Source organism: Aquila chrysaetos, chromosome 1 (genome assembly GCF_900496995.4).
Source record: "Aquila chrysaetos chrysaetos chromosome 1, bAquChr1.4, whole genome shotgun sequence".
Taxonomy (NCBI): Eukaryota; Metazoa; Chordata; class Aves; order Accipitriformes; family Accipitridae; genus Aquila; species Aquila chrysaetos.
Genome location: NC_044004.1, coordinates 298,379 through 583,144, shown reverse-complemented (window position 1 = coordinate 583,144; position 284,766 = coordinate 298,379). Strand labels below are relative to the sequence as shown.

Sequence of the window (284,766 nt, the reverse complement as noted above, 5' to 3'; positions counted from 1 at the left end):
TTCTTTGAACCCACTGTGCATTTTTCAGTGAAAAACAAAGTTGTGGCCGAGAAGACCTGCTCGGGTCCAGCTGGGAGGCAGCTCGTGATGAGGTTGCTCAGAGTTTCTGCCACAGGCATGACAGCAGAAGGTGCCACACAAGTGCTCCCTAACCCCTGTCAAGCAGGCAGCCAAAATTAACCTGTCAGTGAGCGTAGGTCTGAGCTTACACATCACTTGGCTGTCTAAAGCAAACCTGGAATTGTCCTCATGAGTCATTTTGCAAGCAAGGTTGTGGGTGCCATAACCCGCACCCTAGAAAAAGGGACCTGTAAGCATCTGGTGCTGCAACCACCTCTGGCAGGCACGGCTCGGTGTGGGAGCACACACAGATCCCTGTCCTACCCTATCTGAAGGTCACCATAACATACATGCCGTCATCTCCGACTGGACTGACCCATCCTTCCATACTTAAAGGAGCTGAGCACAAAGCCAGCTCCATCCTATTTGTTGATGTATTTCACATGCAACCCTGTTCAACAGTGGAGTTTTCAACATGAAAGCCAGGGAGTGACCCAGACATCTGGATATCCAGGGGCTGGAGATGAAGGTGGGAACTCAGGAGTCTTCCTCTACCTGATCGGGAGCAGGGTCTGACCAGAGTTGTCCCAGGTGCTGGCTGAAAGTTCTCCAACATGGCAGGGCTATTGGCTATTCCACTATGCTCAGGTATTGTCCTGTCAATGTGATTCCTCATGAACCAGGGGAACCCTTTGCATTCAAGATCTGAACAAAGCTAGGATTTTCACAAAAGCAAAAGAAAACGGAGGTTGTTTAAACTGGGTTAACACTTTCTGATAAGGGCAAAACAAATCTTCAGGAAAAAAAAATAATCTCAAGTACCTACCACATCAGACAGAGGTTGCAGCCCAGATCTGCAAGTTTCCTACACTTTAATTAGTAAAAAAGATTAGAAGTGTGTCACAAAGTTAAAAATAAAACAAAAAGTACTGTTCTTTATGGAAACGCCAGGAAGGAAAAGGGAAATGATCTCCCACAGTTGGAGTAAAGCGTCACTGGAAATTCAGTTGCAAGCATTACTTCATTAGTTAGGTGTCTTGTCATACAGCCATTTCCAGAGGGACACAGTGCTTAGGACCAAGAGACATGCTGGCACCTGAACCACCTCCTGTTCTCACCTCCTTATTGCTCTGCCCCAGCCTGGAGCACCTAGTGGCTAGTCTGACCTAGAAGGAAAAGGAAAGAAGCCCCAGGCTCCAGTCAAGGGCTGACACAGTCAGAAACTTAAGTTTTGGATGTGCCAGTCCCAGGAGAGGACAGCAGGCAGAGGTTGTGCAGGGACGAGGGCATGAAGCAGAGCAAATTAGTCTGCACGCTCCTAACAAGACTTTTGCAGACTCTTGCTAGCTGTCCACCTCCCAGCTGCAAAGCTGAGCTCAGCACGGGATCTGCTTTCGGAGATCCCAGGAGCCAAAAGCCGTCTCCTGAGTAACGACTTACCCACACCTTGGCCATCAGTCGGTCACACCAAGGCAAGGTAACATCTTGCTGCCATCGGCAGTGACCTCAAGGCAGTGCACACAGGACCTGATTGTAAGATAAGCGGGGACGTCCTGCATCAGGCCACGGGTGCATCTGGACAAGTACCTGTTTCAGACAGGGTCCATAAGGAGACGTCCAGGGAAGAGCAAGAATAGGGCAAACAGATATGATAGTTCCCCTGAGCATTCAGACTATTTTCAATTTGGGAGGTTTCCTAAGACTATAAAGGACTACTAGGGAGATGAGCCACACCAGCTCTCTCTTCCAGATACCTGTACACTCTCAGTTGGACCCACAAGGAAGCATCAACACCACAAGCTTCAATGCATTGGGAGCTACAGGAGTCTCTCTCATACCTCTGCTCAAAGAGCAGATGTTGTGTCCATAAGCAGAGGGTGCAGAAAAGCTGTGACATGCAGTTGCATTAATATAATTATCCCCTGATATGCCACACAACTGTCAGCCCCATCTCAGTCTGCAGAGTTAGAGCAGAGGAGTGACACTGCACCGGTAACGCACAGTCCAGTAACTGCTGCCACAGAAGGAAAACTTCTGCTAGACTCAACTCCAGCCACGCTGATTTTCCTGAAGCCATGTCATTACATTGTCACAGGGAACAAGGAAAATTTTCTCAATCCTCCCCAAAAATACTTGGGAGCAAAACACAGTTAATGGGACTTGTCCCTCAAAGTCAGATAGGGACATTTTAACATCTCTCCTTCTGCCTAGGGGACAGACTAAGTCTCTCTTACAAAGCCAAGCCTGGAGCAAGATGCTAAATCTAAGAAACACTCTGGGGTTTTTCTTTAAGCAAATCCTTTGCAGCAGGATATTGTGAAATCCAGACAGGGGCCACTGTTAAAATGAAATGCCACAAGCACAAAGGATAGTGCTTACAGCAGAAAGCCCGAGCGACTCCATGCATTCTCATACACTATCTATACACACACATTTTATAATTTTTAAACTGCTCTGATTCTCTGCCAGCTGCTGTAAATTTCACCTGGAGAAGGGGATCAAGTCCAGGCCTCATTAGGTTTTTATATTCTTTCTGATTGCTTTTGCAGGCCTCCAAGCCTGTCTCCAAGGGACCCCAGGGTTCAAAGATCAAATAAATTGTCTGGCAGATTTATCAGGTCTCATGGTAGGTAGCCATGTAGTAAACTTCCTTTGCTTTTCTCCCCCTCCCCCTCGATTCAACAGCAGAAAATAAAAGGGACACTAAAAAGAAGATGGCATCACATCGCCTACTTCGTCACCTCTCTGGTTTTAGGCTGCTGAGAGTCTGATGCCTTCTGCTCAGTCTTCACTGGCAGAAAGCGGTAGCAGCACAGGAAGAGAGCAGGCAACAGAAACATAGTCAAACAAGCCAGAAATAAAGCTGTTAGACTGAACATCAGGAGAAAAAAAAAAAAAAAAACCAAAAAACACAACAAAAAAGGCATTTGCAAAATCACCACACTGTCTTTCATGGAGCTTTCCTCTGGGTATGCACCCTGGAGTATTTCTGCAGAGGCTGTTGCAAGCAAGGTGCGAATCAGCCCTGCCAGATGCCTGCAGGCAGCTCTGATCCCAGCAGATCATTAGCTCAGACAACTGCTTTTACCCTTGTTACACAGCTTCCAGTCCTGTGCCGGCGTGCAGCTGGCCAGGAGGAGTACAGGCAAAACATCCCCATATCTGCCTCCAAAAGACCATGTATACACAGGGCTCGGGCTCTCCCCCAAAACTGTCCCTCCCTGCTGCACTCCTGTAGCTAAAGTAGAGGAGCAAGAAGTTTTCTTTGTTCCCAATTTTCAGTGATTAACTGAAATCAAGAACAGACAAAAATTCTCTTGGGTTCTCTTTGAAGAAATTTCAAGTTATATACTCTAAAATGTAAGCCTGCAGCCCAGCCATTTCCATTCCTGGGGAGATGGTATGGCCCAAGCGTCCCTGTTAGGAGGAAGAAGCCTGAGCTGGAAGGTCAGCCTGAGAATGTGGGACAATGCAGGACTCGCAGCACTCCCAGGCAGTGATTAGCCAGAGCAAATGAAGAAAACCAGAGGGGTTTGAGGAGCAGCAGTGGATTTTCAGCTGAGATGGGTTGAGGATACAGGAGAGGCGAGGCTTGCAGGAGGTGGTTATAACTTTTATGAAACCAGTGAAGATTGCTGGAAGGACAAGAAAAGGATTAAGGTGGAAAAGCATGGGAGCCTGGAAACTCACCTTTTTATTTTATTTTCTTTTTTAATCTCTGGGAAGCCAAGACGGCCACACAGGAATGGGTAGGAGCAGCAGTGCCCACGTGTAATCGGTTATGTGGCACGGCAGATGGTGTTGGTCAGGAACCCTTTCTCACGAGACTTAAAAGACAGCCAAGGCAAAGTGGACATGGTTCTGAAGGGTGTCATTATGGAGAAAGCCTTCCTACCACAACAGTGTCACCTGGACTGCTTTTGCCTAGGTAACCTCCAACAGATACTTGGCTGTCCTGCCATTAGACAACCTCCATGAGATTTCTGCGTGTCAGGAAAGCAACGTTATATCTACACCTACCCATCATCCTTTCTGCCTAACAGCATCTTATGCCAGCCAGCATGGGGTAATCTATATAGAGATCATCCTCAGCACTGCTTCCCCTCTGCTTTTCACCCTAGAGCAGCAATATAGGGTTGAGCATCACCTCTTGACATCAGGCAGGGAAGCACGTGTCAAGAGGCATGGCTTTTGCTCAAGGAAGAGAGCAGCTCCAGTATTTAACACGAGGGTAAGCAGGTTGTAAAAGCAGATGAAAACCCCTCAGAGTAGAGGCACAAACCTGAGTGCCTCACAAGACACAGGGATGCTCTTGCACCAAGCTTTGACCAATCAATGTCAAGATTTCCAGATTTGTTGCTGCAGTTCTGCAAGGGGTGAATGCACAAGATCAGAGTTAGAGACATTCTTGTGCTGCCAGCAGAAATCTGTGGGGAAAAAATGCATCCAAGCATTTTATTCAGGTATTGAGAGAAGGTTTTGTACCACAGGACTCCCAAACCAGACTGGTAGCTCTCTTGATGGGTTAACTCAGAAGACGAGCCAGGAAAGAAAAGCCAGGAGCAGAAACAAAGCGGAGACAAGCAGAAACACAGGACTGGGCAAGACCAGCTGCCCATAATGTGTCACAGGAGTACTCCACCAGGGAGGGGGCAGACAGAACAGGACATTTCAGCACGAATTGAACCTCCCAAAACTTGGTGCTGCTGGGAATCCATTGCTAGTCAGCTCACTAACAGGCTTTCCTCTGTAGTTTTTTGGGTTTGGGTTTTTTTTCTGAGGGAGAATGGACTCAAGGGGGTCACCAAGTCCCCACCGCCTCACCCCACCCCATTTACCTACTGGGAGGGCAGCCCACACAAATGGGAACCCCCAAAGCTCCACTGCAGCTTGCTCAAAGTTGGAAGTGACTCCCTAGTATCGGCTCCATCCCTGGCACCCCATGCATGCCAGAGTTATTATATCTGCATGGTGGCTAGCAAAGACATCCTGGGAGGATTTTGAATTTGAGGAACATCTTGGTCCCTAGCAAGCATATGCAGAAGGCAACACCAAAAGACCTCAAAGAAGGACCACTGACCCCTCCTCAGGGCTCTCTCCTGCCTCATGTGGCTGCTTCAAAGCCCACTGCCACATCTAGTGGCCTGATATCCATCTGCTCAGCACTGCGCAACTAAAGTCTCCTGGAAGACCATCAGGGTCACCCCACAACTGCCAGGCCATGGAGACTGTGCCAATTTTGGCCTCAACACTGCGTAAAGGAGAAGTCTATGGTCAGCCAGAGCCAGCTGGACTGTTTTGTCTTCTGCTAAGCTCTCAGATGGTAATGCTGAGCCCAGTTAATCAACTGTAGCGTTCCACCCCAGAGTTGGCTGCTCTTCGGGGAAGAGGGAAATGACTTCTATATATAGGTCGGTAAGTGCTCTGGGAATGAAAGATGCTTTATAAAAAGTCCTCCTCCTTAACACACAGCATCAGCTGTGCTTTTCAGGAGGGGTTTGGGGGTTGTTTTTTTTCTTCAAATGATTTTTCCATGCACCAGCTGATCTGGAGTTATCTAAATGAATTTCCACAGGCATAAAGCTTAATCTGCTCTCATTGCAGACTTCCATATATTTTTAATATGTCAAGCAGTGGAAATTTCTCAGACCGAGTCAAGGGAGCTGTGAGGTTTACTGCTCTGGAAGATCAGAAATAGCTTATCCATCTAACAGACTTACATATAATAGCAATGCATAAGAAGCATTTTACATGGGATGTCTAAAAACAAACAGGAGGTATAGAGCAGTCACCTAGATGGAGCTCCATAATGGTGCCCATGCAAAATTGGGATTAGAGCAGGCACAACATTTCCCATTGAATTTTTTTAGTATTTTCCGCCCTACTTCAGTAGGGACTTGGACTAAAACACTAATCTGTTTTGATGAAAACAAAATTTAAGTCCTGAGATGAAGGCTTCATTTTCCCAGAAAGCGGGCCATATTTTATCCTTCCCATCCAGATTTTACATTGATGGTTGCTCATTTCCTTGCAATACCACTTGTGTTAAACTTTGTGCACAGGTCTTGCAGAGCAACAGCTCCTGCCTGAACAGGCTCCAGAAAGCAGAGCTCAGGGAAAGACAAAGCAATGCATAGTGCACACAAGAACAAGGTGTTTCTTCTAGGATCTCCTGTCCCGTCCACCATGGGCCAGGTATGTCAGACCCTATGTTAGGACTCAGGATTTCCCCAGATGCCATCCCCACACTGAGACCATCCAAATAACATCACTGAATAAGGGCATAGAGGTGTTATAAGGCCATACCTTACAAGGGGAAGGGACCATATCACACCTCCATTACTGAGCCATGTGAGGATGCAGACCTGAGAGCCGCCTCATGAGATGCAAGTGAACAGGGAAATCCCATAGGCTTTCCGCATGCTGCAGACAACAGCATCGGGGACACAGCAGACTGGCCGTCCACTCTTCCAAGATTGGACCCAGGCCCTATCAGCAGCTGGAAGTGCTGCTCTCCAAACAGGAGCGAGTCAAGTTTGCAATGACTAAAAGATCCCATGGCAGAGCTCATAAGACAGCAGAGCTCATTCCCTCCCACTTTGAGCAGCTCAAATCTGGGTCCTAGAGTAATTCAGCAGATACCTCTTGTGCAGATGAATCCAGTCTGGTGTAATGAAAAGGGGCCCCACTACGCACCTTTACCTCTCTTCTACCATGGCTGGTAACCCACTTCCATGGCGATGTCTACCATTGCATCAGTGTGCTACACGGCTTGCAGCAGCTCCTCTGTGGTAGGACAGGTCACTCTGCATTCAGGAGATCTGATGAAGACTAGCCTTTTTTTTAAACCCGGAAGAGAAAAATAAACCTTTTCTTCCCTCAAAGCTGGCAGGATGTAGGATTCTCCTTGTCTAGGCATTGCCATCTAAAGTATAGCTGCCTCCACTTCAGGTTGGAGGTGCAATTTTATTTTTTTTAATATTATTTTTTAAATAGTCAATGGAAAGAAGTGTCTCCAGAGCGAGACTCATCTCATAAAGAAGAATCCCACCCTAGATCCTTTGGAACCTCTTTCACCTTATGAAATCCTTGTGAAATGGTCTAATTGGCCCAAAAATTATTAAGGAGGGTGACAGAAAGAGACACTGTAATTGCATTAGCCTCACCGCCTGAGGAAACGAGGCTAAGAAAATCCACTACAGAAAACAGAAGGGTGGAGTTTCTCTTCCACTGCCCAGGCCAATTTCAACACATAGAAATCCCACCCATGCTCTTTTGCTCACACAAAAAGCTTGCAGTATGCCTGCTGCCTCTCCAGGAAGGAGAGTGGGTGGAAAAATTACATCATGATTCAGTTTCTCCCCCATTACCCTTTTATTTAAAGACATTTAGTGCTAGAAAGTGGAAGGAGGAGCCAGCATCACAGTTACAGACAGCAAGGAGATGACAGCAGGGCAAGTCCATCTAGACAACATTCAGTTGCTTTGTTAAGCCTGCTATAACAAAGGCTCGGGGAAACCTCATCACAGTTTTCCAGTACCTAAAGGGCAACTACGAAGAGGATGGAGGTTCTCTCTTCACAGGGAGCCACATGGAGAGGACAAGGGACAACAAGTACAAGTTGCACCATGAGAGGTTTCATCTTGATATAAGAAATAGATTTTTTTTTTTACAGTGAGAATAATCGATCACTGGAACAACCTCCCCAGGAATGTGGTGAAATCCCCATCACTGCTGGTTTTCAAGACACAACTGGACAGGGGTTTAGATCATCTATGGGGTTTTTTTTTCCACCAAAGGTTGTACCAGACGATCTTTTGACATCCCTTCCAACCTGGGCTGTTCTTTGATAATGAGAGTTACTGTCCCTAAAATGATCCATGCCATTTCAAGCCCATCTTATACCTCCTGCAACAGGAAGGTCTGCTGCTCACAGGGGACATCACTGCTCTTCCTTCCCTGCTTACAAAAGCTCTCTAAGCCTACCTGGTGGGAGTGTCCCACATCAATTTAAGTCACAAATACTTCCAGTAGCATTTGCTGGGTCTTGCCTACACCTTGCTGCTCCTGTGCCCTCACTTATTCGTTGGTGAGAAATAGTACTTAATCTCTGAAGTGCAAAAGGGTCAACTTCACTCACCTTTCGCTATGGGCCATGAAGGATCCTCTGGGCATATGCTTCTACAGTGATCTCTGACAGTTGCCCTGCTCCAACACAGGACACAAAACAATTAATTGCGTCCAAAAGCACTAGGAAGAGGAGCATTGACCAGATATTTTGCTAGGACCTAAACCTTGCTCCACCACAGTGAGGGACCAGCTGTACTTATACACTATGGTGTACCTGCTACTTGGTGTCTCGGTATTGATGTCTGAAAATAAAATGTCAAGGTTCCCAGTTAACAAGGGGTTACCAGGATAACAAAGGATTTAACTGTTACTTGGGATCTGACCTATTACCCCCAACCTTGCAGTCAGTATGGGATCATCCTTGGGCAAAATACAGGGTAAGAGAAAACACGGTCAAAATCCAGCCTGTGGTTTGACAGACGAAGACCCTGCTCTGTTCCCCCCTCTACCACAAACTGCCTTGGTGATGTGCAGGCATCCACTTTCCTTACCTGTGAAACCAAGCTGTAAAGTCGTCCTCTTGTCTATTTAAGATGCACTTCCAAGAGAAAGCTTGATTCCCAAAGAGAGTCAACAGCAGCCGGGCACATCCCTCACACAGGTGCTCTGCAAAGCCTCACTCCCACATTGCAAATACTTTGGTACAAGAGCTGCTGTAACAGCCCAGAAAAATGAAGCCTCTGTTAAAGTGAGGGCTGAATTCAGTTCAAGCAAAGAGGTTTCTTCCACAGCTTCCCTGAAGACATAATGCATCAGACTAGATCTCATCGTTAGGACACTTCTCAAACGACATTTCCTTTTGCAAGTCTTTTCCCTATTCCTCTCCACAGTTTTGGACTCCCAAAATAATGAATTCTTGTCTGCCAGAATCACTCTGGTCTCTGCCTGCTCTTCCTCCAGGCATAGAGGCTGGTGGGCATTTACCTCCAGAACTCACAAACATGCAAGCAGGCCTGCTAACAAATTAGCCTTCCATCTTCCCTCCAGCCTAGCAATCAGAAGGGAAAAAAAAAAAGTTTTCTGCGTCAGCCACTTGAAAGACTACAGATCACCTACAAGTATTTTTATTGAGGGAGTTTTGTTCTTGTTCCGAATTGTAAATACTTTATGTCTTCCAGGTGTTGGCTACTCAGCTGTCGATAGAGTGTGTGTTAGCAGCACACACAGCTGCAACATGCAGGTGTGTGCAACTGGCAGCCAGCATGAAGCTAAACAGCTGTTGGACTGGGAGAAACTGGAAGTCATTTTCAGTCCTAATGAAGATGGTTTCTTATTAAACTTGAAGCCATGGCATGAAGTCCTATGGGCCTGGAGCAAATTTGCATCTAGAAGCAATTCCTTCGCAAACCGTTTTGGAGACTTCAATAATGGAAGACAGCAAGCAGTTGTGGGTAGAGAAGTGACAGAAAGCAGCACTGGGGAGTCTGCGTGGGCCATAGACAGCAGCTTTCAGACACATCGCTCAACACAAAGCTGCTCCATAAACGGTGAGGGACTGGGAAGCCTTCGCAAGGCCAATGCAAGACAGTAGGTAGCACAAGATCAGCACAGTCAAGAAATCAGGATGAGGAAGGAACAAGAGTGTATCCACCTGTAGTTTTAAGAGATATTTAGAGGAGCAGAAGCGTTCACTCAGGTTGGAAGAGAGGCCAGACACTAAATCACATAAAAGCACAGGATGATCAAACAGCCCACCCAGATGTTTGATTCCACCTCTCATACACTTCGTGATCTCTCACTGGTAGTTCAAATGCAGACTTAAGACCCAGCATATCTTGAGGATAAAAAGAGATCAGTTAACCTAGAAGACAGCATGCACCAGTCCACTGATACATCCTGGGTCCACAGAGCTCAAGGACACAAACTTCCACTGGGAAACAGACTCATCCTCAGGCTGACTTACTTTATCCATCTGTGAATAAAGCCTTTTCACAAGAGCAAGGAAGACAACCATAACTTTGGCTCAAATCCTAGATTCCTGTTCCTGACCTTTTGAATTGATAAAATATTGTAGGGGCAAGAGGGGTCCAAACAGGCATTTGAATTTAATGGCAGGAAGTTTGCACTGGCTCTGTCCCTTCATTTCACACATATCCCCTTTGAAATTATCTGGTAAGCACGTTGAGAGCAGCCATGAATTTTAAGCAAACATTTATAACTGTTAGTATTTGTCCCCTGGGATTTCAGTTAGTCCATCTTCTGGTTGTTTTGGTTTGGGTTCAGCTGAGACTGAGACAGTTTCACATCCCTTCCAGTTTTAAGATCACAAAATGCTTTAAAATAACTGTTCAGTCCTGGCTAGGGGTAAGGAGAAAAGCAATGCATTTGCACACTCCCTCCCTTTAGGACCAGCTCAGCTCTGGGTTTGCCATTTACAGTCATGACCAAAGGAGCCCCTGGAGCTGATGCCACACCAGAGATTGCTCTGAGATGCTTATCAGAATGATGAAAAAATAAGGCAAACAATGAAGTGTGAGGACCAAATCATGAGCTGATATGAGCCAATTTCACAGGCTTCAGAGACTATACAACAACACCCCAGCAAAGAAACATCACTTGTTCTGTTTCCAGCCATGAACATGTGCCCCACCAATCCACTTTTGAGCATGCAGCTGAACAGCACAGCTAAGCTCACAGCTATTTGCTTCTCTGTTGGGTTATTTTTCTCCATTTTAGCACTATGGCAGCTCAAAGGTAAGTCAAGTACCAGGGCCAACTGGGAGCATGTAGTGGGGATGGGGCAAGGATCAGGTCAGATACATCAGACTTAGTCCAGAAAGGAAGAAGTTTAAGAGCTGATAGCAGACAACAAAAAACAAAAAAAACAAAAAAAACCCCCCACAAACTATTTTGTCTCTAGCATTCCTTACAACCAAGCGGAAATTGGGCACCTAATTCTCCTCAGCAGGTAGCAAATGCCTTTTACACAGCTTCATGTATGGTTTACGTCAACTGGGCAGCACTGCCACAGAAAGGCATAGGTCTGTTTTCTCACCACCCCCAAATGTATTCACAGGACCAGTTTCATCTCAGCTCAGTTCCCCAGTCTGGTTCACCATCCAGTGTCAGATATTTGTGCCATTAAAAAGGAACAAGCAGCCAGGGCAAGCAGTACTGCTTCTTTTGGCAGTGGCCCTGGTTTAATCACTATGTTAACTTACAGCTCAAGCCTTTTTTTGGTAATAAAAATGAACCAATTCAAATTGCATGTAGAATTTTGATTATAGGAGAACTAACAGCAAACTTGCTTGGTGCCCAGAGTGGAGAGACAGATTATTTTTTCAACTGGACCATTTGCTGAATGCGTCTTTGAAGCATGGGTTCATTTCCCAAGACAAAAAAAAAAAAAAAAAAAAAAATCACTCATTGCCCATGGGCAACTAGCAGGTTAGAAGCCTTTTGCTGTGCATCTTCCTTAACCCTCAAATTCATAGGTAAAGAGTGCTTAGCCTGTTCCTAACAAAACTGGAATGAAATCAGTGTATCAGGGAAAGTTTTAATCACCTTCCAATAAATATCTTTTTGCTTTTGAAAGGGAAATTACTTCTGAGAAAAGTCCAATCTCTTCATTTTAAGAATGTGTGAAAACAAACCCTTGGCCTTAATCTTTAAATTTCCTGAACTTTAGCACTTTTTGCAGTGCTCTTAATTAAAATTGGTTGGGTTTATGTATATACTTTGCAGCAATAAACCAAGCCTTAGGTGCCTCCTCTGTAGTGGAAAATGGGCTGTGGTGGAGAGGGAACATCTGCAGCCCCTGGAGTCATCCAAGACCTGGCTGCACATGGTTATTAAGATGTCACCCTTAAAAACCAGTGAAAAGGTTAATTCCCCAAATTACCCCTTTAACGTTGGGCAGGTTTGGACCATCTGAAGACAGAGGAGCTGTTATCCCGTTCTTCTCCCTGCCTCCCTCCCTGTGACGGTTGGCACCAGCTCTACGACGGATGGACAGTGTGCCCTCACCACTCCATGCATCACCACCTGACAGGTGCACGTGGAAGGGTTTGTCTTTCCTGCTTTGCAGTACATCGTGTTCTGTCTTGAGGCTGGTTTAGTGTAGCCTACTGGCTGGTTTTCCATCAGACCTGTGTGAGAAAGCTGGGTTTTCCCTAAAAAAAAAAAAAAATATATAGAAATCAATCTTTTTATTTAGACCAAGGTTATATTTTCCACAAGAAGTACTGACTTTCTAAAATGCTTTGAACCACCTACCCACCACTCAAATTTGTTTTTCTTTGCCAATCAACCGAGTAGAGATTCCGTCTCCCAATGTTCATCATGTGAGGAGAGTCCCCAAAAGGGAGACAATCCTGTTGAGAGAAGACAACCTATAGATAAATAAGACCAGAGAAAATGCCTGACAGGTATAAGTGGCAGCAGATGACTGAGAAGCACAGTAGCTACTACACCATCTTGTACCTCCAGCACAGGATCCAACTCCATGCATGCAGGTGTGCCCACATCTACAGACCATTTCCACCCCACGCTGCAGTAGAAAACTTGGAGTATCTCATCTGTAGTCAGGACTCTGCTGTAACTGGCTGCTGCTTGAACTGAAGACCAGCTTGAAATAAAATCCACATCACCCTGCCACTTCCAAATGGATAGCATTGTTACGGCCCTCAGAAGAAGCTATGGTCTCTATCTTGCACATCAAATCATTACCAAGCTTTAATTAACATGCAGATCCCTCAAAGCAATGAAGTCTCACTTGGGTCACACTGCACAGTCTTAAACTCCAATGATTTAGCTTAATACATAACTTGCCACCAGGCCCCATGTTAGACAGAAGTCTAATCAGTGGAGAGGAGTCAGCGTTTCTGAAGGATAACCCAGAGGACCTCCGTGAAGTGCTTTGCCTCTTTCCAGTAACCCCACAGGAGTGTGGGCTCCTGAAGGTACGTTCAAGCCCCCAGAATGGGTGGCTCAAACACCAAGATCAAGGGTTTGTCCGCACAGACACCTGACCCAAGCTTGCACTAGTGAGGTTCACCCAAAAGCTGTACTGGGATAAAGCGCTCACAGCACCAAGAGTTGCTGCTGTTTGGTCTCCAAAGGAGAGCAGGAGCCAGCACCAGCCAGCACTCCTTTTGAAACCATCGGAGACCCAGACACAAGGCATTTCTCAGCTCAGAGGTTAAACCCAGTCATCCCAGCTCCCAAACACAAGGTGGAACATCATGACCATAAGCTTCCTGGGGCAGGAGCTATTTCTTCATTACACACCTGAATATCACCAACGCAGGGACTCCAATTCCCAGTTTGGGTTCTGGATGTGTGCTACAGCAGCACTAACACTCAAAAGAAAAAAGTAATTTCCCCACTGATTTGTGCCTGCCAAGAGGCACGCTCCTGACCATACTTACCTCATACATGAAACGGGATCATAGGAGCACAGCCATGTTGCCTTAGTTGGGTCACAGCAGCCTGAAAAAAATAAGTTTCAAGTGCATGCTTTGCCAAGTATGCAGAGCCAAGTTAGAAAGACCAGTCCTGAATTGTTTGAGCACATTATAATATATATAGGAAGACAAAGTGTTTCATTTTGTCACATTCACATAAAAAGTTTAGGCAGATCTTTTTCTTCTATTTAACCTAATGGGTTAAAGTCTTTCAAAAAGCCCTTAACATCTGATAATGGGAGGGGTGAAGGGGGGAAAACAATTCTTCAGCAGAGAGAAGACTTGCCCTGTAGGTCAGCCTTAAAAGGTACTTCATATATCTTCTTGTTCCTCAGCAGGCCAAAAAATAAACTCTGTCATTTGCACTGTTCTCCTGGCAGGTCATTGTTTCTGATAATTGAATACCCTGGCAGTTACTTACATTTTGAACAGTATTTTAACAATGGACTGAGAGCAGTTACAGACCTCAAAAGTATGTTTCCAATATTCATTCTCTTCATTTAGGATAATAACCTTAATAAATTTGAGCTTAATTTAATAGAGAAATTATTTCATTTTATTAAGTTACTGACTGATGACTCCAACATACTTCTATTAGGATTCAGCTATTCAATAGACTAGCTAGCTTTGACCCAAGTCAGTAGAGCTAAATTCAACCTTCCTCCAGGCCTTTTAAGCTAGATCAGAAAGTTTTTACCCAAAACTCACACTGGGAACCTCACCAGGCTTCCAACAGTCCTGAGGAAGCAAGAGAAGTCCACTGGGGCCAGAGGGTGCAGCACAAGTCATAAGTAATATCTGGTTCTGTGTAAGAGCTACGAGACATCTGTCTACTCCTCCCCGGGAGAAATTTCACCCACAGCAGACCATTTCTTTACACACATCATCCCCACAATGTCTGCATGAAGGTTTGTTGACACATTTAAGGAGCTGGATGCCGACCACTGTAAAGGTGTCACTCAGACACGTTGAACCGCTGCCTCTCCCACCACCTCCCACGGTCAGAGCTCGGACAAGACCACACGGACTTCTACGACCTGAGGATCCACTCTCACTGCGAAAGCATGACATGGCGAGAGGGCAACGAGCAAAGCACCAGCCACAGCGAGCTGATACTGCTCATACTCCCTGCAGGACCCACAGCTGTAGTGAGGAGGAGGAAGGGGGACAGACAACAAGAAAAGGAGAAGGCAACCAAGGAAGCAGCAGCAAAGAAACCAGATTCCAGGGACTAGGGACTGACAAGAGTGAGCAATAACAGATAGGGGAAGGAAAACAGGAACAGCAAGGCCTGCATATACAAGAGCTTGGGAGTCACTGATATATGGTAGGGCAGCTGGGTCCCTTTGCTACTGCAACCCAGCAGCTATCACCACCAGGTACCAGTTAGCCTCTCCTGGAAAAGAGATTCAGTGTGAGATTCAACTCCAGACAACCAGAAAGTAGACACGTACACCTAAGACAGCCACCATAGACAGTATCAGGGACACCTTCTCATTGCACCTTTGCAGAGTAGCTAAGGCTTAAAACCCCATCAAAAAGCTATTGCCCCAAGAGCCAAGGTGAACCAGACAGAAGAAACAGCTCTTGCCTCTCTACCACTCCTCAGAGCTCTTCCACTACCTCCCTCCCAGCACCCACCCCTCTTTAAAAGCTATAATGATCAACCCTACCTTATATAGCCTCCCCAGCCCTCCCATTTGCAATCACCTCCGGGAGCATCAGGAGTTCATAGAGTTCAGCTGCTGAAAAGGGTTCATCTCTCTTCCCTCTATATGCTGTTTTTTCTGCTCTTCCCTTTTGTTTCTTAGAGATGCTAGTATTTTGATGATTTTTTAAATTATCACCATTTAGCTGATGTAAGATTGCTCTCAGAGACCCCCTTCCTCATCCTAACACACTTTTAATACCGCCTGGGTGCTCAAAGAGCACTAGTGGAAATTGAACATAAAGGTAGGTCAGCCCATGCCATCCATTACGTGCCCTCAGCTGGAGCCCATGTTGCCAGAGATGTTGTACACAAGCAGAGCAGGGCTCAGTCCTGCCTGGGGCTGCTGGGAGAGATTCTCCTTTGAACTGGAAATCCCAGGGGTTTCCCACTTGTTTTCACCCAGGGTTGAAGCAAAAGGTTGAAATATAAAGTATCCTTCTGCAATGGTGTCAAAGGAGAGCTATATTCTGTTCCAGGGATTGTGTTTGCTGAGGTGAAGGAGGGACTGGAGGTTTCTGGAACAAGAACAAGACCTTGAAGCACTTCTGGGAGGTGTGGAGCAGGGTGGATGGAGTGAGGACACACAAATTAACATAAACTACAAATAAAAAGCTGTTGTTCATTGCAAAGCACTAAAAATGCTTGGCACTCCATTTTGGACCAACCTGCCTTTACCTCTGTGGGGAATAAAAGAGAAAAAAAATACCTTGACAGTGGTATTAAAAGACTACTTCATTTTAAAGCCATCTCTTCCTGCCCTTCTTCTGAACCACTGCTGCTTGGCTGTGGGTGTCAGCAGAATGGGATGATGCCTAAATGGGTTGGGTTGGTAGGGACACGGGATCTGTTCCCTAAAAACAGACTCTTAGTGTAAGATTAGGAGGGAATCGGAGGCAGTGATTTGGCATTGTGAAGTGCAGGAGGCAGCAGCAGGGAAGGAGGGGGTCAGCATGTGCCTGGGCAGCCATGGAGCTTCCTGCAGGAGGATGGGGAGAGGAGTGAAGGAGTTATTCAGTGTTGGGTGAGTCTAGCTGAGTCCAGGTGAACGAGAGGGACTCTGCTACGGGAAAGCCAGAAAAAAGCCTAAGAGTGGTAGAAAGAATCAATGAGCTGAAATGGGCAAAGAGGTCACAGCTGAAAGGATGCAGGGTTTGATGGAGGAGCAGGAGTTGGGTGGAGGTGGGGATGTGCTAAATGAGAGAGGCAGAAATTACAGCTAAAAGAGCAGAGTGAAGGGACCTCTTCTTACGGTGCTTGAAGTCCTCCCACTGACTTCCTCAGCTCTCCTTGAAAAGCAGCCTGTGGGTAGGTGATGCAATTGAAAAGAGAAAAGTCTGTAAGCAGCCTGTGTTAAAGGAGTTTTGTGTGTGGTTAAGAGCTCGGCTCCATGTCTTTATCCCAGAAGATCCCAGGTTAAAGATTTAGGGATCCCTCTGGAAAGCATTACGTATTTAAACCAGTCCACTTTGGCGCCTAGCTTTTGCTGGACTTTAAGGAGGGATCAGGAACGTGGGAAGATCGTGGTGCCAGGGGAGTCGTTCAGTGAGAGCAGTGAACCCATGGGCATTCAGCAAGCAAGGTGGCAGGGCTGAAATGGTAAAAAAGAGTTGTATTGCAGCAGGAAGATTCCTGAACTGTCTCAGATAACTTCTCCACCCATAAGTTAGTATTTCAACTAGCAAAGACCGTGGTGGGCAGGGAGGCAGGTTAGATTTCTGCTTTTTCCCTTCAGGAGCTTACTCCAGAGGGAAGTTCACAAGTAGGACACATTCCTCTGGTAACCCCTGGAGTCCATCCATGTCCCCAGACCTGTCCCCAAGTGCCTTGTCCTCGATCCGTGGAGCACAGAGTGGGACAGTGAGTGCAGAAAGCCAGCAGGTTTTCTTTGTCCGGTCACCACGCTGGCCATCTCTCTTGGCTGCTGTTTGGAAAGGCTGTGTGCAGCGTGGAGACCTCCCCAGAGGTTTGACTCAGACGCTACCGTGTGGCATTTGGACAGCTCCAGCATCTGCAATGCCTCGGCATGACCCTTTCCAAGGAGATAAATCTGCTGACTTTCCTCCTGCCTCGTCCAAGTTCCAGGAATTCCTCTGCCCTCAATGGAGTTCCCATTCACCCTCTTGTTTCTCTGTGAACCCAATAAATAACCTGAACTGTTCCCAAAAATACTGAGCATTTCATCTGGCATTTAAAAAAAAAAAAAGTGATAAGCAAAAGAGACTAGAAATTACTTTAGATGCTGAAATTCTAGGTGTTAATGAGTAACATGCAGTCTGGCCAGCTGGGTGGTTTTCAAAGGCAGGTAAACCTATGAATATGTTTTTTATCAACTCATCTAATTTCCTTGACAGATGTGGGGGGAAAAAAAAAAAGAAAGAAAAAACCTCAACTCCTTGATTTCTCACTCTGAGCCAGACCTGAAGGATGAGAAATCTCAAGCTTTCAATAAATGTTTTACATGGATAAAAACTCTATTTTTGGTTCTGCTGTGTAAAAACAAAAGAAAATGAATAACATTGTCCCTGTTGGAGTCAAGCTTTGTTTCTCCTTTTTAATTCTTTTTCCTTTCCACACTGTGAAGGGAGCACGCCAGGGGTCAGGCACAGTTCAGAAATATATACAGTCCAGGCAGGATTTTACAATTCCCCTCAGCAGGAAGATTGGGTTCTTCTCTGACTCCCAGATCCACAAATGAAATGAATTTCTTCCGTAATAATGAACGCTGGCCTGTTCCAATACAGAAATGGCACCAGTACAAGGTAGAAATGAATCCAAAGAAGATGGTCTTGAAATATCTGCTACTGCTTGTTATTAGATTTCCTGCAAAAACTACAATCTTTCATTAAAAGTTTTATATCAAGGAACAGTGGTCCGCCAGCAGTTGTTTAACCAGAGCACAGTGAAGTGCTCTAACCTGGCTTGCTTTCCCCAAAAAGGGGATTAAAACAGATGAGTGAATTCCTGTAATGCTGAATAATAAGTACGAGCAAAACAGCCTATGGCGGAATAGAGTAGTTTGTGTGATAGCCCAGGGCAGGAGCATATGAGGAGAGACAAACAAGTCTCAGTTTCATCATTCGTCCCTCTCCGATGTGAGACTCGCCATTTCTATTCAGCCACCGGTAGGAAAAAGTGCAACAGCGTCATCTAGACCTCAGTAATATTTCCAGGACTAGAGAAGAGCCCCAGGCCACTTGGAGGAGAAGCATCTGGCCACAGTGGCATACCAGGGGAGCTGCTGGCAATGCGGTAATGGAGGAAAAGGAATCTCCTTTTCCGTCTGGGGATGGAGGTGGATGGGAATGGAAGGAAATACCCCCTCCAGAATACCCATTTCTGATAAGAATGGTTCTGTGCTGGCCACAACCGGTCGAGGTTGGGACAAGACCATTTGGCAGCCTCAACACCTTCCTGTGGGCATGGTAGCAGCCAGGCTCTGCTTGCTGTGGAGGCTGGAGACCAATCCCTCTCTCCTTCCCCACTCGGTGGGGGTGATGTGGGCACCACCACCCCGTTACCTCCCCGGCCCTGTTACCCACCCTCACCCCTTCCCCTGAACCTCGCAGAACAGGTACCACTTGCATAGCCTGGAGGCTTCCCAGCCAAACAGATGTAGCAGCAAGGAGCTGGGGAAAGATGATAATCCAGCCAATTAGCAATCAAGGGCTGAGCCATGGCCCACCTACGGACTCACCACTGTCCAGCATCCAGCCTTGGATCTCTTTCCAGCTGATACCATATGCAGGCAGTCTATTTAAGAGCTTGCCTTTTGGATAGAGCCTGCTGGAATCTGTACTGTTTTTACTACTTCTTCAGGCCAGTTTTTCTCAGTCTTGGCCAGCGCCCCTGATTTCCAGCCTCCTATCACACTGTAGTATCGTTTTATTTTATTCTCGGCAGCTGCTTGAGCTTCCAGGCAGGATAGACTGGAACTGAGTATTTTCTTGGAGAAGCCTCTTGCTTCTGGGGTGGGTATCGGTTGTGCAGCCAGCCTGAGTTTCATCAGGAGCAAAGAAATTAAAGCCTCACACCAAGTTCTGCATTGCTTCATCGTCGAGTGAGCCACCTGATGTGACATAAGGGAAAAATGCGATCTCCTGAAGACAGTCCTTTGCTCTCCCCCCGCCGCCCTACTTTCCTACCTTGACGAAGGTATCACCCCCTCCCCGTGCTGCTGCAATCCGCGGGGTTCTTTCTCTCTGGCTCGGAGGGCTTGTCTCTACCATGTGAATGAGCTGGCAGGGCCGCGTGTGCCTGGCACGCTGCCCGCCTCTCCTGTTAGAAACCTGCCTCTAATAAGCCCTGCTGCTGCTTCCAGTCCCCAGCTGGCAGCAGCACAAGCCTCTCCGCTTGCGCTCCGTTTCGTAATGTCCCCGCACCCTGAGCATGCGCTGCTCGTGTGACAGCACTCCTACGAACCGCGAGGAACCGTTGCATCAAAACAAGAGCCATCCTCCCCCAGCGAAGCTCAGCCTCCTTTATCCAGCCATGCACTTGCGCGCTGGCCGAGCAACGCGCTCGTGTACGTGCGAAGAGGGCCAGGAGAAAGGATGGAGGACCAGTAGTTAATGGACTCGCCATTCCAGTGGCCAACTGCTGTCCTCCATCCCAGCCAGCTCGCACCGTAAGCCACGATGTGGGGTGGAGATATCTCTGCCAGCTCCAGCGCAGGCATGGGAAAGCGGTCCCAGGAAAATGATGAGCCCCCAGGAAGGAAATGTGGAAGCAGCGTTTGGCGCTGCGCATCTACAGGAGAGGTTTAATCTCGGAAGGGAGAAAGGAAAAATGTTTCAAGGACTGTTAGGGAGAGAGACCGCCCTTCCTCCAAGACACAGTACCTTGGGAATCCTGTGACTAACCTGCACCGAGAGATGCCTTCTGCTTAGCAGCAGCGGAGACAGTGAAATGAAATTCTAGATCCACTTGCAAGGGGAATTTGGTGCTTGGAGGATAAATACCTATTTTCATTTTGGAAAGTAGACCGGGCTCACCCACAGACTCTGGCACAGAGCTCCACGGGAGCGGGGAAGGGGGTCAGGGCTTTGGTTTCACGTCTCGTTGGAAATATGGCATGAACCCCTCATTCCTTCCCCCAGCAACATTTTGTTTCATGCTGACTTGGGGGAAGGGTATGGCCCCTTCCAGGCCAGCCCCTCTTTTCCTGCAGCATTGCAGGTTCTCTGCGGAGGTCGGCTGCCCAAGAAGTGGCAAAGAGGCCAAATCTCTGTTGGGGCTGCTGAGAACACAGCTGGAGGTGGCAAGGCTCGCAGGCAAAAAGCAACTTGCTGACAATGTTCAGCTAAGGGGGTGGGTGGCTTTTTTTTTTTTTTTCCTTTCCAGCTCCAAGGAACTCCCTGTTCTTTGCACTCCAGAAGCTTCTGGCATAGTGAAAAAAATAGAGCCGAAAGCCATGCATGGGAGCTGGCAAACAGAGGAACAGAAAAGCAGGTGGGGTCCTGCATGTCTATTCCTTTACCTTCTGGAGAGAGCTTTCCATGTAGGGTCCTTGAGGGAGTTGCTAATGGTTGGGCCTGAAGACAAGGCTGAGATGCCATTAGCAGCTTTTTGCTGCAGCCTGGGAAAATGAACCCTTTCCCTCAATCTGCTGCCATGAACTTTTCCCAGAATGACTGAGCTGGACAGGCAGTCTGGGAGCAGTAGAAACCTGGAGCCATCTCTCCTGGAGCGCGTCCTTGCGTGAGATGTGCTCCAGCAGACTCAAACAAAGTTTGCTCTGCTTCAGCTGCCACTGTGAATAAGTTTTTCATGATCGAGTCGCACATTTTTTTCTCCACACACCTCTTGCTTCTATATAATCTACATAAGTGCAAGGGGACGGTGCCATAAAGAAGTGATGTTTAACCCTCGCAATCAACAGGCTCCATAGCTTTGCGTGTGAGCTGAAAGCCATATGCCTTACAACTTCTTCTGCCAGAGGACTTCTGGAGACCAATGCCTTCAGGAAGGCATGGAGACCAATCCATCACGCCCAAAGCTTGTCCTTCCCTGCAGCTCCCTGAAAAGGAGCCAGTGTTGTTTTAGCCACCCAGAGATGCCAAGCCAAAAGCTTTAAAATGTATGGTAAAAATTCAAACTGGTGCCTTGTCTAAGTAGGGAAGATGGGGAGCCTTATGATGAATATTTCATGATTGTTTTCTTAATTCTCAGCTTATTTATGGATGTGGCATGAGGCTATACTGTTATTTACCTTTCCCAGTTCTACCCTGGGTCCAGTCTGAGATCTCTTTGTGCATCCCAATTTTTTCTGTTAAAATCTTGAACTAAATTCCATTTCACACGTTTTAATATGAATGATTTCACAGCGGATCTGGCAAAAAAATAGCATTGCAACTTCTTATTATCAGAACAAACTCTTCATTATTGTTCACAAATAAAGAGAATTTTCTTTAAGTCCTGTTAAGGTTAGCATTCTCTAATTTGGGTAATAATGTTCATTGAAAACCAAAAACTGTATATTCAGCTTTCTTGTATATAACTTCACTTCTTTACCTTTTTACGTGCTGAGAATTCCCAGGAAATCCAATAATTCAAATTTAAAAAAAAAAAAAAAATCCACAAAAGATGTTTGCTGACAAAGCCATTTATCTCCAAGCAAATGAAATCTGACCTAGCCTAGCCTTACGTGAAAGCAGCCTTTGACTCCATAATGAGGACTAAAAGGGCTTTTGTTTAAAGAGCTACTTTTTCAAAGTGGTCTAGAAGGCTCGTGTATCAGTAGATTGGCCTGAAAATTGCTGCAGTGCCTTTGTAGCTGAGGTGGGTCTCGTGGTGCAAATCTGGAGTCAGTGTCTCTGGTGCGCTGGGACAGATCCTTCCCTTGTCAACATGCTGGGCTTTTCTGGCATCCTATTTTTTCTATTTATTTCATCTCTAAAGCTGTAGACAAAACAAAACAGGTGGGACTCAACCCAAAAAAATGAGATAATTGTCCCCCTGCGAGCTGGGGAATGGCATGGAGAGCCTTCTCTGCTCATGGCAGTGGGAGAGTTTCCTTCTGGTCCCTTCGGGCTGCTGCTGTGTCCAACATCTGGCGCACAGCTATGGAGATGTCCGAGCAGTTGAGGCTCAGGTCTCTTCTTCGAAGCTCTTTCAAAGCCACGCAGCCGGAGAAGTCGAAGCCTTGGGTATAGCTGGCATGACCACCCCTCCAGGTCCTCTGGGTAGAATTGAATCCGTGTCCCAAGGTGCCAGGGAAAGAAGGGAAGCAATGCCGAAAATCTGCTTGTCCCTTGCTGTCAGAGCCTGGGGTGAAGTCCCACCTCCAGGACTGGATTTCAGCATGCCAGATCCCCGCAGGCTGGGAGGAAACCTCGAACTAGGGGTGTCCAGGCATTCAGCCAGACCAAGATGAGCCCAGTTGTCTCCTCGAGAGGCCCTCCATCACAGCTGAGCTAATCTCTGGTCTTGTGACAGGAGGGGACTGCAGAGTTCAGGACACAAATCCATTCTGAGACCTTCTCCAGAGAGAAGAGCTTTAGGAGGGGGGAGATGGTAACAGGCAACAAGCCAGGCAACTGTTCAAGCCAGTGGAGAACACTGTATGAGCCACAAGTTTCCCACTCTGTCCCGAGATAAAAGCAGATAAATAAAGACAGAAATCTTGATCTTGTCCTCCAGCAGGGATTGAGTCACCAGGATGGTGGGCCACGATGGGGACGGGGACACCGCTTGGCTCCAGGATGGCCCATTTACCAGCAAGGTGTGTGTCTGCATCACAAGCACCGAGTAGCTTTGGCAGGATCTCCACTCTTGACAGCTTTAAACAGAGCACAAAGAAAAGGCTGTTTAAAAAAAAGAAAAAAGTCCTTATTTTAAAAAAAGCAAGAAGAAAAAAATTCTTCACATTTAAAACTCTTTTTATTGCCCTCATTGCTTAAGATAGCGTTACCATAAATCGACTCGACCATAACATTATTTGGAAACCAAAAGGATTACCACATCTATTAGAATATTTAAACCATATGTCTGGGGTTCAGAGCTCCCAGTCCCACAGTGCATGCACACACTGGCCAGCAAGGCTTCTGCTCCTGTTGGCAGGGAGCTGCTAGCTCTTCACAGAGGGGAGGACTGTGTCCCTCTCTTGATGTGGCAAATTGGGCATTTCTTTGTTCTTTTACGGCAGCATTTAGCCAGGGACCACGATGCAATTTATCAATAATATCAAAGCCACACAACTCCACCACCCCATTGCCAGCAGGAGCGTGAAGCCTGCTGTATCCCACAAGGTGAGCGACTCCAAATTAATAGGGGCAGGATGGGGAGAGATCACGTAAATTCACCTGGTTCCTCTAGGCTCCAAAGTAGATCTGACGTGGACCAGTCCCCGATGTCTGCCTTTAGGAGTTCAAGTCGTGAACAAAGTGACTTGTCTTAAGGGGAGGCCTAATTGGTTATGAGTAGAAAGAAGACAGAAGATCTCTCGATGCATGTTTTCCCATGGATAACATTTTTTTGGTCTCAGAGCCAGCAACAATCCCCGAAACACCTCAGTCTTCTCTCTCCTTGGATGCAGTTCACGGTCAGATGGTGATGTGTAGAGATCTTCCCAACAACCAACAGAATAGGTGGATCTCCAGGGGACAGGGTCTGAATCTTCAGCATCTCTTCCTGCCAACACAGGGGGTTGTGAAGCTTCTGATGCACCCAACCACCCCTGCCTCTGCAGGAGGATGGTAAATAGGCATAAATCCTCTGATTGTCTGCACTGGTGCTGTGCAGTGCCAGATCCAACAGCAGCATGTGAGCAGATTCTTTGGAAAAGGACAAATCACCCTTGGAGTCTTTCTTGCCATGGCCAGTGCAGAGAGGTGGCCACCTTCAACTGGGATTTTTAGGTAGTCCCTTCAGCCTGCTGTGTGTATTTTAACCCACTCTCATTCAAAACTGTCTAACTGAATTATTTCACTTAAAAAAAATAAAAATCGGCTTTCTTTTAGCAGGGTTGTTTTTAAAATACATCATTTCTTGGACTGGCTTGAGACCATGGCCATACAAACACCTTCACTGACATAGCTGGGGTGGGGAGAGAGCAAGGATGGAGACCCCATGGCACGCTGAGACGATCCTCCCTAGGCAAGTTTGGTGAGGAAAGATTTGTATCGTGACACCCAGGCACAAAGTCTGACCCACTGTGAAAAACACATGAACTGCAGCAGCATGTAGGACTCAAGTTACGATGACATTCAGCGATGGTTGGAGGGAAGATGACACCACTGGAGAGCAGGTAGGCAGTGGAAAGACAGTGAAACAGCAGATCAGGTGAGCTATAATTGAGCTATAAACATTGAACTACCATCTAAATGAGGTGAGTTGGCACATCTCTTTTTAAGTCCCTGTTTCAATAGTTTATGAACCTGCCATTTTTCAGCTATCTGGTCTGATCTTTTTCCCATTGTGTCTACCCAAAGCAGGATTTTTCTAGCCATGTTCCAGCCAAAGTGGTTCTGCCGTATCTGAAAATTACATTCACTAAAAATAGGCTATCTTATACATCAGGGAAAGGAAGATCTTACAGCAGTTTCCCCAAAAAATTCTAGCTGGAGGGAAACAACTTGAAGACAAGTTCAACCCATTCATAGATACCTTCTGCTCTCCTAGTTCAGGATGGCCAAGCTATAAATCTATCATTCACTGCTGCTTAACGCCAATGTCGCACAAGAAGAATGCTCCAAATCAGGGCCACCACAGCTTGCAGGGCTTCCCCGGGGGGGGGTTGCTCTGACCCACTGTCAGCCAATGTGGTTCCCGAGGTCAGGAAACTCCATCTGCTCCCAGCGCTCCTGCTGCAGCTTCCAAGGATGAACAGGTCAAGGGAGGGCACCTGGGTCTGAGGAGGGATGAAGGAGGTGAGGAGTAGGGTTTGGAAGAGAAAATCTGGGACACTTGGAATGACTGGGAAAGGACACTGGGACAGGAAACAGGAGGAGAAGGGCATTGAAACAAGGGTAGTTGGTGCTTTCAGGCACAGAGATAAGTCAAGGGCTGGAGAGCAAATCTTGGGATGGTCTCAAGGTGAAGGCAATTGAATATCACAGAGGAAAAAGAGATTCCTCTGATGGGAGAGAAGGGTCCACACAAGCTTTAACAAACCTTCTTGGAGGGCTTGGCAGTTCTTAAACATATACTGAGTAAGACTGTCAGGAGGTGGCTGGCACGCTGCAGTGAAGACAACAGGGACCGGTCAGGACCCCCCCCCATCTTCCCCTCCCAAGGCTGCTCTTTGAAAAACACTTAGAAAAGTCCATGAAATGGTCCCCAGTGCTTGAGTATGTGGGAAAATTGACTCCAGCCCACTTTGTCCAGGCCCCATTGTAGAACATAGGCATCTTCTCTCTTTTTAGACCTGTCTTCGCTTTAGCTACTTGGAGGCAAAGCAGTCTCATCTGCAAAGGAAAAGTATCTGGATGTCTCTGCAATGGGGCCCAGAGAGGGAGTCCCTGGAGAAGCTCTGAGGGGACAAAGGGCTCTGCATTCAACAGGGTCACGCTCAAACCGCCTGTCCAGCACCCGTGGGCTGTCCTCTGCCCAGATACAGGATCTTTGAGGCATGGCCACACATCCAGACCTCAGCAGGGGATGGGAAATTATGCATCAGAGTCCTCTTGGCTCCATTTGTCATCCCGGGAGGATTTTTTCCAGGATTAACTGGAGGGGGTCTTCTCTCCCATCAGCCTCCAAGCCTTTTTCCAGCATTCCCTCCAGCCTGGCAAGCAAACTGAGAGTGTCCTACTGGGGTGGAAACTGTCTTGAGGAGGGAAATGGAGAGGAGATGTTTGAACAGGCTGAGGTGGAGGGATTTTTCCAGTCAGGGTATAAGCTGGGGGTGGGGATAACATTATATCAGGAGCTGCCTCATCTTCAGGAGCTTGACGCCAGGCTGCTCTGGCCGGCTGTTGTCAAAGAGCTGATTAATAGGGACAGCCCTGGAAGGGACTGGGGGGGCTCTGCCTGTCCCAGTTAACACAGGCTGGAAGGAGCTGGAAGGTGAGCCCAGGGCTGCGGCACCACATAGGGTTTAGCCTCCAGCTCTAGCCTGAGCCTGATTTCTGCCTCATCTGCAATGGAAGGGCTCCCTCTGGTGCAACCAGGAATCCTCTCTGCCTCTTCCTTTTTTCCTCCTTTCCTTTTTTTTCTTTCTCCTCCAGGGAAGGCATCTTTACTGCCACATACCAGTCTGTTCCACAGGGAAGGACAAGATCCACCCTGACCTCTTCTTCAGAGTCAGGAAAACCCAACTCCTTGTCCCCCACCCACCACTGAAATATCCTGCCCATCCATGGCCATCCCGAGAGAGACCAAAATCCTGGGAAACCTCCCCCAGGAAAGCAGGGCAGTGATCGCCCACCTCAGAGAGGGCGACCAAGCCTCACGGCCCCGTGTTTTGAAACCGTCCAGTTAATTGTGGTCATGTCTGCTGGGGATATGAGCCCAAGTTAGGAAATGTCCCGGTGTCTGGGTACCAAACTAGCACCCCACATTGCTCTCACCCTAATCCTGCTTCTAACTGAAGATTGACCCCTTTCCCCTGTGTAAAGAAAGGGAAAAGCTCCGGAGAGGAGCTTTGGGATGGGGCAGGTTGCAAAGGTGCTTTGGTAGCCACACTACCTCCACCAAGGGCAGTCTGTAGCTCGAGGTGCTGCTTGCCCTCTGAGCGAGCAGTTGTCCTAGTTTTTTACAGGCTGGCGGGACAAGAGAAGGATCTGAACTCCACTTGCCTGGACCTGGCAAAAGGTCATCGAATAGTTGTGGCCAGAAGATGCCACAGGGCTAGAAAGAGCCAGGAACAGGTTCCCTTCCCCACCAGCTCTGCACTGCTGCATATCACCGTCCTCCTTATCTGAACAGAAATGAGACACTGCTCCGCCGGCAGCAAGCTGGGCAAGCATCAGCTTTTCAGCCATCCGATTCCTCGGTGCAAGCAGGGCAGATCCTTGCCTGCAGGTTTCCATCCATCAGGAGGGTGCGGGTCATTCCCCCCTGTTTGCAGGTCTTCCCTTCCCCGGGAATCATGGCACTGCTTTGTTAAATGCCGCCGCTGCCGTAGCCAGAGGTGGCTGCATAGCAGTGCTGGGCAAAACACACCCTCGTGAAATAGCAGGGAAAGGGGCCTGCAAGGCAACCGGGATCAAAGGTGTGCTGCAATATAGCAGCTGTTGTTACGGATGTCTTACAGATGTGGAGGGGCACGGCTCCATCCAGGGCTAATTCATCTTTCACTCACAAAACCGATCTGGCAAGGGAGGATTTGAAAGTTCCCACATGATTTTTTGTTTGTTTCATCTTTTCCTCCTTTTTTTTTTTTTTTTTTTTTTTTTTTTAATTAAGTTTCTCCTGATTGCAAAACCAAATGTAAAAACCTGTAAGTCTGGATAGCCCTAGGGAAAGGAGCACTCAGAAAGTTCTTGACAAAATTATAATTCCTGCTTCACTTGTGCAGTGAGAAAATGTGCTGGATGTGAACAAGTTGCATGTATTAATTATGGCCATAGATGGCACCATGATTTAAAAAGACAGGAAAGGAGTAATTGCCATTAATGTCATTGGAACAGAGCAAATGGTTCTGAGGCAGATCCCAGTGCAATCACAAGAGGAAGAAATCTTACATAACCTTAAATAATATTTAATAACTATTTAATGAATTATTTAATAATTATACATAAATATTTTAAACCTGGTTTTCTAAGGCGATGAATCTTAGGCTGTAGCTTAGGCTAATTTTGCACTCTCTGACTAGTTGCCTGAGTAGATGGGAATGTGAAAATACTGATTTGACTATAGGCTAAGGCAGCAGCTGCCTCTACCTAGGGGAAGGGAAGGAAAGTCCTGTTCAAGAGCTGTGTAGTGATGAAGCTTGGCCTGGGAAGGACCTGGAGGGGCAAACCAACGAGGGCTGGTGCCAGACTGAGGACATGGATGCCTGCAAGACACACATCTTTGCCTAAGAAAGCAACAACTGGACAGAACCAGAGGACTGAGAATATTTTTAGTGTTACCCTCCACACTCTGCCCAGCCAGTCTCTGCACAGGGATGAACCTCGTGGTCTCTTTTTTGCAGAAGGACGAGCTAATAACTCAGGCCTGGGCTGTTAGTTTGTCCCCCTGTCCCCAGTCCCCACACTGCATCCTAGCTCCATGCCTCTGTGTCTTCTCCTAGTCTGCACTCACTATTCCCCTTGTTTTTAACCTTGGCAGAAAGAGCAGTGCTTGGCTGGGCCATGGTGCACGAACCTCCTCATGGCTTGAATTCATCTCTCCAAAGCGACATGAGAAGGGGGCTGTGCTGGGAGACCTGAATGGGCGCTTGCTGTTCACTGGCCAAGGGGAGAACTCCAGTTTGGCAGAGCTGCCAAATCCATAACCAAATGCAGTGGAAAACAGCAGCAGTGAAAGACCCGAAGCTCCCTCCAGCTTCTGAAGCTGCTTTCTTGGCAGTAGCCAGCCATCTCAGCATCCTTCCTGGGGAAATGGACTTTACATTCCAGCCACGCATCTCTAGACTTACAGGGATATTTTGGTTTTTTCAGACACAGCTGTGCCTCTCCCATTTTATGCACCCCTTTCCTCCTACCCCTTCCCTCTCAGACCTTCCTCTTGCTGGAAAGCCCAATTTGCTGCAGGGAATGCAAACAGAAACTCACCACAGAGGTGGGTGATGTGTTACACAGGGGCTTTGAAGTTCTTTTTATTTCCTTTAACTATGGAAAACCACCCCCAAAGATGTCATAAAATGTGCCAGAATTCAGTATGGGACAGGCAGTGGAGTAAGATATAAATACGGAAAATACGGGTGTGTACAAAGAAAGACAGAAAGAGGGAGGAGGGGGAGAGAGAGAAGGAGAGGGAGAAAATGAGAACGATTAATGAAAGAACAAGAGAGAAAAAGAAAGAGAAAGGAAAAAAGAAGAGAAAGAGAGAAAGAGAAAGAGACAAAGGAAGAGAGAAAGACGAAAAAGAAAAAGAAGAAAGAAAAACAAAAAGAAGGAAAAGGAAAAGGAAAAGGAAAAGGAAAAGGAAAAGGAAAAAGGAAAAAGGAAAAGAAGAGAAAAGGAGAAGAAAAAAGAGAGAAAGAGTAGGAGAAAGTCTAATGCATTTGTAAGTAAATTTTGAACAGCAGAGATTGTACATGCAATTATTATAAGTTTGAGGGCAATAAAAATACCCTGTGGGACCTCACGTGGAATCAAGCTGGGGTTAAAAGGCTCGGATCTGTGCTGAGAAGCTCATAGTTGCAAGGCACGTGGCTCCCTGGCTCGACGGCGGGTTCCTTTCCTTCCTACAGAAACAAGTGGAAAAGAGTTTGCGTGGGCCCACCTCACCGTCCCAGGGCAGCGGAGCAGGGTCTGGACGAAGCCACCTTCACATGCCCTGTCCACCAAGGCAGGTAAGTGCAATCACCAGCCCTGCAATACAGCAAACAGAGGAGCAGGAGGAGGCTTCTCACAGGGGAGCCCAGTGGCGAGACAGAAAAAAAAAAAAAGACAATCTGGATTTGCTGAACCCCACTTCATTCCTCCTCCTCGAAACCTGCTATGATTCACGTTTTGTGAGGGCACGGAAAAAGTGAAGAGATTTAACCAAAACCACTCAGGAAGTCAGTAGCAGAGAGTGAAATAGCTGTCTGGATTCTTGGGTTTGCATTCTCCCTGCAGCTCACAAAGGTTGCTCCTTCTCTTCATTGCAGGGATTGAGCATTCGTTTTGAGACAGGAACGTCAAGAGGTGCCATCTGACCCCAAAGTCCAAATGCCAGCACACAAAAGCGGGGACTTTGCACACCTAAGGGAATTAACCTGGCAGTTTTCAGACCTGGTTTCAGGTCTTAAAACAGAGTCAAACCAGGGTAAAGTCACACCCAGGTCCTCAGACATGCTGGTCTCTGCGTCCAGACAGAGATGCATCACTTAGTGATGCACACGGACTGGCAGTGATCTACAGGCCACCAAACAAACAGGCTCTATTTGAGCCAGATCCTCTGTCCTAGGGATTTATTTGACCCAAACATCCAGAACTGACATCAGCGTCATTAAAAAAAGGAAGAAGAAGAAAAAAAAAAAAATATAGATCCCAACTCTCAAACTTTGGATCTTGAATTTTGTGGCAACTTAGGAGTTAAGTTCAGTCCACCGGGTAGGCAGGACCTTGAAGTATTTCTCCCCATGCTGTGCACCTGGAGTCATCTCCCATCACAAGTTTTACAGCTGACAGACCACTGGATTAACCTTTCTAAGGCAGCCGATAGCCCCTTGGAGACCTCGCGCTCTGGCAAGATGTATCTGCCAGGAAGGCTTCCAGTTGGACCAAGCACAGGATACGACCACGGTCCTCAGAGCGTTATGTTCTAATAGTTAATTACTCTCGCCGCTGGAAAAATGAAAAGTGCTTTATTTCCACACCGAATTTGCGGTGGGTGCTTGTGACCAGACTGATCCAGCGTAGCATGTTTCTTTTTTATTTATCTGTTTCACACTCGCTTCGAGAAACTTCATCTGGGTTGGGGCCCCACTGTGGTAGGCAGGCTATAAATCCATCTATCCAGTTGCTTAAAGCAATGGCTAACCACCCACCAGCCTGGATGGAAACTCGATGACCTGCTCCCTCACACCTGTGAAATTCCTCTGGCTTTGGAGCAGCCCGTCCTGATTTCAAACAGCCGCAGGGACATCAGCTTCGAACGGGGGGACGTCTAAATCTTCAGCGCTTACATACACCACCGCGGGCTTTACCAGCCATGAAGAGGGGTGTTAGCCTTTCCCTCGCCTGTGAAAGAAAAGGTGAAAAGGGAGGAGGAAAAATGAAAGGCAGGTCAGCGAACAAAGGCGTCATTCCTCCGCACTTATCAGTTTTTCTCCATATATTTCATTTATGGCTTTTTTTATTGACCAAAGGAAGCCCTGGAAACCTTGTTTTCCTTTATGCCGTGGTAACACCAACTCGGTGAGACGTAGGACTGACCACAGGCACATCTGAGCATAATTCACTAAAAATTCCAGTAAATGTTTTTCTAGTATGAAACTAATAGTAAGTAAGCAAACCCACCTCCCCCCAGGGAGCAACTAACCTTGCTGTTACCCGAGAATATTCTGCTGAACTCCACCAGCTACTCTGCCTCTCAAGTGGCACCTCTGGGCTTTGCCGGGTTCAGGTTATTGTTGATGTTTGGTTTTTCGACTGCCTCCCTGCAAGAAGCCAGGGATGGTCCCTCCAGCGGGGGACTTGCTGGCTGTTGCTGCTGGAGATGATGGGAACATTTTGGGGAGCAGGCGCCCACCTTGGAGCCGGTGCCTCCGTGGGTTTGTGGTAACCACGTCTCTGTGCACGTTGGGTTGCCACCGGTGGAAAACAACCACCCTGTGGCACTACTTTCTGTGTGGCTGAGACCAGGAGATTTTGGAGAAAGGGGAGTCTGCAGAGCTGGAGGGAAAAGGGAGGAGAGAGAGCAGACCAGAAATAAGAAAGGATTAGATAGGAGAAGACAGTAAGGTGGCATGGAAGCAAGGAGAGGCTCCCTCCCAGGTCTCAGGATCCATCCCCATGTGATCTCCAGCCAATCCTTTTGCCTTCCCCTTGGGATTTTGATGGCTTTTCCTAATTACAGCAGTAAATGCCTTGCAGCAGACTGTGTCTGTGAGAGGATACTAGAAATGGGGGGGATGACTGACATCAAGCAGGAAATTTTGGGGGCTTTCTGTTTAACAAAACTCCTAACAAGGGAATAATACAGACATCTACAGGCTGGCTTTGGAGCCTGTTGGTTTATGCTCCGCATGTCACTGGCATGTGACTTCAGCTCCTGCTTCCCATTGAAGTCCTGCCTTGCCCATTAGAGGTTGAACATCATTATCCTTTGCTTGGCTGGTACAAAAGGAAGCGGGGGGATCAGGGATCCCATTTTCCTGAGCATCTTTTCTTGACTTTGCTGTGCGTGTCTTCATCTCCATACGCTGTGTCCCTACAGTTTCCATCCATACATCTTGCTGACTGCTAGCCCATGCACACATACAGTGGCTTATCTTTTGACCTTAAACCTTTGGTTCTCATCTCCCCATTCTCCTTCCCTGGCTACCAGGATAACATTCAGATGGCCGAGCTCCCTGGAATGGTTGTGTTTTCCACTGCTTGGAGTTAATAGCCATTCTGCTTGGGGTCACAGGATGGCATACTCCGTAACTCAACCTCCCAGACTTGTAAAGGCATGTTACACACTCCACATCTCCTAATGACGGTCTCCCAGTTTCCATGGGGGAAGGGGGAAAAGGAAATCAGCACCTCTGAGGATTGACATCATGAGACTTTCAGTAAATACTGGCATCCCTACCAGACTTAAAAGGCTTTTTCTCTTTTTTCTTTTTTTTTCTTTTTTTCTTTTTTTTTTTAAAGAAAGACTGAAACAAGGTAAACTGCAGCCATTTGCTATAACCCTCTGTCGTGGTTTAACCCCAGCCAGCAACTAAGCACCATGCAGCCGCTCACTCACTTCCCCCCCCCCACCCAGTGGGATGGGGGAGAAAATCAGGAAAAGAAGTAAAACTTGCGTATTGAGATAAGAACGGTTTAATAGAACAGAAAAGAAGAAACTAATAATGGTAATGGTAACACTAATAAAATGACAACAGTAATAATAAAAGGATTGGAATATACAAATGATGCGCAGTGCAATTGCTCACCACTCACCGACCGATGCCCAGTTAGTCCCCGAGCGGCGATCCCCCGCCCCCAATCCCCCCAGTTTATATACTAGATGTGACGTCCCATGGTATGGAATACCCCGTTGGCCAGTTTGGGTCAGCTGCCCTGGCTGTGTCCCCTCCCAACTTCTTGTGCCCCTCCAGCCTTCTCGCTGGCTGGGCGTGAGAAGCTGAAAAATCCTTGACTTTAGACTAAACATTACTTAGCAACAACTGAAAACATCAGCGTGTTATCAACATTCTTCTCATACCTAGCTCAAAAACATAGCACTATACCAGCTACTAGGAAGACAATTAACTCTATCCCAGCTGAAACCAGGACACCCTGGTGAACATGTGCTGCCTTCATATGGAACTGCTTCCTTCAAACATGCCCTTTTTCTGCAAGGGCATGCCTGGGACACCCCAATCAGAAATTGTTCTCAGCGTGAAGGAAGCAGCCTGTGTGTAAAGTGCCTCTCTCCTTGCTTCAGGACTTGAAAACCTCCATAGTCTGGAAGGACTAATTAGAGGAAGGAAAAGCAAATTGTAAGAGATGAGACAAAACCCAGACGGAGCTGTGAGATATGGCACCTTCGCCCCTGTGGGACGGCAGCTGGTGCAATGCCCTGAGGCTCCGGAGGTGACACCAGCAGCCCCGTTCAGCTGCTCGTGGACAGCCGTAGAGGACAGCGATGTGGAAACCTCTCCTTCAGGCACTCTGTGCCACCAGAAGGAAAGCAGTACAGCCAGGGCATCCCATGCCTGCTGTGTTCACTTGCCCAGTTGCCTGACAGTAATGGCTCGTGTAGACCAGGGAGAGATGCTCCTGCTCCGACTTTCATGGGGCTTTTGCAAGAGACATTAGTGCAATCCTGTGAAAGGGAAACAGAGGCAAAGAGGCCACCAGGACCTTGCCCACAGTCAAAGAAACCACGCACAGAGCTGGAGCTGGGTGCAGACCCTTGAGCAGGACCTGTCCATCCCACTCCAGCCCAGGCTGATACGGAGCAGGTCTTCTCTGCCCATTGGGCAGCTTTTCAGCAGAGAAGAGGACTCAGTGAGGCATCCTCAGCATCACTTCTGCCCTGCAAGGCAGGACCCATCCCTGGGCAGAGGGCACTCTTCAGAGGGGTGAGCGGTTGGAGAGGCACACTCAGAGAGAGTTTTCAATAAACTGCCCTTATTCATTTGGTTAAAAATAAATGCTGACAACACTGTGAAAAGGCTCTCAGGAACTCACAGGTGCTTAAGCCCTGTTGAAGCTTTCTGGAAATTGCTTCCTAAACTAAAATGAGAATCCACCCAGGGCAAGAAACAACTCTTGAACAAAAACCACTGGCTATGGAGCCATCCTGCTGCAGAGCTTCCAAGCCTTCGACAAAATATCACTGATTGGTACTTTCTTCCCCTGTTTTCCCTCTTGATCCATACAAAAAGCATCTCATTTTTCTTGTTTGCCAACGCATCCGGAAGGGGGAATTAGCGCAAAGCCTTTTGAAATGATTTAGTAATAAGGGTCATCTCGTTATCGCAGAGCATTAATTCATAAATAGCTTCCTCCATGAGGCTCTTAAACTCGTTAGTTTGCTTAGCGAGGTGAGTCAGTTTGCAGGAAGGATGTGTGTCCTCTCCTGTGGGGTCTGGCAGCATGAAATGGATCCCGCAGCATCCTCTCTGGGCAGCTGCACAAGGCAACTGCAGAGTCAACACTATGGGCAGCAGTAGGGCTATAAAAATGCGTTCGTCAACATTTTCCAAATTTCAAAGTAGCTCCCACTTTACTGGCTTCAGACTGAACCTGTCTCAGTGGTTTTAGGTGAATTTTTATCCAAAGCCTTTTTCTGAAATTAAAAATTTCAGAACCAGGGTTTCGGAGTAGAAAATGTGGGAGTGTTTTGGTTTGAAAAATCCTGACACAATAAGATTTCAGTTACAAGTTTTCTTCTTCATGAGGTGTAATTCTTCAGAGAAAAGGAAAAAGGCTCTTTTCTTCCCCCTGAGAAAAGATAAGTTCTTACTGAAAAAAAAAAATCTGAACATTGCTGTATGTGATGATTTTGCCATCAATAAGAAAGCAGTAGAAGAGAAGTACATGTAGCTCTTCTATGTTTTTAGAAGATAGAAGAATAGATCAGAAGGCAGAAATCATCACTCACTCTTGAGAAAAGGTAGACCACAGAAAGGTGCAAGGATTTTTTTTTTTTTTTTTTACTCATCATCCTTCACCCATGGAGAGCCCCGGAGAGGCTGTGTCACCTGTGGAGGTGGCATTCATGGGACCCCATGCACCATTGAGTCTCTCATGCCGATGTCCCTTCTCTGCCATCACCATTCATCCAAGCCCTCAGTGCAACCTGCCATGCAGAGGATATGCAGGGGCTGGAAATGTTTGCAAACCCAGGTCTATTCTGGCAAATTGCAGTCATAGGAAATAGAAGATTGCTATGAAGCATTTGATTCTGATAGTTCTTCTAGTAGTCTTTTTATTTGCTTAGAACCTTAAAAGATTGCTTCCTCCCCTCAAAAAAGAAAAGAGAAGAATCCCCAGTTTTTTCCATTTCTCCTCTGACAAGGAGAAAAAATCTTGGTTAAGAATCAGCAGAACAAAGTTATTAAATCAGGGAGATTTATCATTATTTATTACATAGACTGAAGTAATGTCAAAGTTTATGAGTGATGACTGGGATTCTGCTGAGGAAGGGGCTGTGCAAGCACAATGGAAAAAGAAGGGTTCCTGCACCAGAAAGCTTAAAATAGGAGTGATTAAGGAGTGGTAAATGGAGGTGGAGAGTGGGAGTTGTGGTCATGGACAAGTTGGGGATGGGAAGATTGAACAGTAAAAGAAGGAAAGAGGAAGAGGATGAAGGGTGGGCAGGATTCAGGGACTGGGGGAGAAAAAAAAGCTGAGACAGGGCTCACACCAACAGCTATCACACCAGGGAGAAGAGCGCCCAGTGCAAATCCAGGCAGGCATCATCTGTGCCTGATGGCTCCCGCCAGGGGGAAAGGGCATGATAAGTTTTAGCCTCTTTTTGCTAAAGCAAGAAATGAAATTCAGCAGCACTTTCTGCCTCCTGGAGCCATTGAACTCGCCACCCAAATTCAACCCGATTTGCTGGAAGGGTGGAAGTCTCAAAAACAGTTTTGTTTTGGAAAACCTTATGAAAATCAGTACTTGAGTAGAGGAGAAAAAGAGCCAAAGGACAGTCCGAGCGAGGAAAGGACGAGAGAGGTGCTTCAGCAGGCAGGTGCAGGGGGAGGAAGGGGAGCAGGGAAGGACGTTCACCTGGGAGCCCTCTCAGGCATCATTTTCCTCCCTTTTGCAGCTTTGCCATGCACTTGCTTAATAGCCAGCATCTGGTTTGTGTTGAAACACACAAGTGGCAGACCTTCTTGGAGAGGGTTTGACTGTGTGTGCACGTCTGTGTGTGCGTGTGTGTTCGCGTGTTGTTTTTCTATTGTAGAGGAGTGAAAGGTTAAAGCAGCTGTTTATGCGGAAAGCAAAATCTTGGATTAAAAAATGGTCAGGAGGCAAAAATACTTGAGTTCTCATGATTTGTTCTTCTGGTGAGACACTCTCTGGTTCAGGACACTGTACATTAACTGCTTGGACATTTGTGTCCCCCTGCATGTATTTGTGCAGAGGCATGTGTTCTTGTGTGCACGAATGTGTTTCCCATGTGCATATAAAGCATAAGACCCATGGTAAAAACACAAGAAGGGGCCAAAGGAGCTGCAAAACCCTTTCACATTGTGGTCAATAGCATTGCACGTGCTCTATTTCCCCAAAAAGGTGATAAAACAGGAGTGGCTCGTGGTGGTGGGACCTGGCACCAGTAGGGTCAATACGGAGCCATCATACTCACCTGCAAGAACCAAACCAGACCTTGACTGGTGCGGCTCCATACATAAACCTTCTGATGGTAAGGAGAAATCAGGGAGCTGTGATAAGAATTGAATGCAAGCCAAGAAAGAGCAGCAATCATTTGCAAAGTTTTGGCATTTCCCTCAATCTGGGTTTCAAACCTCCTGCCTTTAAAGCAGAGATCCAAGACCCACACTCTGGGAGAATCACTGTTGTAGGATACCCAGCCCCTCTCCTGGGCCTTCTGGGTGTTCTTCTGGCCTCCATCACATTGGGCGGGAGTTGTTGTGGCCTGTTGGACTTCCCTGTGTCAGCAGAGAAAAATAATCAGTGTCAACATGACATTGGCTGCGGCCACAGCCCAGATGCATCCAGCAGTCCTTGGCTTTGGACTGCTGGACCCCTTGGAAAGGGTCCTGTGGACAGGAGAATCCCCCACAGCTGTGAGTCACCAGCCAATGGCAGGAGATGTCGCCAGACATATGAAGTCCACATGAACCTCTGATGATGGCATGCAAGCTCACTTAAACCAGATGCAGGCACCAAGGCAAAGAGGTATGAAGCCAAACACCCGCTACCCCACAGGGAGTAAACCCGTTCAACTTGGCCCAGCACAGGAGACGGCAGCTCAGCCTCTCCCTGCTCCTTCCCAGATGAAACTGGGATCATGACTGGAGCCTCCCTGAACCGCTGGGCAAGACAAGACTCAGCACATGTCCATCGCTCCGTGGGATGGCAGGTTGTGACACACGAAACACCAGCAGCTTGAAGGAGGATCAGAGAATTTGGGAAATGGCAGCGGTGAAATCAACTGGTTTTCCTTGATTCAGGGCTTAATTGAAGTCTTAAGGGTACAAGGACTCAACTTTGGGGTAGACAACACACTCAGCTGAGGGGCAGGAACATCCCCAGACCTATGTTTTCCCTAGGCACTGAGAGGTGAGGTTTCACCAACCTGGGTCTCCATGGATTCTTGGGACTCTAACCAAGTGCTGCAGCTAAGGCAGCTTGGATGATGCAGGTCCCCAGCCTATTGCTGAAAGGCAACAGGAGATCGAGCCTTGCTGAGGCTGAGCAGGAGCAAGGTGAAATGCTGCAAGCAGAGCTTTATTCAGTTGCAAAGGCTGGAGAGCCTTTGATTTAAGGCTATGGTGGGTCACCTTGGCCACAACCAACCAACCCAACCCCAAACCTACAGCTGTGCTGTGAGGGCAAGGTCTCATGGAGGGATGTCCTGCTTTCTCTGAGTCTTTCAAACGGAGAACTGAGTTTCACCCAAAGTCATGGGGGGGTAAATTAGTGGCAGAGCTGAGACTCTGGTTGCTCCCAGATATCTCTTGCATTAGATAACAACATCTATCTGGGTGGGTTGGCACATTCCCAGTGCAGATGATATTTATATAGATGACCTTTAAAGGTCCCTTCCAACCCACACCATGCTATGATTCTATGATGATTCTACATGCAGTGGACATTCATATGCATCACCATGTGGGAAAACCCAGCTCTCCACTAGGCTGGAGCCACCTCTTCTTTTGCAGCTGATTTTTCTTTCCCTCTTCAGTTTTTTTTCCTGTGCAGGGAGATGAGACCTGAGGTGGGTTGAGGAAGGAGAGGAAGAGGGAAGCATGCTGACTTTTGTTATCCAAGAAAACCTATGTAAAAGGGGATATTAACCAAGTTATAAATATAGAAATGAAAGCAAAAGTGTCACCTCACTGAACAATGGGGGCATTTATGGGATAAAGTTACCGCAAATTAAGGGCTGGCACAAGCTGACTTGGGATCATAATTTATAGCATAGCCTAAATCCTGGCTCACAGACAAGTGGGATAAAGTTGAGTTCGTTGTGAAAGTTTCTATTTTCGTACCACAGGCACGGTGAGCCCAGCAAGCAGTGGAAGAAATGACTTGAGGGTCCTGGGGGAGGCTCAGCCTGCTTTGCAATATTTGTTAGTCCTACCTAGAACTTTTCTTGTAAAAAGGGAAGCCCCAAGTCAGATTAAGGCTGGATGACCTTCCTGACCAGCTGGTAGAGCTGGGATTGAAGACCAGTGAATCCCTCCATGCATTCAGCTGGGTTTTAACCCAAGAAAGTGCATTTAGGAGCAATAAAATTCTTACCTGTGCTGTCCAGTGCTTACTTAACATGACAAATCTTCCCAGGGATGTTCCTGGTGACATCCTCCACGAGGGAAGGGATGGAAATGGGGCTGCAGGCTCAGCTCAACAGAGTGTTGCACGGATGTACAGCAAGAGACAAGAAATTGCTATTTCAGGTGCAAATTCACTCAGTCCAAATTCCACCAGTGCAAGCGGTGATGGGGGTAGGACTGCTTAGCAAACCCTAGACCAGAGGAACTAGATGAACAAAATTCTTCCTCCAGGTGTTCCAACTGCCAATGCTGAGACGGTGGACAGGCTAAAGGAGGTGGCACGCAGTCATGGATGAGGCCCCATTGTGCTTGGTGCCTTATAAAAGCTCTGCCCTGGGAACAGCTGAATCTATATTTGAGACAAGAGGTATCAGCAAGGAGGGCAAAGACCGTGGTGAAACAAGGAGAGGGTGAATAGCAGTGCCTCTGCAACCCACATGCTTTCATAGGAAACATAAGGGTTTCAGAGGAATTTCAGGAAATCAAGTAGGTGAATTTTTGGAGACCTGCCTCTGGGAAAGCTCCTTTCTCCTGTGTTCTCCATGGGGAGCATTGCCAGATCCACTACTGGTTTGCTCAGTCCTTCAGTTTAGAGAGGGGCAAACACTTCCTTAAGTCTGTATCCCCTGGTAGCAGAGGTGTGCCATCACCTCTTCCAGGTATAATGGGATTTCAGCCCATTTCGGGTGTAAAGGGGTTTCAGGGCTGTAGCAATAAAATAACATCAGCAGTAGAAGCATCAGTGCCTCTGCACATTCCCTCCTCATCCTAGGTGTTGCCCTTGCCTCAGCTTCTCCTGCCTGTGACACGAGAAGAGGAAGCAAAGTACTGAGTCTTCTCTGACAGTTTAGGATACAGGTGCAAACAGGTCTCCATCATGGTTCACAGTTATTGCCTTTACCATCCAGAATAAATATGAGCAAAGACTTTTATATTATATAAACCATAAAGCACTAATAAGAGCAATTTTGTGGCTTTGCTTTTATTTTTTATAATGAAAAGGTAAAATCTTAACACAGATTTGTAGCAGCCAGATGTATATGTGCAGTGATTTTATTTAGCTTAAAATCAAGACTGATTTAAGCATGGCTACTTGCCAGGGGTATTAAAAAATATTAAAATCAAGCTCAGCTACTGGGCTCTAAAAATAGCATTTACTGATAAATTCCAAATTTAATACTAGCCTCCTAGGGGCTATTTCTAGGAATGTTGTCTGCCTCAGGACAAAGCGTATGGGGTTACCCAGTGAGCAAGTTACAGGCTGGTGAGGTGATGTCTCATGGTGTAGCCTTCTTGCACACTGAGCTCAAATAGCAATTTCAAAGGTGGGTCTGGACTGGCGTGACTCCCAGCGCTCCTAAGGATGTCAGACACAACTCCATCTGTTCACAACAGCAGAAGCCAGGGTAGAGTTACAGTAAGTACCATGTGCCCTCAGGGATGGTGGAGAAGGAGGGGGAGAAAAAGCAAATTGTGTCTGGAACCTGACCTCACCAAGCAATTATGGTTTGTCAAACTTCATGGATGTCCACTGTAGAGATAATGAGACTGGAGGTTTCCGTTGGAGCTGGGCTTCTTAGGAAAACACTTCATCAGTTTGATCTCTTAATACTGCTTCAGGTTAGTATTTATACAGGCTTGAAGGGTCCCATGCTCCTGGACAGAATTGTCCAGGAATTGCTGGTGAGGGCACAGGAGGAGAAAAGAAGAGATATTATCTTCTGAAGGCCTTTCTTTACTTGCTCTGCTAGCAAGATAAGACTAGAGCTATAATGGTTTGGGCCAAATATTTGTCTAGCCCAGCATCCTTTTTCCTGCAGAGGCCATAACAGATGGAAGCAGAGGGAATCTAAGAAGGTGGCACACGTTGCATGGGTCTGGTTATGTCCTCCAAGCACCTGGCCCTCAGGAGGTGAGGGATTTATGAAGCAAGAGTTTCCATTTAGATCATGGTCTAGCTGCCATTTCCATTAACGTACAGAAAATGGGCAAGACGACTGTGGGAAGTAGGATGGAATTCAAAGCAAATCAAGGAAGTGGCCCTTCATACATGGCAGAGTCAAGATGTACACTGGAGCCCTGAAAACCACAAAGTTACATGGCTTCTGGGAGTGACAGGGCGAGTTCATGGGAAAAAAAAAATCAAGGCCTGTTAAATACAAAGACGTAACCTCTCTCATAGGAATTCCCTGGTTTGCAAATCACTGGAGTCAAGGAGACTATTCCGCAGATATATTCCTCTATGCTTACCCTGATATTACCCTAATATTACCCTGATACCGGTTGGCCTAACCTAACACAGTTGCACTTTTGTCCTTATTTTCATGACAATAGGAAATGCCATTGAGCTTGGCAAATCAGTCCTCCCAATGTGTCTCATTCCCCATGTGTCATCTCAGAGCTGTAACGCTTCCTTGCCCAGGAACGGTGATTTATTGGAGAATCCAGAAAAGGGCAATGACTCAAGGCTTGAGAAATGCACCTTGCATGGCCAGGAAATCAAAAAACCCAACCCCTTTAATTTAGTCAAGATGATTGGTAACTTTTCACCTATTTTTAACCATCAAAAATAGTCCAAATTAGCTGTTTGGCCTCCATCTATGGTCAGTGGTAGAGATCAGCAGCTTCAGAGGGCCAAAGGCTTAAACTAGATCTGCAGCTTTTGCTCCTGCAGCTTCCAGGCAAGAGGAAAAGTATTGCATTGGGGTGGCTCAGAGCCTGGCAGAGGTCAGTCCTCTGCTCCTGAGGTTTCCTACACCATGCAATTCCTTTTGCAATGGATCACACTCTTTTTTAAATTATTTTGGGGTGGACAACTAGAAGCTACATTTTGGTTTTGCAAACTAAATAAAGGTTTTCAAGCAGAGTTAGTTCCACAATCTGAAAAGAAAAGGGAACTTTTTGTTTCAAGTCAAAACCAAATGTTGTGCTACATTACACACACACACACATGCTTTCTTTTTTTGTTTTGTTTTGTTTTTCAGGCTCAAAGAGCCTGAAAAAGATTCTTTGTTTTCCACACCAGAAAATCAAATTTCCTAATCTACTCCAGCCCCCAATTTTTCAGGTCATTTGCTGAAAAGAAAGATTCATTATTCGCCTATCTCTGCGTACTATAAATCAACTCCACCACTGCTTAGAAGAACATGAACATTCTTGGACTGCTTCAAAATTGGGCGTTTGCACAAATTCTTTCACACAACCTGTGTGCCATGGCCGCTGCCTCTGTGGTGCTCCTCCAGGCAGGCTGATTTTTCCTTCTTTTGCTTGATTTGCAGGCAGGACTCTCCAAGCCAGACCTGGCTCCCCTGTTACTAGGTGTGTGCAGGCTCATTTTAAACCCACAGCAGAAGAGAGAAGTCCTGACTGCAGAGATCTAACCTGGGAGCACTGTGAACTCCTCTTTTTGCTCCTTACTCCACTGGGCGAGCAAATAAACCCACCCACGACTGTGGTACCTGGGTGGAGTGGGAAGGAGTGGTAGGAAACTGCTGGGAGGGCAGGGAGGAACATGGGATGGGAGGAGATGCAGGGAAAGAAGCTGAGAGCTACAAAGACATGAAAGGTGGGGGTAAAGGAAGGGGAGAACAGCTCAGAAAATGCTTTCAACAACATGTGACAATCAAGTATTTAAAGAAAGAATAAAAATAAGAAAAGAATAAGAAATTAGAGGTTTGGCTGCTCTGTAATGTCAAATTTGCCCTTTATCTCTATTCAAAACTCCCATTCAGGCCAGGGCTGCTGTTCTGGCTGTCTTGAACCTCCAGGGCGATGAAGTTGGATAAACTCCTCAGCCAAACTCCCTGTCTGGTACGCCAGAACTAAAACACCAAACAAAGAGGCAGAGGAGAAGGGAAAAATGTTACCGACATTTTTCTCAGCTGAAAAAATGAGGTACAATGAGCACAAGTGGCAAAATCTTGAAATCATTTTGGCGGTCTAAAAGGTGGGCATTTCTGTCCATCGGCTTTCAGGGGAACCCCGTCCAGCTCCCAGTGAGGGGAGGTGAAACCTGCTTGCACCAGTTACCTGCAGCCTGTTGGGGTCCGGCAACCAGCACCTTTGAACAGGAGATCACCGGTGGGTGGATCCCCACCCTGCGAGCCTGGCTGGAACTGCCCATGGCTTATGGGGAGGTGGAGTTGTCCCTGTGCTCCAAGTTGAGCTTGCTGTTCACGCTCCCTGCTTCTCAAAAGCAGCCCTGAAATCTGGGATCGATTGGCCACGTGGAACCGGGGACGGGATTATTTCAAGGACCGCTGAACCCATCCAGTTGGGATCCCCTGGAGAGTTAAGTCAGCTTTCCAGCTCCTTCCTCCTGCCAAAGTGGCGGGGAGCGTCTGAACCTGGCTCAGCATCCTTGGGAGCCTCCTGTCTCATGCCTCGGCGACAACGCAAGGAGCTCAGCAGACGTACGCCAAGCGCATCGAGCCGTGGTGCCTGCATTTCTGCTTGCGATGACACGTTTCCCACGGTGGCATTCAGCGTTGTCCGCAGCCTATTAACTGTGTCGCTCGAGAGCGTTTGCATTACAGCAGTCGCAGTCCAAATGCGATGCTGTAGTGTAAATGCCAAACCCTTCAGAAAGGGCAGAAATCATACGCAGATGAAATGTGAAAAGGGCTGTGGTTAGACAGGAGATTCTTGGACGTATCAGTCACTCCAAAAAACATATTCAAGATGCTATAACAGCAGCAAATAGTGGATTTTTCCTTCTTTTTTTCTGTCTTTTCTTAACTCAGGCCATAGTACTGAAAATTCCCTGCCTGAAAACTTTCTGATGGCAGCTGAACGTGCTCATTATGTGACAGTAATGGCTATATTTTCACTGGATTAAGTGGCATTAAACTATGGCTTATCTAGCCTTTGTGTTTAGGTACAATGAATCTAAAAAGTATGTTCCTTGCACCGTAGGTCAGGAAAAGAGCAGGGATGGCAGGGGCAAGAGTTGAACCTGGCTCCCCTCAAGGACGACCCAGAGCCTCTCTGATTTTGGATGATGGAAAACACCCTTCCAGGCTAAACTCTTGGGCAAAAGGAGAACAGTCTTAGTGCCTGGAAGAAAGATATTCCACAGGAAAAGCAGAGAAAGAGTAGGAAACAGAAGAAGGGAATTTGTGTCTTTAACCCAGCTTGGTTATGGCCTACGATGGGTCAGAGATGATATGGTCCCCATGACACGGCACATCCCGGGCTCATCACTCTCACACCAGCAAGGGCACTGTGCACAGAAAGCAGGTGAACCCCCCAAAATGTGGAGATGTGCCCCCAAAATAACTCTTTTTCCTTCCATTCCACAAGCACGCACCTTGTCGGCACACAGCACCAGCAAAGCAAGCGTCGGAAACATTTCGGCATCGACGTCCCTTCCACATGGCCTTGGGACATGAGACAAACAGAAGCCAGGCTCGGAGGTACAGAGTAAAACAGGGGGGGCTGTGGACTATATGGCAACAAATGTTATTTGTTTACCTTCCCTGCCAATAAAATCCCAACATGGAAATAATGAATGGAGCTTGCAAATTAGTCACTAGAAATCACTTAACTCGTAAAAAATTATTAGCCCAGAAACAGAGATTTGGAGGAAAAAAAAGGTGAAAAAAGCCAGAGGAGCTCTTGTCTTCAGACAAACGTTTTTTACACTGAAATTAATGGGGGTCGTGTCAGGGCATGGAAACCATATAAAACAGAGCAGAGAGGGGAAAACTCTTACTGAGGAAGCCAAGATGAAGTGAAGTTGGATTTGGGTCAAGTAAGCATTAAAACACTGTCAAGAAGCCTGCCTTTTTAGCCAAAAAATCAAATTCCAGATAGAAGCACAGATAGAAAGAAGTTCTGTTTTTTTAAAGTCAAAATCCAGCACGAACAGACGATACTCAACCATGCCTGTGCTATTGCAGGGTTAAAAATAGCTTCCTTGTTAAACACGTCTCACAGATTTGTAGTTTTTCTTAAGCATTGCAAGACTGTTCACTGTTCATATCAAAGATCTTTAAGGAGAGATTCATTATCCTCACAACCTATGGCTCTCTGCTATGTGCTCCTCTGTGTCCATAGCCCCAAGTGATTTTGGGACCCAGTCTCTATTTTCAGGCATAATTTACAAGCACGAGCACCTCAGAGGTGCTGGAATGAGGATTGGGCATGGCGTTGACCACCGTTGGGACTTCACTTCTCAGCTGCCAAAGTCAGGTCCTAAAGTGGGATATGGATTCATAACTCATGCAGGGATATCTGAAACGCTGACTCTGCCTTCACAAAGGAAAGAGGTAGAAAATAATTTGATTTCCAGCACTTCCATTTAATTTGTTGGTTTGTTGTTTTGGGTTTTTTTTGAGGCAGGGGCAGTACAGGTTGAAGTATTAATACAGGAACGTGCAGACCCCAAATCCATCCTAAGCTCCACCGGTGATGAATGGAGTCCTGAGCAACCCTGTTCACCGCTCCAAGGCTCAGGGTACCCCAGGGCTCTCCATTCAAATTTTAGGAGCAAAGACCATGATTTAGCGCTGTACAGAGCCTCCCACAATGGGGCTGCTCCCCCCTTTTGGGGCAGGGCACTGCCAATGCCTGTCTGATCAAATGGGAGTCCCCGTTTCATGAGGAAATGAAAACCAGGCAAAGCAAAGACTGTACCAGTGTTACCAGTACTATTCCTGCTGCTCCCTTCTAGCTGCCATGAGGAAACCAGTGATGCTACAGCATCCCAGAGACTGCAGCAGCTCTCTTCCAGCTGCAAAACATGGGTGCTCCAGTCTCCTCCAAGAAACTTTAATGAGAAGAAAATCAACCATTATGATGGTTCAGTGATGATTTAATATTTCACTCATTTTATTAGGAGAGAAGTTGGTTTTTTCTCTCTTTTTTTTTTTTTTTTCTTATTTCCTCTTTCTTCTTCCTGAAGGTCATGCTCAGGGCATGGGAAACAGCCTAAAGGTGGGAATTATCTCAAACTGCCTCTTGAGCAAGTTTACCCCATAATTTACTTTGCAACAGGTATTTATGAAGCAGCAGGGAATGGCACCCAGGCTCAAAAATGGGCCAGATTGCCATGGTATCCAACTGTGATTTTTCACAAGCTATGACCCTTCAGGGAAAAAGGAAAAGGACAGAGGGGAAAAAAATTTAAAACTACATTACCATACACAATTAAAGATACCAGTTGCCACAGGTTGTCTGGGCTGAATCTGACCTTTCGTATGAAATCTCAATTACATTGAGAGTACATTCTTTTCTTTTTCTTGGGGGATGGGGATAAAATTGCAAGCAGGGCTCCAAAACTTACTGCACCACAAGACTGTTTTGAAACTTAAGTCCTCTACACCAGCAACTGCCTACTGTACCCAGAGTCACAGATGCCTTGTGGCCTTGCTTTAAATTAAATCCAGGCATTGCTTTTCATTCCTGTCTTAAGCCCCTGCTGCAAATTGACAAACAATGCCCTTTGCCAACAGCTGCTAACAATGCTGCTAATGAACATTCATCAGGAAGGAATAAACAGAGGAAGATGAAAAAGCTGGGGGGGTTTCCCTGGGGCTACAGTTGTCTCTATAGGCATTATTAGAGTGCATCATTTTAAGTCAAAATCAGCAGCTATCCTTTACAAGAGCAAACTGGACCAAGGGTGCAGCTGTGCTGAGAAATCCTGTGGGCACTCAAGTAGCCTTAATCTCTTCCCTTGTAACAGGTAACCACAGGGACAATGCCGTGTGGGTGTTCTTGCAGAGACTTCAGGTGGCTGCCAAGGGATTTTGCTGGGTCCCAGCCAAATTCAGCAGTGGTTTAATTCTGAACCAGAAAGGCCAGCGTGGCTTTAGTGTGGTGTAGCTGATCCCCTGTAAAGCCATGTCTTCAGCTGGTTTGGGGTGTGAAAGAAGAAGGGTGAGAGGGGCTGAGGACCAGGATGAATGGTGGGGTAGTGCAAAGTAGGAGTAAAACTGCCCAGTGCAGGTGGGTGAGTATAGCACTAGGCATGATGGAAATACAGCTGATGTGCCAATGTGAGTAGAAGGTCTCCTGATCTTTATAAAAGATGAGAAAACCGAGGTGCTCCATGAACTAGGGTCAAGCTTTCAAAAAAATCCCTAGTACCTGAGTCTCTATTTTGGACACCAGTAACCGAAGCACCATAAAGGTAAGTGTGGCTGTGTTGATCGAACTGAATGTCTCTTAGCCTAGTGTTTCCTCTTTCATTGTGACCAAAAGCAGATGTCCCCCCAGACAGATTGTAAGACCAGGGCAGGCATAAATGATGCCCCTGAGCAGCCTCGAGGCCAGGCTGACATGAATTCCCTCCAGGAATTCACCTCGGGAACCTCCAGCACCCTCAGGAGCCAGCTCTGGACCTGCCCACTTCATAGGGAAGGCACAGGGCTGATGTGCAGCGAAGAGGATGGTCCTGGGTCTTTCCCAGCAGCAATCCCTGTGTTATCCATTGGGATTTGATCAAAGCATTCCTTGCATTGAATTTAAAGGCAACCTACAAAGCCTGAAAGCTTGTTGACATAGCTGAAGACTGCTGTGGGATTTAGGCCATTAGGTCCATATTAGATCTGGTGAAAACAGTCTAGACAAACCCTGTGGATGTCCTAGAGGAACAGCAATGGAAGGGCACTGGTCTCAAAAGGACTGGTCCCTTGTATTTCAAGCACTACATCACAAAGTCTCATTCCAGATGTATCAGCCTCTGGCTTTCTAGCACCCAGTCTGTGCCGCTTCATGTGTCCTTCAAAGGGTCTTAATTCATCTGGTGTGGGCAGGTGTTGCACAACCCAAAGATCACAGTGTGTGGGAAGACACAACCAGCTAATTCTTATCAGTCTTGTGATGCCTAAAAATACTTCCAGAGGGCACATGGCAGATGATCTCTCTCAGAAGATACTATCAGTTGGGAGGTCATTTGTTCAGAAGCTCTGAGAGGGATTGTCCCAAAGCCTGAAGAGCTGAAAAGAGCCCCTGGATGAAACCCAGCTACTTCCAGCTGGCATAGGGTCTCCTGCTACTTCAGATAGAGCTATTTTTTGTTATGGTCTGTTCAACACTAGAGGGGAACTGTGCTTTACTGGGACACCCAGTAAGTTTACCAGTACACCCAGGAGACTTGCCTGGGATGTCTCCTCCCACAGTTCCTGGCAGTTCCATCCTGGTGAAATCTATCTGCTACTCTTTTCTCAGGAGAGGAGGATTTCTCTCTATGTGCCATTTTTCCCATTCCTCTGGCAATATCTACCAAGCCACAGACTTTAAATTCTGGCTGGATTTTTGTTCTCATTTCCAGGGCAAAAAGATTTACAAGGAGAACTGAAGAACTGGTAATATCCCATCTTGGATGATAATGATTTGAAGGGACATTTCTCTTGTGCTGTCTCCAGCAGCTATGTAACTATCAGCCCTTGGGGTAATGTAGGTCAGAGACTTTTTGCACATTTTAATTTGCGTTCCAAAATTTATATAAAATCCGCTTATTGAAGACGATTTTGCATTCCCTTTCCATGGATGAATTTGTTGGCAGGAACATTTGAAGAACAGCTACTAGGAAGTCTTGTCTGCAATGATATTTCTGAATTTTCAATTTATTCCACCTAATTATGTTACAACACCCTCACTAGAAAATAGACTTGTGTCCCCCTTGTGTCAGGGTGACTAACTTTCCTTACCGTGTAACCCATAAACTAAAATACTGAATGACTAAGAGCCATACGACTCATGCCATAGAACTTAGGGAGTATCTGAGCCTGGAAAGCCTCAGTAATATGTCCCAGCCTTGGTCTGGAAACTGTCTGCACCTGACCTGCACACAAGCCTATCCTGACCAGGCAGATGCATCTTCAAGACTATAAGCTGGGTTATAGGCTGCAACATCATCACACAAGCAGCAACAGAGGCTCCAAAAGATGGTCATGATCGTGCGGAGGTATTGCACAGGGTCACCAGGTAGAAGGTGCACCTGGGTCGGGGCAACCCCCTGCATCAATACAGGCTGCAGGATGAAGGGATTGTCAGCCCTGCAGAGAAGGACATGAGGGTACTGGTGGATGAAAAGCTGGGCACGACCTGGCAATGTGCACTTGCAGCCCAGAAAGCCAACCGTATCCTGGGCTGCATCTAGAGCAGCGTGACCAGCAGGTCGAGGGAGGGGATTCTGCCCCTCTGCTCCGCTCTGGTGAGACCCCCCCTGCAGTGCTGCATCCAGCTCTGGGGTCCTCAGCACAGGAGAGACATGGACCTGCTGGAGCGGGTCTAGAGGAGGCCATGAAGATGATCTAAGGGCTGGAACACCTCTGCTGTGAGGACAGGCTGAGAGAGTTGGGGTTGTTCAGCCTGGGGAAGAGAAAGCTCTGGGGAGACCTTACTGTGGCCTTTCAGTATGTAAAAAAGGGGGCCGACAGGAAAGATGGAGAGAGACTTCTTACTAGGGCCTGTAGTGACAGGTCAGGGCGTAATGCTTTTGAACAAAAAGAGGGTAGATTGAGACTAGATACAAGGAAGAAACTTTTTACAATGAGGATGGTGAGAAACTGGCACAGGTTGCCCAGAGAGGTGGTAGATGCCCCATCCCTGGAAACATTCAAGGTCAGGTTGGACGGGGCTCTGAGCAACCTGATTGAGTTGAAGATGTCCCTGCTCATGGCAGGGGGGTTGGACTAGGTGACCTTTAAAGGTCCCTTCCAACCCAAACTATGCTATGATTCTACAAGGTCTCCCCCGCTGTTCCCCATGCCAGCACTAAAACCACAAGCAGACTAGACTGGGAGCTGGCTCTTTGGAGTTACGCTCAGCCAGCAGAGCAGAACAAGCCTGGACCAGGGGGTGAATATATCGTTTGCTGCATGAACAATGAGACTGTGGGAAGAAATGGCTTGGAGAGCGTGCATCAGGAGAAATGTTATTTGTAAGCCAAAGATTTTGATAGCTAAACTGATTTGCTGCAAGCTACAGCCTTCACTTTGATATCTGCCACCCTTATAACTGCTGTTCCTCCACTCAGGTGCTTTGCCCATCAATTCTGTGATTTGGGGCAGAGTAGCTCCATCTCTAAACTTTTACAGGGTCTTGCTCTAGTGAGATTTGTTGGCTGGCCCTGAGGCCAATACATTTAATTCATACAATTCTCAATGAAATAAACCTCGAGAAAGAGGAGTCAGCTTAGTATGGCATGGGAGCAGAAATAGGCAGCACTTCTTGGATGGCAGAAATCTCTAGCAATGACTATTTGATGGGTTGTCTTTTACGGTGTGTTTATTTTATTTTTAACCACAAAAATATTTGTAATCTCCTAAACAGGCTTATTTCCACTGCTGTGTGGTAGTTACCAACCAGATGAGTTCATTCATGTTATTCTACAGTAGCTCCTACATGCTCTAACCCAAGTCAAAGCTCTCCCAGGTGCTAGGTACAAGAGTCCAGACCTCAAAGAACTTTCAGGTCCACCCAAAGGAGACAGATGAAGAGGCACCAAGGCAATAGGGAGCAAGGCGGCTTGACAGCGGTCATTCAGCACAGTTAGCAGCGAAGATGGGGAAAGTCTTCTGAAAGCCTGGCCCGTTTCACTCTGGAGCAATCAGATAGCTGACGTTAACGCCATGACGCTGAGAACCGAGCTGTCAAGACGTTCCCAACACCCAAAAATATCACCTCTCCAGAGACTGGGACGAAGAAGCAAGCCATCCGTCATGTCAGCACGTCTAGCCCGGGCTTCTTCTGGCACTGGGGAGCACAGTAAGGGTGGAAAGTTTCGCAGCTCTGGCCACAGCATGTGTGGGGGGGGGTGGCACATCTGGATGCACTCGGGGCTGGTGCGGTGGCAGCTGTTCTAGGCGCAGCTGTCAAACCGAGTAGGTCACCCCTTATCTGGAACCAATTTCTGAGAGATTTTTATGCATAAATTTGAGACCAAAGTCTGCTTGGCACCTTCTCTTCTGGTTTCCCCTTACAGCTGGCCTTCTATTCCATATACAGGCTTGTCCTCGAGAGGCTTAAAAATAGATGCAGAGGCTGCCGTGCTGTAAAAAGAGCTGAGCTGCTCTTCCAAGGGCCTTGCTGAAGGGAGGGAAGGGAAATCTGCTCTCCTTGGAGCAGGAAAGGGCGTGAATGGGAGAAGTCGCTGCAGGAAACCGGTAGGCACAGACTTTGAGTTGTGCTTACCCGTGTAAACCCCCTGTGAGCTCGAGCGGTGCTGGTGTTTCCTTGGTATAACAGCTGGGAGAGAGGCACCCAAAAGCAGATGTATGGCCGGGCAGATTATGGCCCAGATGCAAAAGAGCATCTTAGTTTGTGCATCGGGACTTGGGTAGGCTGTGGGGGTTTATGTCAAAATGTCTGATTTATAAGATCTCTCAATGCAACTACTCAGGTTTCTCGCACAGAGACCCCTTAGCACCAAAACTTAGGTCATTTCACACAGCTTTAGACATCTACAGGGCAGATGGCTCCATGTGAACTAGTTCCCTGGGCTCCTTCTCCAGCCAGCAGAAGGGACATGCACCCCAATGTGGTTTTGAAGAGCCCAGTCACCATCACATGAAGCTCATCAGATCCATGGCATCAGCAAGTCCTGAGCATCATTTTAGTAGCAGGAGCAGCTCTCTAGGTCATACTTGTACCCAAGTATCATTTTAGGAGCAGAATCAGGTCTCTGGGTGATTCTTGCATCTCTGGAGAGGTTCTTCTTCCATCCTAGGAGAAGAAAAGTTCATTGCATAGCAGGATGGGCCAGGTAGAGAGGGGAAGGTCCTCCAGAGGGGCTGGGCTGGGTTTAATGTGTTCCTGATAGCTTGCCGCTGCAAAACAGAGCCCAGCAGTAAGAGACAACAATACAATGGAGCTGTGACAATAAAAGGTTATGAGCTCTGCCTTCCCACCTGGCTAGAAGAGCTCATTTGATGCTAATCCATACGTTTCTCATAATCCATTGTTTGAAAACCTGCTACTCGCTCATGGTGCATAGTTTTGTTTAAGATGCTGTGGTGCGTGGAAAGCAGAGGTGTTCCCCAGCTCCTGTCTTCTGCTTCATCACTTGGTGGGATGCATAGACCAGGAAAGTGCTGGATTTGGTCCACTGGAGGACAAAGCATCACATGCCAACCCAAGGGCTTGGTTTGGGAATGTGTTGGGTGAGTTGCAGAAGAGGGATGGAGCTGGACAGAGCTGGCGAAGGGAGTGGGGATTTGTGCTGCATTTGTTTCCTGGATATTTCAGTAACTTCCCCAATGGCTGGAGGGACCTGCCTGTTTGTTCTCTTTTATACACCCACCCGTATGCAGACATGGTGCTCGCAGTGGTCCCTCCTTCCACTTAAATTAAAACTCATTCAGATTCAGTGGTTACTGTCAAGCTACAGATGAATATATTATACATAGAGATATATAATATTTGATATATAATATATAATGTGTATAATACATATCCATATATTACTTATATATGTGTGTGTGTGTATACATAGGTAACTCCTGTTTTCCTACCCAGTGACTGGACTAAGAACATTTAACTCTGTAGGGAACATGTTCGAGGACTTTCACACACTTTAAAACTTCATTGCCCGCAGACCGTGCCACTTTTCACGTTTCTTGCCCTCATGGTTGCGAAGGTACCTTGAAAATGTGAGCTGCTGATTGTAAGCAGAGGGTGCAACAGCCCAGAAACAGGATTTTAAGAGGTGTGAACGGACCCGCTCTGCTCCTTAGCACGGGAACCCAGTGAAGGCTGTTCACAGGTTGCTCGTACCCACTTTGTTACTGGTAGCTTGAGCAGAAAAGTCCAACTCGTGCGCTTCCCATGAGATCTCAGGTTCTCTCCCACACCTTTTCGAGGGCCAAAATACACACCTTTTCACATCTCCACAATATTCACACGGCATTTCCAATTAAAACCAAGAGCCTGCAGCACATTCCAAAATTATGTGTGAAATATGCTGACTTTAATATCACACCAGCTAATATAGGGGCTGCTGGGCTGATTGCTACCATTCATAATTTACCCACGGCGGGTGCAGAATTGAATTTCCCCTTGAGCATCCCCGAGGACCTCAGTGAGGACATTAGCTCCCACGTTTGAGAGAGAAATCGGAGCCTCGCTAGCAATGAATATTGTAAGTGTGTCAGCGTGTGTGCGTGCATTACCCTGTCTGGAGGGAATCAGAAAGGCAGTAGTGTCAAAGACTCCCAGCAAACTCAACTGTGGATGCTGAAACAAGTCATGAAGCCATTGTAATTCATTAATGCAGCAATAAAGTGGCCCAATGGAGGACAGTGGAGGCTTCCTTCTCTCAAGAGCATCATTATTTTCATTTTTTCTTCAGGTAAATATACCTGAGTAGTGCCAAGGTTAAGTCCAGGCTGCTCCTGTCCTTGTTTTCATCTCATAAGAGTCGCTTTATATGTCCTGAGGTTGCAGAGATCTGGGCGGCTCAGAGGGGAGGTTTTTCCCACCAGCATCCCAGACTTCGCCTCTGCAGGCAAAGCGCAAATCGGCGTCACAGCAAATGCCGACAGCGGCGGGACCCCGCTCCCAGCCCGACCCCACCGGACCCCAGGAGCCCGCAGTAGCTCTCCTGCTCTCATCAGCTTGACAAGGTTAACAAGGCAGCATTGACCTTGTCGTCTTCACTGCGTAATTAATTTGCTGTTTCGCTTTACCTGCGGCCAGGCTGCTCTATTTGGGGAGAATCTGGCTCTTCCTCTGCTGCTTTTGCAAAGCATGGAGTGGGGAGGGGGATGCGGGGTGCTGGGTGGGGGTCATTTTGTTACGGGGTTCCCACCAAAGCTGCTGGAGGAGCTCAAGGAAAGATTCCCCAACTTTCTATACGGCTCTGCTGAATTTGGGAACACCCCCGCCATCACGCAGGCCAAGGCAAATGCCCCAGGGCCGTCGATATGATGATGATTATTATTATTCTGAGTTAGTGAACGGGATGGAAATGATTAACAGGTTTTAAAAATTCTCAGGATCCCTCTTTTATTATTATTATATAAAGGGCGGGGGGAACAGAATGGAAACCCACCACGTTTCAGATGACACGGCTTGACCTCAGGGGTTTGATTCGCCCCGAACAGCTGGAGAGCAACATGTGGCAAGGCAGCCTGGTGCGGACGGCAGGGCAATGCCTCACCTCCAAGCTTAATACGCTGATCAAAAATGTGTGTTCCCAGCTAGTATATTTAACTAGAATTTTGACAACATGAGTTCAAGTCCCAGCTCTGACAGTTCCTGGATAAATTGTTTCATGTCCCTGGACTGTGTTTTCCCACAGGGGCAACAAGGCAAGTCGAACAAATAATGAATTTTCCAGTTCACCAGCAATTCTAAAAAACCCACTCTTTAAAATTAATTCTACCAGAAATGAAATGTTTTCTTTCAATCTCAAGACAGGGTTTTTTTAGCGTTCTTAAAATAACTTGGAGGAAATTTCAAAACAGGGACTTGCTTCACATCAGGACATCAAAATGTTTTGTTCCCAAAAAGGTCTAAACAAAGTAATTCCATATTTTCAAATGGGCCTCTTTTTCTTTTCTTGTTTTATTTTTAAGCTTTTTTTTCCCAAAAGAGCAGTCTGGTGACACCAAACTCTGTTCAGAAAAAGTCTGTGTTTTACCAAATTTTAATTTGCTACAAAAAAAAAAAAAAAAAAAAAAAAAAAAAAAAAAAAAATCCAAGCAAATCCCAGTGTTTTGCCTGGCATTGGCTGAGACCTTTCTTCCAGGAGGTCTGGGGGGATTCATCATTCATGAGCCTGAGCTGCTCCAAGGCCCACGTCAAAGGAGCCATAAACGAGTTCAGAGAGAAGGAGGCTCTTTTGCAAGCTGCCATCTACTCTTTGACCCCTCCGCTGAGGATATCCATGTGCTCCCACTGTGTTTCCAGTGGGAAAATGTTGAGAGTCCCTCTCCTCCTCTTCCTTACTGTGTCCCAGACCTTTTCCCACCCTTTCACCTCCCATTTTCCCCTCCTGTTCTGGGGCTTGTCTGATACCTCTTCGTGCATCTCCCACCCTGTCACCTGCCTCCTTGTTCTTACACCCTTCCTTCGACTCAGGTGCTGCCAGGAAGACCAAACCAGTAACCCAAGAAGACGGCATTTGTTTGGGCTCAGTGCTACAGCCCGATCCACTGGGGAGGTGGTACCTCCATGGGGTACCATGCACAGGAGCGTGGGGATGGCCGGATCGTGTTGGTGAAGTACTTTTCCAGCATGGTCAAGCCAGCAAGGATGTTTTATCAACTGTAGTGATGGATTCTGTACCTGCCACAAGTGGTAACTTGCTGTATATTTGGGGTCAAGTGAACTTTGCTTTGGGAAGTATTTAAGAGCTGGGGTACAGACAGGGTGAGCTGTCTACCTGTCAGACCCTGTCAGCTGCTGGTGATGAGCAGCTTAGAGGCTGCTGAGCTGGATTTCGGCAGAACACAAGGTAACAGAGATTCCCGGCATCGCACCACGAAAGCCAAGAGGTCGTGATCACTCAGGGTATGAAATGTTTTAGTGCAGACTTGACAGACAGAACGCCAACCTGGATGGTAAAACAGTGCAGGCACAGGGGAGTCGGCAGTGGGGACAACTGTCTGCCCGCTCCGGACCACGTCCCTGCCGAAGAGGGGACCGTGATGAATGTGCAAAACAAAGCAAGTGGCCTGTGAAGGCTGCTGAGGATCCTGGAGTTACCCTGCCTGGCATGACGACATGTTTACTCCATCCCCTGGATGAAGCAATGCAGAGAAGCAACAAGGCAAAGGGAAGAAGCCACCAGTGACAACCGGTGGAGTTGCAGTCTCAGGAAAGGTGGAGAACTGGCAGAAACATCTTCAGCACATCACCAAAGCTGTAGTTCTTGTGGAATCACATGGCTCCAGGAGCTGGGGCTTGAAACATTGCTGCCAAGGGGGTTTGCACTTTGCTCTACAGGGCCTGGCCCTCTGCTCGCCGTGTTCTCCTGGCATCTGGTCACCCATCCTGGTTCCCTCAAGCTGACCCAGAGCTGTTCTCTTTGGGCTACAGATGTTATGAGAGGGTCTGTCTGGAAATCAGTTGCTTTAAAAAGAGGAAAAGGGGAAAGGGGGAAGGGGAAGGAGAAGGGGAAGGGGAAGGGGAAAAGTAAGGGGAAGGGGAAGGGGAGAAAGAAAAGAAATATGGGGTTTTTGGAAATGAAAACACACAGAAATTGATCTGTTCTTATTAGACTGTGGAGCAGCTAATGAGAACCAGACATCCCACCATTTGAATCATTTCAGACTGGGGATGGGAGCGCTGTGCCAGGCTGTGTTCCTGCCCCAGGTGAGCATCCCAGATGGGCTCTCCTCTCCCTCCTTCTGCTGTCTCCTGTTATTTCTGCATCTCATGTCGCAGATCTCCCCCTCCCAAGCAAAGCTCAGACATCAGGAGAGCCACAGGCCACCTCCCATTCCCTCTTGACCCCGTGGGAAGCACCACAAGGTCCTGCCAGGGCTGCAGCCGCAGTCTGCCGCAGCAGGGTCTGTCTTGGGTGGTATCTGCCTCTTTTTATCTTCTTCCAGCAAATATTTTGCTCCTCTTAACAGTAGCTGTTCGCTACCAAGGAACAAAACCCTTTCTTCCACCAGCCCCGCAGCGGTTTCCCTCCCCACTGGTCCTCTTCTAGGAGCCATCGCAATGTGTGTGTATGGCTTTCACATTGATCAAAGCAATGAGTATATATTTTCTTTACTTCTTTAGGGAGTTTTATTGTTACTGTAAAACACGCCAGGGTTCGGGGCCCCCCCAGCCCTCCTTTCGGAGGTCCGAGTGCCAGCGGTGCTGGCAGGCCATCAGCAAGATCACGGACCTCATAAAGGCGCACAGCGCAGATCTTCATTCATGCATTAACTTGGCATAACATTTATGTAAACCCAGACCCGACTTCCATTACCCCAAATCCCCAGCCAGAGCAACTGGACTCCTGTCGTGGCAATTAGTCTTTTGTCCAAGTTGGCAACTCTCTTCTTGTCAAGGTTTGGATGATTTACTGTGCTGGAATGGTCTGGTGAGGAGGTGGAGGGAAGGTCTCAACTGTTTAACTCTGTCGGCAATGAACCTCCCCTCTCCTTGTCCATCCTCATTCCCTCCATTGCCTTGTTCTCACTCTTTTGCTGCCAGTACAGACCAGGCTTTTCCCTTGGCACTGAGTTCACCGGGTGGTTTTGGTAGGAACGTGGGAAGCAAGCAAGATTTGCAAGAAGTCCACAGTGAGTCCGTTCCCTCCTGCTCCACCAGGCTCATGGGACGGGGACAGAAGGACACACTGTCCTGGAGTTGAAGTGCAGATGGTGGGTTCAAAGCAGCCACTGAAACAACTTCTTGTGTCCCACTGCTGCCATTTCTCGCCCTGGCTCTGGCTTTCAGATATTTTCCTGCTCACTCAAGCAGCCCAGTGCTGACCTATCCCCCCGTTGCGATCTCAGTCCACAATATCCATTTTTTTTCCATCTTGCCTGAGCCTCTCCACATTGTGTTTGCACGTGGGACAAGCAGCCAGTGTGGGTGCTGCCAGAGGGACACAAAATGGTCAAATGGCAGCAAAAATCCAATACATCCAGATTTCAGGCAGCTTCAAAACCCACCTAAACATCAGTGCTTTTAATGACCATTTTGCAGAGGGAGACCTTCCCAGACGTCAGGCCCCGTGCCATCCTCTTCCTTACATCCAAGACACTTTCCAGGCCAACTTTCCCTTGTCATAGACTTGTCATGACTCAGAAATAAACCTCACCCCAGGCTAAAACAGACAATGGCCATGTCTGGAAAATTTTCAAGACTCTTTCACCCTCCCACTCCAGCGTCTGGGACTCTCTGCCAGCCCTACCTCTCTGCAGAGGAAGGGTGCTGAGATGGCCACCATCTACCTTCTGCGTCTTTAAAACCCATCCTGAAGGTCTTTCCAGGTTTTTCCCACTCCCTCTCCAGGCATCCCCTTCCCCCAGGTCCATCTGCCTGTGATTTCCAGAGGCTGAGCTCTTCCTCCACACTTATGTATCCACACAGGAAAAATCACCGTATGTCTCAGCTGTATGAACTTCCCCTTACCACCAAAGTGTTATAGCATCATTCCATCATTGCTGGGTCCTCAGATGTTATCCTAACCAATATAGCCGGTCACAGCTTTGGCGAATGGGAGGGCAATAGAGAAAGTCAAAATATTTTAACAAAAATTGAAACCTTCAAACATTTCCTTTTGTTTCAGAATTTGCCTGCAAGCAATTTTTAAAGGTTTTTTAAAACTTTTGCTTTTAACTTTAGCATTTTGAGTCTATCTCTTTTAAAGCTTATTAATTGTTTAAGTAAGTTAAGTTTAATCAAGTTTAAGGTTTAGCTATGTTTTTATTAAGTGGGATTTTTAAAATTTTTTTTATTTTTCCAGTCAATCTGAAATGCAGGGCAGAGGTATTTGAGAGGGTTTTTTCATTCCTTTTTTCACTTCACTGAGAAAAACGTTCCGTTTACAATTTGGCCAATCTGAAGTGAGGTTTAAAGTTCATATTCTTTGTTTCATCAAGAAAAAAATATCTCAGCTGTAGTTGGAAAGTCCTATCAAGCGCCATACAAAAAGCAGCAACTGCATGCGCAAGAGAGACATTTGGTCTGACTTGGTTATCCTCATTTTTCAGATGGAAAAATATATGAAAGAAAATTATTAGTGGCAATAATAATAATAATAATAATAATAATAATAATAATAATAAATGTCAGCAGCATGTTTGATAGGGAGAATCCTCAATGCTTTGGCTAAAATAAGAATAGCTGCAGACAGTTCTTATTTGGTTGCATGTTTTCGTTTTGAGTTTCGTTGTTTCTACCACAGAAGACAAGGAGAGAAAATAAGGGTGACGTAAAACCAGCAAATGTGACCTTTTCTTATTCTGTTTTAAACCAGAACCATTTGGTTTTGCTATCAGGAGCCTCCCAAATTCCTATGAGAACTTCTGAGTCAAATGAGCATTTTTAAATGCTTTTTTTTCACACATTTTCAGGGAAAGCGTGTGCTTTTTCACCTGTTCCAGTGTTTGCTTCTACTCTCTCAGTCTGCCTGAGTATGCTCCCTGTTTGTGACAGCATGTTCCTCCCAGCAGACCTGGCTTCAGGGATCAAAAACGCTGCTTGGTTTAGAGATGATCCATCTGCCAGTGCTGGAAAAGCAGGAGGAAGGGATCTGCTGCAGCCTGGCGTCCCAGCATCCAGCCCATCCCTTGCACAACGACGTATATTCCCCTTTAGGAACAGATAGGTTCAAACCATCTTGGTTTGTTTCATCCCTTTTCGCCCTGTTTTGAGGCCTTAGAGGTGGCAGGCTTGGTTGAAGGATCCATATGCCTACTGTCAGCCATGCTCCAGGCAATCTTTTCCAGGTAAGCTAAAAAACACGTTTCACCCTGCACAAATTATTGACATTTCAACCACAGAGTCTGGATACTCCATTATCTCGAGGTGATGAAGAAGCTGATATATCTGTTAAGGGGCTTTCCACGATGGGGATGTAGGAGAAGGGAAGATGTGTTCGATAGTCTGATGTTTTTCCATCCTGCAACCCACTAGCAGCTTTTTCTTTGCTTTTATTTCTTCTGCAGCATTCATTGCGCAGCTCACCGTATATAAAAATAAACAGCCGGTTTCAAAAGCCTGTTACTGAAAAGTAGCATTTAATGGTCTGCAGTGCTTCAGCTGGTCTCCTGCACTTTAATAGCAAGCAGACCTCACTGAATTAGGCAGCCTGGCATGTCTCATACACCCGCCAGCATACCAGAAATGGATTTCCTGCTACAGACCCTCTCTCGTCTCTCCTTCTCCTTGGCATGGTGAGACGGGATAGGATTTGGACCCGGGGGCTTGTAATTTCTGCACGGCCCAATGTGATGCCTGTGGCTTTGCTTGGGTCCACAGAGCAGGAGCTCAGAAGAGCCCAGAGCTTATTTATCCAAAGGGAATTTTCCCAATGCCGTGATGAAGGCGAGGAGAGAATGGACAATTGCCCTCACCAGTGGAGCTCTGAACAGTCCAAATTCAGGCTTTAGTTCTTCATGAACTTCACTTGAGACAGATGAAACAAACACTTCAACACCAGTCCTCCATGGTCTTTCAGTTTGGGTGAAATAAAGACAGTGGGGCTGGTTCCAGTTCAATCAGTCACAGCCACCCGAACCATCTGTGTGGTGGTTTTCAGACTGGACGTGTCCAATAGGTTCTGCTTTGCTAGGAGGAGGTGAGCACATAGTTAAATTTTCTTTTATCCAATCTTGTTGCATGCTTGGGACCAGATTTATGGTGACCGTATCCACGTTTAGCAGAATATCGTTCCTTTGGTGACAGTAATGAGCATCCCGGGGACGCTGAAAAGCAAACTGACAGCTGGAGCTGTTGAGCAGCTAAAAAGCAGATCCTGTTACACTGGGTGAACCCAGCAGGAGCTGAGGGCTGTACGGATCACAGCTGGGCCTCAAGCAGCCACCCCTTTGTGGTGGAAAGCCTGAGGCACAGGGGGACAAAGCATCATGGAGGAGGGTCCAACCTCAAGGGAAGGTCAAGACCCAGTACGACCTCAACTGATGCTCTAGCTGCAATAAAAGCTTGAATGTATCCACAGCCATTTTCTCTCTGTTTTATCTCTTAGGAGAACGTTTTCTTCTAGCTCTTCTCCTTGGTTGGGATTTACTCCAATCTGTTTTGTGGTTGTCAGACAGAGTCCTCTGAGTCTGCTTCTTGCTGAGCTAAACAAGCCTACGTCTTCTAACCTCTTCCTACAAGGAGTCTCCATTCTCCCAGATACCTCATTATCTCTTCCCTGCATTTGCTCCAGGTCCTTGGCTGACTCCCTCCCCTCCCATTTTGCAGGAAGGCTGAAGTTGCCCAGAAAGGACAACATTTGGGGCAGGTCCCCAGTTTGTGCTAGTTCTCCCCATCACCCAGCTGAGATGGGTGGGGGAGGTAGAAAGGAGGGGATTATCCTTTCAAGGTTTCATTCTTTATGAACCATTTGAGGATTAGTAAAGGTCTCCAACATTACTGCGTGGTTTCCCGTGTTCAAGCCACGAGGAAGATGATACCAGCTGTCTCCACTGCCCTTAAGATTTGTGTTTTCTGGGACTTCTTAAAAGAGCTGGTGCTGGAGTTGAAGGAAATGTCAGAATGGCAGTTCTCATATGAAAATATGTGTATTTTTAGGTTTTATACTTGCAAAGAAAATCGTGGAATTTCAAATCCCTGATTACTCAGACAGCTAGGAAAGGAAAAAAAAAAAAAAAAGCAGCCTTTATATTATTCTTTCTATTTTCTTTTCTTCAGATTGCATAATTTCTAAAAAAGTAATAATTTTGAGGGGCCTGACTCCAGATTGCTCACAGTCCCCAGGGTAACAAAGAAGGGATGGGCGACAGCATGCTACAGTGATGGGAGCTCCACCAGACCTGGTCTGGGTGGCATCTTGCCGAACTTCCAGCCCTGAAGAGGTAGACTGCAAAGCCACTCCGATGACCTTCCTGTCCCTCTAGAGTCACTAGGCAGCTCCAAGTCCCCAGACAGATCCAGCCCACCACTTTGAGACAATGTCTTCAGCTGCAGTGACTCATCCCAACAGGTGCCAATTGTTCTCTGTTGACTATAGAGGAAGACAATCAATTCAGGCTTTGTTTTCCAGCCTACAGCCATCTACATTGCAAGCAGATGACTCTTCCCACTGTGTTTTCATTGGCAAACAGCAATCATAAATCTCTTGCTTGTTCAGGTTTTTTTTCCGCTTTTCCATATCCACCAAATCCTATTTGTCTTTATTTGCTTCAGAAAGAAGTACAACCTTGAGTCTGCTCCAAAGGACAAAAAAAAGGGGATAAAGAGGCTGCTGCCTCCTCCACCAGCTGCCGAGCCAGCCCCAGGCACTCGATCCAGTTTAAGTGCCCTGGCTTCGTGCTTTCCATAAACATGGGATTATGCTGTTTCCAGCGAAAACCACCAAAAGGTCCCATCGTCGGGGGGTAGGAGAACAGATGAATTTCTTTCACACATGTTGAGAAGAAGGGCGAAGAGGGAGAGGGATGACGGCTTTGAGAGAGCTGGGGCTTTCCTAATTTGGGAGGCTGTAATTCTCCACTCCTCCTGGGATGGCAGTCTTTGATGAGGTCTGGACACAAATTGATGGCAAACCACAAGTGAAAAAGGAGGAGAGGGGGAAAAGACCAAAGAGAGGGGGAAAGCAAAGGGAAGGTATAGCCTGGCCACACACGATTTGGAGAAACGCTTCTGTTGTCATCAACCAACTGGACCTGTGATTTGAAGGTGTCTCTACTCCTGCAGCCCAGTACACATCCCAGCTCAACCCTCAGACCAGGCTGACCCTCTGTCGACACTCTAGGTCTTCAGGCCACTGCTAAAAAGTTGCCTGAGCCTGAAAACCCCAGCACTCTGGCCATGGGGAGCTGAAACATGGAGAACTTCAGTCTCTTCCCCACAGACTGGGTGGATGGGGTTGAGATGAGGACAAGCCTGGTTCATCCTACCCCAGGCACAGCACGGACCCTTTGTACTACAGCTGTAGCCCAGAGTGTGGACAGAAAGCCCATGGCCCTTGAGTGGGCAGACATTGCTGAAGAGAAGGAGAGGAGATGCCATGACCACCACAGTGAGACAGATGTGGCTGAGACCTTTCTGTGCCTTCAAACCTTGTAGGCATAATGGAAAGAGAGCACAAGTCACCTCTCCTTGTTGTGGTATTGATTCAGTTCAAAGTGTATGACCTTCATTCATTGATGTCCATGTTTTCTTTACACAATTCTTTCACGACATGGCACGTAGGCAGCACCATCCAGGCCTGAGGAACCATTTGCTCTCATCTCCTGCCTCTGATCCAGAAAGAGGGTAGAGAAGTGACAAAGGGCACGTTAAACCCTGAAGCACTGGTCCTCTTGTATAACTTGTTTTGCAATCATTTAGCATTATGTTTGCAACCTAACGGGGAAAGTCCTTGCTCTGCACAGAAATGCTCAGCCCCACTCAGGGTCCTGTCCTGAGATTCCGCTTTGTCCTGTGGCTATAAGTACACACAAGGGTGCAAACACGCCAACCTGGATCACAGTCATGTTTGCCATAGTATCCTAGAGTCATAGTCTGAGAGGAAAAGAAATTTTCAGTTCATGTTCTCCAGACTTGTTGATAGGATTCACTCGACCACAAATAAACATCTCAGCTGGATCCCATCAGCTCCCAAAGGCTGAACACAAAATGACTCCTCCAGGACTGTGAGGCAGGACAAGACACTTTGATGTCTTGATCCTGCACCAGCTGAATGCTGCAAATGTTGCAAGGAGGCAATATGGTCCCCACTCCTGATGCTGACCCCCCCTTCCCTGGAAGCCAAGGGAGCAGACAGTCTGTCTGTGCCCAGTACTTCAGGCGAAAGACAAGGTTTGGGCAATGCTGTTCAATCCTGGCTCCTCTGGCTCAGCAAAGCAGCAGCAGCCACAGCCACCCTTTACTGGGATTATTTTACCACCTCCCAGTCTGCATGATTGTGCACGTGGCCTGAAACCAATGCCAGACATCTAAGCACACAGGTAGGGGTGTGTGAGATGTCAGAGCGAGCAGATGCCCATGGAAAGAGGGAGGAGCGCCTGCGTAGTCATAGTAAAAATGGGCTGGTTGCTAAAAGCATACTGCATGGAGAACAGCTCGCTGCCAGCCCCGCAGACCTGGGAACCAAGGGGACAATGAAGGGACAGAGCACGGAGGAGAGCACAGAGCCTTGGTGGGTTTTCCTAGTGCTGATCACAGTTACTGAGCTCCGCATTACTTTGAATTCAGCCTTAAATCTTGAGCAAGTAATTCAGCATTGAGAGGGATTACAACGGGCTCTATTTGCATTGCAAAACTGCTAAAGCTTTCTCTGCAGTGTCAGTCAATTTGAGCTGCTCTGCAGTCGAGCTTTGAATCCAGGCGGCATCAGAGCTGTGAGACACTGACTTTGCCTGGGACAGCAGGTTGCTGCGGCCAGGGTGGATGAGCAGAAACGTTAAGCGCCAGATCTTGAGGGCACAGACGCAGCTGGTTGCTTGCTGAAGGTCCTCCGGAGATGGTGCCAAGGTAGAGCTAGCAGCATCGTTGTATCTGTTTGTAAGGTGCCACTGGGAGCAGAGAGAAGATATATAACCCATAAAACCTAATACCAGTGTGGAGAAAAAGAGCTATGGTTGTGCCACTGTGTTACTCCAGTCCCCATTCAGAGTATTGCCTGAGAGGAATAGATTATTTTAAGTTCATGGCAGCATTGACCATTTTTCTGCAGTGTGTGCAGCTCCTAGCACCATGGATGCCTGACTCCTCAATGAGCCCCTGGTAACATCAGCATCTTCAGCATTATTGTTTGTATTGTTACCATAGCATCAATAACTGTAAAAATTAATTTTAAGTGCCCAGTAGTTATCACCTCAAGTAGTTCTGATCTGGACCTTTCCAGCCGAAAACCTGGTTAAGGTGCACTTCTGCCTCCTCGCCGTATCAGGGACTTGTACAGGACCCGAAGGCTTCAGTAGAAACAGTCTCTCATACCCTGAACTTGCAGAGTTAAGCCATCCACAGCGTAAGAGATGCCTGCTCTCACCCCTGTGCCCATCTCACAGCTTTGCAGTGCTGAGCAAACCATGGACTTCACCAGCAGTGCTGGAGAGCAGCTGGACGTGCAGGCTGTTCTTCTCCCAGGAGCTGCAGGAGGAGAAGCTGGGACAGCCACCGCGCAGTGCCAGGGGACCCTGTTCGACACGCCTGGTAGTCAGTACAACTATACGGTGTTCTTCCTGATGGACAAGGAGCCCTGACACTGCTCCAAGGCAGGGACAGAGAAGCCAAGTGCCAGGGAGCCAAGCAGCCTGGGGGTCTCCCTGGAGTCAGCCCAAAAGCCAAAGCAGAGACCAAGTTGCACTCAAAGGTAAAAGAACATTTCACGGCACTGAGCCTGCTCTTCTGCAAAGCATGTTTAAAGCATTGGCTATTTGAGGAGGCTGGGATGTGAATGGGAAAAGCAGACGGGGCAAAAAAAGCTCATTTTCCTTCTGGAAGTTGATGCATGGCGGAGATGAAGACACAGCAGTTTCACGCCCCATTGCTTGGGTGTCTCCATCCTCACTCGGTGCTGAGGAGAGCCCAGAAGGCGCGATGCACGGATCACCACAAATCATCCCCCAAGCGCATCGTGTTTGGCTTGTCTGGGATGAAGACAGACTGCAGCAACACAGACGAGGCTGGCGGCTGTCCTGGCAGTGATGGCACCGTGCTATCCATGGGGAAGACTGATAGAAAGCTCAGACTATCAGTCCAGGAGCTCCAGAGCCAACGGAGCAGCCTTTATACTCATCACAACCCTCTCTATGTTTGCCTCTACCAGGGAGGACATTCCAGGACCAGCAAATGCCATTCCATGTCTGGGAGAGTTTTAAGGGGTTGGACCTCAAGTTAAGACTGAAACGAGCTGTTTCACTCGAGGCCAGGGCCATCTCCACCTTCCAATCTGAAGATTAATGGACTTTGGGGGCAGGAGGCCACGATGGTCTTCTCTACAGATCATCCCGTTAGGTCAGCTCTCCTGGCCTCCACGCACCAGGCACGTTCCCGTCCTGTCAGCAGGTAATGAGCAAAACCGACTGCAGGCCCCGTCTGCAGGGATTAAACCAACAAACACGACTGCAAGCGGCTTCGCAAAGCATTTTTATGGCAGCACCTTGACCTGGTTCCCACCCCGTGTCCCCCTCACCCTGCACCACCTCCCTCCCTTCAAACCGCTTCGTTGCAAGCCACCCTTTTGGGTGGAAACCCCTCTCTTCTGAGCAAGTAAGACCAGGCAATGAATACAAAATTGTTATGATTGAAGAGAAAAATCACTTCAGCTGTTTTGCTAGGGGTTTTTTTTTTTGAATGTGCCAGCGAGCCTGCTGGAGGTTAAGGGAGTTCAGCCCCTCTGTGGGGTGGCAGCTTTCCAGCTCCTCGTCTCACTGCCCTACGGCTCACAGGGCTGAGCCCAGGCAGTGTGAAACACAACGGGGTGTTGTCAGGGCATCCCCGAAGGAGCTCACACACTTCATAACTCCAGCCTTAAATTATACACAACATCAAGTCGGAGGCCGAGGAAATAATAGAAAAACAAGCATCATTAAAGTGTTCAAGCAGCGGAACATTTTGCAATTAACTTTTGCACGCACCCATGCACGGGCAGGCGTAGGCATGCAGGCAAGACCTGTCCCCTTTCTCCTGCCACCCGCTCCTCCCCAGCAAGGACCATCTCTCTCGTGCCTTCAGCATGGTGACATGGTCGGTGCCCCACTGGGACTTCCCACTGATGTGTGGGGTATGGGAGGCTGCAGTGAGGCTGGGCAGACTGGGTTTGGACGATGCCAGCTCAGAGGGCCTGCTCAAACCCCTGCATCTTCCTCAGATGAAGTCTAGGACGTTCAGGTCTCCTCATCCCCTGCCTCCCTAGATCCCAGGCACCATCCCAAAACGTGACGCAGCGGAGGGGAGCTCCTATGCCAAAGCAGGCAGTGCCCATCTGCACCCTTCCAGACCAACAGAAAGGTATTTGGGGATTTGGGCACAAACAGCCCCAATCTCACCAGCAAATGTCTCTGAACACCTGAAACATCTCCTTGACACAGCCTGTTTGTGCTAAACAGCTCCAAAAGGGTGTCAGAGAATTAATCCTCAGGTCACTCTAGATGATGGCTGTGTTGGCTGGATGAGTCCTTCCCTCCAGACCCAAAGGGACGTGCTGCTTTTTGAGTGAAGTCCAGAAACGGGAAGAGGAACAGAGACAAGCAGGGGAAGGGTCTTCACTTGGGCCAGAGCCGCCGCGGCTGAGTCCTGAGAAGGATCTGGGTATTCACGTTCCAGCAGCTCAGGCCCATCCTAATGAGCATCTGCGCAGAAATGTGTGTACTTGTGCACAGATGTGTGTACATGCGCAGAGCAGCCGCATGAGGTGAACTCCTTCTGCCTTCCCGCTGCAACAGGAGGCTGAAAGATGTAGGATTCTTCTGCCCTCTCCCATTCCCCAGCCACCCACCTCCTCTCCAGCCACCCCTGGCTTTCAGTGGGCACATTTGGGGTGTGCAGGTTTATAAACGAAGCCGGCATCAACCTCTTTGCGAGTGACTCACCAGGGAAATGCTGGAGGTTGGCTCGCCAAAGCCACACACGAGCTTCCCGTGGCTCCTTCACCCACCCCACTCACATGCCTGTGCCTCCTCCTGGCTTACGGGATGCTCCAGCTCACAGATAGCCTTGAGAGCCGGCGCACACCGACTCCCAGCTCATGGGACGAGGTGTGTGACCTCCACATAAATCCCGCATGGTGTCACGGGTCAGGGGACAACTCGCAAGAGCACCGGGGAGCACGCACGTATCACAGCTGGGTCATTTCACTGTTCTGCAATGCAGTGTCTCAGGCGCAAAATGCAACTGGCAGAGGTACGAGCGGCTGCATTACCTGTGAGCATTGCAGCCCCAGTCCCACAGCTGTCCTCCCTTCTCCACATTTTCTGTTCTCTCCTCCTGCTTCTGCTCCCTTGCAACAGCAGCAGAGGTGAGAAAAGAGGAGCACAGCAACTGCCGTTTCCCCGTCCTGTTCCTTCCAGCTGTATTTTTGCATTCCCACACCAAAGGCAGAAGGTGCTGTAATTCCACCAACACAATAAAACAAACCAGGAAGAAGAACGTTTCAGAGCATTTCATTTGTAACCACAGTGCATTCTGCATTATTGTATGTAAGGCATAGACAGGTGATAACATACATCTTCCAACCATTTCAAACCCCTGAATAACAGGGTGCCACAGGGAATACTTTATACAGGTCCTGCCTCCTGGCTGGCTTTGGGGGAGAGCCATAACCAAGCTACAGAGGGCCCACAGTCAGGCAAACGGGTGGATGTGGCTGTTCAAGCAGTGATGCAAATGCAATTGAGTTGGTGTTTTCAGATGCTCAGATCTGCTTTTACCCACCCACGGAGTTCCACGGAGTCTTCTTGGCATGAAAATTGGCCCTGCAGCCTGGACTGGGAGCCCAGAGGACTGCGTGTGGGGATGTAACCTTTTCCTTAGGCAGCTGGATGCCCTGGGTCCTGCTCTCCCATCACTGGTTTGTCAGGGAAGAGCTGCTGGTAAGTGCTGGGGAATAAAATGTGGTTTTTTCACTGGGAGAGGTTCTGGAGAGGTAACACACGAATGTGTTTTGGTAGGGTTGCTTGCCTCTGCTGGGATAGACAGTGCTTGTTGTGATAGGATGGGTTATGAGCATCCAGATATAAGCAACGTTTAGCATTCAAGCATGGGTCACTCATCATTTTGGGGCTCTTGGCACCACAATCTTGTTTCTGAAATAGGTAGGGGTCACAGAGCAATAATGCCAAGATGGGAAATTTCACAGTCTCTGCAAACCGAAGCAGGGAAGTGAAATCACGGGCCTGATTTCCCACTGCGGATAGGAGAGCAAGGCATGCCAGCACTCAGCAAGACAGGCAGACACCTCTGTCGGCAGAGCTAGGTCATGGTGGAAGAGGTGCAAGGACCAACCACACCAACATTTTCATAAAATATAAACCCCAAAACTCATTAAGGTGCAAACACAAGCAACTTTTGTCATCAGCTCATCAGATCCTCAGGGAGAAAGCATTACGGAAAATTTGAGCAAAACCTGGTAGTTTGATAGTGGCTAATAAATGGTGGTGTGGATGCAAATGAGGTTGGGAGGCTTCTAGGGAAAAACTGAACGAATGCAAAAAAAAAAGCATTTAACTGTGCCGGTAAAATGAAACACCCAGCCCAGGGCGTGCAAGCCCAGAGCCGACTTCACCGCTCAAGCTTTTGGGAAAGGGATGCTGGATCAGCCAAACCTCAGCAGCAAGGACAGGTTTTTATAGCTGCATGTTCTCCATGTCAAAGACACCCTCTTCACACATGGCAGTGAGCTGCCCTGGGCAATCTGGGTGCTGTTACAGTACTGAATAACAAGGGATTTAATGCTCAACACATTACATCCCAATCCAGCCAGGCAATTAGGCGTGTGCTTTTTTTCCCTGCCTTCTGCTAAGCACAGGCTTAAGTGCCTTGCTGGAGCAGGGCAGGAGCTTACATTAGCACAGTTTGTCCTGAAAAACTCCGATCTCCCAGGATCACTTTTCGCTGCTACTTGCTCTCACATGTCATGCTGAGTAGTAACAGCTCCAGGGGACAAATGAAACTGAGGAAGACGTGTCTCATCCTGCTGAAGGGCAGTGGGGAAAGATCGGTTCATCGTCAGAGGGACCGTAGCAAAAGCCATGCGGTGCCAGAGCAGCAGGACAGCTGTCTCCCAAAGGGACATTTGCTTTCATGCCTGATGCCCCTGTTCTGGGAGATGGTTCCCTGCAGGATGAATGGATGCAGGATGAAAATTTGAGGCTAATGCTGTTTTGATTAGCATCCCCTCATGACATGAGCCAGCACTACAAACACTGGAAATCCCCTTAGACCATACCGCTCCGTCTGACTGCAGCGGCAGAGAGACAGACGGACAGGAGGAGGGAATAGAGAACAGCAGAAATGTCCCAACATTGCCATCCCAGTCCTGTCACAGCTGCCGTTTTCTCTGTGGGAGGCTGAGCAAGACCTGCAGGATATGTCTCATCATAATTTGTTTGCAAAGCAGAAAGCAAACAAGCCTGCTTCCAAAGGTGCAGGTTATCTGCCTCATTAGCGCCCAGCAGCAGTGAGTTTTGCGGCTTACATTGCAGTCTGGTTTGTACTGTTTTGCTTAAGCATGTTTGGGAGCACAGGAGAAAAAAGGCTACTACGTTCACTGAACTGTGGCTGCAGGGGTTGCGTATAGCAGGAGAGGAGAAAAGCAAAGTCCACACGCACTGCTTTGCTCCTGGGATTGCTCTCAGGGTAGGGCTCAGCCCAACTCTGCTTTCTGCCACTACAGCACTGGTTTGGAAGGGAGGCGTGTGGGACTGTAGAGGTGAAAGTGCAGCTCAGAGGGGAAACCGAGCTCCAAGAAACATGAGCCAGACTGCGCAGTCCTTCATGAGTGCAAAATTCAATAGGAGTTTTGAGTTAAAAATTACCACCAACTCCTGCCCAGTTTTTGCATCTCAGCCTTTTCCCTGGGTCCTGTATCTTGTGGGTTTTGCTCTCTTTGGAAAGGCAACGTATCAGCCCAGGGTATCAGGCTGTGCAGCACGTTTCATCCTCAGTAGACTTTATACATAAGAAACCAGGTAATACACGTTGCACGGCAAAGGAAAACGGAGGCTTGTTCAGAGTGCAAAGAAAAGTGGGCTCAGAACCTGAGAGATTTTGGCTTGCACGTGCTGCCTATGCGAGCAGCCTGCAACTCCTCTGCTAATGTCTGCAGCATCTTTGTACACTCACAGACTATATATGAAAAGGTCCTTTTCTCCCCCACCCTTTTCAGTTTTGCACTGGTATTCAAGCTTTACAAATCAGAGCAGCTTAACAAAAGGGGGAAAAAAAGACAGGCAAAGAAGTAAAATAAGGAATATTTCAGAGTAGGTATTGTTTACATGCTGCTTCCGAGGTGAGTGCTGTAGGTGGGATTCTGCATACTGCACCAGGGTAAGTTGTATCTTCATTTTAGCAGCAGCCTAGGGCCTGAGCGAGGCTGTTCATTCTCCATCTCCGTCTGCAGATGTGATCCAGTGCAGAGCCACAACTTTTTTCCAAAATCCCCAGGCAGGCACCGGACCTTTCAGGCGTTTTCCAGCACAGCTTCAGTTGAAAGGTTTCACCAGTTTCATAGCAGCATAGTTCTAGAGGGATGGAAAAACAAGGAGAGGAAAAAAAGCTGATTTGAAGCAGGTACAGCAGGGTGGCATGTGGAGGGTAAAGGATTTTGGGGGGGCATAGCACAGAACTGCAGATGGGGCTGCATTCAGGACAGGCATGATGGCCAAGCTCCAAGCCCCAGTCTGCAGAGGCAGGCAAGCAAAAAGTGCATTCCCACTAGCAAGGACAGTAGAAGCCCAAGACACATGAGAAAGCAAGTCTTGCCTTCTTCCAGTAGAGGCTACTGGTCACGAGCACCAAGCAGTGAGCACCAGGAGTCACTCCTGGACTTCGATTGCTCCTTCCACCAGGTTTTATGATAAATTTCCACCTCTTCATACCCTCACAAGAAATTTGGCACCTCCCCACCGGCACCATCCCAGTGCCCACAGGCTTTTGTTGCAGGTGAGGACAGACGTCCAGCTCTTTGCTGAGCTGCTGCAGCCTCCCCCTCCCCTCCGGCTCCCCGTGCCCCTTCCCCTCCGCTCTCTCGTCGTGCTGCTCCCGCACAAACCCTGAGGCTGTACTGACTACCCATGCCCTGACCTCGCATCCTTATGGCTCCTTCTCCCCACGATCCCCCCCAAAACCGGTGACCGCCTCTGCTCTGCCTGTTGGGTTGGACCCTTTGGAAAGGGGACCCCGGCCCCGGTCCCCGAGCATCCACCAAGCTGGGCCATGATGTTTTCTGGAGAGCTCTGCTTTCCACGGGCCAAAACCTGCGCCCAGGATCACACCAGCCATCACCTGGTCTGAACAGCACCAGGACAGGACTCGAGCCCAGCCCCATCCTGATTTAGTCTCTTAGTGCAAACTCAGCCTGCAGGTCCATGGACTACCTCCAAAAAAATCTGCCAAAGGCAATCAAGAAAGGCAAACCTATTGCTGATTTTTTTTTCTCTGCCTTTTCCACATCCCTTAACACCTCAGCCATCTGTTTCAGCGTCAGCATTTGGTGTGGGTTTTGCTCCCGGGAGCAGACACCCCAGGGAAGACCTTCCTGTGCCTGTTTTCTGGGATCTCTACTGTCCCTGTTATTGCACGGTGAACTATGGGGCTGCCATGGAAAATGAGGCGTCAAAGTATTTTAGCTTATTATACGTGCAATTCCCTCTTTGAAAGAAGATGACAGCACTGTGAAAAAGAATAAGCTGTGTAAACGCTGCTTATCAAGACCACAATGAAAATACAGATGGAGATGCATGCTTAGGTCATTTGGAGAGAGCTATATTTAATGTAGCTCTGATTCAAACCCCCACGACCACATACTAGCCAGTTTGGAAGTCCCTCCCAAGCATATTGAATTTAATTGGTACAGGATGTTCTATCGCTCTGTCACTTGAAAAAAACAACTTTGGAACAAAGCATAGTGCTAGTTACCAGTAAGATCTTTGGAGAAACGGTGGAAAAAAGAAAAAAAAAACAAAACACAACAAAAGTAAAGTCTGACCAAAGGCATCTTGATAAATTACAACGTGTAGCAAATTATAAGGCAGTTTGCCAACTGAGGATTTCTAATAATGCCATAAATCAAGCAAGCAAAGTTAGGGCAGTTTACCAGAAGTCATTAGAAAAGCCTCCAGTGACATATAACCTTCGAATTAATTACCAATCCATTTGTCTTTCAGAGTCTATCCTCCAAAATACTCCTTTTTTTTTTATGATTTGACTGGTTGCATTCTGGAGGGTAGCAAGTTTTCTGTCCAGCTATGAATTTGTATTAACAAAGTGTTGAAAGCCAAGCAGGATTATCAATCAGCACAGAACGCGAGCTGTAATTAGAATTAATGGCAATGGAAGCAACGCTGGGCTTGCAGAACACAAACAGAGCTTTAAAAGGTAGTAAACATTTTCATGGTGCTGCAAAGCAGAGCTGACTCCAGCTGGAAGCAGCGTTACATTTTTCTATGGTGGTAGCCACTAAAATCTTTACAATAATCACTGCTTCAGGGAGATAACTTCACCGCCGTATTCCCTACGCGTTATGGATGCAGAAACCCAGGCTGGGCTTTTATAACCTTTTCTTCTGACCTTGTGTCTAGCCCAAGACTTTCATTCAACCGTTCCCATAGCAGAAGGCAGAGCTCTTATCAGCTATGGCAATGTCAGATGAAAAGTCCATCAAAGTCCCTGGACCTTTCCAAAAAGCCCCACAGCGTGCCATAAATGAGCACCGCTGGACAGGAGCGTGGGGTGGAACCAGAGCATATCTTGTAGAAAGACATTCAGTCTCGATACATGGACGCCCCGAGCAATGATGAATTTACCACAGTCTCTGGCAAATTGTTCCAATGGTTAATTACCCTTCGTCTCAAAAATTAGCATCCTATTTCCACTGGAATAGTTCCTCTAACGTCAACATCCAGCTACTGGATCTCATTATACTTTCGTCTGTTGTTTAAGGAGTCTTCTGATGTCAAGTTAAATCTAAGGACTGTCTAAGGAAATCATATAGGAAATATCCAGGGAATGCTGTTCCCAGAGTCCTAGCTTGTACAGACCATAATGACAACCACTCTGCAAAGAAAGCTAAGGCAAACCAGCCAGTAATCTGACACTAAGACTGGGTGGAAGAGCCCAAGTAAAAAAATTAAGAACCTCAGAATATCAGATTTTTCAACATTTTTTCCCATTTTTGTAAAACTAGACAACTTTTTTTATGGAAATTTGCAATACCATGCAGTTTTCCACCCAAAATCAAAAGGCTTTTCAGTTGGAAATGGTCTCTCACCCACTAAAACAACTTGCTTTGTAAACAGTTGCACTAATGATGATTTCTTACGGATTTGTGCCTAAATTTCCTGTACTGCCATACTCCCAGCTCCCCACAAATCCTGATGAACCTCCACGTCATCCTGAAGCACTTCCAGACCCTTCCCCTCTTCTGCAGGCCTCCCCTTGATCCTCCCAGGGACCCCAGGTCCCACCGGGGCAGCCACGGCACATTCCCTGGCTGGAAAACAACTGCTGGTTGCACAAAGCTCTCCTGGGAAAGAGACTCTGAAGAGGACCCAAGAGGAGGAATGGGAAGATCTTTATTCCAGCCCATGATCCATCACACGTACTCTGTGTCCTGAGGACAGCAGAAGCACAAAGGCACCACATCTTCAAAGGTTTCTGATTCCACGAAGTAGCTCTAAAGGCTATTTTGCAGAATATTCTGCAATATAGCCTCTAGAAAATACTTCCCAGGGGTGTAAAGCATTTTTGGATAGGTATTCTGAACAAGACCAAGCCATCGGCTTCTTCATTCACAGAGAAGCCTGAGCTTTTGGGAACCAATGTTTTTTGGGCACTACTGTTGGGAACCACAGACAGCCCTTCACCGTTTCGGGTAGAAGCACACAACTTTCAAATGGAACATTTGCTCTTACTCTCCAGCTACTCTGACCACAAAGCTGGGACTGTGGTTGGAAGTTTTCAGCACTGTATGGGGAATAGAAATAAATAAAAAAAAAAAATCCCGTTTTTATACCAAGAGCCAATGAAAATGCCCTGGGTTCATTTTCAGGGGAGATTCCTGTCTGTCTGTGATGGAGGGTGACCTGCGCAGGGTTAGCTCAGCTCATGGGACCGTTAAGTTTCCCAGGGCACATTGTGGACAGATATTTCTCAGGTAAAAGATTTCTTCCTTCGGTATCCTCAGGCAGAGTCCAAACAGGATAAGATTTGGAGCCAGGGCTCAGACTTCTCTGGCAGCATCTCGCACATGGTACACAATGCTCCCAGGTGGAGAGCCTGTCTGTACGCAGGCAGGGACATTCAATCTGCAGGCAGGGCATTCAATCTGCAGGCAGGGACATTCAATCTGCAGGCAGGGCATTCAATCTGCAGGCAGGGACATTCAGACTGCAGGCAGGGACATTCAGACTGCAAGCGGGTCCCAAGGCTCCTGCTGAGCCAAGGACCAGCTGCTGAAAAGCAATGACCAAAAGGACCCTGGAGGTCCCAGTGGAGGTCCCAACAAGCAGAAAGCTGTGGAAGAGCTCTTCATGCAAGGCCATAGCTAAAAGGGCAACAGAAGCAGGAAAATAGTAACTTCACCTCTGTTTGCCCCCCTTAGCACCCCTGTATCCCTGTTCCTTACCCTCTGCCTGCTCAGACTGATGGTCCATGTGCCCTAACAGGATTCCCTTGAGGCTTCCCTCCCATGACGCATCCCTTTGCCCAGGATGAGAGGGGCAGAAGACACACAAAACCCCTCTACCTGCGGCATGGGACCTCGAAACTGCACGTGTAGTGGCAAGATTACATATACAGTGCTAAATGCAGCAAGGTCCTTATTTTAAATGGGTCCTGATGGTGCTCCTGGCACACAAATCAGAACAGAAGTGAGGAAGGATTGTTTTTCCGTGCATTTAATCAGGGATGTAATGGTGAGCCCTGCCAAAGTTCAGGATGCCAAGGGCATCCTTCATAGCAAGCCATCACCAGCACGATTGCCAAATTTAGTGCCTGATGAAACGGGTAAGGAACTAAATCTCCAAGTAGATACAGACCCAGTGACCTCAAAAATCTAAGGGAAGCTGGCCAAATACATAAAAACAGAAAAATTCCATGAAACGTGGCCTTACTTTTTCAAAATATGACTAAAAATTGACCTGACCAAAATGAAATTAAATACAACAACATTTAGCTAGGAAACAGGGAAAAATCCCAAGTAATAACGAGTGTAAATCAATATTTATAGTTTGCGAATATTTTCTCCTCTCAATCTTGTTTTTTATATGATACCACTGGAACAAAGGCAAAGCCACTTGCATCTTCAGGGAAACACTGAGTTCTTGGTCGAAAAGGCTTGGTTTCTGCTACTTGACATAAAGGGGAGTCTCCAGGAATGGCTCCAAGTACAGGGCAGGGAGGAGGCAATTCAGCACAAATCTGCACTTGCACAATTATTTCCTCCTTCATACTACTTAGCACCTCCGGAATCATTTCTCCAGCAGAAGTATCCCAGCCCTTCCCATGGATACGAGGATAGAGAGATGGGGAGAGCCATGACCTAATCCCATCCCCTTTTTTCTCAACAGGAACAAACGAGCATGCACGACTTCAAATCATCTGAAAGTGATTACGATGGCGAGGAGAAATTCCACACCTCACTTTTCGGTTGCACGTTGCAAGCACACAAAGCCATCTGCAAAAGGCAGCCACATTCTCTCACACGAAGTTATAAATTACTCCAATGAGTTATTTTATGAAAAAAAAAAAAGTCATATACAAGGAGCAGAATTTGTTAAGTGCTGGAAAGAGAGAGGCGGGTCATTTTTCTTATCAGTCTGAGAGGAGGGGAAATGGCATCCAAGAGCTGGTATGAATTATTCCAGTGCTGTAGAAACAGAGGAGGATACAAAACCCCATCCTAAGCCAAACTGGAAGGCCAGGACTCCATTATTTATTTATTTTGTTTTGTCAGTGGAACTGACAGTAAGGCAAGAAAAAGCCACTTTCTTGATTAATGAGGCGAAAACCCTCCCCTTCACTTCAGACATTACATTGGTATAACGTGCTCCAAGCCTTGATAACAAGAGACAGGGCTGCCCAAACACCTCTAAACTCCCTGCATCTTTAAACAATTACAGACCGATGCGTTTTTTGCCACTACTCAGCCCTGTAAAATGTCTGCATTTCTAATTAGTCTGCGTGTTTGTAGGGGATTTTCCCACCAACCCTGCAAGACCTCCGACATCAGCTGCTCGAACCTCTTTGAAAACAATCAGTTAACGTCACAATTAATGGGCACAAAGAGGCGTGAGTCTGTAGCAGAGACCAGAAACGCAGACTCTCTTTTTGACCCACCATGGTGCACCCGGTTGTTCCTCAGGGACCAGCATGGGACTTTGCAGCCACGTGCACTGGGACCATCCCTGTCCCCACAGAGGCAAGGCAGCCACAGAGACCCGGGGGAACACCTAAGACCTTGGTCAGCCCGCCCTGTCCTCTCCCACACCCATCATACCGGGAAGGCGTAGATGAAGATTCCCAGGAAGAGCAGCAAAACGAAGAGCACGATGGCCAGGATAACCACCCACTTGTACCGCCGCCACAGGATGTACTTCAGGGTCTTGTACGGGGAGGTGAACCATAGGAAGGAGGTCTCTGGGCGCCTGGAGCCGAACAAAGTTGAGCTCACTTCTGAGTTTCATGGTGGTTTTACCCTCCTGGATCCCCAACCCCATGAGTATGGCCTGCTGTAACAAGCTGGCTGCTCACCCTGCAAACCCACATCCCTCTGGGTGGACCATATCAAATGGCCTTCTCGGTGGTCCAGACCAGCCTCCCAGCCACCCTGGGTTGTCTCAGCTCATACAATCTGAGCATCAGCAGCTCAAAAACAGAGCCTACACGGGAGGAAGCCCATTGCAGACAGCAGACCTCAAACTGGGAACCCAGATTTTCAGTTTGCCCCTTGAGAACTGTGTGCCCTGGTGGTTACTTTTCTATTCAGGATGTTCTTACTTGGGGTCCTCCAGCTTGGGGTTCATATTTGGCTCATCCCGACCCACGCCAGCTGGCCGCTCTTCATGCTCTTGTTCTGCCACAATTTCCAAAGTCATTTCCAATTTGCCCTGTGTGGGTTAAACAAAAACGAACTTATAAACAACAAAAAAAAAAAAGGCTGGGGGGGGAGAGGTGAGAAATGAATGTATGATGCAAAATACTGTTTGGGGAAAGAAAAACTACTTTGAGCATAACCCAACCACTACCAGCAAGGACCATGAGGAACCCAGTAAGAGTGGATTTCAAACAGATCCCTCACCTGCCTACTACAATGTTCTCAGCTGATACTCCAGGACATCTCAAATGTCACTGACACCCAAGTTTAGCCAACCAACTCAGGGGTCTTTTGTTGAATGACTTAATTCACTGCCTGGACTCCCTTACCTGTATTGAACAGTTGCCAAAGACCTGAACAGGAGCCCAGACACTTATATTTAAATATATCAGTCTGACAGCTGGAACCTTTTCCTGGTACTTGTCACAACACAATATCATTAAGAATAGATGTGATACAGAATCAAATTAGGTGGCACATTCCAAAAACCGCAGCGAAAATCCCACAGAACAAATAATTTCTTCTGAGGCACCTGCACAGTGCTGGACAAATCCTGGAAAACATACAGCTGACAAAAGCTGGTCCAGTTTGTAAAATTTGCAGCCCAAGACTCCATTTCTTGCCCTGACCATGGCATCCTGCATGTGCCTGGCCCAGCCACGTCCCTTCTTAACGCTTTGAGTGAGTCCCCCAAGAGAACACATGAAGAGGCCACCTTACCGCCAAGATCTTCTTTTGATCCTGCTCAGCAACACAGGGCCACCATCCCTTGACAGTTTTCTGCTCAAAGAGTGACACAAAGCGACCTGAAGACAAGGTCTCATCTACTAGCTCTAAGGAGCACTTCTCAGCAGTCTTGGCAGGTTTGGGCATCCTGTTGAGATCCATCTGAATGGAGCCTGCAAGGAGGAACGTTACTGGGAAGACATCTTGGTGTAACACGTCCTTAAAAGGTGGACTCTTTCCCTGAAGAAATATTCACTCAGGGAGCTTGGGCAGACACCCACATAGCAAAGGGGAGAGCAGGGTCAAGTGTGGCCCTATTTCCAAGCGTAGCGCTGGTTTTAGCCAGTGGGTCTTCCTAGGAATTGAGCACTTGGTATCACCATTGTGCTTAGGAAGACCTGAGCCATGAAGTCCTTCTAGAAGATGCTGCAAAATATCTGCTGACTTACGCAACTATATCGTTGGATGATTTGCACTGAAGTCAACCAGGCAGGCTGAGATTTTTAATGCAGACTAAGAGATTTACATGAAACTCAAATTGTACATACCCAGAGCGCCGTCAGTATAAGAGCATCAGGTAGGAGGCTTGCAGATTTCCAAACAGGCTACTTTATTGGCCCACCCAGGTGAGTAATTGCAGCAGGATACAAGAAGGATATCCCACAAAATTGATAGCTTCCTTCTCAGACAGAGTGATCCAGTAATTATCACATTTATCTAGCCTTCAGGAAATCTGAGCTCAATTCTCCAAGTGTTAGTTGAAAGTGCCTGCATTTAATTTACATTGTTACACCAAACTACCTTACAGTTGGGAATGGCCAAGAATGTACACAAGGTCTGGTCCTGTGGCTCAGCTGAGGGACAGCAGCTTTTTACGCTGCTGTGGATGACTCACATTCAATATCATGCTTGTATTTGTAGCTTTTCTGTGCACAGATTCTTGCAACCAGTGACAATGACAGCACAGATCAGGTTTGCTGTGAAACACTTTTGAAGTCCATGGATGAAAAGTGCTTTACAAAAGCCAAAGACCACTTTTATTTGCTGGAATTTGCAAAGAATTAATGTTGGCAGTCAAGAGCTCCTGAGGTACAGAACCAGAGCTGGAAAACACACCTTGGAGAAGTTATTTCGGCACTCAGCCTACGTAATTAATCAAAGACAGGATTTAAAAGGATCTTGATCACATACTTCCTCAGTGAAGCTTTTCATATTTGAATTTTTTTTTAGTGGCAAAAAGAAAGGTCACACAAGATCCAACCAAAAAACCCATAATGCTGGAGCCTCCAGCTTCTGCAGATGATCTGCTGTATAGCTCTGCTATCATTCCTGTCAGAAGTTTGGGGTTTTTTTCTTGACCTAAACCTAGATTTCTGAGGATGATAAATGAGGCTAGCACTGAAAAAGACAGGTGTTGGACTGAGTTGTGTTCATGTCTAAACATCCCAGGTAAGGCAAGGCAGGTCAGTGATCCTGCCTGGTGCTCTCAGCTCAAATACACAGTTAGCCCTGATGAGCACATTCCAGCACAGACTCAGATGAGTCACGGGGAATTGGGGCCTTCCTGGAAGGTGGTGGCTGTGTTGGATTTGATGATGCTCTCAACATTATGTCAGCCCAGGAACAGGCTGCTGCAGGCTGAGACTGGAAATCTGCCTAATACAAACCACTTATCATCAGTCCTGAACTTATGCTGACACTGAATCCTGTTCAGTGGCCTAAACTGGTCTTGTTACACTTTCTTTGTATCCTGAAAGGATTCAATAATTTTTTCCTCCTTGTCTGCATCAGCAGGGATGGAGCTAAAAAACCTCTCCCCACTTACCCAGGTAGTCATCAAAAGAGAACTTGTCATTGTCCCAGATCTGGAAGATAAGCTGTGGTGGAATCTTGTTTTCTGTCTTGTCCAAGCTCCAGAAGTGCTCCTAAAATCACACCGGAAAAGAAACCAAGAAAAAATAAAAGGCTCGTTAGTGGAAGTGGGCAGAGCCTGGCTACTCTCATCTCCCAGCAGTGGAAGTCCTGTAACATAAAGCTCTTGGTGTGTCCTGCTCCAGTTCTGCAGGGCCAGAGCCACGGGAGGACAGCACTGGCTCTGGCCAGTTCTTGGACAAGGATGCTCAGTGGAAAACCCAAGATGCTTCCAGAAGGTGAGGTGGCATCTATTTGTGCCTTAATTTAGTGACAGTATTTTAGCGAACAGGCACTGTGAGCTTGCAAATAGGATCTTTTGGAGTGACAGCATCATATTCACATGATGTAGATGAGGGTGACTCTCCAAGGTGAAGAGAGCAACAAGTGTTGAGTGCCAGTGCTGCCAAACTTCACCTTCCTCTTAATTAATGGAAAAATACAGGAAAAACACTTAAAAAAATGGTAGGCAATTCAAATACATCCCTTTCCCTTCTGCCCACCTCTCACCCCAGTTCTGCCAGCAGCCAGACCCCTGCACAAGTCTGGATCCACCATGCTCTGATCTGCTGCCAGGTCTATCATAAGCAGTTTGTCGATTCGAGACCAGCAAACACCTCTACCACCTGTACCACCAAACTTGTGACTCCCAAGTTTGCTTACTAAACATGAATTTTGTAAAGAAAGAGACTGGTGCTTTCATAGCAGCTCACTGTGTGGTGGGTTCCTCAGTTCTCAGATGACTTTGTTCATCTTTTCTGCACATCTCCCAGGTTTTCATTCTCAGGATAGGTAAATGCTAGAGTTGGACATGGTATCCCAGTAAAACTGCTGCTAATATTACACTGGGCTGCTGCCAAGGTGCATACATGCTTGCTATATTTATTCGTACATCGAAGTTCAAGAAAGGAGAGATTCAGAGCCCCAGCGAGCAGTGATGACCAGAGCCCGGCTCCCTGTAAACCAATCAAGCAGTGGCACTGTGACACCTGATTTCTGTCCTTATAACGTGAGATCTGCCACTGTCTATATGCCCTTCTCATTTCTATTAGATGGGCAATTTTTTGTCTATTCCCTGCCACTAGAGCTGCTGTGACAACCTGTGGAAAGGTTTTGCAGCGGTCCCAGAAGCCTATTTGCAAAGCACCTGGAATAAAAATTACGCCGTGAGCATCCTTTGCGATTATCATCGTTTACCAAGCCCTTGTGCAGTGCAGGAGCTATCATCCATCAGTTCTGCAACCTGGCCACAGGAATAAGGAATAGACACTGCCTGGGAGACAGCATCCATGTGGGAGCTCAGCAATAGGATGAGGCAGCAATTTCTGCTATCTGCAGAGGAGATGATTTACAAAACACTCACCCGTGAGAAGTCTGCAACTGCAGCGGCCCGGTTCCTACAGTGGATAGGTCAACAGCAAGGCAGATGGTCTGCCTTCTGGATAGTCAGACCAACACTCCCCAAAAAGCCAGTAAGGGGGAACACTTAAATTAGACTTCTGTAACAAGGAGGGTTTGAATCCCATTACTGTGACAATGAGCTTGCGGTCACATCATTATAATATATGGTGGATATGTGCCCATGCCACAAAATTTGCTATTTATGTGGTTGCAACCAGTAATATTTCCCAACAGGGATCTAATACCACTTTTGGGATGCCACAAGATGCCTGAGAGTTAGGACTAAGAAGTGTTAGAACAGAAGGAGAGAGACAGAGACGCACAAAAAGCCGACGTCTTGTTATTTCTGGCTCCAGCCAAGGCTTGCAAAGAGGAGGCAGAGTCACGACCGGTGTCTACTGACAGCACAGGCTCAGAGGTGTGTCCTGTGGGCAATGCCTCCTGCCGCACTCTTGCAACATGGCAGTATCATAAACGGAACAGATTTAATTAAAACCAGGAAACTTCAGCATTATTCATGACACATACGTAGCACCATAAATTCACTGTGGTGGCTACAAGACTCTGATTCATTATATCGTGCAATATTAAAAAAAAGGAGGAAAAAAAAGAATGTGTCACACTCCATAAGAACATAAATATTCAAGCAGGGAGACTGTGGGCACTTAAATCCCATTGAAACTAGTTTCACTTTAAGAGATCACCCTGGACGGTTATATTTCAATTTAGCTCCGTTCCCCGCCTTGCTTTGGAAAAACATGCCAGCATTTTTGCAATGGAGCATTTTATTTATGCATTTTAAATATTTTATAATCTAGAAAAATAAAATAAAGTCAATGGAAACTTCCATCTCTGCCCCTCTGCTCATTGCAATGTATTAAAATGTATGTTTATCCAAGGCGGGGGGGGATGTTTTCCCAGCTAATAAGTCATTTTAAATTAAAACTGCTAAAAAGGGAAAGAGCTTATGGGGATTCTTCCCTTTCCCATATATTGGTTGGGTCCTGCACTGCAGAAGGGTTGTTAGTCATCCAGAGAAGAAAGCCTCCAGGAACCACGTACCCATGCCTAAAGAAGAAGGCGGCCAGATGACCTCCCCGTGGGTTGGAAAGGTTCATCTGGGGTCTGCGAGATGGAGGAAGACCCATCTCCCATGGTGTGCACCACAGACAGACACCACAGGCTCCTTCTAATTGCCCCTTGCTGGGGCAATTCAGGCGTCCCCATCTATGCTCAGCTTGGAAGAGGATGAAACATGCCCTACACGTGCCTCTTCCTCTCCAGGGATAACTAACGTCCCTGGCTCAGAAGCAGATTTCACCACATTTGCATTCATCAGACGTGTTCATGCTCCGGCAGCATTGCTGCGCTGCTGCCTGGATTGAAGCACCTCTCCAAGCACGTGTCAGACCTTCTCTTTGCACCGTCCCATCCACCTGAAGTTGAACGTGAGCAAAACTTGGCACCTGAGCAGCCCCTCCGAAAGGGAGGTGTGGGGATGGCAGCTCTGCTCTCTGGCAAAACTACTGCCTGCTGGAAGACCCAGTCCCATGGGTGCCCTGATGGGGAAAGAGGAGGAGCCGGGAAAAGGAGCAGGCTGTTGTGAGACCCAAATTACTGCCCCGGTCTCTGAGCTGCTGCAGCAATCCCCCTTCTCTTGGTGGGTTCCTTCCCCATCTGCGGTGCTGGCCGAGCTGTCCTGGGACAGGAGGAGAGCACCTTGGACCCGGTGCTGCAGTGCCTTATGGTCATCTCTCACACAACAAAACATTAACTGGATAAGTGTCCCCCAGGACTGACCACGCAATTGCTGGCAAACATACAGGACTTTGGGGTTCCACCTGCCCTCCGTCCCATTGCAATGCCCAAGGACTTGCCCATGCCCAAAGCCAGCAAAACCCATACCCTGGCCAAGTGGATGCTCGCTGCATCCTCCTGCCTCCCCAGCACCACTTCTACCCCTGAGAGCAATGCCCTGGCTTTCCAGGGACTCCCTGCCTGATGAAGGATGACTCAGGCAGGATTCGACCCTTTCCGGGTGGCAATGCGGAGCTCGTACGACGCTAGCACGATCTGTACAGCTTTGGCCTTTCTTGTGGAAAAACACTGTAAATGTGGTTTGGCTGGTGGCGAAGCTTTCCTCCTCAGAGCCCCGTGAAGCTGGGGACACGGCGGAGCAGAGCTGGAAGGGCAGGCTGGGGAAGGAGGAATTTGATGCTGAGCGAAGTTTATGGGTCCATTTCAAGTCAGTGTGAAATTTGCCTCCGTGATTAAATCTAGCTACGAAAGTTCACTATAAAAACAACCCACGGCAAGAAATTTATTTCCTAGCCTTTTGCAAGACATGGGAAGGAAGGGGGCTTGAATTATTGTTTGGGGGTTTGTTTTGCAGTGAGGGGGGGGAGAGGGGAGGCTGGTGAATATTTTACGGTCATGAATAATGCAGCAGGGGAGGCAGGAAAAAAAATAAGCTCATATCACTAGGAAAGTGTTGACAGGGCTGCATTTCTTCTGGGTTGCTTATGTGCTAAGGAATACAAAGTAAGGAGCAACCCCGCTTTTTCGGGAAGGCAGTGAAGCCCCAGCATGTTCGCGCCCAAGCAAGCCTGGCCCGTTTCAGCACGTACATGTGGGAGAGCAGCAGGTCCCTCATCCCACAGAAACTGGGGAGCCCCGGCCACGCAGGAGACCCCCCTCGGAGGTCAGGCAAGAAGAGCCTCTTTTGCTGCAGGCGCCAGGACGAGCTGTCCTGCAGGGCCATCCTTCAAGGTGTTGAGAAACTGCTTCTCTGAACCTCATCCCATCGGGACGTTTCATGTATCCGTAATAAGCAGACAGTTGAGAGCGCTCATTATTGCACTTTTACTGGACTGACTCGCCTCTTGGATCTCCCTGCTGTTGCCAACTCCGACAACTGCATCGCAGGTCTCGTGGCACTTGGTTTTCTGCATCCTCCCCTGATCAGGATGGCAGCTGAGCAAAATCCCAAGCGTACAGCATCTGCTGCACATTCGGGCACAGCCTTGCCAATACCTGGAGGAACACTCCAGGCGTCACCACACCATAAGTGTGAAAGAGTCATATTTGCCTTGGGGCACATACTCTCATTTCGGTCCCTGGAATCACTCACTGCAATGCTATTTTCTCAGCCTCCCATGCTTTCCTTCTGGCAGAGTTTATCAGGCTTTTCCAGGGACATGGGGCCATCCCGCTGCCATTTAGGGAGCTCCAAGACTTGGGGGCCTGGTCCTAGCCAGTTTGTGAACAACACTGTTGGACCTTCAGTTCTCAACACAGCCATGCCTTGCTCATCCCTCTCCATACATACATTGGAAAGGAAAATTCCCAACGGCGACTCTTGTCTGAATATCAGAGAGGCTGCCAGTGCATCCCAGGTCATGCCTGCTGCCCCTGTCCTATTACAGAAGACTGTTGTGTCGTCGTATGTGCTTGTTGCAGTCCCATTAAAATACATAATATATGACTGCCTTGTCTAACTCTGCCTCCCTCTGAAAAAAAAATGCACTTGGAGCCCCTTCAAAATGTTGCATTTTGGCCAAATGTGGAAGGAAAAGGAACACTTTGTGTTTTGCTTTGCTTTCTGATGTCACCAAGAAAAACAGGGAAGGACACAATAAAGGACAGGAAACAGGAGAGGAAAAAGTCCAAAATTAAAAGGCAATAGCCTTTTTTTTAGCTTTCTGGCACCAAAGAGGAATTAAAATTTCAATCTAATAAAATATTAACTGTTTTTTAACAAAAATCAGTGCTTCAAACTCAAAATTTCAAACCAAAACCAGACAGAGCACAGAGATTTCTTGGTACACCCTGGAGATTCAGCGACAAATGTAACAGAACAAGGGGATGAAACAGGGACACGGTTGCAGAAACCTTACATGCCTGTGTAATTTTTTATAAAGTTTAAACAACAGAGAGGCTGCACGCTTACCTCCAGGGTAAATTCTCGCCCTGCCTGACAACTACACCAAGCCCAGGCTGCCCATGAGCTCTCAGGTGATTTAGAGCATCGCGTTACGAGCCATCACTGCACAGCGTGAGCCCCCCCCATGCAAAATCAATTGCAACGGGGACGTCCCCACGTGCCCCACCGCTGGCACCGGCTCCTCGTTCCCAGCTGGTGCGAATCTGCTGGGCGCGGAAAAATGCACCGGCTGATCCGCCCCAGGTGAGGGTCTGGACTGTTGCAGGTCGGAGCTGTCAGTACCAAGAAGATGTCAGGACACTACAGTGAATTTGCAGACAAAGTAACCAGAATCGATGAAACCAGATGGAGCTGGGAAAGCCTCAGCGCCAGGGAGGGAGGAATTTATTCTCAGCTCCACTCAGCAATAGAACAAAACAAGCTGTGAGTTACAGCCCCTTCTTCCCTGCTTTTTTCTCAAATGCCTTTGCACTTTTCTCTCTAGGTGGGTTTAAGACACCAAACCTCCCTCTTTCTCATATCGCTCCTGAAGACCTCTCTCTAGTATGATTTCTGGGATACCACCAGCTGATCAGTTATAGAAAAAACCCTTCCAAATGTCAGGTTTGTTGTTATATTCAATGCCACAGCCAGCAAACTTGGAGACTTCAGCTTCCCCTTGCAGAAACAGGGTCTCAATTATTCAGAGAGAGATGTGCAAGCATCACCAATATCTCACAGCCACAGGGTTATTCTGGGATTATCCTATAGGACCACCTACTTCTAGCCATGTGAGCAGCATGCACCCACCACTGCCAGATGTCAAAAGACCTCTAACTCAAAGTCAGTGTGGTTTTGTGCCCAGGTAGGTTGCAATTAATCTGCTTAAAACTTGGATGGGTCCCTTTAGTTGAAAGCACAAAGTGGAAGAAATTAAATGAATGTAAGAGCTCTTTGAAAAAGAGCCTCACCACAACTGCCCCAACCTTCCGACTGAATAAACCAGACAGTTGCTCGCAGTTTCTTCTACAGTACTGGGATGGGTTCTCTTCCAATGGTTCTGTTTGTCTTTGCAAAACAGAGTATTTTGTGTTCTGGCATCAATACTTCATTTTCTTGTTGACACCTAACACCAAAGTCTAGTAACAGAACAAGTATGAAGACAACAGCTATGTTCCTTGGTCTGGTTTCTGCCAATGACATGGCATGACATGGATCTGAAATTGCCAACAATGCTCCCATACTCATTAAGTTCATCTCCTGGAGTTTCTTTTATGCAACACTTTTCAGATGGCATATGAACAACCCAGCCAGGTTTTGGAAGCTCCAGCCTAGTGGTTTATTTCCAGGTCCACTCAAGCACCAATAGTTTTTAACTTGTATATTGAGATGCACTTGAAATTCTACCCTGAATGTTCATTTATGCAGATGACATTTGCTCAGACATTCAGTGTCAAGCTTTTTCTGCCCTAGAGGACATCTAGAATTCAGATTTGGCAGCTATATTCAGCTACCGCTGTAATTGGCACTTGAAGCTGAACATTTCAAAATCAATTTCATGCATTTTCCACCTCCACAGCGCCTGCGAGACGTGGGAGCTGAGTGCCTCTCTGACTGGGCGCCCAGTGAAACGTGATCCACATCTAGTCTATCTCAGCATTGCTCTCGATAGACTCTGGTTGTGCCATGACCATCTGATAACATTGTCTGCAAGAGTCGAGACCTGCCAGGATGAGACCTGGGGATCTAAAGTTTAAACCTTGCCGTCATCTGCTCTTCTCTCTGCTGCTTGGCACTCATCTGGGACCTGGACCTGCCTGTTCGTCCCCTACTTAAGTCAATATGCAATTTCATGCAAACCTGTCAGGGGGGCTGAAACTACCTTTCTACCCCAGCTCCCCCTGTGAAGTAACAGCGCTCCAACATGCAATGTGTATTGACCCTTTCACCAAAACAACTGCATGATTTGCAACCTAAGAAACTGTCTTCTTGCAGGACTCGGCAAGCTGCAAGCGTGCTGTGGCCATGCAGACAACGTGGCTTGACTTGTCCATGGCTGCTAGGTAAAGATGGCACAAAAAGAAGCGAGAACAGAAGAAGGAAATTCTGGATAAATGCTCAGAGAGGATGTAAAGAAACATGCATTTACATATTTTCAGAAGAGCCATCCCAAAGATGGACTTCCACTTTCGTGGGGATTTTTTTGAAATTCAGAATGGGGTAAATTCCTTTCTCAGAAGGAGATGCAAAATCTTTATAACATTGCTGCAGCAAGAGAAGATATGGATGCAAAAACATTCTGAAATGGTTAAAATGTTTAGAAAAGCAGGAATAAGAGCTTACGCTTCCAATCTGCAAGTTGAATTGATGCTCACAGGATTTACAGGCTCCTGCTTTCCCTGGAGGTGCCCCGTGGAAAGACTGAAGCCTTGAAACCCCAAGCAATCCCAGCACTTCGAAGCTTTGGAGATGAAGTTCCCAAAACTTCCAGTGCCGTGGCAGAGATTAAACCATCCTGACTGCTGCTGGCCATCCCAAGGCTTCAGGGTCCAATTCCACCACGTGGCTCCTGATTTTTCCCTGGGTTTGCAGGCTCCCAGCTCGCCCCAGACGTGCACACCAGAACTAAACATCACGGAGACCCGGCTGCCCAGGGTCATCCTTGCTCTTTTGGCTCTATTTGCAATCTGGTTTGGGGTGACCCATTCCTGCAGTCCATCCCGCAATGCCAAAGGGAGCTCCCGCCTGCGAGGAGGCGAGTGGAGCAAACAAAGGGGAGTAAATTGAAAGCTGCTTTTCTCCCAGCAGTGCTCTCTCCGAGGGCCAACACCAGCAAGGCTGGGTGCAGGTGGCTTTTAGCAGCTCAGAACTTGCCATCTGACCGTTTTGATTTAAATTCCACTTTCCATCGCCTGCGTTTAAAGTTCGGTGCATGGGCTTTTACAGCAGCAGTAATGAACCTGGAGTTCAAACAGCACATGGCGAGATCAAAAATTGCCAGAGCGGAATGTGTCCCACAAATACAAAGCATGGCTTTTCATTCATTATTTTTTCCTTTACAGAGAGGTTTTACAAGCTGTTTATTTTCTGATACAGTGTTGGCAGACATGTGGTCGGAGGAGAATCAATATCAGCACAGTGGGATGTATTTTCTTAAACGGTTTATAGGGGGGTCTTTGCTTTTTCAAAGGGGGATAATTGAATGTAGTACACACTGTACTTTTGATTTGTTTAACATGAAGCGTGAAATGGGTACAGCTATGATTCTGTCAATCAGTTTAACTATCGAGCGATTCATTTTGAAGCCAGGCCTCCTCGCGGGGATAGTCTGGCTCAAGGGATGGGGAATTCACTCAGCATCTTCGCCAAAGAAGCGCCAGTTCCAACCCAGGCTCTGCTGGGACCTTGCTGGCCCCACAAAAGAAGCTGGGATGGGGGTCCCAGGTGAGCTCTGTGGATGCAGATGGTCCCACTGCAGCGAGGTGTCTTTGTATTCAAACGAACACCGACGTCGAGTTCACAGCGGCAAAGCAGGGAGCAGGGAAAAAGACTCGGGGTTGGGTGGCTGAAGGGGTTTGAGCTCTCAGGGAGGTGTCACAAAACAAGACCGAGTCTCGAAAGCAGACACACAGATCCAACAATACTCCTCTTAATCTCCAGGTGATGAGCCGGAAATTTAAGTGAATACATCTCCCTTCCCTAAAGCATTCCTTGAGAGCCAGTCCAATTTTCACCAGTGTTTTTCCACGTAGGCACCCGAACTCCATCCCTGTTTCCTTCCCTCTGTGCAACTCCCAGTCCACATCTGATCATCACATTGCACTAACTTATCTAAGGAACACTAAAAGCAACAGCCAACTACAGATGTAGGAATGAGGGGGCCAAAATCACATCCACTTTTAGCTCCCCAGCTGAGTACACAGCTCTCATTAGACTAAAGGCATCTTCACCCTGAATCCCAAACCAAAGCTTTTCTTCCCATCTCTGCACCAATGGTACATCCGAACCCATGTTCCCCTACATGTCCCTCCTGCTTATCCCTTCAGGCACTTGGAGGCAGCTCCTTCCTTTCACCCCTCTTTAGCCCTTCTGTGAAGTTACTGTACAGCACGATGCCCACTATGCTGTGCTGGAGACCAGAGGTGCATCCCCAACCATCCCCATGGAAATGCCATCTCCATCTTTGGAATAACCCTGTTGTTGAATAGGCATCTTGGAAGTCCCATGGAAACTGGAGAGTACTTTGATGCTGCTGCCCCAATATTCAGCTGCCTCCAGTCCAGAGGAGTCTTTCCTGGGGGGTCAGTCTCTCTGGACTCTTTATACAAAGCCACCTCTAATTCTGACCCCACAAATGTTGTATTCAAAATGTGGATTTTTTTAAACCAATTTCCCCACCTGTCCACAACTTTGTGTTTCAAATAACACAAAGGTAAGGCTGAGCGTTGCATAGCTCCCTTCGTGCTGCAATTGTACAGGTCTTAGATCATGCAGCACATTTCTCCCCAGAGTTACTATGAGAAGGTAGAAACGTCTGTCCAGGGACACTCACCTTTTTTGCGATGTAACACATTTGCTCAGCAGGGAGATAGTCAAAGGGGAAGATGAATCTCCAGTTGAAGTTGCCCTCTCCTCCCATAGACCTGTAGTGCACATCTGTCTTCTGCTTGTTCTCCTCGTGGCCAACCAGCCAGCTGCAAAATGCAAACACATTGCATGAAAAACTAGAAACACACCAAGGATTTTGGAGTTTGCTCAACATCCCAGAGGCCATGAGCAGGCAATAAAGTGTCTCTCATCCCTGTGGCTGCTATCTGTAGGGCTAACCTGGAGCCCGTAGGAGACTTGAGAGGGAATGCAACAGTCCCTGCAGTGTTGGGAGATGAACCGGTACTGGTGGTAGCAGCCTGAGCAGCTCTGCAATCTCTTCTCCTCCCTCCCCTGTTTTTTATGGATGTTTTAAAGACTCAACAACACCTTAAGCTCTGGCTTGAAGTTGTCACTTACCCATCCATAAGCACACATCAGCTTCTAACCTGCTTTGGTGAGAGCTCCTCTCCCCTTTGCAGCCACCCCAACAAACTGACCTTGTAGTTAGCCCCTAAACCAGTCCTATTGATGAGGCAACCACGCTAAAGGACCAAAGGGCCATTTTTTTCGCTCTGTTCTCTGTCAACTTCTGAGAGATATTATGTGAAAGTCCTAAATGGCCAAGAAGTTCTTCCCCGGGAAAATCCCAGAGTGGCCAGACCCTGATGTGGCCAGGGTGGTTCCCAGCCGCTCCTGCTAGAGGCAGCTCCTCGCAGCACAGTTTTCCTCCTGGTCTAAAAGAGTTTGCTGTGGTCACTCCTCAACCAGTCCAGGGGCAAACAGAAAACTTTCCATAACAACTACATTTTTCCAGCTGTGAGTTTTGCAACTGTGGGGTTTTCATTCTGCCCTCTTTCCCTGTCCAAGATTTTTCAGTCTTCAGCAATCAACAAAACAAAACAAAACAATAAAACATGTCCATTTGTGTATTTGGAGCCCTTCTGGAGGAAAGCCAGAAGATTCAGAGGGAATCTCTAATGAAAACAATTATCTTGCTTGATTGTTTTCCACTTAAATTGAAAATAAGGCTTTTTTGCCCAGCTATACAAATGATTACCTCTTCTCCAGTGCCTGAGAGGAGCACATAATCCACCCCAAATGTGTTGTGGGAGACAGGGAAGAGAGGTCTACTCAAGTTCATCCTACAGTACACATCACATGCACATGTGCTACACGCATAGCGAGGGCTTGGTGGCAGTGGGAATTGTGTGATGAGGTTACACTAATAATACTTAAACTGTGGCTGGATTATTTGATTTGATCTGATAGGATGCAAATGGCAAGCCTGTGTATTTATCCACATCCTTCAAAGCTTGGCTGGGCCCCTCGGAGGATGCAGTGTGAGCGCCCTCTCCTTGCAGGCAAACAAAAGGACAAATAAATGGCTTGATTTGGATGCCTCTTTAGCACACGTTTTGTTTTTTCCTTGCAGAATTTGCTGCACCCTCCCCCCTGCAGGAAGGAGATGCCAGAAATCAAAAGCATTGAAGTCACGGTGCCCCAGAATTAAAAACGTAATGTAGGAATGGCCATGGGGACCAACCAAAGGTCCATCTTGCCCAGTATCCTGCCTCTGACCAGGGCCAACAGCAGACATCCAGGTAAGAGCACGGGATTGGGGCAAACACATCCTGATACCTTCCCAACACACCTCTCCAGACTCCAATAATTTGCAGGTCAGAGATTTCCTGAGCTATAGAGAATGTTTTTGTACTTAACAGGACTGGGTGTATCTTTAGCCCATTAATTCACCCGGTATTTTTTAAATCCATGCAACTTAAGGTATCTGCAATATCCAAAGGCAAAGTTAGGTTCTTAAATCTAAGTGGCAACTTTGTTCTCAAAATGAGCACACCTCCCTCTTTGCTCAGCACAAGTGTAAGATTTTGGAGGACCCAGGCCATCCTTTTATTTAGGAACCCAAAAGGGCATGCAGGTGAGTTTTAAAGATGCCACATAACAGTACATAAATCTTAATAGTGGTGGTTGGTTGGAAGGGGCTCTGGAAACTTCTAGTCCAATTGGCTCAAAGCAATACTGGTTTTACCTTGAAATGTCTTAAAAAACTTGCAAGATGATGAGTGAAAACCTCCCGCCTCCCGTGTGACCTGGTTCAGTGCTGGTCCATCCTCTTGGTAAAGTAAAACTTTTAATTTGGAAATTTGACTATGAAGACAATACAAAAATATCCTCCATCTATGACAGTGACAGGGAGGACTGTTAACTCAAAAAACCATCTTCAGTTCCTAATGAATATGATTTCCCCACACTACCACCCTTTTGTATGCCTACAGCACAAGTCTTTAGGAAGGGAAGGTCTCTCTGAACTCAGCCTTGCACAACCTAAACTTGGTTGAGACCTCTTCATGCTATTATAAGACTATCAATAAATAATTGATTAAATAAAATAAAATAAATGGCAACTGCCTCAGGCATAACAGAAAAGCTCCTCTTTCATTTACCCACCTAACTGACTCGACAATAATTTACATATTATGTAGAAGATAACGTCCAAGAGACTGAGATTACAGCCCTGGCCTTGCCTAATGGGTAAAATGGAGAATGAGCTGGCAATAACCTCCTCAGAGAAGCACTGTGAGATGTTCTGAAGGAAAGCCACAGGTAAAAGCTCCTTATCCATTGAGTTCACCCTAAAGTAGGCTCCAGCCCTGCTCAGGAGGCGGCGGTGGATGGAAGGAAAGGTCCCCACCAAAGCAACACCACGCCGTGGTGGTGAAGGTCACTTTGCCCACCGGATCCCCTGTCTGTAGGACAGATGCTTAAGCACAAGAAGGACCATTGCCTCCCCTCCCAATAGGATTATTCAGGCCTTATCCAGAGATGCTAATGATGCAGCCACTTAGGGGGGAAGACAAGGAAGTTGAGCAAGATTTTTAACTCATTTGCAGCACTGTGAGATTTGCTTGGTCATTGGGGATGCTAAAAGCCAGGCAAGGGCTATCAGCAAGCGCTGGATGCTCTCGCTTTCCCGGTAACACCCTGCAAGCACTACTATTTCAGAGCCCCAAAGTGCACAGAGCAGCTTAGCTGGAGCTGATAACAATGCACTTGATGTGAATACCAGGTAAGCAGCACGCATTCTGGATTTACAGGAGGAAAATTGGGATTGTAAAAAAGGGATTTACAGTCTGTTTCAAAATCCTACCTCTTCCTGTCCATAAATCCAAAGAACGCACAAAATAAGTAAGTCCCTTGGCTGGGATTGCACCATTTTACACAAGATAAAACATAAATGGAGTCAGGCAGAGAAGGGAATGTGCCAGAGGAGTTACTGCTGGTTGCCACATTTTTGTGTGTTTCAAGGAAAAAAGGGAATTCCAAAAAAAGCAGCAATGCAAACAAGCCAACCTATGTATGTGGAACAAGCCCATGGCTGTCCCAGGAGAGGAGCTGGGAAGGAGCCGGCAGTGGAAATGCAGATTATGTGCCCCTCTCTCCAATGGCTAGGCTGCTTCCCCACATCTTATCTCTCTAAATGTAAATATTGTCATGGTAGCATCCAAGAGATGCAAAGAAAAACTTGACGTCGTGAAGCAGTTATGAACCCAGCAGAGACGGTCTGCCAAGAAGGTGGATCCATAATTGGAGAGGTGTGAATGGCCCCTTCATCCCAGTGCGGCTTCGTGTCTGCCACAGTAATGTTCATGCAAGGGCCACGTCAACTCCTTCACTGCTGCTCTTGCGCCTTCGAGCTATGGTACCCGGAGGACGCAGAACCAGGGTGGCTTACCCTTTGACGTAGATGTCACTCATCTTCTCCCCTGTGATGCTGAGGTCATCGAGGATGACGTCCTTGGTGTTCCAGATGATGCAGCGCAAGAAGAACCTGGACAGTCCCGCGAACAAAAGCAACATGAGAGGGTGGAAATCTTGGTCTAGAGCCCACCTAGACAGCCTGGTTGTGCTACTCAGCTATTTAGCTGAAGGAGCTAAGACGTGACTCATCTTTCTCTGAAGATGAGCCCACATAGACATTTCTCAGCTGGGCCGGTGAATCCCTCCCCATCTGACATCTCCAAGCCCTCTCCTTAACCCTCACAAACAGAAAGTGCTGGAACCAGCACCGCGCTGAGTAAGAAATGAAAAACAAGTTACCTCTTGGCTTTGCGTGGCGTGATGTTGAAAGGGGGGCCAGGCTGACCCAGAGATTTTGGAAACAGGTCCACCCACATCTGCAGCTTTCCCTGTATGGAAAGAAAGACATATGAAGCCTGGTGAGCCTCCTAACTGGGTTACCTTCACGTCCTCAGTAAGACCTAGTAGTGGAGAGAGAAAATATCAAGTGCTCCAGTGCTCCTTCGTTGAAAACTAAGGTTTCCTTAACGGAAAGGTGTCATTAAGTATTACATTAAAATTATTTTAGTGATAGCTGGGTATATGTTAATGGCTTGCAATATATAAGTGGTTGGTGTGGATAAGCTGAAGGTGCACTCTCCATGGCTGACTAACTTTACATAGGGACAGACTAAAGACTAGGTCCGTGGGAGGTTCCATGGGAGAAGCAAGCAGCTCACCTGTCTTCCATGGTGTCACCAGCTGGACAGCTGGTTTATGGGTTTCTGACCATGGCAGTGGAGGATGGGATGAGGAGAAGGGAATCTAATTCCACGTTCACAAAATACTTCCAGGGAGAGAGCAGCAGAAATGCAGCTGAAATCTCAGGGGGGGGGTGTTTTTAGGTGGTCTCTTTTACTGTAAAACACCAATGGGTGCCAATAAAATATTTTATTGTGCAGTCTCGAGGGTTGAAAGAAAAAAAAAAAAAAAGCCATCCTTTGACAATCAGCCCATCACAGAAGGGTTTGTGGTTTTCTTGCTTTTTGGCAAAAAAATCTTCCATTTCAGCAGAAAACTTTAAAAGCCCAACCTGGCTTTTAGCTCACTACAAACAGCCTGACAGAGCCAGCCTGTTCTGTGGCTTTGGAGCAGGTCAGAGCCGTGCTTTAGGGAACTGCCCTGAATGCAGCAGCTACTGAGTCACACGGGTTAATCCCCTGGACCCAGCATCACCCCCATGGATGCTCTTGGTTAGAAGCACCGGTGCAGGGCAGACCCTGATCGCTCTGCCCGTATGCAACCCCATGTCACAGAGGAATTCTTCCTACCCTCCATGGCTGGTCCAACAAGACCACGACACCTGTACCTGTAAGTACAACACAGACCCACTTGCCAACCGATAGCAGCCACGTCCTGCCTCTAATCATCATTTTCATTGGGTGAATTAACATGAAAAGATGTTAGAGTAGTTGCCAGTGCATTTACTTCTGCCGACAACCCTCCTCTCCCACCGCTGGAGTGGTGGTCTGGTTAAAAATGAACCACAGAAGGGAAAAGGCTGAAGCGGTGCAGATCAGTGGCTGTGCACATTTACAGCAGCTGCAGAGCCGGTCTCTTGAAACTGCCTTTGCAATGCAACTGGAACATGTACGACAGATGATAATGAATCATTTTGTTCTTCAGGAAGCAGCATTTTTTGATCCAAATGCATAAAGTACACATATGTGTTAATCAAGGAAAAGGGGTTAGGCCAAGTACAGATACCTGGGTTTTGATTGGTTTTGGATGGAAGCCCGTTTAGTTTTCATTTGGCTTAAACACATCCAGTCTGCAACCGTACTAACACTCTACACCTCCAAGGGTGGGTTTGTGCTGCAGAAATCATGCTGCTGCATTGCCAAAGGAGCCTGCGGTATCATTACCATCGTAGAAGAATTCTGCATTAAGATTTTCAGATCAGAAATGGCTTTCCCACCAAAAAAAAAAAAAAAAAAAAAAACACAAAAAAAAAAAAAACACAACAAAAATAAAAATAAAAAATTGCGAGCAAATGCTGATGAAAATGAACACAGGAGACTGGAATCGATCTCCCAAGCACCCTGAGCAAGTCAGCCACGGAGCTGAGCTCCAGCCTGTGTTTGATACCCAGTGCTCTGCTCTGTCCCACAAGCTGAATCCCCTCCCTGGGAACAGCCCGTCTCCCGGGGCAGGTACCCCCAGCACAGCTCCACAGCGAGCCAGCCACCTGGTTAACATTGGACGGAGAGGAGATGATGCTCTCGGTCTTGCCTTGGACACGTCACACCACCCACCTGCTCGATTTCTGGCTGGAGAGGGCTGTAAAGAGGTCTGGTCTCCACGTGCTCCGGCACCAGCCCTTGCTTCCGCAGGGCGTACAGGGCGAGACGCTCCTCCGCTGGACCCAGGTGGGGGTTGAGGGGTTTGCCGTCCTCTGCCACAGAGCGGACAAAAAGCAGCGTCACGCCGTGCCACGGCTGCGCGGGGCCGGATTCTGACCTCCCGGCGGGAGCAAGCACGAGCCCACCAGCCTCGCTGCAGCCGGGAGCGAGCAGGGGGAGCACAGCCCCGGTTTGCAAATCCGCTGCCATCACAAACCCTCCTGGGCACAGGGCAACCCGTTCCCAGTGGGACACGTGGGCAAACCCACCCAGTGGGACCTGTGGGCACTCTCTCGTGCAAGTCCCCCCCACACACCCAAATCACAGCAAGTGAAACACTGCGAGGACCAAGTTGAAGCAATGAAAAGGGAGAGTCCAGCCTTTGACCCTGCTCGAGGGTCCAGGCCCCTAAAATCAGAGCAGTTGGGGCTGCAGGGTCCCCAGCAGCCCTCCAGCCCATGCTGCTGCTATTCCCACCCTCAGCAGAGGTTTATCTAACGTGTGATCAAAGCTCTTCAGGGAGAGGAGATGAAAAGGTCTGCTCCAGTGCAGTTTGCAAGCACTCGTGTGATGGATATTGTTTAAATCCCATCATTTAAAACCATCCAGGATCTTCAGCTGGGCAGAGAGGAGTACAGCGGGACTGAGCTCGCAACGGGGTCCCGCTTCTTCTCTGCTGGGTTCAGGGTGAAAGACAGAAATGAGAGGAAAAGGAGGGCCATGCAGACACCACCAGCACAGCTCGATGGCTTGTCCTAGTCGCTGCTCTGGTCCTCACTGCTCCCGCTGGGGTATTTGTGGTCTTTCATCCAAACAGGCTAATGCACGACAGCCGCAGCAAACACCGAGCCATCTGTGAGTAGACCTGAAACCATCTCCACCTCCTCAACCCGCTCCACATGAGACCCTAATTCCTCCACAAACAGGTCAGACAAGACCTATCAGTAATGGACATTTTTGCCTTCTCTGTCCCAGCATTCAGGTCCCTGTTACATCCATCCAGGGATGGAGGATGGCCAACTTGGCCTTGGCTGAGCCTGCTCCTGCCTCCCCATCCCACATGCCATGCTGGGGCTGGTGGAGGACATCACCCCCGAGACAGTTGCCTTTCAGCCACAGCATTTCAAGGCCATGTACCTTTGAGGACCTTTGAAATGAAATGTGCTCCATAAATATTATTACAGCTCTGCAACTTTCAGGTGATATATCCCAGCTCCTTTCTTGGCAATATCTTGAAGTGGTTAACTTCAGACATATGGGCTATTTCCCAAGCAGTGGAAACCTGGCGTGCGTGTGCGTGTGTGTGTGTGTGTGTGTGTGTGTATGCACAGGAAAAAGAAAAAGCCCCTCTCAGAAAACAACAAATGTGGGGGTTATGGAATAATGGTCCGGGTGCAGTGCTTGTAAAACCCATGCTCTCGTGTTTAATAGCTTCACTTTATACCGCCAGGTTCAGATCTGACATTGCTCTGCGAACACAGCTGGTTTCCAGATCTCCTTGAGGTCAAGCATCAGACTTTGTTCTGTTTTTTGAACTGATTGCCATTAAAGCAGAGGAAGGTGAAAGGCAGGGGCTGGGAGAGGGGGGAAGACCCCGCTCGGTTTAACACCTTTCCAGCCCTTGCTGAAAACCTTTCACACAACGAGAGGCTGCAAAGGAGCCGTTGCTTCCCCACTCCTCCTCCTCCTCCTCACCGTGAATTTGTGCCTTGATTCCCAAGAGCAGGGAGAGGGATCAGTCCTGGGTTGTGCCTTGCCTCGTGCCTCCGCAGGCCAAGTCCTCCTTGATGGCTCTGCAATACTGTAGTGGCCTTAGTAAAGTCAAACTGCAGCTCCTGGGCCACATACAGCAGGGTTTCACATCCTCCCTCGGCCAAAACACCCTTTCCATGCTTTAAAGCAGAGTTTTCTCTGAAAGGCATACTTCTGCCCCAAGGATGCCAGTTAGACAGGCACAAGTTGATGCCCAGGATATTACAGGTGTCAGTGTTGGGGGGGGGGGGGGGGGGGGGGTGCAAACAAGAAAATGCCTCCCCAGCACTCGGTGGATATTTTCTCCTTGCTGGCAGAGGCTGATTTTGCACTTCCAGCTGGAGCACACCTCGCCCCCCCAGGCATGAGCCACGGTGCGATCTGCTGGGCACTGTGCGTATGATATTGTCTCCCTCTAGTGACTCCAGCCCCAAAACGCAGAGATGCAAAAGGCACAACCGCTCCTCCATCCAGCCCAAGCAGCAGCTGGAAGATCATGCTGGAGCGTCTCTGGCTGAGATGGACTTTGCTGCTCCCAGCCTGCCTGTATTTGGTTTGCTGCAAAGCAGCAAAGGGCAGTCACTCAAGGCCAGAGTTAACGTGGCTGGATTGCAGGTCTGGGTTCGACCCCAGGGTTTGGTGCAGATCCAGCTGCAACCTGCCGTCTTTGGGGCAGAGCCAAGCTTGGAAAAAGTGCAGAGCCAACCTGGAGAGCAAGGTGGGGAGGATGGGGACATGCTCATGACCCAGTCCTGGCCTCCATGATAACCCCCCACCATAATATGTTCGTGACCTCCAAGTCCATCCCTTGCTCTGGGTAAAGGAAAGCTATTTGCTACCCTGAAGCACCCCCATTGCCATACCCAGTTCAGAGAGGATGTACTCTTGCTCCCTGAAGATGACCCGGTCGGACTTGTAGGTGGGAGCCTTGTAGTTGTGCTGCAGGGAGAAGAGGTGAAGCAGCTGGGAAGGACGGAGTTGGTCTCGCCACTGGTTGGGTCCAGAGCTGAAACCAAACAGAAGGGAAAAGAGCAGCTCGACACAGGATAAAACATCTTCCAGCCTCAACAAGGGGCAGCAGCAGCGTTACACTAAAGAGGACTGGTCTGAGGAAGGTGCAGCTCGCTCTGACTCTGTGTTCTCTGGGGAACGGAGCTGCATGTCCCACAGCCCATTTAGCCCCAGCTTGCAGCGCTGGGTTGCCCTGATAGCCCCCTCAGACCCATCATGTCACCCTTCAGCTGGCCCTGTGCATGGGGAGGGTCCTCACCATGGTGTGCCCAAGAGGTATCAGGGCCGTAACAGGATCTCCCCAAGGACATTTATGTTATTTGAAGCATTTCATGCTTCTGGAGGAGAGCCAGGGCTCAGGGAAGTTCCTTAAATGTGGGGTTTCTCTGGTGTGGATCTTTTCTCAAGGCATATATCTGCGGTGAAGTACAGCACCGGTCAGGTCCCCGTGGGACAGCAGACCCCTGGGCTGAGACATCACCCTGGTCCCCATGGCCAGCTCGGCACCGCACAGCCCTGGCAGATACAGAGACCCACTGCCTGAGCCCCCAGAGGTACCTACATGCAGTAGGTTTGGGGGAGGCCACAGCGCGCCCCGTATTTTGACAGGAACCGGTTCTCCAGGTCTATGACGGTCTCCCCAATCTTCTCATCCTTCGACAGGAGGTCGTAGTCGTAGAGTGTGATCTTCAAGTCCTTCTCCAGGGGCAGCGTGCAGGTCAGCTCGAACATCCTGCACAACGGGAGCCAAGAAATACCCATGACATGGAGGTTCACGCTGCCGAGAGCCCCATGGGAAACGGACCCACACACCATCCCAACCCACCAGTGCCGGGAAGGACAGTACACCCGCTGCGCATCCTTGTCACATTGGTCCAGCACTATCGGTGCTGTGTTGTACTGGCTTAGCATGTGGAAATGCAACTAAGCAAGCATGCCTTGGGATTATTTTTGCCTGGTTGAATTATCCTCGAGCAAACTTTGCCCCTGCTTAGTTTCTCTGTCTGCTAATTAGACATGACGGTGGTCACTGCAATATCCAGGGAAAAAGAGCAGCAGGTGAGAGTCAGGAATCATCATTGCTATGGAATTTGAAAGGGGGAGAAATGACAGCTTTGGAAAACCATCTGCTCTGTGAGCCCAAAGAGCAAATGTCCAAAACAGGAGTCAAGCCTGCCTGGGCCAAGCTTGTGGTCAGAGACTGACCCTCAAAGCCTCCTTGTCCTCTCCTTCCAGTTCTAAGCACCTTTATTCTGTGCTGTCTCCTCTGCCATCATTACACCACAGTCCACATACTGACATAAAATAAAGCAAGAGCAAACCTTCCTCTCCCTCCTCAAATAAAGGACGGCAAGAGACAAAGCACCAAGACCCTGCCAAAACACAACACCCCGATCCAGACCGAGCTGGTGCTCGTGGATGTTGGCGATGTGGAAGGTGGTACGGTTGGGTGAAAAGGACGGTCCCGGTCTGACCCAGCACTACCAGGAACCCCTCCACCTGCTGCTGAAAGGCAGGCAATGCCGGGGAGAAACCCCGTGCCCATTCCCACCGTCAGCACCCACCCCACAGCAGCTTTTAAGGAGGGGAAGTGAGTGATTATGCCACCAATTAAGAGTGCAGGAGGAACTGGGGTCAGCAGAAAGTAATTAGCTAAAGCTGGACGGCAGCCAGCCGCCCAGGGAAAAGCTCGTGAAACGGGAGGTTTAATAGCCGCCAGCAGCCAGGACCTCGGTTTTACATCTTGCTTTAAAGACCGGGTGGGAGGTGCAGCACGCTGTCTAGACGGCCTCTGGCCGGGAGCCAGGCTTCGCAAAGCGGGACTTGCTCAGCCTAGCAGAGCTCACCGGGGTCTGGCTGTGGGCTCTGTGACGGGGCAGTAGGTCCCAGCCCACCGGAGACCAGGGCTCCCTCACGCTAGATGGGGAGCGACCGCTTTGCATTCGCCGTAGGAAAGGCAGAGCTGCCGTCTCCGTTTGGCAGAAGAGGAGTAAAGGGCTTGTCTAACGCACACTGTGGTCTCCGAGGTCTCACCAGCATCACCCTTGCCATCCCTCTCCCTTTTCCTCCATCCTTGCAGATGGCGTATCTCCCTCTCCATCTTGCTTTGTTGGGAAGGTGTCGCGGCATTGACAGCCTGACCTGGCAAGAGACGCCTAAGAAAACCAGCTGGATGTCATATGGAGTAGAGCTTGACCTCTGTTTGTGCTGAAGCATAACCCCCTACGTCTCATCCCAGCTTTTCTGGGAGACCAAAGTCCTGTCGACATGTGGAGGCTGAGCACCAGGTTTTCCTTTGCCTCCTACCGCTTCGCCTGGTCCCTATGGTATTTCCAGCTCTGACGAATACCCTTTTCTGGAAACAACATCATCTTTTGCCTTTTATCACAAGGTTGCGGCCCTACTGCGAGGCAAACAACTCAACCGGTCCATATCACATTTGTAGATAATTCTTTTTCAGAGCATCTGATTTTGAGGTGCCCCATGCCACAGCCTAACCAAACAGGTCTCCATTCATCATGTCTTTTCTTCAGACATTTAACCAAAGTGCCTACATGAGAAGCAGAGTTTCGCCAGACCCTCTCTACCCTCAGTGGGATGAGGCAGATGCCTCCAGAAGGGAATCTGAGGTCCGAACAACCCTCCTGTTGTCTCTGTTGATGACAGAGCAGACCCAGTCCATGCTCCACAGCTCAAAAGTCCCAGGGAGAAGATGAACACGAGCCATGGTGGGTAGGACGGTGATTGAGCCAAGGCCAGACTCACTTCAGCAAGGTCAGACATGAGCCGAGAGCATGCCAAGGGAACCACAGAATGGTTTGGGTTGGAAGGGATCTCTAACAGTCACCTAGGCCAACCTCCCTGCAATAAGCAGGGACATCTTCAACTAGATCAGGTTGCTCAGAGCCCCGTCCAACCTGACCTGGAATGTAGGTTGGAATGGGAAGCTCTGGCTGGCCCGGTGCTATTCCCTCAATATGACATTAAAAAACCCCACAGAGTCCAGACTGAACCAAAACTTACTTTCCAAAGACAGGCTCCAGAGTACAGGGAAGGTAATTTTCTTGGTCATTAACAGATTTCTTTCCCACTGAAATCTTCACATAGGGATCACACTAAAGACGAGCATGAAAATAAATGCAAAAAAGAGTCATAGCACAGCAATAGTGATGGTGAAAGAATAACTCTGCCTCGCTTTGTCCCAGCAAGCAGGATCTTCCACTACCCTTGACTAATGCCTATTTTCAAGTATAGGGCAGTCTGACCATTAACTACAAATCTGTGACCATCAGCAAGAGCTACCTGCACTGCAATTCCTTTTTGAGGATGACCGAAGGACCAGTTAGCAGTGCGGGACAAGAGTCCAAGACCTTCTGAGGCCAATGGGATGGAAAAGCAATAAAAGAGCATGAAAAAAATGACTTGTGGCTTCTTCGATGGACTGGGCTTGCTCTGAAGTCCACAGGATGTTCCCGTTCTCATCTGAGTCACGTATTTTGGGGTTCCATCGAGGTCATCATTTAAGTTTGAGGTCTACTCAAAAAAGGATTTACAAATGCAGGGGACTAAAATGTCAAAGGAAAAACATTTTGTTTCAAAAAATATGGCTTAAAAACTTTTCTTTCCAAGATGGTGCAACAACTTTGAAAAAAAAAAAAATGGAAGCATATTTTAACATAAAGCCTCATTGTGCATCTAAAAATTGTATCACATATTTTTACATTTTTAGCAAGTTTTTAAGCTTCTCTCTCACAACTAAAACTATTCTGGGAAACCAGCATAAATTTGAAAAGTGGTTAAATTAACTCGAGTCAGCATTTTTACCAGGGGAAGAAGAAAAAAAAAGAAAAAAAAACAACTTCACCTAAAAGATTTCACCCAGCTTGAGTCCAGTACCTGAGGTCTCACCATCTTAGCTCGCATGAAAAAAAAAAAAAAAAAAAAAAAAAAAAAAAAAAAAAAAGGGAAAGATACTGGCTAGTTATGCACCCTGGTAAAAACACCCAGGCCAAGTTCCTCATCACTTTTCCTTGATCTGCAGACTTTTTTAAGAAGCAAAGGATCGAAAAGCAGTGCTCAGGGAAGGTCTGCAGTGTGAGCAGAGACTGGGCATCCAGGGCTCTCGTTTTGTCTCCCCTTGACTGGGATTAGCTTCAGGAGGCATCACAGCATAGAAGGAAAGACTGTGGGTCAAACTTGGCTTGGTTTTGGTTTTCAGCATCAAAAAAGCATTTTTTTCATCTCCATCTTTTTTTTCTACAGGAGTCTCTTATGGGGGGTTTCTAAGGAATTGAAAACCTTCATTCCAAGTCCATTTTCAAAAACAGGGCAGATTAAAAAACAGTTTTGTTTTGCTCATGTCAAAATATTTCCCATAATTTTTCCCTGCTTTGCAATGGAACAAAGAGAGTTAAGAAGGATTTTTTCCCTGAGTTTTTTTGCAAAGTGAAACAAAATGAACATTTTCTTTTTGAACCAACACAATTTTCTTTTTGCGCTGAATTTTTCTTCCAGGCTGGCAAAGCTTTGCAAAAAGCAGTCATGTGAAAGACATAATTTTGTTTCCTTTGGCACTGAGGTATAAAAAAAAAAAACACAACTCATTTAGCTATTTTAACTAGCCCTACTGAAAAATCCCTCAGGATGGAAGAAGAGTTGGCTCCTGGGATTCCCAGATGTTGCAATGGAGGCAGAAAGAAGGGGTAAATTTCCTCCTTTTTGCTGTCAATGTTTTTTCTAAATTTTAAGACAGATATGTACATTTTCATCAATTACGGCTGTCCTGTTGGAAGAGCCCAACCCATGAGCCAACACTGAGGTCCACCAGAGCTTGCCCCAGCAGGATACCTTTCCATTGGTGTCCTTGGGCTGGAGGTCGAAGGCCCGGATGATGTAGACCCTGACAAGACACTCCTGGGGTCCTCTGGCCGGCAGCTGGTGGAACTGCCGAGGTGGCACCGGGACTCGCGGGTCATCGGGGAGAGGGTAAATTTTGAACGAACCCTGTGAAGGACAGACACGTTCAGCTGCGCTTGCACACCCACATGTGCAGATGGGTCTTGTGTGAGCAGGCGTGCAACGTCAGTCTGGATGCTTGCATAGAATCATAGCATAGTTTGGGTTGGGAGGGACCTTTAAAGGTCACCTAGTCCAACCCCCTGCCATGAGCAGGGACATCTTCAACTTGAGCAAGTTGCTCAGAGCCCCGTCCAACTTGACCTGGAATGTTTCCAGGGATGGGGCACCTACAACTACTACAGTGCTGGGGACAGAGCCCAGATCCTGACCCTCCTCTACTAGACCAGACCATGTCCTGCCCAGGCTCTTCATGGTCGAGGGAGTTAGCAGCAGGGTGGCGAGCCGCCTGTATCATTCACCCCTTTGCTTGAACATCGATGCAAACTCCGTTACATCCCTGCACAGAGCACCTCTAGCCTGTTCATCCTTTATCTCTTCTACTTCACTGTTGTTTGAGCCTTCAAGCTATTAAAGAGGTGTGAAGGTGCCTTGCTCCCAATGCCAACTAGCCCCCCCAAAAGGTTTAGGCTGAGACTTTCAGGGACAGTTTGAAGGTTCCTGAACAAGGCAGCTGGTTCCTGAGAAAGGGATGGGAGGAGGAGAGAGAAAACGCAAAAATTTACAATTATTTTATTCACAAGAGCTGATTTCCTCCCAGTGAAGTGGCAGAATCAGTCTCTGGGTATTGTTTGGGGGAGGAGAGTGCTGGGTAAGAGTGGGATTTAAAAAAAAAAAAAAGAAAGCTAGAAAATTTTAATCCCTCTTCTCTTGCAAATAGGCTAAAGGTTAAAAAAAGCAAAGGATGCATCGCTTCTCTGGACTGGGCAGACACCTCTAAAGGGAGAGCTCTGAGCACCAGCGTGGTGAGACCACCAGTGCTCACACATGCTCCCACCGCTGCCCCAGAGGAAGAAGATGCTCCATCGCTTAAATCCAGCACCAGTTTCAGATGGGTTTTTGCTCCAGGATGATGGCACAGCCTAGACTGTGTTTGAAGCATGCAAGGCACTCGCTGCTGGGAATACAGCAGCCAGACCTGCACAGGCAGGTTGTTCAGACTGGGACCAGTGGTCTACTTTTATAGCTTATTTCTCACTGAAGTCCTACCCAAAAATAGTCATTTGGCGTCACCCCACTCAGCAGCAAGACCTTCCACCCAGCAGCGTGTGTTCCCGGGTACAGGTAGAAAGAGAGACCATCACACCTTGAACTCCCCCACGACCGAGGGGTCATCATTCGAGTCCTGTGACCGGCCACGATACAGCTTGAAGGTGTGGCAGAAGTCAGAGAGATGCTCAAAGTCCTCCACGTTCTCCAGCTCTGTCTCGTAGACCTAGGGAGGGAGAGATGGGGGGCAAGGCGGGGGCAGAGGGGGACCAGCAGCATGTCCCCACTGATCTGGGACAAGACTTGACCCAAGCTCCTCAGTCTGGGGGAAATACCACCCACTGGGACAGAGTCCTGGGACCTGTCACCCTTGTTGCCCCCTCAGGACAGTGATGAAGAACAGACCTTGAGCAACCCTACAATAAATAACAGCACGTCACAGAAGACCCAGACTACAAGGTGTTGCAGAAGGTTTTTCACCAGCCAAAGAGACCTTCCTGCTGGGAACATTTTCCTTAAGACCAGGCCAGGTCTGCCCCATTTTATTCTATTTGGGGTCCTGTGTTAATTTTAGCACTTCTTGTAACAGAGTACCTAAATCTCCCTCTTCCCTAAGCAATCTCTAGCATTCCTTGTTGTTCCCAAACACTTTTCAGGGTGGCAGTTCCCCACCTCCTCTGCCACTTAGAAAAGTGACGATTTTGTGAAGGCTGCAAAGTGGAAAGTTACCAGAAAGGATTTTATGAAGAAAACTGAGTTTTCAAAATAGTTATTTTTTAGAACAGAAGTACTTGCTCTCACAGGAAAATGATCTTTTTTTTTCTTCTTTTGTCCCAGAAGAAAAAAAAAAGCCTAAACCCTCAAAAAAATCAAAGCCTCTGGAAAAACATCATGGGAAGTGCAGGTCCAATGAGCCAGAACCAGCCAAGGCCACTTACCTTCAGGGTGTCAAAGCCCTTCTCTAAATAGCAGCCACATTTTTCCCTCTCTCCTGTGGAAGCGTAGAATTTGCTCCACCAGTCAATGAATTCTTCCTCCTGCGGCAAGGGATACCAAAGTTACACATCTCCACGAGCAAACCCCCGCGATCAACAACGGCAGCATCTCCCATAACTGCTAGAGGTGAACTTATAGAATCATAGAATCATTTAGGTTGGAAAAGACCTTTAAGATCATCGAGTCCAACTGTCAACCCAACACCACCATGCCCGCTAAACGATGTCCTGAAACTTCTGCTCTGCGCACCAACCCCACAGCACAGCCGGGGCTTGGTGGGTCTCTGTCCTGCAGAGGTTGTGAAGCTATCGTGAACCCAACCTGCAGCTCCTCACTCCCTGGTTTCAAGGTGCTTTTGGGATGCTTCCAGCCCAAATCCAGCTGTTGCAGCCACAGCAACACCATGGATGTGGACCTGTCAGCAGAGAGGATGATTCTCCATGGGAGGATGAGGCAGAGCTCACAAGAAGAAACTTTTTAGACCAGGGGCAGATTTGGGCCATTTGGGTGGTGGTCTTCCCAGGACCTCAGCGCAGGACCACACAGGGGATGAGACTAATTAACTCTGGTGCTAACATGGTCCTGACAGCCTGAAATTCAGGGAGGATGTGAGGGCTGCTCTTAACCCCTGCTTTAGGCTTTGCCTGGAAGGTTTGGGGGTTTCTGGGATGGGGATTGCCTTTCTGGTTTGTGTCCCAGCACCATCCAACCTCCCCATCCAAACAAAGCACATGGGCAAACAAATAAATGCATAAAATGCATATAGTTCCACTAAAAACAAATGGTCCTCAGGTGCTGCACCTCTCCCAGGAAGAGCGTAACTCTCTTCTCATTGATATTATACAAAGAAACGGGCAAATCTCACACAACCTCAGCCTCACAACATCACAGCCCACAGCCACAACGCCATTAAGGAGCATTTGCCTCATCTGCTATGCAAACTGCATTTCAGCTCCAAGGATGCTGTTCCAAGAAGAAAGCCGGCTGCCGGCTTCAGCAAATGTATATATTTTATAAGAGCACCATTTTTGAAATTTATACAAGCAAAGATGAAGGGGCTTTGACTGTGATTCATGAAACATTCCTGAAAAATAATGATGTCTTATTTTAGAAGTCCACAAAATTCCATCACACTGACCTAATGGAGGAATCATAATAGAGGTTTATTGGATTTATATTTTAAGCCAACGGTGCAGGCTTTAAATTGATGTCTTGAATAGACATTGTTTTTAATAGAAATATTACATAAATTAACTCCGAGGCCTCTGCTGCCTCCCGTTTTTTTGAAAAAATAAAAAAAATAAAAAAATTTGCCTTTCATCGCTTCCCCTGTTTTATTGTTTAAAAAGCTACACTCTGACCATCATGGCTTTATTACGACATTCCACAGGTACTGAGTTACAAAGAAAGCACTTAAACTAATCTGACGACTTACCCATGGTATCTTCTGCAGCCCCAAAACAAAGAATTTGGTTAGATATTTTTGCTGATTTCTACTGACGTTCCAAAAAAAGGGGGGAAGAAAAAAAAAAAAGGAGGCAAGGGGAGCAGCTGGAATGTTAATAGCAAAGGAGATTAATCCATTTGCCTGCAAATGGGAAAGCCAGGGAAAGCAATGGCTCCGCTGCACAAGTGACTGAATTCAGGGATTTCATTTAGCGACCAGGTGATAGCCAAAATCATCTCCAGTGTTTTATCTTGGACATGGTACAGGAGGGTCCTCAGAGTCGGGGTCTGTGCCCTGACCCTTGGCGCAGATGGCTGAGGGACTTCAAGCATCCTGCATGCCCTCTCCCACTTTTGCACGGACCCCACGGGGCTGCAATGGGGCGCAGCCCCACGGGTGAGCATCACTGGTGGATAAATTTCACATCAAGTGACAGACGGCTAAAATTTTGGCTTAGGGAGAAGCTCACTCAGATGCGGTGAGCCGCTGGCATGGTTATCAGAAGATCTGCTGTCTCCCCATCCCCATTCATTCCCTCTTCCCTCACGACCACAGCTCCCATAGAGCAGGGACCACCATAATATGGGCTGGCACCTGCATCCCAAATGCCGTGAGACTGGAGTCAGGATTGCAAACACTTTCCCATTCCACACCGACATAAAGTCAAGATGTTTCAAGCCCCAGGGTGCCCAGCTTTGGCATTTTCTGCTAAAATGGGAAGGTCAACGTTTAACACAGGAGCGGCGGAGGAGGGTCCAGGACCATTTCACCAGGCAAGAGCCTGAATGGGAGCGTTTCATCTGTTTTCCAGCAGCTCCGTGAGCATCCAGGAAAGGGGCAGCAGGAGAATCCCTTCCAGGGGCGCATCCCAGAAGAGAGGAATGCCTTATGGCCAAAAGCATGGCGTGTCCAAAAATAAAGAAATTCAGATTTTTTTAAAAAATGCCTTTAAAACCAGAATTTCACCATCAGGCTGCAACTTCCCACTTGAAACATTTCTGGGATTATGGCTTGGACACAGCAAAAGCACTCAGACACATGCTTAACTTCAATCAAGTGTGCAAATCCCTCTGAAGTCAATGAGGCTCTTCAGACGCAGCCTTAAGGGCATTCTGGATCAGGCCTTCGGTTCAGCAGAGCCAGCAGCTGCCGTTTACTTACCACCTTCAGATAATAGGGAAGGAGGTTTAAGCTGTGCCTGATCTCCACGTAGGACTTTTACCCAGGGCTATACACATTGCTGTTGAGGGTACTGAAATCCTCCCCTCCCCTGGACCCCGAAAAGCAGACCTGTGTCATCCCGGCAGCTCTCGGGGTTCTTTAAGCTCATTTTGTTTCACCCAGGGGGGAATGCACCAGTTTTAACCTCAGTTTTGCCAGGGAGGCTGAGCCAGAGCGATTTTCGCCCCACCGCCCAGGGTTTCCTGCAACCGCGAGATTGTCCCATCGCGTGTGTTCCCAGATGGGGACCGCAGGAGTCTCGGCTTGTCCAGCATAACCCAATTTTCACAAAATATGTTGAAATGGCCATTTCGGTCTGGAGCAAAAGGAGGTAGGGAAACCTGAGAAGTTTCCATGCAATGGACATGCTGGCTTCTGGTGAAATTTAGTCCTTATCATCGGCACCTTACAGGTTGGGGAAACTGAGGCACAGAGAGGTTAACGTCCAGACAGCAAAGCCAGGAGACCAGAGCAGGCATGAGACAACCAAAGTCTTAATACTCATGCTTGCTCTCCTAGTGATTACACGCTCTTCCCTGTGGGAATATAGATAATTATAGCAATAATAAATACTGCCTCTAAAGAAGCTAAGCCACTGCCTCAGTCTCAAATGTACTCGCACCTCACATCTGGGAGGCAGATTTCCTGCTATGAGAAAGCTCTGCAGCTGGGATGAGAAGATCCCTCTAGAAACAGCTTGGACATTTATAGATGCTGCTCCCCAGCTGTTTGTTACCACGCTTACCCTGCATCTCAGCCTTGGAGCGGGTGGTATTAGCATCCTCATCTGCTCCAGTGCAAAGGCAGCCTGGTCAGCTCAGCTCATTACCCGACTAAACTAACCCAGCCCAGCCCTGTCCTCCTGCGGGCACAGAAAACTCCAGAGGAGAGGCCATGGCAAACAGCTGGGGAACACAAAAATGTCTTTAAACACCGCAGCTGCACTCCTCGGGGTTTTCTGACCACATCCTAAATCCCTCTGCTGCTCTGTCTAGCATCGCTCCAGAGGTCGGCATGCCCAGGCAGGAAACCAAACGGCTCGCTGCTGCAGGAGGCATCCTCGGGGTGGTTCTGCAAGCAGATGGCAGCAACAAAGCCCACGAGCCACCCACCGCCCAAGCAAGGTGCCACCTACCCCCACGCCGGGGAGGCACGTCAGCCTCTGCTGCCCACGGGGAACTCCGTCACCTACAAATGCAGACCAGGAGCAGTTGCAGAAGTGCCTGGGAGGCAGGAAAAAATCAGATTTTTTTCCTGCTAGGAGGCCATGCTCTGCCCAAGACGCTGGGGTGGAGGTGTCACCAGCTGGGCTTGGGACCTCGCACCCGCCAGACTTTGGGAGCCAGGGGAAACCTTTTTCATGTTAACAATCCCCCCAAGTCCTTGAACTTCAACCTCTTCCCCAAGAGGGACTTGTCTTTGGGTTATCCTTGTGTTAACCTGGTCCTTTCGCCTGGTTCCTTCAACCTATCTCAGGGACCTGCCGCAGCTCTGAGCAGCACCGTGCAGAAAGCAAGGCTGGAGGGAGGAGGAGAAAACCACATGCATCCACGCAGAGAGGCTGCAAGAGGACATGGCTTATCCTTCCATTAACCCTTCAAGGTGTGAACTGTCAGATATTCATAAAGAGAAATTATCCATTTATGACTGTTTCACTGGGGTTGGATTGTTTGGGGTTTTTTGGTGGGTTTTGTGGTTTGGTTTTTTTTTTTTTTCACAAAAATATTAATTTTGCTCAGAAGTGGACAAAACTGTTTGTTTTCAGTGGGGTTTTTTTTTTCATCCTGTTCAATCAGCCATGTTCGCCTGAAGGCAGCCACCCACGCACCTTCTTGCCACCATTTTTCCTCTGTCCTGCGGCTTATGTTTGGGGATGCTTTCCCCTGCAACCCTGGCTGGTGGAAAGCCAGCTTGACGTGCATCCAGATAGGTCTGGAAGGGCTTTCACCCATCGCCCGTGGCAGTGCCGTGGGCTGTCCCCTGAGCGTGCGTGAAACACCGGGAGAAAAAAAGACGGCAGGAACGCGCCGGGGGGGCAACGCTGGGCTGCAGCGTGGGTTGGCGACCGTTTTCAGCAAGAGATATCCAACACCAAGAGCTCTTCCAACTAACAGTAACAGGATAAGCCATAAAATATGTGCTCTGATTTGGAACTAGCAAACACAGCAAATAACCAATTATTCCAAATAGTTTACAGATTTTGACTTTTTGTTTTTGGCTTGGGTTAGCTTTGCTAACTTGTCATTTGATGGGTTATTTGTATTTCTTACAACCAAAGCATGGCAAGCCAAAATAATGGTAAGAATAACTGCGTCGAAAGCACCTTAGAGTGCTTCTCAGGGGAGAACGGAGGCTCCTCGTTGCCGTTTCATAGCTCAGAGGTGTCTGAGGGCTCCTTGTGAGCTCCTCTTCTCCGGGAGATGCTCACGAACCGCCTGACTCCTGCTACTGCTCCAGCAAGATAGGGCTGGTGGAGAGGAGATCTTGCCAGACCCTTTCACAGCCGGGAATGCAGGAGCTGCTGGGGCATTAACCATGGGGGGGTCCTCTGCAAAGGGACAGCTCTCCTGCAAACCTGGGTCCCTCCGCTCCCACCACCTGCCACCCACGTCGGTGCTTTCACACTAACCTCACGTTTTCACTCATCAGGACCCAAAAGCTCATTTGTACTTCTCAGGAGAAGGAGCCTGCCTGCCCCTTCCATCCTGAGTCCCGAGCAGTGTGGAGGAGACGTGGACAAGGACACCCTGCCAAAGAGGATTAGGGCCCTCAAAGCCCCTTGGTGGCAAACAGGTGCTTTGCAAAATGCAACGTATCCTCCCCAAATATACCATCCTTATTCTTTGCTTGCACAAGCAGCTTTCTGGTAATTCCCAGCTGTATCTGCTGCCATTTTAAAGTGACTCTTTAGAAGCATTTCTGTATTTTCCTCTGGCCCTTAACAATGAATCAATAACACTCTTATTTATCACTAATACTGCCCTGGCACACAGGGACCCCGCTCGGGATTCGGCTCCCATTGTGCTGTGCTCTGCAGAAAAAGAGAAGGATGGGAAACTGCCCCAAACAGTTTCCATTCAAAGATTGCTTTTAAGACAGATATCAAAAACAGGCCAAAAGCATAGAGTTTTACAGTCCCTTGTTTGTAAAGGGATCCTGGTGTGATCGGCTCTGGTGGTGGCATCTATACTACATCTACTTGAGCTTTAGCCATGATTCAGCTGACTAAATACAGGCTTTGATCTTAGCAAGAGGTGTATTGCACCTTCTGCTGATGATGTCTACGGGCTCTCCTCTGTCCTGCAGTCCCCTGCGCTTTCCCAAATCGACACCCCAAGGGTCACCGGGATCTCATTCTGAACACTCTCAGGTCGGCTCTGGCGGGCATCGTGGCAGAGACACGGAGGGCGATGGCACCTCCATCCTCGGAGAGCTTCGAGGGGACACTGGCCAAGCCCAGGTGAGGCTCTGGGGATGGTTTGACAGTTTGAAAAGGGGATTTACAGGACAACAAGGAGGGGATCTTGTGGATAATTGCAGAGTGCTCCTCCCAAGCAGGGAGGGGAAACGGCTCCTGAAAGAGCTTATTTTGACATTTTAAGAAGTCATGAGTCTCTCTTTCACCCTTTGAACGTGATTGAATCACTTGAACTCCAGAAGAATGAGCTGGGACTTCAGCGTGGCGGGAAGGGGACAGATCTCGAGCAGAGAGGTGCGTCTGCGAGACATAGGTGTTGCAAAATCTTCTCGTTTTGCTTATGCCAAAGATTCTCAGGAGGGACAAGAGAGGGACGAAGGGCCAGCTCCTGACTTTGTCTAGGAGGACTTTGGCAACAGCAGCACCAGAGGAGTGTGAAGAGAGGCCAGATTAGAAAGGGTTTATGAACTAGGTTATAAACAATTGCAGATTAAGTGCTTGGATCCGTGCAGGCTCCAGGCAGAGCCTGAAGCATCAGCTCTGGCAGCCCTGACCTGACGTCCCCGCCACACTATCACTTCTCCCCAGCCTTTACCCCCCGGGAAGGTGTTGGGGATTGCTGCCACAGGGAGCAGAGGTGATGCCCATCGCCCTCCTTGGTGGCTCGCTGGGTCCCCCCCGGCAATGCCTACCCCATTTTTCCAGAGCCGTTTGTGGGTCTGAGGTTTTTTTCAAGGTTTTCTCAGCACACTGAGGCCACGTTGCTGGGGAGGCAGAAAACCCACACGCTTGAGATGAAGGGAAAATAAAAAAAAAAACCTCTTGTGGACTGCACCGATGAGATGGGCAGAATGATCTACAAGCTCAGCTCTCCATGAGGAGCAAGCCCACAATCTCCCACCACGCTCCCCCTCCTCCAGGTCATTAACGCCACGGTCGGAGGCAGAACCCAGCGAAGTTCAGGAGCTCCCTCACACACTCCAACACTGGGCTGGATTTTTTTGGCTGTAAAAGCTTTTTTCCTAATATTTAACCAGCTGCAGCCCCTATGCCTCATTCCACAGCTCCTGCTTTCGTGCGAAGCTCCCCAGCTATAAAGGAGAAGGAGACGGGAAGGAAGACGTGCATGGGCCGTCTCGGTGACCTGCTTTCCAAAACAGGATGGTTTCCCCCAGGAGGCGTCAGCAGCTCTCCATGACGTGAGGTTTATTATATTTAATCACATTCTTGTAGGGTCCTGGTGAAGGCCAGGAGAATGGGTTTATTACTGCCTAATATTCTGTTGCTTTTATTTTAAATTAATGGTTTGCAGCTTTTTTCTTTTTCTTCTTTTTTTTTTTTTTTTGCAAAATTTTATTTGAACTAAAACAAAAACATATTCACGTAAATTAAAGATGCTGATGAACAGAGAGAGAGGGGAGGCTATTTATGGAGCTTTTGTTTCCATACTCCGCATCCCAGCACAGCTACCCATCTGTCTGCTCTGTGCAACAAAGGAAGCCGCATCAGTGAACAATATTATGTGGGTACAGAGGATAAACAGGGTACTGGAGAGATGCACGTAGGGCCAACAAAGCACATATCTATATATTACAGAGAGACAGGCTGGATATTAAACATGCCTCCAACCCTATGCCAAGACCTACAAAGGTTCCCATCGGGGCTTCTGCTGCCATGAAGCTGCAACCCATCTCTTACTCATGTGCTCTGCTTGCTCGATTTTTACTCTATTTTCAGCAAGTGAAAGCCCAATTTATCTTTCCTTCCATCCTGCATGGTCAGACCTCAAAGGGACGCTATTCCTCTCAAAGACACAGTATAAATAACGCCTTCGAGCTGACCTTCTTCCAAAGGTCTGGGCTGACTCATCCGTGCTTTACACCCCAGGGCTGAAGCGCACGGGCAGCGCTCCGGCTTCGGCCGGTGGGAAGGAGTCACTGTCTATTGCAGCGAGGAAGGGGAAAGCAACGCAACAGAGTCTGGCCTGAAACACGTGGGAGGAACGTGCACGGTTTTTGGCAGGAACAGCCCGTGTCCTGTAACTCATGGGCTGGTATCAAGAGGGACCTAAGAGGGGTGAAGAGCCCCAGGGTCACGACCCTGCTAGGGATGAATTTGGGGCATGGAGAAGAACTGCTCCTCTGGAGTGTCAGCCCTGAGAAAGCAAAGCAACTTCACTGCCCTTCTTACAAAACCCAGGAACATCCCAAACATCTGAATTTCTTATGGAAAGGGAGCAGGAGACACTTTGCAAGGAGGGATCTGTCACAGCTCGGGTGCTGCCTAGCATCTCCCTCATCCCCACGCTTTGAGGGCACCAGGCTGTATACCTGCAAGAACCAGGACTGTGCAAAGTCCTGCTGATGAGATGAAACCTTCCTTGGGGTGAAACCCTTCTCCTCATGGAAGGCCAACACCTTCTTAGTTCAACTTATGCCAACATGATGCCTAGGACTTGTCGCAGTCCCTGAGCTAGAACATGGAGGAGCACAGAAGTCCCACCAAGTCCTCAGCCATGCCACTGCAGCCACCCAGGACACACCATCTCCACTGAGCTACCAGGCTCTGCTGGCACGCACAGAGAAGCCAGAGGCTGTTGGGAAGACATCTGACCTTGAGCACATACGTAATTCTGCCAGCTCCGCAAGGATGAGAGGGAGGAAGCTTCCTCATCCCTCCTCCCAAAACCGACCTCATTTTTTTTTGGCATGAAGGAAAACAATTGCTGAAACGCACACACACCTGCAGCAAGGTGAAATTGCCATTTTTCTGGGACATCGAGGGGATCTTTCACAAAAGGAAATGCCTCCATTTTTGCAGTTTTTAAATATATATATATATATATATGCACACATATCATCCATAAAAAACATTAATCAAGCAAGTTAGAAATTAAGCAATACATACATGAGGCTGGACCCGAGAAGCTGGTATGTTAATTAATGCTGAGCTGGTCAGACCCTCCGCAAGCTACAAATTAAAATGATTGGTTATCAATGGGGTTAGAGAAACAATGTTTAACATTTATCAGCAAAAGCACAATTTAGGAGAAATAAAAGGAATGAACCCGAACAGTGCCACCTTCCCCCTCCCCTGGGTTACAAGGTTGAGGTCTCCCCGGACAAGGCATCCTTGGCACGAGAGCAGGGTTTGGGTTTTCACTGATGTTCATCAAATGGGACTGTGTTTGAATGGTTGCAGAGAATAAATGGGGTACTAAAGGGAAACTGCCGCAAAAACCCACGGTACAGAAAAGCTGTTAATGTTTCTCAGCGCAGGACAGCATCTCCTCCTGCGGACACTGAGGGCTTGCAAACACAGTGAGCCAAGTTCATCGCAGGAGCCAGGGAAGGATCTGACCCAGGCTGTTTTTAACAGAAGGGGATTAGGAGAGCTCAGGACCAAGATCTGGTACAAACAAAACACCGAGCACAAGCACAGCTTGTCCTTGGCAAACCAATAGCTGCCATCACCTCCCCCTGCCCTGGGCAGCAAGCAGCAGCTCTGCTTCTGTCTTGCAAGGTGTGTTTCCTTCAAGATGGAGAAGGAGGAAAATTAGATGTTCTCACGAGAAAATAGCTGGTTTTGAGCATCAGGCCAAGCCTGACGGCACTATCCCTGCTCGCCAGCCCGGGCTGGTCCCCGAATACGCTGCTTTTGACCCCATCGAACCAGACCTGCATCAGACCTTGGGTCAAGGTGAAAACACTAAATTTACAGCTGCTTCATGGGGGAAAGATTCCCTCTGTCTCAGTTCCCACTAGGACGCCCATGCAACTCTTGTAGAAGAGTGGGAGACAGCTCCTCTGTGACTGTTTTATCAACAAGTAGAAGGAACAAATACCTGCTCATCCCCTGGGGCTGCAGGTGGACCTCGCGGTTGTCCTTCCTGAGCTGCTTCCCATGGGGACCAGGATGCAGGAAAGAGCATGGAGAACAAGGGGAGCAGGCAGGAATAAGGCTGATCCAGCAGCCACTTGCATGTGCTCAGCCCTGGCAAAGCCCTACTCTGTGTGCATCTCCCAGAGAAGCAAACTAGAAGGTCTTAGCCTAGGAGACCTTACTACAGAAAAATTGCCTTCCTATGAGTTTTAGAAGCTTCTTTTCTTCGCGTTCAGTAACCATGATGTTTCCAGTTCATGTGCACATAGACTTGTTCTAAACAGACCTCAGGCTGAACTTCTCACCCCACTTGGATGAGACGGACAACACACTCAACAACCTCAGAGCAGAGGGGTTTCATGTCTGTTTGTTTTCTCTATTTCAGATGAGAACAACAAAGTGATCCTTTGTTCCAGTCATCCATCAGAGGAGGGACCACAGCCAGGCTTGGCAAGGAGGGAGAAGGGCTTTGGAGCCACACAATGAAACACACCCATGCACACACGCACGGGCAGGAACAATCCTGGCTCCTGCTTCCAAGGTCACCACTGGAAGAGCACGCGGTACGGAGACTGCAGCCTTGGGCAGGGGCTCCTGGCCCGGGATCCATCCCCTTTCCCAGGGAGAAGGAGTAAGATGGCCTCCGCAGACTGGGACTCCTCCTTCACCCTCCAAACCTGGCCCCAGCGGGGAGCCGAGCGGGGTGGAGGGACCCCGATGGCTGCGGGGTGTCAGACCACCCAAGCACAAGTCCCCCCGACCCATGCCTGCCACCAGGAGAGGGTGGCCATGGGAGGAACAGCATTCAGGGCCAAAATTTAGAGGTTAGGGAGGGAGATGGTGGGAATTTTGGCTTGGCTTTCCATGAACAAGCTCTCTCCTCCTCCACTCCCCAAACAAAGGGTGAAAGTGAAAGACAAACAAACAAACAGAGAAGAATTAATCTGGGGTCAAGCTGAATAATTCAATTCATTGCAGGGTGTTTTGTTTGTGAAATGTTTCTTTCAGTAAAGAAATGTCAAAGCCTTCCACTTTGAAACCGCTGCAGCAGAGTGTTTTGCCTTTGCCACATCCCTCTCCCCCTTCTTGTCCTTTCACCTCCCGTTTAAACTGTTCCCCAAGTTTGATCCAAGTTTGTAGATGCTTTCAATAGGCTTTAAACTGCCCCAGGGAACAAAGTATTTATTGCAGAGCCGGGTCCCTCCAGCTGCAAACCTCTGTCTCACTCCTTCCTCTGGGACCTCTGTGCCAATCCACCACCGCTGGGCAGCAGCCCCCCGAGCAGCAAACACTGTGTACACCTGTATAAAAGTCTGTGTGAGTCCCCATCCATAACTTTTGTCCCCAAAAGGCTGATCTGAGCAGGTTTGGTAACATCGTGATGAAGGAAGAGCTGAGCTGCTCCATATGTACCAGCCTCAGGAGCACCGCAGGAAACCCAGCTCATTACTCCTGTTGCCCGTGACTATTTTCGGGGAAGAAGGCCCTGCCTTCAGGTCTGGGGACATTGCTAGGGAAATATTATTCTGACCTTTGCTGGACATTTAAAAAATAAAAATTACATCATGCAATACGTGGTGTCATTTATTTTGGTTAAAGGAAAGTCAAACATGAGCAAGAGCTCACCTCACTTCACTTTGCAGCCTAAGGCTGAGGCACCTCATTTCGGAGAGGCCAGAGGTGCCCCCCTTTACCCACCCTTCCCTCGCTTATTGCCACAGCCCTCCTCGTCCTCACAGGCATCCTCAGAGGCCAGAAGGTCGCTCACCTCTGTCCTCTGCACTCACTGCCCATAAATGCCTTCCTGGATGTTTTGCTAATTGCTGGACCGAGCCTGAGTCCCTTAATGATGAGGTCTGCACACAGGAATGGGGAGATGGGCTGGGTTTCCTTACAGACAGATTTACTTCTGCACATCCCAGCCAAAAGCTGCCTGGGGGAGCAAGTAACAAGAAGGAAAAGATACTCGGGATCACCTGCAGGCAACGCTCAGGAAGGGCTTTTGAACAGGCAGCCCATGGGGCAAGCCTCGGGGAGCTCACAGAGGATCAGCCATCACCAGCTTTTCCACCCCAACACCAACCGGGACCACGGCTTCCTCCCCACTGGGACTCAGACCGGGATGCTCCGTGCCCGTATCTCCAGCAGCACAAAGAGAGGGACCGATGCTGCAGGAAGATGCATCTTTCCCCCATCTGCAGCCCCGAAGCTAGTAACTGCTCTCCTCGCTCGGCAGCATCTCCAGGGTGGTGACGGGTCCTCACCTCCACCGAGAAGCAAACAGTGGTAGAGAAACACTGAGGATCCGGCTGCCAACAACCCTCTGTTCCCTGACGGGGGCCCCATTTTCTGGTTGTCCCCTTCCAAAAATGCCTCTTTTGCCTCCAGGTTGGTAGGAAACCTCATTTCCTCCTGCCAGATGTGAGCCTGGCCACCAAGGGCCACGGAGGGCCACCTCCGGGTCGCAGAGCTCTAGCTCTTAGCAGAGTTGTGTCCCTGCTGCTGGGGGCACACAAGGTCCCCGTGATGGATCTGAACCTGCTGTGGACACAACGGCGGTCTTAATTTTCAAAGCAAGTAGTGGATGGAGAGCCAGCTGTACCAAGGATGAACCATTGATCTACGTACCCCTCCATGGTGTGTGGGTCTCCATCAGGTCAAGGAGCACCCCAAAGTCTCAGGGAAGAACTTCAGAGCCAGGGAAACAACGTTTTTCCATGAATTTGGATAGAAAGCACACAAATTTCCAAAGAAGGATGAGTGGTAGGGTGTAATTCAAAAGACAGATAGACAGTTCTGGATCTGGCATGCCATCAGAAGCGCCTACAGCTTCTGCAGGAGCACTCAGCTATTGCACCGACTTTAAAAACTGGTAAGGGGCAGAACGTGTGTTTGGACAAGAGCATCCAGAGCAAAGCTTTGGAAAGGATGGGAGCTGGAGGAGGGTCCGGGACTGCTACTTTCCTTCCTCCCATCACAACCTGCTCCTGGGCAACCCACCAGCCCAGCCCTGAGTCTGAAACGGGTGCCCTTGGCCCTCGGTGCAGCCCTCCCTCGCCCCTCTCCTGCCTGGAGCTGTTTGTGCCGGGGTGGGAGGAGATTTGGGGAGCAGGGCCAGATCCTGCGGCGCCTGCGGTGACGGGGTGCGGCTCACGAAGCAACGGTTTCCCTGCGATGCACCACCACATCTGAGGAGGGGATTAATTCTTGTTTGCAATTTAAACAGCTCCGCCGTGCCAGGGCACTGCGTACACACAATAACAGAGCCTCCAGCCTCACTCCAAATTAGGCTAATGAGGAGCAGGTTTCGGGACAGGCTCAGAGGAGAAGCGGGCTACCCTTCTCCTCCCACCTCTCCTGTCACTTTCTGCCACCTTTGATGGCTCTGAGGACACGATCAACACCCAGCACGGTGCTGAGCTGCGCTTGCAAGAGGTCCCTGCACCCCACAATCCTGCTCTGCCTCCCGAACTACCCCAAAATACCCTGCCCAGATGCCTTTGCCTCCAGGTCAGCATCTCCAAGAGGTCCCCCAGCGATGGACGGGGCCAAAGCACCACCTCAGCAGTGATGGAGGTTTGCATATTTGGTTCCTTAAATGCAGGTGCACACATGTCCACACAGCACCTATGATCTCTGGCTTGCACACCCCATGCCACCAACAAGCATGTTCACGGTTAATGCTCATCAAAAGATGGAAAAAAAAAAAAAAAAGAGCTTTGAAGGACAATTTTTCATTTTCTTTTCCAAACTAACTGCAATAAAAAAGGTGGAAGCCAAAAGAAATTTGAAATTCTGCCATTTCTGGAGCGCAAATGTAAGAAGAGTGTGAGCCCTGGGTTTCTCTTTCTTGCCTTGCCCTCACCTCCAGGTGCAAAAAAAAATGGGGAAAAACAGCAAAACAGTGAATGGGTCTCAGGGGTAAACACTGACAGTGAATGAACTGCTGCAAAATTAACACGAAAAACATTCTTGATTTTTCCTTGCTAGAAAATAAAGAGAAGAAACTACCTAAAGAAAAGAAAAAAATCTATAAAATTCTCTTTTCATTAAAATGCCGTGGCAATCTGATCAGAGCATTTCAAGTGACGGTGGGCATGGCAGAGCATCTCCTGCAGGCAGGGAGTCCCCCCCCAGCCTGTGCCATGGGTTTGGGGCACCCCAGGGTGCTGCTCCCATCCTGCCCATATAGCAAAGGCAGAGGTGATGGAGCAAACTGGGAGTCCCACCAACCCCGTAGAGCACAAATGTCCGGCTCAACCTTGGCCAGGCACCTTCAGCACCGGTTCATAGAGGACCCCAGCTCCACGCCAGCCCCAAGCCGGGGTCCCGCGGTGGCCGCGGTCCCCTCTCTGCACTCAGCAGAGCCTTCGCCTGCGGCTCTCGTAAAGGATATTTATGGGAGGAAACTTTCCTCCCCTCCCCTCCCTCAAAAAAGCAGCCACCGGGTTAATAAACCGCTGGCAAAACAAAGCAAGGGAATTTCCATTAAGCAGAGTAAAAGGGTAATTAGCGACCGGGCTGAAAGTGCCCGCCTCGTCCTGTGTCGCGGCAGCCAGGGCCGGCGCAAAGCGCAAGCCCCAGCCGTCCTGGCTCCCAGTGAGAAAGCAAATTTGGGTCAAAACCCTGGGTTCCCAGAGGGAATTGCATTTCCCTTTTGTTACCTCCACCAAAGTCACGGGAGACGGAGCAGGAGCGACTGCGGGTCTGGACCCCACTGAAGGCAAAGGCACAGAAAAATCAGGGGTGGGAAATGGCGCTGGCAGATGAAGGTCAGAGGAAAGGAAACGTTTCATAAAATCAGTTGCATTTAACAAATGGTTTTGCCATCAGAATAAGGCAGCGGAGGACCGGTGTGGAGAGGGTCGTTCTGATGCTCTCGAAGAGCAGTATTGCACGTCGGAAGCGCTGCAGGTTGTTATTTTGCTACACATCACCACTTTTACTGAAAACTGACCAAAAAAGAAAGAAAGGGGGAGAGTTTAAACTGTAGATTTCAGAAGGGGGGGGGGGGGGGGGGGGGGGGGGGGGGGGAATTTTAGTCAAACCAAACTGAAAGTTGGGTAGATTTTTCTATTAAAAAATAAGAAATTATGCCTTCACAGCTTGCCGGAGTTGCAGAAGCAAAACAAGTCCACCCATCACTGCCCCATCTGTGGCTGTGGGTCAGGAGGGGGCCAGAAAAACCCTCTGTTGGGGGTCTTAGCCCGTGGCTAAAGCAAACTCCACGTGGCCTCTGCCCCCCAAGCAGCACCTTCCCATCCTTCACTCAATCTCTGTCTGTGCCTGCCACTGTGGGAGCAGCAAACCCATCCTGGGGTGCTTTGACCCTTTTCTGGGGATCCACCCCACCCACAGCTCTCTCTGCAGGGGGTCTTGCAGCACTGGGGGAGGCACCGAGTGCCACCGGCTTCCTTGGCGCAGCAAAGGGACATCGCTTGCCCAGCATCATGCAGCTAATCAGAGGTAAAGGCATGACCTGCACCCCAACCCTCCTACGCACGTTATTCCCTGACCCCCTCAAATTTCTCCCAAGTGCTTTCTGCGCTAGGCTAGAAAAAGGGGTTTTTTTTATTTGCAGAAGTGAAGGTTCCTGTTCCAAGACTCTTTTTGGTGTGTTTTTTTACAGACATGCTCCAGTTACTTTACTGATACAAGATGGAGCACAATTGTAAATTATTAAGACAAATCTGCAAATGGCAGGGGAATGGAAAGCCAATTAGGTTGCCAGTAGTATTTTCTGTCTGGAGTTGCTTTTTCCTTTCAATGACACTTGTTCACTTGGGCCAATGTTTTCAAACTCCACTGTCCAGTTCCTAATTGATGCTGAAGCATCTGAGGACAAGATGCCAGCATGCCAGGGAGCTGAGCATATGAACGTGGTGGGGAACCCAAAAAGCCAACTCGTTTGATGTTCCTCGCTGCAAGGACTGTGGGGTGACCTCGCCGGAGAGCACCAACCTGGATCTCATCAGTGCTTGGGTTAGGTAGGCATGAGCAGGGCCAGCTGCAGTCAAGACCGCAACAGGCTGGAGTCCCACACCCACAGCTTTTGCCGAGCACTGGCCAAAATCTTGATTTTTTCCTTAGCCCAAAGCCTGAAAGCCTTGAACTGGGCAGAGGCTGCAGCATGCAACGCGCGCTCCTGCTTAAGCAATGCCTGCTCAGCCGCAGGGAGGACTTGAAAGGCACAAACCTAAAGCAGACAACCTAGCACGAGGGATGCAGCAAGGAGAGACGTGCAGCTACAGCTCCCGCTCTGAACCTCCAGGGACAGCCTGATGCTGGGACCCCAGTCTGAGCCCACCTTGGGACCCAGCCGCAGATATCTGATGGCACGGATCAGTGCATCGTAACGTCCTCTTGAATAGAAACACTGAGGTGCCACCAAGGAGATGAATAAAGAGCAGAAGCATTGACGCACAAATTATACATCTTGCTTTTATGGGCAGTGAAAGGCGAGGCAAGAGGCATACCTGAGAGGCAGATCTCTTACGGAAAGCTCAGGCTTTTCTAGCCTGAGGTACCATGCAGCACCCACAACCTTTAAAACAGGGAGGAAGGAAATGCCAGCGCATGTTAAATACACCAAAGGGACTAGGAGACCATGAAAAGCTCCACCAAATGCCTCTGACAACACTTTCAGCTGCTCCTGAGCCATCAGGCACACCTACAGATTTGTGCATCACACACGCACACACCAGCACTGGCAGGTCTCTGCCTCGAAGAGGACACATCTGCTGGCGAAGAAACCCCAGGGCTATAGAAATGTGAAGCACCAGCAAGGGCCAGTGTCACCAGTGTGGCCAGACACCTTCCAGCTGTGCTTCAGGAAGGAGGAACAGCAACCCCAGTGGCATGCCCAGCCTGACCCATCTACAAGGGACAGCTGAGACCCGTCAAACTCATGGCACAGAGAAGCTTGCTTTCTGCAACAGCAGCAACACGTCCCTCCTTCCCTGCTACAGCATGTCCAGTTCCCACCACCATGGGGTAGTCTGCAATCACAGTCCCCACCGTGACCCTCTGCAGAGTAACTGGAGCTGCTAAAAGCAGCGAGCGGGTTTGGAAGCAGCAGTGCATCCTGCAAACAAAGAGCAAAACTGGGGAAAGGAGACCTGCCCGTGTGGTTGTGGTAAGGACGGCTGAGCCTCAGGGAACGTTTGCTTCCAGCGTGGCCTTGGGGAAACTGTCCCATCTGCCAGCATCAGTTTACCCTCTCCAGTGCTGGGGTAAGTCCCATCAAGGCTGTCAGCTCTTTGGGGCAGTGATGGCCATTTCCAAGAGAGTATCCCACACAGCAGAGCCCTAAGGGGGTGACTGCAAACCTTCCTCAGCCTCAAACCAAACCATACATTTGAGGAAGAGACGCTGAAGGGAAGAGCCTGGCATGGAGAGAATCTATTGTCTCTCCTCCAGAAAAGCAAATCTGATGCCTCATCTTAAACGCAAGGGAGAAGGATGAGTTTGTCATGGCACGGTGGAGGAGAGGGGCTGAAAACAGAGGTGGAAGCTGCAGAAGGAAGGTTACAACCAGGCATGACCTCACATCTGCACCACTCTCTACCCCAGCCCTGTACCCACACAAGTTCCCCCATATCATGCAAAGTAAGAAACCAGTGTCTTCCCACCGCTGCAATTTTTTCCATACCTGGACAGGAATAAGAGGCTCTTTGTCATCGATGTCAATTAGGACGTCATCCCTGGGCGTGAGGCTCACATCATCTGCAATCACAGCAAGCACAAGCATGACCAGGACATCCAGCAGTTAGAAACCCCAAAGCTGAGCCACCTTGGGATCAACCTTGCCCAGAACCTTCACACCAGCCAAAGCTCATGCTCATGCAGGTTGAACAGCTTGGCCAAAGGACATCCCATCTCACCAACCAACCCCAGAGCTAAATTCCTCCTTGGCACCTCCTGGGCTTTTTGTATCAGACCTTACAGCTGGGGTGAGCTAAAAGCAACGCACAGAGCGACCCATAGCTCCTCCTGGAGAAGGGCTCAGGTGTGCAGCCAGCGTGGTCCTCGTGGCAGCACGTACCTGAGTGCTCCTGGGGACCATCCATCTCCTCTCGGTAGGGGTCACAGTAGAAGTCCTCCAGCGAGCGGATGGTGCACTGGCCCACCACAGGCCTTCGGCCGAATGGCCTGTTGTCAATGATTTTGACGATGATGGGGGGGCTGTACAGGCTCTCCTTGGGTAAACGCTGTGGGGAGAGGGGAGGGAACATGTAACTACGCAGGGTGGGGAGGGCAGCGGCTCTGCACCTCCCCAAAGGGAATCGAGGTGGAGGAGGACAGAATTAGCTTCACCATAGGATGCATTTTTTATGGGACCTCTGGAGGTCCTTCCCAACCAGCTTTTCTATGACCCCATCACTGCAGGATGGGGACCAGGTCCTCACCACTTCCATGAAGAGCACACAGACGTCAAAGTTGGGGTTCTTCTTGACGTTCTTGATGACGCAGGACTGCACGAGCTGGCCTCCGCACTCCACCAGCAGGCTGGGCGAGGTGACGCTGGCCAGTTGGTAGCTCTTGAGGTTCCTCAGCCCCCAGGCCAGGATCTGAAGGGTGAGGGGAACAAACAGCAAAGACTGAGCCAAAGGTCTGCCTCCGGGTCTCTCACTGAGCTTCTCAGCAATGGAGCTAAACCTGAAAGTTGGCCCACCATGAAGGAGAGATGAATCAACCATGTAGGACAGCCGGCACTGGGAGAAGCCAGGTCATACAGTAAGCATTTCTCCGTGCGCACCAATACACCAGATCCATAACTGCTTATCTATTAATGGAGCATCTCTGTTCTGGGCAAATATCCCCCTGGTGTGAGGCAGACCGTCCTTCTAAAAAGCAAGTGTGGTCCAGGGCTGTGCTCTGCCCTAGAACTTGACTGCTTGGTGAGACTCATTTTCCCAGCAAGACAACATTTTTTTGACAGATAACCTATGAGCAGAGCCAGCTCCCAGCACTGGTGGGACTCTGTATCCACAGAGTCTGGCTTGGATCCCATTTCTGGGTCTCATCCCCTCCGTTAAGGACACACGTTTGGGTGTTACTCTGCGAGGGGGAGAGCTGCATCGCGTGCTCCCCATCACTCACCTCGATGGCCGTGCGCTGCAGGACCGGTTTGATTCCTTGAGGGACCATGTAAATGTTGGGCTCCCGCTGGGGCGGGGGGTACGGCAGGTCAGAGTCCGCGGACTGCAGGGGAGCAGAGATGCAAAGGGCACATCAGGTCGTGCCACGATGGGACACCAACCCCATCATCTCCCCCTCCCCACACTGCATCCCCCCAGAGTCTCCTTCTCTGCAAAACTCATCTCCCCCCAGAAGTCCAGGACAGCTAGACAGGGGGACATGAGGGCTGGGGGGGGATGAATGTACTTGCAAACTGTTTCTCTCCCATTGATCTGACCCTGGAAAAGATCAAACATCTACCGCTGAGAGTGATCCCTGAGACTTTCCAAGGGAACTAAGAGGGATCTGCCCTCCATCAAGGTTCAGCCTCCTTTAGGGGAGGAGGGGATGAAACCACATCTATCCCATGCCAGGACCACAGTGAGACAGTTATGCAGAGGGATGAGGAGAGAGGACGAAGCAGCAGCAGGGGGTTAATTAGTGAAATACAGTGCCTTGAGTTGGACAGAGTGAGATGCTGTGACCAACTCCTGAAAAGTAGCAATTCAGAGCGGGCAGCACCATGGGACGGAGGGTTGGCATTGCCTCCGGATGCAGGAAAGGGCTGTTGTTCATACAACAGCTCAGCTATAAACCATAACTGGCAGCCGCCAAGCTGCCGGCCACAGGACAAGGCTCAGATAAAGCTGTCTATGCACAGTACACAGAAGGAGATTTCCTTCAGGATAAGACCAAATCTGGACAGCAGGTGAGGGATTCAAAATTTGCCTTCACAGAGGAGGAAAGCAGGGAGCCAGACTTCCCCGGCCATTCACAGAGGACGGGCTCTGAGCCCTCCCAGAGTTCGGGTTCTCCTTGACCTGCATCTTTGAGTTCAGAGTCACTGAAAAGGCAGGAATGAAAGCAAAACCTCTAAAAATGCAACCCTCAACCAAGGGCAGTTGGAACCAATTTAGGAGACCGGCATTCTTTTCAGGCTGGAGTATTATTGCATTAAATTAAGTGTGTATATGTATTTCAATTATAGGATTGGTTCAGGTTTATATATGTATGTATATAAATGCTCTACAAAGGGATTTTTCATGGTGGCATGTTAGATGTACTAGACGCTAAGCTTTAATTTTCATTGGCAATTGCTGGTGGCTGCTGAATCAAGCTGCTTGTTAGCTGAAGACTTTCGGTAACTCCATTTCGGGGCAGATGTCTGAGTTCCCACATGGGGCAGACGGTAAATCTGGGGCAGGCAGTCCTCCCTCCAGTGGTCCACATGCTTGCAGAAATGGTTAGTGCTAGCAGGGAAAGGGAAGGTTATCTGGGAGGTGAGTGCCTAAGGAGAAGGGAGAGGTGCAGAGCATCCCCAGCATCGGGTGCTCTGCACTTCTGGTAACCCACCTACTTACCCAGAGCCTTAATTTCAGGCTGCTCAGACATTGCACCATCAACATGAGCTGATCCTTCCTTGGGGTAGAGGAATAGACCGAATGACCCTTGAAGAGCTACCCCCAGCTTTTGTTTGTGACCTGTAGCACTTACAGCACATCAGGTGCCTAAGCACAGACTGAACCAAGAAGAGCCTCAGTCCGTCCTTGTATAGTGACATATGTTCAATTCTAGCTTTAAATGTGCTCAAGTTGCATTTAAGTTGCATAACAGAGATGCAGAAATCACCTAGCCCATCTCCAAACCCCAAGGCAGGCTCAAACTCCACACAGCCCCTGTGAGAGAGCTACACAGTCTGTTCCCAAAAAGGAAGGGTTTTTTCCCCTAACAGGGCACCTAAATCTTCATTGATGCAAATATCGTGTTGCATTTCCTTATCATCATTGGACTAAAGATCATTTCAATCCTCTGGCAAATCTGTATGGGAAAAGGGGAAAGCCTTGGGGAAAGAGCTCCTGCCTGCCCCCCGTCCTCTCCAGGTTCAACAGTGGCTTTGAAAGCCAACAGTGAACGCTTGGCTTCTAACAATGTCTTCAGTTAACACTAGCCATTTCTGAGTCCTTCTCAATCCCTGCTGCTCTCCTGGTTGTTTTGCAGTCGTTCCCCTGGGTCTCACCTGAATGCACAAGCATTAAATGTTTCACCAGATGGGACAGAAATGAGCAGTGAGTCCTGGGGATGAGGCAGGAGCAGGGAGGGTTCAGGGTAGTAGTGGGGAACAAGCAATTCCCAGACACAGCTCTCAAGCCAGACACAGCAGGCTGGATGGAGGAGACAGCCATGAAAACACCTGTGGGGTCTGCTGGCAGCTGGGATGGTTTGAACAAGGACAAGTCAGAGGGAAGCAGGGTGGAACGGAGCTCTGGAGATCATCTAGTCCAACCCTGACTTTGATACAGGGTTGGAAGCGAGATGAGTGAAAGTGAGCACCGATCAGCCCAGTCAAAACAGTGGCTGGAAACATCTCCCAGTTTGAGTGTGCAGCTGGGCCAGGTTGTTTCAAGAGGGGTGTAAATCCCAGTGCTTGGAGCGGATCTAGCCCCAAAAGGCTGCTCCCATTTGCACCAAACAGAAATGCAGTAGAAGGAAGCCTGATGCCAGCCTGGTCATTCAGATACATCATGAGCCTGAATGAGGCACGTATGAGCCAGATTCTCCACAAGGCTTGTTATTTACTGCTATGGGCACTGGAGACCTCAGGCTGGCATCACTCTTTTGGCTGCAGCCTCAGTGGGTTGGTCTGGATGGGGTTTCTGCAGGGCAGGTGGGTCAGGCCAGGCCATGTCTGAAGGAGCTGGTCTCTCTGAGAGTCTCTGTTGGGACTTTGCTTGGTTTCTGGGCACAGGCAGAGAAACAGAGGAGAGTCGAGTGTTTGAGCATAAAAGGTACCCATTGGAGGAGCCCCTCGTAGAACAAGGCAGGGGTGCAGAGCTGTGGAGTGCCCCGTCCAGAAATGGCAGTAGCAAGAAATGGAGGAGAAAGAGCAGAGAGATGGTTATGTTTACACGAGCTCATCCATCACAGCCCACACGGACCACAAAGATGAGCCCCACACCATCAGGAAAGGCTGCCTGGGTGGAAGAAACCCATCTTGCAAAAAAGTGTTTATCCCATCCAACCTTTCATGGAAATGTGGCCGTGCTCTTTGCATGCCCCAGGTCCCTCCTAGCTCATCTCCCAGACTTTGGGGTTGACTGGCTCCTAGGGCCACCACAACACTCACATAGATGTGCCCCTTGTTCAGCGCTCTGCCTTGTGTTTTCCAAGATACCAGCCTACCCTGACACTGCTTGGTTCAGCCCGTGATCTGCTCTGTAGGATGCACAAGGTCTGGGTAGCAACTTTGACAGGTTGCCCAAGCAGCAGCTGGGGATCCTGATGAAAGTATTTCCTTCAGAGCAACTGGAACAGTCCAGCACATGTCCCAATTCATGGTGAATTCCCCATGAAAAGTTGCAAACTTTTCAACTGGGATTTCAGTTGAGGTCCAGCCAAAGGTCAGCCTAGCATTTCGGCTGTTGCATGCTTTGTTTGGAAGGGTTGAGCACCAGTAGACCTCATGCACACACACATCCCACAAAGGTTAAATATTACTCGACATGCCCTGCCATCGGGAACAATTCCTGGGTTAAGCACAGAGCCCATCTACCCTGCCCTGCTGGTGATCACTTGTGTTACGAAAATCCTGATGCTATTGGCTTGACTCGTCTGAGAAGAAGTGGCTGTCCCGTGTAGGCACAATTTTAACAATCTCCAAGATGAAGAGACAACTAAATCTTAGAGACTCACCTCATCCAGGCTGGAGGACAGCTCACTCTGGAGAAGAGAAGGAGAGCACAGAGTTAGAGCAATTCTCATCCATAAGCCCATCCTAGGCCTTATAATTGCAGCTGATAACTGAATAGGAAAAATGATGCTTTCCAAGTTCCTGCACACCACACGCCCTGAGGTTTGAGAAGAAATCAGTGCAGGTGACTTAAAACCATTTAAAATCCAGCATCAGTTAATGCCTGGGCTGCAGGGTAGGAAACACACCGGAGCTGTTGGGAAGCACAGCCCTTCACGATGGGAATGCTGAAATTATTGCAAGGCAGGAAAGTAATGGTGAGTTTGACACCTGAGGAATTATGTCTGGAATGGGATACATTTGCCCTGTCTTACGGGTCAAAAGTGAGCTGCCCCACTCACTCCAGCTCTATTTACCATCAGCAGAAAGAAACTGGCATCTCTACATGGGGATTCCTTCATCCTAAAACAAGTCCCTAAGACAGGATGGGCAAATTGCCTGCAGAAGCAGGGCTGCAAACACAGAGTCCACTGCAAACCTCCGCAGGAGCAGCTGATGGTGCTGGGACCCAGCAGCTCTGTTAGGGCAGGGAAGGGGAGAGTTTGAGGAGCACAGAGCCTAGGAGCTGCAAACAGGAGAAAGGCATTACCTCGAAGCCAGGGATGTGATGGACAGCCGGCTGTGGAGAAAAAAAAAACCACACATTTTCCATTTGCACTCCTGGTGCTAACTCAGCTTTATCTGGCAGAGAAACACCAGTCCTCCCATAGCCATACGCTGCCCCCTCCATGCCCGGTGCTGGGCTCCAAAAAGCCTGGGCGAGAGGGCAGGGCTCTCCATCCGACAACAAGGCACGAGCAGAGCCTCGAATCCCCCCAGCTGCTTTCTGCTAGGATCGAACAAGGTCCTTGGAGAGGGGATTCCTCTCCAAGGTCTTCCCCACCCAGTTCAGCAACTTCTGAGGGGGGTGAGGAGGAAGGAGAGGCTGCGTGCAGATGATTTAGTGCCCCATCCCGGCAGCAGAGACGTCCCCTGACCCCCACCCAGCAGCCCCTCACTGGTGCAGCAAGGCTTGTACCCAGCGCATCCAACCCCGGCAGCTGCAGCAGCATCGTGGGCAGAGAGCGCAGCATCCCTCCGGGAACAGAGCCGGGACCTACGGCGGAGGGAGGGAAGAAGGAGCTGCGGGACCCTCGTTCCCAGTTAGCACCTCGGGGCTGGGAGGGAAGAACGGGCCAGGGAGATTTAGCCTTCCAGTCCATCCACTTTCCCTGGCATAGAGGCACATCTGGGCTGCAGCCAGGCGCTGTGGCCAGTGGAAAAGCCAGAGACGAGAGAGGCGAGGGGGTGGTGCGTGCAGGGGGACAGGGAGGGTTGGGAAAGCACACGAGAGCACGCTGGGCCATGATGAGGAGTCTCTCCTGCCCGGGCTGGCTCCGAAGAGCAGCCTCCTTCCCCCGTGGCTCATTACATGAACGGCCAGCACTGAGTGCAGAAGCTTGCTGCAGGAGTAACCGCCCGCTTCAGCTCTCATTAAACCCCCTCCGGAAATTAACTCTGAGCAAAGGGCAGCAAGCTGGGGCCAAATGCATCAAGCTCTTCCCGCGGTGTGAAGGTGCCGAGGCTCTGAGCTCAGCACCGCAGCCGGCCAGGCAGCCGTGCCTCCCGAACCGGTACCCAGCAGCCCAGGTTTCGGTCCGGCACCGAGCCTCTTCTCGTTGGCTTTGCTAAATGCCTCCCATCGCACGGCTGCGGTGCAGCCAGCGCTGAGCATCGCAGCCGGGTCTGCTCGGAGCAGCCGTCCTGGTGAAACTGAGGACGGGCAGGCGTAGAGCTGCTGAGCCCACGCGGGCATCACTCAGCGTTGAGCAAAGGTTGGATCCTGCTGGGTGCTGAGAGGCTCCGAGGGAAGAAGCCAGCATTGCAATTAGAGACAGGATCAGGTCCGGGTGGGGAGCTCACCTTCTCCCTCTGAATCAGCTCGAAGGCAGCCAGCAGCTCCCCGACATTTCTGTTCGCCTTGATGACCGGGTGCCAGGAGAGCCGCGGCGAGTGCACCAGGCTGGGCTTGCAAATGCAGCGCCCCATGAACTCATCTGCACCCTGAAAGGCAATCACAGGCACAGGGAGCTTTCTTCCCACCCCACTTCCCGGTGGAGTCCATCACTATGCACCCACATCTCATCTGAAACCCCGACACTCAACGATCAGGCTCAATGTCTGAACCAGTATGGGACCGGTTCAGAAAAAAAGATGGTTTTGATGCCCATGTAGACTCAAGCTTTCAAACTCCTCCCTGTAACTGCTAGAGCTAGAAATGCACTCTTTCTTCTGCATTTTGGCTTAAACAGGAGGTGAAATTCCTACAGTATCACACGATATCCAGAGCAGGAGCTCTGAGTACAGCATTAAGTATCAGCAGCTCTTAAAAATCCCATTCACTGATCTGCAACAGGATCTTCAGTTGCCTTTGCTGCTTCCTGATGGCTTCTTTTGGAGGAGGGAGAGCAGAAGCGTTCCTGAGAGGTTCCAAGACATTCCGGAGATGTATTCTACATGCTTATTACTTATGCACTGCTCTTACATGTGGTCTGAAATCCCTTCTGCTCTTGTGACAGGCTACAGCCCAGTTTTTCTAGGAAGGACTAAAGGTTATCTCACCAGCCCCCCCCAAATGCCATCACTGCAAGGCACTTTGGATACCATTGAGGAGCTGAGCAAACAACAGTGTATCGTCCCCTACTTGCATGGCTGCTTTAAAACCTGTCCCAAGCTTTTCCCACAAGGAAATATGGCTAATTGGGCCATCCTGCAAAACACGATGTCGACGCAGCTTTGGTGACTAAAGCAGGGCCACCAAGGACATCACTAGCAGAGCTGTTCGCTGAATTTTTTGTCTTCTGAGTGTTCAGCTCAATGTCAGAGCCACCCAGAGATGTGACAGCATTGCACTCCAGAGGGCAGGAGTGATGCGTTTGTCCCATCTACCCCAGCACACTCCCACCGTGAAGGTCCAGCTCATGCTGACACACTTACGTAGGTGTCATGGTCATATATTTCCACCACGATGTTGGGAGGGGAGTCAGATACGTTCTGGGGATCCCCAAAGATCTCTATCTCGTAGAAGATGAGTGTCTGGTCCCAGGTGGGGTTCAAGGTGTTCTTGATCACCACCGTCTTCTGACTTTGATGGAGGAAGGAGACAATGGCATAAGGATCTGCAAGGGATGTTAGACAAGAGGCAAAGGATGAATTAGAGCTACCGGTCTAGGAAGGAGAAAGCAATTCATAGTCATTCAAGGGCCAATGGGCTGTGCAGGGAAGACTGCGAACAGGCTGAAAGAGCTGCAGGTCTTTTAGAAACAGCAATGACATTGCCATCATGTCCCAGGCAACTCCAACTGAGAAGAGAATAAAGCCAAGTTCTCCAACACTTATCCCTATACACCAGTTACTTGCAGCTCAGTTACGTCCCAAGTTAGGTGTGATGACTGTATGTTTAGCAACCCTGCAAGCGGGTTGTCTTCCACAGGTTTGCCCTGCCTCTCTTGAACCCACCATATCCTCCAGTGAGGACTCAAAACTGCATGAAGAACCATCTTCTCATGGTTTTTGCAGTATCTCCATCTGAGGCTCCCCAGTTCTTGCATTAGGAGAGAAGGAGCAGTCCACCCGTGCCCCACCTGCACTGACACTTAGGGTTCTGCAGGTTTCTATCAGGCCAACCCTAAAACATCTCTTTTGCAAACTGAAGAGTCTCAGCCTATGGAGTTATTCCTCATAAAGGGCCAATCAGACCCCTGCTCATTCCAGCTCTTTTTGGGACATGACAACCACAACGGTCCACAAAACTTAGCTGTCTATCTATGCAAAGACCTTCCTTCTTATCCCACAGCAGCCTCCTTTTCTTAAAAACCTTCGATGAAGGATTTTTTTTGCCAAAAACCTTTTAGCCATCCAATGAGACCATGTTAAACAGAGCAACCTTATCCTCTGGCTTGTGATAGCTCCAGCTGGTGGAGACACCGTGACCTTCCCTGGCCACGTCTCCCAGCACTCCGCTGCTGTAGCATTAGAAATTTCCTCGCTGCCTGACTTGATCTGTCCTGGTCCAGGTTACCCTCATGACTCCTCACCCTGTCCACCAGCAGTGAGGTAGCACAAATGGTTCACCTATTGCCCTAAGGTGGAGGGCTTTCTCCCAAAAGATGACTCTACAAGGATGAGTGTTTCCATGGTGGTAACACAGCCGTCCTCCAGCAGAGCGGAGAGCACAAACCGTTTCCACGGGGCAGTCTTTCCTGGGGAGATGCAGGAGGTACCAGCACTGCACGTGTGGGTGAGCAGTGACTTCAGGTCACCCCTTGCTGTGAAGACCAGACCACGAAGAAGGTGGCTGGGACATTACTGACTCCTTCCTGGGGTCTTTAACATCTCCAGAAGGGACAGGAGCTGAGGATGCAGCCAGCAACCAGCCAGAGTCATCCTCTCAGCCCCTTTGCATCAGCTTTGGTAACCTCCACGTCTTGGGGAGGGTTTGGGGTTCCCAGCACTTGGGGTTATCCCGCCTGGCCACCAGACAGCTCTGAGTCTCCCTTAGGGCTGCTGCATCTCATCTTGCCAGCCCCACGCAGATGCCTCAGGTACTCCAGGGTCTCACCAGACCCCTGTACTTAGGCACTGAGCTGGGACCAAGGTGTCTCACCCCTAACTTGGGACAAAGCCAGCGGTTTCTCACGGCGAGGCAGCAACAAACAGCGACGAGTAGCCTCCCTTAACAACCAAAGCAATTAACACAGGAAGCCTGAGATCAATTAACAACGGAAACATGAAACCTGAGCCCTCTCTAACACCTTCTCTTCCAGACAGCTTCAAAGAGCATGTGGCCCAAACCTGCTGTGGACATCCAGCCCACACCAGCGGTGGCACTGGGCACAGGGACAGGACAGATGGTGGCAGAACCAGGATCAAGGTCTGGGTGAGAGGTTTGAAACATGCCATGGGGTCATGTTGTAAGACCCCATGGAGACTGAACACCTTTCATAACCTGATAGCACCTACTGGTCCTTGTCAGGGATTAGACCTCCATGACTGCTGCATCCCACCTGACTGGTCCCAGTTGGACCCCTCAGCTCTGGTTGCCTACAAAGCCCGACCTCCATGGTGGCAGGAGGCATCCCGGGCCTTTTGGGAAGGAGGCAGGCCACCTTCTCCACCTGGCACCCAGCATGACATGCCACCACAAGACACAGATGCACCGGACAGTGTATGGGGGTCCACCAGCATGCAGCAGGGTACCACCTGGCTCACCCCAAAGCCAGTCCCAAGAGACCTACCGGCAACCAGGAGCGTGGCAGACCCTACAAATGCAACCCTTAGTGCTGGGCGCTGCGCAAGCCCCCATGGTCCCAGGAGGGGTCCCCCCGCCCCGCGAAACAGCGTGCAAACCCCAACATCAGCACTGTCGGGAGACTGTGAGCTTGTGCTGGGAGCAAAAGGTGTCCTGCCTACCCTGGGGATGGAGGAGCATCCCCCAGACACCTGAAGGCAGGGCTGGCTGAGCAGGGCGGCGTCCCCCACCCTCCCTCCCCTCTTCCAGGGATGGGGGGGGGGGCAAGGGGGGGGTGTATTTTCTTTCTTGGCGTCCGGACCGCAGCAGACGTGTTTAATGAGCCGGGGCTGTTTGCGAGGTGGCCGGCTGGAGAGAGCACTATTCACGCTGGGAAGAACCTTTTCCACTTACGCGCTTTTTTCCAGTAAGAGGAAAGCAGAATGCGTTACAATAAACAAAAAAACCATGGATTTGGATTTGCTTTTTTGCTCTTTTTTTTTTTTTCCCCTCCTCTTCTTTTTAAAGGAGGCCTCCATAAAGCCCCTTTGTTTAGACCCTCATGTGCACAGAAGGTTTATTTTTATAACTGTGTAAAGCCCCCTTAATGAACTCCTTTATGCTTTGTTAAGGCAGCGGAGATCACAATTCCACATTGTGGCATGTTGTTACTCATGTTGTCCTTGGCCGGGTTTTTCCGAAGGAAGGGACTCCCCTCCCCGCTCCGCCGATCGGGGCCATGAGATCACCTCGGTCCCCACCGCTTCGAACAACAAACCCTTTGTGGAGGCGGAGGGGAGACGGGACCTTGGTGGGTGCAGACACTGGGTGATTGTTTGGGTGCTCTGCACCTCTCCAGGGCATTTCTGCCCACCCCCCCTCTAAGCCCCTCTGCTTCAAAATACGGGGGGAAGCAGGAGCCCCTTGGGATTGTGGTCCTGCTGCCTGGCGCGGTGATGCCCAGCTGTCCCCACAGGCTGCTGCCCGCTGCAGGTCCCCACACCGCACCACTTTTGGGGGCTGTCCCTATATCCTATTCGAGATCCACCACCCCTGTGCCAACACCGGTGGGCAATCCCATGCCCAGCCCCTCTGCAAATCCCCGCGGCAGACGGTCGGTGACAGCCTTGGAGCGATGCTGGATGGCTCCTGCCCGCGGGCATCACTGCGGAGGGGTGCGGGTGCTCCGGGGATACCTGTCCCAGGACCTGCTCACATCTCAGATGTGGTCCCCAGCCCATAGCAATGAACCGACAGGGGACTTCTTGCATTGCCCCATCTCCGGCTCTGACTCAGAGGTAGTCAGCAACATCGCCGCTGTCCGGCTTTCCCACCTCAAAATGACACTCCGAAGCATTAACGGGTGTGGGCAAAGGCAGCTTTGGTCACAAGCACCAAAGAGCCGTGGGGCTGCCTGGCTGGGATGGCCCAGCCCATGGGGAAGAAGATGTGGGACCCTCCGGCTGCCGGGGGGGCTGGTCCCTGCTGGGGTCAAATGCGAAAGACCATTCCTGGCACGTTCTCCCACCTCTGCAGCCACGCTTCAGCCTCTGCTGCAAACGAAATGATCCTAAAACCAAACCACCTACACCCAAGCACCCTTCAGCACCGAAAGATAACAGAGCTGCCCAACAGATAAAGTGACATGTCTTATTCTGACTTGATTTCCTAACCCAGAAAACGTGATCTCAGCACGGGACGTCCCGACCACATCAGCTCAAGTCTGGCAGTTTCAGAAGTGCCTGAAGCTGTGCTGGGGATGCGGCGAGCAGCAGGACATGGAAAGCTCTTTGCTCAAAGCCCAGGACACCCCTTTCTCCACCTGGGACCACACTTTTTTCCATGAAGGGGCATTTTTTAGTCTGATCTGAAGGATGCCCAGTTCAGGCATCGGCTCCATCACAGAAACCCTCCAGACGTTGCCTCCCAGCCCCCTTGCAAAGTTTCCAGGATGGAGAGCGGAGGAGCAGCAGCTCAATTTAACATTCGGTCGTGAAAACAAATACGAACCATTTTACAGATTTGCCACTGTTAGGTATTTTCCTTTCCAACCATATTTTCAATCAATTCTTTCATTCCTAATAAACGGGGTCTCCCTTCTTCAGCCTTGATCCCTTCCCAAACTGTAGGACAAATCTGCCCCACAAATCCCAAACCTAGGAGACTTGCAACCACCTTGCAAGGGTGGGCAAGAGGCTGGCCAGGATTCAACCAGCTGGGAGCAAGCTGGATGCTGAGGGCACATAAATCTGACCAGAAACTTCATGAGGATGCCAGAGAAGAAGGTGTCTCTCTGCTCCGAGGTCCTAATTACATCCTTGCACCCTTTTTATTTTTCCTGAGCACATCTCATGGAGGTTTCTGCCCTGTGCTCCATCCTCTGTCCTCCCTGCAATCCCCCAGCTCGCACGCTGCGCAGGGGGGCAGCTCGAGGCAATGTGCCACGGTAAACATCCCTGCCCTCCGCTCTGTTTATATTTGTCATGTCCCTGAGCTGTCTGCTACCCGGCCTTGCCACCGGCTTTCAGCGTCACCTCGGGTCGGGGAGAAGGAGCTATTAGCAAAGCAAACAGCTCTGACTCACAGCTGACCTGGGTAACTTGTGGTTTCTGGTTGGTTTCTCACATAAGAGTTCTTGAAACTCTGATTTTTTTTGCTGATGGGAAATCAAGCTACCAGGCCGGTTGCCTTGGGAAAGCCTCATGCCGCTGCCTTTTCTTGTTTGGCTGCCAAACACCCCTCATTTCACATCAATAAATACCCCAAAATTTGCTTTACAGACCCACTACTCCCCAGCATTCATTACAGCAGTAATTACAAGCACAAACAAGTGGACGTGAGCATTTGGGCTTACCTGAAAAGCTGTCCTTGTCCATTGCAATCAGATCCCGTGCTTGGTACATGTAGCAGCGGAGGTGGTATCTGTTCCCATCTGCACGGAGGAATGAGAAACAGTTAAGAGCTGAGGCCAGGGATGGGTGCAGGGCACCGGGTGAATAGCTGGGTTTTTAACCAGCCCCAGGCTCCTGTCTGAGGGCAGCTTGGCTTAATCCTTCCCGCGGCTTCCCAAGAGAGCACCGAGCCCTGAGCATGTCGATGTTCCCAGGGGCACAAGCCATGCCCCATCCTTGCCCACCCCCGCTTTCCATCCACCTGCACTCAAGGTGGGCGAGAGGAAGAGGATGGGAAATGCTCGGCTATGGGATCCCCACAGCAGAGACCCTGCGCCGGGACTCACTGCAGGGGAATTTCACCCTCCCTTCCGACCCTCAGGCCTTACAGTCAAATATGCACGAAATGGTGGGTCTGTTGACGCCAAAACTGAGGGTGGAGATGGATTTGCCATCATCGCTCTTGTCGTCTGTCACTCCCCCCTGCAAGAGAAAGCAAAGCAAGGTCCGTCATGCCGGTACCCCCTCCACAGCCGGGGCTCCCCGCGGGACAGGGTCCTCCAGGGTATCATCCATACAGGTGTCCAAGAGGATTTGGGGTTTCCAGTGCCTCCTGGCAGCCCACGGAGGGACCCTCAGGCTCTTCTGTCCCAGGAGGGCAGAGAAGACCCCAGAGGGAACAGGACATGACAACAAAAGCAGCCCCAGGGCCACCGACTCACACCCCCTCCCACCCCCCAGCATCTCACCAGCATGGAAAAGCCTCTCCATAAAGTTCATCGTTCTTGGAGCAGTAGTTAGTACAATTTCACTAAGTCCCCTTGTGAGCAAAATTAATGGAGTATAAGCTTTGTGAACAGTGATAACAGACGGTGTCAAATGCAGCCAAATGCCCCATTCACTGCCCGGGGGGAGCCTCGGCCGACCTTGGCCATCGCTCTTCCCTCTTCTTGTGTTCGCCTGCGAGAGCCGGCCTTTTATCACCTCCTAATTGCTGCATTCGGCTTGAAATATTTAGTAGCAGGAAAAGGAGCGTAAAGGTAAGTTCCTGGAGAGTGTAAAGCTGATCTCTAAATATTTTTCAATTATCGAATGCAAGGGAGAGACAGGAGGGGTGTTCAAAGAAAAAAGGAAAAGAAGGAAAAAAGAAAAAAAAAGCGGGTCCAGGATGAAGTTTCCAGATCCCGGAGCCGCCTGGTCCTAAAAAACATGTCAGGAGCTTAGGTGGTCTGCAGACCCCTCCTTGCCTTTCCAGGCAGGAATCGCAATTACCGTGACATTGTCTGCAGAGGAAGCCCTGGGGTTTGCCCTGCATTTACGGCGGTGAGGTCGCGCCGAGGGTTTGCAAGGCAACCTCCAGCGCTGCCTTCCCTTCCTCGCCCCCCCTCCCCGCAGGAGCTGAATAGCTCCTCAGTTATTTTTATGACCTTTCTGCCCGGCAGACTGCCGGTCCCCCCAATCCCCCCACCCCGACCTGCGCCCACTGCCAGCCTGGGGAAGGGCAAGTGAAGGAGACCAGGAGCAGAGATTGCTCTCTGAAGCCCTCGGCAAGGGCTTGGAGACCCCCCCAGTCCATCCATCACGGGGAAGGGGGGCTCCTCACACCCCAAAACACCATGGAAAGCACGCCTTGGAGAGGGCAAGCTGGCAAACGCTCTTTCTCAGGACTACGATTTACCCTTTGGGGTGTCCACGCAGGATGGAGTACCCCCACCATCTCCACCCTTCGCCCTGTCCCCGCGGGGTTCCCAAGGTCCGGGTCCTGCAGCAGAAGCCCGTGCACGGTAGCAGCCACTCGCCTCGGGTGTAGGAGCACTGGGGGACAGAGGCACCCTCGTCCCGGTGGCATCCCACCGCTCTGCCCCAAGCAGGACTCCTCTGCGACCGGGCTTTCCCACCAGGACCCCCCCCCCGCTTGGTGCAGCCGGTTGGTAGTTTGGGCACAAAGTTACAGCACCGGTGCCTTCCACCCCGGCCAAACCCCGATGGCACCACGTGCCCACCCTGGCTGTCATCGCCCTGGTTTAACTCACGTCCCTGCTCTTCTCCTGCCTGGGGAGCCGGTGGTTCAATCACGCTTGGTGCAGAGCCAAAGCTGGGGCGTAAGCACCAGCAGAAAACAGGCAAGATTTTCCAGCCTGGCATGGAAAACCCAAAGCTCTCCGTCAGCCAAAGGTTTCCCTCGGCTGGTTTTTGGAGGAGGATGGGAGGAAATGGGGCTTGCATGGTGGGAGGGCTGCTCACAGCTCCAGGGCAGAGCCACTGGGCTTTCCATCAGAAACTGGAGACGGCCTCAAGCCGCAGAGCTCGGCTCTGGGCTTCCCAGAAATCGGACCGAGGGCAGAGAGGTGCCTGGGGGCTACACCGTGTCCTGCGGTGTTTCTCTTTCAATGACCATCGGCGAGGAGCAAGCTGCCAAATGGCAGATCCCAAAACAGCTGGGACGTGCTGTCACAGAAAGGAAAACCCAGGAACAAGCTGAAGTGATGGAGGTGATGTCCAAGCCAGCAAGCCCAAGGGAAAGGAAGGCTGCCCAGCTTATATAGGGGGGATGCACAGGTGAAATACAGGCAAAAAGAGAGGAAATGAGAGGACAGTGCTGCAGACAGCGGTGTTACGCTGGCTCCGCATTTCAGGTATGGGTGGGAGTGCTAAAAGCCTTCTGCAACGCCAACGTCTTGGTCTCAAGCTCCCCGTTAGTCAGCTGGGACCCATCGCGAGAATCAATAAGCACTTTGTGGGTGTCCCCGGGGTTAGAGGGGGATGGCATCACAGGCAACAGAGAAGGCACGGTGGTCATGGCAAGGGCAAAGGGGGTGGCCCGGTGGACGGGATGCTTTGCCTAGGACACTTGTGGGCTCACCATGGGTCTACTTTCCTAAGCAGAGTCCTGCCCTGAGACACCCGGGGACTGTCCCAAGTCATGCGTGGCTGCATGAAGGCTCCAAGGACTGCTGAGAAAACAGCATACCAGGAAGGAAAGACCCGCGATCCTTCTGCATTGGAGACCCCATGGCCGGGGGCAGCAGGAGAAGGCAAGTGAACCAGTGGGAAGCAACATCTGAGGCAGCTCAACCCACCCCAACAGGCACCCCAAATCCATCAGGCTAATTGTACCCAAGGCAGCCGAAACCCAGCGCCACGTGGCAGCACCACGAGCCCTCACAGCAGCGTGTGGCCCTGCTTCGGGCAGCACGACCCTGCGAGCAGCCATGCTGCCCAGCCCCAATGCTGCTCCCGGTGGGATGGGGGACTGGGGGACGTCCTCCCCTCCCCGTTGTTTGGGGTCAGGAGAAGGATGGAGCATGTGTGATCATGTGAAATAAAAGTCTCCGAGCAAAAGCCCGAGCGAGCACATGCTTAGGGAGAGAGATCGTGCAAAAAAAATCATGCACACGTGCGCCTGCAAGCGTGTGTGGGTCTGGGGGTGTTCATGACGCAGAGGGGCAGGAGCTGGGGTGCCCCGGTCATACAGCAGGTCCCCCCAGCTCTTCCCACTACAGAGAGCCAAGCCGGCTGGGAACGGACTCTCGCACCCCGCGGGGTCCATCCGAACAGACTCTGAGCTCACCCTGCAAAGATGCTGAGCCCCACGCACGGCCCCGGGGCTGCAGCCGCTCAGCTCTGGGGGGGGGCAACACCGATGGAGTGGGATTTTTGAGGAAAGCCTCCACCAAGGAGCACCCAGCTCCTACAAAACCCCCCTCAGCAGCTGGGCAGCAGCTTTCCAGCTGCTCTCATCTCCGGGTCACCCTGACCCCGGGGTGCTGGGGTTCAGCATGTCTTGACGACAAGGATTGCTCGGTTTGGTAAGGCCAGAGCGATGCACGCTGAGCATCCCTGGGAAGAGGGAGGCCCAGAAAGGAGCACCGTCCGCACATTCCTGCATCCAAGACACATTCCTGCTGGTCATGTTTGGTATTATCTTCCTGTTGGAAACCAACCCTTTCGAATAGCTCGGGGAATTAGCACTTGGGGTGTTGGCTTGTTCTGTCTGACTTTGCACTTTAATCCTCCCTCCGCTTTGGTTTCCCTGCACCGCCATATGGCTCCTTTGCTGGACGGCAACCCGTGCCACAACCACAAAATTGCACAAATGCCTTTCGCGGAGAAGGCGGCAGATAACAGGAATGGGACGGAGCAGACAGGAGGGGCTTCGGGAGGCTCCGGCAGCCCATGGCATGCCAGTGGCAGCCCTGGCCCCAGGCCTGGGTAAAATCTGAGCTGGGGGCTGCTCCAGGCTCCCTCTCCTGACAGCATCTTTATTCTGCTTCAGCGTGATCGGAGCCGGCGGCAGCAGCTCAAACTCCAGCTGCTGCCCCATCCAGGTGCCCTGCTCAGCTCGGCATCCCTGACACCTCAGCCTGCGAAAGCTGCCTCCCTCTGCCTGCGGTAAAAAAGCATTAGAAATAGCAAGAAATCCGTGCCCACCCTTCCCAGCCCTCAGCACCCACTCGTATTTTCCTATCCTCGGCACCACTTCACCCCACCACCCTGATCCCAGCTCTGCTGCGTCATTCCGACTCCCTCCTCCCGCTTGCGGCTCCAGCAGATGGAAGGGTTGACCCTGTGCAGGTCCGGAGGGTCTGGGGTTGCTGGATAGGAGACGCTATGTAAATTTAGGTATTATTTTGGGATGGAGCATCCTGGAAAAATACGTAAGTTATTCAAGTGAGAGAGGAGAGCTGGAAAGGCATGAAGCTGCAAAACCAGAAAGTATGGCCAGATCATTTATAAAGCAATCCACAGAAAACCAAGCGACCACAGAAAATGCGGCCAGTAACCCCAAAATATGAGGGCACCAAGGCGAGCCAGAATGACCTACTGTGGAGGGGAATTCGGTGAGCGGAGCCCAAAGGGCGGGCAGCCTGGTCCTGCACCCGCCGGGCTGCCGGGAGCCAGAGCCAGAGCTGGGGAAGGATTCACCTGCCACTCTCCCAGGCTGTTCCCTCCTGAGCTGTCACCCCATGGGGACAGCATCCCCCGAAATCTCCACACCTGAAGTAAATACTACTCCTTGTCGGACAGCCTCACCCTGCCCGGGCAATGGTTTAACTCCCAGGAGCAGCACGGTCCTACAGCAATGGGACGCGGTGCTCCCCCGGGACCCTGGTGTCACCCAGGACACCGCTGAGGGTTTTCTTGCGTTTTGCTGACATTCAAGCAGGGAAAATTCATGGTTCAGGCATTTGCTTGGTGTGACGGAATTGGATGTCTGCATCGGGGTCATATAGGAGCAGCAGTGACGTGTAGGGCAGTGTTTGCTGGGGAAGGGGGAGACAGAAAAGCAAGGCAAGGCAAGGCATGGCAAGAAAAGGCATGGCAAGAAAAGGCATGGCAAGGCACGGCATTGCAAAGCATGGCATGGCAAGGCAAGTCATTGCAAGGCATGGCATGGCATGGCATGGCATGGCAAGGCAAAGCAAGGCAAGGCAGAACGACTGCTTTTTTTGCTAGAATTGTTTTTCAGTTAGAAAATAAGCAAAATAATAAACTGGATTTGTTACATGATAATATAATAAAAGTTATAGATGTAACTTTGGCATAAAGAAAAAGGAGATATTTGGGAGGCTGCTAAGAACTGGGCACTCCAACGCTAACTGACACGGCTAAGAAATGCTTGGAAAATAAATACGCATAGTAGGTAACATCAGGTCTAACAGGCTTTGGGGGTGGAGGGGTGGAAGGGGCAGCCCCCGGCAGCCTGGGGCAGGGGGGGTTCAGCGGCATGCCAGTGACACCGGGGAACACTTCAATCAACCGGGGACCCCCTGCCACCCTGTCACCATCACCAGGAGCGAAGCAAGCAGCGGCTCCCAGCCAAGTTGCCACATTGCCATTTTTTGCCTCTTCCCCTTTGCTTCAGCCTCTGCCCCACAGGCATGGGGAGGGGATTTTCCTCCCCCGGGTCTCCCCCACATCCCCTGGTACCCCCAGCAGACGGGTCCGTCAGCAGCCAAGCTCACAAACCCAGTTCATTTGCAGGCTAACGAAGGCGAAACGAGGGCACGGCTGAGTCCCTCGGAAAAACCGCACGACCGAGCAGAGACCGAAGGCAGCCCCATCAGACAGCCCCCCCCACACCTCCCCTCACCCCCAGAGCCAGGGAAGGGCACGGGGGGGGTCCTGCACCCATGTGCATGGACACACACCCCACGTTACAGGGTTTTCCAGCTAAATCCTCCTCGCTTGCCTCTGCTGAGATGCAGAGGGATGAAGAGTCTGGCTGAAAAATCACATCAACAGGCCCCAGGGTGAAGGGGGAGAAGCCAGGGTCCCACCAGCAGCCCTGGGGGTGGGCGGCAGCCGGGACACCCCCCCCGGCCCGAGGTGGGGCTGGTGTGAGCTCAGGGCTGATGCACGCAAACACCATGGAGCCGCTTGCGTCCCAAAGGGCCCGCTGGGTTCAAATGCTGGACGGAGGGAAAAGGACAGAGCGGAGAAGGAAGGGAAAAAAAGCCAAATGGGGGAAAAAAAATAAAAAGCCCTATAATAGGGGCTTTGTGCTGCTGTGGTTGGTTCTCATTTAGTTATTGGAAAAGCCAAAGGATTATGAAATCCAGTGTATTAAGAAAGCCAGAATATTAGCTCAACAAAAAGCAGTGGGTGCAGGCGGCAGATAACAAGCGGCAGATAACGAGCTTTGCTCCAGGTCCGCTCCCTGGGATGGGACAGATCCAACTGGGCTCCCCCTCCCAAGCAACAATTTTTGGGGGGGAAAGGTGGGTACCTACCAGGGCCCCCTCCAAGGCGAAGACGGCGGCGGCCCCGGTGCGCTCCAGGGGCTCCATCCTGCGCCTCCAGCGGCGGCGGCGGAAGGTGTCGGTCCGGCGATGCTTCAGGTGGAAGCGCCAGCCGAAAAGCGAGGCGTACTCCCAACCCTCCCCGTCCAGCTCCTCCTGCTTGTGCTGCCGGGCAGGGACATGCCGGGGCTCGGGGGGGGGGTTTCGGTCCCACCACCCCACAGCCCCTCTGCAGGTGACGACGGCCGGGACCTTGGCACAGCCAAGGGGTAAAGCTACTTGTGCATGGGGCTCTCCAGGACCAAGGTTTTGCCCACCCAAACCCGGGTCCAGCCTCTTCAAGCTGTTGCCCCGCTATAGTTGTCCCACCCCGTGCCCTCCCTGTATCTCTCCAGCTTGGAATCACAGAATCATTTAGGTTGGAAAAGACCCTTAAGACCATCGAGTCCAACCGCCAACCCAACGCCACCACGTCCACCGCTGAGGATTCAGCCCTTCATCCAGCCCCTGGGGTGAACCCCACTTGGAGAAGGGTCGCTGGGCTGCCCGTGCTGAGCACGGAGGGGGCCGCATCCTGCCCAGCCCTGTGTAGCACCAGTGCCTCCATCTTCGCAGCCTGCCCCCCACTTTGCCCCCACCTCTGATCCCTCCCAGGGCCACCATGGCTCTGCCACCAGTGGGAACTTCTCCCTGGGGCATCGGTCACAAGCCCACGAAGGCTTTTTCTCCCCAGAGCTGTGTCACCTCCCTGTGACAATTGCATCCCTTTGGCAAACAGGGTGGCGGGGGGTCCCCACACTTTCCAGCCACAATTATCTGGAAAAAAGTCCTGGAAAGGGAGGCAAAGTGTCTTGGGGAACTGGCAGGGGGGAGGGAAGAGTGGCAGGGCTGCGGTGGCATTTGCAGTCCAATTGCACCACCTAGAGGGAAGCGGGACCAGGACAGGGGACAGGCTGGGGACCTCTGCCAGTCCCGCTCTCCCGCTTCATGGCACTGGTGGAGGTCCCCGTCCCACCCTGCAGCCCAACCAAGCACCCCTGGAGTGGTCTCCACCCTCTGAGAGATGTTGACCCCTGCCACCATGGTGGAAACCACAGAGGTTGCTGCCTGCTGCGGCACGGAGACCAGGGCGACCAGGCTCCAAAGCACAGCAGGTCTCTGCAGAAGGCTAAGCATCTCCACCTTCGCATGGAGAGACAGGGACACGGCCCCGACCCGCTCTCACCCTCTTCTCCCCGGCCCCCATCCTACCTTCCTCATGGCTTCCATCTGCGCGAGGTCCCTCCGGCGAAGCCGTACCCACCGCCGTCGCCGGTTGGTGTGATACATCTTCTCGGCCGGCACCCAGGCCTTAGGCTTGCGGTCCGGCGGGATGGTGATGCCATACTCCCAGCCTTGGAGAGAAGGCAACACCTGGGTGGTGGCGGGAGAAAAGCCCCCCCCCCCCCACCTTGTCTCCTGTCAGGGACCTCTCTTCACACACATCCAGATTGGAACAGCTTTGATAGCAAAGGTTTGTCCAGACACAACGTGCTTTCCCGGTTTGCTGGTCCGTGCAGATAACGACCTACTCGTGCTGCTACCCGATGGGGGTGTCCCTCTGGGGATGCCCTGGTGATGGATTCATGGCGTCCCACCAGCCCTTGGCTCAACGTCACAGCCTGGGGACTCTCCTCTCTGTCCTTCCTTCCTCAGGCAACCCCAACCCTGTGACCATCTCGGATGCTCTCTGGCCTGATGCCTTCCATTTCTCTTTCACCAGAAGCCAGGTAAGATCTTCCAGAAGAACAGCCTGGACTATCCCCAGCAGCAAGGAAAGCGCTGCCTTTGTGGCTGCGCACCCAGCAGTCCCAGCCTCAGCCAGAGCGAGGGGGAGAGGGTACCCCCACGGCCGGACCCCCTTCTCCTGAAGCCAGCGGGGCCGCTCACACAGCCACGAAGGGGATGTTATCACCCCTGGTGCTGGAAGGGACCATGGAAGGAAACACCACGATGGGCAGAGTAAAGGGGATGAAAACAGGACAGGTGCCCAAAACTGCTGTCCCATACCTTTCTCATCCACAGCTCTGTTGAGGTCCGTGTCCCACTCCACGTCTTCCCATTTCCAGCCCGGAGGACACTCAATCTCATCCTTATGCAGGACCTTCTCCCCGTTCTGTGGGACGCAGGGGTGTTTTCAATCAAACGATGCCCAGCAGATGCCTAAATCTCCCCTGAGTCCCCGGGGGCTTCCTGCCACCGCAGCCTGGGTTGGTGCTCAGCCCCCGCCTGCCCGCTCTGCCCTTACCACGTCAGTGTAGGCATCGGTCATGTGGATCCACTGGCCTCCAGGCAGCCGGACCTGGTTCTCGAACACCTCTTCCACAAAGCTCAAATGCCCGGCGTCCACGTCGTGCAGCAACCTGCACCCCGGGGAGATGGACGGCGTCAGGGGATTCCCCTCCTGCCCTCCCAGCCCTGCGTGGGCAGCAGCACAGCCCCATTCCTCCCTCCTCTCAGGGCCAGCCGTGCCACCCCAACACACGCTTTCCACCCCAGAGGCACCAAGCAGAGCTCCCACGAGACCTCAGCAGCTCAGCTCGGGTGAAGCCCAAAACCCAGGCTGGAAATCCAATGCAAGAAGACGGCGGAGCTGTGCTGAGCATCCCCCGGTCCTCTCCCATCCCCTCAGTGCCCCGCTGGGATCCCACCTCCGAAGCTCCTCAGCATGGGGCTTGCACAGGCACCCCGGTGACCTGGGTGCTGGGGCCATCATGTCTGTGAGCGCCTGTGCGGCACCCACCACCCCGGGGACATCACCCAGCGCCTAGATGATGCATTTTTGCATTAATGCTGTTGCCTACCAAGGACGGGGCAGGCAGACGAGGAAGCCCCATGGCACCCCAGACCTCCATGAGGCTTTCTGGGTGACCTTGCCACCAGCTTAGCATCTGCTAAGGTTTTTGGGATGTCCAGGACAGCCCACCTAGGCTCTGCTCTTTGCAGAAAACCCTCACTCACGTCTTCTCCGGGCAGATGAACCAGTCCCCAGCCCAGGTCCAGCCCGTGGAGGGGCGGAAGCTGTCCTTGGGCAGCTTGATCTTGCCAGTGACATCTGAGTATTTGGGGTAGGTCAGGCCAGTTGTGCCCCAGTTCCCCACCAGCGCCAGCTTGGTCTGGTTCTCATACTGGGGGAGCAAAAGCAGAGAGGGTTTTGCATCAGAGGCTCAAAATCCTTGGATAATCCTTTTGAAATCCCATGAATAATCCCTTCCTTCCTGGAGAGCCCCATCCCGAGGACAGAGCCTCCTGGGAAGAGCCTAACTCCCCCACCAGTCCGCCACCCCCATGGGCACCCCCAGATTTTTGCCCGCCCCCCCCCCCGAAGTAGGTGGAAGGAGATGTGAAGTGACTATGCGGCTTTATGGCTCGTTACCAACCTTCTCCCCAGCCTTTCAGGCTGGATGCTGGTGGAAACAGGTCTTTCTTCTCACAGTTGGTAGGGGCTGATGTGACCCCCCCACTCCCCCCACCTATGCCCTCACCCCTGGTCCAGCCCACCCCACACCCCTCCATGGCGGAGCTGCTGCCCACACCAGAGAGGAAAATAAAAAAAACCCTTTAGGGCTGTCGCCGCGAGATGCTCACGGTTTCGGCAAAGACGGAGAGCCTCCCCTCGGCGTACTGGTTGAACTCCTTCTCATCGACCGACAGCCCGAACCAGAGCTGGACCCGGATCTGGGCTGGGATCCTGGGACCCATCGCCTCCTCCTGGGGGTACTGCCAAAGGCAGAGCCCCATTAATACCCCCCAGGAGGATATTAATGGGGGGGGTGCTCAGGATGGGAGGCTGGGGGTGGTGGGTCCGAAGCCCCCATAGCCCTGGCCGGGGAGGCAGGGGGGGAGGTGGGACACGGAGCATCCCCGGGAAGTGGGGGGACATCGACAGCATGCAGAGCACTTTGGTGATGACCTTGAGGAGCTTCAAAGCCCCGGTGGTCAGGGCTCCTGCGTCTCGGTGAGACACCCTTCAGGGCTAGGACACCAAACCCAGCCAACATACTTCAGCAAAAATAGAAAGAATAAACAGGGAGATGTCTCACTGCCCTTTTTTCTCTCTCTCAGTCACTTTTTTTCCCCTTCAAGTGATGCTAGTTTTCCATCCAGAGCTAAAGTACAGAAAAAACCCAATATATTTTGGTTCATCTTTTGCTGCCAGCTGGGCTTGGGGTTTTGGGGTTTATTCAGTTTATTTTATTTCATTTTATTTTTTTAGAGCTTGTTCAGCACTGATTGTCTGCTCCCAAGCTGGCACGCAGCGAAAGGCCAAAGAAATATCATTTGAGATGTGAGAAGCTCGGTAAGTGCCTGGCAAAGGAGGCCACAGCTTAAATTTCCTGGGGTGGCAGAGGGTCAGGAATTTTGAAAAACATAAAATAACATTTAAAAAAAAAGTAAAAATTAAAATATATTTTTTAAAAAGGCACCATCTGGGCCAAAGTGCACCCATCTTCACTTCCCTGGAACTTGCAGAAAACATGAAGATATTCATGGGGATGCTGCAGATCCATGTAAGAAGGGCTGAACTCCACTAGAACAACCAGGTTCTCACCATGCAGGAACCAGCTTCAACAGGGTGAAAACTGGGGCTGGAGGTCGATGGAGCCCCAGGTGCTCATGGGTTAACATTGTGTTGGGATTTCAGGTTTCCCTGCTTGATTTTCTCTCTCTATTTTTTTTTTTAGGGGTAAACGTTTTAAAAATAAACATCACGCGTGCGCATACACCCAAAGCCAAGGTACCTTCAGGAAGATGGTCTGCAGCTTCCCGCAGTTCTTGCCGCAGCAGCTGGAGATGCTCCTGGAGAAGAGGACCTCGTGGGCTGGCACGCGGGCGTACGCGACGCGCTTGTCTCCCTGCAGCATCCAGATCACTATATCGGGCAGGCTGTTTTGGGGCTGGAAAACACAAAAGCCGTAGCGTCGGACCGGGAAGGGGTGTGCCGAACTAGCGCATCAGCCGCAGAGGGATGCGGGAGGCTGGAGAGCAGCCATGCCCCGAGTCCCACTGCCAACCCAAGCCCATGGAGCGAGACCAGTCGACCCAAATCCCATCTCGGCAGCTCCGGATCCCACCTTGGTCTGGCCAGGGCAGAACAGCTTTGGTTGAGGGTTTACTGGCCGTGCTGTAAAGCTCTGCCATGAACGAGGCTAAACCTCAACGTCCGGGTGCTAAACCTGGCACCTTCCTAACTTGGTTCACGTCACGGCGGGGGGAACGCGGGTCCAACCCTTGCGCAGCGGGACCGGGACTCTGCCCGAAGTCTCTGCTTCCCACCCCACCACCGGGCGAGCGCTCACAGCCATTGCACCAAAACAGCACCGTGACGGCGAGCTTGGGAAAAACGAGATTTCCCCCCCCCCCCTCCCCCAAGGTGAAAAGCAGCTCCTGCCACCGTCGCAGCAGCGTTACCTCCTCTGCCATGGCCTTCAGCCTGGAGAGCCAGTCCTCTGCCTGCTCCAGGGCCGCCGGCAGGCTCGAATCCTCGTGCTTGAGCTTCAGGGCTGCCTTCACTATCTGCTCCAGGTTGGTGCTGCGAAACCGGTACATGTTCTGGTCCAGGTGGGTGCTGGCCGGCTTCCCCAGGACATCGGGCAGGGTCAGGCTGCGGGGACGGGCAGAGGCGCAGCGTTAGCAGCTCACTCGGCCTCTCTTGGGGGTTTTGCTGTCTTTTTTTATATCTTTTTTCCTCCTTTTCAGCAAGTTTCCAAAGGATTAACAAGCCACCGAAGATACGTTTGGGGAACACGGCAATGCCAAGAGCAAAGGAGCTTCAAACCGCACATGCAGCCCCCACGCATCACCCACAGCAGCCAGGATGGGGCCCTGGCTGAGCCGTGCACACCGCACACGAGCACACACACACATTTTAATATAAATTGATTCAAGCTGCTGGATAAACGTTTCAGGAGTCCGGGAGGATCTTCACTGCACTGAGCCATTTAGAGGTTTTCCTGTAAAATGCAGTGATTTACGGTGCTGCTGTTATAAATGCTCTTCTCGCTCCCAGCTTCCAACCTGCGGCCCCTCGCCAGCCGCAGCGTTCCCCCCTCGCGCTGGGACTGGGCTCCATCAGCCCCATTTTCATTGCATGATAAATAAGAAGGACAACATCTCTTGCCCAGATATGCTCATCAAGACATGCCAGGGACAGACGCGCACCGTGGTACCTGCCCAGGATGGTGTCGGCGCAGGTTGTCCCAGGTTAATAACCTGGTCTGGCCAAATCTGAAAATTAAGTATCTACTTTCTGCATAAAGTCAAAGTTACAGGAGGCTTAGGGAGGGACGCACGGTAGAAATGGGTGTGGTGAAATTTAGTTCTTTCATTTCTCTTAAAGAGAATTGGGTTTACTCTTATCTCCAAAGGGAGCCGAAGCGCTGTGGGTGTTGCTAATTAGCCCAACCATTCAGTAGCATCCTGTGCAAGGAGCTAAATTAAAAGACTGTGTTGGGGTTGCAGCCCCAAGCCCTCCATGGTTAGACTGACTGCACTCTGTGAAGTCAGTTTTGTGTGTCCACGCTCCGTTTGTGTATTTATTACGAGGGAGCTGCTAATGAGCTGACCTCCCACTCGTTTGCCGTGCCTTGCATTGCCACTGGTGCACGGGAAGGACAGTGCTCACCCACCAAGCAAACACCACTTTGTGGCAGAAACTAGGATGTACTTCAATATCCTTGCAGGAACAGGGGGAAAAAAAAGAGGAAAAAAAAAACCAAAACCAACTGAATATACCCACTGCAGTTGAATTTCATTTCAGAAAGATAAACTATAAAACTACGCAAAAAAGGAGGAAATGTGTTAAAGAGCTGTGGAAAGGAGCAGCGGAAAGGGTTAAATCCTATAGGCAGCATGGAAACGGTTTGAAGATATCTTGTTCCTGGAGGTATGTGCTGCATGTCAAAGACCTGTAACACCTACAACGGTTAAATGAAGTTAAATTTTGCTCAAATGGGAAAAATGGAAAAGACCACAGACTCCACCAAATGAAAGTGTAAAAATACTGTGAAGTAGTTAAAAAGGCAAAAAGATGGAAGAGCCCACACTAAAAGCATAAAACCCAAAAAACTGTCCCTGTTCAGGTGGATAAACGACACGAGGAACGTGTGCTGGTGAGCCAGAGCTGGAAGCAGCATTTTTCATACCAAAAAAAGCTGGGAGCCAGGAGGACATCGGGGCGGGGTCCATCCCACCTTGGCAGCCGGGAGGAGAGGACTGGGAGGAAATCAGTCAAGCAGCAAATTGTTTGCAATTCAGGTAGGGAACAGCTGGACGGTTGGGTGAGATCTGTAGCTTTGTGCTTAATATTGCTTAATATGATTAATGTGCTTTATTAATATGATTAGAGGACTGGAAGAAGGAACATGATGGCAACCTCAAAGAGACCTGGGAGGATCTCAGGGAACCCGACATCAGCAAGTCTGACGTGCATCTGACAAATTAGCAGAAACCACAACTAAGACGAGAAGAGCAGGGAGGTAGACAACCTGGACCCGAGAGCTCCCCTGCGGAGGGATGCTCTGCCGCCCTGGACCAAGAGGATGGTCATCTCCTGGGCAAAGAGCTGGTTATAAGGCAGGTGGCAAAAGATGGGAGCCTTGAGTTTGTCCGCCGTGATGGGTGCAGTGCTGGCTGTTACCACTCCAGGCACAGATTATTAGGAAAAAGCTAAAGGGCTGAACTGAGAACATCACTGGGCCAGCACATAAATGCACAGGGCATCCTCATGTGAACATCGTGCTTCCAGCTGGGGAAAGATACGACAGAATTGGACAAAGTACGGGGAAGACCAAAAGGACGATCCAAAACATGGACCCTCTTCTGCAGCAGGGGCTCTCTGGCCACCCCCTGCATATTTTGCAGTGCTCCCAGCTCTGGCAGGGAACGGTGGAGGGGTCAATTCACAGGCAGCTCTCTTCTGAGCTCCAGCACAGAGCAATGCTCGTGCCACGGGAGACAGGGCCAGGAGCAGAAGGACAAATCCCACCCGTCAGGTCAGCACTGCTGCTCACCAGCACAAAGGAGCTGGAGGAGCCGCCTGGATCTGGCCGCAATTCAACATTTTGGGGACTTGGGTTTGCTACAACTCATCTTTCCCTGACTTTGTCCATTTGTATGCTACTTCCAATTCTTTTCTTTTCCAGAGTGGGGCCGTCTTCCCTCTCTTCACACAAAGGTCTGGAAAAGACTTGGGCAAGGCGATGCCGGCAGCACGTCACTGTTTTCCTACTGGGAACAGGAGATGGGGAGGTCTGGACCCGGAGGAGGATGGGGAAGCACTGGAGAGCAGCAGGGGGTTGCCCCATCCCTCCAAAATCCCAATGGAAAGGACCTCTGTCCTGGCTGAGCACGCAGACCCGGCTTTGGCAGCATCATGGGGGGACCCACAGACAGGTCCAGCTGCACGGCTCAGCTCGTCCCCTCCCCGGGCAGAGAGCGTGGAGAGAGTGCAAAACCCCCCCAAAAAGCCATCGGGGCTGTTGCAGCTGCCCCCACCGTGGGTACCACCCTCGCCAGCCAGCCCCGGTCCCCACGCCAAGCCCTCGCAGAGACGGAGGAGCCGCATCCCGCAGGAGCCGAGCACGGAGCGGGGCCAGGAGCCAGCGGGAACCACGGGCTTGGCACATCCTGCGGCCACATTTTTCCCCTCCCGGTTAATTGAATTTGTTTTGGAGGGCGCAGCATCTCTGGAAAACCCAAAGCTGTGGCTCATCCCTCAGGTCCCGTCCCGCGTGCCCAGGAGCAGGGATGGCTCTGACCTTTCCAGCAGAGCCAGCGTGCGTGGGGGGTGAAACACATCTCCTTTAAGAGGCTCAAAAGCAAATAAATAGGGAGGTTGTAAGTACGTGAGTGTGTTTTCTTAAGCGTGTCCTCCAGGAGGTCTGCGGAGCAGGGTCAGCTCGTTCAAGGTCTCCTTGCCCAAAAGAAGGAGGTGTCTGTTCCTACACGGGTGTCACAGAAGGGTCCAGAGATGCTGCACCCCCATGCCCGCTGCACCCCAGCACCTCCACAACCTCTCCTGGGGCCTTTCGAAGGGCAGGGGGGACAGAAAGGGGGACCTAAGGCTTGGCAGCAAGCTCAGCACCATCTCCCCAACCTTAGGTGACTGGCACAAGCCTAGGTGGACAGTGCACATAGTCCGGCAGGCTGGTGGCTCTTGTGGAAGAGGTGGGGGACAACTCGTCCCAGCAGGTTTGGTGGCCTCAGGGACAAGCAAGAAGGCCAAATTCTTGCTCTCTGCTGAGGTTAAGCAACAAGAGCCACCACACGAGCTCAGTGGCCAAGGAGGTCCACCCGCCACAGCCACCGGTTGTCACCAATGGGGTATCCCAGCCCGGTACAGGGCTGTCTCCACAGCTCGGCTGCTCTCCGCCTGCCTCCCAAGGCAAGAAATCTCCGAGAGGCATGGCAGCTCTCTTAATTCCCCTTGGCAAGGGCTTGCCAGGGCTAAAAACACACCAACGATCCTACTATTGCCCTTCCCTAAATTGATGGCATGGAGCTGCTGCAGGAAAGTTGTGTGGCCAGGCATGGGCATGGGACGGGACGTGGAGATCATCTTCACGGGCATACCTGAAGGGGAACCATGGTCCAAAGACCCTGGTGAGGTCAGTCCCTGAAACACCTTCCTGAGGGCTGAGCTGTCCTTGGGATAAAACGCCGTGGTCATACCGCAGCGATGCTCCCCGGAGAGGTTCCTCATCCTCACAAAGCGCAATCCAGCCCCAAAAAACAGGCTACGTGGAGGGAAAGCCTGTGGCACCCTGCCAGCCTCCCTTGAACGAATGTTCAAGTGCTTAGAAAAGCAAAGCAGCAGCAGACACCGGTGGTGCTGCCCATGGGGACGGAGGGATGGCTGTGCCATCCAGCCCTGCAACATCCCTGTCCCCTGGTCCAGCTGATGGACACAAAACACCCATGCGCAGCCAAACAACCCCTTTGGGTGCTCTGCACGGGTGCCTCCTACGTGGTGCACGCAAGACTTAAGCAGGAACCCCCATCGGTGGCTCCTCACTCCACGAACCCCACCGTTCCTCCGGCTGGGCTGGCCTGGCTCTGGCTCCTGCCCCAACACAATGCTGCTCATTCAGGTAAGCCACGCTGCAGCCCTTGCATGAAGGCTGGAAATTTATGACTTGCCTTAAATGTCACCTTTTCAACTCCGTGCCTTGGCTCAGCAACCTTTGAAGCAAACATTACCAAATGACCGGTGTTTTTCAGAGGGGGGAAAAAAAAAAGGAAAAAAAAAAAAAAAAAAAGAAGTCGTCCCTTCCAAGATAAATAAGTGCTCTCGTAATAAACGGCATGAAAAGGCTCACATTCAAAACTGGCAGAAAATACCTGCAGTCGGCGATGATGTCATCCATCAGCTGGGCACCCAGGGCGTCCAGCTCACTCGGCGACCGGTTGGCCTTGAGAGCAAGGTGGACCTTCTCCAGGTTTGCTTCCTGCACGATAGGAGGGGAAGGGGAGCTGCACAGTGGGGAACCCCCAGCACCCCTCTGAACCCCATGCCCAGGACCCTCCCAGCCAGTGCTGGGGGCTACTGCCCATGATCAGAAACTCCAGCCTGGGTCCCACCATGGCTCTGCACCTCCATTTTTGCTCCTGTTGGAGCTCCAGGGGAAACGACAGTGAAATATGGCGAGAAATCCCATAAATAGCTCAGGAGCTGAAGGAAGGTCCTTGCCTCCTGTGCCTGCATCAGTAGGCGGGTGGGTGGCACAGCAAAGGGCTGCATTCACACCCCACTCCCACCCCAGGTGGGATGAGGGTGGTCCCTTTCCCTCCATCACTCCACGGGCTGAGCAGGGCACCCGGGACGCCGACAGATTTCCCCTTCGCAGCACAAGAGTCATCAAACCCCAAACCTGACCCAGCCTGGAGATGGCCTCTGTCCCCTCCGTGTTCCCCCAGGCAGGATGCAGAAAGGAGGTGGACAATGCTCCTTGCCACCGCGGCACTCACCAGCCTGTCCGCTGCGTGGTGGAGGAGGTTTTGGGCATCAGTCCGATAGCTGATATCTTCCCAGTAGGATGACAACACCACCACGGGTTTCACGTTGCCCCAGGGCAGGTAGTAATACTGACAGCCTGGAGGGCAGAGCACACTGGTGAGCTTGTGATATCGGGGCGACGGAGGACCCTGGACCGGAGCAGAGATGAAGGGGACCAGTGCAGCATTTGGCCTTGGGCAGAAGCCCATCTCTGGGACTCTTCTGGAGCAAGAGGGCGGGAGTTATGTGCCCCAAACCCACGTGCAACAGAGCAATGCACACCAAGGTCCAAAGGGATGTGCATCCACCTCCACGGCTGCAGCAGCTCCTGCAGAGCAGTGAGGCCAGAAACCAGCAGAACAACCCCAGTGGGGTGAGGACATCTCACACCAGAGCGAGAGCCCCAGAGGAGCCAGGGAAAGGCCACCCCAAAGCACCGGCTCTTCCTTGAAGAGAAATGGGCACTGTTAGGGCCCAAAAACCACTTCAAGCCGGCACAGAGCTGAGAGAAGTAGTCCTGGCTTCCCCCCTCCTCCCGAGCCACATATTACCCCTTCACAGCATGGCTAAGGTGGACAAGGACCTCTGGAGTTCATCTGGTCCAACCCCTGTTCAAGCAGGGTCACCTGGAGCAGGTTGTCCAGGACCACATCCAGTTGGGTTTTGAATATCTCCAAGGATGGAGACTCCACACCCTCCCTGGACAACCCATCCCAGCGCTTGGTCACCCCCGTGTTGCTCACCATCAAACACGGCGCGGCTGTACTGCGTGGTGGAGGCCAAGGGCAGGCAGGTGTTGTCGAATTTGTTGCCGTAGTTGCCAATGCTGACCTCAAACTGGATGGCGTCGTCCACGTCTTGGAGCATGGTGGCCGAGTAGAAGGCAGCGAAGAGGGAGTACTTCCGACGGCGCAGGTACTTCTGCAACAGGCAGAAGGCTGCGTCAATGAAGGAGACATCGCTCTCCTACGCACAGACTCTTTGCCTGGCACACACACCAACCCAGCAAAGCCTCCCAGATGGAAAGTTTATTGCAGGGAAGAAAAGCATATGTTGCAGCAAGGGAATTTTGAGTGAGATATTTAGGAAAAACGCTGACAAAGGAGAAGGCTAGAACTTCCCACAAAAAACACAGTTTAACCCTGGAGAAACGAACAGAAGGAGCACATCTGCAACAGCGCCTGAGTGGAGGCAGATCTCCCACTCCTCCACGTCCACCCTGGCCTGCTCTCTTCCATGCAACAGGTCAGAGAGAGCAAGCTGGACACCTTGGGATGGAAACGCAGCAGGAGACACCCTCCAGGAGCTCACCCACCACTCCCCCACTCACAGGACATCACCCACCCGGGACCAACACTCACGTCCCTTCCCTAGTGCCCCGCACGCCGTGCTGCCGGAGGGCCGACCCCGGAGCCCACGGGGTCGGATACCCCACAGAGACCCCGTTACCTCCACCCGCAGGATGTCATCCGCGGAAATGTCCTCCACCTTCTGTTCCACGTGCTCCACCAGTTTGGTCTCCAGCTCCACCAGCATCCTGCCACGATACGCGACTCCCTCGCCCTTGGGGTAGACCAGGGACAGGCGTCAGGACCCCGGTCCCCCCCTCCCCGCAGGCGAGCTCTGCCTTTGCTTTCAGTGGGCTTCATTGCAGAGGAGCGAGATCGGGCAAAGTATTTCTGCAAGCGCTTCGAAGGTAGAGAGAGTTTGGGCAGCAGGGCAATATCAGGAGGCGTTTAGGCAGCAGGAATAGCCAGTGCAGGGCAGAAAACGCGGTGCAGGCTCCTAATAACAAAGCCAGTGGGGGTTAATAGCAGCTTTCTTTTTGCAAGGAGGGGTGGTAGTTTAGTTTAGGTTGTGCTGGAAAGAAGCCGACGTCACCTTTCCTAAATTGAGCGTCTCGTAAGGGTCGGGGAAGCCGGTGAACTCCCGGGGGCTGCCGTAGAGGTTGATATAGCAGGGACCGAAGGTCGGCAGGAACCCAAGCCCATCGTCCACTGGGGACCGCAGGGGAAAAGAGCCATTAGAGAGTCCCGAAGGCACCTCGGGGACACATCCCGCGGGGCTTCGCTGCAGGACCATGGGGACCACACGCATGCGGCTGGAGGCCACCAAAATGCTGCAGTTTTTCACCACCTTTGAGTCCTACGACCGCTTACCTTTTTGCTGGAGAAAGACAAGGTGGCTGTGGGGCTGTGCGGGGGGCACAGAGCTTCCCCATCCCAGGACGGGTCCCCAGCAAAGGAGAGCATCGCTTTGCTGGTGTGAACCAGCGTAGGGGATTTACACCAGCCAAGGAGCTGGCCCCATACTCCCCTTAAGGCAGTAAGAGAGTGCTTGGAAGAGAATCGCTCATTTTTATGAAACCTCGAGCAGGAAGAGCAGCGGAGGAGCAGAAATCGTTTGCAGGGTCCTGCTCTGATCTCCCGAGCCGGCTGCTCCCCGCGCACAGCTGGTTCAGCACACAACACGCGCTAGACCATGAAGACACCGCTGCCCAACACGGGCACCCCAAATCCGCTGCGGGGAAGGGCAGTGGGGAGGCTGAGCTGGAGCCGTCCCTTCCTCCCACCCAGGTGCCCAGGCTCGAGCACGATGCAGCCCTAACGGGAGCTGAACCAGCAAAACAATTACCAAGCGGCGATTGCAAACCGAGAGGCTAAGGGGACGTACGGTCTGAGGCTTTCAGAGGCTTCGCGAGAGCAGGAAATTCATCTGAGGCACAAAGAAATGGAGAGAGGTTAGGAAAGGCTGGCAGAGGAGCGTGGAAGAAGGATGGAGGGTTATGGGAAACGAGGGTGGATGCTCTCATGGGCTTTTGGTGCCAGCTAAAGAGACGGAGAGAGAAAGGGAGAGGTTGTTACAGAGATTGGATATTAGGAAAAATTTTGTCACTGAAAGGGTTGCCCAGCACTGGAACAGGCTGCCCGGGGAAGTGGTGGAGTCACCATCCCTGGAGGTATTTAAAAGACGTGTAGATGTGGTGCTTCGGGACATGGCTTAGCGGTAGACTTGGCAGTGTTAGGTTTATGGTTGGACTCGGTGATCTTAAAGGTCTTTTCCAACCTAAATAATTCTGTGATTCTATAGCCCTATCACCTTCCCGGAGCCTGTGGGATTGGTATGAAAGAGGATTTCAGCATCCCTGAAGGATGCTGCTTGTGTTGCAAAAGCTGGATGAAGCCACGGGGTGGGGGGGACCCACGGTTCCCCAGCACCTCCTCACGATCAAGTAGGTCTCGGGGTGGGGTGGGGTGTCCTGGTCCCAGGCAGACCCCTCGTAGCCTCCTCCTCCCTCCCCGGCCTCTCTCTCTCTCTCTCTCCAGACCAGACCAGGAGCTAAACTTTAACTGGGGAAGAGGTGGGGGCTGGACACACAAGCACCACAGTGGAGACCAGTGCTGCACCCCAACTCCACGCCTGCATGCACAGCCGGGCAGCGCTGGGGGGGGGACGCGGGCTGCGGGACACGTGGCTGCAGCTTTGCATCAGGCTCAAGCCCCGGTGGCTGCTACCAGTCCCGTCCCTACGGCGTGGGGATGCTCGCGATGAGGCGGGGGTTTGCAGGGAACCCGAGAGCCTCAGAGATGCACGAAGCAAAGGGAGCAGAGCGAGGGGAGTCCCGATGGGGTTGCAGATGCCGCCAAAGCTCATTAGCAGCAGGAGATGCTCACGCAGGTTAGGGCAACCTCTGCTCCTGGCCCTGCCGTCGCTCTCGGCAGCCTCACGACCGCGTCCCAGCTCCCTGCCCTCCCGCTCAGCGCCGGGGACACAGTCGGTGTCACCCAGCTGAGCCCTGCCGGCCCCTCCGTGGTGGTCCTTTGGTTCAGAAAGCCCCTGGGACTTGAAAGAGCACCCTCAGCACAAGCTGGACCTGAACCCCCATCCCACCCTGTGACAGCCCCCAAAATGCCACCCAAGGAGGAGTCACCAGTGGGGGCACGTACGGGTGGGACGTGGCATCTTCCAGCACCGGTGACACCACCGCCCCGTCACCAACCGCATGGGGGAACACAGCCACCTCCGCTCAGCAAGGAGAAGAGGAAGCAAAACCTCCGGCACACCACGGTCCTGCAGCTTCCCATCCCAACACCCCTGGGAGGACCTGGAGATCTTCAAAACCACAAACCAGGGGGGGCCAGGTCCAACCCGAAAACAGACCGCAGGACAGAGCAACCCCCAGCACCCCGTCCTACGTCTGCCCCAGCACCAGCAACTTGACAGGGACCATCCCGGCTGTGACATCCTCCAAGCCAACACCAACCTCCAGCCACGAGCATGCAGTGCTCCTCCATGGCCATGCACCCCAAATCCTGTCCTGCTGCCCCCCCCCCCCCTTACCCTCCAGCTCCCCGCCGGGGGCCGAGATCTTCGACATGCAGAGGTAGGTGGTGCCGATGATATCATTGTGCGTCAGACGGTCCCTGCAACACAACCCGTGATGCCGTCGCACCGTGGACCGGGGATGGGTTTGCCCGTGGGGTCTCCCCCTGCCCACCCCGCTCCTCCAGCTCAGCCTTCCCCACAGGCAGCCCCCCCCCAGCGAGCCCCCTCCCCGCTCACCAGTCGGTCACCCGGATCCTCATCTTCTCACACATGGAAGGGAACTGGGAAAAGAGGGAGGGAGAGGAGTGGTGAGCAGCGGTGCGATCGGGCGGGCGGGGGGGGCCGCGGCAGGCACCCGCACTCACCATCGCCGGCAGCGTCAGGCGCTGGTTCCACTGCGGGTTGGCGTTCTTCTCCAGGATCCTCGAGTACAGCTGGAGGTGCGAGACGGGGAATGAAAAGTCAGCGCTGCCCCAGCGCTTGCAGCTCACTCACGGCTGCGCTTCAGCAAAGCAGGGCTGCCGCACACCACGTCCACGGAGCTGGAAAGATTCAGGTCCCCCAAAATACAGGTTCCATTCGATGGGTGGCCCGGCGGGGCTCTGCATCGCGTGGGCAAACCCCATCTGGGCAGGAGGCAGAGGATGCTACGGGCTGCTCAGGGATCTCACCCCCGCCAGGACCACCAGAAACTCACTCCCTTCCCACTGTGGTTGCTCAGAATCATGTCCCGAGCCTCTGTTCCCCCCACCCCGGGCACTGTCCCCAGGGGAAGATTTACGGGCAGAGGAGACTTTCAGCCCTTTAGTGCTGCTGCGGATCAAAAGACAAGTGGCAGTTCGTGGGCATCTCACTTGGCGAAGGCACTGGAGGGCACCCGGCAGCAAAGGGAGTGGGACAGGGCTCTGCAAAGCCACCTCCACATCCTGGCTGGTCATGGGGGGGGGGACATTTGGTGGCATAGGGACAGCCAGCCGCTCGCTTCAGGCAGTGCCAAGAACAGCACAACCTTCCGCTGCTGCACTATCCCCCTTCCCCCAGGAGCTCAGCCTCTCCATCCCCATTTTTAATGCAACAGCACCACGAAGAGCCCGACAAAGAAATTACTCCGGTGCAGCCCGGCACGCCGTGTCCAGCAGCACCGCTCGGCTCCAAGCGTGCCACACGCATGGCGACAGGGCTGGGGACATCAGCTGGGCTGCAGGACATTGCAATGCAGAGAGAAAGAAGACGGGGTGTGACAAGGACTGACGGGACCTTTGCAAAAGCTCCAGCAAAGCAAAGGAGCAAATTTTCCCCACGCTGGGACCAAACTTTCCCCGTGCACGGCTGTCATCCCAGACCCAGGAGGGGCTCCCCGCTCCGGCCGCTCACCGTCTTGCCCGCAAAGCTGACTTCCACGAAGGGATCAACAAGGTTCTTCTTGTTGCTCTCGAAGCCAAAAATCTGCCTGACGTTGTCCATGACGGCATCATCCACTGGGAGGGGAAAGAGATGCTGAAAGCTCATGAAAGCACATGGTGTCCAGATGGCCCTGGCTTTCCGTGCAGGCTGTCCCACCATGCGGGTTGCGCATCTCCATTGAGCCAGGTGGGGTTGGTCAGGAGGCTAAATACCAGTTTGCACCAGTAAGAGACTTATCTCCCAGTACATTGCAACTGACCAGTATCTGCAAGGTCTTTGGACCAAGGCTATGGATAAAGTTTCCTTATCTGTGCCCTTACTCCTCTCTGGCAGGTTGCAACCCGCCGCAATGCCAAGGGCTGGATCCGGCGCGCTCCAGCCCAGCAAAGGAAACACTTACTCTGGGGCAAGTCTTCGGCTTTGAAGATTTTCAGGCAGAAGTGAGCCCCTCTCAAGGTGACCCCAGTGGGGCGCAGGAGGTTGCCCTCGATGTCTTCCTTGTCTTCCAAGACCTCCTTCTTCTCCAGCTGCGGGACAACAGGACAAGAGGAAAACATGACCACGCTTCCCAAAAGTCCTGAAATGAGCAGCAAAATCCCAAAATCCAGCACTTTGCCCCCAAAATGGAGGAAGATCAAAGCCGCAGCTTCCCTGGGAACAGCTATGGGGTTTGGTGGCTCAAGGCAGTGGAGTACCAGGGTTGGAAGGTCCCCCCATAGCAGCCAGGGCAATACTCACAGGAGCTTCATCTCCAGGCCCCAGCACGAACAGGCTGACTTTCAGATAGCCCTTGGCCCCCGCGGAGAAGTCCTCTGGGTCAGAGAGCAATAGCCATTTTCTGAGGAACGCGTGTTCTAGGGGAGAAAAGAGATTGAGACCCGTGTGCTGGTCCTCAGACATGCAGGGAGATGGCTTCAAGGATGCTGTTGGGTGGGTTTTTTATAATAAATACTATGTTTCTTTTATATAGAATAGAATAGAATAGAATAGGTTTACAGTTGGACTCGATGATCTTTTCCAATTTAAATGATTTATGATTCTATGATTCAGTTGGAAGGGAACTACAACAATCATCTAATCCAACTGCCTGATCACTTCAGGACTGACCAAAAGTTAAAGCATGTTATGAAGAGATTCGCCTTGTAGGTCTTAATTTTTTATGGCTAAAATTACCGAGCTTTTCTCTGCAGTGATTAGGGTAGGAAATTTATCTTCATGATAAAACTACCTTCGAGAGAAAATAAAAGATGAAATAATGAGCAGGGCTCAAGATAAAAAACTTTGAGCCGGGCTGCACTGGTGGGGCTTTCTGCCAGCACGTTGGTGGTACAATGATTTGAAAGCCTCGAGGACGTACATCTTGGGAAAGGGAAGAGAAATGGGTGGTGATGATGGATATAGGGACACGTCTGGGTTCATATACGGGAAAGCTGTGGGGTGTGTGTGTGTATCCCCTATGTTTGGCCCAAAAAAAAGGGTTTCCCAGAGCGATCCCAACCCAGCCGCGGGAGGTAACCCTGGCCCGGACCCCGACCGCCTGCTGGGCTCACTTGGCTCGGAGTAAATGGTCTCGACGTCCATCTGTGCAATGAAACAAAAAAGAAATGCCAGCGTTCACCCCATGGGTCAGTGTGGCAGAAAATGGGGGGAAGAGGAGAGAGGGTGGCCTTACTCGAAACTCCCCGATCACAGAGTCTGTCCGGAAAGACCGAGAGTCCACAACCTGTGGGATGAAAATAAGGAAAAACAGTAAATACAGCCCAAATCCTCCCAGGGTGGAGGACCCTGCTACATGCCTGCCTGGGAAATGGGGGGACGCTTCCCGGGGCACTGTGGGGAGGGGGACAGGGCGATGGCCCCGAGCATCGCCCCAGCCCTCCCGACGGGCAGGACCAACATTTCCCTAAGCTCACCGTGATAAAGATGGGCGCATCGAACAGCTCGGCCGGTGACTCGAAGATGTTGAAGAAGAAGGTCTGTAGGAAAGAGGGGTGAGGGTGCAAGGTGGAGGTCTGCCCCAGCCTCCCCCCCAGGGCATGTTCGCACCTCCCAGCCTCTCCCATGCCCCCAGCTCCGCAGGCTGGAGCCTCTTCCCCACCTCTTAGGTGAGCCCCCACCCCATTACTAGCAACAGCCCCCCCGAAGGGGTTGTGCTGGGTGACTTTGGTGCACCCCGATGAGCAATATCCTCCAGTTTGCTTTTGCTGGGCTGGTTGACAAAAGCACATCCAGACCAGCTCTCCTGGGGGTCTCCAAATAAAGCACAGGGGCAGGTTGAAGCAGGCTTTGGGGACATCCCAAAAGGCAGGCTTGAAGCATCTGCTTTGGGGACAGGTCTGGGGACAAGCCCAAGTGTACCCATCCTGCAAGCCCGGCTGCATTGCCCACCCCTGCCTGTGCGCAGCTCTGCCCAGGACATGCCACCAGTATGCTACTGGTGGCTCTGGGACACGAGTCACTTTGGGAAGGTGACCAAGATGAGCCCTGCACGAAGGCAGGGGATGCTGGACCTGCCAAAGGGCTCCCTGCTGCTGTCTGAGCTTCTCTCCCGTTGAAGTCCCCATCGCCACGTCTCAGCCTCTGGGCTGCACCGGGGTTTCCATCACTCGGGACCCCAACCCATCATGCTCCTGAGCCTTTCCTGACACCCCCGGAGCAGAGACACACACACCCCTCACCTCATCAAAGAAGGGGCTGTTGCCTTTGCGTATCCTCGTCCTCTTGGTCTGCCCGGCGGCCGTCACCTTCACCACGGGTCTGATGTTGACCCCGGGGAGCTGCCGGCCCTCGATGACCCTCACCCTGATCTGGGACGGGAGGGAGGACAGGGCAGGGAGTCACTGGGGTGAGTCCTACCCTTGGGATCGGCACCTCAGGGGGTGTCTCAGGTAACGAACCCCCCCCATACGGACAGGCTGGGGGGCCCTGGGGAGGTGGGTTCAAGGAGAGCAGCTCATCCCCACCAGCCTCGTCTCACCTGGAAGTCCTGCGGCTTGTTGGATAGAGGCTTTTTGGGAGAGCTCCTCCTCCTCTTCAACCCCTGGACATGGTGCATGGGGGGCTTGCGGGGCAGCGAGGGGGGCTCGGATCCCGGCGGCCCCGAGGAGGAGGAGGGCTCCGTCTCATCCCCCGTTGCCGCCTGATCCTCCGTCTCCTCCTCTCCAGCCGTCTCTGCGCGGGGCGAGAAAGAAGACGGAGGACGTGAGCGAGGTGGGGCCAGGCATCGCGGGACTGCAGGGTGAGGGGTCTGGCTGCGAAAAACGCGATGCTACGGGGGGACGCATCCGCCCCTGGTGCTACACGCGAAGGGTTCTGGTTACCAGTGACCGTGTCGGGCTCAGCAGCAGCCGGTGCTGGCTCAGGGGGGGCCGGAGGGGGAAACAAGGGGGCAGCTCCCGGTGGGGGGATGTAGGACACTTGCAGGATGAGGAAAGCCTGGAAAAAAGGAAATAATCATTATACGAGTGTCCAGAAACGCTCTCCTGGGGTCTGAGCCTCGGTGCTGGATGCCACCCATGATGTTCTGCCCAGGCGTGGGGGATGCAGCCGAAACAGCGGCAGCAACTCCGCAAACGCCGTGAAAAAGGGACAGAGCAGGGAAAAGTGTCCCAGGGCCCATGGGAGGAGCACCAGGGACGTGCGGGGTCCCAGCGGGGTGACCACCCGGTCCCCATCCCGCTAGATGGCAGCCCCAGGCCGGGCTGAGCCGGGGCCGGACGCTGCATCCGCCGGGAAGGGAGATGGAGGGAGGGAGATGCCGAGGCAGAGCCGGGGAAAGGCTCAAGGAGAAGGGAGCTGCAGAAAGGGAGACCCGAGATTTAAGGGGCTGCGAAGGGTGCTCCCAGTGCTCCCCGCAGAGCCCACCGGCCGCCTGGCGAGGACATCCCTGTCTCACGGGTGCACGGGCTGCAGCCCCTGCCAACATCCATCCTGCAAAGAGGTTTGACCCATCTGCTGCTGGGGTGTCCCCAGCAAAGCACCGGGGTGTCCCCAGCAAAGCTCTCGCCAGGCTTCAAGGCGAGGAGGGGAGGGGGACACGCGGGATGCGGGGAGGTGAGTCCCCCGGCACGGCGCAGGGGTCCCCGCGCGAGCACGGACCGAGCGTGTTCCTGCTGACCCCTGCCCCAGCCACCGGGTCTGCTTGTTGAAAACGAGCCCAGGATGGGACAACTGGTCTCCAACTGGGAGCTGCGACTGGTAGGGACATTGCTCAGACTGGTCCCCAGCTGGGAGCTGCAACTGGTGGCGACAACATTCACAGTGGTCTCCAACTGGGAGCTGCAACTGGTAGGGACATTGCTCAGACTGGTCCCCAGCTGGGAGCTGCAACTGGTAGGGACATTGCTCAGACTGGTCCCCAGCTGGGAGCTGCAACTGGTAGGGACATTGCTCAGACTGGTCCCCAGCTGGGAGCTGCAACTGGTAGGGACATTGCTCAGACTGGTCCCCAGCTGGGAGCTGCAACTGGTAGGGACATTGCTCAGACTGGTCCCCAGCTGGGAGCTGCAACTGGTAGGGACATTGCTCAGACTGGTCCCCAGCTGGGAGCTGCAACTGGTGGCGACAACATTCACAGTGGTCTCCAACTGGGAGCTGCAACTGGTAGGGACATTGCTCAGACTGGTCCCCAGCTGGGAGCTGCAACTGGTAGGGACATTGCTTAAACTGGCCTCACTGGTCCCCGCGCAGGGACTCACCCCGGTGCTCTGCTTCTTGGTGTCCAGCAAGGGGAGGTTGTAGGAGGCCGCCAGGCTGGGGGAGGACAGGACATCTCGCAGGGGCACTCGGGCTTCTCCCAAAAACCTGGGGGTGAAGAGCAATCGGGGAGTCAACAGGGGAAGGGGCCGAGGAGCCGCGGCTGGTGCAAACCCGGGCACCAGCAACCGACCTGGAGGGCAAGGACGGGGGGGACACGCTGGCCAGCATCCCGGCTGGCAGCTGCCCTGGGAGAACGGGAACGGGCATCGGGTGACTCTGACCCAGCCCGGGTGAGACACCCGGAGCAAGCATCTCCGGGGACTTTGTCCCCTTTTTATCAAGGAAAAGCACCTAAAAGCCCACGCTGAGGAACCAGGAGCCGTAAACCGAAGCGCTGATGGATTTTTCTTTGCCAGCGGAGAAAAGAGAGACGCAAGGGGTTGGGGGTTTCACTGGAGATGGGTGAGATCATTGCTGGCAGCCGAGGCTGCTGTCTCTGTGCCACCATGATCCAGGAGGACTTTAAACCACGTAAAACTGGATATATCCCCTATTGGATTTCAGCACCTCCCTGGTGTTCAGCTTCTGGTTAACCCTTCCTGCGCCATGCCACCTCCCACCCCAGCCAGCAGTGCCGGTTCACCCGGGGAAGAACCAGGGCTGGCCGGGGAGCGGGTCCAGTGCTGCTGCCCAGCTCCTCCTCGCCCAGAGCCAGGGAAGCCCTCAAACCGCTTCGTGCCGTCCTAACAGCGCCATGAGATCACGGACCAGATCCGCCCGGGGATGGACGAGGAGCCGACCGAGAGCCCATGGCTCAGGATGGAAGGGAGGGCAGGGACAGGTGACATCATGGGGGGGTCTGCTACAGGCCTCCCGACCAGGAAGACCGAGCGGATGAGGCCTCGACAGACAGAGAGGAGCAGCCTCTCGTTCACAAGCCCCGGTCCTCGTGGGGGACTTCAACCACCCCAGTACCTATCTGTTGGAGGGACAACACGGCACGGCACAAGCAATCCGGGAGGTTCCTGGAACGCGTTGATGACAACTTCCTTCTCCAAGCGATGGAGGAGCCAGCGAGGAGAGGTGCCATGCTGGACCTTGTTCTCACCAACAAGGAGGGGCTGGTGGGGAATGGGAAGATCAAGGGCAGCCTCGGCTGCAGTGACCATGAAATGGTGGAGTTCAAGATCCTTCAGGCAGTGAGGAGGGCGCACAGCAAGCTCGCTACCCTGGACTTGAGGAGAGCAGACTTTGGCCCCTTCAGGGATCTGCTTGGTAGAGTACCGTGGGATACAGCCCTGGGGGGAAGAGGGGCCCAAGAGAGCTGGCCGATATTCCAGGGTCACCTCCTCCCAGCTGAGGAGCGATGCACCCCAACAAAGAGGAAGGCAGGCAAAACCGCCAGGAGGCCTGCGTGGATGAACAAGGAGCTCCTGGACAAACTCAAACACAAAAAGGAAGCCTACAGAGGGTGGAAGCAAGGACAGGTAGCCTGGGAGGAATACAGAGAAATTGCCCGAGCAGCCAGGGATCAGGTTAGGAAAGCCAAAGCCCTGATGGAATTCAATCTGGCCAGGCACGTCAAGGGCAACAAGAAAAGCTTCTATAGGTACGTCCGTCATAAAAGAAAGACGAGGGAAAATGGGGGCCCTCTCCGGAAGGAAAGGGGAGACCTGGTTACCCGGGACATGGAGAAGGCTGAGGTACTCGACGACTTTGTTGCCTCAGTCTTCCCCGGCAAGCGCTCCAGCCGCACCGCCCAAGACGCAGAAGGCAAAGGCAGGGACTGGGAGAACGAAGAACTGCCCGCTGTAGGAGAAGATCACGTTCGAGACCATCTAAGGAACCTGAAGGTGCACAAGTCCATGGGACCTGATGAGATGCAGCCACGGGTCCCGAGGGCACTGGCAGATGAAGTGGCTAAGCCACTATCCATCATATTTGAGAAGTCGTGGCAGTCCGGGGAAGTTCCCACTGACTGGAAAAGGGGAAACATAGCCTCCATTTTTAAAAAGGGAAAAAAGGAAGACCCGAGGAACTACAGGCCAGTCAGCCCCACCTCTGTGCCCGGCAAGATCATGGAGCGGATCCTCCTGGAAACTATGCTAAGGCACATAGAAAATAAGGAGGTGACTGGTGACGTGGCTTCACCAAGGGCAAATCATGCCTGACAAATTTGGTGGCCCCTACAATAGGGTTACAGCATTGGTGGACAAGGGAAGTGCAATGGACGTCATCTACCTGGGCTTGTCCAAAGCATTTGACACTGTCCCGTGTGACATCCTCATCTCTGAATTGGAGAGACATGGATTTGATGGATGGACCCGCTCGGTAGATAAGGAATTGGCTGGATGGTCACAAAGAGTTGTGGTCAACGGCTTGACATCCGAGTGGAGAGCGGTGACGAGTGGCATTCCTCAGGGGTCGGTATTGGGACCGGTGCTGTTTAATGTCTTTGTCGGTGACATGGACGGTGGGATTGAGCGCACCCTCAGCAAGTTTGCCGACGACACCAAGCTGTGTGGTGCGGTCAACACGCTGGAGGGAAGGGATGCCATCCAGAGGGACCTTGACAGGCTTGAGGAGTGGACCCATGCAAACCTCATGAAGTTCAACAAGGCCAAGTGCAAGGTCCTGCACATGGGTCGGGGCAATCCCAAGCACAAATACAGGCTGGGGGGTGAGTGGATTGAGAGCAGCCCTGCAGAGAAGGGCTTGGGGGTGTTGGCTGACGAGAAGCTCAACATGCCCTGGCAATGTGTGCTTGTAGCCCAGAAAGCCAACCATATCCTGGGCTGCATCAGAAGAAGTGTGACCAGCAGGTCGAGGGAGGGGATTCTGCCCCTCTAGTCCACTCTGGTGAGACCCCACCTGCAGTGCTGCGTCCAGCTCTGGGGTCCCCAACCTGTTGCAGTGAGTCCAGAGGAGGGCCACGAAGATGATCAGAGGGCTGGAGCACCTCTCCTATGAAAACAGGCCGAGAGGTTGGGGTTGTTCAGCCTGGAGAAGAGAAGGCTCCAGGGAGACCTTATTGTGGCCTTTCAATATATAGAGGGGGCTTACAAGAAAGATGGAGAGAGACTTTTTACCAGGGCCTGTAGTGACAGGGCAAGGAGCAACGGTTTTAAACTGAAAGAGGGTTGATTGAGATTGGACATTTTTTACAATGAGGGTGGTGGGACACTGGAGCAGGTTGCCCAGAGAAGTTGTGGATGCCCCTTCCCTAGAAGTGTTCAGGGTTGGGTTGGATGGGGCTTTGAGCAACTCGATCTAGTTGAAAATGTCCCTGCCCACGGCAGGGGGGTTGGACTAGATGATCTTTGAAGGTCCCTTCCAACCCAAACCGTTCTGTGATTCTGTGATTTCAGACAGCAACAGCAGCCAGACAGGGCATTAATTGCCTGTCACTGTTAAGTGCCCTATTTGCTCTTTGCAGCACCTGTGTGGACGGGCAGGCTGGTATTTTCTCCCAAGGGAAGGAAAAGCAAAAATCCCCCATCGCCTTCGTGACAGAGAGGGGACCATTCGCAAAAGCATCGTGGTCCCTGTGGGCCGTGGCAGAGCGGCTGCTCCCCACGCAGACAGACAAAATCTCCCTGCGCCAGGAGCTGGGACCCTTCTCCCGTCCTCCTCTCTCTATTTATAGAGACGCACAACGCCACCGAGCTGGACCAGACCCAGTTTCCACCTCCCTTGGCCTCCAGCCCAAGAGCAAATCCAGCATCATCTCCAGCCCTGGAAATGGGATCCTTCGCCCTGGGACGGTCCACCCCATCCCAGCCGGAGCAGGGCAGCAGTTTCCCACCCTCCGCCGCCCAAAAATAAATTATTTCCTATATTTTTTTCCCCTGTGCAAGCAGCGATCCCAGCTGAAGGAGCCCCGCGTGCAGACGTGGGTTGCCGGAGGGTGGCCGGGCTGTGTGTCCCGGGGCTGAAGGTGGCATCACCGTCCGCTCTCGCCCTCCTTCCTACCACAGCCGCTACGAGGAGGGAGACCCCGACCCCGTGGGGAAAACTCCTCTGCCACCGGAGCGAGGGACACCGGGAGCTGCCGTCAGAAAGGAAGCCGCCCCGGGCTGTTTGTTTTGCAAACGCCGCCCTTCCCAGCCTGGCCGGCAAAGTGTGTTCGGGAAAGGAGCTTGGCCGCCGTCTCACACCTCCCGGGCCAAGCGCCCATCACCGGGGCCTCGCGGCGCCGGCATTGCTCCCGGGGGCAGGCGGCCGTGCTGGTACGGCAACCCCGGGGGAGGCGGCGGGCACAAGGGTCCCTTGTGTGCTCCCCGCCCTCAAACGCTGGTTTTTCTCCCCGGCCGTTGAGCGAAGCAGCCCAGAAATGCGGCTCTCGCCTCCCACCAGCCGCTAAAGGGCAGTCGGCGCCGGGAAGCAACGCGTGGAGCCCGGGGAGAGCCCGAATGCCCCTCGCCGCCCGCCCCAGCCCCCTCGTGCAAAGCCTCGGGCGCGCACGCGTGTGTGCCGGCGATGGGAGCGGGGCAGGGGTCTCGCACCCGGCACCCGACGCTTCTCCCACCTGTTTCTCCCCACGGTTTCATGGTCTTTCACGACGACGGTGAGCTCAGCGCCCGGGTCCAGGGGAGCTCCCTTCAGGTCCCACTCGAAGCCCTGGAGGGGAGGAGAGGAGAGCCAGGGTCAGCGCCCAGCTGGGACCGTGATGCTCACGCAGGCATTGACCGGCTCCGGCACCACCGTGGGCTCGAGGAGGAGAACCAAAACGCCGGACCGGCTTCACCATCACGGTGCTGACAGCTCCAACCCGGCCCCTCGGCACAAACCTCGGCACCACGTGTGCGCTGAGCAAAATTTCCCGGCAGAGCCACAGAAAAAACGTGCCCCAGGCAAAGGCCTTCCCCTCATCATGGATTAAAAGTGAAGGAGAAAATGATGGGAGCTGGCACGCAGCGTTTCTGCACCAAAAAGGTGTTAGTTTGCTCACTAAAACCCTTTTTCTTTTAATTCTGACCCACGAAAGTACAGGTCAGGGTTAGAAGGAAGAAGGTGCTGGAAAAAATAGCCTCCCCTGGGCCAGGCTGATGAGTAAAACACACTTGTTTTCCCCTCAAGCTGCAATATTTTTAAACAGCTTCTTTTAATGTGCGTGCTTAGCCCTGATAAGATCTTGATGAAAGGGGAAGAGGCTGGAGCAAAGGGCCGTGCGGAGCTGGCTCGGTCCCGCTCCTCCACTGCCAGTGCCCAGAATTTCGGATAGAAAGCTGCCCCTGATGAGGACTGGCCCCAAACCCTCCGTGGGGTGACAACCCCTGGGCATCACCGGACCCCCACAAGCCCCTTGTGCTTGGGGCACCTTGCTGGGCTTGCACCCGGGTCCCACAGCACCCTCCATCCCCGACTGTTCCCCACAGGGGTGGGGACAGGGATGGGGACGCGCTCACCTCGTTCCATACGGGGTTCACATTGTTCTTGATGACTTTAGTCCTCTTCTTCACACCTGCAGGGAGAAACACGCATGGGTCAGACCAGTTTCCCCACCAAACTGCGGGGAAAATAACCAAAATTCCGGTCCCCCTCGTGCACAGGTGGGGTCGAGACCCTCCAGCGACACCCGCAGCTCCCAGGAGCAGGATCAGGCCCTGCTCCTTGCACACATCCTTGCACAGATGGGCTGCAGGACCCCGCTTCGAGCCCCAGCCCTGCCACGAGCCTTGCTGGAAAACCCCAGGCGAGTCATCTCGGTGGGTTGTGCCTCAGTTTCCCCATGAGCAGGGCAGAGGGGAGGCTCCCAAAGGCTGCTGGGTGGGTTTTCGGGCTGGAAGGTGCCACGGAGGACCCAGACATCATCCTCCCTCCTCCCAAACCTCAGTGCAGTCCCAGAGGGGACCCAGATTCCCTGTGACAAGGGTCGGATGCTTGAACATTGAAGGGGGTGGGGGGGTTGTCCCACTGACACCCCCAAACGATGCAATGGGATGCTGTCACCCAGTCTCGGGATCACAGCCATCCAGGGGACTGGAATCGGGCAGCAGCAGTTAAAAGCAACCCAAAGCCAACATCCTGAGGAGCCCCGGTGCCGGGGGGGCTCCAGCCCTGCCCGAGGAGCCCCCACACCAGCCCCAGCTGCACCCCGAAACCACGACCCTCACATCACACCAAAAACTGGCCACACGCCCGCTGGGCCCCCAGGGGCCACGTCACGGGAGGGACCGGGGGGAAGAGGAAAAGGAAGAGCCAAACAATAGTGGTGACTCAAACCCCGGGGGACACTGGCCGGGCGCCCTGCAGGGCCCTATAGAGATATAGATATATATATATATATATATAGGTACCCCCAGCTGTGGATACGGCACACCACGGGGCTGGTGGGGTGCCCAAGCCGCTCACTCAAAATATTCTCCTTTTTTTTTTATTTTAGCATTGCTAAATTAACCTTTTCCTATTGCAGGTTTTAAAGAATCTCTGCTAAATCTCCCAGCCCCGAGCTGAAGCGGCCGCCGGAGCCAGGCTGGGGCCGGGAGGGAGGCAGAGCTGCCATCGCCCTGACACGGCACCTCTGGACAACGTCACCGAGCCCAAGAGACATCAAACACCCTCGATTTAAGGCACGTCTCCTGCTTATGCCTCATCTTCATGGGACGCAGAGCTCTGGAATTCCCCCTGCGTTCTCGGGACCGTGATTTGGCTGATGAGACCTGCCTTCTGCCTTGGCGGAGGATGGATGGAGCCCACCCTGGGACAGCACCCAGCACCCACAGTGGGATGAACACACGAGGGGTCCCGGGGCCAGTGGAGCCGGCCGGGCAGGGACCGGCGGCAGGACCGTTCCCCCCCACCCACCCCACGCAGCACAGGAAAGGCTGGGTCAGAAGCCACTCATCCCTTTCGTTTCCTTATTTTATTTTTTTTTTCTAAAAATGGACATTTTCCACCGCCAGGAAGCGGCTGCCAAAAAAAAAAAAAAAAAAAGCAACATCCTCCGGTGAGTGCTTTCGAGGTGCAAAGGCAACACTCCCTTCCTGGGACCTCCATCCTCCGGTACCCACAGCAATGGGATAACCCCCTAAATAAGGGGTTATTTTTATCAGTCTCAGATTAGTAATTAAAAGACCGTAACGAAAGCAAAGCACAAGAGCGACTGAGAGCACCCAAGGCAGCAGTACCCTGCAGCAAAGCCGCATCCTCCTCTTTGCCAGGGATCACCCCTGTCACCCCATCAATTTTAGATGCTGTGAAACTGGGGTGGCAGCGCTAAATGACCGTCCCCAAATCCCAACGGGAAAAATCCTTGAGGCAACAGGATTTCTCTCTGTCGCCCACGACCCTGCGCACCCCAAAAATCATAGAGGAAGAGTGATAAAATTCACAGCCCAACCCCAGGGATCCTCGGACACGCCGGTGTCGTGTGTGTGAGCACGGCACCGGGATGCATCAGAGGGTGGGGATGGAAGGGGCTACGGTCCATTCGGTAGTGGGGTGCAGGGGAATTTTGCAAGGATTTAGGACAAGGATAGAGCTTTAGCAAAGCCCGGCTTCTGCGGGGCGCCCGGCCAGGACGTACGTCCTGGCCGGGCGCCCCGCAGAAGCCGGGCTTTGCTAGAAGGGGGCTGCAAAAGCAGACAAGAGTCTGGCAAAGCAATAATCCTGCCCACCCCAACCCGGATTTGGGGATCCCCTCACCTCGGAAAGTCAGGCTGGCCACCGGGTCGCTTTGTTTGTCCCCCTTCTCCAAGTTGGGGAGGTGGCTGGCTCGTTGGACTAAGCAACGCAGCATGGTTGGGAGATGGAGCAGGGCACGGTAAGGCCAAACCGGGCTCAGTCCGGGGCAGGATCCGGTCGTTCCCCCCCCCCCATCATCGCCACCTCCCCCGTCCCGGCCCTCCCCGGTGGGTGGAGAAGGTGCCCGGGAGGCGACACGAAGCGCCTCGGCGCGGCAGCTCCGGAGGTTGCAAGACCCGGGATGCCGGGAGCCACCGGGGTACCAAAGACCCGGGAACGGGGGATGCTGCGAGCTCCGGGGATGGTAGATTAAATCACCGGGATCTGGGGATGCTACAGGCTTTGAGGATGCCCGAGCACCGGGATTCAGGGATGCTGTGAGCTCCGGGGATGGTAAATAAATCACCAGGATCCAGGGATGCTGTGAGCTCTGGGGATGGTAAATAAATCACCGGGATCTAGGCATGCTGCAAGCTCCAGAGATGATAAATTAAATCATGGGGAACCAGGGATGCTGCAAAGCCCGAGGACACCCCAGCACCAGGATCTAGGGATGCTGCGAGCTCTGGGGATGGTAAATATATCACCAGGATCCGGGGATGCTGCGAGCTCCGGGGATGGTAAATAAATCACTGGGATCCGGGGATGCTGCAAGCCCTGGGGGTGGTAAACAAATGACCAGAACCCGGGCATGCCCTGGGGATGGTAAATCATCCGGACTCAGGGATGCTGCAAGCCCCAAGAGTGCAAAAGCACGAGCATCTGGGGGTGCTGCAATTTCGGGGTGACTGAGCACCTGGACCTGGGGGTGCCACGAGCTGCAGGGATGCCAGAATAGCAGACGCCGGGGGTGAACCACCCCTGGGGATGCTGGAGCAGCAGGACATGGGAGATGCCACATGCACAAGACCCTGGTGACACTGGAGCACCAGGACTCCCCAGGGGTGACGCACCACAGGGCTGCAGAGCATCAGCACCCCTGCGATGGTGCAAGCCGGGGAGCTCCCACACCCGGGGATGCCACGCCACTGGGGACACGTCAGCTTGGGGGGGGGGTCCCACTGCTGGGTGGGGGCTCTGAGCACCCCACAGCACCGGCACCCCGGCTGGGCTCTCACCGCAAACCCCGCTCTGGGCTGAGGCGCAGCCAGCACCCACCCCGAGCCCCCCGCACCCCCGGGTCCAGCTGACACCGGTGGCTGAGGTGGGGGGGGTCCACGTTCCCCCCGTCACCCCTTTCCCTGTCCCCTGGAGCAGAGGCGAGGGCTGTCCCCTTGTCACAGCCCCCGCGCGCTGCCGGCTGGCGAGGACAAGGGCATATGAGAAGGAAGAAGCTGCTGCTCAGGCGGGTGAGGGGCTTCCCACGGCTGTCACGACACACCGGGACACCGTGACGGTGCGACAGGGACGTCCGTGCCACGAGGAAGGTCCCCCCCCCGGCCACAGAGCCAGGCACGACTGCCTGGGAGACGCGGGCGCAAGCACACGAGTGCTGACACACGGCCTCTCTTCTCCGGCTCGTCGCATACCCTACAACAAACCCCAAAAAGATGCTTTTTCATCCCAAGGGTGGCCGGAGCGTCGCAGACGAGCTGTGACGCGTCAGACGCTGCCTCCTTTCTCCTTGTCACCCCTCCGGGGGGAGGATTTGGGAGCCAAGCTGGCACTGGATGGGTCCCGGGAGGTTGCAGGCTGGTTCCCCCCGTGACCATCGTCACCATCGCAGGGGACTGGGGACATACACGTATGGGGGGCCCGGCACGGCCCCCCCCGCGCCCTGCCCAGCCCCAAACACCGTCTTCTCCTGGGGACACAAGGTGAAGCCCCCGGGCCCGGCGCAGCGATGGCTCAACCGTGGGGTGCAGCCGAATGGGGCCGGCTGTGACCGTGGGGGGGGGGGGCTGGAAATAAATCCCTGGCAGAAGGGGACATGGCTTGGGGGGGGGGGGGTGGTCAGGGCTGTTGGGGTGCAGGCAGCGGGGTGGGGGGGCCGGGGAAGTGGATGTCAGGCAGGTCCCCAACAGGCAACCGCCCCCCCCTCGGCCACGGGGGTCACAGGGAAGGGGGGGGGCATCCTGCCCCCCCCCCCCCCGTGTCCCCTGATGCCGGGCCCCCCCCGCGATCGCCGTCCCCCCAGAGCAAAGCAAAGGCCAGAAATAGCCCCGGCTGCCGCTGGTGCTCTCACCGCTCAGCTATGCCCCCCCCGGCCCCCCCCCGGGCCGGCACCGCTCCCGCCCCCCCCCCCCCCCGCCGGTAAGGGGGGGCAGGGGGCTCCCCGGGGGGGGGCTGCGTGGACAATGAACATCGGCTGGGGGGGGGGACGACGGGGGGGGCATGGTGGGACCCCGCGAGGGGGGGGCCAAGGGGATGAATGGGCGGGGGGCTGGAGATGCAGGACCCCCCCCCCCCGCCGCTTTCAGCGCCGTTCCCGCCGCTGGGACAGAGCCTTGTGCAACCCCCCCGCCCCCAGAAGACACCCCCCCCCCAGCCTCACCGGACCCCCCCCCCCCCCCTCGCCCCCCCCCCGCACCTCCGAAGCCGGCGGAGCAGTAAGCATCGCTGATGTCCGCGTCCGGCGTGCGGACATTTTCCGCGTGGAGGATGAAGACTCGGAGCATCGCCCCGGCCCGGCCCGGCCGCCTCCTGCCGCCCCGCTGACCCCCCCCCGGCTCCCCCCCCCCCAGCCTGGTACCCGCCTCTCTTAAAGGGGAACGGCCGCGGCCGGGGCTGGCTGGGGCCCTGCGGGGGGGGGGGGGGGGGGGAGACACACACCCCCCCCCCCAAACCCCCCCCCCAGGCTTTGGAGGCGGCTGGCGAAGCAGCAAGGGCAAGTGTGTGTCGTCCCCCCCGCCGCGGCTGCTGCAGGAGCGAGGACACCCCCCCCCCAAGACCCCAAATTGGGGGGGGGGGGGGGAAGGTGCTGGGGAGCCCCCGGGTGCAGCCGCAGCCCCTCACCGTGATGCCAGGGACAGGCCTGGGGGGCTAGCATCACCTCCAAGGTGGGAAAACGGGGGGGGGGGGGTCTTGGGGGGTCCGAGCTACACGCAGGGTGAACCTTACGGCACCCCTCGGCGTGGCCCCCCCGAGAGGTGGGTGAACGCAAACCCCCCACCCTAAGGGTCCCACTGGGACCAGTCGATCCCCGTGCTGAGCAGCACCGGTTGGTGTGGGGGGGGACAGAGTCCCAACGCTCCTTCCCCTGCCTCAGTTTCCCCAGCTGGGGGATGGGAAGACGTCTCTCGTTTTGGCACAGCCGTGACCAGCCGCGCGGTGACAGGTGGGGACGGCCGCGGCACCCGGCTATTTTGGGGAGGTTATTTTTACCCCTGGGTTTCCCAGCAAGGGGCTCAGCGAGGTCCCTCCCACCCCACCGGGCCAGGACCCCTCTTCCCTGCAACCCCCCCGGCTGCTCGGGGCTGGCCCGCTCCCACGCTCACCCCGTCTCTCCCTTTTACCCTCTTTGGCTTTATCTAAACCCATTTCCCGCTCCTCCTGCTAGGTACGAACCCACGACGCCGCAGCGAAAACCGCTGCCTGCCGGCACCAGCGCAGGGGTCGGCCGCCGAGGCAGAAAATCTGCGGAAGCAGCAGCGTAATCGCATTTGGGTGAAACATCCTTATCCGCGAGAAGAAAGCCGAGGGCACTCGCAGGAGACAGCACGGCCCAGCCACGGGCTCCCCCGGCCCCCCTATTCCTCCTCCCACGGCTCCATCCCCTTCGCTCCCTCTGCACCCCTCCAAAATTTAGCACGAGACCCCTTGAAAGAGCCCGTTTGTCCCTTGTCTATCCATCTCAGCTCACTGGGAGCATCCCTGTCCCCAGCATGTTGCACCAAGAGGCCCACGGACCCCACGATCTCAGCCCTACAAGGACTATTTCTTTTGTGAGACCCTTAAATAATAATTTGGGGCATTGCGGCCACCCGGCCGGGCTCCACACGAGTACAAGTGCTGCCTGGGTCGAGCTCGGTGAGGCACAGGGAGAAAAAAAAATCCTGCAAGGGCAGAAGAAAAGCCATTGCAAAAAAATTCCGTGGATTTTACTTAACTCAGCACATCTGCAGGCAGACACTGCCAGGAGCCGGCAGCAGCGTCCCTGTGGATGTGCCAAGGGGACGGGGGGCACAGCACGTGGCCATTTTAATTACCGGCAGCTCTAAAATAAACTCAATTTGCAGCACCGTTAGTCACAACATGAACTGAAGTGCAGCACCGTACATCTTGGGGGAGCAACGTTCAGAAAACCAGTAACAGCTCGTTCTGTCACAGTGGTCAGGGGTTTTACCTCATTTTTCCTAATTTCTTTTTTTTCCACATCATCCTGGGGGGACAGGACGGGGTGTTTTGCCTCAAAATTCCCAGTTAAGTAGCCCCCACAGCTCCTGCATTTCTTCCCCGAGGCCGCTCCAGCACTGCCCTGGTTTTATCCCAGATGTTCTGGCGTCTCAAAGGGAAGGGCCAGGCACAAACAGGGTCTGGGGAGCTGCAAGCAGACGTGGATGCAGAGCAGAAAAAGGATTTACTGACCGAAGTCTCCATCCACGGATCTCCAGGGTCACACTCTGCCTCGCAGCCAGCCGGGAGGTGATGCTGGATCCCATCTTCCCGGCCCCGGGAAGCCTCCAGCTCTGGGCTGGGAGCAGGCAGGCAACTGAGGCGGCATCAGGGCTTTAGCCAAGGCGAAGCCCCCCCCGAGTTGCGGTCCTCGCCCACCGTGGGCACCCCCAAACTCCTGCTGATGGGGTGTACCTGGGCAGGGCCGTGAGCGATCCCATTAAAAGCCAAATTGTTTTCTTCGTTTGCCAATGCCTCGCCCTTGGAGCAGCCTTTAAAAGTGCTGAGCTGCTCACAACTCAGGTGATTTCTCAGCATCTCTCTGGGAAAAGCCGTTTCTCTTAAAGCAAGGTAAAACCACGTCAGGCGTGGTGGGGAAGGGTGGTTATCACCCCAAAGCATTTGGGGGGGTGTGTGCAAGAGGGGGAGGCAAAGCAGGGAGAGAGGAGCAGCAGGAGGATGACCTTAGGCTGCTTCCAGCACCCCTGACACCCCACCAGTCCGGTCCCGCTCAGCAGCTGCCGGTGACCCACGCACGGGAGCGGAGCACGGCTCGGGGGGCACGGCAGCCCGACCCACCGGCGGGCAAGGCAGAGGACCCCAACAGAGCGGCGGTCCCCAGGGCGCGGGGTGCTCGTCTCTTCCTCCGCCCTGCCACATGCTCAGCAAAGGCAAATTTGGACTGCAGCTTGCGCGGCAGAAGCGGGAATGAAGAACAACAGCGTTATTTTCTCGTCCTCCGCACAGATAAAGCGACAAAGAGACCGTGGCAAGGAATTGCCTTCCTGACTCCACAGAGGGACTGTGAAAACTCAGAAGCGCAAGCACATAAAGCTGCATTGTAAAGGAGAGGGGACTAACGAGGACAGAAAGCCACTGCCCGCACTCTGGCGAGGCTGGGAAAAAATGCTGCAAAGCTGCTGGGCTCTGCTGGGGACTCTCGGGGCAGCTCGGCTGGGGTGCAGCTCTGCAGACGCTTTCTGCACCGAGCTGCAGGCTCTTTGCGCTAAATTCCAGTTTCTACCCTGCTATTTCAGACAGGATTTTTAAATTCTCTTCTCTATGAATTGCTAGTAACCCAAGAGTAACTAAGGGAGAGTAATGAAGCGGTTAAAAAACATCCCACCAATCTCATCTGTACTGCTCACCACTTTGGAGCAGGGGACTGCTCCTCCTAGCAGTCAGTGGAGAGGAAGAAGAGGGACGCTCATGTGCACTCACTCACACACGCACGCACACTCTTACCCTGAATCATGCTCCCTGGCTTGCCAAGTATTTGCTGGTCTAAATCCCTTGTGCATTTTTGAGACACTTATCTGTTCAGAGGGGGTTGGAAAGGACAGACCAGCGCAATGGCTCACCAGCACACAGAGGCAGCAAGCTCAGCCACAGCAGCGGCCTTTACTGACAGACTCAAGCAAAACAAAAAAAAAGGGCCCAACAGCAATCATTTACGAAGTTCTGTAACCTGCCTGTCAACTACATGAACAGCCCAAAGCAAAGCCTTCATTCTGGAACCTTCAGAGCAGGGCCTGTCCTCGTTGCAAATACACGGCATGGACTTTGGGCAGTGGACAAGTATTTAAAGACGTTTACCAGCTCAGTATCATTCGACTACTTCACCACATGAAATACAAGCACCTCTTTCCGCACGTGCTTGCTCTTGAAGAAGCAAGGACCTATAAGTCTGCGAGACTTCACAGGATCATCTCCCATCAAGGAACATGTTCCACATCAGCGACATGCAAGTGCTTCCTTTGCTGAACCCAAAGTTCAGTTTGTTTTGGTGCTTTACTGATCAGCGGTCTGAAGACACAAGGATTTTTGTACCAGCTATGGCACAGGTATGACATGTAATATCCCCACCAGGTAGAACCACTGAGACTCTCATTTTCCTTGGACATGTAGGAACACTTCTTTACCCCTCCTCCAGGAACATAATTCAGCCAAACTCAACTACCCAAAGTTTGAAGGAGTGGCAGAGACAGTGGTGGATTTTAAAAAACAGTCTTTTAAATAAATTTCAAGTGGCTAGGTGAAAAATAAAAGCTCAAAGTCAATCATGATCCAGACTGCGATCTGCTGTTAAGAGCATGCCAGCCAGAGACCCAGACTCAGCAATGAGCAACATTCAAGAGCAGATTACAAAGTTCAGCCATGCTGCTGAGTGCTCCACAGGCTGTGATCTACAGACTTCAACAAACTAGGGAAAAAACAACCCAAAATAAATAGCTAACTCGGTCACCAAGGAGAAACAGCAAAGGACAGTGACGTCCCTGGCTGACCACAGTAACGACAGGCATGCTAACGCAGTGCTGGAATAGCCTTTGCTCCCCTTGCTGGCCTTGGCTTTATCTTCCTGGGACGATCGTGAGACTGCAGAGGCCATAGGAAAAAGGCGGCTAAAGGGAGCGTAACTATCCACAGGATCTCCGAAACCTTTACCATGAGGGTCACTGCTTTGGGGCAGCATGGAGCATATGCAGCACATGAAATTTCACCTGCTGAGAGCTCTGTAAAGCGGCACCAGAGAGAGATCTCTGGAATGAATTCCCTCTTAGTCTCTGTTGTGACCCAGAGTTAACAGAAGACAATAAATCACACCAAACACCATCCCCTGGTGTTAACTATACAGTAAGAACATTTATTTCATGTCGACACTTGTAAAAGAAGTCTCTTCCAAGTCAGATGATTTGATATACAAATCAAAGCCACCACATGTTTTTCTTTTAGTCTGTCTATACTGAGCTCAAATTTATACAACATGAATGCTTGTTTCTGAAACAAAATTACAAATTAAATCATAACAAAATACACAAAATTGACTGGACCCTAAGTTTAATTCACTGAAAGAATTCTTCTTTCCTCCAATCACCTTGAACTCCGCTCTTCCCCATTGTTATCGTCATCCTTCTGCTTGGCCATGAATTTCTGTAGAAATAAGGGTAGCCAGTGAAAAGATATCGCTATGTTATTCCTCAGTCTGTGACAACATCATGTTCTAAATACAGGGTAGGTTTCATAAACGTATCATCCAAAAATCAGCCTACTCCTGATACTGGTAACATGTGATCTGTACCAAAAAACACTCAGAAGTTTTGCTCACAAACTGACACACGCACAATCACCAAGTGGTGAAGCTCCCGAGTGCAATTTTTTACAGGGCATATGGCAAAATATTAGGTATCAGGAGTTCACACGATGACAGGGGACCTGTGCTGGTCTTGAAATATAAAATAGTTATTCAATATTCACCACAGGCTGTGTATTCATTGCACCCACTTTACAAAAGTCCACATCAATAAATATCTTCCCAGTTTTCTACCCCTCACATCAGCACCTTGCCACACGCTGGGTCCCCACCAGCCAGGTGCACCGGCAAGATGTGCCGCTGAGGGGTGGGGGGAGTTTTGACCCCAAACTTAAGTTTTCTGGCTGCCAAACCGACCTTTTGATCATTTTACATCTGCAAGATATTTTAGGCAGTCTGCAGTTTCAGCAAGCCACAAAATCTGACAAAACCATGCTTTCGGACACAACGCTGCATAGTTTTTAAAAATCACTTCTTAAAAATGGAGGGAAGACAACAGCTAGCCTCCACGCCTTCCTAGGTAAGGAATGCTTTATGTAGGTGATGAGCTTGAGTAATTTAACAGTATCTGTGTCTGAGTTTAAAACTCAAACCCCTTGAAGTATTAATATGAGCTCCTTATGCCACTAGGAAATTATTAGCACTCGTTAAAGCAAACTTTTTTAGAACGATATTCTTTTCACTCCTGTGTGTTTGGAAGCGCTTCAGCATTACCTCCATGTTTTGCTGATGAAGAGGTGTCTTGCAGTGATTTTTCACAGATATTTCATCTGCATAGAACAGCGAGCAGATCTGACAGAAAAAGCCAGCCTTTGGAACTAGGTAATCCAAATCTGAAGAGACAGCACACATCATTAACATTAACAAAACACACCTTCAAAACAACCCATGAACAAAACACAGCTTTAAAGAAAAAAAATCAGATTCCATTAGCCAGTACTATACAATTTGTTATTAATGGAAGGAAGTTAGTTACCTTTTTTGAATATTCTAATCCGAGTTGGACACCTGTCCTATTTTGATAAACAGGAGGACACATACTTTTCTGCCAATAGAGCAACTGACCTTCTGGATCTGAAGCTCACGGCAACTACCTCAGCATCCTTTGGCCTTAAAAGTGTTTTATATACAACCAAGTTTAACCTCTGTCCTGCAGTGCGTTACGCAAGCATTTTCTGTCACAGAGAATATTACACAAGCCATCAGGCAAGGATCCATATTTTCCTAGCAACTTCTTTTACAGTTCAAGTGTTATCAGTAGTTTTATAGAAAAGTATTTTAGATGAGGATCTGGAATATATAGATATATACACACACACACACATTTTTAAAACTATGTAAGCAGTTCCCTCATTTTTATACATTGAAAGTTGGTAATAAAACTCATAACAGGATTAGAACAGTAAGTAGATACTACACTGCACTGTACCAATTATCAATAAATTAGCCTGTATTTGTAAATTTTAGGAAAAAAAGAACCTTGAATTTTGCTGCTGCTATTAAGCCAACAGCAGAAACTTGTAAAACATACATTTGTAGGAGCCAAGATAAAAACACAGATTATGAGCCATGACTTTAAAGTTAAATGTGGTAATGAGGCAAAGGAGGCATTTTCAAATGGGCAAGAAAGCTGTCTTCTAGCAAGAAAAGTATGGAGCGTTTGGGGCGGGTGGTTTTGGCTTTACCTTTTGGAGTACTCTGTGTCTTTGATACATCTGAAGAAGCAATTTTCTTCCGCTTAGGCTCTGGTTCTTTATCTCCTGATCCCAGCTGATCTACTGGAGGCCATAAATCCATGTTAAACAAAGATATCAGCTAGTTTAAAAGTACTCTATCTCTAGCTGTAATGGCTCGTTACTGCTTGAAACAAACACCATCTGTATGGGCCTTGCTGTTCTCTACGCCAGTCGGTTTAGTCTTTCCATAGAGCAATTTTCAGGAACTCCTGACATCAATCCTGCAAGCAAGATTCCCAAATACAGCCCCGGTGCTGCGGTGAATGACTCCAAAAGCGCTCTTGACCACACAGCACTCTTCACAGACGTACCACCCCCACTCTCAGCTGCCTTCCTCTACAGCTCTTACCAGCAGCTTCAAACCAACTTTGTGATTATGGTCACAAAAATCTCAACTTCTTTATAATACAAACTACCAAGCTTTCTTGAATGAATCTAGCTCGAGGTCCAACATCAATATTTCAGCTTCGTTACAGAACCAGCCAAACCCAAGAGAATATGTTATCGGATTAACCAGCTCTAGGGAAAGCTCAAAGTCAACATTTTAAGATTTTTCTGGAGACAAGGAGTTTGACAGAGTCTCCTCTATTACGAGATAAAAAAGGTCTTTGGGTTTTAAACTACCAAAGCAGTCCAACTGCCACGCAAAGAGTCACACATCAAAAATATCTGGTTTCTTTATAATTTCATATTCAAATAATCTAGATACCAGCATGTCCTAAACAAGGTTAATGCAATAAATCCTTTGCCATAACAACAAAACCCAGGAAGCTGTCGAAGGAACGCAACGGACAGCATCAGTCTCTTGCACCCCTTGATGTTTCAGCAGATTGTATCTCACTGCATCATGCAACACGCAAAGTTTCCGATTTGCCATCTTCACCAGCTGCAGTCTGACTGTCATCCTTTGAACTGCTGGCCTGAGGCAATCAATAAATCCTTTCCTATTTTGCTGCTGGTTTCAGATTTTAAGACTTGAATAATAGGATTTTACCTGCTTTAACCTCTCCTCCCCACAGTTTTCCTGTTCCACTTCTCAAATTCTGGAGGAACTAGTCCTTTCCTAAGTCCAACTCTTTTGCCTGAGATTTTTACTATACAGAGAGGAACTAAAATCACTTATTTACTGTGCATCAACTATATTTATTATAATTTGCCACTACCAGTTAGACCAGAAATCAACTTAAGGGCTTGGATATTTTAAGAGGTCTTTTTACAGCTAACTTGCTAATAGAACATAGAAGATATTTTGCATTTTCAGTAAATGCTTTTGTTAGTCATAGGGAAACTTATGTTCTATAACATTAACCAGATTAAAACAATATACAGCATTTAAATATTTTTGGGAGTGTATACAGTTAACTCATCCCTTTCCTAATGTTTATAGAAACTGAAGTTTAAAATTACTCTGTTTTAAGCAAGATATCTGCTGCTTTTGCAGCTCCTCTATACCTGCACTACTCAGCTTGCCCCTGCTACGCAATGAGCGTGAGATGGGAGAAAAGCTTTTCCAAAGCACTAGAACAAAAGGTGCTGTGTCAGTGCTCAGCTACATCAGCAAAGACAGAAAGAAAACTCGATACTAGCGGACTGCATCACATAGAGCCTTCACCCACGCTTTGGCCAAAACTCTTCTTGTTTGTTGGTTATATATAGCCCTCCCTACTTGGCTCTGCATTAGACTTTCTTAACCCTTTGCTAATTCCATGGTACAGACATTCTACATTTTCTTCTCTAGATCCAGCTTGGAAGCTGTTACTTCTTTGTATCTGTGTGTCTATTTCATTTGACTCACTTGTTTTAATGAAGTCTGGCCCTGTAATTTAAGACTATAAATAATCTGTACAGTGTTAGGTAGTTTACCAGGCCTTGCATTAAAGGCAAGAAAAGAAACTATTTTCCCCAATTTTAGCCGTCATAAACCAAATGAACACTTTAAATCAACATGCCCCTTAATTTTACATCAAAAGAAAGATGCATTGTAAAATGCATTAATAAAATACCCTACCTGCAGGCCATTGTTCACTCTCAGTCTCTGTTTTTTTTCCCAGCACCTCTTTCATTAACTTTGTCAAAGATTCAGGGTTTTTCAGTTTCCTCTATTTGCTACAAGGATCTCTTCGTGCATTGCACTGATTACAAGCATCTTATTTCCTATTTCCCCTCTAGAAACTATGAGAGGCTCCTTACCTTTTGACTTTGAGATTGCCATAATTTCTTCTTCTGGACTCATATTTCCTAGAATTTCCATTTCTTCTGGTCCTGCAACAGCAACAATATCCTCCTCTTCTGGTCCTGCAATGGCAGCAATTTCTTCTTCTTCTGGTCCTGCAACAGCAACAATATCTTCATCATCTTCATCCTCGTTCAGATTTTTCCCTGGGAAAGTATTTTCTTCTTCCTCGTCCTCCTCTCCAACTTCATCTACTGTAACAAAGTTTAGTTCCTCTTTTAGACGATTGAAATCAGCCAGAAAATCATCTTCATCTTCGTTAACTTCATCCAAAGTCACGAGAGGGTTATCTTCATTCTCCTCTTGTATTTCATCTACTGTCACTAAAGCACTGGGATCATCAGGCGCCTGGGAGGAAGCACCATCTCCAGTATCCTCTGCAGCCACTTTATCATCCTCCTTCTGTTTCAGCACATCCTCAATATTCAAGTCAGTAGGCTCGTTCAGAGGCAGCTCTTCTACTTCACCAATTTCATCTACAGTTAGCAAGGGTTCAGCTTTCAAATCCTGCTCCTCAAAAACTGACCTAGGGACATCTTTTTGAGAACTAAGGTCCTCCTGTTCAGATATCTCATCCAAAGTAACAAGCGACTGTGGGTCCTTTACTGCTTCTGACATAAGTTCTTCCTCTTCGATCACTTCATCCACTACAACCAGGCCCTGCGGGTCACTGAGCGCTTCTAAATTAGCAGTTCCCATTAGCTGTGCAGTCCCATCCTCCTCCTCACCGATTTCATCCAAAGTGACAAAAGAGAGTTCGGTTTCAGCAATGCGTGCTACGGAGCTCTTCCCTTTCCTTCTCTTGGAACTAGGCTCAGAAGAGTTGTTGTCTTTAGCACCATCTTTTCTCTTTCCCCTTGGTGGATTTTGCCGTGTTTTAATGGGAGACTCAATTTCCTCTACGACCTCATCCACAGTAACAAATTCATCCAGGTTAAATGGAAACAGCTCTTCTTCCTAGGAGGTGTAAAAATGTGAATATAACAAAGTTTAACATTCACCCAGTGACACAAACACCTCCATCCACGAGGCGCCTAATGAAAAATACCTACGCACTGAAGCTGGCTCAAGAGGGAAAAAAAAAAAAAAAAAAAATGCTACTTGACTTGAGGGTAGGAAAAAGTTTTGAGGCCTTCAGTCTCATGTGGAAGAGTTTTCATTATCAGCATTTGTGTTAAGTAAGCAGATTTAACTCAGAAACCCAAAGCATTTTTCAAAAACACAGCAGATGAATAGACAAAATTTACGTCTAATAAAAGAACTGGGCTCTGAATACTCATGCATATTTTGCACTCACTTGCAGGAAGGCTAGTGAAAATATTAACACCTCCAGAGTATCCTTCAAAAATACTATTATCTTGTGTCAATATCTCATTCCCTTCCCTAAGCATATGCTGTTGGCTGCTGCTACAAAACAGGAGACTACATTAGTGTTTCGATCCAGCAAAGTCATTCTGTCTCCTGATGACTATTCACTGTTTTATCTTGCCTCTTTGGTTTCAATCTCCTAACAAACATCTCGGTTTCAGAAAGGCTCTCCGGCGGCCCTATGCTCCAGCACAGGAAAGGGCTCCCACTACTGGAACCTCCCCACATTCCTCTATAACCAACACATACAAGAAGATCATTTTCTCCTTTCTATTAAGGTCTGACTAGCCCCACAGACGCTCTGACAGACTTGCTGCTCCTCCCTGTGCTGGACATCTTTCCTTAGGGGTGCGGAGGCAAGCTCCAGCTTTCTGGCGAATGCCTTACCGTGTTCTTATGTTTAAGATGACAGAGCCTGACCCTTTCTAATTCCCTTCAGTCAGTGGCATGGCTCTTACTGGAGCACATCTTGCATCTAAAACTCCTCCTACCCTGCAGTTTGACCATGCCAGCTTCCATCAGGGCTCAGGCAATTTATTCTAGGACCACTGGAAAGCATTAGCAGCAGCTTAATGTCATATGTAGCTGAGAGCCTCCGGAGGAGGATGTATGGATAGATGATGACTTTAATAAAAGACTGAATTAACCCAAATTACTTCTAGGTTATTTGAATAGACAGCAGTCATGTTTTTTGGAATAGAGTATTATGCTTTGTCCACTGTAAAATAGCTATGCTTTTATAATCAGGATGGCAGGATAAGGGGGATAAGATGGGTACTTGTAGTCAATTAATAAATTTAGACAGTAAAATGCAGCCAAATATCCATTCCACTCCAAATTATGCATTCAATTTCTTCAATGAATGATTCTGAATTTTTTTTTTACCTAAAATATCCCATCCTACCACCAAATACTGGTCAGTATCTAACACAAGAAGAGTGAAAAAGCTCTTGTCAAAGCAGAACTTCAAGGCCAAGGCAAGGTGAACCTTCCGCTGTTAGAGAGTAAGACTGCAACTAAGAAATACCAAAAACAGTCCTCCAGCAGAAAAAGTAATCTGAAATTCAAAGGCTACATGCCTTTTCTTCCCTTTCTTTTTTAAAAAGCTAACAAATACTAGGAATAATGTGTGCCACCACCCACATTCTGATGCAAAAACTTGAGGAATATTTAATGCAAGGTGGACACAGTAGAAAAAAAAAAAAGCATCTGGTTACATTTCAACTGAAATCAAACATTACTGTATTCTTTCTTTCACGAAAAGGAAAACACAGATCTTGGTTCTTATCAGCTATATAACAGTGAAGAATAAAGCAGTGAGAAGTAATTGACATTCCAAAGCCTTTTTTCAAAGGGTGCAGAATTTCCTTTTGGGGATTAACAAACACATCTGGAACATCAGGTATGAAAGCATTCTCTATTACCATCGCTAGCACCAACTTCACAAACACACTGTGCTGGTGATGCGAGAAGTTTATGTAGCTTAAGATTAATAAAAGGATTCAGGTCTCCAACTTTATCTCAGAAATCCCTTTTCCATAGGGACCCACTACTTACCTGGTCGATCTTTGATTTGATCCTGTAACGCTACATCTACAAACTCATCAATACGGGTTTTTATTACCTTCCTTCTGCTTTTGTTTCCCAAAGCCCAAGCTATCTAAGAGAGATAGTGTGTATCTCTTTTCACCTTCCTGTAAAAATGCAGACTCTTTAGCAGTTGAGCCTACAGGCTCCCAAGCCCTCCCAACCCACTGGAAATATCTTTGCATGGAAGAGGTACCATGGATGGAGATGTTCCGATTACCTCCTGTCATAAAAAAACATTTATAAAGAGCTAGAAGACTTCAGCCTTCCTTCCTCTTCTCACAAGCATGATGATGAATAAAGATCTCATGCAGGCAACTGGAGAATTACTTCTCTCTCTCAAACAAATGATATCCAAGACCAAAAAACACCTCCTCTTAACACTCCCTTCCTGAATTAAGTTTCTCTTCCAAATTACTTGGCTTTGCAGCTTTATGCCTGTAGTCTGTAACAACTAGTAATACAAAAAATTCCCTAGGGAAGGACGCTAAAGATTCTTAGCGCACACACACACACATGCTTCCAAGACAATACGACTTTAAGTTCATTTACGGTTACCATCCTTACCTCCTTTTGTTTTGCATTGCTGCTAGTGCCACTCTTTGAAGTTTTAGTATTGCCACCAACAGAAGCCTGCAAAATTAGACAAAAGTTCACGTGAAATCAGTTAAGCCAACTAACCTGTCCACAAGAGAAAAAATAATCTAAAAAAATCAGCTATTTTTTCCCTTAATGAACTTTTTTAAGTTGTCCAGATTGCTGCTTCTGATCACATGCTTGGCAAATACAGAACTAAGCCAACCATCAGCGGTAGAGTCCAGGCATACAGTCTCTAGCAAAAAGTCACATGTAATACCTTGCTTAGTAGCCTCTTTTCAGTAACCAGTGTCTGTGCAGGACTTGACAAAGCAAATATCAGCTCACAAAAGGACAGAAAGCTTATTAAATCCCATTCAGAACTAATCCGAGAACATAAAGTTAAGACACTCGATAAAGACTCACTTCAAAAATACCTGCCTGCAATTTTTTCCAAGTAGCATTTTCAAACCAGTTACAGACTTGCGTTGCACACACTGCGTCTAAAAGCAACTGGTTGCCCGCCATCTCGCTATTCCAACTTGGCTGTTGGCCCAAACCAGGTGAGTGATTTATGGAAAAGGGAAGGGGAACATAATCTCATTGTCCCATACTCAACATCTGGGAGAAGCATGGAGTTAGTTACTGATCAGGCACACTGAACCGGCCTTCCTGCCCTCCTCACCTTATTGCTGCTGTTGTCTTTCTTCATGTTGGATGATCTACTCTCTCCCTCTTGAGACTGTTTTGAACTAGCCCTAGATTCCACTCGTGAGTCCTTCTCTTGCTGAGGTGAATTCCTCCCATTGCCTGCCTCTCCATCAACAACAGAACTTCTGTTCACTTTACATTTGCCGCTGCCATCTCCCAGGCTTGATGGGCTGCTACCAGGTCTCGGATGACCCTCTTCTTTTGACACGATTTTCTTCTCCACCGCTGCTTGGCTTCGGGCCTCAGGTTTTGAGGGAGTTTTCTGCTCCCCTCCTTTACACAGGGAAGGCTCATTTCTCTGTACTGGAACCCTTGACTTTGATATATCCGGAAGAGACACCACTGCCTTTAAAATCATTTTACCAACAGAGGAAGATTCCTTGACAGAAAAAGAGGAGTTTAATGTAACTGCTTTGCAGGTTTCATCAGTTTTTGCTGGTCCTGTTCCTTTATTTTGATGGGCTTTGATTAAACTTCCCTCGTTGCTCTCGTTGACAGCATTTGCAGCATTTTCCACAGCAGCCTCAACCTTGGCCACAAATTTTTCAAGCTTCTTCTCTGTCTCTGCCCCAGTCTTCACCAAAAGCTTTCCAGGGTTCTCCTCTGGAGCTCTTCCAACTTTGACCACAGTCTCTTCTGGTTTCATCTCTTTGTCTGCTCCAGCTACATCCAGTTTCTTCTCCACAGCTGCCCCAGTTTTAAGTACAGGTTTCTTCTCTGTTATCTGAGTTACAGGCATTTCATGCTCGGTTTTCACAGCATCAGAAACAGGATTTTTTTCAGGAGCATCCAACTTGTTCGCTTGTGTGACAACAGATGACACCATCTCCACTGAAGCTGCAAGAGAATCAGGGGGCACTGCTTCAGGGACAGCCCCTGTCATATCCCCTGCTGCCAGCTTCACAGCACAATCTGATGACACAGCTTCAGCCTTGCCCACATCAGACAATTCTGCTGGTTCGATGGCAGAAGATGACAATTCTTCATCTTTCTCTTTAATTTCCTTCTCTGATGCAGATACAACAGCAGATTCAGACGACTTTGGTTCAGTATTATCTTTAACTGCCTCTTCTTTCTCCACACTGGAAGGTGGCAGTAGCATCTCTTCTGACTTCGCTTCAGATGGCTTGGTATCAGCGGATTTGATAGATGCCACAGTAACTGCAACTCCAGGGTCCACTCCCTCTGTAGACGTTTCTGCCAGTCTTGCAGCAGACTCCCTTACTGCTCTTTCAAGATGGGACTCAGAGGGCTCTATCTGTACTGCTGACATCTCGTCTTTGACATTAGAGATGGAAATGGGTCCTTTCTTTGCCACACTAGGCTCTACTGGAGGATTAGCAGCTGCTGTTTGCACCACTCCTGATCCCTCTGGATATTTTTTCAAGCCAGAGCTAAATGCATTTAAAAAAAACAGAAGAAATCAAACTATGTTGAGAATTCTACAGTTACCAGAAACCTCTTGACGCCAATGGTGGGGGATTTCCTGATGCATTAGTGCTTAGCATTTGGACATCTAGCCTATCAGCGTTAAAATGGTTAAAAATATGGAGGCGAATAACTGATTAGTTTTATGCTTCTGTTTAATCCACCTCAGTACCGCAAGCCTCTTACACTTTGAATTGCACTACTTGTAGTCAGACCTCTGAAGGTAGCACTCACTACAGATGTGCCCTGTGACCTCAGCGCTGACATGAACTCCTAAAATTTAGATCCCCTGATGCAAGGCAGACTGTGGAAGTGCATATACAGCGAAAATAAAGCTTCAGTCTCCCTGTACAAAGGAACTACCAGAGTTTTGTTATGTTTGAAGACAGCAGACTCTGCAGTCACCAACCTAGAGAACTCTTTCAGCAGCTAGGAGCCTGAAGTTTGGTTGGTTGGGGTTTTTTTTTGGTTCAGGTTTGGTGGGAGGGAGGGGTTGCTTTGGTTTTAAACTGCATTGACCTCGCACAATAGCGGGGAACACAATACATGCACAGAGGCTCCTTTTGGCCAGGCTCTGTTTTCACTGTATAATCCCACTGTCAGCTCCCAGGATAATAAAGCCCAAGATGACAATGCAGAGGATAGCGCTTTTCAGAGAACTTCAGTTACAGTAAGTGCATTATTCTTCTCTGAACAAAGAATCCTCCGTAGATGATCTTGGGAGACATTGAAATTAGAGATGTCTGTGCCCCTCTTCCCACAAAGCTCAAGAAAACGAGCATCCCAACACCTCATGCATCTCTAGATGGAAAGGTGCCGAAATACCACTGCTGACAATCTTGCTAAGTGTTGAAACAAACACAAAAGCAGCAAACACACATAATTAATCAGTGGTTATGCACAATGGAGCAGCCTGTGCTATGGTTTCTCAGAACCTATGTATATGAATAAAGGGTGCACATTTGTATAAACCTTCATGAAAATAAAAAAGAGCAGAGAAGCCTGCCATTTTGGTAATACTCCCAGCACAATGTCAGCAAGAAGATGGAAGGTAGATCAAATGGAACTCAACACTGACGAAAATGTTAAATCTTGAAGTGGCCAGATGCGAGGGTTAACAAGACGAAGACACAATACATGGAGTCAACAGAAAGATGAAAACAGGCAAACTCAGTTAACGTCTGTGCTACACAAGCACAACAAAAACACCAATCTTGAAGGTTTCCTCCAGACCTGAGGGCACTGTCCTCTGCTGCTACAAAATGCAAGAGGAGAGAGAAGAAGGGATATGAATTGTGCTTCAAAATCTTTCACAACACCAATTTAAAATTGGCACAGATGTAATACGTCATGACTGTGCATCAGATGGACGCTTGCTACACAGTGTGAGGGCACTCCTTCCCTAGCAAAGCGGCACAACTGCAGCGTTTTGCGGCTTGGCAGGCAGTGATGGAGTGTGCGTGCTCTCAGCGGTGCCCCACAAAATGCTGTGAATCTCCTTCAGAGCCCAAGCGGCTCAGCTCACAGTAACTGAAGTCTTATGAAAAAAAAGCAACCTCACTCGTTCCAACATCCTGCTCATCTGCAACAGGCTTCTTAGACCTGTAATCAATTTAAGCTTGCTACCTGCAAATGTTTGGAGCTAAGTGTGCCTCATGAGTGGCTAAAGCAGTCAGGGCTGATCTGCTTTTTATGCCACAGAATTGGTTTACTCAGTCACAACACACAAGATATTTTGACATCAGTTAAACATTGTTTGTGTTCCAAAAGCAAAACCCATTTCAGTTAATTTTCTCTTCTATTTGAGCATCCTACAGACCACTGAGATTTATGTCTCACGTGGCTGTGTAGCAAAACACTACCTGGATAAGTCAGAGCACAAAGCCCAGAAAGGCAGCTCTGAAAGCCCAGGTTTGTCACTGATGAGTAGAAAGCTTAATTAAATACAAGCTCCGACACCTTGCTAAACTGTACCCCACAGCCTCTGTTTATACACTTTTTTTGCAGGGAATGGAAAAAACGTCAGAGAACACTGGAACCATACACTAACTACAAAGCTTACAGTAGTAGCACACACATATTAACCTCTACACAATACAAATGAGATATTAGTCTCTGAATCCTCAGGACTTTATGTCTCCTTTCATGTCAACACCCACCCTGTGCCTTCCACAAAGCCCTGGCGGTCTCCAAAATACACTGATAGATTCAAACCAGACTGTGAAGCAGTGGAAGGAAAGCTCTGCAGAGGCAGTAATGCACAGAGATAAAGGTGAGTGAGCCTGATGAAGCACCAAGGTGCTTGAAGTAACACTTAAAAGACCTGTTAGGCATTGGGAAAGGAATAGCATGTAGACCTGCAAGACAGATTTCCTGCACAGAAGTTAGTGTAAAGGGTGAAACCAACAATACCTGGTGCTCAGTTTCTGCATAGGACGTCCCTGCATTAGCTGCCATACGCAGTCATTACTGCCTGAGTTAGCAAGGGAAAGGCTTCGAGAGTTCAGTGCTAGAAACGCCAGCACAGAGGCTGCGTCACAACGGAGACAGAACCTGCTTCCTACATGTCAGATCAGGATTAAAAGGAGCAGTGGGATAGTCCTTGAATCTTAACCTGGCCAAGAAAAGTTTCAGCTATTTTAGCTGAGGAAAACAAATCCCAACAAAATGCATCAGCATCCTTGGAACAAGCAGAGGCATTTACATCAGTCACCTCAGCCGCAAGATTAGATGAACTACCTACACGGGCTGGACAACAACCGAGCTTCCAGAAGCATTCCAAAGTTTTTTCAGGATCATCTCATCATCCCAGGCAACCTAGAGGGCAGCCCCTTCTGCTCCCCAAATTTTGCTACTGCTTCCCTCCCCAGAAACAGGTGACAAGGTCTTCAGATATATAATAATATTTAAGATATTTTCTGCTTCTTATGAAATGTAACTGAAAAAAATAATCAGTCAAGTCACAAAGTCTTATAAGGAGAAGACAGTTGCCTCAGACAAGGAGAATGTGTGTAGTGTTATTTGTAGGGGAAAATGTCGGGTTTCCTATCTGTTCAACAGCCACAGCTGGATGCTGGGCAGTAGCTGGGATTCATGTAAGAGTCACTTGTTTTCATTAATTACCACTACTAGCTAAAGCCCACCAGTCTGGAATCGAAAAGGTTACCTGAATGTCTGCTTACATGTGAGTCGGAGACAGTTTAGAAACTAAATGCTTCCAAAATTGACTAGGGTCTGTGTAGAAGTTTCATGAAATTAGGAGTGCCTAACTTTACTTGTGAAGAAACAGGTTTTGGAAATATAGTAACAGTCCATGAGAGTATAATGGCATTACTTGAAATTGAAGTTTAGGACCATTATTACACAGTTTTGTTTTGTTTTTTTTAATGATAAAACTTATCCAGAAATATGGATTTGAGTCACAGAAGGTATTTTAAGTCATATTTGTTAACAAGAACTCTTATAATGATCTATCCATTTATAAAAAAACATAATCAACACTCTAAAACCAACAAATAGTTGCTCCACAATGAGAAATTTTACTACAAGCAATGTCCGTAAAACAATTTTAAATGGAACATACCAAAACCACCATTTCCCATTTCTAGGTTCTGACGTTAATATAGCATCCAAACATTTTTTTTAAATCAATTCAGGGACCTGTATCACAGCATGAATAATGTTAATAAGTTAAACAAGGAAGTTTTGGTTTATTTTTAGCATTTGGAAACAGAAACAATAGAGCCAGGTGCTCTGACAGAGGAAAGCACTGTAGGACAAAATAAAGCAATCACTTCCTGGTTAAATACAACAAAAAATTGTCTTACCAACACGTATATCCAAACATACTTTCCAGGACCTGTGGTAAAATCCTGGCCAAATTAGTAAAACAATAACAACTCAACGAACTACACAGAAAACAGGATTTCACCCCATTTGTCCATGTTCTTTGAAAGCCCCAGATTTCAAAGAAATCACAAACATTACAGCTCTACAGCAATACACTACACGTCCTGCACACACAGAACACACAAAAGCTTGAAAGAAGTAACAGCAGGTAACAGTTGATGGATCTCACAGTGGGCCTTTTCATCAAGCTCAGTTAGAGAGATGGCTCAGCAATCTGCTTAATCTTAGATACACATTCCATGAACAATATAGATACACAAAAAAACCTCAAATACTTGAAAGGCATACCTTCCTTTGCTTGGTTCCTCTCTCTTCACTTCTTTTCTCACAACTTCAGCCTGAAAGGCAAAAATCTAGGTTCAGCATCTATGACTTTCAGAAGCATCAGCACAGAATTTGCATAACCCACCTAATTAATAACGCCCTGAACCCAAATTTAGGCATGCATCACCTGAAAGATCAAAGGACAGTTAGTTGTTCTAAAATTGTTCCCCACAGAATACGTATTTCATGAGATGACAAATAAAAGTGCATGGCAGCGTAAGAGATTTTACTAAAAGTTTGCTAGACAGAACATGTGGCACACCACTAACTGTTTTGTTCGTCTCATCTTCAAAGCTGTCACGGTTTTGAGCAGAATTAACTTTTATTATAGTCTGTGATATATCTGGGGGAGAGGGATGTTAAACACGTTTTTTCCCAGACAGCACCTTCTCTCCTGTACCAGCGAGGATGCTAACGGCTGCAGAGCTCAGGGGGAATGCAGTTAGCTTGACAGAAAACAGCAGCACACCTTTTCTAAAGACAAATTACATTCCAAGTTGAGCAAGTATCTACAGAAAACCAAAGGCCAGTTTCTGTTCCCTTAAAACCTGCATTCATTTCTTGTAGGATGACTAGGTGTTTCTACTTTCTGTTCTGTAGAATAAACTTGTGGAATAAACGTGAAACGAAATAATGTCTTCTGAAAAAAAAAGACAATGACAAACCGTCCAGGCTCTGCAGCTATCACGGTTAGTAGCATAGGTCCAAGCAATCAAAAAAAAAAAAAAAAAAAAAAAAAAAAAAAAAAAAAAAAACCACAACCTTTTAAAAACTCAGTGTTGATATATCAATCTCTTTTCTGAAGGCATTCTACAAACTAATTTGAAGACTACCACTATTAGAAAGAACATCAGATAAACTCAGTGCACACAGAATTCACTTTAATCTTTTATTTATGCACATAATTCCAAAGCCTTCAGTCTTCCCTTTCTAAAAACATTTATTCCAGAGATAAGTGCCAAAAGTGATTTGAACATGTTATAATGAATTAAAAATTATTTTGGTTTTCCTTCAGACTAGCTTCTGATTGAAAGGCTTCTAGAGAAAAGTAGCTTATGGCAAAGGGAGCTACAAGCTTAACGTTCCTATGGTACCTAGGCACAACATCCAGATTCTGGCAACGTAACCGAGAAAACAGACAAGAGGTAACAGACTCAAAAGGCAGTGAAGAACAACAGATGGAAAAAACTCCGTTTTCCCTCTTAGCAGCGTGACCAGGCATTTTTCTCTCCACCGCAGATATAGATAAAATAAAGCTTAGGAGTGTATCTCCAAAGTACAGACTTATTTTAACATTTGTGCAAAAGCTGTGACAGTCACATTGACAGACTGTAATGACATCCGCTGCACCCATGCTCTATGATTCTGTATTCCAGTTGTATATCCGCCTTCACCATTACAGGAGTTTCCCCATATTTTTGTTATTTCAGCAGTATTAAATTCAGACATTATCAGCAAAATTACAGAAACAAAACTATAATGTGATTAAGCAAGCACTTACATTACTGCTGTTACTATGCCACTGGCATCAGTTACTGCTATCTGGCTGGTCAACCTCTCTAAATCAGATAAGCACTCTGTATCACCCCAAGTGTGCAGCTGGAAAGAAATATTATTTTGAAAACAGAGTGTGAATGCCATTCTTTGTTGGCATTGAACTCTGCTCTGATGAAACATTTATAGTGACAAAGGCACGTTATTCTCTTGCTACACAAGATACAGGGAACAGCTATAAAAAGCAGATTTGAATCACAAAGTGTTGCCACAATGCATCCTTGACAGACATTCCTTAGCATGAGCACTTCAATGAATGATATTTTGTTTATTTTTCAGTGCTAAGGGAGCTTATTATTTACATTTTCTAGACTTGAGAAAAAGCTCCTAGGTCTGAAGATTTGGTTATTTTCTTCAGCTACAAAGTTAGTCTAATACAAGATATTACTCTTAAATGCATCTCACATCATCGAACACAATTATAATTTACGTTCTTCAAAACGACCTGAAGTTCACTACATAAACTGAAATACAAAACAAAGTGCCTCAGAAGAAGAGCATATTTTGTCCCATAGAGAGTCAGCACTGGGGAGAATCATGCCTGCAATGGGGAAGAGGAGAGAGAGAAAAACTCTTGGAACATCTAATCCATGCTCTTGCACCTAGCAGAAGAGAAAAGAGGACCCTACACACCTGCGCTCACCAGATTTTAGCTATCAGCACTTCACCTGCAGTGGGTCCCCACCCTGCATCAGAGATCCCGAGGGACGCACGCCAGCCCACCTTACCCTACCCCTGCCATACCGACAGTACCACACCACCACACTCATCTGGTAGAGATGCTGTGTTCAGAAGGAAAGTTAAACCAGTTCTCTGAATCAAACGTGTAATTCAAAAGCATCTTCAGTGTTATTATATTGAATCTAGGCTAGTTAATGGGAAGTCACTCCTAATGAACAAACTATACCCCTTCAGCCATGGACGAAGGCCCAGAACAGGATGGGAAGAGCTGGGAAGGCAGGCTGATGACTGAATCTCTGCAGACATTTCAAAGAGTCACACTCGCAGAAGGGTAAAAAACTGATTTTACACAGACTAGGCTCTGCACGTGCACAGTAACTGCTGATTTACTTGGAAAGGGGCACTATTAGTCTAGCCAAAAAGAGATCTGTGCACCCAAGTCAGATCTTGCTGTGTACCATCATATGTCCTAAATCATCACAGATGCTACTCAACAACTATCACAAGAGTGCCCTACCAGAAATGTCCCATTGACACCATATGTCTTTAAAAACATGTATCCTAAACACCATACAGCTACCCTACAGACTTCATAAATAAGGATGCTTTTCAATAAAGCAGAAGAAATTGCCAATATAATAGAAAACAGACCATGATACAAGCCAATGATCAGTACCCAACCATTCTTTAAAAAAAAAAAAAAAAAAAAAATTGAAATTCATTGTGATGCTCAGTGTAAATAATACTGACAGCTTTGTCAGCTTGGTAAGTAGAAGTACACATCTGGATGACTTTTTTTCCTCCCTGTTGAAGTAACAGGCTGTTGCCCTTGTTATGATTAGGCACCTGAAGTTAAACTTTCTCTTGTGCTGAATAAAAGTGAAGGGAAAAAACTAAGATGCCCTGCCCCTCCAGACACATCCTCGTTTGAATGATATTCCAAAGCATGCCACTGAAAAGGAACTGCAACACTCAGGGAATGAGAGCTCCAAGAATGGAATTCACATGGAGAATCACTGGAAAAACAAAACAAAACACCCCACAGCAAAACAAAACAAAAAACCAAAAAAGTCCTATACACATTTTGGTCTCAATCTCAACAGTTCATGTTGAACTGGTTAGTTGGTCCCTGTTCTCTCAGTTATATATGAACTTTGAAGAACAAACCTAGCTGGTATTCAAAGGAATAAAAGCCAAGCTATATACCCCTAAAATAAACGTAGTTTGGAAGATGTGGCAAGAGATGGAGAGTTGATCATTGGACAAACGATTAAGATTATTTTGTTGAGTCAGGACATGAGAAAGGAGCTGAAAAATGAGAAGGCAGGGGCACGCAGAACTAGTGAAATAAATCCTCATGTTTGAGTCCACAGTAAACAGCGCTTTACCTCCACACCATGAGAGGGACCGCATCTGGATTTACGTTCTCCACTTTGGAACCCAGAACGCTATTAGCATGTGGCTAATGTTCGCATTTCTTGCTTAAAGCTCTTTACCTATCCAATGCAACATGCAATAAGCTCCTTCTTTTCTGGTGTTCAGCTGCTGCAGCTTGCTGTTCCTTCAGCAAATCACCAGAAGTAAAGTGGGAGCTGCTCAATACTGCAAGTAATTTCATTTCTAAGAGAGAAGATGGAAGCAGCTGTGGGTGCACAGACCAATGCTGACATAGCAACCGAGTCTGGAATCAAGAGGACTAAAGCAGATGAACTGCTAAAGATGAATCAAACTAGATCAGAAAAAGATTCTACTAATTTCGTTATCAATCCTTTTCTAACTGGTACTAAACAGTTGCTTTCCTCCTTTCTTCCTTTTTCTCTTCATCCTTCATTAAGAAATACTTTCATCAGTGGAAAGAGATTCCATACATGTTCGTAAAATAGAGACAAAATAAAGACAAACAGCAACACATACTTTCACACCTATGCCACATCCCAGAATACAGACTACAGACAGTTGATCCAGTTCCCACCTGTTGCACAGTTTTCACTCTCATCCACAATGACAGCAAAGAGTGAAGGAAATACTAACATTATCACCATTAGCTGCTCTTCATGGAAAGGTGGTTCTATTCCACAGAAATAATGTATTATTGAAAAGAAGAAATCTTACCTCAGCAGACTCTCCTTTGGGTGACAATGTACAGGTCAATGTATGCTCACCCATATTGTAAGGATATTGCTTCAGGAAGCTGTACATTGACCTGGCTGACTTGGCACTATCCAGCTGCAGAATTGCCTAAAAGGAGAAAAGTGCAAGCTTCAAATGACTGTTACTTCATCTTATTTCTGTATTGCAGAACAAGTTTAGTATAGTCAGCTGGTATAGCATGTGATATCTAATATTCCTGAAGGGTTTCAACATCTTCATTTTAAATTACCTATAGGCGTCATTTTTTGATTAAATCCTATGTTTCAGATATAGAAAACAGTGGATTCTCTTGTTTCTGAGAGGCTGAAGAAAGAAATCTCTCCTGTTGGGAATTATCTTTAGAACTAAATAACTAACAGCATCACAAAACAGTGGAGCTTGGAGCTTCACTACCCACACGTGTTTTAACATTCCGGCTTCTGGACACGTTCAGCTTTCATTCTGCTGTAACTCACGAGCATCTTCCCATGAGGGCGAGGGGAAGTGCATGCCCACAAAAAACACTGCAAGATTACATCTATAAAGGAAACAGTAAAATGAACTATACACAAAAGTTCATCTGCTATACTAGAAATCCCTCACTTCTTTACGTTTTAGCTATCAAGTAAAATTAAGACAAGATTTATAAGTCACTTTTAAAATTTTCCAGCTATTCAAGTTGTGTTCTAAAGCTGATATTAACTATATTACTCCTCTCTCTCTTTTTTTTTTTCCCCATATTTTATTTAAAGCAAGCCTTAAATAAGCCACCCCCCTTTTGTCTTTTTCCTTAAAAAAACACCTCTGCCCTTCTGGGATCTTTACTACAACTCTGGCTATTGAAAACAGATCAGAAAGTATTTGATGGAACAGCTTTCTATCAAGAAGTGCTGATTCAATGGAATTAAAGCATTTGATGTTCAATTCAACAAAATTAGTTGAAGGTCTAGAAATTGGCCCTAGATGTGTTACTGACTGCAGAGTTCTCTTTATTGCATTTGAAAATTTTAAGAAAGGAGTTTTACTTTCAAAAAAGAAAAATGCTATGTTCTTTTTAAAAGCATCTTCACCTGTTTTATGGTTTATTATCAGACGGAAACTTAAAGTAGCTCAAAATAATGGGAACACAATTGCTTTTTAATTGTTAAAATATATATACACATACACTAAATTAAATCTAGTTCATAAAGTAAAAATCCAATGTTAAGTGCAGCAATAGCAACATTAAAAATTAAAATAACAAAATTTTTTAAAAAAGAAAATCAAGTCACTAAATTTTGAAGTGTCCAAAACAAAAAGCAATTACAGCACTTCTGACATTTTCACTTCTCAAATCAAAATGATTGTTTTGCCTCAAGCTTCCTACAAAATGGGAACTCCTTTCCCCCTCCCACTTACAACTCTAATGTCAAAGGTTAATAACTTTAGCAGCCATTTAGGAAGCTTTACTTTCAGAGTTTACCAAACTGTTCTTATATCGTTCAGGCTAGATAAAAGCCTAAGGCTTGTTTCGGTTGGTTAGGTTTTTTTACTTCCCCACTGCCCTTAACAAATAAGACAAACTATTTTCTTGTTCAGGGTGAGTGGGAAAGAGTCAGAAACTTTGGTCTCTCATTAGCAGATCATTCTTGGTACTGGGAGATGAAAAAAAAAAATTTTTTGTTTAAAAAGTTTTTTTTCCCAACAAGGTACTTTGCACCATAGAAAAAAAAAAAATACTTACCTTGTTTTTATTCTTCAGTACAACATAATGATCTACTTTTCCAAATCGAAGTCCCACACAAACTGCTTCAAGTTCTCTGTATCCATCATCTGGCAAGTTCCCAAGATGCACAAACTGATTATGAATAGTTTCAGTATTTACCTAAAGAAAATTGATGACAAAACTTGCTTTATTAGCAACTACTGAACTAGGTTAGAAAAGCCCCATGGAAAGCTGCTGTATCTCCCAGATCTTGCCGAAAAAGAGCATTTGCATATATCCAATGTTCGCATTTTCAGATTTTCCATTTTTTATGCAGTATATCAAAAGAACCAGCTATACTTCCCAGTAAAGAATAACAAACTTAAAAGGATCAAGTTGAGTGTTTTATTTTAAATCATCTTTTATTTTTTTAACTAGTAAAAGTCTCTTTAAGGAGCACTGCAAAATAAAGCTGAAGTTTAAATAAATTTGGTATTTTGAAAAGCAGACACTATCTAGTCAGTTTATAAATTGGTCAAGGCATAGAAACCTATCTAGAAGACTCCAATCCTGGTTTTTAAGTCAGAGTTTCGTTTACTTCATCAGTTTGTAATAGCATAAAGATCCTCGGTCAAATATCATTTCTTGTGTTTTGCCATTTTCAAACACAGTTATCACCACCAGCACAGGGACACGTTATCAAGGAGACCAGTAAGACTCTTCTGACCAGGAAGCATTCTGGTGCAGAACGTACGAGTGTGCTGACAGCAAGCGGAAAGCCATCCTCAGCCACATAGTGCCAGCAGCACCATAGACTGAAGCCCGGCACCAAATATTTTGTGGAGGATCAAAGGGAAAGGCCCTGGGACACAAAGTCCAAAGGTACCAGTAGACTTCTGGAATCTTAAACAAGTCTTATTTTTAAATACTTGAAAGTTGTGTGTCTTTTAGAAACACAACACTCATTCCCAACAAGCAAGAGATTTCCCACCCCCTCCAGGACTGGTATGTTTTTCTTTCATTATTCATCACTTTACCAGGAGCAGAAAAGAAATATTTCACCACAAGCAGATCAGAGGCACAAGTGGGATACAGCAGCAGGGGCGCTGGCAGTTAAGTACTCAGATGTTTCTGTTAGTGCCAAACAACGATCATAAGGAGAAAGCAGATATTCCCCAGATATATTTGCAATTGAAAACTCAAGCCTTTTGGGGTTTCTTGGAAAGTGATTTATTGTTGGCAGGGCTCTTTGCAATACACTTTTTAACCAAATACAATTAGCTTCTGAAACTGCTGCTCTTAAAGTCACTCTTGTGAAGTTCTTGTGCCAACTGTTTAAGCCCAGAGACACACATTCAGACCCAATAACTAACCATCTATCAAGAATATCTTGAAAATGTTTTTCACAGAAGACATAAAAGCTATACCTTCATTAACCTCTAGCTACCTACACTGTATAAAAATGCTTTGTACGTCAATTGCCACCTTGCACTGTGTGCAGTGAAGGAACAGGAGGGACAATAAGGGAGACACTACAGTGAACAAAGCACAGAGGTAGTTTTGATAGTTAAACCAAAATATCTGTCCATAAAACACAGTGGGAAAACGGGTGGCATTATATACAGGCAAACACTGCACATTCTCCAAGCTACAGTGGTCAGCAGCTTGTTGTTAGAAGATGAAAAAAAACCGTAACAGAAGGAGAGGGTCTCAAAGGACTCCTATTAAATGTTTAATTCTTTGCACTTCATGCATCATGGAGCTAAACTAAGTGAACATTTACTCATTCTATTCCCTGCTCATTCACCCATGAAAACATATATAAACACTAAATTCAAGAGAAAGCGTAGATAACAATTCAATTAGCTAATATTTCAGTATGAAGGATACTAATTCTAATTTAAAGTAACATATTTTGATAGCATGTGGAGGAAAAGTTAGACTGCTAGCAACTTACCTCAGGGTCAGAATCTTTAATTATAGCAGTAAATATTGCTTCCTTTAAAAAAAAAAAAAAAAATTTATAAGATTTGAACTGTAAAATATAGCTTCACTAGCAGCAGCTAACTGGCAACCACTGACTCCCAACAACTTTTTAGTTTCCCTTTTATTAATAAAATCAACAGCATCAGCACTTCTGACATCTGTGTAATTCTCCTATCAGAAGTCCAGGACACGAAAAGACATTTAACAGAATCAGTCTTCAATAGGACCCACCATAAGAATGCTTAAAACAGGCAGTGTAAGTCAGCCAGCTTAAATACAAAATCCTGCTCTGTGTTGAAATGTTACCACGTATCCTAGAATTTCAATATATTTTATTACTTACTTCATCTTTTATAGTCTTATACTGAGGCACCATGTTGATGCAGAGCTGATTTCCATCCAGTGACATTGGAAAGCAGGTGTAAAATTTAACCATGGAATCTGCAGATTTTCTATTTATTTCAAGATATGCCTTTTAAAATAAAGAAAACAAAAATTTTTTAAAAAATGTAATTTATCAAAAGCATCTCACATCAATGCTTGCCACACTACATTATCGCATTTGTTAAAAAACACATTTGCTGCTTCTCTAGGTAGAAACACTACTAAATACCAAGTAGAATACCTTTTTATGAGATGATAAAATTAGCACATCCCTCAGACCTCCAAATGGCTTTGCTAGGTTGGAAACTTCCTCAACAGAAAATCCTCTCTCAGGCAAATTTGAAATAAGAACCACACATATATCATCAAGTTCCTGTAATCAAATGAAAGTAAATATCACTGCTATTTCTTCAGCTCTAAATCAAAACTGCTGTATTACTGAAGAGAGCATTTATTTTTACTATGTAAAACCACCATTAAACTGAATGAAGCACTTGCTTAAAAGCATGTTACAATACTTGCAACTACCCCAACACCAAAGATCATTTAAACTTTTTTAGGATTTAGTAGCAAAGCATATTATTTTTTTTAACCTTCTTCTCTAATTATGTGATATAATCACCTTAATTACTGCTTAAGTTTGGATGTATCTACACCTAAGCTAATTCTGCACACACCTTAGGCTCTCTCATGTTAACTCATCAGAAATTCAAACCAAACCAAAACCCCGTATAATTATGCCACTACTTTATATCCATGACATGCCTACACATCAAATGCTGCAGGACTCTATGTGCAAATACTCCATCTAAAGAGAAGAAACCCACAGTAGGGCAATAAAGATTATCAGAGTGTAAAGGAGCTTTGGTGTAACTAACAAACTCTGAGGAAAAAATAAAAAGCCAAAGAGTGAAATGGCAGATGTCTATCAAATCACAAACAGCAAGGAGAAAATAAACTATTCATTATTTCTCACAAGAAATTAACAGGCAGGGGATTTAAATTGGAGGTTTTCAGACAGCACACCAACACTTAGAAATAGGACCAAGTGAGTACTTACAACTTCCACGGATTCAATCACCTTTAGACTGACCTTGCTAGCTGGTTCTGTTGATTCTTCACTCTTCGTAGTCGTTATTGTAGCTTCTAAAAAAAAAAAGGGGTGGGGGAGTAGTTTAGTAGTTCAGCAGATTTCTTTAAATACTCCAGAGCTTTAAGAACTTCTTGCATTACATTTTATCACCACTGCCATTGTGAAAAATTAAGTATTTCTTCATTTAACTTACAGCGACAAATGACATTGGTGAGACACATACAGTGTTACGTAAATGCTTCCAGAAAAGAACAGTTTTAAGTAGGGATAAAAAATTAATTAAAATCCCTTGAGTAGCATGCACACGCTTTGCTGACACTGAGACCTTATCAGTTGAATTATCACAACCACAAGACTTTCTTGTGGGCACAAGGGGACTATGCAGGTGCCCAGCATGTACCCACACAATCTCTTTCCTTCTTTCTCCTGGGACAAGTCCACAGTGATATGTGAGAGGCTCAGAAAAATACAGACAGCAGGAAATAGGAAAACAGCAATCATACAGGGTAGGCAAGCGCAGGTAAAGAAGAATCACTTCTACTGTAAAATGTTTGTATCTACTACCTCTAACAAGTTCAGTGACTACAACCTTGCCCTATCTCCACTAACACATGCATATAACTGAGAATTAATATACACTTAGGCTATGTTTAAAACAAAGTCTGTTACTAATCAGTTATAAAATATGGGGAAAATAGCATCTATTGAACCAGCTCTAGCAGGCAATGTGAAGCAATGAGATTAAAAGAATTAGTGGAGGATCTGCAGACAGAACATATAGAAAGCCCAAATCCTTTGCTTTAATGAGCTGTAAATAAAAGTCCCCATGTCGCACTGAAAGGTCTAGGTAAAAATATTATGTCCACTGAAGGATGTAAATCTTGGGGGTTTTTAGCCACTTCCATCATCACAATGAACTGTTGTTTTATGTTTCAGTCAGTGAACCTATTCTAATAGATTTTCTTTTCTGATATTCTGTGTCATTTTAATTTCCTGGCCTCAAAAGCATTCTCATTTAGACCACAACAGCAGAGAAGCTTAGGACAGAAATGAGAAAAACCCTGTCAGTTTCCAATTTACCTTGATCAATTAAAGCTTCATTAAGCCGATCCAAATGCAATGCCGCCACCTGAGGCATCTGTGCAAGTCTCTCTAAAAAATAAATTCAAGACAACATCACAATGTTAAACTTCACATAACTTACAACTAGCAAAGTAACTTAAAAATGGCATTATCATATCAGAATTACCTAATACAAGTGCAGGATTACTCAATCCTTTGCACTGAGTCTCTACCATCTTCACAGGCTCTGTAACTGTGTCCCCTTCTGTAATGTTCTTTGCATCTGACAGCTCCATTTCCCCAACTTCCATTTCGGCTTCTGTTGAGAGCTGAAGGTCTTCATCTGTAGATTTTGCTGGTAGGTAAGAGCAGAAAAAAGCATTCTTTGTTTCAATATATTAAACTAACTGATTTGCAAAAGAAGAATGAATGGCAGTATACATTTTTCTGCCAAATATTGAGAGGCTTCCTATCATGTAAATTCCTGCACTTCGTTACAAATGGGCAGAAAACGTACATACAGCAAAAGCTGTGCAAAACGCATGTATGCCTGTGGTTATGTGAAAGGGTCTGCTTCCCCAAACTCATCTTCTTTCCCTGATTCTTTGCTATTCTAGATCTACAAACAGCACCGATAATCACAGCATTAGCCAAGCCACAAGGCACAAGAACGGTGCTCGCCTATCTAACAATCTACTACATTGGCAAGCCCAGTAAAAGGTGTGAAAAGCTTGGACTCACTAACTTAAATATCTGTTCTGGACAGGAGGCAGCGGGGCTAGGAGGACAGAAAAGCAACTGCCTGTGTTTTCCAAGTAAAGAGTAAAAGTTCTCATTTGTCTTACCCACAGTATTTGAAGTTTTCTTGATTTTACTATCTCCTGTCATTGTTGATTTCTTAGTCCTTTCTTTTTTACCTACATAAAATATCCAAAACCAAGTGTAAGTCGAAATGCTTATTGCCCAACTTAATTACAAAGAATATAAAAATACATACAAAACCAGTTTAATCTGCAGTAATTCAACTGATATGACAAAAAAAAACCCCTAAAACCTAAACCATAAGTTAATGTCAACAAACTACTGAATGAAAGCCATGAAGTAGAGTATCTTTTGTGAACTTGTTTAGGATTCTGGTGAAAAAACCTTGCTCCTGCAAAAACGTTTGTGTTCTCTTTCTCTTAACTGGCTGTAAACAATTCATGGTTTCCATCTGCGAGACAGCTCTGAAATGCACTGTTACATGAATCTTAATTCCATTCTGGAAACTGGATTCAGAAGTGACCATGCTGATGAATGAATACATCTTTAAAAAGCACAATTTCCCATCAAAATAATGTCTGGTCCCTAACTTTGCTCAGAAAAATTGCTCATGAAAGCCAATAAAACAAGCAACAAAAAATGATACGGCTGTTATTTCCAATGTCTTAATAACACCTAATTTTTGTGAAGTTGTATTGGCTTTTGATGTATTTACTGCAGTTTGTCCTGTTTTCATTGAAGTACTAAAAAAAAAAAAAATTCTTCTCTAACAGCATGACACACAAGTTTTTCTGCCAAGTAATAATAATAACTGAAATAATTCCTGTCAGGATCAATAGAAGACCAGGGAAGAAGTTTAAAAGCATTTGGCATATACTCGGAACATAAGACACTGGGAAACACTAGCACTAACTGTGAAAGAGAATATTAGATACATTATACATTAGGCTTAAAGTCAACTTGAAGAATTGCACTTATTTTATGGAGCCCGAAGTGCCACACTTCTCTTCAACAGGTGGAGCAAACATTTAAAATTACAGAGTACAAGCACAGGTCAAGGTGGGGTCTTTTTATTGCTACTTGAGGGTTAGTTTTTGTGGGGTTTTTTAAAGAAAGAAAGATAGGGTCGCATGAAAAGGAAGACATTTGAAAGTATAAACTAGACATTTTCTTGTAGCTCTCTGAACTTGCTTTCAGTTACTATTAAGAAAAGCACTCAGATAAAAACAAAGAAATGGGAACAAAGAGGGAAGAGGTATCATCAGATAAAAGGTAACCAAAACTTCACCTGTAATAGATTTAGTTCTCTTAGTGGTGGTGGTGTTCTGATCTTTCCTATTGTGAGCAGGTGGGGAAAAAAAAATAAAGAAAAATCAGGTTCAAAGACAATTGATGAATATCAAAACAGCTAAAAAAGCTCAAAAACAATAAAACACAAGAAACCAAACAGATATGAACCCATTTGGTTTGCAGTGCTTATCACTAAAACTAATGTATGGGATGGCAACACTTACTTTGTACTTGATGCAACTTTTTTAATATTCTGAGCCCTTTTTTTGATACTCATTTTGGCCTGAAATGGACAGAAAGAAGAACTTTTACTGTATAATTTAAACTTTATATACAAATGTGTGTGTATACGTATATACAAATAGTATTAATTAAGTATAAATATATTAATATAGTGGTTATCTTTCACTATTTGTTAAACTGATGCTATTCACAAATATCAAACTTAACCAAGAAATATGGAAAACTGGAATTAGGAAGTACATTTTCGTATTTATTTTAGACTGCTGTTTATGAAAAGGAAATTAAAACACATATTAAAACTACTAAATCTGTTTTTCTGGAGTACATCAGGTTTTGGAGCAAAACACCAAGCTACACACAAAGTATCACGTTGTTCACCACCAGGCTGCTCACCTGGCCAGGAGATGCTTTTGGCTTCTCTGCTACACTTATTTTTACCCGTTTCCCATTTACCAGCACTGGCACAGTTTCACCGTATTTCACAGCTGCTATCACAGCTTCTTTGTAGTTCATTTCCAAGAAGGCCTAAAATAAATGGCACTTTCAGTCTTTATGTATATTACAGACATAAGATCCAATTCGCTGCAATTTTTTCCTTAGAAAATCTGCTCATGACAGAACTGCATGTACTTCTCTCTCTAAGTTCATGTGGAGTTTGATGAAAAAGTCCAGATTTCAGTATTATACAAAAGACATCCTACTTCCTTTAACATTTACGACTTAGGCAGCAAGCAAGAATTTATAAAGTTAACATTTCCATCTATTCCAAGATCATGTATGTGATCTTTAATGACAAACTGTTCAGGAAGTCTTAATCTATGCTCAGCTGAGGATCCAAATACTAACTACACTTCTTCATCGCTTGACAATTTTTTTTGCATTCTGACACAAAAACATTCCAGAGGAAAACCTACCTCATTTCTAGAGCGAAGTACAATGAGATCACTAACTTTGCCAAATGGCTGAACAATTTTTTTAATATCTTGATCTGAAAAGCCATCATCTGGTAAATCAGATATTTGAAGGACTGTCCCGCAACTCAGCAATTCCTCTCTCAACAGCTGCAAATTGAAAACAAAACAAAAATAAACACTTTCCAAGTCAAGCCCAGCAAAAGGAAGAAAAAAGGATCTGCAATAAAAATTACTCCAAAGTAGACAGACTGGTTTGTTCACTGTGGTATTTTGAGTTTTTTGCTATTTAACACACGGACAGAGCCACAATTTTGTTGTTCTACTGCTCTGTCTCAATCTTCAGTTATTAGAAGACATGGCATAGGATTACCAAGTAACACAATACAATCTTTCTGGTTTTATCAATTACTATATATCTACATAATTCCAGTTGTCTGGGCTGTATGGATAAGGAGCTGCACAATTCCACTACTTTCCTTTCAATACTATCTATTAGCTTTCAACAGCACTAGGCAATGTTCTCTTTGCTTATCATTTAGAGGCTAGAAACTACCAAGGACGACTGCACCTACCATAACTAAAATACAGTCTGGTTTATAGGTGGTGTTTCTAAGAGATCCAAATGGTCAGTATGATGGACTAAGACAACACTGGCTTTAAGATCCTTCTTAACAGTAGTAAAGTTCTCTGCCTCATCTTTTTTGCTTGACAGGCAAAATGAACACCTTCTGCTTCCTACCCTTTACTTTTATTTACACAGTAAGCTCCTCCAAACAAAGCTCATCACTCACACTTCATACAAATAGTGCTCAGTAGAACAAGGACCCAAATTTAACGGACATTTCTTTCTGCTGTTGGAAAGCACTAGAGAGGTTTTCCTTCACATCCGTTAAAAAACCTTTGCTGTGTAAATTACCACACTTACTTGCAGACAGCAAATCTTTGCATTAAGATGGCAGTATAGGTTGCACAGAATCAGCAAACAGAATGGTTAATCTTTCCACAAGTGATCCCCCTGAAATGAGATACTAACCAAATTCTTAAAATCACAGAGAAAAACATTAAGAAACTCACCCTATTATAAGAAGTAGGACGAGGTCCACTGGTTCCTGTGGATAAGTCTTCCTCATTCTCTTCCATTTCTTTGCTTTGGGGTAAATCATCAGTTTCAGGAGATGAAGAACTTGACCCAGGCAAAGAAGGCACATCTTTCTTTGAAGCCTTTGAAGAAACACTTGTTTTCAGTGGCTTCTTTGTATTTCCTGGCATCTTCCTTAAAAGTCCATGAGAGGGTGGTGATTTTCCTGATCCCGAAGATCCCTGCCCAGCTGCTTGAAGTGACTTATGTTTATTGAACTCTGCTACAAAGCCAGGTCCCAAACTTTTCACTACTGCCTCCAGAGCTGCCTTTCTGTCTGTGAGCGGAAGGGAAAACAAACTGTGGTTTGTTTGTTTGTTTTTAAAAGAAAACTTAGATATATAGCTGTTTAGTTTCCTACAGTTTCACTTGCACCACCCACTCCTGATTCAATCTTGAAACTCACTGAAGTTAGAGAACCTTAATTGCACTCCAGCAGAGACGGCTTATAAATAATAATAAAACTCCGTACTATTTTCACTGTGCTGTTGTGTAACTTGACATTTTTAGTTAGACTAACATTGTGACACTGGCAATGATATCTACAAAAATCCTCATGGCTGGAGCAAAAGAATGACTCTTTACTTTTGTATGTCAGGGAATGTAAGAAAAGAAAAGAAGCTTTCAAGGCTTTGATCGTCCTCTCGCATACGGATGCACAGCGCTACTTACTACCTTGATGCCTTCTGCTAAATTTTGTACCCTTCTCTGTCTTGCTCTTTGTCCTACAGACTGATTTTTGGTTTAAATTATTCTTAACGATCTGATACAACATTAATTTCCTGTATGCTTTCCTTCTGTGGAGAATTTATATTTTGGTTATTAATTGCCTCTTCCCCTCATTCTTCTACATTAAAATGGCTTGCATTTTACCCTTAAGAAGATCTCTTTGAAACTGCCTGTCCCTTCACAACATTTCACCTAGACTTCTTTCCCACAAAAGCTCAGTACCTCTGAATTATCTGGAAGCATACAAACAACATAGCCACAGTATACAGATAAAAGAAAAAAATCAACCTTTTAAAATTCCTCTATTTTTTTCTGTTCAGAATTTTAATAGAAACAAAAACTCCGAACAAACTGGTATTTCAGCCAGAGACTGAGCTCAAAATGAACTACATAGAATGACCGAGTTTACATAAAATTTCTTAGAACTGCAAACTGGAGGAAGTAAGCTGAACGGAGAGTCACAAAATGCTGCAACGAACTTAACTGTTACAAAGGATGTTTCATTGAAAGCCTTTCACATACCATGCTCTTATCTCAACAAAATTATTTCGTAACACTATGCTTTCCTTGTAAATTACACCTCCATTCAATGCGCTTTCTGAGCATTGCATTTTCTTTCTCCTCATCTATACTGCCTTTGCAGAACTACCTTTTTGATGCTGCAGGAAGAACCACCTTCAGTTGTTTTCAATTCTTGACTACCCTTACTGGCTTAAAAACTGAGCACACTTGGAACAGACACTTGTTCAGCAGTTATTTGATACTATTAACCAATTCCTGACACTAGGTAAGGAAGACTTCAGACCTTTTAGAATGCCCGTTTTCTTCAAAGCATACTTCTCATAAAGCAACATCAAAAGGAAAAGTTGTTTTTAAAAACAGAATTTTGCTATGAAAAATGCCTAGGGGACACCTGGACAGATAAACCTCTTGAAATCAACTCAGTTTTCCTGAAATTGAAGGACGTTTCAATTTGGCAGTGTGTATCCACCCTTTACCTTGAGATCGGGTTGACCTCCTTGATGACCAATCATTACTGGAAGATCTCTGAGGTCGTGGACTAGTTCTCAGTGGATTTCTCGATCGCTGCGGTGACCTTGACCTGTGTCTGGGGCTAAGTCGTCGCATCTGCCGCGGGCTTCGACTTCTTGGCCTTGTTGGCCTGAAGCGGCCAGGGCTCCTGGATCTCGATCGTGATCGGCGAAGACCATAGCTGGAGCCTGTGACCCTCGAACGTCTAGGACTGGGACTGGCAGAGTTGGAACGACGCTTTGGGGTCTGGTTTTCTTTTCTGTCACCAGCATTTCTAAGAGAATAAAGGCATATAATGCGTTTTGACAAGGTGGAAAAGAATAGTTAGCCTGAGTCTGCTGAAACAGACTTTCTGCAAAAAAGAACCAAAACTGACAAAGTTTAGAGCCTAATTTGTTCACAAACATACTTTACATACTGGTAACACGTTTGCTATATGAATTTAGGATAGATAGACAGAACTGAAAAGAAGCAAGTAGGAGAGAATAACCTGCATGGAACAAGACAAAGCTGCAAAGAAAACTCTGAAGTTACAAGCTGCAGTGCTATGAAAAAATAATAGGAAGAGGAAAAGGGTACATGAAAGAGTAATGAATTAGGATACTTTCCTTGCTTCTTCCAAATTTAGTTTGGAAGTAAGCAACCTTGAGATATTATGTCTGAAAGATTGGCTGAGACTGAAAGAAAGATTTGAGAGGACTACATAAATATACATCCACTGCTTACTTATGCTACCTAGAGATGTCACATTGATGAAGAACACAGAAAGAAGTAATGGAGAAGAGATCCATGAGAGCAATAGTCCCTCTTAGAGACATGGAAAGTAGTCAGGCATAGGAAAACCCTGACAGGACAGATCACAGGAGTAAAAGGGAAAACCTGGAAAATGCATAGAGTATATGCTTGAATGTCTTAACAAACCAGTGCAATTCATAAAAAGCAGAGACTGTGAAGTGATTTACCAGAGTGGTAACAGTACATAGCAAGCTCATCGACCTTGCCCTGAGACTGCACCCAGCAGCTCTGCACATCTGTGACCACCAAGAGCCTACAGCTGTACTCTAACTCTCCCAGCTGGAGACGTGCTGTCATCAGGAAGGATTTAAGAAAGCACCACCCTAAAAAACAGCTCTTGCCCCACCTGCAAGCACAGAAGATCTCTCATCCACAAAAAGTGCTATTAAACACTTCTCCAATTTATATAAGGTCCTCCAGCTAAGACCAGTTTCCTTTGCCTCACTTGTATATAACATCAGCAACACTGGACAGCAATTTTAGTTTGAGGTTTTAAAATACAATTATTCTCCTCACAGAAGTTTATTTGCTTTATTTCTCTCTTTAAAGTTTTATTTCTCCTTGTTTATAACATGGAGAGACCTCAGATGCACTCTGCAAATTAACCTGACCTACATATTCAGCTTTGTAACACTTCCCCCCCCCCCGCCCAAAAAAAAAACCACCTGAATAGTTAGCTTCCCAGGAAGTATGTCTAATTAATGCAAAGTCACAGGAAAATCCAGCAAAAATTAAAGTCCTATCATTCCTATTTGAATGCAAGTCAAAATACTTACAAATATTGAACCAGTAAAATAATCCAGTCTTGCTGAGATTCAAGTAGAATTAGTCCACAGGGTGTGTTTTTACAAAAAATTAAGAGTAAACGGCATAATTTTAAAGGACAGAAGAGACATGAGTTCATGAATTCCAGTGTTTTTTCAACTTGTGATCCCGTAGCTCCCCAAGGGATCTATGGACTGAAGAGTCTGTGAAATAAGAGCTAACACTAGCACGCCTGTTGTCAAACAGGTTCAAGTTGCAAATAAGAGTGGCTTAACTGGAAAAAAGATTAAGTCTGAAAGTCAGAAATCACTTGCGCAGTTTAATCAGTGACCTAACACTGGTCAGTGTTGCTCAGTTAATACTGTATCACGTCCAATAACTTACAACTAACTGAAGCACAGTTAGAAGAAAGGTTCAAGACGAGGCTGCTGACAGTATCAGTCTTCAGACAGTTCTATAGAGTTTACTCTCACCCTTGCGAAAGAATTTTAGATACTATGCCACTTACATTATTAAACAAACTTAGGACAAAACCCACAAAAGCACCCCACACAATTTTATAACGAAAATATGACACCACTAACACAGCTTGCCAGTGAGCAAAACAAGAAAATTAATTGCATTAATAACCACATGTTTATAATAGCAATAAATTAAAAACAACCTGTAATCAAAAAGCCGTTACCTCTTTGAGGAATGAGACTCAGGGTTCCAATCAGGGTATCTGTTAAATGTTAAAAATACAACCGTCAGTGAAAAAGCTAAATTTGCCATCTGAGCACAATTTTTGCTTACGTGCAGTAGCTTTTACAGATAAACGTTCCTGTTCAGGACTCCAGAAGCACCAAGTGTCAGTTCATCTTTTACCCTAATGGTCTAAAGCCAATTTAGAATAGCACTCAGATACCAACAATCCTCATTAAGGAAATGTGACACACTTTCACAGATGACAGGCATGCACAGAAAACACTTTTTACACTAAGTGAACTTTTTAAACAGATTCCTTACTGTTGACGTAACTGGCGGCAGCTTTCAATGTGAGAAGGAGTGTTCTGATGCAGAATCCAGTCCTAATTGGAGAAAAGACATCCAGAGAAGTTTGATTAGCGAGTAAAACGTTAGCATTTGGCCACAATTTTTAGTTACATGTTGTCATATTTTACCTTCCCATCAAATTTTGCCTAACAAATGATCTTACATCAAGGTCAAATTTCTCACTTAAAATTATTACTCTTTATGCAAAAGACTAAAATACTTTTTGATTATCAAACGCTCTTAAAGAACACAGAGAAATCTAAGTGGAAGTTGAACAAAATGCATTGTAAGAAATGAATCTGTTACTTCCAGCAACACACTGGGTTGTTGTCACCACACTTCTAATGCAAAAGGTTGATCCAATAGCCGGCTATATTAAAAGAAAGAAAACTATTAGCAGTCTTCACAGATTGTCAGACTGATGAGCACATACACAGCAAATTAAGCTAAATAAATCGGAGAACCCGACACAACGTGGTATCTTTAAGTCAAATATCATTTCTACAGAGGCATGACTTTTGATGTCTTAAGCTCAAGTACGTTCACTCCTAATAATGTTACACCTAAAGGTCAGTCAAAAAGTCTGATGACATTTTTCACACACAAACACTGATTTTTTTTTTTAATATTAAAAAAAAACTTAACTAAAGTTTTACCTAGGAATAACTGACGGGTTAAACATGAGACAAATCCAGAAGTACAATGCAAGCTCTCAATCTTGAAAATTACTTAAGCACAGGTTTAACTGTAAACACAGAATCAGTCCCGAGCAGGGGAAACTATGCCTGAAGACTTTATTCTAGTATTATTATTATGAAAGTAAACTGACCTGCTAGTGAAAGCAACTGCTGTAGTCAGTTTGCTATTGAGGAGAAATATTACATGGGCTGAAGCTATAAGGTACCATATGTCATCAACGATCATTATTAAGCATCCTTAAAAACACAACTTCTAGTTGGTTTAGTATTTTAAAATAGATAATAATGGCTGAATAATGCAACTCACAGGCAAGGGTTCATAAAATAATTTGCAGTTAGGAAAAGTGATATGTAATTTCACAAGCACATGCTGGTTTATAACACAAAAGATTATAAAATGCATAGTTGGCAGTATCAAACCCTCTTGTTTATTGACAAAAATGCTGAACATGCTGGTTAAAAGAAAAGTTCGTGATGGTTTACTCAAAGCCTATGAGGTGGAAGAATTAATGTGACCAGGGCACAGTTAGTTTTGTGCATTCTGGCAGCCCAGAGAACATGGTGAAAACAGCTGTTCCTTGCACTTACACTATCAGCCTATCAACACTAAAATGTGCTACAAGACAGCTACCCAAACTATTTATACTCCACATAAAAAACCATGGGTTTTAAAGAAATTAAAATACATTTTAAGCACAAGACTTATTATAATTTCCTGAAGAAACAGATATACTGGTTAGCCAATCTCAGAGAGGCACTGAAAGATTTTACTAGCTGTGTTCATAAAAACATTCTAACTGTTCAACTGAAGTCAGAAAAATATTACTCAGAAGACCCTCTGCATTAGTCTCACTAGCTGAAACAAAGCGTATTAAGAGTGGAAGAGCAGACTGATAAAACAACTTGCAGCTGTAGAACTGCATGCACAGTAAATACACAGCATGCACACAAGAGCAAGCAATTCACGGTTATACACTTTTTTTCCTAATAACGTGCCATTACTATGCAATCCCATTCTCAAGAATGCGATTTTTCTGGAGTCTTAAAGTTAGACAGGAAAAATAAAAACTATTCTTCGAGGGCTAAAACAAATTAGCTTGTGAAAATGAAAGGAAATTGGGCTTCAAGTATCCCACTTCGTGGTCCCAAACGAAGAAAGTGCATACAGTGTCTGCAAGGGCCATTTTGCTTCCAAGTGACTTTAGCTACCCGTCCAACAAGCATTAACGAGACTGGCAGGCCTACAAAGAGATATTCTCCTCCCTAACAAACACAACGTTCTTCTCTTCTTCAAGTCTTCATTATGCCAATGCCCTCTTGCATTTCATAGAATTACAGGAGTCTCAATTTATGTATATTCCTCCTCTTTGATTAATTCCTTGCCCTTCTCCGTCTTCAGAAATACTCCACTCCCTCTGGCAAATCCGACCCCAGAGACGGATCCTTCCCCGCAAAGGACAGGATCCGTTCCCAGCACAAGCACTCCATCACATCCTGCTAAGAGTAAGAACTTGCAGCCAGTTTATTAGAGCAGCAGCACTTTATCGAATTTATCGAATTCTGTGCCACTGGTAAATCTCCTCTTACTTGTGGATCACCACCAAAAAGGTCCTGAACCAGAAGCTGGCAGAGCGTAGTGTCTCCAGTCTCCAAACTCACGTCTTCTGCCAACAGTAAGATAGTAATAAGACAGGGATAGTACCTGCACTTGCTTGTGCTAGTTTCACAGCAAGGTATTCTGTAGAAAAACTAGGAATAAAATGGAATACACCCCATTTTGTCCCCTTACTTCAGCAAAGGAATCATAAGTGCAATTCTCTGTGGAAAACAATGAGTCTCCATGACTTCACACAATTTAAAGCCCAAGAAGAAATCACCCTCACTTTAAATCTATTTAAGCTAGCAAACAAAAATTGTAATACACGGTAAATACGATCCCTCATGCTGGCAATATTGCAAATCTACTTTGTTCCAGAAGTGACATGTGTTTGAAGACAGAGAAATCACACTTTATTATTCCAATACATGCACTGTTTCAAGTTGAAAATGAAGCTGCTCTGTGAAGCGTTCGTAAAATGTTTCAATATGTTGGGGGTTTTGTAAATGTATTTGAAAGAAGACAACACTGAGGGGGGATTCCATCTAACCAAGGGCAAAAATGGGCACTCTTCCATGAAAAAAAATGTTGCAGGACACAAACGTGCAAATTTTTGCGAACACCTTCTAGATCAGCAAGTCACCTTAGCATCAATTAATTTTCCAAATTAATGTTTTAAAGCTCAAAAAGCCCACCTTTCTTGAGTACACCCTTTCTTATAACACAGTATTGTGTACAGCCATCTCCGACAACGGCACAAAAACCTTCCTAACACAAGATAAAAACAAGGACAAATCTTGCACATATCTGATGCTGCTCCAATAACAACTAGCTTTCAAGTCCATGGTAATCCTAATTTACCACAAACCCACAGTATTTTAGAAAGCTAAATAGTCTGTTAGAGAGCTGATACCTGACTGAAGGACCACAGATAGCCAAGTATGAAGTTGCACCGTTGATTCAAAAGGCAGGACTTCTCCCAGTTCACCTCTGAACAAGCACCTCAGCAAGACCCAACTGAGGTGGCTGGAGGCATCGTCAAATAATTGAGGATCCCACCACCTATTGCTAAAGATCCAGTGAACAGTTTTGATAGGAAAAGAAATGCTGAACAGTCTTTCCAAAGTCTATTGCATGAAACAGCTGAAGTATTCTTCACATTCAGCCCTGGACTCTAGGCAGCTTATCATGCAGCTGCTGACCTGCCATGTATCACTGCACATGAGGATTATCCATATGCCTTACAGAAAAGTTTCAAAGCTTAAAAAAAAAATATTTTTTTCATGGACAGATCTACATAGCTATGCCATGCAGATGGAAGATATTTTAACACTTGACTTCTGAACAGTGTATTAGCAAAAAAAAACCACCTTCAAATATATATAAATAGTTGTGTAGAAGAGGTGTTCAGGATTCTTTTCGGATTACAGAAGAACTAGAAAATACATTTACTTGCTTAGCTGTATGACAAAACAACTCTACATTTTTGGTATATTGCAGACATCTCAAGGCCATCTTCAGCTTTGATTTCATCAGACCTCATTAATTAAGCAAGTTAGATACTTAAGAAGAGAGACCTATGGGGAGAACTGATCGGATGCTTAGGAGAACAGCAGAAGCATTTCTCACTCCAAGCCAAAACTCGGCAAAGGTTTCACTGCGTTTATGGGACAGCCAAGTTGAAAGAACAAGGGGGATACAGTTCAGATGATACAAATACAAAGTTTTAGCCACTAACAGCACCTGTAGCTTCAAAGGCAGACTGACTCTCCAGGAGCAGGAGTTGGGTCTCACATCCAGCCGTAATCTTGCCATTTCAATAAACTAATGCCAGATAACACACTTGAATTCTCTTCCAATAGGCAATGCAGATTCTGCTTCAACAAAATGAATCCTAGATGAGTTTGTACTTCAGTACAAGACTGGATTAAAAAAATCTACGAAAAAGACAGCTCCCAACCATGACTGAACTTGAAATCCATCACTTTAACATTATTGAAACTTTGTTTTTCAGATATCCAGTATCTTCAAAAGCATTGGATAAAGAGAAGGTTTTCCTCATTCGGTCTCTTTCATCATCTTCATCCATTTCTTGTTTCACGTTATCTGCTTTGCTTGCCTACTTTCTTTCCAATTTGCCACATTACGAAGACATCTCTTTGTATCACAGCATTCTTAAACTGCTTGTTACAACTTGGTACTACACACCAGAAATCATCATGTCTAATCACGATGACCTAAAAACAGCTCTGAAGATCGAGTTCATCTACAGGCATGCTGGGGAGACAAAGGCCCATCTAGCTTACCTAGCACCTCTTCTGCCGTGGCATGCAACAGAGGGTGGCTAAGGAGGTGCATAACAAAACAGAGCTGCTTCCCCAGAATACTCCTCCAGCCTCCAGCTATCTGCTCATCAAGGACTTCTTGAGCCATCGGAGGGTCTTTCCCACAGCCTCTGAAGGATTTTCTTCCATGAACTTGTTCAGTTATTTTTCAACTAAGATTTCACAACATTGTGGCAAATAATCTATGCTCTGTATGAAACACCCATTCCCTGGTGCAAGTCATACCACACATGACTATCCATTTCTACTATACCATTTCCCCATCACTTCTCTTTCAGTTTGAAGGTGCCATTTCATATGCTTCCTCTGTAACACTTAGCACAACTTTGAAGACAAAAAACTGAATGCCTAGGTCATCTTTAACCATGCAACTGAGACAAAGAAAACAACATTATTTGTAAAACCAAACTGTAAAACTGAAAGGAAGAGGAATTCTTCATTCTTTAGAATTCACAAATACACAAGACTAACATTTCTTGAACAAACTTTTATTTTTTGCAGTAAGGAAAAAACCTGACTCTTCCGGTTATTTTGCAAGACTGTTGTCTAAACATGGCTTGCCCCACAAGATCTCAAAATAGTCTGAGCTGCCTACGCAGCAGCAGGTGTACATAAAGAAAAAAAATACTATACAGAATAAAGTTAATATATATGCCAGAGCTAGAATTAGCCATGACAGGGAGAAAAGGTTGTGTAGCTGCATTCGGATCAGTATGTCTGGAGAACACATGCTACACCGTAGTGCCATTAGGACAAGAAGTTACAACCTTTAATCTCCCCAGAAAACTTCACAGCTAATTTGTCAAGAAGTATTTTTAGTAATAACATTTCCTTCATTTTAGAAAGCACCAGTAAGCAAGCTACTGAATAATTCACATTTAAACAGGTTACACTTTTCCAAAATGCTTCATCCATTTATTAACACAAACCAAAATTTGTTGCCCTGTTCAATTTTACACATTTTTATTTTAAATCAGACTTCCCTTTAAGTTTTCAAGTCTGCCCAAACAGCTGCACCTCTCCCTGGCCTTCAGTGCTTCCAGTGTAAAAGTACTTGAAAATTTATTTTTACTCTGAAGCCCCTAATGCAGCTGTCACCATCTTCACTATTCATTCAGCTTTTTTAATACACAGCACAAATAGAGCCTAGCAATCTTGCATGATTCTGCCAAATTGCAAAAAAGCACTCCCCCACGGGCTTTCCACACATTTGTTGAAGACTATTTAAAATTTAAACAGATGAAACTAATAACGAATTATTCAATTTTTTAAATTACGTTCACCTGTGGTTTTGACATATTAAGCCTAGGTCTTTCAAGAAAAATCCACAGCTTTCAGAATGCTTTTCTCTCTCCCAGTATTCCCCAGTTCCTTCCTTTTCTTCCTTCAAGAGCTGAAACTGTTATTTGCTTCATAGCTGAAAGCTCAGTCAGATGAAAGAAAGCATTTTGTGTGTCCCTCAGAGCTAGTCTTCAGTCTCTGGAACAGTCAATGTCACACAGACCACATTTGAAAGATTAAATTTTCACAGATAAATAGGCTGCTTTGTTTTAATGCAGACTTTGCAGGGCTGAATACATGAACATCTCATCTACCCTACTGAGATTCAGCACACAATTTTTGCACACATTTTAGTCACCCAGATGACATCAGTATTTTACTCCACTGATAAAGGCTTTGTTTTGTCATTTGAAACCCACTGCAGAAGACATAAATAATTTTTAATATTAAAAAAAAATTAAAAAATCAATGTGCATGGCAACTTTGAAATGCAATTTAGAACAGAACACGCTGTGCAGCAGTTACAATAATTTACTAGCACAGTTTCTAGTATTTTGAAATTTGCATGTAAGCACTCAAACTGGCGAACCGCATCACAATTCATTTAATGCGCAGTAAAAAATTAGTTCATAAACAGTGCAGCAGGTAAGATGCCGAGTACAAGTTTATGCAATAATCTTTGAAAGACACTCACCTTCATATGAGTGCATTCAATGTTACACAGAGAACACATATGTGGAAATATTCTTGGAGATGTAGCATAGTAGTCATTCATCATTGACGGAGTGGGCAATCTTTTTATCTTCTGGGCATCAGACTGCGGAAACACTGGAAGCCACGATGCTTTCACAATACCAAAAGGAGATTTAATTGGCCCCTCAGTCTGTGTCTGGAAGGTCTTCTGTCCTGCTCCCGAGCTGCTCTGGGCATTAGACTGGCTCGTCCCAGATTCATGCTGAGCTCTTTCATGCCGACTTATAGCTGCAAGAAGTCCAGCTGAAAAGGGTGGGTGGGTCATCGGTGGCATTACGTGCTGGGTGATAGACTGCTGGACAAGAGGTGGCATGACAGGTGGCATTATGGGCTGTGCCAAGGGTGGCATTATAGGTGGCATCATAAGTGGCAGGACAGGCGGTATTGCAGGCTGTATTGCAGGCTGGGATACAGGTTTCACCACAGGGAGTCCAGCGGGTGTTACACACAATCCGGACACCTTTCCCGTAGTCTCAGCTGGAAAAAACGATTGAGTATTTGAGGAATCATTCTGGAACCCCGTTGGTTTTATTGTATCTTCAACTGGAAACACTGGATTACACGTCGCGCTAGATGGCTGGACGCTCATTGACATATTCTGCTCTCGTTGGAAGTCTTCCCTGTTCTCTCCGCTCGATGCTTCAGGATTATAGACACGTGCTTTGAGAGGATCTTCAGTCAGCACTTCAGGATTATAAGCATGCACTTCAAGAGGATCTTCAGTGTAACCGTATTTGCTTGCATGCCCATAATCAATCACTTTACTCTTGACTGCTGCACCACTCGTACCACCAATCGTTTCTTCTCCTCGGCTCTGAGTATGTAAACCAGATAGAGATTGACCCATCTTACGAATCCGTATCTCTCTCAAGATTAGCGGCATGTTTTCAGGCGTTAACTGATCATCTGGATAGCGACTGAGTTCCTCCAAATCTTCATTAGACAGCCCAAAACTTGCTAAGATACTGGAAGCGCTTTCTGGTGTGTAGCGGTTCTGGGCATTTGAATTCTGCTCTGAGATCTGTGCCGAAGCAGATGGCTTTTGACCAGTTGTCCCAGCTGTGCACGGGCTACTATCCCAGTGACTTGTGCGAGGCTCTCCCTTCTGTTCCTGGTGTAGGTTTGTCTTCTCTTTTACCTTCCTCGGATCAGGCCTGTGCAGAGTTACCCGAACGTTTATCCTCTGCGAACCCGTCCACTGAAACGTTTCCTGTCCTGAAAATCTTTGTGACATTCCTTGAGGTGTTCCAGGTGCAGGCTTTCTCTGAAGACCTGCTGCACCTCCTCCCCTAAAGGATCCTGGAGGCTTTGTGCCAGATGGGTTAGGTCCTCTCGGCCTCTGAGGTAAAGTTCCTCTAGGGCTAAACATTGTGCTTTTCAGAAATGCCTGATTTAACCAAGCATAAGGAGGTGCAGAACTGTTGGTAGCAACTGAGGTCAATTGCTGAAGAGCCAACTGTGTCTTAATTTGTGCAAGCTGTAAAGGAGGAGGGCCCAACAGAAGTGGGCTTGCAATGCCAAGGTTCAAGGAATTCACAAGTGGTGCGAAACTTTCCAAGAATAACACAAAGCTGAAAGTTAAAAGACAAGTATTAGATTATTTTATCTTTTCACCTACTTTACGCAGTGGATTCTATAACCAGTGAGAAAAACAACTGAAGTCACAAAACAGTATTTTAGTGACAGTTTAAGTGGTACTTTTGAATTCAGAATTTTGTTGAACAAAAGCATTTTCTTTCACTGCATAAAATCTTAATATGCAGTGAATAGATAACAGGTAACTAAGTAAATCAGCTTTACCCAACAAGTTCAATATCACAGATAACATACCTAGTGATGACACTCTTTCAACAGCATTTTCTAAAACGTGGTATTTCAGTTCTTAATGACAACATAGTTTGGATTTATTTACAATTAGAGCTATGTTATGAGCAATAAGCCAAAGTATTAAAACCCTCCCCAAATGTTCATGAGGCATGAATTGTAAGTGAAACCATTATGTAGAGAATTCAAAACAGATACAACTTGGATGTCAAGTCACTGTGGAATTGATCTGAAGACAGCAGAACAGTTTTCAGGAGGGACACTCCCATGACCACTCTCATGGGTAAACTACTATACCCTAAAAGTATTCAAAGGGTGTGACAACATTTGAATTCTGTGGCTAGAAAATTTCCATTTCCCAGATGTTAAAGGCAAGACCTTATATTGAAACAACTTGAACCAGAACATGTAAAATCATACAGAAACTGAAACCATCTACATACTAGCGTAAAAAAAAAGCACAATGGCAGTGAAAACTGCCATCTTTTATTTCAGCTGAAACCACTGAGAACTCAATCCTATAAGGTTAGTAAAAGAATGTAGAAATACAGGTAAAATAAGACAAAGTGATCACACTAACGAAAAATGAAATACCACAGTGTTTTGGAAATGCATTCTTGTAGCATACTCAAAGCAAGGTGCCTCATCTGCCCAGTTCTGCCTGCACTCCAAAAATGCAGAAGCAGCACAGTTACAAGGATCCCAAGAAGTCCTCACTGCACTCCCTCGTCAATCTGCTGTCTCCTGAAACTGGATAACCTGCTGTTTTCATTCTTCTTGTAGCAATACATTAGGTTTGAATGCGTTTTACTAGCAGATTTTCACTAAGCATAACTATAATAGGGCTTGCAGACATTCCTAGTTGTTTCTGAACTTGCATGCTGTATTTCTGCAGTGTTGAGGTTCTTGTCTCACCAACACTAACTCCATCACAGGTTTTGTTTTCAAATCTCCAAACAAAAGTTTTTCAAGTAAATGGAGGTGCCTCTCTCATGTTTGTCATCTCTAAGGACTGAAGAAGTTCTGAAGCCTGAGAACTGCAACTCCAAAAATAAAAATTACATGCAGCTACAGCTTGAGAGAGGTAAACCATGTACAATCTGCAGGAGAGTCAGATTTTACAGCTGAATTCCTGTAACTTGTTACTATCTGTATGTTAAGCATTCTTTTTAAGTTCTATTAGCAATTATTTGATTTTAATTAAGTACAAACTGAAGTCAGGCCAAGGAGAAACAGTAGCTACAGAAGCGTTAATCATATCTCTTCTCCATTACAAAAACATAGGAAGCAATAATAAAGAAAAGATTCCCACCAGACAACAATCCCGGAACTCTGGCCTCTCATCCAAGACTCCTTACCCAATATCCCTCCTCCCTCAACAAATTAAATCATGTTTAAACAGTAACTGCATGTCAGGCCAAATTTGTTCAAGACAGTTTCAAAATAGACTAATAAGCAAACATCCACAAAGTATTCTCTTGCCTTTCAGTTTTGCTGTTCTCTGGAACTCTCATTACTGGAAGGCAAAAAAACCTCTCAGCACGTTAATTTGGAAAGTAGCTGGAGAGAGAACAGTATCAATCAAAGCCACCCATAACAAGTACGAATGTAAGTAGAGCACATTTTAAAAATAAGCATGCTGGTTTGCAAACTGCGCCTTCATTCAGTGGATTAGGACTCTCCCAGGGGATCTGTTCAGGAGTGTGCTAGTTTCAAGCTGGGATAGAGTTAATTTTTTTCACAGTAGCTGGTACAGTGTTGTGTTTTGGATTTAGGATGAGAATAATGTTGATAACACACAGCTGTTTTAGTTGTTGCTGAGCAGTGCTCACACAGAGTCAAGGCCTTTTCTGCTCCTCACCCCACCCCACCAGCGCGCAGGCTGGGGGGGGCACAAGAAGCTGGGAGGGGACACAGCTGGGACAGCTGACCCCAACTGACCCAAGGGATATTCCAGACCATAGGACGTCATGCTCAGCATAGAAAGCTGGGGGAAGAAGGAAGCGTGGGACGTTCGGAGTTATGGCATTTGTCTTCCCAAGTCACCATTACACTTGATGGAGCCCTGCTTTCCTGGAGATGGCTGAACACCTGCTTGCTGGTGGGAAGCGGGGAATGAATTCCTTGTTTTGCTTTACCTATTAAACTGTCTTTATCTCAGCCCATGAGTTTTCTCACTTTTACTCTTCCGATTCTCTCCCCCATCCCGCTGTGGGGGAGTGAGCAAGTGGCTGTGCGGGGCTTAGCTGCCAGCTAGGGCTAAACCACAACAGTTTTAGCAACAGTACTCCAAAACGAGTAAAAAAACATCTTCCATTTTGGATACTAAAAACATAAAAATAGCCCTACTGAAGTAGAACAGAGGTCCAATATCCTGTGTTCAACAGTAACCAATACCTGATGCTACAGACCATGCTACAAGTTAATGTACTTTCTCCTAAATCCAAAGTTTGTAACGTCATTTTACCCAAGATGTCAATTAAGCAAAATAGAGACTTTTCTCAGAATAGACTAACAAAATGCTGCAATCTGTTCAGGACATGGTAATACTGGGCCTGCTAACTTGTGCCCCAAAAATGTTAAAAAACAAACAGCCCCAGAAGTAGATGCTCCTTAACAAACAGGACCACGAAAGCCACTTTCTCAGCCACTGCGGTGTTGGAAGACACACATCAAAAACAGTCTCTTCAGGTAAACAGAAGAGACGTGGCACTAGCATTTAAAACTACCTTCCTGGGACAGGAAAATAAGAGAACAGATACTAAGAATTTATCTCTCAAACTAAAACTGTTAGGTTCTCCATCAATATTAATAATTGAAGAAATACAAAAGACAGTTTTGTGATTTCTGTGATCAAAAGGCTAGTTCATGAAAGAATTCAAAACAGAAGTACAAAGTAACATTAAAGCAAGGTTTTAAGTGTCATCCATATTTGTGCTGTACAGCCCTTAATGACTCTGAAACCCATCTGCAGTGAAACTTTGACGACTTTACTCAGACCCACAAAAATGCAAATATATTTGAGCACATCTAAGACATCAGTTTCCTCATCACCTGGCCCCATCTACATCTGAAGTTGAAGAAAGTAGAGGTCAAACTGTTAAATTGCATTCCTCCCCTGTGGAAGTTGTATGCTCAAATCCTCTTCTGATATCCAGTCAAGTGTTGTACAACAAAGAGGGTGCAATGAAGCCTTAATCAGCTGAGTCTCATGACTGACCTTTTCAAAAGAAATGCTGGAAATGACAGTTGAAAGATAAAGTGATGCCAAGACTAAGGAAACAATGGTCCGGACTTTTAAGGCTAGACTCTCACCTTCCTCTTCAAAAGAAGCTTTCTTTGGGGTGTGTCTGTGATCCTCTAGACTGCTTTTTCTGGTGCAGTGACATCCTGACTAGTCTTATAGCAGTGACCAAGCACGTTGCTGATGCTTCATCATAAGTGAATGAAAAATAGGTGGAATTCCCCAAATACCATTATCCTCACCTGACTCCTGGAAAAGGTAGTCCCTGTAGTGCACATAAAAAATATGTTAGGGAAGACGATCTGGGTTACTCCTGCCTCAGGCAAAGGTAAACCCATTCAAGGGATTGCTTTTGTTCAAGGACTTGGGTGCTCTTGGTGGATGATGCAGAACGATGAGGAAGTCCAATGTGTGCCTCAAGGGGGGTTGATTTTAGGTGAGACTAGCCAATGAATTGAATTGTATGATGTTAATTGCTATGTAACCCTGCCACTGTATGTCATCATTACCATAATTGTTATATGCTCTATCAATGGTATTACAGTAAGAATCACTTAGATCAAGCATGAATGAACTTTGGTAAAAGTGAGCAAAGTGCAGTAGTGATGGAACCAAACTGACTTCAGCATGCAACAATCCAACATTGCACACCATCCTCCTGCTGCGCCCAATGTCACCTGCCCGCCGCACCACACCAAAGCCCAACCCTGATCTGCCAACAACCGAGTGGACTTTGCATCATCCCTCCTGCCCACAAAGACCGGTATGACAGATGGAGCCCAAAGTTGGGGAATAAATGAACTCAACAGACATTTTATAGAGATGGCCTGTAGACTAAGGGAATGATATCTCTCTCTCAACAGGAAAGGTAATGGTGATTAATTAGGATGAATTGGAAGGTATGGGACCTGAGCATGATGTAAACAGTATAGAATAAGGGGTGGATACTGTCCTGGTCTCAGCTGGGATAGAGTTAATTTTCTTTCTAGTAGCTGGTATAGTGTTATGTTCTGGATTTAGTATGAGAAGAATGTTGATAATACACTGATGTTTGCAGTTGTTGCTAAGTAGTGTTTAGACTAAGTCAAGGATTTTTCAGCTTCTCACGCCCAGCCAGCAAGAAGGCTGGAGGGGCACAAGAAGTTGGGAGGGGACACAGCCAGGGCAGCTGACCCAAACCAGCCAAAGGGGTATTCCATACCATGTGATGTCACACCCAGTATATAAACTGGGGGGCAGTTGGCCTGGGCAGGTGGATCACTGCTCAGGAACTAACTGGGCATCAGTCAGTGACTGGTGAGCAATTGCATCACTTGTTTTGTATATTCCAATTCTATTATTATTATTATTGTTGTTATTTTCTTCCTTTCTGTTCTATTAAGCTGTTCTCACCTCAACCCATGAGGTTTTTTTTTCCCTGATTCTCTCCCCCATCCCACTGGCTGAGGTGGAGTGAGTAAGCAGCTGCATGATGCTGAGCTGCTGGCTGGGGTTAAACCACAACACCCTCTCTCCCTCTAACCTTCCTCCCTCCCCAGAGGTCGAGCTGCCTGTGTTTCAAGGATCCAAGGTCCACCTCTGGTGGAGCCCAGCTGCATAACCTTGGCCAGGCTGCTGAGAAAACTGTTAGAGCTGTAGGAAAGACTTCTGATGAAATCTGTAGAGAGAGTTAAAAAAAGGCAAGGGCGGGGTTGGGGGGGGGGGGGGGGGCATTACAGGCAGAGACAGACAGGTGCCATTTGCAACTCAAGGATTCAATATGAAAAACACCAACTGAGAATAGTAAAAAAAAATCCTGAAGAAAAAAAAAAAACAGGGAGGCGGTGTTGATGGATGGATGACATCAGTGAATGACAGCAACCTAACAACACCGAGGAGCCATTTCAGGGAGCAGCAAGGTCTTCTCTTCCCGATGCCCATCTGGTCAGCAAACATCCTTTGGCTGTCCTACTGCAGGCTGCAAGCATGCTAATGCTTAGACTAGCAGTCTACTAAATCCCACCAGCCTCAGTGGATGTTTAGCAATAAATAATTGTTTTGCGTTTTTGAACTCTCTGTAGCTGGCTTGCAGAGTCTTTGTGCAAGGCTAAAGCCACCTAACCAACAAAGCGGACAATTTGCTAAACCAATCTGGATGCAAGCCAACAAAAATATGTAGAAAACTCCTCTCTCTTACAGTTACAGGAAGTGACTGTCAAAAGCAGTGGGTACTAGCAGATCTGAAGCAAATACAAGAAGTCCTGCAAGTGGAAAAAGGGAAATGCAGCACTGACCAGCAATACCGCTGAGTTCAAGCTTTTTATGTTGAAGGTGAAAAAAATGGTACCTACATCACAAAGCTGTACCATTTCAGTGGTCAGCTGTCTACCAACAACAGAAACACCTTTAAGTCAGCAGTGCAGTACAAAAATCAATCAAAAAGACAGAGCAATGGCAAGCCCAGGAGCCCCAGAAGGATCACACTGTTTGCACTGACAGCGATGTGACTTTAAACATGCAGAGGGCTGACCCCAGCCAGCAGCCAAGCACCCACCCAGCCACTCACTCACACCCCCCTCCTCAGCGGGACAGGGAGAGGAAAAGTGATAAAGCTCATGGGATGAGATAGAGATGGTATGAAATGGGGGGAGCCAAGCAAAGGCTATCACTCACCACCTCCCGCAGGCAGACCAGGCAACAGCCACCTTTGAAGCCAAAAGTCTCCTCCACCCCATTTATAGTGCTGAGCCTGACATTACATGGTATGGAACATCTCTTTGGCCAGTTCGGGTCAGCTGTCCCAGCTATGCCCACCCCAGCCTACACTCAGGAGTGCAGGGGGGCAGAGCAGAAAAAAGCAGCAGCCTGGACGGACACTGGGCAAGCACTGGCCAGCAGCAGCCAAAACACTGGTGTGTGACCAGCACTGGTTTAGTGAAGGGAGTTAACTCCATCCCAGCCAGAGCCAGTACAAAACAATACCTACTACACGCAATCTGAACATGAAGCATACAGCACGGGTTAGCAGCAAGACACCAACAGAAGAAAAATAAACTAAAGGAAGCCATTACCAGAACATCTTCATCTCCTTCAAAGTCCAGCTCAGTAGGACATTAAGCATTAAATAAACTGCATCTAAGCCAGACTCCTCCATCACTACTGGTCCAACCACAGCAAAAGCAGCAGCATAAACTCCAGACCCCAAATATGAGAAATTAAAGTTTGATACAAGTATTTCCCTAGAAATACCAAATCAACTACACATGACAACAGCTTGAAAATCAAACCAGATTTGTTCCCTGCTTTCCTTCAAACCTACAAAAACTTATTAAACAGACTACTGCTGTTTGAAACAAATACAATTTTATTACGTGCACCCGATTACACACCTTATCAATACCCAACAAGCACCTCCCAAAAAGCAAAATCAACTAACAGAACAAATTCAAGAACAGGGCTGCAGAAATCTGAAGTGCTAATTTGTAATTAATTCCTGCCTCTATATTTCCCTCTTTGGTAATATGGGGGAGGGGGGAAGTCCTAGAGCTGGAGCAGACCACTGTTACAAGGCACTTAACCAAGATGTTTATCACTGCCTGGCTACAAAAGCTACTATTGAATGCTCACCCTCCTTGCAGTCAGTAATACTTGTTCTTACTGCCCAGGCTGAATTCAGTGACAGAGAGTAACTGCACCATTTCCTACCTTCAAAACTACACAGCCACCACAGGTCAGAGCACTCCAATTCAAAGCAACTGCCCCCAAGTTCTGCCCCACTGCTAACTCCAGCGAAAATCAGAATTGAGCTCTATGTATGAGTGTATATGAACTGATTACATAAACCTGATGCACAAAGTGAGCAACTGTGTGAACTAAATGAGCTAAACATAAAGTTAATGTTGTCAAACATTACTAAGACACTGACAGAAACCATTAGGTAGCTATCGCAAATATAAAAGCACCTAGAAAAAAGTAACAGAAGCTGAAGTTTCTTAAATGTAAACAAAATACAATACATACTTACGTGGTGGGCTGACCTCAGCCAGCAGCCAAGCACTCACGCAGCTGCTCGCTCACTCCCCACCACCTCCCCACCCTAGCCGGACAGGGAGAGACTAGGAAGAGCAAAGGCAAGAAAACCCATGGGTTAAAATAAGACTGTCTAACAGGTCTTTAGACCCACCCCCGTCCGAAGAGGGGGGAAACAACCATGAGCAAAGCAAAGGCAATCACTAACCTCCTCCCACAGACAGACAGATGCTCAGCCAGGCTCAAAAACCACGACCTTGGAAGTCAAAAAAACACCCTTTTCTTCTTCCTCTACCCCAGTTTTTATTGCCAAGCATGACATTACACACTACAGAACAGCTCTTTGGCCAGTTCCGGGTGGCTGTCCCAGATGTGTCCCCTCCCAGCCTGCTTGCTTGGAGGGGCCAGGGAAGAAAGCCTTGATGCTGTGCAAGCACTGCCCAGCAAGACCCAAAACATCGGTGCTTACCTCCACTGGTTTAGCCACACAGCCAAAACACAGCACCACACCCCATCCCAGCCAGACCCAGGACCACTTCGCAACGCAATCCACTGAAATATTGCCAGAGCCTGGAGGTGGTCTCCCCAGGGGTTTTCTGCCTGAGGCTCCCAGGGAGGCCATGCTCCCTGGCTGCGGCACAGAGCACGCTCCTCACAGCTGGTCCTGCCCGGCGGGGCCCAAGGGCAACCGCACCAACTATCTCCTGTTGGATCTGTTTGAAGGCCTGCTGCAAGGCCCCACTTGAAATAGTTCTTCTTTCGGGTTACTCAACAAGAGAGGACTCGCAAGCTAACTGCAACCCAGAGCACACATTCTCCAGAAACCCACAACGCCTAGGAAAGCTGCTGTTTGTTTTTTGTTAGCTGGTGGGGACATGGCTGTTACATTCTTGACCACATCCATAGGGATGTGACGATGTCCATCCTTCCACTTCAGTCCCAGGAACTGGACCTCTTTTGCAGGTCCCTTGATCTTGCTTTGGTTTATGGCAAAACCAGCCTTCAGAAGGACCCACATTATTCTTTTGCTTTCTTGAACACTTTCTGCGCTGTGTTGCCCAACACAAAGATGTTGTCAGTGCATGGCGGGTGTTCAGGGGATTCACCCTGTTCCAGTGCTGCCTGTATCAGTCCATGGCAAAAGGGAGGCCTGTCCTTCCACCCTGGGGTAGTCAGCTCCAGGTGCAGGAACACTCCTCCACATGAAAGCAGCCTGGGCCCTGCACTCTGCTGCCCAAGGGATGGAACAGGCATGGGCAGCACCAGTTGTGCCATACCACCTTGCCTCAGGCTCCTGCCCACACTGGAGTACGGCATGTCCAGCACAGCAGCACGACCTCCTTCAGACCGTGACAGTCCTCCTTCAGCCTCCACCCTCCATCAGACTTTGGCGCTGCCGTATGGGACTACTACAGGGTGAAGTCAACCGCAAAATCCGGATGGGTTCCGCCCCTGTACCCTGATGGCATTGGGGTACACTGTGCACCAGAGTCCACCAGAGCCTTGTGCTCCCATGGGTCCGATGTGCCAGGCCATCGAATCCACACAATGCAGTTGAGTCCATTGTCCCTTTCCTCTGCCTAGCCAGAGACAGGGCCCCCCTACTCCTGGCTGGAGCATTCATTATCTGACTCCTGCCATAGCAGACCAGACGTCCCTTCATCAAGGTCAGGAGGAGGAGAGGCATCCTCAGCCCTTCTACTGCATCTGGGGAATTGCTCGACAGCACCCGGAGCAGTAATCCTTCTGGATAGACCCTTTTTAGCTGTTCTTTCCCACAGCTGACAAACGCAGGATCTAGGTCCAAGACGGCACACCACCCCACTTCCTCACATGCTCCCCACGGTCACACAGATGGAATCGGGGGTGGCATGTGGTGTGTGCCTGCGGGTCCCTTTCCCCTGAGCTGGGAAAGGCTGACTCTGTGTGGCAGCACCCTTCACAGCAGAGACAGCAGCCTGTAGGAGTGAGGAGGATGAGATTCTCTTCCTCCACAGCCGGTGCCTTGAGGTCTGGCCAGCCCACCGTCACCCGGGCACTGCTGTACAACACCAGTGTGTTCAATACTAACCTCTGCCACGTGGTCCGGGTGCACTGGACATCCTCCAGATCTCTGGAGACCTGGTTGTTGGTCACCTCCACCACTTCCCTCAGATAACAGACAAGGTGGCCCACTTGCCACCACAGTCTACCAGATCATCCTCCAGGTGATACTTCATTCTCAACAGGAGATGCCTGCATCGAGTCTCTGGTTTAGCCACGGTGTCCATTTATATTATCCTTAGATCCAAGGGACCCTCCAGCTCCTTTGAGGGTGCTGAACATAGACAGGCCTCGTAAGCATAGGCCAGGTCACAACACAGCACTGGAAGCCACTCTCTCTTTGGCAGAGACAAGGCGTCGCCCCTTCAGGTGGTCTGCCATTTCAGCAGGATTACATGCCTGCTCAGGCAAAAAATCCCAGGCCATCTGAGGTGAAAATGGCTCGAGGCACCTGCCCAAATTCTCCCACACACCGTGCCACCCAGGAGCCAGCTGCCACAGGGCACGTTCCTATCTGCCATCCCCAGCCAGGTGGTTACTGGAGGATCCACCAAGATCTGAATGCAGATCGGTGGATTCAGAGTCTGACGAGATGGCAGTGTGTGCAAGGCACTGGTGGCAGGAGAGCACTATTATTACCACTACAAACACCAGTCAAAATCAAAACCAGGTTCACAGTACACACCACGCCAGGATGTTCAAGAAACAGAGGGGCCATTGCAACAAGGTTGGCAGGATCAATCCCAGAGGAGAAGAGGCATCAAGTGTAATTGGTGTTTGTCTCCAGGGGATGGTTCCCAGAGTACCGGGAAGATAGCAATGCAGAAGCCAAATACCAGACTAGGCTCAAAGCACCGCTTTTATCATGTTTCCCAGGCAAAAGAACATGGAAAACAGCAAGGGCTGGAAGCCGCCATTTCAAAGCCCTACCAAGTAGCAGCTAAACAGCATTAAGGTCAGCCTAGCACACTCCTATCAAATCTGTCATTATATCTCAATCCCCCTCGTGCCCCTCACTGAGCTCCAAAAAGGACCGTGGTGTGTTGACCCAGGCCAGCAGCCAAACACCCACAGAGCCGCTCACTCACCCCCACTCCCCAGCCCGCCAGGATGGGGGGAGAAAAAGGAAGCACAAAAATGAGAAAACTCATGGGTTAAGGCAAAGACAATCTTACAGGTGAAGAAAAGAGAGGAAAAAAAAAAAAACCAAGCAAAGCAAAAGCAATTAATACTCACCATCTCCCCCAGGCAGACCAGTGCCCAGCCGGGCTCCAAGCAACGGCCACTCTGGAAGCCTGTCCTGGTCTCAGCTGGGATAGAGTTAATTTTCTTTCTAGTAGCTGGTATAACGTTCTGGATTTAGTATGAGAAGAATGTTGATAACACACTGATGTTTGCAGTTGTCGCTAAGTAGTGTTTAGACTAAGTCAAGGATTTTTCAGCTTCTCACGCCCAGCCAGCAAGAATGCTGGAGGGGCACAAGGAGTTGGGAGGGGACACAGCGAGGGCAGCTGACCCAAACCGGCCAAAGGGGTTTTCCATACCATGTGACATCACACCCAGTATATAAACTGGGGGGCAGTTGGCCTGGTGTGGGGTGGGGGGAATCACTGCTCGGGAACTAACTGGGCATTGGTCGGTGACTGGTAAGCAATTGCAATGTGCATCACTCGTGTATATTCCAATCCTTTTATTATTATTGTCACTTTATTATTGTTGTTGTTATTATCATTATCAGTTTCTTCCTTTCTGTTCTATTAAACTGTTCTTATCTCAACCCACGAGTTTTACCTTTTTCCTTTCAATTCTCTCCCCCTGCTCAATACAGGGGCGGGGGGGGGAGTGAGTGAGCAGCTGCGTGGTGCTTAGTTACTGGATGGGGTTAAACCATGACAAAGCCAAAACCACCTTTTTCTTCTTCCTCTACCCCATTTTTTACTGCCAAGCAGGACATTACATGGTACAGAATATCCCTTTAGCCAGTCCAGGTCACAGCTGTGTGACCTCCCCTTCCAGCCTCTTGCCCACCGCAGCCTACCCTCAGGGGTGCAGCGGGGAAAGCCTTGACATGGTGCAAGCACTGTTCAGCAACAGCCAAAACACTGGTGGTGACCAACACTGGTTTAGCCACAAATCCAAAACACAGCTCACAGGCTGCTGTGAAGACAGTTAACTCCATCCCAGCCAGAGCCAGTACCACTCAGTAACATAATTCTCTGAAATATTCCAAAAAGACTCCATTCCATTCCAGCATTCATGGGGTTCAATGCATCAAGTTTATATACAGACGGAAAAAAAAACCCCAGAAACAAATCAGCACAAGTCTTTCAGCAAGTAATTCTTAAAGCAAGACAAAAAAGGGCATTTTAGCACCTTCATGGAACATTAGCAGCAGCAATCTACTGGCCTTTTTCAATTTTCACTTTCCATGTCAAATTTTAGAGCAGTACAAATCCTGCACACTGTTTCATAAGTATATTTACATACATGCAACAGCACTGGGGCATACGGAGCTCTGCACACCTGATGTGGAGATGTGCCCAAGAGCATTGTAGACAAAGAGCAAATACTAATATTTCTGCTTAAAACTTACTAAAAGAACCCAAACTCCATTCAGAATATTTAACTTGATGGCAAAGAAATAAGAAAACATTTTATTTACCTTCAAATGTGAAACACTGAAAAAAAAAGTCTCAATGTTCTTCCTGTTTCATACACAGAAGAGCTCCTTGTTTGGTAAGGACTAACACGAGCACAGTTGAGCTTCCACTGAGCTCAGCCCCAAAACCAAACTGCAAGATACTTGGGAAACAGAAGAAGGGCAGAAAAGGAATCCAGCAGTATAGCAGGGAGCAGCAAGTTTTGCAACCACTTGGAACCCCACCCTTGTATAAACATCACTCAGTTATATCAGTTGTCATAGAAGTTGGAGAAGAGATCGGTCTAGTCCCTTACGTCCTCCACCCTTTGAGCCAGCATGACTGTTCTGTCAGTTCTGGCAGATGATTTTTTTTTTTTAAATCAGAAAAAAATGCAATTAAAAATACTTCTTGTCCTTGAAGAGTGCCTTCTTAACAGGGAAAATAATTACCTCACTTTTATATCCACCCTCTTGAAGACCTCACAACATAGTTATAATTTAGTATTTTAAACATCTAGTCAATGATCACATACCAGAGGAAAGAGGATAACCCAAAACTGAACACACATTTCAACATCAATTCTGGGCTATAAACCAGGATGGATAATTGTTGGGTTGTTTTGTTTTCTTGGGGTTTGTTTTGTTTTCAAAAAAGGCTATAGAAGAAGAAATTTTAAAAAATTAACAACCTATATTACATTACTGTATTAAAATAATCGTAACCAAGGAAAAATACTAAAGCAGTGTGTGTCTAAGTTGCAAAAAAAAAAGGTCAAATCTCCAAATAAGTGAGGTTCCTGGGTAAGCACTATGAACCAGATTATGCTATGCTCCTAAAACACTTTGCCTTGGGTGAAAAGAATTTTTATTGTTGTTTCAGTTTTGACCAATTCAAATTCAATCAATTACTACCGTCTTCAAAGTCAAGAAATAGGAAAGCTATCTATTTAACCCCAACACACAAGTACGAGGTGCCAGAAGACATGTCTACATTCTGAGCTCTCGAAGTACGGTGATGAAAACTAATCTCTCCAGCTAACCAGAGTGAATATTACTTCATTCAACGGCCAGTTTTAAAGCCAAAACCACTATTCCCAAACTGCCAGATAGCTTTGTTTCAATGTAATGTGCTAAGTTTATGGATTTAATTAAAGGCCTGAGCTTTCACTGAAACACAGCTGGACAGAGACAGAACACAGGTAAGAATCAGAAAGCAAATGGTGCACTTCCCTAACTCAACAAACACGTAAAAGCCGAGATTGATTAAACACATGTTGTACTATCAAACGTGTTAAATCAATACGCACACTGCTGGCGTGCCAAGACTTCGGCTGCAATGCAGATAAACGTTACGCCGCTGTTTACAAGTCCGTGTCTATTCATCTGCCTTTTGCACTGCAAGAAAATACAACCAGACGCAAGGTCGCTGAGGCAGGGCATGCCTCTGTCGGCCTGCAACGCCTGGCAGGGTGTTCCCAACCCGACACTGCCGACCTGCTGAATCCCCTCGGTAGCCAAATAAATACATAAAGGGGCGGCAGCCGTTAGCCCAAACGCAGTGCAGCGCCTATACCCAGCCGCAACACCCCGTTAACAACCGGCTGCACGGAGGCGCTCCGCAGCAAGCAAGGCATAAAGCCGGCGAGGCCGTTACACCGCGCTTCCCCCCCCACACACACACACACCTCGGCGGGCAGCCCGCACCGCTGCTGCTCCCAGGCCCCACCGCTGCCCGGGGGTCCGGTGGGCGAGCGGTGCCGGGCCAAGGAGGTCATCGATGGGGGCTAACGGAGGGCAGCGTCCCCACGGAGCCCCGGCCACCCCCCACCCGCCGCCATTTTGTGCGTCCCCCCTCAGCCCCCGCTGCGCCACACGGCGGAGGGGGGGGGGGGGGGGGGCGGCCGGCGCCGAGCTCCTACCTCCGGCGGAGCGCAGCCCGAACCGCGCTGCTCGCATCCACCCTTCGTTCCCTCTTCCTCCACCGCCTCCCCCCGCCGCCGTTCCGTCGCGCCGGGCCGGACCGGGCACCGCCGCCGCGGAGATGCAGCCCCGAGGAGGGAGACACCGGCCACTGCGCCTGCGCACGGAGGGAAGGGGCGGAGCAGCGGCCAGCGGCGCGGGCAGAGAACGCATGCGCAGAACAGGCGCGTGGGGGGAGAGGCGGGGCAACTCCCCGAAGCGCAGGCGCACTCAGCCCCGCGAAGCCGCGGCCGGTCAGTTCCCACGCTGCGGGCATGCTACCCGCAGTGCGCATGTGCAGTCGCCTGCCTTGGCGGCGGGGGGAGAGCTGCGCATGCGCCGCGCGTGGGAGGCGGGGCCGCGCGCGTTTGCCGCAGAGCATGATGGGAGCTCTTCCCCGAGAGAAACCCTGCCGCCCCGGCTCATCCCATCGTGGCGGTCGGAGCGGGTTGGGGGTTATTTTCTGCCTCCCTGTGGGCGTCCTTACTGGTTCATTCTGCTCCTCGTAGGCCTGCTGTTGTTCCCTCTGATTCTCGTTTCTCTCGTCAGTCTTTTATGGTGCTGCTTGCCGTCTTCTCCTCGTTCCTCTGCTGAGGGCCCAGTGTCTGCTGTGGGCCTGTGGTGTGGCTGTGGGGCTCTGCTTCACCACAGAGCCGGCCCGGGGTGAGGGCACCTGCCCTGCCTGCTGCTGATCACTGACCTGCACCTCTGGAGATCAGAGACACGGCACCGAGCAGCTGTCCTCTTCTTCCCTCCCTGAGCCTCTAGCAGCAACACCGTGAGCTTCTGCAATTGTCCTCTCAGATGGCTTCCACCTTATAAGTTAAGCCTTGTGCACAGCCCCAGCTGAACGTGTGGATCCCCTCTGCTGCGTTCCAATTCAAGGTGGCCTGGGCTTGACTGGCAGCCAGTGGCTGCCCCAGTTCTTCCAGTGAAAACAGCATGGAGCATGAGACTTCCGAGGCACTTGACTCACAGGGATTGTCTGTGCTGCTGCTGGTTGGAATGATGTTTGCTTTTGGAGCACCAGCATTAATACCTTGTACCTCCAACAAGCTTGCTTTCCCAGGGGTACAGTGAGTCAGCATCCCCAAATGCAGGCTTTCCCCCCGTTAACTATGGTCTGCAGTGTTGGTGCTGACCTGAAAAGGAGAGTCTAAAAAGCTCTGCCACCTTGGGTGGCCCTGTGAGGTTTTGGCACAGGGAGCTCCTGTTGCTCTGGGGTCCCTTTTGCTCTCGCCCACGAAGCACCTTTGCAGAGTCACAGGCTTCCCTCTGAGGAGACAGAAGATGCCTTTAGGAGCTGCCACATTATTTCCTGAAAATAGCAAAGCGGGTGCCAAACTTAACCACAGAGACAGCCAGAAATGCTGCTGCTGTGTCACAGTGACTGCCCCCAAAGCACGTATGGCATAAAGCAGGCCTGTGACCAGCTCTGCCCAAAACCACACCATTTGCTTGCGTGGTGGAGCATATTTCAGAGCTGCTGAAAGCGCTGCGTCTTGCTGCAAATGTGGCAGACGGCAGGCACCCACTCAGCTTCTTTTTTAGCAGACTGGGAGTGGGCTGCGCAGTGCCAGTGGACTGGCTGCCGTGCAGATCTGTCCGGCTGTACTGCTTTGAAGTCGCTTGGGCGTTTGTCTTTCTCGTGTTTCAGATCCTGCAGACACTTTGCATGCATCCAGCAAAAATGATTCACTGATGCTGGATTTTCTGACAAAGCTAGGCTGACACAGATTTAGGTTGCTGGTCTTTGTATCCAAACCTGGTTTGGTTCCTCTCCAGCACATCACAGTCTTGGAAACTCTAAAAACCTTTAAAAGTAAAGACTTGCACTTACTTTTGGCTTTTGAAACTTGCTTAGAGCTGTCTAGTCCTGCAGCTTGTGACTTCTGTAGACCACAGGCATTCCTTACTCCCACCACAGCACAGCAAGGAGAAGTAAGAAGGTAGGATCATTTTGGAGAGCTGGAAGCTGTATTTCCTAAACTTCTGAATCAAATTTACAGCTAAATTATACGATTCGTGCCTGTGTCTGTTTTGCCATTCTCAGGCCAGCCCGAAGAGCTTCACTGACAAGGTACTCTGCAACAGAAACTCCGTTGTAAACTAAAAGATAGGATCAGCTTTTATGGTGAGACCACGGGACTCTGACAGAGTTAACTGCAGTTTTAGGAGCATCCCAAGGGCAGACTCTGCCCAGCACCTGCTGTGGAAACTTTAACACCTTGTTGGGAAAGAATCTTTTGGATCAAAGGCTTTATAAAAGATAAGATGAGCGCTCTGCCTACATGGAGCTCGAATGCCATCCTGCTCCCGTTGCTAGTGCTCTGTGGTGCTGCCCCAACAGCTGTAAAACATAACAGTTGAAAATAAGAAATTAAATTTGAGTCAAAAGGCACTGAGGTCCCAGTGCAAACAAGGCTGGAATTACATCCAGGGTCTCATTTGCTAAATGTCCAATAGCGATTACAGCAGCACTGTCTTAAAAGGCATCGTTAAGGTGGTAAAATTAAACAAATTAAGCACTAAGACCTTTGGGAATGTAAACATTTAGGCTGCTTGTGCAACCTGATCTGTCCGACATATCCTGATGTCCCGACACAATCTCTGGTTACGTGATAGGACACTTGAGCCCTGGCAGCTCTGCTGCGTGAGTGGGATTGGGCACCTGGAGAACCTGTTTGCTGCGAGACTTTGCCTCATTTGTTGCAAAATTTGGGAGATGCAAAGGGATTGAAATAAAAGTCTTACGGTTTCATAAGAGCTTCAGCCAGAGCCAGGTCTTAATCTCGCTCCTGTGAAGAAATCCCCATGGGATGCTGGACAGGTCTCTTAATCCAGCTTGTTTTAGGTGTTTGCTAGTTCTTTGCCAAACTTTCTGTACTCCTGACTCGGTTCCAGGTGTGGTGTAGGGTGCTGAGCCACAGCTGAAGTCACGAAGCTGCCCTTTGCAAAGGCAGTGCTAAGTGGCCCAAGGATACGTTGCCAGGCCTCGCTCTTGGAAATGGTTTCGATCATTGTAACCATAAAATGACACAGATGACAAGCATATAAAATTTCATTCTGAGTATTTAAAACACAGACAAGGGATGTCCGTGTGAGAACACAACAAGGAATCTTGCTCTTCCTAAGGATGCTTAGTAATCCCCAACTGTCTTTACCCCTTTAGCTCTTAGACATGCTACTCTGGGTCAAAATAAGAGAAGGTCCCCAAAAGAGATGTATACGTGACCAAAACACAAAACCTGCTGCCAGAACAACTCCAGGAGATACCAGAGAGCTCAGCCCGGCAGCTTGGCACGCAGGAGAGACAGGTCCGCTGTCCCTGAAGCTCACTATAAACCACCCTGAATTTCACAAGGGTTGTGGGGGTGCGGGGAGAAGTCTTTTGGGGTGTAGCCAGAAAGTGAGAAGGGATGATTTTTCAGATCTGCAATCCACTTTCAGATGGGGTGATTGCCGAAGCCTCAGGCCAAGACAGTCATTGCTGGGGAGCAAGCACATGTGTAATGCAGGGTGCTGGCTACATCTTCTACAAGAGATGTAAATCATGGAGTTAGGAAGGAGCCAATGCAGCCAGTGTCTTCTTATGCGAAGGACTTCACTCAGGCAGGTTTTTGGCCACTTGACAAAATTATCTGGCTCCCAGCTGCTCTCCCATCCCCATCATATTGTCAAGCCTTGCCCAAGGTCTGTGTTTTCCATCCGATCTGGTCCCACTCCAGGCTGCCCGGGCTGACGGGTATTAATAGTCCTTTAGGCTGTGAACTCCGGGACTTGGCTGGCGGCTGCAGAGCCCCGCATACTCTTTGCCTGACACATCAGTATCTGGCAACTGTCCCTGCTCCGCGTGACAGTGTGAGTTGTCTCAGCCCGCAGCCGGGTCTGGGAACAGATTGGATGTGATTAATTAGTTTTACATCTTCAGATATCCAGTCCCTCTGCCCAGTACGTGGGGCTACAGGGGGAGTGGGAATTCAGGCACTTCCCCTACAGAAGAGAGGTAGCAGGTCTGCCACTTCCCTCTGAAGCATCCTGGGTGAGTCGTTTGCGATTACACCTTGTAGGAAAGGTGTGTCAGGTCCCCAAAAAAGGGGTGAGAGCCAGGACTGGGGTCGGAGGAGCGGGAGAGCTGCAGCCCAGACACACAGTCATATTACGACTCGGTGAGTTTGGGGCATCTTCTGCACCACCACAATCACCCAAGGCGTGCTCCTGTCGATCACAGCGACAAGGAGGTCGTTGCTAATGGATGCTGCACGCCTCGGATCTGTGAAAGCCCCAGGTGACAGGCACAGCCCGTGTCCAGGAGCTCTGGACCTCCGTCTGGTTTGCTGGCTCTTCATCTTGCCATGGCTGAGGCCGCAGGTGCCCGTGCTGTGCATTTGGAAGAGCTGAGTCTGGGATCATGCCTACCCAGATACTGCAGCTCCATCTTCGTCATCACCGGTGTGAGAAAGTCCCTGGGCCTCCCAGGAGAAGAGCCTGCAGACCCTGGGAGCGTGCCGGATCTGCGCTCCACTGTGTGGGGAGAAGGGGGCACCAGGACATCCCCCTCCTGCAGACCCCCCTGCAGCTTCCTCACGTCCCCGCACTCTCCCCACTGAGCAGAAACACCCAAAAGGGCTGTAAAAATGACCACAGTTTCCCCTGCCCCAGCAAAAAAAACCTGCTTGTCCTGAAAGCACATCCTGTTTGACTGCAAGCGGGGGCTTAGCAGATGTTTCAAAAGCAGCTTAAAAAGGACCTGAGCGGTGGCAGGGCAGCCAAGTCCCTCTGTCAGGGGGTGTTTATGGATGCTGGAGACTTCGAGCCGTGTTTGTCTGCTCTCCTTCCCTCTGCAGCCATGTGCCCCAGCCCCTGCAGCTGCTGCTCTGCAGGGAAGGAGCTGGGCTTTACTGGGGGAATATGTTTCCTTCACGCTCTGCTGGCACATCCATCCATGTTGGAGCCACCGGGCTGAGCCGGGACCTTTCCCGGCAGATGGTGCCTCTGAGTCGGCAGAACTGCAGCCGGGCCGGGATCCTGCACCTCGGGCCAGGCTCTCAGGGCTGGCTGCTTCGGGGACTGGCTTCCCAAGGCTTGAAATTACCGCTCCCCCTGCCAGCGCTGCCCCTTAAGATCCATTTTTGCCACGACTGTACGTCTACTCCCTACCTCCTGCCAGAGATGCTCTGCTCAGTTTGGATGCTGAGCTTCAAAAAATCTTGTGAGATTGTATTTTAGCGCTCGGTTTAAATAGTGGTAAAGTGGGGCAAAGCCTGGGGAGGCGGGCTGGACTCAGGGTTGCATCGGTGCAACTAGATTGTGAGTGCGCAGACGAAGCCGTGTGTGTAAATGAAGCTGTCAGAATAAAATGAGAGTATTGAGCTGGGCAAGATTAAAAGCCAGTTTGGGGGCAGGAGCAGCGTCTTGCAGCAGCACGAAGTGGGGCAGGGCGATCTCGTGGGGATCCCAGCTGCGGTGGGATCCCCTCCGCTTGCTTTCCAGGTGGCTCCAAGGAGCAGGAATGAAATGGAGGAGAGGAGAGGAGTGGCCCCCCAACAGAGGAGCAAAGCGTGCCGCCCTGCCTCTTCTCGTGTCCGGCTCCTCGTCGTGTCCTTCTGGCCTCTGCCTGCGCAGGGGGATGTGGGAGCAAAGCCCCCAGCGAGGCAGCAGCTCTGCCCACCGGTGCCGGTGCTGCTGGAAACCCCCGTAAAACACCCTCTTATTCAGGCTCTGTTTCCTGCGAAGCTCAAGCAAGAGCTGACCCAGAAACCCTCCGCTTTGCTGCACGCAGCATCCTTCACCGACAGAGGATTGCCCCTCCGTCCTACCCAGGCTGGCCGGGGACAAGGACATGGAGGAGCTGCCACCTCCCCATCGCCCACTGCTCCTCCGCTGCGGGACGGGACCCCCGGGCTTCGCTTTCTGCCCCCCGGTCCCGGCCGGAGCTGTGGGGCTGGAGCAGGAGACGAGGGACGTGTCAAAGCACCTGCTTTCCCACAGTCCCTCAGTTAATTTATTAATTGGCAAGACCTGAGGAGGGTGACATTTTAGCGGCTGCAGCACGGCACGAAGCGGGTGCAGGGAAGCCCGGGGGCTTGCTGTGCTCCCCCCTGTTGTCCCCCGGGTGTGTGACAGCCCCTCGCCCCAGATGGCAGCCGCCAGCCCCCGGGGACCGTGGGGGGCTCACGCTGCGTGACACCGGCGCTGAGGCTGGGGACAGCCTCCGGCCACCCACCCGTGCCTCCACGCAGCTCGTGGGCATGCCTGCAGCTCCGGAGGATGCCGTCCCCGCTGCGCTGCATTACAGCCGGGTGAGCTGATGCACGGCTCCTCAGCTGGGACACTGGGAGGACTGGGAGCTGGGGTGCTGGGAGGACTGGGAGCTAGGAGGATGGGGAGCCCCGGTGCTGCCAGCCCCCTGCACGGTGACACCAGGCTTAAAAGTCCCAGCAACTGATGTAGTTTGAAACTGCTGAGCTCCGGGGCCGCATCCTTCTCCTGCCCGAGCCCCTTTCCCTGCCACCAAGTGCCACCCCCGAGCTGTGTTTACCATGGTTGGGGGGGCACAACAAGGACCGCAGGCACATCAGCGTCCCCTCCGTGCCACCTCCCATGGCACCCCTGCCCAGGAGGACACGTCCCCCCAACCCGCTGGCTCCGTGTGTCCCCCCCTGCCCACAGTGTGCAGGGTGAGCAGCGGTGCCAGGGGGTCCCACCGGGCCCTTGGTGCAGGAGAGCAATTTGGGAAGAGAAGGAACGTTTCTGGCGCTGGGGCGGGGGGGGGCTGTCAGGGTTTGGAATGACCCGTGCACGGGCATGGGGGGAAAAAAACGAGAAAATACCCCCCAGCATGAGGGTCTCCCCTCCCAGTCCGAAGGGCTCCACAATTTCCTCCTCTGGCTCCAAAAGGGGACCCAGACGGCGCCTTCTGGGTACCACTTTGGCCACCAGTACCCCCAAACCGGCGCAAATCCACCCCAAAATGGCAGCAAGACGGGGTGGGAAACGGGGAGAGAAGGGACGTAGAGGAGCGTGTGGGCACAGACAGGGAGACGCGGGCGCACGGCTGGTGGGACGAGTGCCGGAGGATGGGGCTGGTTAAATGCAGGGAGACGTGCAGCCCCGTGTCCCCGTCCCCGCAGAGGCATCCCCGTGGCCGGGACCACGTGCGGTGGCGAGGGAGGCCGTGTTTGACATTCCCCCCGGTCGGCGGCTGGGGCCGGGGCGGTGTGTGACCGCATGTCGGTGGCATTCCTGGACTAACTCGGGCACTCGATGGCCTTCACCGACCTTGCCCTCTCCCCGTTACCCGTCCCGTTAACCCCACAGGATCCGGGGATGGAGCTGGGGGCAAAGCCGTGCCCGCGAGAGCAGAGCCGTGACCACTTGCACCATCACCCGGGTCTGTGCCAAGACCTCTCGTACCCCAAAGTGACCCGGGAGCCCCCAAACCGCTGCCCCCAACAGCTCAGATCCTCGCCCTGCCTGCGCGCAGGAGCTCCGCATCCACGGGGGTCCCTGTGCCCCCCAAAAGCCAGAGAGGATCAGCAGGTGGGGTTCCGGGGGGGTTCAACTGCAAAGCCACCGGAGCCGTGGGGCTCCTCGTGGTGGGACCACGGCACGGGGACGGATCCACGCTGGCAGAGGGGAACCGACGGGCTCCTGCGCTCTGGGACGTTTCCCGTTTCGGACAATAAGGACAAACGTCCCCGCGCCCCGGGGACATCCCGTGCTGCCTCTCTGGGGCCGTTCCTGCCACCGGAGAGCGGGGCTGTCCCCGTTCTGCCCCCTTCCCTGTGCCGGCAGATGCCCGGCAGCACCCCCAGACCCCCGCCAGCATCTCCCACACCCCAAAACCCACATGGGCAATACCTGATGCACCATCCCCTTGCGCCGGGGGGGATGCCCAGCACCTCCCCGGATCAGGCCCTTTGGCCACAGGCTATTTTTATCCTGTCTAGTGGCAGAGCCCAGTCCTCAGCCATACAAGGAGCCATCAGCCGCCCTGGGGAGGTAATTTGTCCCCAGGGTGCCATATTTCAGGTCGCCCAAGTGGATGGCAGCGACCCGGGTGGGGGGGGAATTGTCACCTCAACGGAGCGACCTGCTCATCTTACGTCCCCGGCCAGACGCTCCGGACATCCCGCTCGCCTCTTGAGGACACCTTGTGATGTTTGTCCCCTGATACCCAGCCCCTATTTCTCAACTCGCCCTGAATTTAGCACCTGGTGATGAACAGGTTCCCGACGGATGAGGACACAGGGTTAGAAATAGCTCGCTGCTCCGGCCACCGATGGGAGCGTGGTGGCCATGGGGCTGGGGCAACCATCTAGATGCTGGGCTGGGGGACGAGGGCAGGGCCGGATCCAGGGCCAACGGATCCAGGCCCAAGGGATCCGGCCCTGGATCCGGCCCTGCCCTCGTCCCCCAGCCCAGCCGACTGGGTTTTGCTCGTTAGCACAGCTCCCCATCTGACAGGAGAGCCAAGTGACATGCCCAGGGACATCCCGGACACCAGTGGCAGAGACACCAGGACTTTGCCGGGGGCCATCCTACCCCAAGGTGGGGGTCTGGGCGTTGCACACGCGTGTGCAAACCCCCACGCTTGTGGGGGCAAACCTGAAGGTTGGCAAAAGCGAGGGGGGTCCGGCTCTGGGGGGTCCCTGGACCACGTAGCATCCCTTGGCTGACCCCCAAACCCTATATCCCCCCTGCCAGGGGCTTGTCACCTCCCCACAGCGTGGGGACCCCCCTGGCCAGGGGCAGGGGGACCCCCCCGCCTGTCCCCCCCTCCCCTTCATTTTAGCAAAATCCGAGCCCAGAGGGTAGAAGGGGTTTGGGGTCACCCCGATGGGTGGGAGGAGGTTTGGGGTCACCCCCTCCTGCCGTGGGGCTCCCCACGGGGATACACCCTCCTGCCAAAGCCCCCCTCGGCTACGTGTCGGACCCCCGTCCCGGTGCCGCCAGAAAGGGGCTGCTTCTCCCACCCAGCTCCTCCGTACCCCAATGCGGGGTCTGGGGGTGGCAAGTGGGGCTGGAAAAGGCTCAACCCCCCCCCCCCCCAAAAAAAAAAAACCACCCTGCGCAGGCGCTGCCAGCCAGGCGTGGGGACCCCCGGGGGTTGCGGGGACCCCCGGGGTCCCGGCACTCACCGTCCGAGCGGGTCAAGGGGCAGCGGGCCGGGGACCGGGGGGCGCTGGGGGCCCCGCTTTCGGGGCGCGGAGCCCCCGCCGCCGCCCGCCGGCATCTCGGGGGGCCGGGACGGCGGGTGCCCGCGGGTGACGGCCGGCGCGGCCCCGGCTCGGTCCTGGCAGCCGGCCCGGGCTCGTCACCGGGGGGGCGGGGGGGGGAAGGACGGACGGACGGACGGACGGACGGACGCCGGACAGGGGTACCCGGGAGGCGGGGGGGGGGGATTGGGGGGGCCTCGGGGGAGGCCCTGGGGGAACCGGGGAGGGGGCAGCGGGGGGGGAGCCGGGGGGTGCAGGGCTGGATTCCCCCCGCCGAGGTGCCCCCAACACTGGGGGTGCAGGGCTGGGTGCCCCCCCCCTCCTCCACGCTGGGGTGCAAGCTGGATCCCCCGGTAACTGGGGGGTCGGGGCTGGGTGCCCCCCCCCCCAGCAAGTGTCCCCAACGCGGGGGGGGGGGGGGGGGGGCAGAGCTGGGTCCCCCCCCGAGGTGCCCCCCCCCCAAGCCACGCGCCTGCCACGTGACAACCACCCCCCCACTCCCCCCCTCCCGGCTCGGGCGCGGGTGCCCGGGGAATCCCCCGCCCCCTCGGTGTGTTTACATCAACCCGCCAATCAGCGTCTCTCTAGCAGCACACCCCCGCGGCGGGGGCGGGGGCGGCTTTGTGTCGCCCCTTCCCATTGGGCGCTGCGCCCGCCCATCAGGATCTAGGCGAAAGGGGCGGGGTGATGGTGTTATTTACATTGCGGCCGGCCACGCCCACCCCGCCGCCGTCCCGCCTCCGTGGTCTGCCTGTCTGACCCCACGTGGGGGACGCGTGCGCCCAACCAATCCGACCCTTCGGGGTTAACCAACCCGGAGGCTAGGAGGCGGATCCGAGTCTCCAATCAGACGGCGGCGGAGCGGGTGGGACTAGAACCTTAGAGTGACAGCGGACTGGTGGAATAGCGACAGCGCTCGCCCTCCCTTCCTCCCAACCAAGGCTTAGAGCCGAGGGCGGGGAGGCGGGGACGCGTGGCGGGCCTGACCAATGGGGTGCCAGGTTTTGTGATGGGCGGGGCGGGTGGCGGCGGCGGCAGCGGCGGCTGTGGCGGCGGCGGTAGCGGAGGGCGGGCGGCAGCGGCCCGGCCCGGCCGGCAGGTACGGGGACGGGGACGGGGACGAGGACGAGGACGAGGGTTCCGGGACGAGCCCCGGGTGTCAGGCCCGACCGGGCCCCGGTTAGCCCGCGGGCCTTCTCGGGACCAACACCGGGGGCTGGCTGGCTCACAACCGGGCAGGCCCCATCCCATCCCGGTTTGAATTCAAGCCCCGCCGGGCGACGTTCGTAGGCCCCGGCCGCGCTTCGCACCTCTGTCAGTCTTCTACTCCGGGGAGCGGTCGCGTTCCGGTGGGGAACGGCCCCGGGGCGGGAGCGAACGAAGACACCTCGGGTCTGCGTCCCTCACCGGATCGCAGGCGTCGGCCTTTTTGCCGGGGGAGCTCTTTCCCCGGGCGGTGGTGTGGGTGCGGAGGATTCCCGGGAGCAGGTATGGAACCATGGGGGCCGGTGGGAGCCAGCCCATCCTGGCTGATTTCACCCCAAAAAAACCCACCAGCGGGGCCCTGCCGGGGTCCAGCCGGGCTCTCTCCCACCGCCCTGTCCCTCATCTTCCTCTCCCCCTCCACCCACCCCCGGCATTTCTCGGGTGCAGGCTCCCAAAACAGTCCCCAGGCTCCTCTCTGCGTGGGTTGGGCCCTTCACCCGTGGGGCGAGGCGAGGGCAGCGTGCCACCGGCCCGGCTGACCCCCCCCAACCCCACGAGGAGCAGAGGGGCAGGGGGAGATTGGCTTCTCCCTCTGAAGCCCACTCCCACGCCATGATCTCCGCTCCAAGTGGAGCACGCAGGGGACAGGCACGGTGGTCCCACATGCTGCCGTCGTTCCGGAGGGAACCCCCCCGACCCAGAGGTGGGCAACACGATGTGCTAGCTTTGCAGGTTTGCACTGACTGGAAGTTAGTTTTGCAAATGTACCAAAAAAAAACCAAACCAAAAAACTACCCCAGCCTGTGCCGCGGAGGCTGGGGATGCGGCACGCGGGTGGGTTGCCCTCCCCAGCCCAGGCCAGCCTGCCCTCCTGAGCCGTGTTTACGGAGGACGGGATGCAGCACTGGCAGGCTCAGCATGGCGTAGTCAGCTCCTGGCTTGTGCCCTTCAGATATTTTGTTACGTGCTGGCTCTTCAGGTTTCAGCCTGGCGTGCAGCGACAAGTCAGATATTGCTACAGGAGCATCGCGGCCAGGTAGGGAAACTTCTCTCTGCGTCTGACGTGGTGACTGCTTGACGGGATGCACGTTGGGCTCCGTGTCACTTTGGAGTACGGCTGGTCTGGATCCTTGTTCCTACGTTAGCCTTGGCCATAGAGACCGCAGAAAAGGCTGCGTGAAGCCCTCAGTTGTGTTTGCTTGGTTCCTGATAGCTCAAGGCAAAAATGCGTATTGTAATATTGTGTTGAAAATGTCCCCGTTTCCTTTCTGTGCAAAGAAGTCTGCAGGTTTTCCCTCTGAAGAGCTCCTGGGTGGCAAGCTGAGGGGAGGGGACAGCCCTTTTCCAGGCTGAGAAGGGAACAGCCATGCATGCGTGTGCGTTGTGTGTAAGATGCACACGTGTCCTTGCAGGATTCCGCACGTACTTACTTGAGACGGGCAGAAAACACCAGCCGTATGCAGGTGGATAGTGTATCAGAGTGCTTTCTTAGAGGGAGCTGGACTTTCATGTGAACTTTCAAGCTTTTGTTCTGGAAGTGAATGGCCAAGGAGGGAAGCAGGCTTGTTCCCTTCCCTTGAAGCAGCAGTTTGCCTTCCCCTCACAGCCAGCCGCTGTGAGCTGCAGTTTGAGGTCAGCCACAGGACGGTGAAGTGAGACCCTCGGCCATTCACCTCTGGGTCATCCATCACCTGGCAGGCTGGGCTGGCCGGTCTGCGGTGCCCCAGGGACCGCAACGGCATGAGGACAGTGTCCGTCCCCGGAGCTGTCATCGTGCCAGCCCTTCCACTGGTGTTAATTTGATCCACGCCAGTGTTGTCGGCGGCCGAAATCCAGGCTGCTGAAAGGCAGCCGCCAGCCAGCCTGCCCAGTGCCCGCTCTTGTTTGGTGTTGACAGGGCGTGTTTTGTCAGGTTTTGGTGGCCTGGAGAACAGTGCCGAGCCCCGGCGGCTGTGACCACGCTACCGCAGCCTGCATGCAGCCGAGGGACGGAGCAGCAAGAGCCAGTGCCGTCCGGCTGCCGAGGTGCAGACCTGAGCTGCCAAAACGCGGGTTGAATCGCCATGTCTGCCTTGGCCTCTCGGCCTCGCTTCACTTCCCTTTCCCCGCTCGGAGTGAAAGCAATGGCGTGGAGGGCAGGCGTCCAGCACCGGATCGGGCGAAGCCCGAGGTGTGAGTACAGGGCACACGCTGCAAAGTGCCTGGGAAGGTGCCTCCATGTCGGGTCTCTGGCGCAAACAGAGATAAAGCTGCTTCTGCAAATCCGTAGAGCCCTGGCAAAGTGTTCAGTTTGCTGCCCTGATCTCCGTTTCCAGCCGTTGCTGCTGCAGAAATTGCACTGCTTGCTTTTTCTGCTCTCGGTTCTCTCTGCCTGCACCCAGGCAGGCAGGGAATGCTGTCCCTGTGGATGTCCCTGTGCGGCAAGCACGCAGTGCCTCCGTGGGAAGAGCATCGCCTGGCTCCGATCAGGAGGTTTCCCCTCCCAGAACAGAAGTGGCAGCCACTGCCAGGGGAGCTGGAAGGTGCTGCTTGATGGATGCTCTGGTTTGAAGTCTTTAAAAAGCTTCTTTTATCAATTCACTTAAAGAAACTACAGAATATTGCTGCTCGCGGGCTCATGAGCAGTGCTGGTTGGCCATATCGCTGCTGCAGTGTATCGCAGCATTAATCCTGGTGAGCAGCAGGACCCGTTTGTGAGCTGTCAAGTGCAGAATGTGTCGTCTTTGCCTGAGATTAAAAGTAGCTCAATGAAGAGCAGTGTTTAGAATGAATTTGAAATTAGGTTTCGAAGTGTTTCTTGGACACAGCTCAAGAGTGCGTTCAATGTTTCTGGTGCTTTCAAAATGACGGGGGGATCTGGCGGCACTTTGTTTTGTGCCTGAGCAAAGTGGGGGATTGTTCTTGTGGATGCAGATTAAAATAGTGCAGGATGAGATTATCCCCCAGATCGGAGATGGAAATAGGATGCAGTTCCTCAGCAACTGAGATATCTGAAAATGGAAAGCTCCACATCTGCTGTGGGCTTCGAGCAGGGACTGGCACCCACCCTGCAGCAGCCCAGCAAGCGCGAGAAGGGAGTACCAGGAGTCCAGCCTAACACCACAAGTCCAAGCTAACCTGGAAGACTTAACGTCCTCTAATTACAGAGGCCTGAAGACAGCGGGGAGCAGTGGATGACTCCCCCAGGTCTGCAGCAGCTCGCCAGCTCAGCGCTTCAGCGTCGGTGGTGGGGAATAAAACCTGAAGTGCCAGTATAATAGGAAGGAGAAGCCTGAGGAAAAAAAAGTACTTGAAAGACATCGGGGTGGTGATAGAGCGTGGGCTGGGCTGGAGCTGGATTGCAGCCTAGCAGAAAAAGCCAGACCCAGTCACGCCGGGTTCCCCGGTGAGACCCAGCTGGAAGCAGAGAGGGGTTGAACGTCGCAAGTGCCATGCGGGGCAGCTGGCAGTCCTCACGGCTACTGGAAAAATCGACACGGCTGGGAGATAAAAAGCGCAGCTTGGGACTCGAAGGTGCAGAGACCTTATCTGCAAGCAGAGATTAGAGCAAGGTAATCTCTATGTTTACTGTGCAAGGCGCAGGTGGGCAGGAGGAGAAGCTGGTGGAAGGAGCGAGGGCGTTGGAAGTGGGGATGAACCAGATCGACTTGTGGAGCGTGAGAAGTACCTGTGGGAGCTGAAATGGGAGAATCCAGTCCCTTGGGAAATGAGGCTAACGAGTTGCCCTTCTCTAACTGCTGCTTTGCAGGAGTTGAGAGGTGCCCTGCAAAAACATCCAGCCTTCCCCTCCCCGCCTCGCCCCAGCTCTGCCTGGGCACGGATCAGTCCTAGGCTTCTGGTTGAGGACTTCAAACCAATGTGCTCATGCTCCAGTATGCCTCTTCTGCGGGAAGCGTTTCTGCACTGGTTGAAGGGATAAAATAGTGGGTTTCTTTTTATGAATTTGAGTTAAATTTCAAGTGCAAGTTAAAATTTGAGTCTCGTTACACCCAAAGTGCAGCTGGGATGAGGGTGCAGCAGCACAGGCTTGGGGATGCAGCCCTAACCTCTTGCCTTCCCCTGCGGTGCCAGGCCTTGCAAACCCAGCCTTGCTCCTAAGCACTTGCAGGGCAGCCAGGAAGGAGAGGATCTGTGAAAGTGCACAGAGAAAGAAGGGCTCAGTTTTGGGTTTGTTTTTTTTTTTTTTCTGAAGTCTGGGTTGTGCTGGGTGGGTTTTCCTGCTGAAGGACCAGCCCGTCTGCAAACACAATGATTCCCAAAACTATTTATAGAGCTGGGAGCCCTGGCCGGCCAGCCTCCTCCATCACGTAACCCTGCGCTCCCTGCTGAAGCAGCCTCCGCCGAGGTTTTGGCTCTGGCCGCGCCAGCCTGGGAGGGTAAGGAGGACCATATGTCCCTGCCTTGAGCCAAGCGAGCAGCTGTGCTTGATTCTCCCGTCTGGTGCTGACTTGTTAACTCTTTGGGGGCGAAGGGGAGGAACGTGCCTCATGCCACGCTTGGCGTAAGAAAGGGATGCTCTCGTAGGGGCCGAAACCAGCCAGAAGTGGGACGCGTGAAGGGTCTTGCCTCCCAGGAGTTCCTCAGTCCTGCTGTGACTAACCCTGGTTTGTTCTGCTGTGTTATCCTCCTGAATTAGGTAAGGAAATGGTCTAATGGCCTGCCTGGAAAGAGCGGGTAACCATATGTGTAATTCTGGGATATTGAAGTGCGTTATCCAGATTATTAATAACTCGCCGTGCCTTATGCTGCTCCGTCGCAGGAGCCTGAAGTGTTCCTGCCTGTACGCTCTCCTCCCAGGGCGGCTCACTCCAACCACAGTGCGATCTCGCCGTCTGCTGCCTCTTGTCCTTTCCCCTCTCCACCCGATGGACGGTGCCACAGCTCGAGGCGGACAGGCAGCGCTGCCCACCTGCCGTTCCCTCCGTACGTGGCTCGCCGCTGGAAAAATGCTTGCCTGCAAGATCAGCTTGCTTCCCTGCTGCTCCGACTGCATCGCCCTGCGTTATCTCCTTCTCTGCATCAGGCTCTCACCTCCTGCACTCCTCTGGCAGCACAGCGGGTACCTACGCCTTTGCCCTTGCTATCCTATCGCTCGTCTGTCTCAGCTTTGTCTTCCTTGGGGTCAGCCGCCTCCTTTTATACCACGCTTGGGTGCTGCCTGCTCTAAGGCGTCCTTCCCCACCTCCTGCCGAGTCGGTCCACGGAGTCTCTGCCCTCCTTGCATCAAATGTCTTAACACGGTGGCAAGAGCACCTTGCTCTTGCTCTGCTTTGTCATTCCAAGGAGTGGGAGCCCAGTGGGATAAGGCAGTGATGGGACGAGGCAGCCCGCTTGGCCTCGCAGCGTCTGCTCTGAAGCAAGGGCAGTGTGTCTCGCATAGCACAGTCCGACTGCCTTGGCGGGGTTTGCACCAGCGCGGTGCACGCAGGATCAGACCGCAGCTGCAGAAGTGCAGGCAGAGAGGTGGGCAGAGGGCGGGTAGCTGCAGTACCTGTCTGCTGCTGCCAAAGGGATCAGATGAGGGAGATCAGATGAGGGGCTGGGGGAAGAGGGACCAGACCTGCCCGTGGCAGTGCTGAGCCACCATCGTGTCCGCTGACTCCAGCCTTGTGCCTCCTGCTTTTTCCCCCTGGGCTTTGAAGGCCAGGTAACGCTCACAGCCCTGCAGTGAGCTGTGCAGCAGGGCTAGACGATGCCCAGCCTTGTGCCTGGACCACAGTGCCGTCTCTGTGTAGCAGCTCAGGGGCTAAGAGAGATGTCCACGCAGAAATGTGGATGTTTCCTCCAAAACAAGTCCATCCCCTTTACGTTGGCATCTTCCTGTGTGAGCTGCGCTGATTAGTTTGCCCTCGGATGTCTTGGTCACTTGGGCTAATTTGGATTGGTGACTATTTCCAGCTTAATGGACCTGGGACCGCTTGGTAGCCCCAGCTGGAGTCAGGTCCTGTGAAATCTGTAGCCTTAAAGCATCATGCGTTTAAGCAACACCCAAATACCAAACAGGGGCCAAATTTCTGTTTCCCGCCTCATGTTGTCCAGTACCTTTTCCAAAGGAAACCTACTTTGCCAGGCTGCTGTTCCAGCCCGAGGCGAGTATGGGAGTATTAAGAGTGATGAAGAAGTTTGTAAAGACTAGCAGGGACCTCCCAGGCTGCCTCCCTGCCTTGCAGGCAGCTGCAAGGCGTAGCTCCTCAGGTTTTGCTGTGCTCCAGCTCAGGACGTACAGCTCTCTGGAGGTGGTTTGTGGGCTCTGGATGTGTCTTCTGAGCTCTCAGTCCCTAGGTTAAAGATTACTTTTTTTTTTTTTTTTAATCTGCTTAATTTTCCAGGGGAAAGGAGAAACAAATCTAAGAAGCCTTTGTTATAAGAAAGCAGATTTTTAAATTTATTTTAGTTTTAATGGAGAACCATGGCTCAGAGCAGTAAGCTCACTGCAGCATCTCGGCAATATATCAAAATTACCCTGGCTCTGTGCGTACTTGGTAGAGTGTCAACAGGCTGACGGTTACAGCGCTGCTCCGGTGACTCAGATAAATAACACGCAGACCAAAACATACATTGAGCCTGGCTCGGCCAGACTGGAAAATGCACTTTTGGAAGGCGCTTTTCCAGGCGGGGATGGCTCTGCATGGCCGGGGCTGCTGTGAGGGACTCCTGGCATGCTCCAAGCACCGGCTGATAGGGGAAAACCATGACCTTGGGTCCTTCAGACCTAGCTGTAAAAAATGGGAGATTAAAAAAAACCACTTTGGTTGTTTGTTTTTTCTTTCCCCTTTCGTGTTTGGGCTACCGAAGCATTACGTCACATAGATAGTTCCTGTGCTGTCGCCATCTGTGCACGTACCCCTGCCCCTGGGTATCCGCTGCCCTTCGTGCTGTTACCGGCCAGCAGCGACGGGAGATTTAGGTGCCTGCCTTACTATTTGGTGAGTTTTTACACCCAGAATATTCCCAGTAGATGCCCAGGCAGGAGCCACCGCCCCCCAGGCAGGGATGAGCTTGCAGGGCAGCCTGCCTCTCCTGCCTGCTGCTTGCTGCCGGCTGTTTCTCCCAGCAAAGCGCAGGGATGTTGCTCTGTGGAAGGGCTTCTGTCTTGCTCGGTGACACTTAAATGTCCATGCTGGCCTCTCCCAGCTCCCTTTTTGCTCGGGGCCATTCAGAAGCTTCTGGCCACAGCAGGCAGGGGATGGCTGTGTGGGATTGCTCGGGAAGCTTTGGGGTGGCTTAAATCTAACAAAAGAGGTGGGAATAGTGTGGTGGGGAAACGTGCGTGATAACCACAGTGAAACAACTTCCATGGTGAACGTGGGGGATTCTATGTCTGCTGAGAGGGGCTGGAAATGGGGCTGTGGACACCTATGTGTTTAAAAAAAGAGAGAGAAAGAAGGGAAATTAAAAAAAAAAAAGAAAAATGGACCCATTGGTGACAGAGTAAACAAGTGGCATTGACTGTGACGTGGAGGTACAAACGCTTCCCGCGCTCTAATTTTGGCAAGCGGCAGGTCTGTTTACGCAGCCTGGGGACCACAGCAGATGGTGCCCGGTGTGCCCGGGGCTGCCCTTCCCGGGGGGTCCCAGCTCTCCGTCTGCCCCTTACGGGATGGTGGAAGCCAAAATTGGGAAGCTGAGCTCAGCCGGCATCCCCAGACCCTGTCTGCCCCATGGGAGCCCTTTGGTTTGCTCTGGGCACTGGAGTGGGATGCGTGGATGGCCAAGGGGCTGCAGGCTCTGCACGGATGTTGGGATGCTGGCAGCGCTCAGGGCTTGCCCTGCTGTTAGGATCTGTTTGTGCTGAGAGCTGCTGCCTTTGCTGCTCCCCGTCTGCCTGAAAAACCTGTCCTGCTGACGGGAACTGCGATGAAAGTCCTGCTGCCGCGTTATAAACCTGGAAGGGAAACTAGACACAAGCCATCTTTTCATGTCTCTGCTCCCAAACCACAGCACGCCGCCCTCCTCGCTGCACTGGGCTAGCTGCCCTCCTCTGCCTCTCTTCCTCCCACGGCACCCGCAGCTCTCCACGGCTGTGCCGTGGGTGCCGGGTCACACACACCAAACACTCGGGGAAAACCCCCTTTGCTGTTCAGAAAGAGCTGCAAAGCTCTGCCGAGAGCCGGCACCACAGGAGCGGGATCTCTTTGCAGCCAGATGAGTAAAGAGTGTGGAGTCTTGGGGAGGGAGAGGAAGCTTTTTATTCCTTTTTTTTTTTTTTTTTTAAACATAAAAACCATAAAATTAAACATTGCAAAAACCTTCCCTCCTCTCTTGTGCTGCTTCTCCAGCTACACTGTTCTCTGCAGTGTCTGGTACGGAGCCACTGGACCAGAGCAGGCACCTCGCTTCGTCTCTTGACAGCGGCTGCCTGATCTATAGCAGGGCAGCGGGAGGACTTTCGGTTCGACCCAGTGCCCGTCCTGCCTGTCTGCACAGAGGACCCAGCTCCGGACGCTGTACGTAAGCTGTGAATCTTGCCAGCTCCTCAAAACTCATGTGTCCTTGAGCTCCAGGCTCTGCCTGTGCAAACATCTGCGCTGGTGGCGAGAGAAGCAGGGAGGAAAGGAGGGAGAGCTCCCCCATCCAAACCTTTTCATGCCTTTTCGCTTGCTTTGCAGCTCTGTTCTCCTTCCCGCCTGCCCTGCGACTCTCTCCTGCCAGACTTGAGCTGTCTGCCGTCAATAAGTCTCGCAGATCACGGGAGAGCCGCCGTGTTGCCTTTGGCACGGTTGAAGTTTCCGTGCTCCATTCGGAGCCTTTCTTGCTTCTCTGCAGATAACAAAGGCTGCTTCAGTGTGGCCTGGTGCTGTCCCCCGAGGCTGCAGGCAGCCTGAGGAACGTGCTGCTCTTCCTTTTCCCTTTTTCCCCCCCTTTTTTCTTTGCCCAGGAGCAGCCATGTTAAAGCTGTGCCGCTCTTGGGGACCCAAGAGTGTTAGTATGCAAGGGCTGTGCACCTTTGTTATTGGCGGGGATGCTTTTCAGAGAGTAATGTGCGACAGCTATCCTGTACTCATCTGTGCTTCGGATTCCTCCCCAAAATAAGAATAATCTGTTTGGCTCCTAGAGCAGGCTGCATTTAACGAGTAATGTGGGATCCCTGCTCCTGGGGGATTGGAGCGGCTGCTGGGATGCAGATCTGACGGCAGCTGTGACCTGCGTGGAGATGGAAAAGACCGGGCTCCGGCAGCGTTGTTGCTTGCTCTCACAGCCTTGTAGGGCCTCGCGGAGACTCTGAGAGGTTGTCTAATTTGTTTCCTAAAGTAGGATTAGGCATACCTGGACCATCTGTGGTGCCCATCAGTAACTGTTCCCCGAAACTTTCAGGGAGAGGCTTGTCTCCCTGCAAACGGCATTAGTTCCTATCATCACTACTAGTGTCCCCAGCCTCACCCCCCCTCCAAATCCAATTTCTACTGCTGCAAAAACCAAAACACCCTCTGTATCCATGAGGACAAAAGGCTGTTTTATCTGCAACCTCCCTCTGTACCGAAAGGGCTGTTGTGCAGGGCTCCCCGGCTCTCATTCTCCTTGAGACCAAACCAAGCCGCTTCTGCCAGTCATCCCAAGAAGTCGTGTTTTCCAGCCCCTGCTTGTGCGGGATGCTCTCCAGCTCATCCCTGGGCCCCAGTGCTGTGCTGGAGCTGGATGCAGCTCAGCTCTAGACAAAGCCTTTACCAGGCGAGAGTAAAACATACAGCTGGGATGTCATTACGTGATATTTGGACTTTTTTCAGCAGGGTTGTACTGGCCTTAGTCCATGTTTCGCTATTCCATAGGATTTCGCTATTAAATTATTGTCTCATTTATCTGTCTGTGCGTCCTTCCCTCCGTCTGCTCCTGGGAGCCTTTCAGAAACTGAGGTTTGGGACTCCGTAAGATTTTGTCTTGCTTCAGGCCGTGCTCCTGGGACTCTGAATGCCTGCTTTGAAAAAGGCAGCCTTCGTGTCACAAACCAACAGGGTTTTGCAAAATGCCCTCTAAAAATAAAGAAATTATGGCAGAGATAAAGGGACATGAACTGGCTTGCGTATGTTCTGCCAAAAAACTCAGTATTTTGGAGCAGGGGACAATCTGCTTCTGTGGTGTTGGTGTGTTGACTGCAGTGATAACACAGTTGTGGTCTTTTGGTGTGTTTTGTGGCAGATTTAAAATAAGTGTGATGGATGGATGGATGGGGTTTGGGGTGCCGGTGCCTTCCCAAGCCCTGTTCACAACTTCTCCAGGAGCTGCTGGTCAGGTCACCCCTTGCTCTAAGTCCAGACCAAATATATTCAGACTATCTCTGATGGGTCAAAACCATGAAAAATAGATGCTGCCACTGCCAGGGAGGCGTAGCGCTGCTTCCAGCACTTTTGAAAAGAGGAGTCAGGAGTAGCACTGTGCCTTAGAAAAAAGCAGCCTGGAAGCAGCAGGTTCGTATGCTGGAAGCCTGAGCTGTCACCCATCAGCATGACCAGTGGCGAGCCTCCATCTGGGAGCTGGGTGGCTGGCACGGGTTGGGGGGCATGGGGTCCACGGCAGCTCCCTCACCCCCTTGTTTCTCTTCCCAGAGTCAGTAATGATGAATGGCTCCGACCTTGCCAGTACGACGGCATCCAGTCCCAAATCCAAAGAGGACCAAGTAGTGAATGGCCACGATGAAAAGGAAAACAACCCCTTTGCAGAGTACATGTGGATGGAGAACGAAGAAGACTTCAACAGACAGGTAAGACCGGGAGGGTGGTTGCCAGCTCTGTGTTTCTGCGGCTAAGATTGAGGCAAGGGAAAGGTTTCCTTTGATGGGCACCATGAGGTGCGTGTGAGTCACAGCCGGCGCAGGCCCTGCACAGAGGAGGTGGCTCAAGGGAAGAGTCATCCTGTTTATATTGGATCTGCCTGTAAGGATATGGGATGGATAAAGTCAGGAAAAAAAACCTCATGATGCCTTTGACCCTCTCAGATCTTTCTCAGAGGGACGCTGACGGCACCGTCTTCTCCTGTGCTTTGCTGTGATAACCGAGACCTTCCCTTTCTGCATGCTCAGCTGGAGAGAGAGGACCAGCATAAAAATCAGTGCTCAAAATTTGAGCGTGTTTGTAGCCCGGCTATCTTAGCAATGCGTTCCTGCAGTTAGCATCTCTCGTTTCGGGTAGAAGTCTCCATTTCAGTGAAATCGTCCTGAATACGCTTGGAGCAGCCAGACCACGTGGTAGGAACTTTGGCCACTAGATGCTGTGTCTGTAAGGGCCAGCTAAGCTCCTGAGAGCTTCTGGTAGATTGTGGTGGGACTTGAACAGATCTTGCTTGTGGAATAACGATGCAACCCCATGAGCTGGAGCAGAGGGAGCAGCCGTATAGCGTCCTCCTCGTGCTTCTGCTTTGGGTCTTCATCCAAATGCCAGGGTAGCACAAGGCAGCAGGGAAGAGCTTGCTGGAGGCTCGCTGGTCCCTCCTGCCATCATCCCAGTAGCTGGAGAGAAGTTAGACACCTTGAACTGGGCGAAGAAGGAGTTTGACCCTTCAGCTGGCTGAGCAGTGCTACAGGCAGAAACCCTGAACTCTCCTGGACACTTGCCCCTCCCTAAAACATCCCCACGAGCGTGGCCAAGCACCGGATTCCCATCACCGGGGTGTCAGGAGACCAGCAGGGAGGGACCTCTGGAGCTGCGGGCAGGCTGGACAGAGGGATTTTATGTCCCCACCACACCCCTGGTCACCAAAGGAGGATTTTATCAGCTTTACTGGTGTTCTCAGCAGAAAATCTCCATATGGTAATACTTAAGTCTCGTTCCCACAGGAAGAAACTGCAGCCACTCGCTGACAGTAACTCCTGGTGAGTGTGCAGCAGCCGCCTTGTGCTGTCCCACATCACGTTAGCAATTGTTAGCGCGCTGTGACTCAAGGCTTTTGTTTTATTTAATGACGTGATTAGGCAGCAGCCAGCCCCCACAAGCAGCTGGGCTGATGGAAATGTGTGAGATTAATTAGTTAATGTTTGTAAAGCGCTGTCTTGATTAAAAGCCTGATGAAGGCAAAGTGCAAAGCAAACCATACTGCAGCTCCATGCCGGAGGGAGTGTCCCGGGGCGGAGGAGCAAGGCGGAGGGAGATGGAGGAGGGAGGAAAACGGAGCCAAGACCTCAGGGCTTCCCTGTGTTGGGCTCTGTGTCGCCGAGATATTCGCCTGTGCTTTCCTGGTCTGCCAGCCCTCACTTCTGCACTTCCAACCCCTTAGCGATGCCCTGGGAGCTCAGCCCTTCATCCAGCTCCTGGTGGAACGCTGCTCGGGGTGGAAGATGGTTCGTACAGAAGCTGGAGTCACTCTTTAAGGGCTTTGAAGTCCATGTGTCCACTGGTGGGGCAGCAGTGGGGTAGGGAGAGCTGTCCTGTGCCAGGACCTTCATCTGTTGGAAGGCAGCACGCCTGGAAGAAGCTGTCCTCGGGCTGGCATGGGTGCTCATGGGGCTTGGTTTGGGGTGCTGCACCTCGTGCCTCTCAGCTGCTCCATTCTGCTCCCTGGCCTGAATCGCCCCTGAGTGCCCCCGGGAGAGGATGAGATGCCGGTGATGGGGGCACAGGGTGAGGGACGGCAGGCATGTCCCTTTCAGTGGCGATGGTGGCTTCTGCCGCCTTCACATGCAAGCCCCAGTGGCTTGGGGCTGCTGTAAGATGTGGGGCTGAATCTTCCTCCAGACCCACTTGCTCTTCCCTCTTCCTCAGCTTTCTGAAGCCACGCTGCTTCCTTGCCTCCTCCGCAGATGTTTTCTGCCATCCAGGCCCTGAGCGAGGGGAACAGGCAGGTGTTTTCAGAAACCCACGAGCTTCTTGGCACAGTCTTCCCTTATTTATGCGAGCGACGTTCCTTTTCCCATGGAGCCAGCACATCCCGGAGGGCAAAAAGGGAGTGGTGGGCTCTTGCGTTGAGAAGAAACTGTGCTGACAGCAGGTGAGGTTGGTGCAGAAGGACCTGGGGTGGGAGGTGACAGAGCTGCATTAAATACCACAGGAAGCCAAAGAAGAGCCCTGAGCAAATACTAAACCCTTTATCTTCTGGTTCAAGTTGTCACGATGTGGTGCAAAGGAGTTGATGGTTTCTGGCTAGAGGGCTAGCAGGTAGGTACAGGTGTCAGCATGTCCAGGATCTCCCCTTCTCTGTCCCCTGGTCCAGGACTGACATTGTCACCGCGTCCCCGGCTCGCAGCCAGCACTGGCATTGGCCCCGATGGCCAGTTGCGTGCACTGAAAAGGCTATGGTGTGGGAAGGGGAACAAGGCACTGCTGGGCTGCGGTTAGAGTACAGCTGGCAGTGGTGAGACTCAGAGGAGAGGGAATATTCGTCTGGGTTTGAAGTGTTGCGAGATGCACAAAGCTCTGGGCTCGCTCCATCAGTGTCCTGTGGAAGTGCAGGATCCCAGGGCAGTCATTGTCATCGTCATCTGCTGGGGCAAGCCGGCAGTCCTGGGGTGGGTTTTTTTAATATCCTGGTTTTGTGTGCTAGTGCCAGCACATAGTTTCAAGGACAGCCTCTGGAAACCAGTTGAGGACAGCAATGGGATAGTTTGCTAGTGGTAAAAGGGATTTTCCCCTGGCCGGACCCAATTTCTTCTAAGGCTGGTGGCGAGAAGCTCTGCAGTAGCTGAGGCTGGAGATAGCGTCCAAGGCTTGGTTACTGTGAGAGAGCTTTTCACAACCCTCACAAGTTTTCCTGGATGTGATTTTAAATGTAGCAGGGACTGGCTGTGAATAACTTGAAAGTCAATAGCGCTGTGGGTTTACCGGAGTTACCTTCCCAAGCTGTTTGTGACAGGCAGGTCTCTGTAAATGCCGTGGTAAGGCAGTGGGACCCCGGTAGCCCGCCGGTGGCAGGGGCTTGCCAGCCCGTCCCCAGCTCAGGGGCTGCAGTACCGGGCACGGGGGGTTGCAGAGCTCCCCTTTTCCCCCTCGGGAAGCCAGTTTCAGTTGTAGTTTCTGCTTTCTTGTAAAATGGAGGCTTTTCAGAGCGTTTTGTAGTTCATGGATTCACTCAGCCCTTTTGGACTCAATAACAGCCGCTCAAAATTGTGCTGTTTTCTGGCTGTCGCCCCGTCTGCTCATTTTCTGGCGACCACGTGCCTGTTTAGCAGGAGGCCGGCGGCAGCGCGGGCTGCCCAGCTCGCTGCCTCGCTTGCTTTGCTCGAGTCAGCATCCAGAGAAAACCAGCCTGGAAGATGGGAGCAGCTGGTTAATGCGACCCACCGATGGTATGCGCCTGCTCGAGGGTGAGGACGGGACCCCCAGGCCCCCCTCCTGCCCGTCTCTCCTGCCTTGCTTTGCCAGCACGTCCCTGCGTGAGCAACTTTCTGCTCCGGGAGCCCAAGCCAGGTCCTGTGGCTTTCCTAGGCCTTGGGAGGAATTTTCCTGCAGCAGAGATGGCGTCATCCATGGTGTACTCGACAGGAGCCGACTGCCACCCTGCGTCGGTGCTTGCAGAGCACCGGTCTGCCGAGGGGGCCGAGCAGAGCCGGTTTAACGAACCGGAGAAGCGTGGGAAGCAAGAAAGGCTGCAGCATCACTCTGTAGCAGAGGATCCACTCAACAACGCACACCTCTAGCACTGCTTCCCGGTTGTAATTTTATTAGCCATCCTGTTCATTTTCCAGCAAGCTCTGCTGGAGCCCAGCAGCCTGAAATCCCATGTGTGCGCTGATGCATCCGGATGTCCCGTAAATCCTATCCCATTCCCTTTTGGATTTGCCTGGTGCCGTGAGCTTTCAGGCTGCATCTCCCTGCCCCGGCAGCCTGCAGCAGCCGGGAAACGATGCCTGAGCACGGCTTTGCTCCGTTCAGAAGGTGCCGGTTTTTGTGCTCTTGCGCTTCCTGGGGTTGGCTACAGGCAAGTTGACAAAGCTGTGTTTGTCTAGGTTTAAAATATAGCTGTGGCTGTCCTGTAATGTTTCTGAGGCACGGACAGAGACCGAGGTGAGGTAGGCACGTTGCAGACTCTTTTACCAGGTGGGGACAGTGTATGGAAAACACCGAGATGCATCGTTTGTACCTGTGACTAACGGGTCTTTTTGGGCAGGTGGAGGAGGAGCTGCAGGAGCAGGAGTTTCTCGACCGCTGCTTCCAGGAGATGCTGGAGGAAGAAGACCAGGACTGGTTCATTCCATCGCGCGACCTGCCCCAGGGCATGGGGCAGCTGCAGCAGCAGCTGAATGGGCTCTCCGTTGGCGACGGCCACAGTTCAGAGGACATTCTGGTAAGGACCTCGGACAACACGTGCTGTGAGGTCTGCCGAAGAGCAGAGGACCTGTCCTGGGAAGGGGGGTGGATTTCCTCAGGGGGGTTTCCTGAGTGGCAGTGGGGTGTCGGTGCAAGAGCCCGTGCTAATGCAGCGGTGATGATGCATTTTGGAGTTTTCTGCAAGGATGTTTTGTTTTAGCCACGTATCCTAAAGACACAAGTATCCAGCTTTGCAGAACTTGCTCTCCAGAAATCGTGGGATGGCGCTGCCACTTGCACGTGAGCTGGGCTCTGGCCCCAGAGCAAGCCGGGACCTTTGTTGCCTTTTGGGCAGAGCTGGAGTGTCCTGGCAGGCTGGAGAGGTATGGAAGGACCAGCCAGGTCTGCTCCAGGGGTGCTGAGCATCCCAAGCCTATATAGATATTTAGAGTGGTGAAAACCTGCTGGGTGGCTGGAAGAGCAGCAGTGTTACGGAGATGCCTGTTTTCATTCCTGAAAGCAGGAATATGCCGCAGGGCTGTATGGACCAGCACAGTGGGGGTTGTTCTGGTCTGGCCCTGCTGACTGTGCTCAGGCTGAGCTGCTTTACCTCCCTGCTTTACCGTGGGCGGGGATAAAACAGCCGCTTCCACCTCGCAGCACATCCACACGCAGCCCTGTGCCGAAGCAAGAACAGGGAGAGACAGAAACAGTAGATTCTCCCTCCCATGTTTTCTCCCCAAAAAAACACTTTGGGAGTAGATGCTTTTCAAGCTGGCCCTTGTTCAGCACCATCTCGAGTGCTGCGGGTGCCTGCAAGGACACGAGGGCCAGGGCAGCCGCTTTGCACGCGTGAACATCCATAACGGCATCCTCGGCAAGCGGCTGCTGGGACGGGGCACCTTCAGGATGTGGGACCATGGAGCGATGCTTGGCAGGGGGATGCGGCATTTGGACTGCTGATGGGCAGGTCCCCCTCCCTCTTTTCTTCCAGAGCAAAAGCAACTTGAATCCAGATGCCAAGGAGTTTGTGCCCGGCGTGAAGTACTGACCGTCAAGGCAGGCTTTGGAAAGACTGTGTCCCTGCTCCGGGGGAAGGTGGCGGGGGGGAAGGAGGGAGGGGATCAGCCCCCGGCTGGACTCTGCGCCGTAGTGGAGTTGCTGCAACGTGGCGAAATCTTGCTCTACGCTTCAAGTACCTTTTTTTTTCTCCCCCCCCCCCCCTTTTTTTTTTAATTTTTCCTTTGTATCGTCTATCACCCTTTTTTGGCAGTTTTTGCTTTTTAGGACTTGCGGTCCTTAGGTCTGTCCTGGAGTCCAGCACTCCCCCTGCTTCAGAGGCCCATTTTGATGCGTGCTTCAAACCTGCTAGTGGAAAAGTCATGTTTTCTTGTTTAAGTAGAATTTGTAGGGAACCCCCTGCCTGCCTGCTCCCGCCCTGGGATGCAGCGAGCCTGGGCCAGGAGCTGCGCTGGCTTTCCCTGTTTCCGTTAAACAGGATTTCTTTCACTAAAGGAGAAGCGAAGTGTAACAAGACTGTAAACCCTAAATTCCTCTAAGCAGCAGCCTGCCCCAGCTCTCCAATAGGTGCTGAACACTCACTCATATGCTTCTCTGCTGGTAGGTAAGAGTCCTGCCTGCTTAATCAGTTGAGGGAGCTCTTAGGGGAGACCAGACCCGTCAGGCATCACCCAGCTGTCCATCCCAAGGGAAGGGCTGCTCCTACAAAACACGTCTTCTCCTTAAAGAATTTTTCCCCCCAACTCTTGAGCTTATCCAGCACTACAGGCTGCGACTCTGAAGCATCCGTACCTTTATTTCTCATCAAAATAAATCCAAGAAAAACTGAATAGAGACCATTCTCAGGCATGTGGCAGAGTGGAGCAGTGAGGAGTTGGTGTCAAGCAGCCTCCCTGGGAGAAGGATCCTCTGTCAGGATGAGTCTGAGCCCCAAGGAGCACCCACGGGTGTAGATAGAGAGGGTGATGGGCAGCGTCTTTGTGCTGGTCCTTGCGGTCCCCTTTGCCGAGGCTTTGGTGGCGGGTGGCATTCAAGGCAAAGCTGCCGGAGCGGCTGTTGGTGAGCAGGATCCGTGCCTCCGTCGGGTGAACTTGCTCTTGGGGACCTCCTTCGCCATCGCCAGGAGCTGGCTGGGCTTCAGCTCCCTAAACCACGGCCCTGGGCGCTTCTGGTATTTTAAATCCTGTACTTAGTGGGCTCCTTTGGAGAGCCAGGGTCAGAAATCTGTATCCAGAGAAAGCAGGAGCTTCTCGGTGAGGTGCATAGCCTAACGATTAAAATAGTTACTGGCTCTACTAACGTGGACGGGAGCTTTTGCTCATCCGTGTAAATCTTACCTCCCGGGTGCAGTTGCTTCCAGTAGTCCCTTTACTTAAACGGAGTAGTTAATGGAGGGGGATTACAGATCCCTGCGGGGTTTGCAGAGATGGAAGCTAATGGCCACTCAATAGCTGAGGGCTTGCTCTGTCTCCATTAGCTCGGCACAGCAAAGCCGGCGGCCGCAGCTCAGCAGGAGGGCCCGGGGTTATTGGACCACAAACACTAACGGCGAGCGGAGGTTTGAGCTGATTTAACTCAGCTGCTCTCTGTACAGTCCGCTCCGTAACTCAACAGATCTCCCGTCTCTGGCTGCCGGTTTTAAAACCAGCACTAAACCCTGACACTACCGCAGCTGGAGCCGGCAGCCTGTTGAAGGTGCCCGTCTAAATAGGTGCCCATCTTACACATTGCTGCCCAGAGGTATGGGTTGGTTTGGGTTGAGTTCTCCTGTTTCCCGGTACAGCCTGTGCCTTCAGCCCCTGCGCGGTTGCCTCCAGCTGCCGGAGGGTCCCTCTGCTCCGGGGCCGGAGCTCGGGCTGTGCCCAGGGCTTTGCAGGACATGATCCGGGACACGGGGAAGGGCAGCTGTACGCTGGGCAAATTTCTTTTGTAGCCGTAGCGCAGTTTTCCCCCCACCCTTTCTCTGGTTTCTATTTGATTTCTTACCAAAAAAAAAAAACCAAACAAACCAACCACCAAACCCCACCCTCTGACACGCTGTAAATTTCAGACAATGCATTATTAAAAATAAACTTTTTTTGGAACTGAGCGCTGCAGAAGTCCTGTCTGGAGAAGGGGTAAGGTCTCCGTTCAACACTAGCTCCATCCAACATCTTGCTCCTGGCAGGAGGCTCCATGCCGCGCCAGCCAGGCAGGCAAAGACCCCTGCACGTGAGGCTTGCTCTTGGCCACGACCAGCCCGGTAACTACAGCAGTGGTAAATACATTCACCACTCGAGCGTTAGATGGCTCTGCTGGAGCTGGGTTTGAGCGTGTGCCCCTGATTTGCTTTGCTTTGATCAAGTTCAGAGGCAGCTTGAAGCTCCTGGAGGATTCCCGGCTGTGGGAGTGCTGGCTTCCAGCATCCTCTGCCGGAGGCTGGGGCTCCGTGGAGCTGGCCGGGCAGAGCCTGCAATGCCTGGAGCAGGAAACGGCTCTGGTTTATGCCTGGTCGGGACCTTGGCACTGAGAAAATGAAATTAAAAAAAAAAAAAAAAATTTGAAAGCCAGGGAGATGATTCCCAGCATCGAGGCCACTGCCTCTTCTGCTGCTTCTTCCCCCCAGCTGGACACAGGGTATTTGCAAATCACGGTGCCCGGGCCCACGGCTTCATCCTGCTGCTGGATGAGGACGTTGGCATGCGGAGGAGCCTTGCTGGGACACTGTGCTGGTGGAGCTGGGCACGGAGCAGCCTGCCGTGGCAGGGTGAGCCTGCAGGATCAGCCCCACTCGGGATGCGAGCTCCATGCCCATCCCAGCATGTTCCTGGAAGGAAGAGGCAGCTTTGGGGTTTGTGCTTTAGGTCAGGCATAGCCCCTTGCCGCCGATTTAAAACAAAAACAAGCAAAAAGAGCTTTCTTCCTTTTTTAATTTTTTTTCCTTTTTAAATGAAGACCAGCCCCAAGAAAGCTGCTTGAACTCACACAGGCACACCAGCCCCAGCCTTCCCCTTCGCCGGGGCTGCTGCTCGCCGTTAGCACCGAGTCCTTCCCCCTGCTCGCCCAATGTCGGCATCGCTCCCTCCTGTTCCGCTCGGATCCAGCTGCCCCCCCGAGCACCAGACCCCCTCCCTGCTCAGCCTCCGGGCAGGCGTGGGCAGCACCCCGTCCCCAGACCCACGGCTGCTGCAGCCCGTCCTTGGGCACCGAAACAGGAACCTTCAAGGTCCGTTTTTCTTCATTTTCCAACGTCCCCACCACAGCTTGGAGCACACCCCCCCCCAACCCCTGCACCAAGGTCGGTTCCTCTCCTCGTGGCCGCCGAGCCACGCTCCCAGCCCCACGCTGCCCCATCACGCCCATTTCCCTTTGGGCAGTGAAACCATTTTATTGCCAAATTACAAAACTCATTTGTCCAAATCCCCCTGCTGCCCCGTGTGGAGGGTCCCTCCCTCCCCGGGAATATGGGGGAGCTGTGGGGCAGGAGCCGGGGGGGGGGCCACGGCTAGAAGACGTGGGTGTAGAAGACATCCACGTTGCCGGCGTAGTCCAAGGGCAGAGCCTGGCCGATATTCCTGGCACCCAAGCGGGCCCCCCCCCAGCGCCGAGGAGCGCTTCAGCTTCAGGAGGCTGAACCGGGAGAAGACGTGGCCGGGGGTCTCCTCCCGCGCCTGTGCCAGCACACGGATGAACCCTGGCGGGGGGGGGGGACACACAGAGGGTTGGGATTACAGGGGACCGCAGGGACCCCCCCCACTCCCAGCAGCCCCCATCCCTCCGCTCACCCGCCTGCATCCTCTCCCAGCTATTCCAGACGGAGCCCACGCAGACGATGGGCAGCCCCAGCTCCCCCAGGAACAGGCTCTGCAGGGGGAAGAGGGTCAGCGGGTGAGACCCGGCACCGGGAACCACCCCCCCGCCACGCACCCCCCTCCCCATCCCCGTTGGCTCTCACCCTGTCGATTTTGGGCAGCACGGCGACGACGTGGCGGGCCAGGACTTCGCCTGCCTTGTTGAAGATGTGGCAGCAGAGCGGGTCCCCAGCCTGGGCACCTGGGGACGGGGGTCAGGGGGGAGTGGGACGGGGACCTGGGACCCCCGACCTGCACCCCTGCACCCACCGGGGCTCGCACCCGGCTCCCACAAGCCAGGCTGGGCTGCGTGGGGGGGGCGGCACGTCCCCCCCTCCACGAGGCCAGAGGATGCTCGGGGCGAAGGGTGCGCCGGGGGCAGAGACCGGGTCCGGGCAGCCGTCACGGGGAGGGACGGCAAAGCGGTGACAGGGGGACCGAGGGTGGCAGGGACGGGTCACCCCGATCGCCCCAAGGATGGGCTGCCCCGGGGCCCGGCCGCCCCCCCCCCCCCCTCCATACGACCCGTGCCCCCCCGGGGAAGGGGCTTCCCTACCCTCCGCCAGCTTCTGGCAAAACCCCGCAAACTTGGACTTCTCGAAGGTGCGGTAGAGATGCGTCAGGAGGCCCATCCTGTCGGATATCTGTAATGCCGGGGGGGGGCGCGGGGGGGAAACCCCCCAGTGAGCCCTGTGTCCTGGCTGCCAGCCCAAGGGATCCCCCCCCCGCCCAGACACCCACCGCCCCGGCACGCAGCCTGGAGCATCCCCCAGACCCCACCATCATGGGGTGCAGCCCAGAGTCCCGTCTCCCCCCCCCAGACCCTGGCACACAGCCCAGAGCCCCCCCCCAACCCCTCCCCGGGACCCCCCAACAGCAGCAGCACCTGGAAGTAGTCGAACATGGCCTGCTTGACGTAGCCGACGTCGTGGGGCGGCACCTCCAGGTTGTCCATGCAGTCGAACACCATCTTCACGGCTTGATGGGCGATCCAGTACGCTGCGGAGGGAGGGAGCGAGGATCCGGCTGAGCCCCCCCCCCCCCCCACCACCACCCCCCCCCACTCACCGGCCTCACCTGAGCCTTCGTCACCCATCATGTGTCCCCAGCCGCCGCAGCCCGTCTCCGACCCGTCGGGGTTGATGAGTTTGCAGTTGGAGCCGGTACCCGAGATCAGGACGATGCCGCCTTGCAGGGTCAGAGCCGGCGGAAAAGAGGGGACGGTGCGGTTGCCCCCTCCCCAGCACCGGCACGTCCCCCTCACCGTCAACCCCCCCCCGGGGTGGGGGGGGGCAAGCTGTCCCCTACCGTGGTCGGTGGCGGTGGCCATGGCCCCGACGGCGTCGTTGGTGATGTAGTAACTCTGGCTCAGGTGGGGGAAGCGCCGGCGTAGCTCCTCCGTCAGTTTGCCGATGGCGTCTTTCTGGTCACCCCCGCTCAGGGACAGCCCCTGTCCCACACCGGAGGGTCCCCGTCACCCCTGGGGGGGGGGACGGGACACGGGACACGGAGCCCGAGCATCCTTGGGGAGGATGCTGGTCCCAGGGGAGCACAGTGGAGGGGGGGGGGACTCACCAGCGAGCGGAGGGGGACATGGGGGTCGGCCCCGGCTTTGCTTTTGGCCTCGCTGACCATCCGCTCGATCCTCTCCAGGCACTTCTCGGAGCCGACGAGCTGAGAGCCGAGATGGGGGGGGGGGGGACAGGGACACGCTAAAGCCCCCCCATACACCCCCCCCCACGCCAGGCTCCATCCCTGGGGGGTCCCGTGCAGCCAATAGCTCTGCTGCCAGCAACACCCCAGCACCTTCTCCGGTGGCTTCGTCCCACCCAAGCACCCCAGCAGCTTGGGGACAACCAGGGTGTCCCCCCCCCCCGGCCCAGGCTGGGTAGGGGGGTGTCCCCCGGCTCACCCAGTGGTTCGTACAGGGTCCCTCTGTCTCGGCCAGGATCCGGCCATCTCCGGAGACCACCACCACCCTGGAGTGGGTGCCCCCGCTGCGGAGAGAATAGGGGGGGGCCGGCTGCCAGCACTACCCCATGCCCCCCCGCCCCCCATCCCCAATCCCCAGTGGGGGAGGGGGGACCCCTCGCACCCCGGCTCTGCATCTCCCCAGGGACCCCCTGCAGCCCCCTAAACCAGCCCTTGGGGGTACTGGGGGGGGGGCGACCAGAATGTGGGGCCTTGGGGGGGGGGGTCACACCAGGATGGGGGTCGCTGGGGGGGGGGCTCCTGCACCCCCCCCCGACCCCTCCTGTCCGCCCCCCGAGGCTGGGGGTAGCCGGGGGGGGGGGCAGTAGGGGTCGGTAAGGGGGTGTCCGGCTTCAGCCCAGGGTACCCGGAGGGATCAGGGTACGGGGGGGGATGCAGAGCCCCGCGGGGACCCCCCCACCCCACCCGCGGCGCGACCCCTCACCCCTCCACGCCGCCGAAGAGCGACGCCATCTCCGCTGGGACACGCCCCGCCCTCCCCGGCTCCTTGGCCACGCCCTCCCCCGGGGCACGCCCCGCCTGCGGCTCCGCCCCGCTCCCCGCTCCCGCCTCCGCCCCGCTCCGCCTCGCCCCGCCTCCCTGGGTCCTTGCCCCGCCCCTCCGCCCGCCCCGGGTCCCTGTGCCGCCCCTCCGACACCGGCTTTTCCTCCCCCCCCCCGCCCCGTAGCCCCGTGGAGCCCTGTGGGATGGGTTCGGGGGGGCGAGGGATCGTTCCCGGGCGTCATACACGTGCAGGGGTGCGGGATCACGCGGGACACAGCCCCACGCGTGCACCCACCCGAGACACAGCCCTGCCTATGCACCCACCCGGGACGCTGCCCCACGCCCTGGCACCCCCTGCGATCTTGCATCCGAGCAAAAAGGGGGTCCCCCACTCAAGCCCCCCCCTCCAGCCATCTCCGTCCTCCGGGTCCCGGCAGCGGGGTTGAAGCTGGGGGACATGTCCGTGGGCCAGAAGCCACCACGTCACCGAGGTCCTCCTCTGTCCCCAAAGCCCAATTCCCCCGTGGGGGGGACACACACGACAGGACAGGGGCAGGGGCTGGGGTCCCCCTCCCCATGAGCGGAGACCCCCTTTCCCCTCGTTAGAGCATGGCTAACGAGCGCGGGAGCGGCTGTCAGCTCCCATCAGCCGAGGCCCGGCCGAGTGGCAGACGGGGGGCACGGGCGCAGCTGAGCCCCTCCTCGGGCACCGCGGCCCCTTCTGTGGGTGACAGCGGGTGACAGCCGCTGCGCCCCGCCGCTGCCCCCGCGCCGCGGGCTGACGTGGGGGGGGGGCGATGGAGGGAGGGGATGGCGGCGGTGGTGGATGGATGGAGGGGATGGATGGTCTCGGATGGATGGATGGAGGGATGGAGAAGATGGAGGGATAGAGGGATGGGCAGATGGATGGATGGATGGATGGAGAAGATGGAGGGGTGGAGAGATAAAAAGGGTAGCGGGGTGGATGGCTGAGTGGGTGGAGGCAGAAGACAGGCAGGTGGACGGACATAGATGGAAGGATGGAAGGATGGAGAAGATGGAAAGGCAGATGGATGGAGAGGATGGAGGGGCGGATGGAGAGCTGGATGGCTGAGCAGTTGGAAGGATGGAGAAGATGGAGGGGCGGATGGAGAAGGCAGAGGTGTAGATGGATGAAGAGGATGGATGGATGGATGGATGGAGAAGATAGAAGGGCAAAGGGATGGAGGGGGTGATGGCGTGGATGGAGAGGATGGAGAGGCGGATGGCTGAGCAGATGGATGGGCGGACATATCAGAATGGAAAGAGGAGGTGGGGGAAGATGGGGCAGGCAGGAGCAGGTGAGGCAGGGGGTGTCACAAGATGGGGATGACAGGACAGAGACTGGGTGGCAGCGAGAGGTGGGCCCATCACGGGCAGGATGCTGGTTCCAGTCTGGCAGGACAGAGCAGACCATCCCACGCGTGGCCCAGTGACGCTGCTGCTGCTGGGGCTTCCCTGGTCCCGGGGTGCTGGGACTGGGACACCAGTGGAGCAGCCAGCCCAGGACTGGGGTCATGTCCCCCCTCCGCCTGCCAGCTCCAGCCCTTCTGGGTCTCCCCTGCACTGTGGGACACAGGGTGAGACCTGAGGCTGGGGGGGGGCCTCGTCCCCAGTAAGGACCCTCCTTCCCGGCACTGGCGAGTGCCCCATGGCCATGGGGTGCTGCAGATGGACCCAGTGGGACGGGGACTGTGGCCACCCTGCTCTGCATGGCTCAGGGGACAAAGACGCTCGGGGGCATCCGCATCCTTCCCAAGCATTTTACAGGGTGGGGAGCCCTGGGGGGCTGCGGCTAGGACCCCCCAAGGCCAACATGGGGTGCAGGGAGCACTGGGGGCACAGGGGAGCCCCCCAAAAAGTCCCCAGCTACCCCAAAGATGGGGTGGAGAGGAGTGGCAGGGGAAGGGTTAAGCTGCAGTGTATGTGTGTGTGTGTGTGTGTGTGTGCAGCCCCTGAGCCCACCGCCCTCATGCCCTCATTAAGTCCTGGTGGCACCAGGCTGTCTGGGGACAGCGGGGACAGGGGACAGGGACGGGACCCGCTGCCTTTGTCTCAACTTGTGGCAAAGTTTGAGCGGAGCCGGCGGTGGCGGCCGCCGAGGGGCCGGGAGCTGCGGGTGAGTCCGTGGGGCCGTGGCGTGTGTCCCACGAGGCCCGTGGGATGGGACAGCGATGTCCCCGCGTGGGCTGGATGCCACCCTCGGAGCAGGTGGGGTGATGCCGGCAGCGCCCCGACTGCATCCCGATGCCCCGCTCGGGGATGGGGACTGGAGGGCAGCGGTCCTCAGCACCTCCCGACCCCGACCCCAAGCCCGTCCCCAACCCAGTGGCGGTGGCTCTCTCCATCTCGGATCTGACCAGGGCAAGAGGTGGCACCGGCCGGACCGAAGCCCGGGCGCGTGGGAGACGCGTGGGCCCCGCACCGGCTCGGGGTAAGACACGGCGATTTGGGATTTGCGGGCAAACAGGCAGCAAATGTCCTCGGTGCCTCCGCCGCACCCCTCCGCAGACCCCCCAGGCATGGGATGCGGGAGCCGGGAATGCTCCAGAGGACCCCCCCGATCCCACCGGACCCTGGGCATCCCGGGGCTGCTCCAGCCCCGAAGCCGCCGTCGGTGCCGGACGGGCATGGGGAGGGCGAGCGAGGACACCGGGGCGGAGAGAGGACGTCGGCGCGTAGGCTGAGCCCCGCTTCGTTAGCTCGGGCTCAGCCCTGCTTCGTTAGCTCTCGCCCGAGCCCCGCTTCGTCAGCTCGAGCATCCCGTGGGTACCGGGGGTCGCCGGCTGCCGTGCAGGACCCATCTCGGGAGGCAGAGGAGGGAGAGGTGGGAGGAAGGCCCCGCCATGGCGGCCGGGAACGGGTTTATTCTGCTCTGCCGCCCTCGGCGCCGGCGTGGAGACTCCGATCTTGGAGTGGCTGAGATATATTTCGGGGGTCCGGATCCGTCCCGCTGGCCGTGGGTTGGAAAATGGGCTGCGGCAGTGGGTGGGCTGGGTGCGGTGCTGAGCCGGGGACCGGAGCCGGCACCGGCTCCGTCCCGGGGACACCCTGCGTGGAGGAAGAGGCCGGTGAGCGGCGAAATGGGGCTTGGGGTGATGGTGGGACGGGGTCGGCGGCTGCCCAGCTTCGGGGGGCTGCAGAGGGGCTGGACGCTGCCCCACAATCGGGCAGCCCTTGGGGCCGGATTCGGGGTGACCTGGGAGCACCCACTCCTTGAACCCATCCCCATCCCGGCACGGCGGTGCCGGGGCTGCGGTGCGTCCCGGTTGGGTCTGGCACGGTGCAGGGCCACCTCTGTGCCACCGGCACTGGGACCAGTGGGACGAGGCACCGGCCGGGAGAGCTCTGGGAGAGCAGAGCCGCAGACATGAGGGTGAAGCAGGCCCTGTCCGCCTGTCCTTCCCTGCGCCCGGCTGCCTTCCTCCGGCTCCCTAACCCCTCTCCGATCCCAGAGGTTCCGTCTGTGCGGTAGGTTCTGTATCTGTCCCATTCCCATAGCATCCATCCATCTGTCTGTCTGTCCATCCATTCATTCACCCACCCATCCCTCCATCCACCCATCCACCCATCCATCCATCCACCCATCCCTCCATCCACCCATCCACCCATCCATCCATCCACCCATCCCTCCATCCATCCCTCCATCCATCCATCCACCCATCCCTCCATCCATCCATCCATCCACTCACCCATCCCTTCATCCATCCACCCACCCACCCACCCATCTTTCCATCCATCCACCCCTCTTTCCATCCTTCCATCCATCCATCCAGCTCTGCGTCCACCCCTCCATCCATCCCTCCGTCCGTCCATCCGTCTGTCCCTCCCTCCATTCATCCATCCACCCCCCCCTCATATTTCCAGCCCCCTGAGCCTGCCCAGGGGACGGGCTCAGCGCGGGGTGTCACAACCGGCCAGACCGTGGCTGCGCCCACCCGGGGGGGGGGGGGCCCTGGACCCATCCCCCTTGGAAGGGTCTTGTGTCGGTGGCATTTGTGCTCACGCTCTGCCACCTTCCACCCAGACATCTGCAGAGGGGACGTGGAGGTGAACTCTGGAAAGGCACGTGGGGCGCGGGGAGGTGGCACGGGGGGGGACGTGGGGGAGGCAGCGTGGGGGTCCGAGCTCGGGCAGCCGCAGTGGGGTCGCGGTGCTGGGGGCACCCCGGGTGGCTCCCATGGCACCGGTCCACGCCGGGGAGCTGCCGCGCGTTTTGGGGAGCGGCGGTGGCTCTGAGGGCCGGGGCCGAGCGCAGGGATGTGCTCGTGACCTTTCCACCGGGGAATGTCACCCGTGTCCATCACCCACGGAGCACAGCCCACGCTGCCCTGCGCACCACGCTCCTGTCTTCTCCGGCCAGCGGCAGAGAGAAGCCGTAGGGATGGGGACAAGGATGGGGCCGGGGACAGGGATGGGGACGGGGACAAGGATGGGGATGGGGATGGGGATAGGGATGGGGACAGAGACAGGGATGGGGACGGGGATGGGGACAGGGATGGGGATGGGGACAGGGATGGGGACGGATCCTGGCTCCCCCCACGTGGGGTGAGATGCCCTTCAATGCCCCGGTGCGGAGCGGGTGCCCATCACCATCAGGCCGGACCCTCGACCCCTCTCCTACACCAACCCCCCCTCCCATCCTCCACGCCATTTTGCCGACTCAGCGTTTCCCAAGCCCCGGCCCCCTCCCTGTCCCCCCCCAGCTCAGCCCCAGCGCGGGGGTCCCAGTGTTGAGGGGGGGTGTCGGGGCCACGGAGCCGCTTTGCAAGAGGCAGAGCATTAGTGGGGGCAGAGGGCGGCTCAGCTGCTGGACGCCGCTCGTTAAAGCTGATCTGTGCATCTCTAATTGATCTTATTGCAGGGCGGGGCTGGGGGGGCGGGTAGGATCCCCCAGGACAGGGGCACCCCCAGGCCACCCTGGGGCAAGGCGCCTTCGGTGCATCCTTTACCTCCCCGTGCCTCAGTTTCCCCATCTATAGGAAGGCGCGTGCGTGCGCACACGTGTGCACGAGCGTCCACGCACGCGCGTGGGAAGGCGTGCGCTCGCACACCGGGCTGCCTACGGGCACGGCTCCTGCCTCCGCCGTGATCCCGAAGAGGGGTGCCGGCTGCGGGGTCCTGGGGTCACCCCGTCCCCCCGCGTCGCCCCGCGTCCCCTCGTGTCCCCTCGTGTCCCCTCGTGTCTCCTCGTGTCCCCTGTTCGGCGGGAGGGCGGTTGGCGCCCGGCGTGGCCGCGATGGCCGGCGGCAGAGGCGCACGCCTGACCTAGTTAGCTCCCTCGCCGGCAGCCGGCGGGGCCGGGCTCTGAAAATGAGTTAATAAACTCCGAAGGAGGGGTTGGTTTTTTTTTTGTTTTTTTTTTTTTTTTTTTTTTTCCGGCTCACAGGAGGGATTTAGAGCTGGGCTGGTGTCACCGGGTTGGCGTCACCAAGCTGGTGTCACCGGGCTGCCCGCCGTCTCCCCGGGCACGGAGCTGGTGGCTGAGCCGCCGAGGCGGTGGCACCTGGGGGTCCCACGGTGCCGTTGGGGGGGGACAGGCCCCCTGCGCCCACGGGTGTCCGTGGGGCTGTGCTCACGCCACCGCGGTGGGGCCGTACTGGGCATCTCCCGGCACTTCCCAGTGCTCGCTGGGAGCCGGGGCTGAGCCCGGAGCCGAAGCCCAGAGCCGGCGGAGGGGCCGAGGTCTCAGGGCGCGATGTTGGGGCGCAGGGGGGTGTCCCCTAAAAAAGCCCCTCCTCACCCCAATGGGTGCAGAGCTGGTGCGGGGCAGGCAGGAGGGTGCCGACCCCATACTAGCCACCCGAGAATCCCCCACACACCCGTGGCAGGGGACCCCCAGCATCTGGCACAGGCAAGGATTTGGGGCTCGGTCCGGGAGACCAGAACCCACAGGCGATGCCGGCTCTACCACTCCCCCCCCCCCCAACTTTGTGCCCCCACCTCCCTGCGGGCGCAGGGGACCCGGTGACGGCTTTGGGTGGCGTCAGGGGCCGCTAAGCCCCGGGAGGGCACCTGGGCTGGGTGCTAAGAGGGATCAGGGGCTCAGGCAGATCCCAGCCCTGCTAATCCCCGGCTGACGCAGCCAGAGCCCCCAGCCCCCCCGCTCCCGGCCCCCAGCCACCCCTATAGCACCCAGGGGCCGGGGTTGCCCACGGGGATTCAGGGTCGTCGGTGGGTGCTGGTGGGTCAGACGGGTGCTGGTGTGCGGCTGTGCCGAGCGGGTGCCGGTGCCACGCGGGTGCTGACGTGCAGCGGGGTGCTGTGTCGGTGCGGTGGGACGCCATGTGAAAGGGGGGGGGGGGTGTTTGTGGGTGCACTGGGGCAGCGTGCGTGCGCGACGCGACGCTGCGCGTGCAACGGGACGCCCCCGCGCGTGCGACGGGACGTGACGCGTGTGCGATGGGGTGCGACGCGCGCGCAACGGGGTGCGACGCGTGTGCGATGGGGTGCGATGCTTGTGCGATGGGATACGGCGTGGCTGTGCCCTGGGGGTGCAGCGCTGCAGGCTGCGGGGCCACACTCCCCCCCCCCCCCAGGGCACCGACATCCCCCCACCCGCCGTGTGGGGCATTCGTGGGTGCTGGGTGGTGGGTGCTGGCCCGTGGGATGTGTGCAGGATGAGGCCCAGCACCCCTCGCCCCCACGGGGGGTCTCTGGGGGGAAGAGGGGACCGAGGCAGAGCCGGTGCGTGACGATGCCCTGGCACCGTGCCTGTGTCCGTGCACCGAGAGCTCCCACGGCCAGGCTCGGCGGTGTCACCAGTGGGGCACCCCACTGGGTGGGCATCATGGGTGTCCCGTGGAGAAGCCCCCCCCCCCCCGGGAGCTCCCCTCTCTGTGTCCCCACCAGGTGGGAAACTAGAGGGCAGTCCAAGCTCGGAAGAGGTGCGAGCGGCGGATGGACACCCCACCGAGGGGAGGCGGGACCCCCAAACCCCAGCCGAAGGGGAGACGGGACCCCTGAACCCCCACCGAGGGCAAGAGGGGTGGCATGGGCACCCCGTGAGTGATCGGGGAGAGGGGCAGGAGATGGAGCAGAGAGAGAGGGCTGTGAGGGGTGGGGAGCACCCCAGGTCCAGGGGAGCATCCCAAATCCAGGTGGGAACCCCAGGGCGTCCCCAAGAGCCAGAGGAGCACCCCAAATCCAGGTGAGTATCCCAGGTCTGGGGGAGCACCCCAAACCCAGGTCGGAACTTCAAGGCATCCCCCAGAGCCAGGGGAGCACCCCAAAGCCAGGTAAGCATCCTAGGTCCAGGAGAGCACCCCAAATCCAAGTGGAAACCCCCGGGGCCTCCCCCAAATCCGTATGGGCACCCCAAGGGCAGGGGAGCACCTGAAGCCACAGATTTTTTCCCTGCAGGGGAGCTGGGGACAACAGGGCAGTGGGGAGCCGGGGGACGTGGCGGGGGGGCCCCTTGCACCCCCAACAGGCAGCGGAGCTCTCCCGCTGGGACCAGCACCCGGCAGGACACAGCCAGGGTGGGGGTCCCTGGGGCACCTCACCAGCCCTGCCAGGCTTTCGGCCACCTCCTCTGCCCCCCGTGGGGTCCCTCCAGGAGGAGCACCCACGGGCTGGGGACCTTGGTGGCATTGCATGGGACATTGTGGGGCAGGGGCATGGGGGGGGCCTCTTGTACCACCCCATGGGGATGTGCTGGGGTCCCCCAGAACCCCATGGGGATGTGCTGGGCTCCCCTAAAACCCCATGGGGACATGCTGGGCTCCCCTAAAACCCCACGGACATGTGCCAGGCTCCCCTAAAACCCCATGGGGACATGCTGGGCTCCCCTAAAACCCCACGGAGATGTGCCGGGCTCCCCTAAAACCCCATGGGGACATGCTGGGCTCCCCTAAAACCCCATGGGGACATGCTGCTGGGCTCCCCTAAAACCCCATGGAGATGTGCTGGGCTCCCCTAGAATCCCATGGGGACATGCTGGGCACCCCTAAAACCCTGTGGGGATGTGTTGGGCTCCCCTAAAACCCCATGGGGATGTGCTGAGCTCCCCTAAACCCCCATGCGAACGTGCTGAGGTCCCCTAAAATCCCATGGGGACATTCTGGACTCCTTTACCACCCCATGGGGACATGCTGGGCTCCCCTAAAACCCCATGGGGACGTGCTGGGCTCCCCTAAAATCCCATGGGGACATGCTGGGCTCCTCTACCACCCCATGGGGACATGCTGGGCACCCCTAAAACCCCATGGAGATGTGCCGGGCTCCCCTAAAACCCCATGGGGACATCCTGCGCTCCCCCTTCCCACTGGGGCTCCTAACGCCGCTCCTCCCTCACCCCATCGCCTCTCCCCTCCCCGAGACGTGGCGACCTGGGGGCGAAGGGAGCGGGGTGCCCCCCACCCCAGGGTGCCCCCAGCACTGGCCAGTGAGCGGAGCAGAGCTGACAGGCTCACATGGCCCGGTCCCCAACTGCGTTGCATTCACAGTTCGGGGAGCACGTCAAGGCTAAGGGGAGCTGACAGAAAAACCTTTACTGGAACAAACGGGAATATAGTATCAGGCAAGGCTGACCGGAGCGTGAACCGCAGCCCAACACGGAGCAAATTAGCATCAACCAAAATAGCAGGCAGCTCCGGCCGCTTATGTGCGAGGTACCAAATGCAACTGGCCTGTCAGGCTGCATCAGGGCAGGGATGCATAAAGAATGGGGCTCAGCCCCGCGCAGCCGCTGCCCCCCTCTTCCTGCCTGTCCCCCCCCCCCTTCCCAGACCCAGAGGGTTGGGGGGGGGGGTGGGGGGTGTGGGGGGCATCCTGGTGTGGGGTTGGGTGGGGTTGGGGAGGGCAAAATCCATGTCTGTGGGGGGCTGAGAAAGCTCCATCCGTGGGGATGAGTGGGGCTTGAGGGGGGCAAAATCCCATCCATGGGGATGCTCAGGGGGTGGGGGGCAAAAATCCCATCCATGGGGATGTGTGGGGCTTGGGGGGCAAAGTCCCCTCCATGGGGATGCTCAGGATGTGGGGGGCAAAATCCCATCCATGGGGATGCCTAGGATTTGGGGGGCAAAATCCCCTCCATGGGGATGTGTGGGGCTGGAGAGGGAAGATATCCCGGTCCATGGGGATGCACGAGACTGGGGGGGCACAAAGTCCCCATCCATAGGGGTGCACAGGGCTGGGGAGGGGCTGAGAAACCCCCATCTGTGGGGCTGCACAGGGGATTGTGGGGGGTGAAAACTCTGGTCCATAGCGAAACCCAGGGGCTTGGGCGATCCAGAAAAACCCTGTCCGTGGGGGTGAGCAGGGCTGGGGGGTGAGAACCCCCAGCACATGGGGATGCACAGGGTTGGGGGGTGGCAGACAGGATCTGTGGGGATCCGTGGGGGGGAAACCCCCCCACGCTGGTCCATGAGGATGAAGAAGGGCTGGTGGGGTTGGAGAAACCCAGATACCTGGGGATGCCCAGGGATGTTGGGGGGCCAGGAGAGCAGGAGTCGGGGTGCCCTGTGCCATGCAGGCAGGGAGCGGGGAGGCAGAGAAAGAGGTGGGGTGGGGGGGGGGGGGGGGGGGGAAGCAGCAAAAAGCTCTGTCAAATACATAAAGAGCTGGAAAAAAGAAGGGAAAAAGCCGGTCGCGCCTCCTCTCAGGGTGCTCTGGCACATTAGTTGTGCTTGGGTGCCCCGGCAGCGCGGGCAGGGAAGGCAGCTCCCAGCGGGGCACGGAGATGAACTTCGCAGCCATTTTGTTGTTGGGTTGAACTGGGGGGGAAAAAGGGGAAAAAAAAAAACCAACCCACCCCAAAATAGCCCTCGCGCAGCCCAGCCCCGCAGATGGCGTGGGGCCATGCCCACCCACCCACTGCAGCACACAGAGGGTCTCAAAGGCCCTGGCTGGGGCCAGGCGGGATCCCCAGGGCCCCTCCGGACCAGATCCTGCACCCTCTGGTCCCCAGCACGGAGACTGAGCACCGCTGTGCAAGCATCCCCTGAGGCTGCGGGCTCCAGGACAGGGACACGGTGGCTCGGGGACCCCGATGCCGGTGGGATGGGGAACGGGGTGACGTGGGTGCTGTGCTTGGGGGCTGCAGCCTGGTTGTCCCTGGGTGGAGGTGGGTGCTGAGGGGGATGAGGACTGCGCTGTTTGGGTGCCTGGGGTGCCCAGGATGCTCAGGGTGTTTGGGGTGCCCACGGTCCTTGGGGTGCTTGGGCTACCTGGGATGCCTGGAGTCCCCAGGGTGCTTGGGATGCTCAGGGTACCTGGGGTGCCCAGGATGGCTGGGGTGCTTGGGATGCTCAAGGTACCCGGGGTGCTTGGGATGCTCAAGGGTCCCAGGGTGCTGAGGATGCCTGGGGTACTTGGGGTGCCTGGAGTGCTCGGGGTGCCCAGAGTGCTTGGGGTGCTCAGGGTAGCTGGGGTGCCCAGGATAGCTGGGGTGCCCCAGGTTCTCGGGTTGCCTGGGGTTCTCGGGGTGCCCGGCATCCAGGCAGTGGTAATGGGTGCTGGTGCTCACGGCGGTTGCAGATTGGGGTGCAAAAGGCAAAACTGCCCCCCCCTGCCCAGTGCTCACTGCTGCTTCCAGCCCCGAGCTTTGGGGGGGGTCTCGCTCCAGCCAGAGCTCCCCCCCGGGCACGAGCATCTGCCATCCGAGCGCCTGAGCAGACCCTGTGCCAATGGCAGCTCCCCAAAGGGGGAGAAACGGGGGATTCCTGGCGAAAACGGGAAACCTCGGGGCTGGGGGGACACAGGGAGAGGAAAACAGCCCAGGAAGGCCGAGCACCGCCAGCTCTGCCGACCACCGCTCCCAGCACGCACCCCCCTAAATCCGGGTCATCGTCTCTCCAAAGAGCTTCCCAGCAGCTTTCAGTGACCATTTTTTATCAGAAGTTTCCAGAACTGGCGTGAAAACCTGCCTTTTCCTGCAAATCCCAGGCGCTAGGCACCGTTTTGAGAAAAACACGTATTTTGCAATGGAAAGCGCTCGGCATTTCGGCTGTTTTGGGGGGCTCCCTGCTCAGTGGGGGGAGCAGGTGCCTTGCACCCCAAATCCTCCGGGTTTGCAGTTACCCCCACCCGCCCCTGCACCCTCAAAGGCTGGGCACCGGCCCCGCAGCCACTTCCCCCCCCCCCCCCACCAGTGCAGCTCCTGGCTGCCTGGGGCAGCCCCTGGGGCTTGGGGGGGGGGGGGGGGGGCTGGTCTGAAGCCCCCGCACGGGGGTCAGTGCTCGGTCACCGAGCCCCCAGGGTCAGCACTGGGACCGGCAGCCCCCGCCAGCCGTGCCGGGGTGCATTAGCACCGGGCTGGCTCTGCCACAGCAGCGTGGGGCCCGTGGGCCTGGCCCCTGCGCACGCACACATGCACACCCCCCCCCCGCCATGTACACCCCCCCACACACACACACACACATGCACCCCACACCCCCAGACCCCGCATGCGCATACCTGCCACGCACACCCCGTGCACGTGCACCCCTGCACCACCCCATGCACACACCCCGCCCCCCCCCACGCATGTACGCCCCATGCACACATGTTCCCCAGACACCCCCCCACACACATGTGCACCCCCCCGGCACAGCCCCGCGCGCAGACATCCCGTGCGCTGACACCCCGTAGCACACGCAGCCCGTGCGCACACATCCCACATCGTACACCCCCCGCCTTGTGCAGCCCCCCCCCGTGCATGTGCACCCATGCACACCCCCCCATGCACACATATCCCCCGTACACCCCCCCATGCATGTACACCCCACGCATATGTCCCCCCATGCACCCCTCCATGCACCCCCCCATGCACATATACCCCATGCCCCCCCCCCCCCATGCACAGACACCCCACGCACATACACCCCACGCACACAGCCCACCTGCGGGTACACCCCATGCGCACCCCCCCACGCACGTCCCCAGCGTGCGGGCCCCCCCCAATACACCCCCCTGCCCTTCCACCCCACATACACACCCCCCCCCACGCTCCCTGGGGTCTCAGCGAGGTTTGGGGGCTGAGGCGCAGCGGGGCAGCGGCTGCTGAGGGTGGGGGAGCCCCGTGGGGTGCTGGAGCCCAGCACCCATCCCCAAAATCCCCCCCCCACACACACACACTGTTCCCGGGGGGAGAACGCTGCTGCACCCCGAGCGCTTTCGGGGCAAACCCAGCGAAGCCTGCTTCACCCCCCATCGCCCCGCGGGGCACCCCGAGCTCGGCGGGGGACGGGGACCGTCACGCACCCCAAAACGCGTGCCGAGCTGCCGGCGGGGAGGCGGCGGCGAAGACTTTGGGGGGGGGGCCGGGGGGGAACGGCTCGAAGCGAGGCCGGATCCTGCCAGCACCGGACCCCCGCACCCCGCTGGGCTCAGCCCTGCCCTCGGGTGGGTGCTCCCAGGGGCTGCCCCGCTGGGGGGGCACAGCACAGGGCAACCCCGAAACGACGGCTCGGGGTACACAACCTGGTGCTCACGCAACCCTACGATGACAAATGGGTCACGTATACTGCACACGTATAGTGCACGGTATAGAACCCTACAGTAACAGTTCTGGGCACACAACCTGGTGCTCACGCAACCCTACAATAACAAACGGGTCATGTACACAGCACGGTGCTCACACAACCCTACAATAACAGCTCAGCATACGCAACCTGGTGCTTACACAACCCTACAATAACAAACACGTCACGTATACTGCACACGTATATACTGCACACGTATACTGCACAGTGTACAACCCTGCAACAACAGCTCAGGGTACACAATGTGGTGCTGACACAACCCTACAATAACAAACAGGTCACATACAGCACGGTGCTCACACAACCCTACAATAACAGACACGTCGTGTATACTGCACACGTATACTGCATGGTATACAACCCTACAGTAACAGCTCAGGGCACACAACCTGGTGCTCGTGCAACCCTACAATAACAAACGGGTCACGTATACTGCACAGTGCTCACACAACCCCACAACAACAGCTCAGGGTACACGACATGTTGTTCACACAACCCTACAATAACAAACCGGTCACATACACAGCACAATGCTCACAGAACCCTACAATAACAAACGGGTTATGTATACTGCACACGTATACTGCACGGTACACAACCCTACAGTAACAGATCCGGGTACACGACCTGGTGCTCACACAACCCTACAATAACAAACGGGTCGCGTATACAGCACGGCGCTCACACAACCCCACAACGACAGCTCAGGGGGTACAACCGCCTCCTCTCACAACCCCCTACCACCACCCTGGGTAAAGAACCCATTTCTCTCGCAACCCTACAATAAAACAGCTCAGGGTACACGGCCCGGTGCTCACACAACCCTACAATAACAGCGTGCTGCAGGCAAAAGCAGGAGCGGTTTCCTCCATCCACCCCTTTCCCGGCTCGGCCCTGGCCCCTCGCTCCCCCTCCCCAGGGATCTCCCTGCTCCTGCCCAGCGGAGCGGGGGGGCTGAGCTGCACCCCACTGTCCTGAGGGTGCTCGGGGCACCGAGACAGCTCACCGGGGGCCGGGGAGTGGGCGATGGGGGGAGAGAGGGGCAGCGCCTGCGGAGGCAGGGGGGAGATGGGGGGGGATGCAGGGGGGTGAAGGGGGGGTAGAGGGGGGTGCAGGAGGGATACGGGGGGGATACAGGGGGGTGCAGAGGGGATACAGGGGGATGAAGGGGGATACGGGAGGATGAAGGGGGTGCAGGGGGATACAGGGGATGCAGGGGGGTGAAGGGGGGTGCAGGGGGGATACAGGGGGTATACAGGAGGGATGCAGGGGGGATGCAGGAGGATTCGGGGGTGCAAGGGGGTTCAGGGGGTGCAGGGGGATTCAAATGGATGCAGGAGGGATGCAGAGGGATGCACGGGGATGCTGGGGGATTCAGGGGGATGCAGGAGGGATGCAGAGGGATGCATGGGGATTCAGGGGGATACAGGAAGGATGCAGGGGGTGCAAGGGGATTCAGGGGGTGCAGGGGGATTCAGATGGATGCAGGAGGGATGCACGGGGATTCAGGGGGATACAGGAGGGATGCAGGAGGTGCAAGGGGATTCAGGGGGTGCAGGGGGATTCAGATGGATGCAGGAGGGATGCAGAGGGATGCACGGGGATGCTGGGGGATTCAGGGGGATGCAGGAGGGATGCAGGAGGGATGCATGGGGATTCAGGGGGATACAGGAGGGATGCAGGGGGATGCAGGGGGGGTGCAAAGGGAAGGCAGGGGGCTGCCAGGAGTGTGCTAAGCGCGCCCCAAAGCTGCAGACGCAGGGAGGTGAGCATGAACCGGGCCATGCCAGGCACAGGGTGGCAAGGTGTGGATGCAAAGAGCTCTTCTGAGCCCCCTCCCCACCCCCGGCGGGGGGGGAGGGGAACAGCAGCTCCGAGCAGGGGACACCAGCTGTACCCCCCTCTGCCCCCAGGGCTGTGCAGGGGCGGGTTGGGTGAACGCGTGGGTGTACGTGCATGGGTGCACGCGTGGAAATGGGTGCACGCGTGACAGGTCCTGCCCGTGAGCTTGTCCCATCTCCCCTCGAGCTCCCGGAGACACCGAGCCCCCCCGGCACCTGCAGCGAGCACCCCAGCACCCTGCAGCAAGCACCCCAGCACCCAGCAGTGAGGGATTCCACACCAGCACCCCAAAATCCTCCCCGTGGGGGTTGTTCCCCCAGGGATCTGGCCGGGGTCGGGGGCTGCTGGGTGCCCTGGCAGGGCTTGCGGGGGGGTCCCAGGCACCCTCCAGGTGCAGGGGAAGGAGGGGATGCCTCCAGCCAGAGCCTTGGCCAGGATGCACAGCCCAGTGCAGCCCAGTACCAGCCCAGCAGAGCCCAGTGCAGGTCAGTGCCAGACCAGTACCAGCCCAGTGCATCCCAGTGCAGCCCCACTGCAGCTGCAGGGAAGGGAAGAGGCTGAGGGTCCCCCCCGCCGGGGGATCCCCGAGCTGTGGGGTGGGGAAGGGTCGGTCCCAGACACACAGTGGGTCAGGATTCAGCCGGGTGTGAAGGTGCTGGGGTGGGGGTCCCTGCCAGGTCCCTATATGGGTGCGGGGGTCCCTATACAGATGCGGAGGGTCCCCATATAGGTGGAAGGGATCCTATATGGGTGCTGGGGTGTCAGCCCAGGGTCCCTAGGTACGTGCAGGCATCCCTATATGGATGGAGAGAGTCCCTATACGGGCGCAGGGAGTCTCTATATGGGTACAGGGGTGTCTACACGGGTGCTGGGGTCCCTGGTGTCCCCATGGAGTCCCCCTGGGGTCCCTATACAAGCTGGGGGGGTCCCTATATGGGTGCAAGGGTTCCTATACAGGTGAAGGGATTCTCTATATGGGTGCTGGGGTCATTATATGGGTGCAGAGGAACCCCTGTGAATGGGTGCAGGGGTCCCTATACAGCGTCGGGGGGCCCTGCACGGGTGCGGAGGGGGTCCCGGGGGGGGAGGCTGTATGGCCGGAGAGGGGGTCCCTATGTAGGTGCAGGGGAACCCTATACAGCTGCAGGAGTTGTCCCTATACGCATGGAGGGGGATCGCTATATGGTTTCAGGGGGTCTCTACACAGGTTTTGGGGGGATTCCTTGTACAGTTTTGGGGATCCCCATGCATTTTGGGGTTCCTGTATGGTTTGGAGGAGGGGTCTTTGTGTGGTTTGGGGGTCCCTGAACGGTTTCGGGGTGTCCCCATACGGTTCGGCGTCCCCATATGGTTTGGGCGGGTCGGTGTGCCGTTTGGGGGTCCCTGTGCA

At 50.7% G+C, this 284,766-nt stretch overlaps 4 protein-coding genes and 1 long non-coding RNA gene across 27 annotated transcripts; 2 read left to right on the top strand and 3 right to left on the bottom strand.

Annotated features, from left to right (window-relative positions):
• Positions 1–67,697: 67,697 nt before the first annotated feature.
• DYSF (dysferlin) lies at positions 67,698–175,601 on the bottom strand. 14 transcript variants are annotated; one of them, XM_030025180.1, is made up of 58 exons: positions 175,474–175,601; positions 170,666–170,721; positions 169,786–169,877; positions 165,257–165,362; positions 163,880–163,994; positions 163,537–163,730; positions 163,238–163,366; positions 162,473–162,535; positions 162,232–162,282; positions 162,110–162,140; positions 161,298–161,413; positions 160,960–161,086; positions 160,530–160,633; positions 159,521–159,589; positions 159,393–159,436; positions 159,171–159,253; positions 157,503–157,544; positions 156,711–156,826; positions 156,279–156,392; positions 155,573–155,750; positions 154,802–154,926; positions 154,175–154,281; positions 149,246–149,438; positions 148,576–148,731; positions 147,422–147,553; positions 146,795–146,961; positions 146,082–146,196; positions 145,844–145,949; positions 145,046–145,188; positions 143,786–143,959; positions 137,441–137,534; positions 137,015–137,092; positions 131,868–132,049; positions 130,794–130,934; positions 129,481–129,510; positions 128,834–128,860; positions 127,934–127,975; positions 125,066–125,167; positions 124,372–124,533; positions 124,008–124,173; positions 123,615–123,688; positions 114,989–115,051; positions 107,431–107,442; positions 105,938–106,036; positions 105,097–105,225; positions 103,722–103,877; positions 101,898–101,989; positions 99,436–99,606; positions 98,726–98,868; positions 96,024–96,163; positions 94,030–94,118; positions 93,665–93,760; positions 89,876–90,017; positions 79,915–80,014; positions 78,084–78,262; positions 77,267–77,376; positions 76,767–76,914; positions 67,698–70,791 (listed from the first exon to the last, which is right to left on the bottom strand). In XM_030025180.1, exons 1-58 carry the CDS (start codon positions 175,559–175,561, stop codon positions 70,753–70,755), a joined length of 6,342 nt encoding a protein of 2,113 aa, XP_029881040.1. In that variant the 5' UTR covers positions 175,562–175,601; the 3' UTR covers positions 67,698–70,752. The 14 variants fall into 14 exon arrangements, with proteins under 14 accessions (XP_029881040.1, XP_029881031.1, XP_029881108.1 ...); XM_030025171.2 differs by lacking the exon at positions 175,474–175,601 and adding an exon at positions 172,905–173,071; XM_030025248.1 differs by lacking the exon at positions 107,431–107,442.
• Positions 175,602–175,754: 153 nt separating this feature from the next.
• On the top strand, positions 175,755–177,136 carry LOC115345833. The gene is made up of 2 exons (XR_003924942.2): positions 175,755–175,942; positions 176,443–177,136. It is a non-coding gene; the product is annotated as an uncharacterized LOC115345833 (long non-coding RNA).
• A 2,979-nt stretch (positions 177,137–180,115) lies between these two features.
• ZNF638 (zinc finger protein 638) lies at positions 180,116–245,404 on the bottom strand. Of its 7 annotated transcripts, XM_030025159.2 has the most exons (27): positions 236,091–236,164; positions 235,479–235,566; positions 220,353–221,982; positions 213,711–213,772; positions 213,388–213,426; positions 211,109–211,416; positions 209,318–209,658; positions 208,244–208,390; positions 207,723–207,854; positions 207,311–207,369; positions 207,085–207,131; positions 205,880–205,951; positions 205,222–205,389; positions 205,053–205,124; positions 203,940–204,025; positions 203,121–203,252; positions 202,839–202,967; positions 202,467–202,508; positions 200,549–200,689; positions 198,808–198,933; positions 194,425–194,474; positions 188,774–190,193; positions 188,080–188,145; positions 184,515–185,514; positions 182,274–182,366; positions 181,303–181,421; positions 180,116–180,428 (listed from the first exon to the last, which is right to left on the bottom strand). In XM_030025159.2, the coding sequence occupies exons 3-27, from the start codon at positions 221,778–221,780 to the stop codon at positions 180,369–180,371; spliced, it is 6,339 nt and encodes a 2,112-aa protein (XP_029881019.1). In that variant the 5' UTR covers positions 221,781–221,982; positions 235,479–235,566; positions 236,091–236,164; the 3' UTR covers positions 180,116–180,368. The 7 variants fall into 7 exon arrangements, with proteins under 7 accessions (XP_029881019.1, XP_029881009.1, XP_029880971.1 ...); XM_030025149.2 differs by lacking the exons at positions 235,479–235,566; positions 236,091–236,164 and adding an exon at positions 245,274–245,404; XM_030025111.2 differs by lacking the exon at positions 235,479–235,566 and having other exon boundaries at positions 236,091–236,422.
• Positions 245,405–246,372: 968 nt separating this feature from the next.
• On the top strand, positions 246,373–264,835 carry PAIP2B (poly(A) binding protein interacting protein 2B). Of its 4 annotated transcripts, XM_030012088.2 has the most exons (6): positions 246,415–246,450; positions 253,353–253,483; positions 254,837–255,004; positions 257,099–257,253; positions 261,588–261,764; positions 262,722–264,835. In XM_030012088.2, exons 4-6 carry the CDS (start codon positions 257,107–257,109, stop codon positions 262,776–262,778), a joined length of 381 nt encoding a protein of 126 aa, XP_029867948.1. In that variant the 5' UTR covers positions 246,415–246,450; positions 253,353–253,483; positions 254,837–255,004; positions 257,099–257,106; the 3' UTR covers positions 262,779–264,835. The 4 variants fall into 4 exon arrangements, with proteins under 4 accessions (XP_029867957.1, XP_029867948.1, XP_029867965.1 ...); XM_030012105.2 differs by lacking the exon at positions 253,353–253,483 and having other exon boundaries at positions 246,430–246,450; XM_030012097.1 differs by lacking the exons at positions 253,353–253,483; positions 254,837–255,004 and having other exon boundaries at positions 246,373–246,450.
• An 804-nt stretch (positions 264,836–265,639) lies between these two features.
• Positions 265,640–269,070, bottom strand: NAGK (N-acetylglucosamine kinase). Its single transcript, XM_030012077.2, is given in 11 exon segments — positions 265,640–266,324; positions 266,326–266,420; positions 266,512–266,590; positions 266,682–266,779; positions 267,134–267,221; positions 267,464–267,576; positions 267,655–267,765; positions 267,886–268,027; positions 268,153–268,251; positions 268,490–268,574; positions 268,994–269,070. Coding segments are annotated over 11 exon segments (1,032 nt in total). The 5' UTR covers positions 269,023–269,070; the 3' UTR covers positions 265,640–266,231.
• Positions 269,071–284,766: the final 15,696 nt, after the last annotated feature.

Coding starts and splice junctions, on each gene's coding strand:
- DYSF (XM_030025171.2), bottom strand. CDS start 172,998: ATGCTGCGTTGCTTAGTCCAACGAGCCAGCCACCTCCCCAACTTGGAG. Junction 157,545..159,170: donor CCCCGGCGGGGAGCTGGAGG/GTAAGGGGGGGG, acceptor TTTGTGCCTCAG/ATGAATTTCCTGCTCTCGCG. Junction 155,751..156,278: donor ATGACATCCTGCGGGTGGAG/GTAACGGGGTCT, acceptor TGCCTGTTGCAG/AAGTACCTGCGCCGTCGGAA.
- ZNF638 (XM_030025111.2), bottom strand. CDS start 236,407: ATGCCCGCAGCGTGGGAACTGACCGGCCGCGGCTTCGCGGGGCTGAGT. Junction 211,417..213,387: donor GAGTCTCATTCCTCAAAGAG/GTAACGGCTTTT, acceptor TTATTCTCTTAG/AAATGCTGGTGACAGAAAAG. Junction 207,855..208,243: donor TACTTCGCTCTAGAAATGAG/GTAGGTTTTCCT, acceptor CATTTATTTTAG/GCCTTCTTGGAAATGAACTA.
- PAIP2B (XM_030012097.1), top strand. CDS start 257,107: ATGATGAATGGCTCCGACCTTGCCAGTACGACGGCATCCAGTCCCAAA. Junction 257,254..261,587: donor AAGAAGACTTCAACAGACAG/GTAAGACCGGGA, acceptor CTTTTTGGGCAG/GTGGAGGAGGAGCTGCAGGA. Junction 261,765..262,721: donor ACAGTTCAGAGGACATTCTG/GTAAGGACCTCG, acceptor CTTTTCTTCCAG/AGCAAAAGCAACTTGAATCC.